The 246,788-nt window shown below is 36.3% G+C and overlaps 4 protein-coding genes across 18 annotated transcripts; 2 read left to right on the top strand and 2 right to left on the bottom strand.

The window, feature by feature from the left end:
- The first annotated feature begins 20,447 nt into the window (after positions 1-20,447).
- LOC129262813 (histamine H2 receptor-like) lies at positions 20,448-23,583 on the top strand. The gene has a single exon (XM_064101222.1). It carries the CDS (start codon positions 22,375-22,377, stop codon positions 23,485-23,487), a length of 1,113 nt encoding a protein of 370 aa, XP_063957292.1. The 5' UTR covers positions 20,448-22,374; the 3' UTR covers positions 23,488-23,583.
- Positions 23,584-29,465: 5,882 nt separating this feature from the next.
- On the bottom strand, positions 29,466-49,422 carry LOC129263103 (uncharacterized). The gene is made up of 10 exons (XM_064101221.1): positions 49,035-49,422; positions 48,227-48,455; positions 46,828-46,917; positions 45,472-45,561; positions 44,502-44,613; positions 42,636-42,768; positions 41,196-41,316; positions 39,826-40,012; positions 39,127-39,258; positions 29,466-33,975 (listed from the first exon to the last, which is right to left on the bottom strand). Exons 1-10 carry the CDS (start codon positions 49,199-49,201, stop codon positions 30,935-30,937), a joined length of 4,302 nt encoding a protein of 1,433 aa, XP_063957291.1. The 5' UTR covers positions 49,202-49,422; the 3' UTR covers positions 29,466-30,934.
- A 206-nt stretch (positions 49,423-49,628) lies between these two features.
- On the top strand, positions 49,629-94,342 carry LOC129263108 (tyrosine-protein kinase BAZ1B-like). Its single transcript, XM_064101220.1, has 28 exons — positions 49,629-49,869; positions 57,904-58,076; positions 59,253-59,358; positions 59,661-59,706; positions 59,990-60,085; positions 61,003-61,079; positions 62,544-62,709; positions 63,574-64,851; positions 66,333-66,464; positions 67,704-67,849; positions 69,014-69,172; positions 70,520-70,670; positions 72,064-72,232; positions 73,902-74,005; positions 74,878-75,045; positions 75,686-75,843; positions 76,899-77,053; positions 77,321-77,495; positions 77,813-77,879; positions 78,847-79,091; positions 79,947-80,111; positions 82,218-82,386; positions 84,229-84,355; positions 85,021-85,298; positions 86,530-86,835; positions 87,691-87,768; positions 88,552-88,695; positions 89,494-94,342. Exons 1-28 carry the CDS (start codon positions 49,757-49,759, stop codon positions 89,821-89,823), a joined length of 5,481 nt encoding a protein of 1,826 aa, XP_063957290.1. The 5' UTR covers positions 49,629-49,756; the 3' UTR covers positions 89,824-94,342.
- An 8,790-nt stretch (positions 94,343-103,132) lies between these two features.
- Positions 103,133-218,892, bottom strand: LOC129263667 (rho GTPase-activating protein 5-like). Of its 15 annotated transcripts, none has more exons than XM_064101205.1 (44): positions 217,984-218,892; positions 217,363-217,548; positions 215,321-215,811; positions 210,358-210,518; positions 202,240-202,455; positions 201,099-201,398; positions 199,153-199,305; positions 198,231-198,336; positions 197,153-197,194; positions 193,880-194,003; positions 193,235-193,433; positions 192,437-192,619; positions 189,229-189,486; positions 188,491-188,651; positions 186,678-186,792; positions 185,430-185,470; positions 177,575-177,646; positions 174,655-174,771; positions 169,658-169,735; positions 166,783-166,872; positions 162,837-162,875; positions 162,110-162,163; positions 161,400-161,450; positions 160,530-160,598; positions 159,913-159,981; positions 158,417-158,485; positions 157,392-157,457; positions 156,230-156,304; positions 153,804-153,860; positions 150,186-150,263; positions 146,973-147,047; positions 144,781-144,900; positions 142,035-142,106; positions 134,176-134,235; positions 132,589-132,651; positions 131,096-131,247; positions 129,034-129,339; positions 124,434-124,653; positions 119,555-119,586; positions 117,856-117,900; positions 117,148-117,277; positions 115,920-116,135; positions 114,178-114,283; positions 103,133-104,710 (listed from the first exon to the last, which is right to left on the bottom strand). In XM_064101205.1, the coding sequence occupies exons 1-44, from the start codon at positions 218,198-218,200 to the stop codon at positions 104,539-104,541; spliced, it is 5,706 nt and encodes a 1,901-aa protein (XP_063957275.1). In that variant the 5' UTR covers positions 218,201-218,892; the 3' UTR covers positions 103,133-104,538. The 15 variants fall into 15 exon arrangements, with proteins under 15 accessions (XP_063957275.1, XP_063957274.1, XP_063957277.1 ...); XM_064101204.1 differs by lacking the exon at positions 103,133-104,710 and adding an exon at positions 108,405-110,409 and having other exon boundaries at positions 174,655-174,768; XM_064101207.1 differs by lacking the exons at positions 103,133-104,710; positions 166,783-166,872 and adding an exon at positions 108,405-110,409 and having other exon boundaries at positions 174,655-174,768.
- Between the last annotated feature and the right edge of the window lie 27,896 nt (positions 218,893-246,788).

Here is a 246,788-nt window from a genome sequence, read left to right as displayed (position 1 = left end):
TGGGGGTAGAAAGTTATACACAGGAAAAATATTTTAGAAGAGTTAAATTTTAAGGCAAGGTACGTATTTCTACAAGATTATTAATCGCATCAATTCTAACATGCAAAAAGAAAAACGTGTCACAATTTACCCGCATTCCCCTACATATTAAGATATTCCATATCTCAATAGTAAGGTGTGCGGTGGCGGTGACACAACATTTGCTCCAGCGACAATTTCTCCTAGCTTTATTTCTAAAATATCGGGGTAGGGTTTCAGTCAGGTTTTATGTGAGGGTAGGGTATGGTGCTAAATCATTCTATTTGAGTGTGGAATTTATAGCGGAGCTGTTGTCGCCGGAGCAAATGTCACGGTAACGCAGTGACCGATATTTCATATTGATATTTTACTTGCTTCTTGACTTCAATCTATTCCTAAGAGGCGTAGATCTAAGGGGGGGGGCGGAATCAGTGCGGGCGCACACCGTAAATTTTGAACGTCTAATGGTGTGTAGGATGCAAAATGCGCACCCCGTAAATTGAGCGTTAATTATTTGCTCCCCTTTTACGCCTGTCAAATTTTCTACGACCATGACGACGAAATGTCCACTATTATTGGTTGATGACCTTCGTTTTCTTGTCAGATTTTTGAAGATAGAATCGATCACACCCCGTTGAAGGGGGAGTTCACCCTGACGGATAATTTCTGTTGTGCAAATAAGAGAAAAAAATAGACATAAATAAATTGGGGATAGTTTAAGGAAAATCCATCAAAGAGAAGTTATTATAATGTCATTGTTTTTATTTGTGACTTCGTATGCAAGCAGCTGATATAGTTTTAAAAAAGCAGTCAAAGGTTATTTTCTTTAAAAAAATAATATTCCCTTGAGTGTATCAACAGACAGGTCATATCCCTCCTGCTCCTGAAAGAAACAAAGTTTAGTAATCATCATCAGCCTTTCCTTTTTTTAATTGAAATTAATGGATATTATATGACATGACATATGGGACAGCTACTCCTACATGACGTCGCAAATAAAAGAATCTAATAAGTTTCTAAATCTTTAATGACTTTTCCGCAAACTTTCACCAGTGTTTTTCATTGTTTTTTCTTATTTTTTTTGCACAGCGATTTTTTTTGTCAGGGTAAACTTCGCCTTTGAAGTCCGACTCTGCATGAAGCAGCGCGCCTACAGCTTAAAGGGATGGTCCAGGCTGGGGATATTTATATCTCAACAATATGGAGTAAAATTCACAAAGCAATATTCTGAAAATTTGATCAATATCGGATTACAAATAACAAAGTTATTGAATTTGAAAGATTTGCACTATTCCGGTAAAACAGTTCTAAGCATGTCTTTATGAATATTCATAAGGTGGGCTGATGATGTCATACATGTATCCCCACTTTTTCTTTTGTATTTTATTATATTAAATTAGGCTTATTCACATTTTTTCTACCAAGAGCTAAAACAATTAGACTGACAACTGATTAAGTGCATTAGTTATTTATATTGTCGCAACTTATTTTATCACGATTTTTTACACATGTATGAACAAATGAAACAATGATGATTTCATGTAATAACAAATAAAGTTTAATAACTTTGTTATTATCCGATTTTGATAAAAAAAAATCACTATTGTTCTTTGTCAATTTTACTATATTTGTATGGCGTCCTTTGGCAAGGCGTTAATCCACACTTTGCCACTCTCGACCCAGGTGCTAAATGGGTACCCGGTAGGATGTGAATGTCATTGTAGCTTGTCCAGTACTGTGTGCGCCTCATCGGCGACTGACTGGAATACTCCCCAGGGAGTGGAGGATGTGCACACATTGTGTGCGGGAATGACTGATTGAATCCGAGGACCGGGGTAATAATGTATCTGTAAAGACACGTCGTTTCGATGTATTAAGCGCTATATAAAAGCGGATTATTATTATTATTATACAATTATTTTCAGCCCGGACCATCCCTTTAAATTATCGGTGGGAGCAGGTGGGTAGTAGAGAGATGGTGAATTAGAAAGCTTTTAATAACCTGTTTTTGGTCTCGATATGAAGGTGATTTTGAAAGCATTTATTGGTTTTCCAAATCAATTTGTGAATCATTTGTTAGTTTGTGTAGACCTGGGGCCCGTCTTACAAAGAGTTGCGATTGATCCGATCAATCACAACTATGGACGGCCAGCAAAGTCAACATATAAAAGGCATGCTTGTTCAAATTTTTTCTTAGATATGAATGTATATCCATAAATTCACTGAGTTCTTGACAATTTGGTGCGGTCTCCTTTGTTTACAAAGGACATTTTGCAAATTTCCTTTAGAAAGAATTATGACACTGATGGATTTCCATAGAGTTACGATTGATCCATTCAATCGTAACTCTATGGAAATCCATCAGTGTCATTATTTTTTCTACATAAAATTTTCAAAATGTCCTTTGTAAACAAAGGCGAACACACCAAATTGTCAAGAAAACAATGAATTTATGTAATTTACATCATATCTAGAAAACATTTCGAACATTCATGCATTTTAGATGTTGACGTTGCTGGCCGTCCATAGTTGTGATTGATCGGATCAATCGCAACTCTTTGTAAGACGGGCCCCAGGTATGGTCTTAGGCTGCGCGACCTTAATCTAAAAGTAACGAAAAAGGAACATGTCACGTACTGCAGATAACGGCCTTGATGAAAGACCGTTTAAACCACTTCTGTCTTCACTCTGCTATCTTGATTGGATTTGTTAAAGGTTATCCGTCTAACGATCTCCACGCTTTTGAAATATTTCATTTGTTTGGACAAAATAGAACAACATGACAGGAAATGAAATAAAATATCTGGAGGGTACTTCTATTTAATTAGCAAGCCTAAAATTGCATGTATAATGTAACTCTAAACTTGTGAAGATTGTAATTAGTGCTCCATCCTTGGCACAGGCGTTACTTATAATAAAAGAGAAAAAAAATCATCTCGGGAAAAAGGGGGAGGATTGACATTTTTGCCGTCTCGTAGTTTCCCGGAAATATTGACCAGCACAATATTCTTAAGGCCACCGCACACCTTACGATTGGTCTGCGATCAAATTTCGGAATCTAAAAATAAAAGTAATAAAATTCTATCTAATAGTGAGAAATGAAACACCTTACTGTGCAAAGTTGTGAAACTATCCTTTACCTTTACCTTTACCCGAGATTCTGGAAGAATGCTGATGATCCCAGCAGTCGTGCTTCCAGTTCAAGTAAATACTTATGTTAAAATCCAGCTGTGACTATGCTTCAACCATTATTAGAGTAAAAACAAATTTTTTTAGTCGTAATGACGTCATAGCAATCGTACGATTGTCCTCTACTTCAAAATTAATGCTTGCAATCATCCAAAATTATTCTTACAGCTTATTTGAACCTTTAAATAAAGAGATACTTTTCATTCATATTTCAGAATAAGAGCAAAATGGGATTTGTTCCATAATCGCGATCGTACGTGGACCAGTCGTAAGGTGTGCGTGCGGTGGTCTTTAGAAATACAATTAACCCTGCCCACAATTCTTATACATTTTTAATACGCAGTCAGTGGCTGATTCATGATTTACCAAGGGGAATATTTAAGGGGGAAATATGGCAATCTGACAAGCAGTGGGAAAATACTTCTTTTTTAAGTAAAGAGCTCTGTCGCCTCTATACTCTTGTAAGGAAATATGTTCCAATTTCCTTAAATGGTTTGATAATTTACCCCGCGTTACTGCTAAAATTTTCTCTTCACGTTCATTTTCTAATGTCTTCTCTCTAATTTCGTTGGGACTTGGTGGGTTTTTTTTAGTCCTGCTGTAAGCAAAGATCAGATATTTTATTAAAAGAATAATGTGATTAATTATCTGTTCCTTCCCTATATTAGCATGCTTAACACCAATGTGTATATCCACCCACCTGGCATTTTTTATTTCATACATATTGAATAAGTTACCACAATCTATCCATACGTCTATCGTCTTTTCACATAAAAAAAACAGATGCTCGTAAGTTTCTTCAGTATTCCCACTAAATGAACATTCACTATCGGAGGAAATTTTGAATAAATGTAAATATTTCTTCGTGTATATTAATTCATAAAGCATTTTAAATTGAAACTTTTTTTACTTAATAATTACCCCTTACTCGTTTTTTAACACGGTAGGCTTTCCTTCGTGGACCTATTCGTAATTATGTTATGATAATTATTTTATTGATATCGTGTATGTGCTAAGTTTACATGTATTAATATATTTTCGTTATCAGTATAATTATGGGGCCAGTAGGGCCTTCATCAGGCATATATGTAGTGAAACAAACAAAACAAAATAGAACAAAACCATACAAATAAAATCGTAATAACAACAAAGTAAGTAAAGGGTATAACAAATCACAGTTTAAGTTACCAAATCGTTTTCTATTGTACTCAACCATCTCGTTCCATTAATTACCCCCTCTTTTGTTATTTTTTTTTGCTATTTTACTGTTTTACTGTTATCCTTCTGTTCAGTAATTTTTGTTACCCTTTATTTACATTTTTAATACATTTACGTTCTTCTTGGACACTCCGTACGTCGTACGTACCGTGGAGCGAAACCTACCTAGGCCGCCTCTGGGTTTTTATCAGCTAATGAATAAGACCGGTGTAGCGGCGGATCTGGTGCCTGGCAGATACGGTACTATAGGCACACAATCCGCCGGCGGATCGTGTTCCAACTCCGGCGGATTCAGTACTAATTTCTCTTCTGCAGATATCGTTCATGCACGTAACGTATACGTCACGTGTTACATTTTTTAAAAAGATGTTTTATTGTTTTTCTCTCAAATCAAATTTCATACAATGCAGTTTAGAAAGTAACAATTGTAAAAAATAATTCGAACAAATTTCTTAAACTCATACATTATGCACATCATGAAATAATATTCTAAGACACTGCATCGTACCACTACCAGATGAGTTTAACAAACAAATATCAGAGAAAAAACTAATAAAAGTATATGCGTTGTACCTAACCCCTCCTTACCCCCCTTCCCTCCGCAAACCCCACACTTCACACCCTCAAACACTCACACACTTCATACGCCCTTGCATACGGTGCCCGCGTTCCGTTTGAAACAAGAAAAACACCATAATGAACAAACATAATCTCGTGAGCTCTGTCGCCTCTATAATCGTGTAAGGAAATATGTTCCCATTTCCTTAAATGGTTTGATAATTTACCCCGCGTTACTGCTAAAATTTCCTCTTCACGTTCATTTTCTAATATCTTCTCTCTAATTTCGTTGGGACTTGGTGGTCTTTTTTTATTCCTGCTGTAAGCAAAGATCAGATATTTTATTAAAAGAATAATGTGATTAATTATCTATTCCTTCCCTATATTAGTACAATGCGTGTATGTGATCAATCCAGGGGCCTCACCAAAGCTAATAAAAAGAATTAATGAATACTCTCTCAAAGATTGTTATTCATTCAGTTATATCCACATTCCTATCTGATTTATTTAATTTCAATGACGGATATAAATTATACGGTCTTCGATCGGAGGTTTGGTCAAACTATGATCTCCTCAGTGACGCGAATGCGATCATTTTCCTTCGGGGTTGCACCACTAGCGTACCTACGGGGGGGGGGCAGGGGGGCAGTCTTTTTTTTTTTTTTTTTTTTTTTTTCCTTGTCAAATTATTTTCTGGTTCGAAATCCTATATTGGTGGTTGAAGACCGAAGAGCTTTTTTTTTTTTGCTTGTCAATTTTTTGGCGGACGGTTTTGCCCCCCCCCCCTGTGGAAAATCCTAGGTACGCTACTGGGTTGCACCCCTCAGAAAAAATAGTCGCCGGCATTCCAGCGTCACTTCAGAAACCATAGTTCCAACCACCTCCTCTGGCGGCCATACATTGGCCTAATTTTGTTCACTAAATCAACCCCCCCCCCCCGATATTGGCAGAACCGCGCATGCGCTGCCGAGGGTGACGTCATAATAATACACGTAGTCAATCTGAACCATATCCACCGAGGAACAAAAATAATCTTCAAACACCAAATTGCGTCTCACCCGGCGGATATGGTTCCAAGTATGAACGATATATCCGCCGGTGGAACCAAATCCGCCGTCACACCGGGCATTAAACCCTCAATAATCTCATGATTATTCATTTCCAATTACTTGTCAGGTAAAATGAGACGGTATATCATCAAACCCATTTGCCTATATTCTGAACTCGGGGTTAAAGAGGGGGTTCACCCTATAACGAAGACTTTGGTGTAAAAACAACAGATAGGGGGGGAAATATTAGTGAAGGTTTGAGGAAAATCCATTAAAGATTAAGAAAGTTATTAAAGCTTTTTATTTGTGACGTCATAAACGAGCAGGTGTCCTGTTATGATATGTAATGTAAAATTCATAAATTTCATTTTATCTATGGACAGTCAAAATAATGTGACACAAGACTCCCTAAGAATATAGGGTGATTTTATCAGCATATTTCTCACTCCAAGAATGCAGTCACAAACCCTGTGATGATATTAATCACTAAAGTTTTCTTTATTTTTCAAAACGTAAAAGGATGCAATATGTGATCGAAATCTTGATATTTTTTGCCTTCTCATAACTTTTACACTGACTTCGACCATGGTTTAATTAGTTAAACTAGACTTCCGAATATGGGCCATTTGTTTTATTCAAAATATGACATCTAAAATCTGGGTGAAACGACATTTTCTCCGGGCTTTATTTCGTCGAAGATCTCGGGTTAGGGTTGCAGTAGGGTTTTATGTTAGTGTTAGGATTGCGAAAGCGACTCAAATTACGCTGGTGAGACTATGGCATTAACAGTATACACTGATATACAGCGTGCCCCCCCCCCCAAAAAAAAAAAAAAAAAAAAAAAAAAAAAAAAACGTAATTCTGTGATTGTGGGTCTGTTATTCATAACCATCAATTTTGTTTCATGTGATGTATATCAATGGACAGACATGCTCCTTTTCCTTCATTATTTTGAAGTCAATCTCAACGTCCATAACACACGCAATGCCATGACTAGGGTGGAACAATATTTTGTTCCGGAAAGTGGTGCGACTAATTTGTTTTCATTTGCGCGAGCAAATATTGATGTTGAGTGAGTTTTTTCAAGCTATTATTGCTATCTATTCGGAAAACAGTGTTCATAACTAAATATATATCTTATCTTTTCATACGAAACCTGATGCGTTAATAATGAATCACGCATGATTGAGAAAAAGTTGCATGAAAACATGCTTAATTTCTACTCGTTGAAAAACAACCATTTCGTTTTCCCCAAGGAAGCAGTAGACATTAGGCTAATGGTGAATGTTATTCGGGCTGGGGAAGGAGTTTATTAGACACCTGAATGATCGGAATGGAGCCATGGAATTGGAATTCAACGTTACCATGGCAACTTTCTGGATAACTTTGTATCTCAAACTTCTCTCTGTCGTTTCATTTGTCGCTGCAATGCACAGGGGCGGCGGAACATGTTTGAGGGGGAGGGGGATGGGGCGAGAGAAAAAAAACCTTTTTGGCTCGGAAGGTTATTTTTAAGTTGGTAACACCCCCCCCCCCCCCTCCATCTGTCATTCCGCTGCCCCTAGCTGCATCGTCGAATCATTTTCTCCGTCTCTTTCTCTTTTTATCTATCATTTTGCTCTCTCTTGCTTCTTTTTCTATAGTCTTTATTTTCTTGAATGCATCAAACTCCCACTTGCTTTATACACTTCTGACAGCCATGTAACAGTGCATGCAAATCATTAATCGTATATTTTTGTATTTTCCCCTTTTTATTTGGTTTCTGATCTTAATTAACAGGATCAGGGGCCCGTTGCAGAAAGAGTTGCAATCAATCGCAACTCAAAAAAATCATGCGCAATTTGATTTTCGACCAATCAACAATGCGCATTTGGGACTTGCGCATGATTTTTAGAGTTGTGATTGATTGCAACTCTTTCTGCAACGGGCCCCAGTATTTACAATGAATGCTTATCTTGTTTTCAATGTAATGCATGGGGCCCGTCTTACAAAGAGTTGCAATCGATCCGATCAATCGCAACTATGGAAAGCCAGCAAAGTCAACATATTAAATGCATGTTTGTTAAAAAATAATTCGAGATATGAATGTAAATCCATAAATTCATTGATTTCTTGACAATTTGGTATGTTCTCCTTTGTTTACAGAAGAACAATTTGCAAATTTCCTGTAGAAGAAATTGATCGGATCAATCGTAACTCTTTGTAAGACAAGGCCCTGGTGTACTTATGTAACCTACAATGAATAGATATGATGTCATTTTTCAGTTTCTGTCTGACCTTTTTCTTTCTCTCTTTCTCTTTATTTCCCCCTCTTTCTCATTCCCCATCTATTATGACCTTTGTGGAAGCGTCGTGGTGTAGCGGTTCTGACTCTCGCCTTGTAATCAGAGGGTCGTGTGTTCGAATCCCACCATGGCCTAGCGTCCTTTGGCATGGCGTTAATCCACACTTTGCCACTCTCCACCCAGGAGTTAAATGGGTACCCGGTAGGATGTGAAAGCCTGTATGTAGTATGCCTAGAAATTGAGTCTTAGAACTCTTGTTGGAATGCTCCCCATGGAGAAGGTACATACATTGTATGCGGGCATGCAAGGATCCGATGACCGGGGTAATAATATATGTAAAGCGCTTAGAGATGTGCGTCGTTTCGATGTGTTAAGCGCTTTATAAATGCGGAATATTATTATTATCATTTTTTTTGTATTTCTACTTCTTAATTGCATTTATCCTCTTATGATATATATTATAATGTACCATATACCATACTGCTATGCAAATAGGTAATAATGGCCTTTTCTACCGTCGCCCCCAAAACATGAAACCCCTTGCCGCCTTTACGAAAGACTTCCCCAACACTTTCCTCATTTCCTCATGGGTTCGAATCCCAGCCATGGCGTGTTTTCCTTCAGCAAGAAATTTATCCACACTGTGCTGCACTCGACCCAGGTGAGGTGAATGGGTACCCGGCAGGAGTAATTCCTTTCATGCACTGAGCGCCGGTGATGGTAGCTCGAGCTAAAGCCGGGGTAATAGTACCAGCGCTTTGTATCCTCAGGCAAAAAGCGCTTTATAAATCCAGCTATTATTATTATTATTTAAGAAATGTTTTAAAACTGACCTATTCTAGTTTTCTGTACGGTTTCCATACAATGTTCATAATTTTGTAGTTATTATTCGTATAGGTTTCATACTCCCTATTTGTGTTTCTGTTATTCTTTCGTTCTTGAATGCGCTTCGTATCTGATGAAAAGGCGTTATATAAATGAAGCGTATTATTATTATTATTATCATTATTATTATTATTATTATGTTACAAAATTCATATAATATTTGTAATATCTGCAATTTATTGCTTACTTATATGCTATTTTTTCTCTTTGTCGCAAGGGTCTGCACTTTTCTTTTCTTTTTTTAAGAATTAAATCTTCTTCATTATATAGGCCTACATCTGCTAATTCAATTTTACATTGTTGGCAAGTCCCTCCGTTCATTTCTACATTCTTTTCATAGATAAAATTATTGCAACACACTTTAGTTTTGTTTGATATTTGTTACGAAATGTCATTGATCTGTCTGTATTTTATTGAATATGTATTGTTACTTTGATTATATTTTGAAAATTTTGTTGAACGGATATAAATAAATCTAATCTAATGTTATTGCATTTTGAAACATAATATATGTTTTTTTTGTGTACTTGGTTGATTAATGGTCGCTGCATGTTATATATTTATTTATTTTCTGTTATATTGTATGCTTTTGATTGTGAACTCACATTGTTAGTCTTCGGACTTTTTATGAGTATTTCTTAATAAAACCGAATTAAATTGAACTGAATTGAATTAAAGCAATTTTTGTCTCGCCTGCCTAGCGAGACTATATAGGCGCCGCTTTTCTGACGGCGGCGGTGGCGGCGTCGTAAACATTGAAATCTTAACCTAGGTTAAGTTTTTGAAATTTCATTATATGGACCTAGTTCATGACACCTGACCATAAGGGTAATCAATTATTACTGAACATTCTGCCTGACTTTCAGGTCACATGATCAAGGTCAAGGTCATTTAGGGTCAATGAACTTAGACCATGTTGGGGGAATCAATATTGAAATCTTAACCAAGTTAACTTTTGAAATGTAATGATAACTTAGAAAGTATATGGACCTAGTTAATGAAACTTAGACATAAGAGTAATAGTGTATCACTAAAGACCTTGAGTTTCAGGTCACATGACCAAGGTCAAGGGTCACTTAGGGTCAACGAACTTTGACCAAGTTGGGAGTTTTTGTGGAATTGTCACCATAACTTTGAAATTTTATGGATCTAGTTCAGGAAACTTAGACATAAGAGCAATTAAGTATCCTTGAACATCCTAATTTGCAAGTTTCAGGTCACATGTCATTTAGGGTCAACGAACTTTGATAATGTTGGGGGTATTTGTGAATTGTCATCATAACTTTGAAAGTTTATGGATCTACACATGTAGTTCATGAAACATAGACATAATGGTTATCAAGTATGTTTTGGACACTTCTTAGGTCAAATGAGTATGGTCAAAGGCCATGTTGGGTCAATGGACATAGTATTTTATTATCACATGAATGTATTCTTTTGTGAATAAATATCAAATAGCTTTTTTTCAAAGTCAGCAGTGTTGCTATATGGGATCGCGTAATGCAGGCGAGACAGCCAGAGGCGTTCCACTTTTTAAAAGTTAGAAAGAATCCAAGCATAAAATTCAAGTCAACTAGCTGCAAGATAACACCGCGCATTCAAAATTGACTCGTTATTGTTTTTTAACTCAGTCATGCGTGCATTTTTAATGTCAAGATTGGCTGAAATGATAGAAGAGAAGCATACCATTCCATTCATGTAAATGTCATTAAGCAAATATCTAATTGTGACGGCAAACAATTACACTGAAATATGTTTTTTTTTGGAACGCACTGTAATTCGGATGCACACACAACTCACATGCTGATCTGAGGAATTTACAGACCGCGCGCTGTTTCATAAAATGCTCGTACGTACAGGAGATGGACACTTCATTTCTCGCTGACCTCTGGGGGAGGATGCCCATCTGGAGAGGATATTCTTCAAGGGAGTCAGTTTGTCATGGAAATCGGACCCGAAGATACTATAGGGCCTACAGGTATGAAACTTGATGAATTGTCATGAGTCTACTCTAAAACAAAATAGTTAAATAGACTAGATTATAGTAGTCCACAGGATGCATTATTTTACTACTTTGTTATTATTGTAAAGTCAGAAGTTAAGTCTTTAGGCTGCTATTTTCAGTGTATGAAATTAACCATTCAATAATGATAAAACAAATAAGATTAGTTAGTTGATTTTGACAAATTTTAATTAATTAATTAGTTTATGGGTTTAATTAAACTTGGTAATAATTTTTTTTTACAGAATGTGTAGTATTTCTACAAAATATTTGTTATCATAATCATGATTATCAAGTTTTATGCGACTATTCTTGTTTATTGTTATTTGATATTCATGCATGTTATTCAAGGGTCTTTTTACGGTTAAGTTAATTTTATCATTCATTATTGTTTTTTTTATCGTGTAAGTCATTATTATTAACATTATGAAAATATTTTCAATAATATATTATTATCAACAACGTCAGTATAATTGTTGCTAACATCATAATTAGTAATCGCTAGAGGGTATTCATTTGTCTCGCAATCTACTATGGTCAACAAGGAAATTCGTGATCACTCTCGCAAAAAGTGTCGAAAGCTCGTGAACTTGTAAGCTAGTGAACACTTTTTGCGAGAGTGATCACGAATTTCCTTGAAAGCTACTGAACACATTTTGCGAGAGTGATCACGAATTTCCTTGTTGACCATAGTAGATTGCGAGACAAATGAATACCCTCTAGCGATTATTTCATTCCGCAATAATGAACCTATTTAGTATCATAATTAGTAGTAGTTGTTGTTATTAGTACTCCGATTTGTAGAATGAGTAGGAATATTTTTCGTTGCTCTACTACTGTGGGGGCGTCGTGGTCTAGTGGTAACGACTCACGTCTTTCAATTAGAGTTTTCCTTCAGCAAGAAATTTACCACATATAAGGATCCAGGAGGCGAGGGGCCCGCCCCCCCCCCCCTTTTTTTTGGCGGAGCAAAAAAAAAAGGGAAAAGAAAGGAGGGAAAAGAGAGGAGAAAAAAGAAGAGGAGGAAGACGAGTGAATGAAATAAGATGAGTGGAAGACTTCGAAAATAGAAAGAATCTTTCATGTCACTATATAAAGTTTTCGCTCGCGCTTTTCATTTTTTGTTCAATATGGCGATTAAATATCAAGTTTGGAAGTCAATATACAAAAAATATTTAGAATTTTCATTATTTTGTTGTGATTTACGAATTGAATTTTAAAAAGTGCTCTGTAAAAATGTCAGTTTTATGGTCTGAATACTGGCATTTTCTGCTCGCGCTGCGCTCTCGCAAATTTTGATTTATCAGGTACCTTTTATTTTCGTGTATTCCATAAAGTTTTCAAAATATCCCTTTTCAGGTCTGATTGCATGTCAAAACGTATCAGCTAGCGCTGTTCGCTCGCATTTTGATTGGCGAGTTACGAATGTCTCAATATTGATTATACAACAAACAGTGTATCAAAAATTTTGGCTCGCGATTTGCGTTCGCATTAATGGTTAAAATATATAAACTGATGCATCCTATTTATGATTACATAAGTGCTTGAAATGTCCAGGTTTTAGGCCATGATATCATCATATTTCGCGCCCTCATTAGGCATTAATGAATAATATATTAATTTAAAAATTAAATTGTCCCTTTTGTTTCATCTCGCGCTTAGCAAGAGGAATAGTCATCATTTTCATATGATCACATGTCCTAAGGATGTCCTGGTCCTATGTCAAAACTCAAAGTAATACTAATGGTAAATATCAGCTCTTTATTAAGTGCCATCCATATAAAGCAGAAATTTACTCTCTTTTCAGTCGGAATATCACATAGTTCAAGCTCGAGCTTTGATTTCGCTTTGATTTTCATGATAAAATGATTAATTAGAATGCCTAGATTCTAGGTCTAAATATGAACAAGTGCGCATGTTTATTCAGATACTCAACTTGTTCTCTATTTAAATCATTATCCAGTTTCAGATCACAATATCAATTTTTTTTTGCTTGCGCTTTGTGCTCGCATTATTAAGGTAGGAAGATCCCTTATTACTCATTCTTTTCATTATTTACAAAACATTAATAGAGTGTCCCGTTTTTTAGGTCTAAATCTCGATTTTTTTTTCGCGCTCGGGCTTCGCGCTCGCGTGAATTGTTTAGTTATATAGCTATCCTGTTCATTATTCTTCCATCATGTCCATTCTTTATGTAGAAATGTCAAAATGTTTCAGCTCGCACTTCGCTCTCGCATTATTTGATTGTTGAAATATGTAACGTCTTCGTGGCTATAAGTGCAAGCAGTCTTTAACAGGTACATTTTCGGTCATGTCAAAACGTATACAAGTCATATACAAATTTTCTGCTCGCGCTTTGCGCTCGCATTAGTAATGTAAGGAAGATCCCCAATTACTCATCCATTTCATGATTTACGAAACATGAATAGAGTGTCTCGATCAGTAGGTCTAAATCTCGAAATTTTCCGCTCGCGCTTCGCGCTTGCATCAATTGTTTAGTTATTTACCTATTCTGTCTAAGTTACAAAGTGCTTAGAATTTCCATTCTGTAGGTAAAAATGTCAAAAAATTTCAGCTCGCGCTCGCATTATTTTATTTTTAAAATATGTAACTTCTTCATGGCTAACTGCAAGCAGTCTTTAACAGGTACCTTTTCCATCAGTTCATTTCTACTCGTGCTTCGCGTTCGTAGTAATTATTTACTTGCATACACATCTTTTTCAGGATAACAAACATTGCACAGAATGTTCAAATTTTAGGAAAAATAAAATTTCAACAACAAAAAATTGCTCGCGCTTCGCGCTCGCATTATATAGATAAGGATTATATATTTATGTTGATTTATGAGAATAAAACTAAGAAGTGACTATTTGGGACTACCCCTTCAAAGAAACCAAAAATTATCTTCGAGCGGCCGATCGGGGAAAATATGGCTGAAAAAAAATCCGCCCCCCCCCCCCTTATTGGGGAAGGCTGGATCCGCCCCTGACATTGTGCTGTACTCGACCCAGGTGAGGTGAATTTGTACCCGGTAGTATTCCTTGAATGCTTTAGCGCATATATGGCGGCTCAGCTACAGCCAGGGTAATAATATGATACCAAGTATCGAAGCACAGTTGTGTATGTGCAATTATAGTAGCTGCGCTATATAAACGAACCATGTAATTATTATTACTACTACTACTACTATTACTACTACTACTACTACTACTACTACTACTACTACTACTACTACTACTACTACTACTACTACTACCATTACTACTACTACTATTACTACCACTACTACTACTACTACTACTACTACTACTACTACTACTACTACTACTACCATTACTACTACTACTACTACTACCATTACTACTACTACTAGCTACTACTACTACTACTACTACTACCATTACTACTACTACTACTATACTACTACTACTACCATTACTACTACTACTACTATACTACTACTAGCTACTACCATTACTACTATACTACAACCACTACTATTACCATTACTACTACTACTACTACTACTACTACTACCACCACCACCACTACTACTACTACTACTACTACTATTACTACTACTACTACTACTACTACTACTACTACTACTACTACTACTACTACTACTACTACTACTACTACTACTACTACTTCTACTACTACTACTACTACTACTACTACTACTACTACTACTACTACCATTACTACTACTACTACTACTACTACTACTACTACTACTACCATTACTACTACTACTACCATTACTACTACTACTACTATTACTACCATTATTACTACTACTACTACTACCATTACTACTACTACTACTACTATACTACTACTACTACTACCATTACTAATACTACTACTACCATTACTACTACTACTACTATACTACTACTACTACTACTACTATTACTACTACTATTATACTACTACTACTAGCTACTACCATTACTACTACTACTACTATACTACAACCACTACTATTACCATTACTACTACTACTACTACTACTACTACTACTACTACCACCACCACCACCACCACCACCACCACCACCACCACTACTACTACTACTACTACTACTACTACTACTACTACTACTACTACTACTACTACTACTAATACTAATACTACTACTACTACTACTACTACTATACTACTACTACTACTACTTCTACTACTACTTTTACTTCTACTACTACTACTACTACTAATACTACTACTACTACTACCATTACTTCTACTACTACTACTACTACTAATACTACTACTACCATTACTACTACTACTACTACTATCAGTACTACTATCCTAATATAAAACAAGAAAACATACACTGGTACAGCCCCTGATCATGATAGCTATACTACTTTTTTTTTCAGGTGAGATTCTAGTCCCGACAATCGTTGTCAATCAGAGGCCGCGGAACGATTTTGAAAGTGGAAAGGGGCTGACCATGCAAAAAAAAAAATCATAATTAGATAGTCATTTTAACGTTTTTTGTACACGGTTTTGGCAAAAAATGCGGGGGCTGAAGCCCCCGCACCCCCTCCCTTCCGAGGCCCCTGTTGACAATTTATTTTCATTACAACTTTATCTCTCTTTCGATATATTTTTGTTTTTACTTTTTTGAATGTTCATTCTAAATTTTTCATGCAAATATGAATACTTTTATTAATCATTGATGCAAATATGAATATCTTTATTAATCACCATATCCTGTTATTTCATCAAATTAATGTATTTGGCCCAATGTGTACACACGCAAGTGAAATTTCAAGATTAGATTCAAGGTTATTTATGGAGATTATTATTTTAAGAAGTATTTCACTTTCATTCAGCGAGCAAAGCTGAAGAATAAATAACAGCTAGAGTATTGGTATATGGTCATCATTGTAATCATGAGCAGTAGACGTTGAATATCTCGAAATGATTTCAGTACTAACATACAGTAGGCCTATATACAATACACAATTCTTTCAAATTTCAATTTCAAAAGGGTACGGTATCCGAAAAAAGGGACTTGCGAATAGAAATTAAAAAAAGTTAACACAAAAAGGAATTTTATTTTCTTTCTCTTTCATTCTCTTCTTCACTAAATAAAATATTATACCTAATTTTTCAAAGAATAAAAAAAAAAAACCAACCCGGACCCAAAATTGAAGTTAGCAAATCACATACCAATCAAAATGGTTATAAAACAGCAATGCGAACTCGATGCAATTTCAGCCGCTTGCCAACTGAGTATTTTGCTAGAGCTACCAACAATTATCAGGCTTCAAAATAGGATTTATTGTGCTTTTTACCGGCCTCAAAACCATGTCATGCTGTGTTAGAAGCGTTGTGATTCCATAGGTTTTGGCAGAGAAAACCTGGGTGATTTTCCTGCTTTTCAGATTGCGCAGTTTATTTTCTTCACTTTTATCACAAATAGGGTTATCATAAATATCTTTTCGGGCAAGCTCAAATGACTGGTATAAATTTGCCACATTTTTCCCCCGCTAATCTCGGGCAGCTTTCCGTTTTTATCTGTATTCAGATTATGTTTAACAACTTTTCCTAACATAGCAAATTAAGCGTAATTAGAGCCAAACAAAGAAATAGAAAACAATATAGTGAAGAGTAGGTTTCCATCCACAAGGGGTGCCATTTTCCTCCGCAAATAAAAAAAATGAACTCATAACTATCTTAAAATAATGAAATAAGCTATTCCCACTTCGTAAAAAAATGATATCACGATCTCCTAATGTGACGATACGTATTTCAGGCCGTAAGCTTGTTAAAGCAAGAAAATATACAGGTCCATGATGAAAGCCGCTGTCGAAACTCATTATTTAAAGATTTTCTTTGAGCAAAAGACTCAGCTGTCAAGCGGTAAATCTTTTTGTTGTTTTGATGAAAATGATAATCTGAGAAAGCAATCAAAATAACTTTAGCAGAGACTAATAAGCTAAGCTTATTATTCTCTGTTAAAGAATGTTATTGGTCTCTGCATGCTAAAGTTATTTTCATTGCTTTCTCAAATTACAATGCAGTTCGTAGTTACTTCATGGACAATTTTGGTCAAATGACCTTTCATTTCTTTCATTATGATAGGCAGATTTCAAAGCAAGATATTACGTAAGCTTGCCTTACATAGCAGGATGAAGAAATTGAATAGACCAGGTGACTAGAATAAGCACACCAATGAACACTTTATGAAGGTATTTGTTGCATTCCTACTTTGAATGCATATCATAGCATGTTGCACAATGTACTTGGCAAACTGTGAAATACCAGTCGTTCGTGGACGCATTGTTGTGTTTTGTGGATGTAAATGAAAACCACAATTCAAAAGAATATATGAATAATCAAGACATCAAAGTTGGTGCTAATCTCATTAGATTTTAAACCACCATGTCACTTTAGTACAAATGACCATCCTCTGATCATGCGTAGAATCTTTTGATCATGCGCAGAAAGGAACTACGAACTGGCTTATTTTCTGCTTAACCCTTATTTGGGGGTGTCAATTTGACATTTACCTAAGAAATTAATTATATTCTAGGCAACAGGGCCCTGACGCGTCACCCACTCACTAATTTTTTTTATATTTTGTTACATGAAATATTAAAGATAGGAATTTTTTCCTCAATGCCCTGTAAAACAAGGTCTTATTCCTCCCTGAACATGCACTTTAAAAAAGATTGAGTAAAAAATTACTCAATATTGGGAAGAAAGGGAAAAAACTTGTTTGCTGCGTAATTCTTTCCCTCACATTGGGTAAATTAACTGGTAAATTTCTACGCAACATTGCGTAAAATTTACAAAGTATTTCGTATCATTTTACCCAGCAAGCATACATTGTCACATTTCACCCGATATTGGGTAAACTGTTTTTAGATTGTGGTATTCCCATAGTTTTAACACTTTAAGGTTCAGTCCTCTAAATGTCAAATCTGTAAAAAATGAAGTTTTATATGAGTCAAACGACAAAACAAAGAAGAAATAGTGATGGACATCATTGACTGTAACTGTTTTGTAAAAAAAAAAAGATAAGCGAAAATTTAAACTATAATAATTTTTTTATTTGACATCCGATTTTGATAAAAAGTTTTTTCGACATTATGCTTGTTGGATTTTTCTCATTGTTTAAAATCAGCATTTTCCTGTGGTAGAATTGACCTTTAAATGTAATCTAATAATCAATTTGGCATCTCGGTATACTTGACTGTCATCTTTTGTCTGTCTTATATTATTTTAAATGTATAGTTTTTCTTTTTAAAAAGAAAACGTTCTGTCATTTCTTTCATAAAAACCAAGTGAACTTCTTTCTTAAAACAATCAACAAAGTATGCATGTTGTTGATGCCTTTGTCTGGTCCTTCCCAGTTCTCAACTCAGGCCAAGACACATCAGCCAAACCGAATCCAAGACGACCGAATCTATTACATTATCGATCGGTTTTTTAATCAGTTTCATATTAATGTGACTGAACCATTACGAGCAAGTCATTTTACCGCCCTTTCAGTGATTCCAGTGAAAAATAAGGCTAATGACGAATATCACGTGTGAAACCAAACTAGAACGTGATAAGAATCACGAACTCTAATCACAGTCACGATTACAATAGCAATCATCATGACAATGATGATTAAAAATTTACGTGTGAAAAGGCCCTAAGTTGATCCTTTTAGAACCAAACGCCCATCACCTGTTTTTATGGTTTTAAGAAACATCATCCGCCAATAACTGGAATATTTGGTTGAAACGATTAATTTTCCTCAAGAAATCGGAAAGGGGATTTATTTTTTCCTCCTGCTCACTGGAATTTGTAGATGGTTTGTACACAACTGGGGCTTGTTGCAGAAAGAGTTGCGTTTAAACGCAAGTCAAAAAATCAATCGCAAGTCAAAAATGCGCGCTGCTGGAAATCAAGTTTCGCATGATTTTTAGAGTTGCGTTTAATTGCAACTCTTTCTGCAACGGGCCCCTGATGAGTCAGCGAAAGAGTAACATCACGATTTGTTTCATATATAACACGGAAGCAGGGGGGGGGGGGGTTGGGGGGCTTCAGCCCCCCCCCCCCCACTTTTTTCCAAAACCGTGTACAAAAACGTAAAAATTACCATATGATTGTGATTTTTTGCATGGTCAGCCCCCCCCCCACTTTGAAAACCGTTCCGCAGCCCCTGTATAATAGTATGAATAATATAGGTCTAATAATCATGCACTCTTAACATGCTTAATGCACTCTTGTGGACTGGGATTTACATCTTTTGAGAGTGCATTATAGCTCCTTCTGGAGTGAAAATGTCTAAAAATAAGAACAGCTAGTTCACTCCAGGAGCTATAATGCACTCTCAAAAGATTCAAATCCCGCTCCAAAATGACTGGTCCCTCGTCTCACTCTAAGAGGAGGGTGGTTAAGGAACCAGATTAGCTCTCACTCATTAAAATGTTTGAAATCATATAAAATATAAATAAAATGACTATCATAACGTTTTTATTTTACGAGGTGCTCAAAGGTTCCACTCACATGGTTAAACTCTTTTTATAATAGCCCACATTCATTAAAAAGCGTGTTAAGTTAATGCATGCAATATTTCCTGTTTTTGTTTCTGATTGCCTAATCCTCCTAAAAAATGAACATATCCTTTATCATTACATTTAAAATGTTTTAAAATGGGAAGAAAGAATACGAGTGTTCCATAAATGTATGCGGGCGAGTTTATTCAAATAATTTTCACCATCTTACGTCGCCCAACCGCAAAGAAAATGACGTCGATCGGTGAGAATATGAATAAAACACAACTAAAAACAAATAAAAAGAGAAATTTTCTCAACACAGTGGACAAATCGGTGATTATATTCGAGTGAAGAACCACAAATTTACGTAATTATTCAATAGTAATATTTTTTTAAGAGGAAAGTGCATATACGGTACAAAATGGTTCAATTGTTTGCGGTCTTTTTTATATATCTTCTAAAATACATTCATTTTATCAAGGAAAATGAAAGCCACATAAACACATGTCGAATAAAGATACATTCTTCACATGATTCTTTTTTTTTTTTTGGGGGGGGGGGTGTCATCTGGAAGTACAATAGATTGAAACAACCTTTCCAAAAAGGAACGATTCATAATGTGTACTTTCCCTAAATCTTACCCAATCATTTCGTGTGCATGTGTTACCCAATTCCATTACAATACAGAATCGGGTATCAAAATAATCAATCTTATTATGTATTTGGTTTGTTGGTTTGGTTTTATTCACGATTTAAAAAATATATAAATATAAACAAAATAAACATTGCATATGATCAAATAATTATATACAATATAACAATGTAACAATAATCAAACTTAACAATGCATGTAATACAAAATTATGTATCGCAGGGATAGACCCGATTTAGATTGGCTATAAATAACCAACCTTTTCTTCCCCGGGGTGTGTGCTTATTCCGAAAGTTCGTTATTCCGAAACAGGCAATATACCAAGAGGTTCGCGATCCCGGGAATAAAAAAAAAAGAATAAAAGTGTTTGAAAATCCGAACACTTTTGAGGCATTCACTGGTGTACAGATGGGGGCCTTTGGGGCCATTGCCCCCCCCCCCAAAAAAAAAAAAGTAAAGTAAACTGGGTAAAAAAGGATGTTATCTTCTCAATATTATGTAAAAATATGTCATAAGACTGTTTTGGGAAGGTAAATATAATTCTCGCTTCTAACTCGCTTTTGGGCTAACCTTTTGCGCGCTGATGTTGCAATCTAATTGCACACTCGTACAATTATATTCAACGATCGTAATAATTAGTTTTCTCCCCTACCTTCAAATTAGATAGGCTAATTGGTATTGGTATTCATTTTCCATATCACAACATTAAAAAAAAACAATACAAGGTAAATGTATGTACATAATAAATATAATAGGTATAGTGAAATGGCTGGATAAGCCCACTCAGCTTTGGTAGTATAACAACGCTGTTCTTTCCTGGGATCCATGCAGAGCATAAAAGGCACTAGTTCTTGGATAATATCTATATAATAATACCAAGTGTCAATGGTGCAATATGGAAATCTTGAATTCAAGAAAAGAAAATGGAAACAATTGTATTATTATCCCCCCACAAAAAAAATGCAAACTTCGGAAGAGCAAACATTCGAAATAACGAACATTTGGAGCAACGATCGAGTTGTAAAAAGTCAATTTCTATTGTCATATCTTTATAACTTCGTAGAAGTTGACTTGCAAAGAAACTTTAAGCCAATACATGTCGACATTTAAGATTTCATTAGTCGACTTTGCAATATGTCGCCGTGTCATTTACCTTTTAAGATGGCGACTTTGTAGTAAAGACGATTTACATCGCCAGGTAGTTTTTGTAAGTCGACTTGGCAAGATATCTTTTTTAGAAAAACTTAAAAGTCGACTTGTCAATACATATTATGTCGGAATTTCACCTTACAAAGTAGAAGAAGTCGACATGATATGCAACATTAATTGACTTATTAAGCTTTAAAGGTTTTATTAAAATATCCGCATATCTCAGCGGATTAGGCTGAATTATATTGGATTTACAAAGTATAACAATGATAGAATGATATAGCAAATCAAACCATACAAATTTACTATTTACAAATAAATAGACAAACACATTGGGTAACCTGGCAGATTAAGGAAAAGATGACCAGAGTATAAAGAAGAGGGGGAAAGAAGATTCAATAGATAGGGGATGAGGTAGATGAGGAAGGGCGGGGGAAGATATACGAATGACAGAATAGAGGGGTAGGCGAGTAGTAATACACAGCAGATAAAATACTGATTTAAAACAAGGAGAAAACCGAAGAGCGGGGAACATAGCTCGTTGAATTTTAAAGAAATGTGATACGGTAATGATTATATAAATTAAATTGGCAATGTTCTCGAAACTAAAGACAATTATACGGGTCTATAATGTTGACAAGAAATGTCAAAGTATAAGCAGGTGAAGTACAAGATCTTGACAGTAAATATGATAATATAAACATTTATACTAGGAATCATGATGATAATTATATATGACAATATAAACATACTACGAATCAAACGACTTTGGCCAATATTTTTTTTAAGCATCAATCGGTAAATGTTCTAGGATTATTATTTTTTTAGCGTTCTTCTCCTTTCTTTTAACACAGTCATGGACCTTTTCAACGCCACCATTTCGGCAACCATGATAACTGAAGAAGAGGAGGCTGAAGAGATGCAGACTGCTCTAACCAACCCTGTGCAAATGGGAACTTCACGAATGCAGCAAATAAACGCCGTAATTACGATCGGTATTTCCCTGGCGAGCAGTATCCTATCCCTCATCTTAAACACCCTGAACATCATGGTCGCCACAAACAAGCACTTCAATCTCCCCGTTAGTAACTGCGTCGGCATCGTGTCAATGTCTTTGGCAGATATGATCATCGGTTTAGCCACAATAGTACGTTTTTCTTTCAGTTTCTGGCAGCGGATCATCTGCCGGGTACACCTGGTATTCTCGGTTACGGGTGTCCGGGTATCCGTCGTCTCCTTAATCCTCATCATTGTCGATCGCTACGTGGCCATCATCCATCCGTTCAGGCACCAGCGTTACGCAACGAAGAAGTTCTGCATCGTGCTCGTAGTCGTGATGTGGATTCTGACAGCATTTGCCAACATCCTCGAAAATGCTACCGGTAGCTACTTTTACGACCCTAATCGGCGTATATGCGATGTTCAGCTCTCGTTAACGCGTCTTCTCGTGTCGACTATATTAGTCTACTTCGTACCGTTGTCAACTATGCTTGTCATCTACATGCATCTCCTCGTTGTTGTCCGACAGTTGATCCTCGACATGAACCGAATTCATCCGGTCAGAGACTATTCGGTCTCCAACCGGGTTACGGCTAGCACTAATTTCTCCAACTTTACGCTCCCTGAAGCTTCGATCCCAGGACCAAGTACGAATCGCGAGATGCAAGGAGGTGACATCGTCAATGCCTCACAACAGAATGACCACACCGGGCAGTTCAAGCTTATCCTGACCTTCTTCGCAGTCACCGCAGCCTTCACCGTAACCACGGTCCCCAACAGAATTGTGCGTCTTATGGCTATCTTCAAAGGACCTCTCTCGGTATCCCCTGGGTTAACCCTTTTTTGTAGAATCCTTGTCATCAGCGGTAGTTGGCTGAATTTTTTCATCTTTTCGGTCATGAACCACAACTTCCGGTTAACACTAAAACACATTTTTAGACGTAGGTGCGCTGGACATTGCCACTGCTAAAACCAGGACCCAATGTCATATTAGCGTACTTTCGCATTCACTGCGCAGACGCTTTCTACAATGCATCAATTCCTTTGAAAATACAAGTGGACTGGGACATAGCAGATCTTCTGAAGTTTTGGACCAGAGAAAAATCGCCAATATGCCCTTTGTTCAAAGTCCGGCACGACAATGCTGTTTTGATTAATCGATTTTCGACATAGGCTGTTTGTCATTGAAGGGATTTTGAAAAAGGATTATCCGTGTTATAGAAAGCGTCTACGCGCAGTGATTGCGGTAACTCCCTGGAGTTAGATGTTGAGAACACGGCTGAAGGGGATGGCCTATTCACATCAAGATCGATCTCTGCGCATGCTCGGTACATAGAAAGTAAAATTCAGCACTGCGCATGGATGGTTGCTGAATCACGTGATTCTGTCCTCTTTGCCTTCCGCCTTCATTTACCAAAATTCCTTATTATTGCAAAATCTATGTAACACATTTTAACAATCCTAAAATTTGAAATTTGACTTTTTTATATCTTCATATTTAAAGTTAGTCCTTATAGCATACTAAAAACAATCGGCTGATTACTATTCGCATGAACAGATCTGAATTGATTTCAAATCCTTGAAATTTACTGTGCGACATTGATAATAGACAATCTTGGTGGAATTAACATATCTGGTGGGTGTTTCATAAAGCTGTTCGTAATTTAAGAGCGACTTAAAAAACGACTTTCTTACGCGTAAACTAATCACCAATGAACATTAAATGTTGAATATCATTTACTACAAGAAAGTATCACCAGTCGTTCTTAAAGTTACTCTTAACTTACGAACAGCCTCATGAAACAGCCTCCGGTGTCATTAGCAAAGCGTTTGAGAATAATGTGTAATCCATCTTGTTATCACACACTTTAAAAAAATTTGGTGTTAAAACTGACACCAGTTGGCAGAGGACCACACCCTAAGGTGTTAAAATTTTACCCTAGAGATTGAACATAGCACCAAAGAGTGTAAATGTAACAACCAAAGCCTGAAAGGTGTTGTAATAACACCTATAGGTGTTAAACTAACACTGTCAATTTAACACCGGAGTAAAGTAACTGGTGTGGTCCTCTATGTACACTACACCGGTTAACACCACAGTTTTTGCAGTGTAGAGCGCAGTGATGGTTGTTTCAGTAAAATCTGTGTTCCAAAAAGCCATTCTCAAAACGTGCAGAAAGGCGTGTCTTTTTTTTTTAAATATGCAACTGAGAGACCATTCAAACAGTCAGTGTAAGCTTATAGTGACAAACCCCTAGTACCTGTTTATTCGATATAAATATATACAAGGGTGTAGCCTGGGGTGCACGTGCATCCTCCCGCTCAGGCAGAGGGGTTCCGACACTGGCAAGCAAAATAAATTTGTACCCCTTCTTCTGCTTTCAACAGATGGTTTTCAAAACTTTAGTTCCACCTCCCCAAGATACATGTGCACCCCCATACCACTTTAGTTCCACCTCCCAAAGTTGTACACCCCCATACCACTTTAGTTCCACCTCCCCAAGATGTGCACCCCCATACCACTTTAGTTCCACCTCCCAAAGATGTGCACCCCCATACCACTTTAGTTCCACCTCCCAAAGATGTACACCCCCATACCACTTTAGTTCCACCTCCCAAAGATGTACACCCCCATACCACTTTAGTTCCACCTCCCCAAGATGTGCACCCCCATACCACTTTAGTTCCACCTCCCCAAGATACATGTGCACCCCCATACCACTTTAGTTCCACCTCCCAAAGATGTACACCCCCATACCACTTTAGTTCCACCTCCCCAAGATGTGCACCCCCATACCACTTTAGTTCCACCTCCCAAAGATGTGCACCCCCATACCACTTTAGTTCCACCTCCCAAAGATGTACACCCCCATACCACTTTAGTTCCACCTCCCAAAGATGTACACCCCCATACCACTTTAGTTCCACCTCCCCAAGATGTGCACCCCCATACCACTTTAGTTCCACCTCCCAAAGATGTGCACCCCCATACCACTTTAGTTCCACCTCCCAAAGATGTACACCCCCATACCACTTTAGTTCCACCTCCCAAAGATGTACACCCCCATACCACTTTAGTTCCACCTCCCCAAGATGTGCACCCCCATACCACTTTAGTTCCACCTCCCAAAGATGTGCACCCCCATACCACTTTAGTTCCACCTCCCAAAGATGTGCACCCCCATACTACTTTAGTTCCACCTCCCAAAGATGTGCACCCCATACCACTTTAGTTCCACCTCCCAAAGATGTGCACCCCCATACCACTTTAGTTCCACCTGCCAAAGATGTGCACCCCATACCACTTTAGTTCCACCTGCCAAAGATGTGCACCCCATACCACTTTAGTTCCACCTGCCAAAGATGTGCACCCCATACCACTTTAGTTCCACCTGCCAAAGATGTGCACCCCATACCACTTTAGTTCCACCTCCCAAAGATGTGCACCCCATACCACTTTAGTTCCACCTCCCAAAGATGTGCACCCCATACCACTTTAGTTCCACCTGCCAAAGATGTACACCCCCATACCACTTTTGTTCCACCTCCCAAAGATGTGCACCCCATACCGCTTTAGTTCCACCTGCCCCATGCTCAAACCAGCCTTCGTCCATGTCATAAAAAGTAAAACTTTGTTCAATATTTTGCTTGTAATCACAGACGCACTTGTCAAAATTTCACTTTGATACAAATCAAATATTTTATTAGACTCTGTTTTTTGTACCAATAAACAACATTTGTCTTTGTTAATTTTTGTACATGAAAAAGTTTCAGTAATCGATAGATGAAAATGAATGAAAAAAGTATGTGCGTGACACCACGACAATTCATTGTAGGCCTTAGAGTATATTATATTTGTCCTTAAAGGTTCACATGTAAATACACTTTGCCAGGTTTTTCCCCCTTTATTTAATAAGTATACACTCAAGGTGTCTGGACATGTATGTTGTTTCTCATTGACTTTGTGTAATAGCCAGTCTAAGGAAAACACCTTTTTAGAGATTACTATTAATATGCAGAATATATTAGACTATAATTTTATTTGGATAGAGAAAGTAAAATGAATATAAAGAGAAAATATTTGCTTATTGTACTTGATAACATAATTAATGTTAGAATAATGCTTTATTAATTTCGATAGGGAAACTTTTAATTTGAGTATATGTATAAGTATTCGTTTTTTCTTTTTATATTGTAACATAAGTACTGCAGGGTAGACTTGCCTTTTCAACAAATAACCTTTGTTTATAATTTCCGATTCTGATTTTTTGTATTTGTATGTTTTATAGGGTCATCAGAGACCAAATAAAACAATTACAATATTTAGAAATAATCATGAAATCGTCAGACCTGTTTCTGATTTTTCTCAAGCACACATCAATTTACTCTATCCGCATAGAATGGTTACAGATATCTAAGTTTACTATTATTCCATATATATATAAATATATATATGTGTGAATATATGTGTATATACATGTATATATATATATATATTTATTTATATATATATGTGTATATATATATATATATATGTATATATATATATATATATATATCATATGTTTTATTTCACATGATAATATTGCAATGATTTTTTATTTCCGCATGTCAGTTTTGTTATATTTATATCGTAGGCCTATTTTTTTTGTTTTCCTTTGTAAAATTAAAAAGTTTTCACAATTCAGCTTTGTATGCGATCATTTTTTCTTGACAAACCATTTCAACTCTATTAGGTAAAATTCAAAGAAGAGGGGTGGGTTATTATTAGCCTCGTTCAGATGTGGGTTCCTAGTCGGCATAAAACTTTTATCATGAATGGATTGAAATTCCAAAGATATTTATCTTATTACGACCAAGACGTAGACTGTTTTGAACGGAGGAAGGCAGGGTCAGAGGAAAGGTCCGAGTATTGCCCGTCTGGAGTCTCCGAACAGAGTTTCTCAGACCTTCCTCCGATACTCTAAACTCTTTCCAAGGTACCTTGGTCGAAGGAAGGTCCTAGTAACTCTGTCCAGACAGGCACTATTCCGACCTTTTGTCCGACTGAGCTTCCTCGGACCTCTGGGTCGTGATAAGATAAATATCTTTGGAATTTTAATCCATGCATAATACAAATTTTACTCCCACTGAGAAGCCACGTCTGAACTATTAAGTCGAAGGAAGGAATTATAAGTCAAGGGAATCGTTCCCATAATTTTCAACCAGATAAAAGTGGAGGGGATGAGTTATTTGTCGAGGGGACATGTTATAACTCGAGGGAACAAGTTCCGTAAGTCACGGGAACGAGTTATAGGAAAAGAAAATAACGTATCCCTATAGCCATTCGCCAATGAGACGCACATAATACTGCATGGACATGCAGCCTATTACAGCCGAGACTAAAGGCCACCGCACACCTTAGGACTGGGCTGCAACCCGATTTAGGAATCGAAGTAGAATCTATGCTTATATTAAGACATGGAATATCTTATTGTGTAATGTTCTTAACAATCGTACGAATACCTAGATAGCCTATGACATGTTCATATCTGTGAGTATGCTATCATTCTTATAAGAATAAAAGCGAATATTTAGTCGTATATGATTTGAAACTTATTTGGCCTTTACTAATTAAGTCTTGCAATCAACCGAAATTGTAATATTAGTATTCTCTCAGTTAATTTGAACCTCAAATATAAAAAAAATACCTTTCAATCTAATTTTTACAAAATGAGCAAAATGCGATCTATTCCAAGAAATGAGATCGTGGACTAGTCGTAAGGTGTGCGGCAACCTTAAGCCGAGACCAAGATCTAAGGTAGATATGAAGTGATTACTGGGATTGTGTTGTGAATCTAGAAGTTCCCACTTCTCCCAATGGTCCAAATGGTGACACTCCTGCGACAATTGCTCCGGGCTTAATTTCGTCTACGATGTAGGGTTAGGGTTGCAATGGGTTTTAGGTTAGGTTTAGGGTAGGGCATAGTATGAAAGCCCAGGGTTGAAGTTGGTCATTCGATTAGTGTGTGGAATTTAGAGCGGAGCAATTGTCGCCGGAGCAAATGTCATGGACCCAGACCCAGTATTTGGAATGGTCTCCCCAATAAATAATATACCCATGCCCTTCGGCAGTTCAATTATTTTTTAATAAAAAGCAAAAACTTGCTTTAGAAAGTCCACTGTATAAAATTGTACTTGGAGAGTGGAATTGTTCACTTGTTTATATCGTACAGCGTTTTGAGCATGTGAAAAAGTGCCATATTAATGCTGAAATGGATGTACGTATGGCCGTGTAGTCGTGCGTTAGGGTATGTGTACAGTAGGTATGTATCAGGGGCGGATCCAGGAATTTCCAAAGGGGGTTGGGGGCACATTTTCCCCGAGGAAAAAAATTGACAAGCAAAAAAAAAAAGGTCTTCCCTTTGAAAGGGGGGGGGGGCACACTTCTCTTTTAATTGCATTTTTACATTACAAATTATAATTGTGCCTCTCAAAGGGGGGGGGGGGGCACTAGCCGGCTTTACCCCCCCCCCCCCTGGATCTGCCAGTGGTATGTATGTATCCTTGGCGTAAATCTGTGACTTTATACTATTCAAATGGGGTTAAACAATAGATTATTCCCCCCCCCCGCCTGAACAATATAGGTTCACTGCTTGGCTTGGATTTACGCCAGTGGTATGTATGAACTAAGGGACTTACCATTAGATATCCAGGGGGGGGGGGCTCGAAGTTATTCCCCAAAAAGAAACTTTACTTGCTATATGAGAAACAAACAAAAACTTGACTCACCATCAGAGCAACAAAAAAACTTGGTCCACAAATGAAAGGTGCAAAAAGAAGGGGAAACAATTTGCATCTACCCAAACTTCCAGCCCCCCCCCCCCCCGGGTATCTAATGGTGCGTCCCTAACTTCGACGTAGCCTACTTTATATGGCTATATTAAAAACTCTGGAACTAACAAAAGTGGAATGTCACCTTTTAGATAGGTTACAGATTCTCTACATATTTATTCTTACATATTTATTCTTACTAACAATCGATTAAATATTTATAGGCTGGATATATGATCAGACACATCCACCCCCCCCCCCTTCTATGAGAACAAAATTAAAACCTTAGGTGACTGTGATAAAGGGTCAATAATATTCGAGTATTATACAAAATTCAAATCTTAAAAACTTGTATTTATAGACGTTTTATTATTTAATTTTTGCAACTGCCAATTCTCTGCAAACATTTCAATATTCATATCAAACATATCAAGCGCCCTCTCTAGGCGATATTTTCCTTTAAAATGGCTCTGAGTATTTATCTTACAAATGTACGAAATTCGATACTAAGAAGCTACAAAGATTATATCCATCCTTTGGAATAGGTTTTATATCAAAGTAAAATCACAAAAAATTATCCTGTAATATACTTTTTTTCATTTCATACGCTCTACATCATAATTGTTTTAGTGCATACACATTCATATACTAGTAATATGGAAAAGGATTGGAATTGTAATAGCCACATTTTGGCGGATTTACTAAAACTAAAGGCAGACTTTAAAAACTTGAATTAATGTAATCTACATTGCTTGATAATTTGGGGAGCTGTTCGTATACGATGTCACAAATCAAACTCTTCAAAATTTCATGAATCTCTTCTTTGATGAATTTTCAGGGGCCAGATACGGGGCAAACTTTCTAAGGTGCGAGTGAGCAAAAATATTGACCTTTTAGTACAAAAATCTTTTTTTTTTAATACAGATTTTAGAATAATACTCTGAAAACGGTTATATTTTCAGGCTTTTACCTCACCACTTTTTCTCTTTCTCCCCCCCCCCCACACCCCCTCATTTGTTAAAACAAGCCCCCTCCGCCCTCATCTGAATGCTGGTGGTTATAAAACATGGCAAATACATTGTTATCTTGATATTCGACATATTGAACAGTATCAAGTACGACTACACATTAATAATTATTAAGGAAGTAATTGCAAAAATGACATTTCAATTAATTTCAAGCCCTGCAGTAAAAAATGAAATCTTTGGTGAAAATGCAACAATTACTAAGTATGCCAAGGAGATAATTTTCCAAAATACAGAAATTCATACAATAATGTTTCTTTACTGATAATGCTGAATGATAATATTAGAACAATATCAATCTTGTGTATTAAATTTGAATAGATTTGACTCATAAAATAACTTTAAATATACAATTAAAAAGGCAAACACGAGACTACATTATCAAAATGTTGCACCCTTGGATGTAAGCACCACAGCAGCAGTTCTGGTGTTTGGTTAGTACTGTTTAGTGTGTCTGTGCCGGGCATATTGGGTTAAAGTGCAACAAGTTTCTTATATTACATAGGATTTTGATGATTCCCCCCTCTTTTAATTTCAAATAAACAAGTTGTTTTGGACACATAGATATCACTGCTTCCTTCAAAGAGGGCTGCTAAGTCCTTCCAAAATCTTGCCAAGATTGCTCTCCATTGCGAGCATGGATTCTCGTTTCTGAGACCCCCTCAAAGATTTCTTTGATCGAGACTTAGTCCCGGACCTGACAGGCTGTGAGCAGCTCCTTGGCTTGGACCTGCTTCGCTTGGTAGTTACACCAGGACCAGCTGATGGCTGTGAGTGACTTCTTGGTTTGAGCTCTGTCCTTGGCTTGCAGACGTTGTGGGATACAGATTCCCCTACAAGCGAATGAGACCCCCGTGTAGGCTTCGGCTTACATTTGTCTCCTTTACATAGTTTTGGGGAAGACTTTGTTTCTTCTCCACAAACGTTTGAATTCACTGAATCACATTCACATTTTCCATTAGTTTTAGTAGTACTGATTTGTTGGAAAGGGTTATGCTGAGTGGACGTCTTGAGGGTACTCCTTGTGGTGTGCGCTGGATCATCTTTGACAACTTTTGGCGTACCTACGCCACTGGATTTCTGGCTTCCAACGCAGGATGGGAGTAAGTCTTGAGACTTTTGTATAACTTTGGTACCCATCAAAGGAGAATCCCCCGGGGTGAGTTGGCTTAACATTGACAGGAGTTGTTCTCGGAGCAGATGAGATGACTTGGTGGATGGAGAAGCTATATGGGGTTCTTGGGAAGAGTTGGTAATCGTTGGCTGTGGCTCCCCAGATATGGACAAAGTGCTACATTTCGAGTTTGCAGTAGCAATTGTCCTCGGCAAGGTTGGGGTAATAGTTGATATGGATCCAGACATAAAAGATGCAGATGATGAAGGTGTTGTGCATGAACCTATAGTTTCATGTTGCAACTCTGAGTGATGTGATGATGAAGATGTTGGAAAACATGAGAGGGCTATTGCGGATGAACCTGAACATCCCTGTTTGGAATCTATGTGTGATGAACACGAACTAAGATCTTCAGCTGCCTGAGCAGGCTCTAATGGCAGAACGGTCTCTCGCTGCCCAGGGAAACTTGACCGACCAGTTACAGGACTCATTGTCTGAAGGATCTTCAGAAGGTCATTTTCAATAAGTAAAGAGTTTCTTGTCACCGCCTTTCGCTTCGTCTTTCTGATTCGTCCATTACAAGATTTCTCTCTCATCTTTCCTTGAGGTTGTTTAGAAACAGCTATGTTCTCTATTTCAGCATGGCCTATCTTTCCACCAACATTCCTGGCTTCTCCATTTCCAAGCGAAAACTCTATTGGAAGTCTGGATTTTTCTGAAGAGTCCAGGTAATTATTTGTCCTATCTTGTTCATGATCCTTTGGTATGTCTCCTACTTCTTCTGTCTTGGTAGATTTACTTTGTAATACTTCGACAGTTACCTCCTCATCACACACAACATCACTTCCTTCTCGCACAGGAGGGTTTGCGTGGCTTTTGCTTGACTGTCTTCGTGCAGAACATTGATAGGAGTTGTTAAGTCCCTTCATTTTTTCCCCATTTCTTTCATCCCTGTTAGTGCTCTCTTGCCCATCCTCTAAGCAACACTCTGCATCCTCAATGACAAAAACAGAATCATCACCTTCCAAAAAGCTTTCAAATCCTGTTGCAGATTTTGAGACAATGCTCAGCTCATTCATAAACTTTGCTAAGCTATTGTCTAACTTCATAAAAGAAGATTGATTGTGACCAACAGTACACCTTGACTGTTCATGATCAAAGGCCACCGAGGAAATTCTTTCAAGTTCAGGCTTTCCTTGACAGGTAGTAAAGTCTTCTAAAGAGTGGGAACTGTCTACATCAAAATCAATTTCATCTGAACTCCTGTGCTTGATGCCAAAGACTCTTCCTGATGGTAACCGGTGAGCAGTAGACTCCACAACCTCTGAAGAATATACAGGGGATGTTCTTTGGTCATTTAAAGGGCTGTCTCCAGTCAAATCTATGACTTCATCAGTTGTTAAGTTTGGTAAATGAGGTTGGGTGTGATGATCATTTACTGTAGTATCTTCCCTGCAAGCTGGAGTTGGTTTTAGCTTGTCTTTGAAGCCGTTAGGTGTTACGATTTTCAGAGCTTCCCTGACGCCAATTTGCCTTTGATCTATGGAGCCTTCTGAAGAACATCCTTCATATTTTCCCTCAGCAGCAGCAGCAATGGAAGGTTGAGGAGATCCAGTGCATGCAATTGATGAATACATTCTAAGGTCTCTATTTTTGGTCTTGGTAAAGTGTACCAATCTTGATCTATCAGTCTCCAGTGTCTCCTCAGGAAACTGCAAAGTTTCATAAATTCCCTCCTCTGATTCATCATCTGTTGACGAAAGACTGGCACATTGTTTTGCATTCTTTAAGGCACTTCCTGAATCATTTTTTCTATTTCTCCTAGAGTTAGGGATGAATCCCTGCAAAGAGTGGCAACCAAGTCTTTGAGACAGCGGTAAGACCTCTATAAATGATTGTTCCTCTTCTAACTCATTCCTCCTTTCACTTCCTTCTTTGTCAATGTCCTCGACTACTCTTAGGATGTCAGGTATGGTCTTCACAGTCTCTTCAGTTCCTAGACCATTTGCAAAATGAGCATCTACTAAACAGGTACTTTTCATAGAGGGTATTCCTTCCTGGGTCAGTTGGACTGAAGAGCTGTCCTCTGTATTATCCTTTCCCTTTGAGCTTTCCTTTTTCCGACTGATTTTCTTTGCTTGATCCTGTGTCTCTTTCTTCCGCCTGTGTGTCCTCTTTTGCATTGTATCATCTTTCCGGCACCTTTGTTCTCCCCTCCCTCTTCTTTCATTCCCTTCTTCTGCTCTTGCTCCACCATCGTGAAGAGAAAGGCTAATCAATCTTTTCATCATTTCATCATCATCGTAAACACTGGTGAGTTCCCTCCCATCCTGTTTGATTCCAGGATAACTTGGAATCTGTGGTGGCTCGGGGTTGACCTTCGGAGGAAGCTGTAGGTCAAAGGTTACTGGTACATTAGTCTCATATGCATGCTGGGAAGCTTCATCAACCATCAATCCTTCCTGCTGTGAAGATGAAGATGAATTTTGCTTCTTCTTTCCTCTTCCTATATACAAAAGAGAAACAGAGAAAACAAGACTTTATCATACAAAAGTTAAACAAAATGAAAGTAGTTCAACTCCGGCTCTTAAATTCAAGTTTCAGTGTGTATACCCTAGAGGGGGCCAGGGGTGGGCACAGCATTTACAAGGTGGAAACCATGCTTGTATTGAGAAGAATGTACAAAGATCTGAGGTATAATAGCGAAAACGACATGGATGTACTACCTACAAAAGGGCAGAGTGATAAGCCCTTCGGCATAGTAGCACGTAAACGTCCTGCCAGGACCCTGTCTTACAAAGAGTTCAATTGATCCAATCAATCGTAACTCTATGGAAATCCATCGCTGTCATATTTTTTTTTCCACAGGAAATTTTAACCATGTCCTTTGGATAAAAAGGCAAACACACCATATTGTCAAGAATACAATGAATGTATGAATATATCGGAACATCATATCTATACATTTTTTTTTATGCTGGCATTTCATAGTTTCGGTTGATCAGATCAAATCATAATTCTAATAATGAGCCAAAATTTTTGTGCAGGCCAGACATGGCATATGGGGCAAAATTTATTTTAAAAACTGCGAGCAAGCAAGCACCATAAATCAATCAGCAATCACCTCAGATTATACATATATATGTATATACACTACCCATCATTTTAGCTCAAGTCTTCAATGATGACGAAGGGTAAAGCTTACTAGTATGTGATAAAAACATCAAGTTCTTTTTAAGAGCTATTATCAGAGAGATAACCAACAGTCTTTTTCATGACTAACTTACATGGTGTTATCGCAAACCTCACCATCTAAAACTCTAATTTTTGAAATAGATTTTGCCATAATAATCATATTTCACAATTGCCTTTCCTTTTTTCTCCTTTTTGTAAGTCTCCAAGGCTTCCGCACCCCCCACCCCCCTTTCACGTCTATATGCCACCAAAAGGAGCATTTTTTCAGGTTCAGATAATCAATGTCAATGCTTTGAATCATCTAATGAGGATTTTTTGGATGCTTAAAACAGACATGAACCAGTGGCCATCTCAAGTCTGTAACTACCCAAATCTGGCCACCTTGCTTACCCATAATGCAACATTCTGAACAGTGTAGTCTTGTAATTCAGGCTCAGTGAAATTATAACACACTAATCCAATACTCAATACTATAATGCGACAATTATGTTACCACGTACATAAAGTCAACAAGTACTTTTCCTCTAAAAACTATTGAGTTTCCCTATGAAAGTAAAAACTGAAGGCTATTTTCATCTCTGTATTGTGAATAGTTATCTCAAAGAGTATATTTTCACTTCAGACTAGCTATTCACAACACATGGTGAATGAGAGATCACGCACAGATTGCTTGCCCTTCAATTTTCAATGATGAACACCAACAGCCACAGGCAAATCCGTCAAACAATTTTGTACTTCTATTTTTAGTTGATTTCACATCATCCTAATTAACTTTCCACAGCATCTCTAACCTCAGGCTGCAGTAATTATCCTCTTCTTTTATCAACAATAATAATTACTCTCTTTTGTTTTTCCTATTATGAATAGTGCCTAATTTGTTCAAAGACTTTGCATAGAGTAATACCTCAGGGCCCCGTCTTACAAAGAATTACGATTGATCTGATCAATCTCAAGTATATGGAAATCCATCAATGTCATAATTTTGCTCATTGTCCTTTGAAAACAAAGAGAAGCTCACTGAATCGTCAAGAAAACAGTAAATGTATGAATATACATCATTTCTACAAAATATTTTGACAAGAACATGTAATTTTAGATGTTGACATTGCTGGCTTTCCATAGTTGCGATGGATCGGATCAATCATAACTTTTTGTAAGACGGGGCCCAGGTATCAACAATATTTATTTTGGCTAAGGGCAGCACAATACCTATTCATTCATAAGAGTGTTTTCAATTTCATTTTTTTTTATTCGGGACGTCAGCAGCTTTCCAGATATCATGTAATATTAATTCTATTTTTTCCATTTTTTTAAAGGATATGATTAATAAAAACATTTTCCTTATAAAAAGATGTCTCTGATGAAACAAATGCCCCAAAATAATTAACTTCCATTTTTTGTCTCGCCTGCATAGCAGAGCAAAACTATAGGCGCCATTTTCCGACGGCGGCAGCATCAACATCAGATCTTAACCTTAGGTTAAGTTTTTGAAATGACATCATAACTTAGAAAGTATATGGACCTAGTTCATGAAACTTGGACATGAGAGTTATCAAGTATTACTAAACATCCTGCTTTGTTTTCAGGTCACATGACCAAGGTCAAAGGTCATTTAGGGTCAATATATAAACTTAGACCATGTTGGGGTAATCAATATTCAAATCTTAACCTAAGGTTAAATTTTTGAAATGTCATCATAAGTTAGAAAGTATAGGGACCTAGTTCATGAAACATCCTGCCCGAGTTTAAGGTCACATGACCAAGGTCAAAGGTCATTTAGGGTAAATGAACTTTGGTCATGTTGGGGGTAGTTGTTGAATTGGCATCCTAAATTAGAAAGTTTGTGGATCTATTTCATGAAACAGACATAAGGGTAATCAAGTATAAATGATTGTTTTGCACACATCTTATATCACATGATCATGGTCAAAGGTCATTTTGGGTCAATGGACATAGTATGTTATTATCATATGAATGTTTATTTTGTAAATAATTATTCAATAGCTGTTTTCAAAGTCAGCACTGCTACTATACAGTATATCAAATCGCGTAATGCAGGCGAGACTGCCAGAGGCGTTCCACTTGTTTAGAAAATGACATTTAAAAAAAAATTCACACTGCATGCCATATAGAGCTACTTATGCCAAAATATCAAAACTTAAAAAATTTATAGAGCTATCATTCTTCAACAGATTTTCATCAAAATCTTAACAACACTTTTCTCTAATTTTTTGGCTTCTAAGTTCTATCAAAACCAACTTATCGTCAGTGTAAAGTTCCTCTTAGTAATAATTTTGTTTGACCATATAAATTACCTTCTTTCTTGCTTGTATGTAGTGTCATAAAATCAAAACTTTAAATGTTCATTACTCTATTAATCTTTGACGGATTATCATCAAACCCTTACCCGCACGCTTTTCCCTAATTTTTCTGCTTCTATGAAAAACAACATATCGTCAGTATGAACTTCCTCTTTAGTATCATTTTAGTTTGTTTGACCATATTCATTATCTTCTTGCATCATATTTTTCCTATGATATCTAATTTCCTTAAAGGAAAAGAAATGCTTTCAGAGAATTCCATCAATTAATTAGGATTCTGTAACACAAAGGTTAGCGATTAATGCTACGCTTGATTTTCACAAGTGATTGTAAATTGTAGTGTATGCAATCAATTGTAGAAAAATGTTCTACAATTGATTGCTAAGCTTTGTGATACTGACCCCAGATTTGATGGTGGGCGTTCCTCAATAGACCAGTTCGTAGTTACTTCTGGGACAATTTTGGTCAAATGACCTTTCATTTCTTTCATTATGATAGGCAGATTTCAAAGCAAGATATTACGTAAGCATGCCTTACATAGCAGGATGAAGAAATTGGATAGACCAGGTGACTAGAATAGCACACCAATGAACACTTTATGAAGGTATTTGTTGCATTCCTACTTTGAATGCATATCATAGCATGTTGCACAATGTACTCGGCAAACTGTGAAATACCAGTCGTTCATGGACGCATTGTTGTTTTTTGTGGATGTAAAATGAAAAACAAAATTCAAAAGAATATATGAATAATCAAGACATCAAATTTGGTGCTTATCTCATTAGATTTTAAACCACCATGTCACTTTAGTACAAATGACCTTCGTCTGATCACGCGCAGAATCTTTTGATCATGCGCAGAAAGGAAGTACGAACTGGCTTATTGCATGCATCATGTCCTGGAAGATTACATGTATTTTCATAGAATCTGTGTCTCATTTCACAGACATTTTTTTGCACATTCTTATCATTCTGATCTGTGGGGGAGCAATGGTGTAGTGGTTACGACTCTTGTCTTTCAATCAGAGGGACATGGGTTCGAATCCCAGCCATGGAATAATTCCAGTTTATTAGCTTCATAAAATAGCACATCGTATCTGCAGTTAGTGCAGATAAGGAGAAAAATCAGCTCACGATACCTACAGCTGATTAATCACCAGTTCATCCATTGTGACGTCAGCGCGCAGAGTGTAAAATATGCGCAGATCATGATGCGCACAAACATAACTGTGGAACGTCATTAAACTCAGTTTTAAAGTTGTGGTTTAGTATGGATAGCCAATTGTTACATAAATCACTAACAGTAGAGATATAATATTTCACCTCATTTGGCTCTCAAATCATTCATAATTGTCTAGGAAGTATATTGTCTGCACCATCAATGAATCAGGAAAGAGCACAGTAAACATAAAAAACATACAACTTAATACAATGTTGACACATTTGGCTTCCCATAATTTTAGAACAGAATTAGACTGTGGTCCAAGTTAAACCTGACTTCAAAATACGGGCCAATGTGTTTAAAAGCTCTTAGATGATAAGAGACAAGAAGACAAAAACTGAGGACAGAAGACAATGAGACAAAATGCTACAGGGTCTCATCACCTTGACTTAATAAAAAGACAAAGAGACAAGCTTGAGTAATAGCACAATATAATCAGTTTGGTGATTCCAGTGCTTTACAGCAATCACCATTAATTTCAAGATGTACATTGGGTGATTTCAAGTTTGGTGTTGACTTATTGGTGTTGGTGTTAGGTTAATTTTTACACCAGTATAACACCAAACATAAAATGAAGATGTCCTGAAAAGTCACTCACTAGTTTTTGAGATGTCAATAATGTGATCTGTATCAGTTTTACAAACTCAGAATATATTTGGAGCTAGGGGAAGCAATCCAAATTCCAACACCAATGCCAACACCGGACTTGAAATCACCCATTATGCAGTTTTCACAATCACTTTGACAAATTTATCCTCCATTTTTCAAATTCACATTTTACCAGAACCAAATTCCATCTTCAAATGCCACTCATTGGATATGATTTGCATTATCGGTAAAAAAAAAAGTTTAGATAAGTACACACACCCCAGTGGGAAAACCAGGAGAATAAAATTGCACACTGGGAGCTATCTGCCTACCTTTAACTTTCTTTGTTTCCATGGCGACCACAAAGTCTTGCATCATCGTTGGATGGGCGATTGCAAACCGTTCTCTCTCCTCCACCGTCGTGTATAAGGTATCAGGATCCTCATCGTTTTCCTTGTGCTCTTCTAAAGAAAGAAGAGAGAAAAGAAAAAAAAAATCTTTGTCAATCCAATTCATCAGTTTGAAAATTATGATTGAATTCTTTCTCATTTTCTTGTTCATCTAATCAGAGCAATTAATTATTTGTAGTCTTATTTGATAAACTTTTATTCTTTTATTAACATTTAAAGAAATAAACAAACCCACTCCAATCTGCGGGTAGCTTCTACTCTCAGGCCTCATGTTATAACATTTTTAGGGCAATGCTCATTTTATATATTACACATTTTTATACTACAACACAAATGTACATGTATCTACATGTGTGTAAACCAAAGAAAAATAATTTCCTTCATGGACAATAAAGCTATTCAATTCATTCAAATGGGGACAATTAATGAGGGCACAAAGAATATCAAAGGTCAATGCAAGAGCGGCATTGGGGTCAACTTAAAGGTCATCCAAGGACATGACCTTAGTGCAGTAGGGAGAAATCAAGCCCTGTACTATGGAAAAATAATTTTGAGGAAAACTTTACTGAGGTGAAACTGCATTAGAGTAGTAAAAGTAACTTTCTGCATGAAAGCACTCACCAGGTTTATGCCATTTGACTTCTACACACTGTACACCTTGCCGAACTCTGAGCTTGACAATAGAAGCAGGATGCAGATGACCTTTGGGGTCAGAGGTCAAATGGGTGAGGTCATACAAGGTCACCAGAGGAACGACCTTCTCCTGCGTGTACCCAATGGGCCATTCCATCTTCACCAAATTGAATTGCTGTAAAAAAAAAGTAAATACATCCCTTTGAGACATGTACCTCTGTAGTAAATCCCTTTGTATAGTCCTTCTTGCATGCAGCTTGTTGTACGCAAGCCGTGGGAATGAAATTAATCCGGGTTCAGAATATGGGCCAGGGTGAGCTTCCCACTAGTGACATTACCCGCAGAATCATCGCTGTGTAGCAGTTCAGACTCTCGCCTTATCATCAGAGGGTCCTGTGTTTGAATCCCACCAGGGCCTGGTGGGTGTTTCATAAAGCTGTCCATAAGTTAAGACTTAAGAGCGACTTTAAGAATAACTGGTGAACCTTTCTTACGCACTAAATAATCACCAACGAACATTCAATGGGGAATGTCATGTACCGCAAGAAAGGATCACCAGTCCGTCTTTAAGTTGCTCTTAACTTACAAACAGCTTTTTGAAACGGCCCCTGGATTGGGCAAGTTGAGCCATTTGACATCGTTTTTTTCAAAGGTCACAATGACTTTCGGTGTGGGGGTAGAAAGTTATATATAGGTGAAAAATATTTCCCAAGAATCAAATTTAAAGGCAAGGTATTTATTTCTACAATATTATTATTCATATCAATTCTAACATGCAAAATGCAAAAACTGTCACAACTTACCCTGCCTTCCCCTGCCCTGTAAGATGTGAAAGCCTAAGTATGTATTATGCCCAGCAATTGCATTGTGGAACTCTCATTAGACTGCTCCCCATGTAAGAATGCTCCAATAACCGGGGTGATACTTAGTAAAAAGCCCCACAAAGTATTAAGTGTTGCATTATTATTATTACTATTATTATCATTATCATTATCATCATTATTATTATTATTATTATTATTATTATTATCATTATCATTATCAATATTATTATCATTATTAGTATTATTATCATTATCATTATTATTATTATCATTACGATTATCATTATTATTATTATCATTATTATTATTATCATTATTATCATTATTATCATTATCACTATTATTATTATAATTATTATTATAATTATTACTATTATTACTATTACTATTATTTCCATTGTCTACAACTTGATGTTCTGTTGGTATATTAAACAGCAACCGGACTTCTATTATTATTATTATTATTATTATTATTATTATTATTATTATTATTATTATTATTATTATTATTATTATTATTATTATCATTATTACCATTAGGTGAAGTAGAAGAGGCCTTTTCCATTCCATATGACAGGTAGAGGGTTTCTCTTTATTCTGAAAGAATTCCTTGATGACATCATCGTTGGGAAATCCCTCAACTCTCAGACATTTTCTGTTAAGATGAGAGAAGGTATGAATTAAGAACACAAAACATCGGGCACCTTAATCAAAAATAAACTTCCATGTTAAATCACAAAAACACATTGTCATTTCATATCCTCTGTATCATACCCGGGGAGAGTTTAATGAAAGGATATGGCAGGCATTTTAACCCTAAATCTCCTGGGGTATTTTGATTCTTGTCATTCCCGGGGGGGGGGGGGGGGGGGGGCATTATGGCCCCCCCTTAAAATCTCAGCCGCATTATGGCCCCCCCTTAAAATCTCAGCCGCGTATTGCGCGATCACAACAAAAATTTGCATGATGGTAGAGAATGATGTAATCTACGCAGTTGCATTGGTAAATTTCACTGAATTCATATATTTTTATTTTATATGAATTAATTATGCTAATTTATTCATGAAATCATACTTTTTGCTTTGATTCAATAAATAAAGCTCCTAGAATGCTATTTTTTGGTGAAAATATTCTTTACAGCATTCCTGACAATTGTGAATCAAAAAAATTCTGGTACCAAGACCGATTTCTTACGTATTTTATTGTTTTTTTGATTTATGTATTTCTTTGTTTTTTTATTGTTTTCTCGATGGAAATCCTTCCAGACTTAATTCTGATCATAAACAAGGCAAAATTAATTAAGTTTAATCAGTAAAAGTAGAAATAATGATACGTTTTTGAATTTTGGCTAATACACAATCTGCATTGGATTTGTACATGAAATCACGTTTATGAGCACTTTGGGGTCTGACGTGCACTTACATAATGTTGCGTAATGTCGTAACCGCGTACCCGGGCGTCACAAATTTGGTCTCAAAATTTGCGCGAGACTTGAAAGTAAAAAGTCAGTGAGCGGCGCGGTCAAAACATTTTGCGCGGCGAAAATATTGCGCGGATCGTTGAGGGGGGTCTCCGAGGCCCCCCTGGCCTAGATAGGGTTAACCCTAATTAACCCTGGGGGGGGGGGGGGCATAATGGCCCCCCCCCCCCGACAATTTTGATGGTGATGATGATGATGGTGATGATTAAGATGATTATGATGATAATGTTGATGATGATGATGATAATGATGATGATGGTGATGATGAAGATGATGATAATGTTGATGGTGATGATAATGATGATGATGGTGATGATGAAGATGATTATGATGATAATGTTGATGGTGATGATGGTGATGAGGATGATGATGATGGTGATGATGATGATGGTGGTGGTGATGATGATGGTGATGATGGTGATAATGATGATGATGATAACGATGGTGGTGTCTCAAAACCAGGCCTATTAGACAAGATGAGAAATACTTCTTACTTTTTGACACTTCTTTCTTCACTGGTCTGAGAATCTGAATCACAACCTCCTTTCCAGGATTGGAATAGATTGAGGGGATCAGCAGAGCTGGGTAGAGAGTTCATAAACCGCATAGCAACCTCCTTTCCAACCCCTGAGAAAAATATCAAATTTTGGTAGTGATAATAATGTTGGACTATTATTTTGACATGTGGTTTCTTTAATACTTATTTATAGTTCAAGCTTTGGTATTTAGTTCAGCTTTGTTTACCATCTTGATGCTTCTGTTGTCATCCATTTACATTTGACTTTCAACCTGCTTCTCCTGTCATTCCTTTCCTATTCAGATGTGTTCATTCATTACATTCCCACATCTGATTCTTTTGTTCAACATTCTTATTATGTAATCATCCCAACATCTTATTCATCTCCATCCTCCATCTCTTTTTGGTTATTTTTATGAATTAGACTTTTCCACTTTCAGTTGGCTTCTCCATTCTCTTTATTTTCATTGGTTGATTTTGTGTAATTTGAATATATTATGCTAATTTGTATGAGTTTTACTGAGGCAAGGAAGCCCAGCAAATAAAGCAGTGCACTACCAGACTTCATCGAGTTAAGTATAGTTTTGTTCCTGTGTCTTCAGAGTTAAGTTCCATCTTCTCCTCTCCATTTGCTTCTGTTTGATGTATGATTGAGTTTGTGTTATTCCCATCTTCAGTTGAACATTTATTTCCCCATATATACTGTATTATTTTCAACCCCACAATAATAACAACTCGGGAAATACTAAAAATAAAGATTGGGCTTCCACAGTAACAACAATACTGTAGAGCACCTTCATTTTAGTTGAAATTAAATATATTTATACATCTTTATCATAAATTTCCAAGAATAAAAAAAAAAAAATTGGGCTTCTAGAGTGACAACTCCCCTCCGATAGACCACATTTATTTTCATAGAAATACAAAATATTTATATACTTTTATCATGAATTACCAAGAATATCATTTTAAGAATAAACCATACAATTTCCTGAGGTGCAGGTTCTGATGTGTTTTATTGCCTAAAGGGATGTTCCAGGCTGGAGATATTTATATCTCAATAAATAGAGTAATATTCACAAAGCAAAATGCTGAAAATTTTATCAAAATCGGATAACAAAGTCATTGAATTTTGAAGATTTCCCTTATTCCGGTGAAACTGTTCTAGGCATGTCTTTATGAATATTCATTAGATGGGCTGATGATGTCATATCCCCACTTGTTTTTTATTATTTTATTATATGAAATTAGGTTTATTTAAAAAAATTCTACCAGGAACTAAAACAATTGGATTGACAACTGATTAAGTGCATTAGTTATTTACTGCCGCAACTTATTTCATAATAATGAAGACACATCATTTACACATGTTTGAAAAAATGAAACATTTATGATTTCATGTAATAACATAAGAAAAAGGAAAGTGGGGATGTGACATCATCAGCCCACCTAATGAATATTTATGACGATGTGCATATAACTGTTTTCACAAAATATTTATAAACTTTAAAATTCAATAACTTCGTTATTTGTTATCCGATTTTGACAAAATTTTCAGCATTTTGCTCTGTGAATTTTACTCTATTTATTTAGATATTTCAGCCTGGACCATCCCTTTAAATCACCTACACTGTACTGAACTTAAATTCATACCATAAAGTTTAAAAGCTACTCAGTTTAATGGTAATTAAGCCCTACATTTTTTTCTAACAGGTAAAATACTGATTCAGTTATATACCGCTATTACAATCCTGACTATAACACTAAGCCCTCTGAGATATTAGCACCGGAGCAAATATCGCTGGAGCAAATGACGCAAGAGCAAATGTTGTGTTACCCATACCAGGTACTCCTTTAGGCAGATAATCACATCCGAGAAGAATGGCCAGAGCTATCAACCGCCTACGGTCCAGGTTTAGATCTCTCCTAATATCATCCATACTGTAACAGTCCACCTAGTCAAGGAGAAATAAAAAGAATTTTAACAAGTGGAACACCTCTGGCAGTCTCACCTGCATTACGCAATTCAATATAGCAGCATTGCTGACTTCGAAAAAGACTGACGTTGATCATGTGACTCGTGCAAAATGATCAGTGATACTTGATTACCCTTATGTCCAAGTTTCTTGCAACGAATTTATTTACTTTCAAAGTTTTGATACCATTTCAAAATTTGACCTTGGTTATTATTTCAATGGTGATACCACAACATAGTCAAAGTTCATCGACCCTAAATGGCCTTTGACCTTGATAATGTGTCCTGCAAGACGATCTGTGTGTATGTCCAAGTGTCATGAACTAGGTCCATACGCTTTTTAAGTTACGATCACATTACAAAAACTTAACATGGGGGCAATTCCATAAAATGATCAACCATTTTGTACGTCTGACCCCCATTTTTCTCAAGTCTTACTTCACTTTATAAACTGACCAAGTCATGGTCATTTGAGGGCATTACAGACTGAGAAAAGAACCAGAAATCAGAGACAGAAAATTTCATGAAGGTCCCACATAGAGGGGGTCGGACTTACATATTTTATGGAATTGCCCCTTGGTTAAAATTGAAATCTTGATGACGCTGCCATCGCCGTCAGAAAAGCAGCGTCTATAGTCTTGCTCTGCTATATGCAGGCAAGACAAAAAATAATGTAGTGATGTGCTATCTAAAGCTCAATGAGATAACCAAAAAAAATTGTTTGGGGCGACTTAATATTGGTTTTGTGATGGCAGCCCACAAATGATCATAAGCATAAGGTTTATTTGACAGAATTTTTTTTATTGCATACCTGGACAATAATACTAAAAATATTTACCTCTCCTGTCGCCATATTTAGGTTTCTATAAACAACTTGAGCTCCATAGAGAAATACATCACCATCTTCTGTCATACAGCCATCAACCATCTAAAAAAAAATCATAATCATTTTCTAATATTCATATCCCACAATTTTTACAAATCAATACAAAATATCCAGTGCCCTGTTTCTTAAAAACTCACAAATGCACAATTTCTAGAACAATTTATATATCAGCCAATCAAATTAAATGATTTCAGAAGCTTTAAACTGTTATTGCAAATTTGTTAAGTTTTACAAAAAGCACCCGTTTCATTTAGACTTGTTATAATAAAAAAAACCATTTTCTATCAGCAAATCAAATTGAATGATTTTACAATGTAGTACCTTGATTTCAGTATATTTTGTCAACAGAAAAAATATTTGAGTGATCCACTTCCAAAAAAAAGAATGGGTTGCAAAGTAAGCAAACAAAAAACATTCAAAATTAGCACGTCTTAATTCAATCTTGCAATTTTTTTTCATTATGGCACGTTATATCCATTTTTACTTTACTTACAACTGGGTAAAAATATACACTATTTACTGAAATCTTAAAGGGGAATGAAACCCTTGAAACCAGCTGACTCCATATCAAAGAGAAAAATCAAAGAAAAATATTGTTGAAAGTTTGAGGAAGATTGAATGAATAATAAGAAAGTTATGAGCATTTGAATGTCGAGATCACTAATGCCATGTAGATCCTCCCATTGGCGATGCGACCAAGATCTGTGATGTCACACACGTACAACTCCCTCATTACTTTAGTACTTATTTCACTTATATTCTCACTTTTATATAGTCTATCACAAGGTGAGGTGTTCTCTTTATGAGAGGACAATTAGTACAGAGGTTTCACAACATTATATCATTGATGAATCGTTTGTCATATGATTAGAATGAGCAAAAAGAGAAGTTTTGGGGTATATTTTCAGTGTCCAAAAGGGGAGAGTTGTTCATCTGTGACATCATAGATCTTGGTCACATTGCCAAAGGGAGGATCTCCATAGCATTAGTGATCTCGATATTCAAATGCTCATAACTCTTCTATTGCTAGTCCTATTTTACTCAAACTTTTGTTGATCTTATTCTTTGATTTTTCTGCTTTCACAAAAGCTAACTTGCTCCAAGAGTTTCATTCTCCTTTAAGGAATGAAATTGTTGTGATACTCCATGGGTTTTATTTAGTGTCATACAAAATGAATGAATCATAATCTTTTAGTAGGATGAGAGAGCAAGAGAATGAGGAAGGAATAAAAAATCATTAGAAAATATTACTATTGTCAAATGATTTTTTATACCAATAAATTAATGTCTGAAGAGATGTAAACATACCCCTGCACTGTTTAGCGCAGCACACATGGCCTCCGCTTCCCCCTTGCTCTGTATACAGGGCACGCCCATCAGTTCTAATAGCTCTTGACACTATATATAAAAAACAATAATAATAACAATAATATGTTCATTAAAGGTATTGTTTAACTTTGTGAGCAGCCGATTTAAAAAATTCTCAAACCAAGATGAAACATGTGTACAAGTGCATGTATTAGAACTAATAAACCCTGAAAACAACCATTATTGAGAATGAAAAGCTAAAACTACAAGGCAAACCCCGATTTTGTAAATAGGTGTCTTATAGACGCCTAAATAGTACACATAAGTGTATGTGATGAAATTAAGATGGTGTTTTCGGTCACTTTATATTTCAATTTTTGAAGCACTACATAATTATTTTCGAACGCACTTTTTTCTGGGCTTCATTTTTGTAACAAATCACAGACACAGGTGACAAGTGTGACCTTCTAGCTCAGATTTTTTAAAAGTCAAACCAATGTTAACCAATCACTTTAATATAGCGCTGTTACTATATGCATATTTACAACTGCACTTTGATGCGTGGTATCATATTATACCGGCCGTAGCTGAGCTGCCATTTTGGTGCTAAAGCGTCAAGGGATACATGTAAATCCTAACGGGTAGCCATACACCTCACCTGGGTTGAGTGAAGCAGTGTGGGTGAATTTCTTGCTGAAGAAAAACATGTCATGGCTGGGATTCAAACCCACGTCCCTCTGATTGAAAGACGAGAGTCGTAAAAACCACTAGACCTCAACGCCCCCATCATCTACCTATTGGAATCAGGTCCAGTAGATCTTGAACGTAGTCAATTCATTTGTTAATATTAAAGTGAAGTCAAGTTTGGCCAATCATAAAACGAAAATAGTGACAAGTTGTTCTTTGGACTTTTCTTTATTTCTTTGATAGTGTTCTTTTCTGGATTTATTATTACCGGTACTTATCAAGATGACCTGCTACATACTTATTGTGAATAGAATAGAGTCAGGGGCGGATCCAGGATTTTCCAAAGGGGGGGGGGGCACATTTTTTTGGAGGGAAAATTTGACAAGCAAAAAAAAAAAGGTCTTCACTTTCAAAAGAGCACACCTCTCTTTTAATGGCATGTTTACATTAAAAATTTTAATTTGGCTTCTCAAAAGGGGGGGGGGGGGCATGGGCCGGCTGTGCCCCCCCCCCCCTGGATCCGCCAGTGAATACAATGGTACCAAGCGAAGATAATTACAGTAATTTCCAATTAATTGAACATTCAAACAAAGAAAAATTTAACAATTTTCTTAAAATACATGATTTTTATTGTTTCAATCATGAACATCCCTTCTGCATGTTCTGTGTTCCGTTGGTGCAGGTTTTTCTTTGTGTAAAACTAAAAATATACCTCTTTCAACCAAGATGTAAAGTGGGACCTTGAAGCCTTCTTTACTCCTCCTCCTCCTCCTCCTCTTCTCCTATCTTTTCCTCTCCATCCTCCTCTTGATCCTCCTCCAACTCTGGCTTCATTCCTTCGAGCAATCTCCTCCCATTTAAGCTCCGGTGGAGTACCATCGATGACAAACACCAACTTCACGCCGAGCCGAAGGAAGTTGGAAACCCGGAAGAAGAGGTTCCTGAAAATTATGAAAGTAATTATTTTTACATTGTGGAATTCTCATGTCACAAATGTACATTCACATGATTTATTAAAAATAGTTTTCAAACAAATAAAGCCTATAATATATGGGCATGACTCTTCCTAGAGTCAAAACAAAATCTTAAAATGTGACGCAACAATCATGAATAGAGTAGACTAACATAACATGATTAAAAATAACAACTTCAATTCAAATTACATGTAACTAAGTTCAGACGTCTAGAAAGATCTTACCGTAACAAAAGTTCATTCTCAAAGTTGAATTAAAACTGAATAGGCCCTAAGTCTTCAACGACATGAATGAATTCAATTTCAATGAAGGAAGGAAGGACTAATATTATAATGATTGAATGAACGAATGAATGAATTCAATGACAACGTATTAAATAATGTCAATGAATTGATCATCTTGAATCCTTGTCCTTGATCACATTTGAATTTTGATTTTGTCTTTTTGAATGATGAATTAATGAATGCCAGATTGAATGAAATTGAAAAGACATGATAATATGGATTAATGAATGAGGATATTTCGACACTGGAGAATTGGAGTCACCTTAGATGAGGTTTGATGACTCTGCCTTGCATCATTTTGATCCCAGTGACTTGACTCTCAACGAGCCATATCGCTAGATCCACTGCGACCATCCTCGCTTTCAACACATCGATGGATTCCGTTGATTTCACGGGAGCCAAAATCTGCCACAAATTTTGAACACCCATTTTTTCTGCGATCGCGTGTCAATTCTCAGATATCATCATATCAGATTCGCTCGACCCATATTATTTTGGGACATTGGGAGGTAACCAATGACGGCTGACTAACTGTCCACACACGATGTTCAATCTGCTTATCGTCGAAGAGAAACGAGATCGATATTGCAGTCATATTTGTCAGATGAAAACTGCAGCTCCAGCATGTTTATACAATAAATCGGGATTGCGCAATATTTTGAACTTGCCGCACAATGATTCATTCAATCTAACATTAGACTATAACAAAATGGTCTGAATCCTACTATTAAGCCTTAAAATACATAGAAATAATTATTTTTACATTTTATTATTATTTTAAAATGAAAATTAATTGTTTAATCTATTTTTTAATGAGTATTTTACGATTAAATGTTTTGATCTTTCCTATTCCATTGAGCTTGAAAATACTCGGCAGCGCCGAAAGTGGGGGTCATTTTCGGGTCATCGTCGGGGACGTTCGCGCCAGATTTTAAAAGCGAGCGCTTTTGTGAGAGGAACACCGGCGTCTGAAGAATCCCCAAAATGCCACTTTTGGGGAAAAAACTTTACATTCCAAAGGTCCTATCGAAGACAGTAACCTTGGCTGAGCCGTATTTTCTCATTCCATTCACCAACGAAGTGTTTGCAAGCAAACTGTATCCTTTCAAAAATTGGTCGGAAATTCCGCAGACAAAAACAAGATGGCCGCGCCCATGGTTTCCTGTGTAAAGTCTATGAGAGAAATTTTTCGTGTGTTTGTCAATGGCAATTTTTTTATTTGCACTAGAAAATTCGTATTAATGGTTTTTATGATGTTGTGTCCGAACAATTAAAGTATGATTTATTCAGACAGGACTGATATGTGCATGTGTGGTTAATTTAAAGGGAAGTTAAACTAACGTTAGTTGAACGAATTTCAGTTATTTCAGTTTTTTTCACCCTTTTTTCTGGCGTTTTTTAAATAATATTAGGCCCTAATAACAATATAAAATAATAAACAAAGGTTAAGACAGTTTTTCACTGAAAAAGTGAAAAACTGTCTTATCTTTGACTTTGTTTATTGTAACTTGTAAGAATTAAAATGGCAGAAACCCGGCTGCCAGAAAAAAATTAAAAAATACAAATATTTACGAAGCCGAACTTCCCAAAGGCAAAGCCAAAGGTTTCAGAAAAATCCATCTAGGCCTAACGTTAACATTGAATGAATAAAAGAGTTAATCTTGATTTGTAATGTCAGATGCGAGCAGCTTATAATAAAAAGTTACACAGTCATGACAGTAAAAATCTATCAATGAAATGTCATTTTCTCAGGCACGGCCATAGCGCGATTTGCACAAAAATTTGTGTAGACATGGTAGACTAGGTCTAGGGATAGGCACGTTAGTTTGCTTGTCAATGCGTTGATGCCAATATCTCAGCGAATCGCTAACAGAGTCTATAGACTATACAGGATTGCATGATGAAGTTAATGGATTTTCGTGGATTCTCGCTGACGCACGGTGCGATGTTTACACCTGAAATATGTATTATTACTTCATTTTACATGTGTGCGTGTATCTGTGCAACGTTCATTAAGCGAGGTACAATTTCTTCTGGATCTATGTATTTTTTGGCAAATAAAAATGGATCTATTTGGCTACTTTTTCAGAAATTATATGGAATTTCTGTATTTTTAAAGTAATCTTTATTATGTTTTAGCAATCAAGGATTATTTTTGTGTATTTTTCATGACAAATTCAGAGCTTTTATTTTATGGTCCTACCTATCTCAGAAAATTGAAAATGGTTAAGCTAGACTTCCTCACTTGTTCACTGCAACCACCCTGCCTGTGGGGAACCTAAATATAGACGGGCAAGTCCAAGAAAAGGTCACCCTAGAAGGCAAAATTTCATCTTTAATTTAAGAAGTTATCTTTGGTGGGGTAAGAAAGCCCAAATGTTGAATTTCAAAATTTCATTAAGAAAAATTTGATAATATGCATATTTATGCTTATTTGGGGCACCTAATTTGCATAATTGGTAAAATGGGCGTTATGTATGGGACAATTAAAAAAACTCATAGAAAATGAAAACAAAACTTCTGAGACTCAGTCATAGGTGGGACATGGACCCCCTAACATCTTATTACTTTTTGGGGGAAAAAGTGGTGTCATCTAATTAATTATGCAAATTAGGTCTTGTCCAAGGATGGAATGTCCCATACGTAACATTTTGAGGATGTTTTTTAAAGTTATTTCTCATAATACAATACTTGTATTGTTGCATCTCTGGGAAGTTCTAATTTATTAAGTATGAGAATGTTATACCACAAAAAGTTTCAAAAATAAAAAAATTGTTAAGTATGGGACATTTACACACAATGTCAATGGGGAGATTTGTGTAAAAAGTGAATTGAGAAAAACAAATTTCAAGAGTGCTCTAAAAAGTGATTATTTACCTTTTCTTTAGTTTTTAAAGACTGATTTGTTATGAATACTGATAAATGAAAACAATCGAAGCGAAAAAATTGTGAAAATGGTAAAATATGAAAAAAAAAAAAAACATTTGAAATACATAAGAAATTCATGAAACCATGAAAAAAAGGGGGGGGGGAATGTTGAAATGGCTAATTTCCCTTTCAGTCATATCAAACATGTCTCAATATAACATTTTAAAAGAAAGAAACTCTTGTTATTTCCATATTTTAAATTATTTTAATTTTTTGAATTATAGGGAAAATTGTGTACGTTCTCTATGGGGACAAAGTGTCCCATACGTAACATGTCATTAATTTGTTTAATTAGAGTCTGTAATTAGAGGGATTTGGCTTATGACCTGAAACTTGCCTTAGATATACTAGAGTATTGTGACTTCTATCACACTAAGTTACAAGTTGTCAAATGAAATACTCTCAGAGAATTCTCAACTTGAACAAAATGTTTTAAAAATTGTCTTTTTTCTGCGTCCCATACGTAACGGCACATCTTTTCTCTCTAAAAGGTCAAGGTCATACATGTATGTCACCATTTTTTGCATGATTATTCTTCTCCTAGATGTCTACCATCATGAGGGTATTCAATCTAATCAAAGTCATTTAACACTATTTTCAGGTCATTAGAGCCTCTGAAATGTGCGAATTCTTGGACTTGCCCAGCCGTAGATCTATGGTATGCCAATGCAGTACACAGGACACACTTAAAAAGTTCATTAAATTATCACTTTTGTATCCAAAAATATCAATTTCCATAGGCCTACAGTTGCAACTTATTTTTTCATTAGTAACCTGGAGATTATTTTTGTATTCACCAGAGCGCTCAAAAACCTGAATTTTTGGCATATTTTGTGTATGCCCTCTTTTGGTGGAAAGTAATATTGCCAGAAAATTGTCATTTTTCAATCTCTATTTTTAATTCATAATAATGATAGGCATTTATATAGCGCCATCTATCTAGAAATATTTTATTCCGAGGCGCACAAGAAACAAAAGAATGAGAAAGTTTGGATGAGTGTCAAAGTGCCAATAACTTCATAAACAGTAATTAAAAGAATTCAATTTACTTAAAGGGGTGGTCCAGGCCAGCTCCAAAAAATATTTAGCCCGTAGTAAATAATTACAGGAGCCATTTCAAAAAGTATTATCTCCTTACTCGACTTTGGAGATTTTTAAGAGCATTTCTTGTCACGGTTATTTGGGGCAAAAAGAATTAAATTTCGCGCACATGTAGCGAGATCGGTCACGTGACTGTGACGTACCATCTCCACTTTGGTTTCGCAACAATCCAGCGCGCGACGTCTCACAGCTGCAATATGCCTATGTGTCAGGCATACGGCTGCTCGGTTCGGCCGGGAGAAAATAACCATAAAAGTGCGTTTTCTATACCAAATCCGATCCGAGATCGAGAGAGATGTGCCCAGTGGCTTCACAATATTGGGACTGACAAGTTTGACATAAAAACACACAAATATAACGCGAGTAGAGTCGTTTGCGAGGACCAAATGCTCTCTCTGGCCGTCGGCATCACCGGGCAGTTCCCGCACCGACACCAGTCATTTCTCCCCACTCGATCGGCCGCTGGCTGCTGTACTTCTATTCTTCGACGGTTCTCCAACTCTTCCGCATTCCACCTTGGTTGGAATGCATATCCCGCAGGACCCGACATATTAATTGTTCAAATTATGAAATAAACGGCGAGAAACAAACAAATTGTGAATTACAGGGTCGACGGTGACCGCAATCAATGCAAGTCGAAAACTACATGTAGCTAATTAATACCGTATGTATGCGGCCGGCGCTGATGATCTATACGCATACGTGCGAGCGATAGCTAGCTAGCTAGCTAGCTCGCTCGCGCTCGTAGCAGCAGCCAGCGAAGCCAAAGTGGAGATGCTACGTCACAGAAAAAGCTGCGCATTGCATTCTGGGATCGTACAGACTCGTGCCAGAATATGATTTTGGCAAAATTGAAAATTCAATAAAAAATAACTGTTCCTCTTATTTCTTTAAAAAAATATAGTATAGGAAAGAGGTTTTTGTCTATCTAGTGGATATAAATTAAACCTGGCCTGGACCACCCCTTTAAGATCCAAGTTTTATGATGAAATAGCTGTAATGGAAACTGACAGCATAAAACAATCATTTGTCCCCAAGGGTCCCCAAGAACAAGAGAAAGTAAGTCAAACATTGCCAACCTTATTTCCCCTCCCAGGGAGTAGTAACAGAGAACAAGGTTATGTAGGGACAGTGATTTTCCGCAATCGCGGAAAACGGACAGAATTCACGGAAAGGGCCTTTTGAAACGGAAAGTGGCATTTCAAACGGAAAATCACGGAAAACGTATTTTCCCTCAAAATACACAGAATAGCAACAGAAATTACTAAAAAATCACAACAAAACAAGAATATTAAATGGCCACAAAACCCCAGAAAACACGATCTCACTTCGCTACTATCATGACAATTCACACATCGTGACTGCACTCGATCGACATCAGCACACTCGATTGTACCCCGTACCCGGCCGGCCGGGTTGCACGTTGGGCTTCACATGCACACATATCGTTCAACTACACAGTCGTGTGTTGCTGCCCTCTACGTTTGAAGATGTAACAGCACGATATCGTGGTCTTAAAATCCAAGATGGCGGATTGGCAAAAGCCGTTGACTGATGATAACGATGTCCAAAAAACCCCAAAATTATCGATGAAATATCATTTCACCGTGAAATAATGCTAATAATGTGAAAGGTGAGGATGTATGCATGCTAAATGGGTTTGTAAAAATATTTTATGCACCCGCATAGATCCGATTAGAACGGATTCTATTGTGATGTAGGTACAGTAGCAGATACAAATTGCGAGTGTACGTGTTGTGATTTTGCTATTCAATGTGTAAACGGAATTGTCACTTTTCCATGTGTACAAAGTCTATGGGGAAACGGAATTTCCGTTTTCTGACATGCTGAAACAGAATTTGAAATTTTCTGAAACGGAAAAGGCAATTTTTTGAAACGGAAAATCACTGTCCCTAGTTATGTCATAACCTTGTTCATTGAATGAGTGAACTTCCTGGGCTTCAGAATAACAATAGACAAATGATTTTGCACCTTTTTCTCGAAAGAAAACAAAATTAAGTCATCATGAATAGTAGGGGGCAAGGGGCGCTGCACAGTGGGCCGGGGCGAAACAAAAGTGCGCCAAAAGTCATTTTGGGCAATTTCAGATTTTTAATTTTTGTCATGCCCAGCTGAAAGACAACACTTTGAAGAATACTTCAGCAAAATATTTCATTCGGGAATTTGCATAGAGGTTAATTTCCTACCTCAAATCGTAAAATGTGACATTTTGCGGAATGCCGCCTATAACTATATGTAGAATTTTACAAGCCATTTCACAGGAGGTTTTTTATGTAGGAATCTGAAATGGCACCCACAAGATCCTGATATTCTTTTTTCGTGTGGAAGGGTTCAAATTAGATAAAAGACACATTTCAGGAGGTTTATAGGATAATTATTCCTCGAAATAGGCTGATAATCCATGTTTTTTGCATTAACATTAGAAACCTTTGGATTTCGGTGGATTTCCGTTTAAATTCTATCATCATTTTGCTAGATTTCTAACCTTTAAGTTGATACCAAATTTAGCTGCCGGTTTTTGCCCGTTTTCATGTTAAAGCCGATTTTACTTGACACAACACCCCCAAAACCTGTTCAAAAACGGTCATTTTCATACCGCGCAGTCATCGCAGGGCACCGTGTGGGGTGTACATTGCCGTTCATTTTTGCACGGCGAGGACGATTCCCCTTCCATTCCATGAAATGACATGAATTCCGGGCATAATGCAAACAAAATATAGGTTGATTACGCATATTAGGGTTACCCGCCCCTCTTCCAGAGATAAAAGTTACTTGTAATTTCAGCCAAAAGCCCTCCTCATAGTAAAACATTTGTGGTGTTATATACTCTGCGTTTTACCCAAGTCTACGCCGCTTGATAAAGCACGGTTAATATTTTTCAGATTTTTAAGTTTTTTTATTTTTTAAATCTAATCATTTTGATGCCATAAAATTATTTTCAGGATCTCATACACACTTTTAGGCATGTGAGAAGCATAAACCATCATTCACTCTGGTCAATCTTAAAGTAACACATAACTCAAAGTTTATATACTGCACATTGTTTAGCGTAATTTGTCTTTTCACAGATAGGTTTTAAGTAGCCAATCAGAATTTGGTATCAAAGTGACGTCATATCGGCTTTAAATTATGTTCTGTCGATTCTACGCCCAAAAGTACCCTTAATCAACAAATTGAAATAATAAAGTATAACACGGTATATAATTTTGGTGCACTTTCAACTCATTCTGGCCCACTGTGCGCTGGTCCAACAACTGGGATCATCCCAGTTTACAGGGACTGTCTCAGTTTTCACAGATTTCTCCATGTTGTACACAAGATAAGAAATCAAGCACTCACACTAGTGCGAGGTTAGCTAGATACTAAATAGGAAAGTTCATTCACCTATCAAGTGCCGACACAAATCAAGTGAGCTAGTCAATGTAAACATATCAGGTTTTATTGCAAGATAATTGGAAGATTGCAAGTCGTGAAAAATAGACGGTGAACAGGGGGGGATTGAGGTCACTGAATATATTTTTAGCACTCTCAATCCCTGAAATTGCTGTCTATGTCCTGCAGGGGTAAGCGAAAACAAAAACTGTCCCCATAAACAAGGACAATCTCAATTTATCAAGACATGATTTGTCTTGGTTTATGAGCATATCCCTTGTTTTCTGGGACAATCCCAATTTTCAGACCAGCAGCTCTATTGATGAACCACTAAAACATTGAAATTTGTGCATTTAATAACATATAGGGCAGCTGATCGTTTATGACGTCACAAATCCAATCCAAAACTTAAAATTCTAGTTACTTTCTTGATCTTAATGGATTTTCGTGAAAATCTTTACCAATATTTTTAATTATTTTTTCAGCCATATGTACAACAAACTTTTATTGCAATTTTTCACGTTCCTTTGCTAAGAACACCACAAAGACTTTCTACACCAAAAATTAGAATATTTGGAGCTTTATTTAGGTAATTAGAGGAAGAAGTATGATTTTGCATACTAATTACGCATAAATTAGCGTAGTCAGTTAATAGCGATTTGCATGAAATAATTAATACAGAATTTTGTAGATTACGTTCCAGGCAACCTGCGTGCCAATTTTCGGCGCGATCGATGGCCGTGATCTCAAGGGGGGAGGGGGCCTGGAGTAGTAGTAGTAGTAGTAGTAGAAGTGGCAGTAGTAGTAGTAGTAGTAGTAGAAGTGGCAGTGGCAGTAGTAGTAGTAGTAGAAGTGGCAGTAGTAGTAGAAGTGGCAGTAGTAGTAGTAGTAGTAGTAGTAGTAGTAGTAGTAGTAGTAGTAGTAGTAGTAGTAGTAGAAGTAGTAGTAGTAGTGGTAGTAGTAGTAGTCGTAGTAGTAGTGTAGTAGTAGTAGTAGTAGTAGGAGTAGTAGTAGTAGTAGTAGTAGTAGTAGTAGTATAGTAGTAGTAGTAGTAGTAGTAGTAGTAGTAGTAGTAGTATAGTAGTAGTAGTAGTAGTAGTAGTAGTAGTAGTAGTAGTAGTAGTAGTAGTAGTAGTAGTAGTAGTAGTAGTAGTAGTAGTAGTAGTAGTAGAAGTAGTAGTAGAAGTGGCAGTGGCAGTAGTAGTAGTAGTAGAAGTGGCAGTAGAAGTAGTAGTAGTAGTCGTAGTAGTAGTAGTCGTAGTAGTAGTCGTAGTAGTAGTAGTAGTAGTAGTAGTAGCAGCAGCAGCAGCAGCAGCAGCAGCAGCAGCAGCAGCAGCAGCAGTAGTAGAAGTAGCAGTAGTAGCATTAGTAGTGGCAGTAGTAGTAGTAATAGTAGAAGCGGCAGTAGTAGTAGTAGAAGTGGCAGTAGTACTAGTAGTAGTAGTGGCAGTAGTAGTAGTAGTAGTAGTAGTAGTAGTAGAAGTGGCAGTAGTCGTAGTAGTCGTAGTAGTAGTGTAGTAGTAGTAGTAGTAGTAGTAGTAGTAGTAGTAGTAGTAGTAGGAGTAGGAGTAGAATGGCTTATCATCCAATCAAAATCAAGAAAAGTTGTCCGATCTGACAGCTTTATGGGACCAGAATGTTGATGAAATCCTCCCCAGACCATTTATTTATATTGTATTCCTTGACCACGCCCATTCTCTATCTATCAGTGACTATGACAACCAACTTGAGGTGTATGCCAAGTCACTGTGGACATGCCAGTGCACAGGGCAGACCGGCCTGACCTTTGAGGAAGCACAAATGTCGGAGGTCGTCGCCAAGCAACGTCTTCAAGGTTTTCCGACCCAGTTTGAGAAACCAATCCTGCAGCATGTGCATCACAGTAAGTAGGGGCTCGGCGTGCTCGATGAAGCTCAACTTGGTCTACACTTGCCATTGAGGCGCATCGGTACCATCTACGTAACCTAGGTTTAATCTGGAAATATTTATCAAAGTCTGCGACCGAAAAGATAGTACATGCCTTGATTTCCTCCCGCCTTGATTTCCTTTTGTTCAATTTACCGCAGGCTCAGTTATATAAGCTTCAGAAGCTTCAGAATGCAGCTGCTCGCATCGTCACTTTGTCAAATAAACGCTCTCATATCACTCCCATCTTGAATTCGCTGCACTGGCTCCCTATCGAAAATCGGATTATCTTAGATTTTGTTGCTTGCTTTTCATAGTATTCTTGGATCAGCACCACAATACAGTCTTTCAGTTATCAATTACTACAGACCAAGCAGGTCTTTGCGCTCATCCACTTCTGGCTTCCTTGTTATTCCAAAAGTTTCAAAAACCTGGGGGGGGAGATAATTTGCTTTTGCATGCCCCACTTTGTGGAATAGCCTTCCTAAAGACATACAAAAATGTACCTCTGTTTAAACTTTAAAATATCTTCTAAAAACTTTTCTATTCAACTCTTAGCTCTTTATGCGCCTTGAGCACTCTACAGAGTGGATTTGGCGCTTTATAAGTCACATAATTATTATCGGGCAATTTTTTTTTTTTGGGGGGGGAGGGGGGCTACTGACTTCTCATAACCAACTGTCTTAATCTGCAGCTTAGGATAAGGTTTATCATAAGAGTGAATTGGGATTTTCCGGGGCTCTTTTGAGCTTATGGGGGGCTGAATGCCCCAGCCCCCGTGCAATTTTTTCCCTGGTGCGAGGAGTAATGGATGAACAAGTTTGTATATTTTCATGCTCTTGATGCTATTACTTTATTGAAGTGTCTAGATATTTTATTTATTTTCCACCCGTGGGCTGGATGTCCCTCTTAAGCCACAGCCTGTTCTTCAGAGGGGTCCAGTACTCATACATTTAAAAATACAAAAATCCAATAGTAAAAATAAAGACATAAAGGAAAACATAAATCGACAACAAAAGTAATATACGTACATGTAATCCAAGACAATGCTTAGGTACTGCTATAACTTGATGTGGACGAATATCTGAACAGGCACTCATTAATTTCACATCCCAAAATGTGTGATTATGATCTGTGTATGGTTTCATTACAGGTGCAAGTTCATTGGAAAGCCTGGTGCAGGAGATTACACATATCCTCAATTCAACCTTTGCTCTTGGAGAGAAGGTCGAGCTCAAGGTCAAAGTGAAGGGTCGATTGTAAGTAAAATTCAATACATGTCTAATTTATCATGATAAATTTTATATTTCCAAAAGAAAAGCAGAATTCCAATGAATACATGTAGAACTGCTGCTTGGCTTGTTCTTGTTCTAGGGTCAATGGATAGTATTATTAAAATCAAACATGGTGTTTATCGATAAACAAATCATTTAACATCTTGGTTAAGAGTGTTAATGAGATCAGATCAATGAAATATTTGTTGTGCATCGTTGAAATTAACTTCATTTTGATTTCCAACTATTCATTTCATTCATACTGCTTTCTTTACGTTTTTCTTTAGATTCAGAGGGGACATTGTCAAAATAGAACGAGACAGCTCATCGGGGGTAAGTGCACTGAATGTGATGGTGATGGCGTTGTGCTGGTGGTGGTCATGAATTCTATGATGATGGTGGTGGTGATGATTATGGTGGTGGTGAAACATTTAGTAGTGATCATAAATATGGTGATGATGGTGGTGGTGGTGGTGTTGGTGGTGGTGGTGTTGGTAGTGATCATGATAGTGGTGGTGGTGGTGGTGTCGGTGGTGTTCATGATAGTGGTGGTCATGATAGATTCTTCAAACAAAAAACATGTCATTAAAAACTTCTCATATGTTGACTATTTCAGGTAGCAAGCGTCAGTGGTTCGCCCTCTAGTGACAAGGAGAACCATGGAAACTCGTCTGATGAGGGACTATCATCCAAGACCAAGAAGAAGAACCAAGTATGTAGAATCATTACTTTTTATGCGATTTTTTATCCCTAACATTCATAAAAATGGCAACAGTCACACTAGTCTCCATCACTTGTCAAAGTTGAGCAGCAGCCAACGAAACATGAACTCTCTTAATACAGTTTCAACCACTTCGTGAGACAACTGATCAGTCAACTCTATTAATTTCTCCGCGATGACGAACATCTTCAGAATTATTTTTCAATTGTTGCAATTTGTTGCCAATTTAAGTACTTTAAAGAACATAATCATAATATTGGAAAGAAAATGATTCTGATTTTCCAGTTAGTTGCCTGAGGCTTAGGTGAAAAATAAAGAGCTTTCCTTTCAAGTGACAGTTGACGCCGCCTTCTGTGCCCCCGGAATTTACTCTCCTTTTTATCTCCTTTTTTGGCTATAATATTTTGAGAGTGTAGTTTGTAAGTACAGCATTCTTTTATAGAATGATATAGAAACTATGGCAGAGTTAAATGTATTTTCATCATTGACTGATGTTACATGGCAATGCAGTGTATATTTGATCACTATTTATATTAGTGCTGTAGCCGAACTGCTTTGTTTTTTTTTATTTAATTTTTAAAATGAAAGTAGAAGTGACTCTTATTTTTGTTTAAAGATTAAAATAAATAAAAGAAAGTTATGCAACAATTTTTTATAACTATTCTTTTTAGAAACAAAATTTATTATAAATATATGACATATCTTTGTCGAGATTATCTGTTCGAGGGTCGGCATTTCCTTATTTTATATTAATAATTTAATTTTAGCATTAATAGCCGAACCCCGAACCGAACCAAAGTTCGGAAAAAAATTGCCGAACCCTGCCGAACCGAACCCAAACATGCCGCCTGACTTGCAGCACTAATTTAAATATTCAAACTGGCAACCTTTTTTTCTTTTTCTTTCAGAGCCCAGTATATAGGTACAGCATCCAGCTGGAAAATGAGGAGAAGATTATCAGCTCAATTCCTGGCTCTGATCTTATGTGAGTCCTATTCCAGTTATAAAAAACCTAGGGGAGGGGGTGTTTCACAAAGATTTAAAGTATACTTAGAGTCACGCTTTAAGGGATGGTCCGGGGTGAAAGTATTTATAGCCTATGATTCACTGAGCAAAATGCCGAAAATCTCATCAAAATCGGATAACAAATAACGAAGTTATTGAATTTTAAAGTTAAGCAATATTTTGTGGAAACAGTCGTCATGAATATTCATTAGGTGGGCTGATGATGTCACATCCCCACTTGCTCTTTTGTATTTTGTTATATAAAATTAGTTTTGTTCAAATTTTTTCCTCCAAGAACTAGAAAAATTGGATTGACAACTGAATAGTGCATTAGATATTTATTGCTGCAAATTATTTCATTATAAGGGAGACATATAATTCACACAAGTATGAAATAATAAAAATATGATTTTATGTAATAACATAAGAAAATTGAAAGTGGAGATGTGACATCATCAGCCCACCTAATGAATATTCATGACGAATGTTTAAAAAAAATATTGCTTAACTTTAAACTTCAATAACTTTATTATTTGTTATCCGATTTTGATGAAATTTTCAACATTTTGCTCAGTGAATTCTACTCTATGTATTAAGATATAAATATTTTCAGTCCGTACCATCCCTTTAAATGTCTAGTTACCATGGAGTATAAAAGACATGACCACATTGGTCAGATCATGCAAAGAGCACGCGCACTATTGCGTATTGATCAATTAGATTGCGCGTTGCATATCATGTACGCGTTGGCATTTAAAAAGAGATGAGTGTGACTTAGTGTAAAAAAGGTTACGTGCATATGGTGTGTAATGCACAATCTTACTTATTGGTAACGCAGGAGCGTGTATCGTGATAGCAGGATTCGACCAGTGCGGTGATGCCTCTTATACTGTACGCAACTGGCAATTTAAGTGTGACTTTAAGTCACTTTTAACTCTTTGTGAAACCCCCCCCCCCCCCATCGTTCGAATCTCTGCAGGACCAGAAGATGGTCATGTAAACTCAAATGGGTTGATTGTTTGATATTCTTTATACCGAGTTCCCACTTTCACTATTCGCACAATTGAACTGTGTTCTTAATCGTAGTGATCGTATCATGTCATATATCGTATCCGATCAGATTACTTGTGGTAATGGTATTGATCATAGAAAATGTGTGAATGGTAAAAAAAAATTGCGAACAGTTACGAAAGGCCAATCGTGGTGTTCACAACGGATCGAATGACAGTGAGAACAAGGCGTCAGATTAGCAACAAACCTTGATGTCTTGATTATTCATTTACATGTTTGCTTTTAAATTGTGATTTTCATTAGATCTTGTGGAAAGCAACAAAATATCCTTTAGTTGGTTGGGGTGAACATGTATTTTCTTTCAAATGGGAGACAATTTTGGTGGCCGCCAAGACAGGTTTAACTGTATTTTTTTCTTTTGATCTCATAAAAGACGTTGCACCCCACTGCCGCCAAGGGATCTCCTAGAAATCTTTATACGAAGCAGCGCTCTTCAAGCAGGCAACAAACCAAACAGTCCGTGGATCGTTCACGATGATCTGGTCAGGAAGCACGCCCTCGTTGGTCGACTTATTCCATCTCTTCTCTCCCCAACAAGGGTAAGCATGAATTTGATATTCTACTCTTCAACTTAAAGTCACTATGCCTCAGTCACTTTGAAAAGTGCCACCTCAAGACTTGTATTCCAGCTGGACCCACTTTAGAGGTGGTCGCCATTTCACGGTATTATTAAAGGACAAGTCAATTTCAATTTGACTTCCATTTAAATCGATTGCAACTCTTTGTAAAAGGGGGCCCTGAAGTAAATGTTGTGTAATCAGGTTCATTCAGTCCTTCACGTTTATAATTTCGTGGAGCTCTATAAATCGCTCTCCTTATTTTTTTGAGGAGCTCAATTGAGCTCCTCAGAATCGCTCTCCTTGAGGAGCTCAAATCAATTCAATAAAATACACGTATGATAAATTGTAGATTTTTCTTAACATCGTATATGCAATAGCTGTGTAGCTATTAATTAATCTGTGGTGAAACTAGGCCTGGGTCAATACGTTTACATAATATCGCGCTCCTGCTAAAAAAATTTAAAAAATAAAAAATTGCTAAAATTTCACAATTTACATCTTTAAATCCATGAAATGGCCATCTATTTTCCATAATTCCTTGCCATGAAAATCTACATATGGGACTACAATATTTACCGAGTTTAAATTCAAATCAGAGTCGGGGAAAGAGATGAACATTCTTAATTTTTCTGATAGTTTTCAACTAAATTAAAATAATTTTTTTTTAGGAGCGCGATTTTTTGCTCTCCTTATTTTTTTTTAGGAGCGCGGTAGAAGCGCCGGCGCAATCGCACCCCTAAAAAATGATGGTCTGGTTCATTGCCATGCATCCACAAACCCCATCGCCTGGTCCTACCACCGTGCAAGTCTTTAAAGCTCTCGTCTTTATTTTTTCCACCATAGATATCTGCGACGGGTCTAAAGCTTGCCGTCAAACGCGAGTCGGCAGGAAACCAGCAACCGGAGACACCGTTAAAGAGGCAGAAATCAACAATCAGGGAGGGACCGAACCCCACCGTCCAGATCACGCCACTTCAGTTTATCCCTTCACCAGAAAAGATCTTTTTGGATCACTCGTATAGTTCACCTCCTCATAAACAGAATGCCTCGACGAAGCGATCATCAAGCAAATCGCCTAAAAAGACGACTTCCTCCCCAGATAAGAAAGACAGAAAAAAGGACAAGAAGGCTAAAGAAGGGTCAAAGAAAGAGAAGGATGTTAAGGAGAAGAAGGAAAAGAAGGAGAGGAAAAAGGATCGAGAAAAGAAAGCTAAGAAGAGGAAACATCCGGAGGAAGAAAAGTCTTCCTCAGAATCGAAGGACAAGAAGCAGAAATTGAATAATGGAAGGACTAAGCACAAATCAAGCAAAGACAGCGATGATAATGAGGATGATTTCGTTTTAAGCAAATTAGTGCCTCAGAATAAATCTCCAAGTAAATCAGTGAGCAAGAGCAAAACGCCAACATCGAACTCCAAGAAGACTTCACCAACTAAGTCCCCAAAGAAGTCAGAGAAAAAGACTCCCGCTAAAAGGAAGTTAACAGATCATTTTAAACCCATGCCAAAAAGTGACTCCTCTAAAAAGGATAGTGAAGTTGGTGAAAACCGAGAGAAGGTTAGAGAAAGTGAAAAGAAAACGAGTGCAAGTCCTGTTAAGGAGGTCAAGACTGAAGCACAAAAGACCACAAAGAATGATGTCCCAAAAGAAAGTGTAAAGAAAGTGGTTGCGGAGAAGAAGAAGGCGACCCCAAAGAAGAAGATTAGTGTAAAGACTGCGAAACTGAAAGTTGTTACAAAGAAACTAACCACTTTGTCATCAAAGGAGGAGGTTAATGTCAGCACCACGCCTAAAAAAGAAACTGCCACACCTAAAAAGCAGGTGGCCACGCCTAAAAAGGAAGCAACCACGCCCAAAAAGGGAACGGCTACACCTAAAAAGGGAACCCCAAGGAAAGCAACCCCGCGGAAATCCAGTCCGGTGAAGAGCGTCTCTGGCAAGACAGCCACACCTAAGAAAGCTTCGGCGACACCCAAGAAAGCTGCAGCCACGCCCAAGAAAGCTGTGGCCACGCCCAAGAAAGCTGCAGCCACGCCCAAGAAGACACCAAAGAAAATGCCTCTGAAGAAGACTCCTGCTAAGAAAACCTTAGCAAGCAAGGTCAAGAAGGCTAATGTCAAGGTCAGTGTATGGTATCTTCAAAATAATCATCAACAACTCCCTCTTGCCGAAATATGGTTTGATGGAGATTTATAAAAAACAATTTCAGATTTAAGTTACCTCAGCCTCGGCAAATGACCTTGTATTTTTTGTCAAGACTTGGGTGTCATTGTCTTGAAAGGTACTGGAATAACGTTGAGAACAGTGGTAATGCACTTGGTAACCCTCACACTACGTTCTTTTATTTAAATTAAGGCATTTGAGGTGAGTTCTCAAGGCATTCACCTTCATCACCTTGTTATATGTGCATTTCAAAGTTAGCTGATTGGTTTACAGAGAAATGCATGTGAGTTTGCCCATGTCAAATCTTTCTGGATCACAAAAATCTTTTTGACTTGGACATAATTTGACTAAGAAGATGTAAATAGGACATGTTGCATATTCTGGGCTGAAAAATGCTTCAAATTTGGCGATTATTGGACTCATAGAAGGTTGTATTAAGCAGAGTGTACTGAATCGCTTTTCTGCGAGGGGGGGGGGAGAGTGTTTCCCAAAGGTTTAAGTCTTGAAACTTTGATTCCCAGTTGTATCCATTATAAAAGGCATCACCGTAGTGGCAAAATCGTGCTAAGGACGTGCGCTACTGGGTATTAAAAAGATTATGCGTTAAATATGTGCACGTTGCCATTTAAGCATGATCCTAAAGCCTGTCTCGCTCTATGCGATTCGTTGCGATCAGAATTTCAAATTAGTGACAACATTTGATATGGATATTCCAACTAATGTATTGCGGATCAGAGTTCAGAATAGTGGTAGGACTACTGAAATCAAAATTCAGTCCAGTTAGAGCCTCCCTGAATGAATAACAAATTCAGTTCCAAATCGTAATGACGTCATAATGAGGCGCGGTAGCTCAGTCGGTAGAGCGGGGGATTCGTATTCCGGTGACCCGGGTTCGATTCCCACGTGGTGCGCTAGTGCCCTTTGGTAAGGCATTAATCCTCAGTACCAGGTCCTTCGGAGAGGACCTTAAGCCGTCGGTCCTCTGGTTGCTTGCTTACAAGCATTCATGCTTAGCAATCAGGTAAAAAATCACCACCACCACCACCTAATCTACAATAATCGGCTGCAACTTGAGGCCGCTTTGGACTTGTTCCGACCATAGGGCTTGCCGCAAAGTGAAAACATGATTTTAGTTTTCCTAACAACATGCCAAACTTTAAATAAAATAATTTTACTTCTTGGAACTTTCATATTTAATGCAAAATGAGATTTCTTGAAAAATCACATCGCACAGTGTGAGACAGGCTTAAGTGAAACACTCCCCAGGAATATTGACTTGTGAACTAAGAGTCCCTTCTATAGTGTGTTTCACCGGTAAAGTGTCATTTTTGCGTGTGTATAATTCCAACCTAACTTTTATTCATTTGATGTAAGATTTTGGAATACCAACCTTTATTAGATTCTGACAGGGACAATCTTTGATTTGAATCTCACATTAGGCTTCACCCAAGGCTTCTCCGAAGAAGACACCTGTCAAGGCTGCAGCCAAGGCCACTCCAACCAAGAAAACTCCTGTTAAAAAGACTACCTCACCGACCAAAGCTTCGAAGTCTCCTGCAGCATCAGCAAAGGTAAAAGTTTATTGAAGGGGTCATGTTTCATAGAACTGATCATGAGTTACATGCCATTTTGTGAATGACTAGGATACGTTCTTAGGTGCAAGTTAGGTCCATACGGGCGTATTATTTAGTACAAGAAAGGGTCTTTAATCTTGCACAAAATCGTGTGAAACTAATGAAAAGTTTACGAAATAGTTCCAAGGAGTATGCATTAAGCCAGGGGAGGACCCAGGATTTTCCGGGGGGGGGGGGGGGGCACATATTCCAAGGAAAATTTGACAAGCCAAAAAAATGTTTTAACTAAAAAGTGAAGGTCATGTTGTTTCGCGTTCTGCAAAAAAAGTTTATATTCCCAAATACAATAGTTGGTGTGATTCTGAAAGGGGGATCCTTGTGTATTAACATATTTTCATTAAAAATATTTAAATTGACTCTCATGGAGGGGGGGGGGGGGGCTCGGGCCGGAAATGCCCCCCCCCCCTTGATCCTCCACTGCACTAACAGTTCAAATGCACCTTGATTCTTATCTAACCCAATGTATATATTTGGATTTTGTTGTAAAGGACAAGTCCAGCCCAACAAAGCGTTGATTTGCATAAAAACGAGAAAAATCCAACAAGCATAACACTGAAAATTTCATCAAAATTGGATGTAAAATAAGAAAGTTATGACATTTTAAAGTTTTGCTTAATTTCACAAAACGGTTAAATGCACATCTTGGTCGGTTTGCGAATAAGGAGACTGATGACGTCATCCACTCGCTATTTATTTTTGTATATGAAATATTCTAATTGTCTCCTCATTACCAAGTGAAACAACAATTAATTCCTGCCTGAACATGTGGAATTAGCATTGTTTAATACTATATTGTTCAGTCAAGTTGGTCCTTATTGTCAAATCTGTAAAAAATGAAATATTGTATAATTCAAACAATAAAAACAAAAGAAATAGTGAGTGATGGACATCATCGACTGACCAATTTGATTTTTCCCTATTTATTCAAATCAACATTTTTCTGGGGTGGACTTGATCTTTAACATTTTTTGCCGGTTGCATTTAATCGCTCTTTCCTCAATGGACCTGTATGATCCAAGGATTTTAGGAGGGTTTTTTTTCCTAGTAAAATGCTGTAAACCCCTCATTTCTGATCGAATTGGTGTAGGTAAAATATCACCAAGATCCAAAAGCTTGATTTCTTGCCTGCTACTGTAATGTCATAGGCCCATTTGTGTTGACTCTTGATTGATACAGAAGCACCTGAAGCAGGCAACGCTCTTCGATATCACCAAGACGCAATCTGGGCAGAAGAAACCGATCTATGACAAAGATAACTCACACATTCGGGATCGTCTCTCAAAGACAGTTTCAAGCCCAAAGCAGCCACCTATCGCAATAAAGTAAGTATCATGTCATTGTATTCTGAGGTATATTATTTCCGTTAAAATCAGTGACATAGAATGCCCTTAAAATCTCTCTGAATTGGAATTCTGCGAACCATTTTATCTTCATTTTATCTCTGTAAGACACATTTTGAAGCAATATCCAATGAGAAACGCTGTTTGACAGCACATTCATTCAACCAATGAAAATGTATTAGGTCGGGAGGTGTGGCGAGGAGGGAGATTTTGCAATATAAAAACTTGCCTATTTTTGAAGCAATATCCAATGAGAAACGCTGTTTTATGTAGCACACTCGGCTCATTCAAACAATGAAAATTCATTCTGCCAGGAGGTGTGGCAAGGAGCGAGATTGCGAAGATAAAATTTGATCGCAGATAAAATGTCAAAATTTGTCTGAGAGATAACTTGTCATCCCAGAATACCAACTTCATTTTAAAAGATAAAGTAAAAAGTTTAAAAGATAAAAAGACTCTCTAATGCCCTTTTTGTCTCCTTAATTCAAGTGTTGCTGTTGCATGTCTTTGGTCTATATTATGTTTGTTCCACTTTATAATTATGTTTGTCATTTTGCCTCCGACAAAGATTCTGCTAGGATCGAAAGCTTAGGCCCCTTTTGACTCTCTAAGATAAAAAGACATCAGAAATACTACCCGTTGGGAATTTAATAGGGCTTAATTATCCCATTAAAGCAGTAGGCCTATTGTTAATCAGACTTGCTTCTTTGATCAGAGGGTCTTTGGTTCAAATCCTAGCCATGGTGTGTTTTCCTTCAGCAAGAAATTTATCCACACTGCTGCTCTCGACCCAGGGGGACGTTTCATAAAGCTGTTCGTAAGTTAGGAGTGACTTTATGAATGACTGGTGATTCTTCCTTGTGGTAAATGATATTCACCATTAAACGTTCGTCAGTGATTATTCAGCGTGGTTCACCAGTCGTTCTTAAAGTCGCTCTTAATTTATGGACAGCTTTTTGAAACACCCACCCGATGGGATGAATGGGTACCTGGCAGGATTGTCCCATGAATGCAATTTTTCTTTACATAGGACTATTCAGTGTACAGAACATATTTGAAAGCTTTTCTCTTACATCCAAACATGCTAATTGAATTCAAGAACTAAAATGAATCCTGATTTTGGTTTTTGCTGGAATGTTTTCTTAGACTACTCAGGGCCAAGAAGTTAAATGATAAGCCGACATACAGCGCTCTACTCCTGAAAGCAGCCAAGATTCTCTCTGAGAAAGAGTGTCAGAATCTTAGATCGGAGATCAAATACGAGGTTTGGCAGAAGTTTTGCAAAATCAAGGAGAAGAAACGATGGTAAGTTGGCCCTTCTACGATTAACCCTATCTAGGCCGGGGGGGGGGGGGCCTCCAAGGTCCCCCCCCCCTCAACAAGCCGCGCGATATTTTCGCCGTGCAAATTTTTTTGACCGAGCTGCTCGCTGACTTTTTACTTTCAAGTCTTGTGCAACTTTTGAGACCAATTTTGCGTCACCCGGGTACGCAGTTCCGAAATTACGCAACGTTATGTAAGTGCATGTCAGACCAAAAATTGCTCCAAAACGTGATTTTGTGTACAAAGTCAATGTAAATTGTGTTTTCAACCAAAAATCATAAATGTATGATTATTTCTAGTTTTACTGGTCTAAATGTATGTATTTTATGCTGTTTATGATCTTAGAAGAGTCCCTAACGAATTTCATTGAAAAAACAGTGAAAAACAAAGGGTAAAAAAAACAAAGAAATACATAAGAAATTGCAAAAAACAATATGATACATAAGGAATTGATCTGATATCACAATATTTTAATGTAAACTTGCTAAGAATGCCACAAAGAGTTTCTATGCCAAAAATTAGAAAATTTTGAGCTTTATTTATGGAGTTAGAGGAAAAAATATGATTTCGCATACTAATTACGCATAAATTAGCATAATTACTTAATAACAATTTGCATGAAATAAACCACTATACAATTTTGGAGATTATATCCCAGACAACCTGTGTGCCAATTTTCAGCGCGATCGACGGCCGAGATCTCAAGGGGCGGGCCTGGGAGGCCGCTCCCCCCTGCTATATGAACTCCCAAAATACCCCGGCCTAGATAGGGTTAAAAGTACTGGGCCCCATTGCATAAAAGTTACTATTATGGTAACTTTGCCATCCAATGGTAACTACCATGGTAACGCTGATCAACAGCCAATCAAAATCAAGGATTCCATGCAAGTTACCATTGCATGGCAACGTCACCATAATGGTTGCTTTTGTGCTACGGGGCCCTGATGGAATAACAAATTACTTGCATTTAACATGGCTAAGCATAATGCTTTAACTCGTATTCAATTCACTTTTAAGTTTGAATCTGAATAATTTGTTATGATATTTTGATATGCTTACGCTGAAAATTATATATTTCTTTGATACAAAAGTTGGCGTGATTAAACAAAGATATGTTTGCGAGTTTCATTTTTATATCTGAAGTAATATTTCCCTGTTGTTTGTTGTATTATCTTGTCATATTGTTTAATGCCTCTTTGTCCTTTTGTCTTGCATTGTATTTTGCTGTTCTATGTCATTTTGATGTGTTTTTTTTGTTTGCCAATAATATTGTATTTATGTTATTTTGTATAATGCATTTTTCACTGAAATAATTTCTCTTATATGCAGGAAGCAGATGACGCCAGAGGAACGACAGAAGGAGATGGATGCAAAGAAAGAGGAGAGGAAGAAGATGATGGAAGAGAGAAAGAAGAGGGAAAATGAGAGGAAAAAGAAAAAGAGGATGGAGGAGAGGGAACTCAGGATGGAAAGAGCGAAGGTATGAGATGATTTCATCGTGGGATAGGCAGAATTTGTGGAAAAGGGGAGAATGCAATGTGGACTAATGTTCAGGGACCCCAGCCCATCAGGGAAAATCATTTTACTTTTTTCCAGTCAGGGAAAAATCTGGGAATTTGATATAAATTATCTCAAATCAGGGAAAAATGCCTGAAATGTGGGGGAAAAATCAGGGAATTTTGATCAGCCCAAAAGTCAAGTCAGTCAGACTCTGTTATATTTTGTTGCATATCGAAACAACATTCATTGAATGACTGGTTATGGTGGTACTGATTAGTTTTCCTTTATTGTTTTTATACTGAAAATGCATGTAATTCACTGCAACATCTTCGAAAAGATGCAGAACCGGGAATGGGTTTAAATAATTATCAGGGAATTTTAAAACTTCTTCAGGGAAATATTAGGGAATTTCTTTATCTTGGAACCCTGATGTTGTACACTAAACTATGCCATTTCCATGCATAGTGGTATAGGGATGGAGGCAAATTTTATCTTTCATGCATAGGAAAGGATGTGATATTTAGCATTCTATACAGGAAAAGAAGCAATTTTTATAGCATTGCTGTGTAGGAAAGGATGCAATTTTTACTGTTGCTGTTTAAGGAAATGATGTGATTTTTAGCATTGTTGTATAGGAAAGGATGAATATTTACCATTGCTTGATAGGAAAATATATGCAATTTTTTAGCATTGCTGTATAGGAAAGGATGTAGTTTTCTACATTGCTTTATAGAAAAGAATACAATTTTTACCATTGCTTTATAGGAAATGATGCATTTTTTATCATTGCGTTATAGGAAAGGTTGCAATATTCACCAAATATGTGTAGGAAAGGATGCATTTTTACAATTGTATAGGGAAGGATGCATTTTTATCTTTGATGCATAGGAAAGGGTGTAATATTTTGCATAAGTGTATAAAAAAAGAAGCAATACTTAACATGCATTTACTTTGTTTTGTTCAATTAGTATTATTGTACAGACTTTTTAAAAATCCCTTTCTTTGCTTTTTTTTCTTTATCTTCTGACCTTCATCTTCTGACCCCCTCCCAAAAAAAAAAGCGTTTTGAGAACCAGGGCCCTGTTGCATAAAAGTTACCATTGTGGTAATTTTGCCATCCAAAGGAAATTTGCATGGAATCCTTGATTCTGATTGGCTGTTGATCGTTACCATTGCAACGTTACCATACTAGTTACTTTTATGCAATGAGGCCCAGGACTTGGACCCTGTTACTTCTTCTAGTCACTAATGGTTGTTGAATTTGTAAAGAAAAAACAAAGAGAGACGTAAAGAAGTCTGTACTTGAATATCAACCATCAAGTGTAACTTACAATTTGTTTTCTTCTCTATCCTCATCACTCCCACACCCACAGCGCTTTGAGGACCAGGACTTAGACCTGTTACCCCTCCCGGTCCCGAAGCCTGTTCCAATGCCTGATGGGATACCAAACCCTCTCTTTGGTGACGTGGCGATGGTCGTTGAATTCCTGGATTGTTTCAGTGGTCTCCTCATGCCCAACGATCCGTACCCAGTCACTGCAGGTATGAACATTTGCCATGAGGGAGCTTTTGCAACTGCGACGGGGACAGATTCTACAACATAGAGAATCTATGGTCTAAAGCCCTTCATGACAAAGCAGTCTGTCGAAAATTGATAATCAAAACAGCAGTTTCGTCCTGGGGCCCGTTTCATAAAGCTGTTCGTAAGTTACGAATGACTTTACGCACGACTGGTGACCCTTTCTTGTGCTATATGATATATTCCTATGTAGCTGACTTATGGATAAGAACATGTTCCAGTCGTTCGTATAGTTGTGCGTAACTTTGCGAACAGCTTTATGAAACGCCACCCTGGACTGTCTACTGACCGCACAGAAATGTTAGTGCTGACAGTGTGCCAACCGGTAATGTGGCAGCGATGCCTAATGTTACACTAATGCACTGCTTACATGTTGAAATAAATGTTTTGACTTCACAATCCGAAATATGTGACTTGGCTTACTGTTAGCGCTCTGTTGGGCTTACAACGTTTATGTGCGGCCCGCACTGGACTCTTGACAAACGACATTTGAGTTTTTCCTTAGCTCAGAATTTTACGACGATCATCTTTCCCGGTTCACTAGTGTTCGTCAAAGACCTGTAAGCTGTCCACTGTGATTTAACGGGCATTTTCAACTTAGAATCCGTCCTCGTTGCAATTGCGAAAACTCGTTATTTTATGAATCATTTTATGAATTCTAATCACATTCTATAAATTAGCAGAAGTCAATCCCGAATGAAATACAGTAGCTAATGGCACTTGTATACACCCAAGAGGCTGTAAATTTTTCCATTTAGAAAGATGGCTATGGTCATGAAAAGGTGTGTAGAACATCTGTCACTCTTTACACTTTATGGGAAATCTGGAGGTAGTATTGAAAGCTTAACTCATAGGCCGTATGCTGAAGTCAGGTTTAACTTAGACCATGGTCTAACTTTGTGCTAAAGTTATGGAATGCCAAAAATGTCAAAATTTTTCTTACATTGTATGTTTCTTATATTTACTATGTTCCTCTTTAACTCGTGAATGGTGAAGAAAGCTATGTTATTTATCATTTCGAAACAGTGAAGAATGATTTGAGAGAAAAAAGATCTGATGCATTGAAATTCTACTGTTAGATATTTATGCCACTATTGGCTATCCATAGTTAAACCACATCTTTAAACCAGAGTTTAGATTAAACCCGACTTCAAAATACGGGCCGTATAGTTGCAACAAATGATTTCTAAAAATGAAATAATTAAAAACAATGTCAGTTATTACCATATCATCATAGCTCTAGTTCTACATGTACATGAAGTATAATTACGTAAACTTAAATTTGTGACATCCAGCTATCTCAGCTGAAAAGTGAGCACGCCAAAGATCGGCAACACACCAATAATCACATATGGGACTGTATTATTTGTGTGGCAGGAATGTTATTTTTATTTAGCTAACATTTTAAACTTTATGCACTTTATATGAGAATCATTTGGCACATACTTTTATTTTCTTTTTTTATTTGGTACATCATTTATAGAAGAAACTCTAGAAATGGTATATTCTGTTGAACTTCATTTTCAGATTGTTATAACAAATTATGCTACGTATATTTGATCTTTGACTAAAGATGCTATCTTCATAATCCCATATTCTAAAAGAATTTAAATTAACATTTATTTTTTGCAGATTCTTTGATGAAAGCTCTCGTTTGTGGAAAGGAAGGCTTTGCTTATCTAGCCAGGGTTCTTGTTATACTACTTAAGACACTTCTTCAGGATAAAATCGCTGAGGTAAAAATGATGATGATAATATTTATAGTGCGCCATATTCCATTTATGAAGTATTTTTATGCAGAAGGAGAAGGGGGAGGAGAAGGAAAAGAAAGAAAAAGAAGGAAAAGAAAGAAGATGGAAGTAGAAGAAATCAAATCTACCTCTTCTGATTCTGAAGAAGAAAAAGAAGGAGGAGCAGGAGAAGAAGAAGGAGGAGGGGAGAGGGAGAAGGAGGGGAAGAAGGAGGAGGGGGAGAAGGAGGAGGGGGAGAAGGAGGAGGAGGAGTATGAGAAGCTGAGGATAGGAGAAAGGATTAGTAGAAGAAGAATAACAACAATGATAAGTATTTTGTTGGACTACTTGGACAGTTTTCTTTGTAAATTAGATATCCATGTCTATTCAATTTCTATATAAGTAACATATGTTTGTTTCTTTGTTTTGTATAGGTCTTGCTCTTATACCAATGGAAAGCAACCTTGTGATTATATTGCAAAGACAAAATAAAATATATTCTATCTTCTATCTTGTAGAAGAAAGACAGAAGGAGAAGAGGAAGAACAGGAAGAAGAAGAAAGAGAAGAAGAAGAAGAAAGAGAAGGAGAAGAGGGGCATTTTTCCTCAACTTGCAAAAGCTTCTCTTAATGTTTCTTGTCTTTGCTTGCTCAAGTTAAACATTGACTCCAATTATGCAAAGATACAGAAGGCCATATTTACATCATCTACATTTGTTTTATTTTTTTAAATGTACTCATTTATTATTTTTGGATATTCTGGGTTGTACACGGTTCTGTCTACAACTCCATATGTACTAAGTTTTTTAATTCAACCTATCTAATTGCCATGTACCTGTTCCAACCTTCTTTTACCTGTTTGTCATGTATGCCATTCAGGATTATACAGAATTGGACATATCTCTTTCTGAGATTCCTGTCAACATGCATACGTGCAGCGAGCTTCTCCGGTTGAGTCTGCGAAAGTCTGACGAGTTTGATGCAAGTGATGATGATCTGAGTAGCAAGTGCAGCAGTGACATCAAAGACAACGATGACGTCGATGTGGTGAGTGCAAAGTCTTGACTGCATTTTGCAAGTGAATGCAAGTTCTTTTGATGGCATTCTGAGTGATAAATGCAGCAGTGATATCTAATATCCATGCTATGCAAAATGTTTGGAGAAAAGTTTGCATTGAATGCATTCTGTTAATGCCATTTATTTTAAAGAGTGCAGATTGTGATTGATTGCAAATTATATTTGAATGTAGGATTGTGGGAGTAATTATGATTGCAATGCTTATTTTGATAATTTTTGCTTGCAGCCTCAAGTCTTGATTGAATTATTAGTGAGTGCAAGATCATTTGATTGCTCCGTACTTTTGAGTGCAGGATTTGGATTGCAAGTAATATTTGTGAATACATCTTTGAATCTAATTCTAATTTTGATAACATTTCCTTGCAGCTTCAGGACCTGTTTTAACAATCAATGCTAAATAATTTGATTACAAGTTACATTTGAGTGCAGGATTTTGATGACATAATATTTTAGTTAACAAATTTGAATGGAATAACATTTGCAGCCTTAGGATGCGATTAGAAAATAATTTGATTGTCAGCCACATTTGATGGCAGGACTGTGATTACAAACCAATATTTGTAAACTTCAACATCCCTGCAATTCTGATATTGATTACATTCCCTTAAAGCCTCAAGATCTGATTGAACAACTGGAATCTTGCGAATTCTTTGAGTTGGAACCGACGGAGAAATTGACGATCATGGTTTGTTTGTGTCATCGTATCTTGGCCTCTTACGCAGTCATTGAATTCATGGACGAGAAACAGCGCCAGGCAGCAACTCTATGGTAGGTTTTGATTTTTAATTTTATTATTTGTTTGGCGTCACCTGTGCCTGCGAGGCGAAAAGCAAACTGAATCACTATGACCTGCAGGTCTCTCCCAATATAACTGATTGGGGGGAGTTAATTGATTATTTGTTTTAATCCCGCTAAACAAATATTAATACCAACATGCTAATATTGCGCATATCACTGCCAAATGCGTCCCTATGCGCTCAATTCGAAATTATTACCCTGGCTTTAGCCCCGTAGCCTTTTACGGCGCGGTGGCATTTCAAGGAATAAATTCCTGCCAGGTACCCATTTATCTCACCTGGGTTGAGTGCAGCACAATGCTACACAAAAATAAACTTGTCCCAGTAACATAAAGCCTAGCAATTGATCATGGAGCTGATTTATTGTGTATGATCAATCGCAAAATCAGCCCCACAATCGATCGATATGCTTTATGTGACAGGCCCCTAATCATCTTTGTGTAGGTCTCAGAAATGTCGTGCCCCAAAGAAGGGTAAAATTTTAAGCAATGTGGGCCAGGGTATTAGTCTCCTGACTTGAAACTTTGGTTTGTGGGTTCAAATCACGGCCCTGACGTTATTTCCTTCAGCAAGAAAGCTCACGCTTCTGAATAAGCTACAGAAAATCGCCCTCTGCCTCCTGAGAATTTAAGGCCCTTTCTAAATCAAAATTTATCCATAGGAGCGTCAGAGAGATGTTCTCTCTGTATCTTTTACCGTCACTTCCTTAAACCGTCCCTTGAGCTGTCTCCCCCCCCACCTCCCCCTCCATTGGCCTTCGTATGTCCATGACATTTGCTATGGCGACAATTAAGTCCACGCACTAATCAAATGACCACCTTAAACCTGGATTTAAAACTATACCCTATCCTAATCCCAACATAAAACCCTATTGCAACCCTAACCCTATATCTTAGACAAAATAAAGCCTGGAGCAATTGTCACCAGAGAAAATGTGTCACCTTGATTGACACGCTTTACTGCAGCTGTATCCCTATGTGATGTCTTTTCTTTATCTCTCTCTCTCTTTGTTTTGTTTTTCTTTAGGAATGATAGGGCTAAGGCTCAGATGGAGAAGAATAAGCTGAAGAAGGAAGAGCAGAAGAAACTGAAGGAAGAGCGAGAGGTGGAGAGGCAGAAGAAAGAAGAGGAGAAAGCAAAAGCAGCAGCTGAGAAGAATGAAGCTGGTGAAGAAAAGCAAGGTAAGGAATGACTTCAGGGTGATGATTATGGGTGATGATTATGGTGGTGGTGATCGTGGTGGTGGTGGTAGTAGTGGTGATTGTGGTGGCGGTGATGGTGGGGGGTGATAGTGGTGGTGATGAAGATGATGGTGGTGATGATGATGATATGATAATTTCAAACAAAACATCTTGCAAATGTTTTAAGCTTGTGACTCAGCTTACCATACCATTTTCTTTCCCCAAAATGATATGTTGAACGCAAAATAAAAACCTTCTCTTTTTCAGATATATCTTCTAAGCCAGTTCCCAAGGCCAGCAAGAAGCCGAAAGTCGAACCAAAGAAAGAGGAAGAGAAGGAAGAGGAGTGTCTGGACCTTGCTTCTGTAGTCAAGAGGAGACGACTCCTTGCAGCCAAAACCAAAGCAGAGAGAGAGGTCCAAGAAAAGATTGAAAAGGAGAGGTAAGATGCTTATATTAAAGGGAGTTGTATAAATTAGGATAAAGAGCTTTTGGGAAAATGGCAGCTCAATTGTGGACAACCCACCTCATGATATCAGATCAATAACAAACTTTGACAGATTCATATCTGTGTTAAAATACATACCTTTTAAAGAAGCAGTTGTATTAGCCCAACAAAAAGCCTTCCACACGCTTAGAGATTATATATATATGTATTCATACAATCTCTTTCTCTCCCTTCCCTCACTCTCACTCTTGTTTTCTCTGCCTCTACTGCTCTCTTTCCGTCTCTCGTATCATCCCTCTTTCTTTCCCCAGACGTTTGAAAGAACAAGAGGAACTCCGGAAGCAGAAGGAAGAGGAGCAGTTTGAAAAGACATTTAAGGTACATATTTTATATGTTGCCAGTTTTTAGGATTGTTCTTCCCTTTAAACGCCAAGTCCATCCCAGAAAAAATGTTGATTTGAATCAATAGAGAAACATCAAACAAGCATAATGCTGATAGTTATATGCACAACTCAGTTATATACCAATGAGGGAGTCGAAGATGTCCCTCACTATTTCGTTTTTTATTGTTTGAATTATACTATATTTCATTTGTTTGCAGATTTGACAATAAGGACCAACTTAACTGAACCATAAAATGTTAGAGCAATGGTAATTCCACATGTTCGGTGTGGAGAAGACTTTGTTTCACAGGACAATGAGGAGCAATTTAGAATATTTCATATCATAAAATACAGTAGAAGTAGTTGGTCGGTGACTTCATCAGTCTCCTCATGTGCATACCAACCAGGATTGCTGTTGGGTTTTTCTCTTTTTATCCATAACAACTTTTAGTTGGAGTGGACTTGTCCTTAAAGAGACCCAAGTCCACCCCTTCATGTTTCATGTCATATGTTTGCAAAGGAGAAAGCAGTTGCCAGGCCGTTTCATGACTTTTTAATTTCTTTCATATTGACAATAATAATAATAATATAGGTATATTTACCCAGGGAAGCCACTTCAGTTCTGTAAACTGTTCTCTTAGCGGGCCCTGCTATTATTATTATTACCCCGGCTTTAGCTTTCATGTCTTGCGCAAGAAAATAATTGGTGGAGAGATTACATGATCAGCTCGTTCATTGCATATTCACAAGGACTTGCATAGAGCTGTTTCACCCAAGTAATGCAAAATGATAACAATTTTGAAACATTGTTATTTCGTGTCCATGTTGATGAAATTTTCAGTTTTTTGTTTGTTTGATTATAGTCTATCAATTCAAAAGAAATACTTTTCAGCATGAAGTACCTCTTTAAAAGTGGATATATTTCAAATGAGATATGATTACTTTTCCCCCTTTTTCTTCAGGAGGGAATGGACAACGCAAAGTTGGTATTACGGAAACAACCGATCGGCTACGACAGGAATCACAGTCGATACTGGATCTTCTCTTCAGTCGTCCCTGGACTATTCATAGAGAAGGGGTGGGCCTCAAAGGAAATGGACTATTCCATCGCTCAGTCCGATTGTGAGACTAACGATGATGACGACGATGTGATGGAGGTTGATGAGGGTTCAGGAGAGGAAGAGAATCCCGTATGGAAAGAGAAAACGTGAGTTTCATTTCAGATTCTTTCTCAAATGGCTAAATGTTCTGAAGAGTGAAACAGCATCCGGGGATTCAGTGTTATGATAAACAGGGCCCTGTCATACAAAGAGTTACGATTGATCCAATCAATTGCAACTATGGAAAACCAGCAAAGTCGACATATAAAATGCATGTTTATTTTTTTTTTAAATCTAGATATGAATGCATATCCATAAATTCATTGATTTCTTGACAATTTGGTGTGATCTCCTTTCTTTACAAAGGACATTTTGCACATATCCTGTAGAAAAAATTAAGACTTTGATGGATTTCCATAGAGTTACAATCGATTGGATCAATCATAACTCTTTGCGAAGAGTTTGATTCCTCCCTGAACATGTTGAATTTCCATTGTAACCTATTATATTGCGATGAATAGTCTCCTTATTCTCAAATTTGTAAGATATTAAAAGTTGTTTGATTCAAACAATAAAATACAAAATAGTGAGAAAGTGATATCATCAACTCTCTCATTTGCATATCACTGTGTTGTACATATACTCCTTCATGCTGAGTGTTGAACATGGACAACAACACTACAATGTTCGAGAAGCCCAGAAAAACACATTTTAAATGTAATATTTTATCACCCGAATTCACAATAAAATATCTAAAACATGGCAGAACTTTAACTATGTTCATTTTACTGTGGGGTTAACTAACTTTTGAGCCCCACTGTAACTGTTTTGCGAATGATTACAAAGTTTTTAGGCCTTTGGAATTTCTATTTATTTGTTTTAAAAATCTGAACTATTTCAGTTCAGCTTTATTGTTTTTACCAGATTATGTATTTGTAACTAAATTTTTTTTTTCTGAACAGCTTTCCAAAGATTGGTCAGAACATGTGGTTCCAGTATGACACAATCAAGGAATTAGAGAGCTTACAGACAATTTTAGACAACAGAGGAATTAGAGAAAGCGCCCTCTTTGCTGAGATTCAGAAACATTACAGCGAGTATTCAAAACTCGTCATAGCTGCTCGGAGGTAAGTTTTGAAGAAAAAAGAGAAATCACCATTAACAATTCATTTTTGTCTCACCTGCATAGCAGAGTGAGACTATAGGCGCCGCTTTTCCGGCGTCGTCAACATAAAATCTTAAAGGGGAATCCAACCCAAATAAAAACTTGTTTTTATAAGAAAAAGAAAAATCAGACAAGTTGATATGTGAAAGTTTGAACAATATTGGACAAACAACAAGAAAGTTATGAATTTTTCAAAGTTGTAAATATTGGTAATCACTATACTCATGGAGAGTTCAAATTGGCCGCATATGGGATGTCATAGTGATGTAAGGCAAGGACTACTCTTCCATGTACTCCACTACATATTATTGCTAAAATGTCATTTTTCCTCAAAGTTTTATTTCAAATTATATTTTTCTTTCATGAGGACATTAAACAATATACTACCTGGGTTATATTTAGATTACTGCCCCAGGGGAATGGGTACTTAGGAGAAAACCACAATTCCCTGATAATAAAGTACATGGCCTATGGGAAAGTTGTCCTTGCCCCTTGTCATAATTTACTTACCCAGTTGCCAGTTTGAAATCTACATACTATTAGTGATCCCAATTTAAAGCAGCTATAACTTTCTTATTTCTTGTCCGATTTCTTTCAAATTTTCACCATTCTGTTTCATTTATTTTTCTCCTTCCCAACACAGCATTTTATGGCCATGGCTGGATTCCCCTTTAACCAAAGGTTAAGTTTTTGAAATGACAGCATATCATGAAACTTGGAAATTAGAGTATTCAAGTATCACTGAACATCCTGTGCGAGTTTCAGGTCACATGACCAAGGTCAAAGGTCATTTAAGGTCAATGAACTTTGGCCAAGTTGGGGGTATTTGTTGAATTACCATTATAACTTCGAAAGTTTATGGATCTGACTCATAAAACTTGGACATAGGAGTTACAAGTATCACTTAACATCTCATGCAAGTTTCAGGTCACATGACCAAAGTCAAAGGTCATTTAAGGTCAATGAACTTTCGCCATGTTTTAGGTAATTATTAAATTGCTGTCATAACTTTCAAAGTTTATGGATGTAGTTTATGAAATGTGGACATAAGGGTAATCAAGTATCACTGACAAGTCTTGGGTCACATGATCAAGGTCAAATATCATTTAGGGTCACTGAACGTAGTATTGTATGATTATATGAATGGTGTTTTTTGTGAATATTCATATTATAGTAGTTTTCAGAGTCAGCACTGCTGCTATATTGAATCGTGTAATGCAGGTGAGAATGCCAGAGGTGCTTCACTTGTTCCAATTAGTTTTGAGTTTTTCCCCAGATTTAATGAACAGTATTGAAGAAAAAACTGGCAATATTAAATAGGTTTCAAATTCAGCACAGAAAGGCAGACTGATGAAATTGATAATTTATTTGTAGAGCTTACACAAGTACTTGTGATGAATTCAATTAATTTCAATTATGGAAGGCCATCAATGTCACAACTCTTTATCAATATGGTGGGATTTGAACCCCAAACCTTGTGATTCAAAGCCTGAAGATTTATCCACTGACCCACAACAATTCTTAACATTTTGATTGTTTTTTTTAAATATTATCTAACTGCGTTGTTGATGTACGCGAGTGCTGTGGTGGGATCTGAACCCCAGACCTTGTATTCAAAATCCGGAGACTTATCCACTGAGCCTCAACACCTCTAAATGTTTTGGTTGTTTTTATCAAGGTCTGGTGAGCAGCTTTATGATTCTGACGGTCCTAGGGAACTCTGACTCCTTCAAAGATAATTGAAATTAATTTGCGATTTGAAATCCAGACTTATCCACTGAGTCACAACATCTCTGTTTTAATGACTTTATCTAGATCATAAGGAATTTTAACCTGGGACATTGTGATCCAAAGTCTGGACACTTATCCACTAAGCCACAACAACTCTAAACATTTTGATTGTGATTCTGTCAACGTCTGGTCCAGAGTTTGTGAACCCAACCGTCCCAGGGAACTCTTAGACTCTTTAAAGAAGATCATAAGGAGTTTTAACCTCAGACTTTGTGATTCAAAATCCACTTATCCACTGAGCCATATCATCTCTAACTGGTTTGGTTGTTTTATCTAGGTCTAGTCAACAGCTTCGTGATTCCGACGGTCCTCGGGAGCTCCTAGACTCCTTCAAGGAAGATCTCAAGGACATAGAGACTCACATCAGACAGGGGAATCTTGGAGGGGTCACCAAGTTTGAAAAGTGGGAGAAACAGCTGGACAACGCTACTAAACTAAAGGAATTGGTAAGATATTTATATTGTAATTCATGGTTTTCTATCGTGGGATACTCATGATTTTGAACTCGATGGTCCGTATTCTGAAGTCGGGTTTAATTTAAACTCGGGTTTAACCCTAAAAGGACTGGGCCATTTGAGATGTATTGAGGACGGGAAGGGGGGGGGGGGCCATGATGGCCCCCCTTCTGATCTCGGCCGCCATTCGCGCGATCGTGCCGCAATTTGGCACGCACATTCTTTATCACATAAACTACAAGCTAGTATATAAAAAATTCTGAAAATAATCATTTTTATTTATTATGAATAAAATATGCAAATTTATTCATGAAAAACATTATTTGCATATTTAACACCCAATTTCACTTCAAATTTTCTTCTTTTTTTGCAGATGTCATCTTTGTAATCTAATTTAAAGGTTTCTACAAAGAAAAATTGTGAAAGCCAATTTTTTCCTTATGTATTTCTTTGTTTTTAGAATTTCTTATGTATTTCTTTGTTTTTTCATCTTGTTTTTATTGTTTTTCTCAATGGGAATTATTACAGACCATTTAACAACTAAATTAAACCCTAAATTAATTAAGCAGACCAATTAGAAGGAAAAATAATCACCCCTTTATGAATTTCATCTCCCATAGACTTTGTACACAAAGTTTAAAAATGAGCCATTTTCGGCATGACATTGTCTCGTAAAAAGTCACGTGACATCGCGATGCTATACCCGTATGTCGTGAATTTGGTCTCAAAAGTTGCGTGAGACTTCAAAGAAAAAATACGTAAAATTTTGCATCGAGACGTGGGCCATCATGGCCCCCCAGTTCTTTTCGGGTTAAAGATGTGGTTTAAGTATGGATAGCCAATTGTTACATAAATCACTAACAGTAGGGATATAATCATTCATAATTGTGTAGGAAGTATAATTAGATTGTCTTCACCATCGATGAATCAGGAAAGAGCATAGTAAACATAAGAAACATACAACTTAATAAAAAAAATTGACACTTTTGGCTTCCCATAATTTTAGCACAGAGTTAGACCATGGTCTAAGTTAAACCTGACTTCAGAATTCGGGCCAATATGATCACGATTTGAGTATTCAAACTACTGGGTAATTTCTCGTTTTCAGAAACTGCTCTTAATCATGAGTGAGGTGTGCATTGGGATTGGCCCTCTTCATTAACTCTGTGCTGAATTATTTTGAGGGAGGGATCAGGAGCGGTAAACAAAATGGACTTGCTCAGTTCAACTCGCTATAACTTTTCACTACATTTTGAGGAGAATGTTTCATAGCAAAGTTTTAGAGAATTTCACAAGCTTTCTGACTATATAGATTGTTTTAAATTATAATGACCAGAAATTTGGTAAATAATGCCTAAATTCTCTCATATAATGTATTATTGTAAAAGGGTAAAACAGTTATTGTAAAAAGGGTAAAACAATGTTTGTTTGAGTGTGAAATGCAAAGTTCCCGCGGCACCGAGTGTGCATTGGTGCGAAGTACACGTAAGAGGTGAAGGCCGTCTCATAATGATTGTTGAGAAAGATCGGAGTGCATGAAGATCTATCCTGTAATGTCTTTTTGTGTAATTTTTTCCCTGGTATGTTGGCTCAGTTGGTAGAGTGTCCGTCTCACAATCGGGAGGTTGGGAGTTCAAACCCCATCTGCGTCAGACCAAAAGACGTAAAAAGAATGGGAGTTGCTGCTAGCCTGTTTGGCGTTCCTCGTCGATCTGGTGCTGCACAGTAGCTGCAGATCCCACGATAAAATAAATGTTTGGAATATTTCTACTCTCAGATTTCTATTTTGGTCATTGAAATATGGATTTTTAATTTTTCTTTCTTTTATTTCAGAAACCACTCTTGATTGAGAGTCAGGCTTGCGTGAATCTGAAGTTCCTCCAAGGTAAGATGGCTCCCACCAAACCTAAACCTAAAATTGGATACCATTATGAAGATGAAGACGGAAACCAAGCAGAAGGTCAGAGTTCAAATATTCCTGTTTGAGATAATAGTAATGATGATGATGATGATGATGATGATGATGATGATGATGACGATGATGATGATGAGGAGGAGGATGATATTAATGAAATGATGATAATGATGATGATGATATTAATGAAATGATGATGATGATGATGATGATGGTGGTGGTGGTGGTGGTGGTGAGGAGGATGATGATATTAATGAAATGATGATAATGATAATATTTATGTATTAATTTGTTTAGTATAAATACATCATAAATAAATAAGTAACTGAATAAATAAATTATTAAATACATGATAATAACAAGGCAAGATGGCTCTCACCAAACTTAAGCCTAAAATTGGATACCATTTTGAGGAAGAAGATCAGAGTTCAAATATTCCTGTTTCAGATAATTATGATATTGATTGATATTAATAATAATAATGACAAAGAAAGAGATGCATTTAAAGGCATCATAATTTTACTCTTTTGACTGGTTAAAGATCAAGTCTCGTTTGATTTTTAATTCTGAATTTCATTGTATATTCTGCATTTGATTGCAAACGGGCACCAGAAAGTGGATAAGTCATGTACCACGGAAAGCTAAGGTCAAGGAACGATAATGGACGAAAGATCACTTTCTTAATTTACTGATTGATTCTTCCTGTGCAGACGAAAAACCAAGCGAGTCCGAGAAAGTAGTGAAGTGGCGTGAGCTTGTCAACAGAGCCACCACTCTTTCACGCCTCCACGTCCTACTCTGCATTTACGAGATCTCCGTCAAGTGGGAGAAGTCGGCCGCGAACGCAAAGTGCAAGATCTGCAGACGGAAAGGGAACGAGGATAAGGTCATTATGTGTGATAAGTGTAATCAGCCATTCCATCTGTTCTGCCTACGCCCTGCTCTGGCTGACTTCCCTACTGGAGAATGGATGTGTCCAGCATGTGCAGTAAGTAAAATGACTTGGACTATTCTATTATGTTTGATAGGGGTAGGGAGGATTAGTCCATATGATACTAAAGAATGAATAGTGGGCTAGATGATTTCCTTACTGGAGAATGGATGTGTCCAGCATGCGCAGTAAGTAAAATGGCTTGGACTATTCTATTATGTTTGATAGGGGTAGGGAGGATTAGTTCATATGATACTAAAGAATTAATAGTGGGCTAGATGATCTCCCTACTGGAGTATGGATGTGTCGAGCTTGTGCAGGAAGCAAAGTCGTTTGGACTATTCTATTATGCTTATTAGGGGTAGGGAGGATCTGTCCATATGAAAATTAAAATGGATAGTGCTCCAGCTGATCTCTCTACTAGAGAATGGGTGCATCCAGCATGCGCAGTAAGTGAAGTAGCTTGGACTATTCTATTATGTTTATTAGGGGTAGGGAGAATCTGTCCACATTAAATTGAAATTAAAATATGAACAAAAAAATGAGACTACTAAATTGTTTTAGAAAGTGTGTGAGTTTGTTTTTACAGACGCATATCAATGAGATATGATTTTTAAGCTGGGACTGACCTTTAACATCACCATCCAAAAGACTTGACCAGGGCTCATACATGTACCTATTCATCTATTCATAACTTTCCCATTTTACTTAGATTTCCAGACCTGCCAACCAGTACGTTTTTGGCGTACTTAGTATGTTTTTCAACCAAAATACGGCAGTACGTTTTTTCTTTTAAAAATACGTTTTTTTTTTTTTATTTCATTTTCTTTACAAAATCGTAATTTATTGAGAAAAATCATCTCTATATGTCTTTGTTTCATAAAACGTACACAAATATGGTTATTAGATCAATGTTATTTCAGGTAACTTGTTTTTTTTTTTTTCAATCATTTTGTTAAAACCAGGGTGAGATAATTATACACATGTTTCAATGTTTGTTTTTTTTCATCTGCAAGAGCAGTGCGCATTTTAGCTTGCATGCAGCTTGAGCGCCGTGATGAGCGAGTGCGCCACGCATTTTATTATGAAATACACTTTTTGGGGGAAAAATACAGTTTTTTAAATCACAGAATACAGTTTTTCATTCCCAGAGGTTGGCAGGTCTGCGTTTCAGGCACTCCCCACAACCAGTTGTTGAATTACAAGTTCATGGAATTAATTCAAGAACTTTGATTATTTTTTAATCAACTTCTAACATTCCATCCCATTTTTCATCATATCTCGACAGCCTAGCACAGTACGAGCCGTGAGGAACCGAAATTACGCCGAGATCGAATCCGAGAGCTCGGAAGAAGAAGAAGAGGAAGATTCTGAGGAGTACGAGTCTGAGGATGAATCCGACGACGATGATACAAACTTTAAGAGGTCATTGCGAGGGGTCAAAGCAGGATTGCGCAAGACGAGGGCGCGACTGAGGGAAAGAAAAAGGGCGCCGCAGACTAAATCCACGAGAGGTCGGACCCGACAGCAGGCTAAAAAGAAGCCAGCTCCGAGGGCCCCTCCTCCAAAGCGATTACCTAAACTAGACATTGAGGTATGCTGAATTGACATATGTTAGTTTGTATGAATTAATTATGCTAATTCATTCATGAAATCATGCTTTTTGCTCCAATCCACTAAATAAATACCTGGAATGCTAATTTTTTGTTTAAATACAATTTTACAGCACCCCAAACAATTGTAAATGAAAACAAATTCTGGTACCAAAATCAATTTCTTTAGTATGATATTTTTTTTTAATTTCCTATGTATTTGTTCTTTTTATTGTTATTGTTTTCTTGACAAATTTTGTCAGCAATGTTATAATTGCATCAAATTACTGCTTGTCAATAAAAGTAAAATTTATGAATTGTAGCTGAAAACACATTTTATATTTACTTTGTACATGAAATCCCACTTTTGAACAATTTTGAGACTGACACACTTATATAATGTTGCATGATTGTGTAACCGCATAGCCGTGCGTCAAAATGAGGTCTGAGACTTTAAAGTAATTCAGTTTGAGATTTAAAGTAATTCAGAGAAATTTGAAAACGTCAGGATTATAATTATAATTTTTTAATAGGGAAACTATAAATTAGCTTTTTAATAGTTTGCCCTTCATATCCTAATCTTATTGTTATATCTGTCCCTGATCTGGTACGTTCAATTTTATAACCATTGTCTTATTTATATTGAATTATTGTGATGTATTGTATTACTTTATCATTAATGATTTATTGTCTTTTGATGGACGTTACATTGTATTGAATATTTTGTGAGATATGAAAAAAAGACACCAAACTGAAACTGAATTTTTACATTTATGCTATGGGAAGATGCAATAGTGAAAGTTAATGTTGCCAATATGAAGAAAGTAAGGATTCTTATATTCAATTATTCTTTACAGGCAGCTGATGGTGTGATATCCAAGATGTTAAAATACCGAGACAGCAAACCACTCAGACAACCACCTACTAAATCTGAGGTTAGTTTACCTTGTGTTGAGTTTGTTTGGGGTCCTTTCCATTTCAAACATGATCTAAAATGAAAATTCCTGTGTCAGAGAAAATGTACACTCCAAAAGCATGAATTCTGTTTTGCCAAGGTATTAAAATTGAATAAATTTTCACATTAAAAGTAAAGGACCAAAAAGAGATTTTCCTTTTTGATTTTAACCTATAAACAGAAAATAACAGTACCTATTTCACTATTTTGAAATATTAAATCTAAGCAACCCATATCTTGTGTGTTTACAGGTTCCCCAGCTACAAGAAAATGATCAAAAATCTTATTTTTGGATTGGGATTGTGAAAATTACAATTTCACTGTTTTGAAACACTTAATCCAACCAACCCATTGTCAGGTTCCAAACTACAAGGAAATTAAAAAAATATATATTTGAACCGGGTGGGTATTTCATAAAGCTCTTTGTAAGTTAAGAGCGACTTTAAGAACGACTGGTGAACATTTTTCATGCGCTAAGTAATCACCAATGAACATATTATTTACCATAAGAAAGGATCACCAGTCGTTCTTACGAACAGCTTTATGAAACGGCCCCCAGGAGTGTAAAAAATTTAACATCACTATATTGAAACCCATTTTTCTGTGTTTTGAGGTTCTAGACTACACCTGCCCCCCCCCCCCCCCAAAAAAAAAAAAAAAAAAAAAAAAAATGAGCGAAGTAGATAATCAAAAGTCCCATATTCTGATTGAAATTGTGAAAAATCTGAATCGGACCAACCTATTTTCTGTTTTTTTTTTCCAGGTTCCAAACTACAAGAAGTTGATCAAGAATCCAATGGATCTTCAGGTGATGAAGACAAAATGTGAGAGCGAGGATTACTCTAGGTATCATCAGTTCTTTGATGATGTGCAGCTGATGTTCAATAACGCAACCAAGATGTATGATGTAAGTGGATCTCTGTGTTTGGCGCTGTTCATGAAATGATCATTGTTTTCATCCCCTCAATATGGATATATGCATGTAGAAGAAGTATTAATAGTATGAAGTAGTAGTAATAACATTAGTGGTGCTGATGGTGGTGTTGGGGTAGTTATAGTATTGGTGGTTTAGGAGTAGTAGTGGTAGTGGTAGTAGTGGTAGCAGTAGCAGTAGTAGTGGTAGTAGTGGTGGTAGTAGTAGTAGTAGTAGTAGAAGTAGTAGTAGTAGTAGTAGAAGTAGTAGTAGCAGCAGCAGTAGTAGTAGTAGTAGTAGTAGTAGGAGTAGTAATGGTGGTGGTAGCAGTAGTAGTCGCAGTAGAAGTTGTAGTCGTAGTAGTAGTGATAGTTGTAGTAGTAGTAGTAGTAGTAGCAGCAGCAGTAGCAGTAGTAGCAGCAGCAGTAGTAGTAGTAGTACTAGCAGTACATGTAGTAGTAGTAGTGGTAGTAGATGTAGTAGTAGTAGTAGATGTAGTAGTAGTAGTAGTAGTAGTAGTGGTAGTAGATGTAGTAGTAGTAATAGTTGTAGTAGCAGTAACAGCAGTAGTAGTAGAACTAGTAGTGGGAGTAGTGATAGCAGTAGAAGTAGTAGTAGTATTATAGTAGTAATAGTAGTAGCAATAGTATCATTGGGGGTGGTGGTGGTGGTGGTAGCGGCAGAAGTAGTAGTATAGTGTTCTAAGATAACCATCATTTAACCCTGTACTAGTCATTAAACACATCTTGAAAATACTAACTGAAATGATCTTCCTGTTTTTCTGTAATTCAGGATAACTACGTCCTACAGCAAGTCCAGAAGACCAAAGATTACTTCTCAAACTTGATCAAGTGGCATCTATCGGCAGGTCGTGACCTTTGGCAGAAATATCTGGAAGAAGAAGACGAGGAGGAGGAAGAGGAGGAGGAAGAGGAGGAAGAAGAGGAGGAAGAAGAAGAAGAGGAAGAAGAAGAGGAGGAAGAAGAAGAGGAGGAAGAAGAGGAGGAAGAAGAGGAGGAAGAAGAAGAGGAGGAAGAAGAAGAGGAGGAGGAGGAAGAAGAAGATGAGGAAGTCGTGATAAAAAAGCCAACTCGTTCATCTCGACGTTCTAGACGGAGATAGTTATCACGGAGAAGTGAGGGTTGGGCGAAATGAAAAGCCAACTTTATCATAGAGACAAAGAATGGGACAGCCCCTCAGAGAATACTTTGTCTACTCTAATTAGGGAGGCTAGATAAACGACTAATCTTCCATGATAGACCATGGGACTTTCTTCAAATTTGACCTTTTCATCATCCAGAGAGTGTGATCCCCTCTAATAGTTGAACCTCCTTTAAAGGACAAGTCCACCCCAACAAAAAGCTTACTTGAATAAAAAGAGAAAAATCCACCAAACATAACACTGAAAATTTCATCAAAATCAGATGTAAAATAAGAAAGTTATGACATTTTAAAGTATCGCTTAATTTCACAAAACAGTTATATGCACATCCTGGTCAGTATGCAAATGAGGAGACTGATGACATCATCCACTCACTATTTCTTTTGTATTTTATTATATTAAATATGAAAAATTCTAATTTTCTCCTCATTGTCAAGCGAAACAAAAATAATTCCTCCCTGAACATATGGAATTAGCATTGTTTCATACCATATAGTTCAGTAAAGTTAGTCCATATTGTCAAATTTGTAAAAAAATGAAATATTGTATAATTCAAACATTAAAAAACAAAACTTCAAATTGTCATAACTTATTTTACATCCGATTTTGATGAAATTTTCAGCATTATGCTAGTTTGATTTTTCTCTATTTATTCAAATCAACATTTTCCTGTGGTGGACTTGACCTTTAAATATGTTTCACTAAAATGGAAGAACAGGACAGTGAAGTTCTTCAGGAGTCTGTGAAGTTTTTATTGATATTTAAGCGGAATGCATGTATATTGTTGAGCAAAGGAAAGCACGCTTTGCGAAGAAATCGCTGAACAGAAGAGAAATTTATCAGAAATGTTCTCTTGGTACTTGATGAGTTAATTCTAGTGAGAGTTGATACTAATTTTTTTATTCTTCTAATATGCTGACCCATACTCCCGCCAAGAGATAATTTATCAAGCTGGGGGGTGTTTCATGAAAGGACTTGTCGGACGTTTTATCCGACAGTTACCATAGGAACAGTGCCTCTCTGCCAATCAAAATCATGGAAAGATGTCAGATCTGACAACTTGTCGGATGAAAATATTGATGAAACACTCCCCTGGTCAAGTGAATTGTATATATAAAGTCAAGTATGAACCGATCTTATCTAATTTAACTTTTTAATTTCCACAAAGTGAAACTAAAGGGAAATCCCCAGTACCTGATTCAAGGCACCTATTTAAAAACAAAAAACGTTTTGACACAATGATTCATGACTACATTGGACATTAACCATTTGTGTGTTTTCCAATTGGGTTTTTCTCTTCAAACATGCACCATGCCTTTGTAAAATTAAAAATAAATAAAAATAATAGCTATTTGTATAGAGCCATCTTTCAAAAATAATCTATTCCATTGTGCTTTATTGTCTCACCTGCATAGCAGAGTGAGACTATACTAGGCGCCGCTTTTCCGACGGCGGCGGCGACGGCGGCGGCGGCGGCGACGGCGGCGGCGGCGTCAACACCAAATCTTAACCTGAGGTTAAGTTTTTGAAATGACAGCATAACTTAGAAAGTATATGGACCTAGTTCATGAAACTTGGCCATAAGGTTAATCAAGTATTACTGAACATCCTGCCTTAGTTTTATGTCACATGACCAAGGTCAAAGGTCATTTAGGGTCAATGAACTTAGACCATGTTGGGGGAATCAACATCAAAATCTTAACCTAAGGTTAAGTTTTTGAAATGTCATCATAACTTAGAAAATATATGGACCTAGTTCATGAAACTTATACATAAGGTTAATCAAGTATCACTGAACATCCTGCATGAGTTTCACGTCACATGACCAAGGTCAAAGGTCATTTAGGGTCAATGAACTTTGGCCGAATTGGGGGTATCTGTTGAATTACCATCATAACTTTGAAAGTTTATGGATCTGATTCATGAAACTTGGACATAATAGTAATCAAGTATTACTGAACACCCTGTGCAAGTTTCAGGTCACATGATCAAGATCAAAGGTCATTTAGGGTCAATGAACTTTGGCCAAATTGGGGTATTTGTTGAATTACAGCCATAAATTTGAAAGTGTGTTGGTCTAGTTCATAAAACTTGGACATAATAGTAATCAAGTATCACTGAACATCCTGTGCGAGTTTCAGGTCACATGATCAAGGTCAAAGGTCATGTAAGGTCAAAGAACTTTGGCCATGTTGGGGGTATTTGTTGAATTGCCATCATATCTCTATAAGTGTATTGGTCTAGTTCATAAAACGTGGAAATAAGAGTAACCAAGTATCACTGAACATCTTGTGCGAGTTATAGTAGTTTTCAAAATCAGCACTGCTGCTATATTGAATTGCGTGATGCAGGTGAGACGGCCAGAGGCATTCCACTTGTTATTATTATTACCCCAGCTTTGGCTCACTGCCGTTCCAATGCTGTGCGTTCAAGGAATAAATTCCTGCCTGGTACCTATGATTTACCTCACCTGGGTCAAGTGCAGCACAATGCGCATGAATTTCTTGCTGAAGGAAATCAATTCCCAGAGTAAAAATTTGAACCCACGATCCTCTTATTAAGAGACAGTGATCAGAGCCACTACACCATGGCGCCTCCAGGTCACTCTCAAGGAGGGGGTATTTCACAAAGATTTAGGTGTGACTTACTAGTCCTTAAATTCCTAGTTGTGTGCACTGTCCGGTATATAACGCATCATCGCATTTATCAGGGCCCCGTCTTACAGAGTTATGATTGATCCAATCAGTTGTAACTATGGAAATCCATCAGTGTCATAATTTTTTCTGCAGGAAATTTGCAAAATGTCCTTTGTAAACAACGGCAAACACACCAAATTGTCAAGAAAACAATGAATTTATGAATATACATTCATATCTAGAAAACGTTTCGAACAAACATGAATTTTAGATGTTGGGGTTGCTAGCTTTCCATAGTTGTGGTTGATCAGATCAATCGCAACTCTTTGTAAGACGGGGTCCAGATCATGTGCTTTATGACGTGCGCTAGTGTCTAGTCATCTATCAGGGTCCCTTTGCATAAAAATATATTAACAAATGCTCAATTTCTATAACAAATAACCATCAGATTGAAGGATTTCAGTAGCTTTTAACCGTTATTGTGAATTTGTTATTGTGTAATGTGTTACATATGTGCATGTCAGCAATTAAACTCTCTGTTAAACACCTCCCAGGCTATTTTATATGGTTTTTGGACACATCAACCTGTATTATCCGACAAAGTGTGTTTTATCGAACAGTTCTCATTGAAACTATGCTACTCAGGCAGTTAAAATCAAAGAAAGTTGACATCTTGAAATGCTCCCCTGTACTACATTAGATGTGGCGAGGCTTTTATGTTATTTTCTTTGTGTGATTTTCTTTTTTTTATGGTGCAAAAATATTGTTTCTATTAATCACACGTTCAGGCAAATTTATGAAATTTTAAGTTATATACACAAACTGCTGTAATACATGGTCTCATTCGTTATTAAACTTATTTTAGTTCTAAAACTTTATAATTCACAATTCATCAAAGCGAGAGCTGAGATTTGTAAAGGATACCAATGGTTTAAATTCTGTTTTTAGAACAAAAATGTTATTTTCCAGACAAAAATATAAGATCCTGGATGTTTTAAAGTAGATAATTTTTTTAGAAAACAGACAATTTGTATGAAATCAAGATTTGGTGGTTTTTTCCACTCTAAAAAGCTGTAATGGAAGTTGAATATATATCACAGGCCTACTATCACAGGCCTCCTTTTTAAAAGGAGTAATTGGGGTAATAATTTTTTTTGTCCAGATATAGACAGTCATCTATGGGAAATATGCTGTGACTCCTATTTTGGATGCTAACTGGTAGGTACATGTAGGTCAGGCAATTTCCTAGGTCCCGTCTTTTATAATACTTGCGATTGATCCGATCAACGTCAATTTTTGACAGGAAATACGTACGGTGTCATTTGTTAACAAGAGAAGCACACTGAACTTTCAAAGACAACGAATGTACATGTATATTACAGCATATTTAGAGAACATTTTGACATTGCTGGCTTTCCATAGTCATGGTTGCTCATATCAGTTGCAACTCTTTGCGCGACTAGCACCGACATCTTTTATGACTGCTGCTTGTGGAGCATTTTTTTTTTTTTTTACATAACTTTACAGAAAGAGCCTCTCACATCCAGAAATGCTCATTTAAGAAGTCAAATTACTCTCTGGATAGTCTAATACTACATGTATACAATGGTAATTGCACTTTTCCCTTGTCAATATCATGGAGATTTCTTAATGTATATCATGATTCATAACTATGTAATTTAATTGATTTTACTTTTAATTCAAAGATGGAGGATAAAGGGAGTGGTGTTGATCCTATTTTCAATATATTTCCTGTATGTTTTACATTGTCTGTGTCTGTAATATAGGATACCTGTCTTGTATGGTTGCAGTATATATATTAAATAAAAGAATGAAAAGAAAACATGGTTATCTTTGTTCATTTATAAGTGAAAATTATCCATCACGAACGACTAAGCAAGTTTGTGGTCACTTTGAGGTTGTTTGGTCTTCCTGTTAGTGAGTTTTTGGTCCGCGATGAACAGAGGGTTCAAGAACACAGTAAATGTATTGAAAATACCTGTCAATGACAAAGAACAGCTGAGAGGGCTTTGTCAAAAATTGGTGAACCAAAACAAGTTTTGTGTAAGTTTCAGAGCTGACGAGAAATTACAGACATGTCGTTCGTCCAGATTCATCAATTTTTTACAAAGACGACTTTGTTATGAAGGGCAATGCATTTCCTCTGTTCATGAACACTAAAGGTCGCGGAGCAAAAACTCCTTTATCATCTGCGCACCCCTTTATACACACATGCAATACATCTCACATACATTTCTGCAAGGAGGATTCCGTGGGAAGCATCGGTCTTTGTAGTATTAAACATCAAAGCACTTTAGAGAACTGTCGAGGCTGATCCATACAAATTCACATTATATCGAGTCGGATTCATCCATGTGACGAGTGCAATTTATGCTGTAAAAATTCACTCACAACCGAACAATAACACACACAAAATATTCAACACAACAGTGAACAAAAGAAGAAATGCACAGTATACTTTGCTGTATAAGTTCACACTTGCAACCAACATCAGCATTTAACAGATATTCACACAACAGTGAACAAATAAGAAAACACACATGATACAACGCTGTATAAATTCACACTAAACCAACAACACAAAACGGATGTTCAAAATTATTCATACAATTGTGAACTACAGAGACACACGGGATACATTGGTGTATAAATCACACTCACAAACAACACAAGATGAAATAAATATATAACAAATTATTCACACAACTAAAGAAATACTCGGTACACATTTTTATTTCTTCTTTTTTAAAGTTTCATTATAAGTTTCTTACATACGAATCATATATATTCAATACATTCCCTTACACCATAATTACATGTACATTACATTTTACCTTACATGTAAATGCACATTTTAATGTGTTTTCATACAAAGTGAAAACACTCCTCGGTAGGGTAACTTACATCTTGAAATAGATTGATATTCACATAATACATACCTTTGAGATTTAATGAGGAAAGAGACATTTTACTATTAGAACATCCGGTATTGGTTAATATATATCATAAATCTCGCAACTGGTTATATTAAAAATAGACATAAATCATAAAGTATACACACAGGATTGGTAACCCCACATGTATATATTCATCTCAATCTCGTCGGAATTAATAAAAATCCCAAAGGTACAATTTTACATAAACCCTTGTTGACCATCAAACAATCCTTACCACAAATGGTCCCGCCAAGCCAACCCGCCCCCCTTGAATTAGTTACTTTAAGTTCAGAGTATGAAAATATATTTCAAGCAAACAAAACAACCAAATAGGAAAGTGACATTGCAGTTTCTGTCATGCGATAACATAGAGCATCAGTATAACTTGCAAGTTCACATAAAATAAATTTCTCTCAGTAATGGGTTACAAAAACAATCATATTTTACAAAAGAAAGCATTTTGAGCCTTAGAATAATAGACTTGTACCAGATTCAAACATAATATCAAATTTGTTTCTACATAAGCACTGTATTATAGGACTGCACACCTACAAGTATGTATGTATGTATAGAGCTAGATTTGGGGATGACCACAAAATGTTGGGCACTCATCCTTTTTTTTTTCAAAACGGTCTATAACATAATCACTTTATGGTTGGAATAAACAAAATCTTAAACATAAACACATTTCCCGCAATTTCTTCACTCTTCAAAGCAAATGAAAACAAACATGACACATAACTCAGAAAGCTCTGCAATGAAGAATCATTTTCCACAATGTTACATACCCTTTCAATAACTTGGATTTATAGGACAAGATTTTGAACACATGAAAATTGAAAGAAAAAAAAAACAAAGATATATTTTCAAAGTATTTCAAAACAGAAGTGATATGGGTAGGGTAATAAAAGAAAAATCAAGATGGTAAGAGTGATTTTTTTTAGTCAATCAATTATAATATGTCAGCAACCAGAATTGATATATGAAAGAAAACATATACATTTATGACTACCGATATAGCATCTTTGATTGATGACTTCAGCTAAAATGTTTAGAATATTAACACCAGTGTTATCCTGAACCAAGTAATATTACAAACATTTCAGATGTGATTTTATTCAACTTTTATTTTTGTGGTAGTGGTTACTCTTACATTTTTAATTTAAACAGACACATATTGAATAGCGCCAACTATAGTTGAGGTTTGGAAAGTGCCAAGACAGACCCATTATGCACCATTATTCCTTTTATAAATATACCTTGCATCACTGATCTTTTTTTTTAATCAACTTTGTGAAATAATTTGAAGATGAATGATCATGAAAAGGGGGAAAGTATTGCATTATGGGTACCTATCATGGCACACATCCTAAATCTAGTCCTTAGATGGCGCTATTGGCATGAATGAAGAGTCACTTTAAAATTGTGGGGAAACATCAAGACACTTCTTAATGTCGCTATGTCAGGGGTGCCAAGTTCAAGATTTCTTTTCCTATAAGCATGAAAATCATCTTGAAGACAGAAAATGTGTTTTCCAAGGCTGAAAGCTATTGATAAAGTCAACATACATGGTGATCAAAGAAAAGACAAAATTAGCTGAAAGGCAATGCATTGACATAGATTTAAAAAAAAAGGTACTCATAATTCACACAATTTGATTGAAATGAATGAATTCAATTACGTCTTACAAACCTGGCATATGTTTGACAAAAGATATTGAAAATAATTTTTGTTTTCTTTTTGAAAGAACATCATGGTATACTGAATTATTGAATTGATAAGTACATTGGTTTAGAATACATACATATAGACACACAATCCAGTTGTAAGTCGTTTAACACTTCTCAGAATGAGCATATTCACAATGTAATCATTGTATGAATTCATTATCTTGAACGAGCATCTATATCGAGCAAGGGTCAGTTTGGATCTTTAAAAATTTTTCCCAAACTGTTTAACTAGCGGTGCATTTATGCTTGTGAAACACCCCAGGGCACCGTTGCATAAAAGTTAACATTATGGTAACTTTGTCATCCAATGGTATCTGTCATGAAATCCTTGATTTTGATTGGCACAGCGTTACCATGGTAGTTACCATTGGATGGCAACATTACCGTAATAGTAACTTTTATGCAACGGGGCCCTGGTCTGTTAATAGTCTGGAAAAAATGCACAAGCAAAAATGAGCTGGATGTATCATCTCATTGCGACTGATAACAATTACAGTGCTACAGGGCAAAAACAAATATGAAATACATGTAAAATAAACAGAAACATCAAAATTGGAGTAGGCAATGTTCTGAAAGAAATTCTATTTTCTTCCTTTCTGACCTTACTTTCAAACCTTCAGAGTCTTTAGAAAAGCTACAAATGTACTGAAATAAATTACCTGGCATACAAACATAATTGCTTAGTCACATTTATCAACTATAAATCAATATAATCCCAATCTACACAATCTTATACTTAGCTCTTCTATGAATGCAAAGTTACTAAGCTACATTTCCATATATTTTCAATTTGGCAGCTTTTTGTGTGTATGAACAGCAAAGCGAGGTAATTAATAACTGTAGGCTTCATTCACATGCATTGGAACCGACAAGAATACAGCAAATTGTAAATGAGCCAAAGTTGGATGATAATTGCCATAAACAATGGCAGGGGAGGGAGGGGGTTTCATGATATGACTTGATAGACATTTTATCCGAATCCCGGGTGAAATTACACCAGTGAAAGGTTTCTCTTGCAAACTCTGAATTTGTTCTTCGCACAGCGATAGCTCTGTAGGATGCAGTATATTTCAGTTCAAAAGTTTTACATTTAGTACATTTTACATGAACAACCATTAGACTCTCTACATGCCTATACTCATATGGCTAGTGGTTGATTAGGGCATGCCCAAAGTATCTTTTTTTCTTTAAATGTCACTTTACTTTGTCATTTCGGGATTGGGATGCTCCTCATATATAGCTATGGGGGGGCATTTCATGAAAAGTTACAAGTGAAAAAAAAAAATAGTTTTGGTGGCAGCGGTGGGATGAAAACTCACATACCAGACCAATACCTCGGGCCTGTAACACAAAGCTTAGCAATCATCATAGAACATCTTTTTAATGATTGATTGCATTGACTACAATGTACAATTAATTGTGAAAATCAAGCGTACGATTAATCGCTAACCTTTGTGTCATGGGAACCTTTGTATCACAGGAATTTCATAAAGAATAACAACTATATGGTAACTTTGCCATTATGGTAATTACCATGGTAACAGGGCTCAGCAGCCAATCACAATCAAGGGTTTCCACGGAAGTTACAACAATGGCCCAGTTACAATTGTAGTAGGTCTTTATGAAACAGGCCCCTTATCTGCTGGATGATCCAATTTTTTTAACTCCAAGTTTTTAACTCCCATCCAGTTTCTTTCACCACAAAATAATGCAAATTGATTTATCAAATTTTTTTCATCAATATAAACCCTGTTCAATAACCCTGCTAGAAACTGAAAACGGAAAGATAAAATTCATAATTCAATAGGTTCGTATTTTCTTCAAGAGAAGAAAAGTTAAAGTTGGAACAAAATGGATCATTAAAGTCAGATGGGCATTAGCGTTCAGGAGGAATGGATTATCATTTGCTGACCCCAGACTTTGTGAAAAGCATTGGAAATACCTGTAACACAGATATCTTTGGGGGACAGCAAACTTGGTGTACCACTAAAAAAATCTTCGGCCAAGCCTGCTTAGCCTCAGACAACCATCGGGTCAGAGAAAGTGAGATAATGACTTCACCACAGTGCAATTACCAGTGGCATTACAAAATGTCCGCTACTATGAGTATTAATGTATATTCATATGGTGTTAAATTCCACATCAAAACACACAATCTCCTTTTAATTTTCAGCAAAGAATGGACGGTCCATAGCAGGCACGGATCCAGCTATATTAGACACAATAACTTTTAAAGGCCAACTATTTTGCAAAAACAGTATGGCCCCTAAATGGTCTTGTGTCCAACCTGGCCCAGGTCCAGCAGCAGAATAGTTACCATTATGGATATCTTTGCCGTCAGATGGTAACTACCATTGGATGGCAAAGTTACCATAATGGTAACTTTTAAGCAACGGGACCCTGGCTAGATCCTGGCACATAGAGAGAAACAATGGTGTTACCAACCTATAATATCCGCAATAGTCTCTTCATTAATAACTAACAGGCTCAGAATACGGGTTAGAGGCATCAACTTGGTACGCATGTCCTCCATGGAGAGCTGTAGAAGAGATGGGCACCAGCATATAGAGAGATTCTCTGCGGTCATTTTGTTTCCTTCGTGATGATCAGTCACCCTACGTTAGGAACAGCGGAACGATCCAAATAAGCAAAGGTGATCTTACTTACAGGGTGATTGGAAGTTTCATGTTGGTGTTGGAAGCACAATTTAGAATGTCTTCCATAGCTTAAAGTTTGGTGTTGGTGTTTGAAGCACAATTTAGATTGCCTATCCCAGCTCCAACACCTAATGCGAGTTAACGGTTCAACTTCCATAGCTTAAAGTTTGGTGTTGGTGTTTGAAGCACATTTTAGACTGTCTTTCCCAGCTTCAATACCTGATGTGAGTTAACGGTTCGGTGTTGGTGCTGGAATCACAATCTTGATTGCCATTCGGTGCTGTGCTGGTGCAGAATCAGCCTGACACCAACACCAAGAGGGCATCACCGAACTTGAAACCATCAAACCTATCCCCAACCATTATGGGACATCCTTCAGTAACAACCAATAAGGGCCGTGGTTACATCATGGCCAGCAGTGTCACTTTTAACTGAGCTACCAAATATCTACAATTTTCAATAGCCCTTTTTTATAAATAAAATCAAGAAAACGTGTTGGCATTAGAATAAATCACAGGGGTGATGTCATTATAATCTTCAAATACCATTACAAAGGCCACTGGTATGAAATCAAATTATATTTGAAAGAAATGGGTACCTATAGAAAGAAATTCCTTGAATGTTAAAGTGGCAGATCATAATGACCATGCAAAAGACAAAATAATAATATGCAATATTCATAAACATGTGTATTAAGCACTATATATATGTTGCATATTATCATTATCTATAATAATCATATGAAATTATTTTTTGAGAATGCCATCTAGCTTCAGCTGTGTGTGCTTTTCATATCTACAAATAACTTAAAGATAATAAACAAATATATCAGGCTTTGAGAAAGTATAGTGGAATTATTTATCCGAGGTTGGTCTGGCAATTACTATTTTTCCCCGAGGGGCGAAGCCCCGAGGGAAATATAGTAGTTTTGCCAGTCCAACCGAGGATTAATAATTCCCACTATGCTTTCGAATGAAACGCCTGATATATTTGTTTTATATCCTACTTTTAATAATTTATAACCAAAATCTATGCGCTGAGCATGCAAAGTCCTGTTACTTGCGTTGAATTACCTACTTTTCTCCGAGCCACCGCGCTCAGCGGAACGCAGATTAGTGTCTGCGCTGACGCATCGCGCTGGACTTGCGCGCCCGGGAGAGAGAGCGCGCAAGCCGGTGCGCCGAGATATCCAGTTTTGTGAAATAATGACGTCATAATATTGGTATATCCAAAAATATATCGAGGTCTGACGTCACGCAACATCATAGTTGAAATATATTAGGTCACATGATGCTACTTGAACCAATCACTATACAGGATTTACTCTAAGTAGGATATAATTATAAATGTAATATGAGTGATGGCCTGGCTACTAATAGAGCCTAGTGTGATTAGGGAATTAATATTGATTAAAGAGTGTTCTGAATGAAGAGTCAGATGAAAGTGAGTTACTACGAACAGTGAATTGAAAGGGCAGGAAGGGCAATTCCCCTTAAAGACAAAAAGGACGATACGCTATCAAAAGTCTGATGGGCGTCAGCTTCCTTCATCTTTGGGAGTGGATTATCATTTGCCGACACCAGACTTTATGAAAAGCACAGAAGATGCCTGTATAAGAGACATCTTTTGGGGAACAGCAAACGCGTACCACTGAAAAACTGTTCAGCCAAGCCTGCTTTAGCCTTGGGCACCTGTCAGGCCAGGCAAACTGAGATGATGACCTTACTATAAGGCCTTTTCAGTGGCATAAGATAACATCTCCTTGTCATAAATCTTGTTCTCGTCTGGGTGATTTTTATCATAACAGTGTCGAGTTCCCCATAAACACAGACAATAATCTCCTTTTGAAAGGATACACAGCATTACATGAAACAATTGTTTCAAGTATGACAATCCACAACCTGATTGTGGTTTCAAGTCTGGTGTTGGCCTTGGTGTTGGTGTTGAAATTTGGATTGCTTCCCCTAGCTCCAAAACTTATTCAGAGTTTGTAAAACTGATCCAGATCACATTATTGACATCTCAACAACTAGTGAGTGACTTTTCGGGACCATCTTCATTTTAGGTTTGGTGTTATAATCGTGTAAAAATTAACCTAACACCAACACCAAAAGGTAAACACTGAACTTGAAATCACCCATTGTGGTTTGAAAGCCTGCTCTGAGAACATAACATACAGATTTCACAACCAAATTATGCTACAGCATATACAGTGGTGCTCAAAAGTTAGGGAACCCTACCAGAAAATGAACATATTTAAAGTGTCCACATTCTGCCATGTTTTAGAAAATTAATTGTGAAGTTAGGTGAAAAAATATGACATTCAATAAAGTTTGTTTCTCTGGGCTTTAATACAGAACATTGTAGTCATGTCTACACACAACACTCAGCATGAAGGAGTGCATTTTGTAGCGGGGTTCACTAACTTTAAAGTACAACTGTGCATTGAAAATGAGCCCAATAATCAAATGCATGTTTTTTCACAGGACACTATACATTCATGATTACTGCTACAGTTAAGCATAAATAAAACTCAATTCTTAATTAATGGGTCCACTGATAATATTCAAATTGATTTACATAGCCAGACTCATACTTACTTTACTTCGTCATTTTGGCACTCCTCTTTTTGTTTTGCAATAAGGAGCATTCATTCTAATTCAGGGGGGTGGGGTTCACAGAGAATTGCCATTGTAAAAATTGATAAAAAGTTTACTATCAACCAATCAGATTGAATGATTTCAGTAGCTTTAAACAGTTGCTGCATGTTTGCTATTATAACAAGTTTTATGAAACAGTTCCACAGGGTCTATTACAGATAATCAAGGTTCCAAATACCTCATTAAGTGTAACCTAGCAACAATATCAGTCAGTGATGCTAAAGACATTCTCCTCTTTCTCTTCCTTCACTGGGTGTATTCTTGGTAATTATTTTCCATTTTGTATAATTCATAATTGTATTAAATGGTACATAAATCAAGACTAACACTTTGGAACACAAGCCCATTATACACCAGGGCAATTCTGTAAAATACTAAACCGACCCCCAAGTTTTACTCCACTTTATAAACTGACCAAGTCATGATCATTTGAGAGCATTACAGACTGTCAAAAGAACCAGAAATCAGAGACAGAAAATGCCATGAAGGTCTCACGTACTTGGGGTCGGACGTGCATATTTTATGGAATTGCCCACCATCATCTTATCTTATCAGAATCAATCAGTGTTATTAAAGATACTCTCATCTTTCTCTACCTTCGCTTAGTGTATTCTGGGTATTTATGTATTTTCCATTTTGCATAATTCATAATTGTATTAAAAATCCTATATATCAAGGCTATAAACACCTTGGAATACAAGCTTATCACAAGCCGCCAACCATTTTATCAAAATTAATCAGTGATATTAAAGATACTCTTCTCTTTCTTAAACACCAGTTCCATTATCTGTGTAAGGCTCCATTTTGTATAATTGACAATACGATCTAAAACTGTATAATAATGTCTGCATGTTAAGACTCACTCCTCTGTACACAAGCCTATTTTAGACCACCAGCCATTTTATCAGAATTAATCAGTGTTATTAAAGATAGGCCTACCCTTCTCTTTCTTCAGCATCAGTTCCAGTATCTGTATAAGGATCATCTATTTTGTATAACTGACAATACAATCAAAAACTATAAAATAAGAATGAATACATGTAAAGACTGACTCCTCTGTAACAGATCACCAGCCAATTTATCAGAACTAATCATTGATGTCAAAGATCCTCATCTCAAACATCAGTCTGAGTATTCATGTCAGGATAATAGACTTTGAATAATTGAAAATACAATCTAAAGTCATATTATCAAAATGTTTAAGGCTTGGTCCCACTGCACTTACGGATGCAGAGAGGATGATAAAACGGATAAGAATTTTGCCATCCGTTGGAAAACGTTTTGTATCCATTGTGTACTCCTTGCATACGTGTTTCATACGCTCTATATCCATCGAGCATCCGTCCACTGTGATTTCATAGTTCGCCCATTTTGTCCATTGTCTGGAGCGGATGAAAACGGATGGAGCCACCCAAAAATTTTGCTTGGACCGATGTATCCGTTATGAATACGTTGTGTCCGTCGGCCAGTGGGACCAGGCCTTTAAGTACATCAAGAACAACACCTTGCTACACAAGCCTACTGAAGACCCTGTATTAACACAACTAACCAGCGATATCACAGACACTTCCTTTATTCTCTATCATCTATGGGAGTATTCGATCTTCACGATCTTTTATTTTATGGTAATAATAATAATAATGATACTTATTACTTATACAGTTCTTTTCCCATTAGGCCCAGACCGCTTACAATGAAAATAAAAGAAATTTTACAATGCTAAGACTATAAAACTATGAATGAGATGGGTTTTTTTTACAACCGTATCAAAAAGCATACAGGATTCTACTTATCAAAAGTAGCGCAGCAGTCCACGCGCCTATTACAGACTACCTAATTTAGCAGAATTACTCGGCGATATCGTTCTCAATCATCAGTTGGAGGATTCGTGTCAGGATCATCAACTTTGTATGGAAGTCCTCCGGAGGGACAGAATTACTCGGCGATATCAAAGATATCCTCGTTCTCAATCATCAGTTGGAGGATTCGTGTCAGGATCATCCACTTTGTATGGAAGTCCTCCGGAGGGATTGAATTACTCGGCGATATCAAAGACATCCTCGTTCTCAATCATCAGTTGGAGGATTCGTGTCAGGATCATCCACTTTGTATGGAAGTCCTCCGGGGGGACTTGTAGGATGGATGGACACCAGCATATAGCAACGTTCTCTGCCTTCATTTTGTTTCCATCATGGTGACCTGTCACCCTACAGGAATAATGGAACGATCCACGTTATCACACAGGTTTGCCTGCCATGCCAGCAGATTTTTTTGCAGTTTTCAGGCTTTTGCTTGCGTATGAACCTTAAGGCCACCGCACAACTTAGGACTGATCCATGATCTGATTTTGAAACAAATCGCATTTTGCTTATTTTCTGAAAATGTGAGTGATCTCTTTTTATTTCAGGTTCAAATTAATTGTAAAATACAAATATAACAATTTTGGCTGATTGCAGGCCTTTATTTTGAAGGCCAGGGGCCAATAACACAAAGCTGAGAATTCAAAGGAACATTTTCTTACGATTAATCGTGAAAGTCAAGCATAAGATTAAAGTGATTGGTTAACATTGGTTTGACTTTTAAAAATCTGAGCTAGAAGGTCACACTTGTCACCTGTGTCTGTGATATGTTACAAAAATGAAGCCCAGAAAAAATTGCGTTCGAAAATAATTATTTAAATTGAAAAATATATAAAGTGACCGAAAACACCATCTTAATTTCATCCCATACACTTATGTGTACTATTCATGCGTCTATAAGACGCCTATTTAAAAAATCGGGGTTTGCCTTGTAGTTTTAGCTTTTCATTCTCAATAATGGTTGTTTTCAGGGTTTATTAGTTCTAATACATGCACTTGTACACATGTTTCATCTTGGTTTGAGAATTTTTTAAATCGGCTGCTCACAAAGTTAAACAATACCTTTAATCACTAACCTTTGTATTAGTTCCTGCTATGATGACATTAAAATTAGATCGCTTTTATTCTAAGGATGGTTAAGGTAGCATAGTAACAAATTTGAACATACAAGTGTTCATACCATGATTTAGAACCTTGCACAGTAAGATATTTCCATATCTCAATATTCACATCAAATTTTACTACATTTTCTTCCAAAATCAGAGCAGACCAATTGTAAGATGCGCAGTGGCTTTAGGTTAGACCCACATGCATTATTACGTGTACCTTTTAAATCAAATCCATATATTCAGGTTTTAGTAGTACCCATGTACACCAACCAGCTTCTATTCAGAGGCTATCCATATGATTTCTGTGCTCCGTAACACAAAGATTAGCGAACAATCGCTAAATGAACTGACGATTCAATATCAACGTTACACGCACATTTGGTTTAAAATTCTGACCAGGAACCAATCAGTGCGGCTCTTTCATATTTGCGTCTCATCGTAAACCTTTGTGTTACGGAGCCCAGATCATATACACAACAGGAGCATTTCAATAGACAAAAGGTTGTGGCTTTCACTGATTATTTGTTCTAAGCTACTGAAATCCCAGCACCTGATTGGCTCAGAATGACATTGCCAGTGAAAATTGCAAACTGTTTGTTTCGTGGAATGCCCTTCTGTTCTATTAGGATCATCTACATGTAAACAGAAAATCATCATCTGTTTGAACAATGGCTATACTATCCTTCAAATGCACAGAATAGATAATCAATCCATGTTCTCTATCAACCCATTAACTTTGCTACTAATAGCCTTCATATAGCTGTAAAGCCAGGGTAATATAGAAAATTAGTGCCTTGATAATTCTGCATAATAAATGTATATTTGCATTTTTACTACAATATCATCATCATCATCAATAATTATCATTAATAATGATGATGATATTATTAATATCATCATTACTCTTATCATTCTCATTATCACTATCTTTATCCTTATAATACTGTATGTATCATTATAAATATAATAATCAATACCATTATCTTTGTCATCATTATGAGCATTATCAGTATCATCAAATTATTTATTAATGAAAATGAAATGACCAATATGATCACACTGCCTGTTTCAGAGGAGTAAATGATTTTATATGCTTTTTATATCAAAATGAAAAGAGGAAAATGCATGTTAATTACATTTTTTCCTCTAACTGCTTGAAGCATGGATTACATTTTAATAGATTTTGATGTTCGGTATGCAGTAAAAAAATGGTGATGGTCTCACACATATGTGGTACAGGTAACACAGAGAGAGAGAGTATCTTCTTAAAAGACTTTGCAAACAACTTCAAGTGTATAAAAGAAAATAAATCTTCACAAATTCTCAGAAATTTGAAAGTGTTGTTAATACTGTATACCTCTATTATCATAATTATTCAGTTACATGTATAGCCAAAATTGGCACCTGCAATTAAAACAATGCTCACCTACATGTATGCTTGTAAATTTCTGACTTCTGCTGATGAAATTAACATACAACCGTACGATTTTTGTCTTTTCAGAAACCACACATACAAAGCTTACCAACTGAACGCAAGAACACAATGTATAATTAATCGTAAATTCTTAACATATGATCAGTCACTAAACACTTTGCAACATGACCCAGCAACTTTTGACTAGGGACCATATTCTGAAGTCAGGTTTCACTTAGACCCCAGTCTAACTCTGTGCTAAAATTATGGGTAGCCAAAAATTCTGTTTATACTATATATTTCTCATATTTACTATTTAGTTTCCTTTTGCTTATATAATGAAGACAAATAATTGAGTTATTACCCCAGACAACTATGAACAATTTGAGTGTCAAATGAGTTAATAAAGTGGATTTTTACTGTTAGGGATTTGTGCCCCAATTGGCTCTCCATAGTAAAACCACAACTTAAGACCAGGGTCTAATTGAAACCCGAGTTCAGAATACGGTTCAGTGACTTTACATGTATGTGTTATCTATCACCCAATGACTTTGCGAATAACAGAGAGAAGCAAGTTGGATGATTCCATTTTATTCATAGGGGTATTTTGGTGTGTACTGCTGAGATGGAAGCCAAATTGTTTAAAACAGCTTGAGAAAAACAGGAAAGGATTGCACATCTGGGCCCCTGTAAAATACAGCTTAGCGATTAATTTCTAAGATTGATTGCATTGACTATTGTGTATGATCAATCATAGAAATTAGCCCTACGATCAATCGCGAAGCTTTACGTTACCGGCCCATCAAGTCTTTTTAACTCTAAAGCAAACTTTCCCAGGGTATAAGATGAAGTAGAGTACAGAAATGGGGAAAAGCTTTTGATATTTCCAAGTGTAATGAAGGGGTATGGATGAATAATGAGAGTTAAATGAATGAGAAATACAATGTATGGTAAGATAATGAATGATTTTCAAATTAAACTTTGGTAACTAATATACAAATGATGTTGAATAACCACTTCTCTAAAGTAATGAGTGGAAAACATGTAAGAATTTAAACATAGTGAAATTTGTTTGGAACAGGTGAAAATTGAATTGCTAAGCCATGGATGGTACAAAAAATCGAATAAGCATTAATAATCCATATACAATTATATGAGTTCAATTACGATTGAATCGAGGCTAAGAAAGAAAATAATACCTTGATTTGGAAAACTATAAAATTGACAAATGCCACCAAATCTAACATAGCATGTATCACTTTTTTCCTTCAAAGAAATGTGAGAAACACAAGACCTGGCAGAAACAATAACCAGTATATATGAGGCTTACAAGTAGGCATTTGAAGCAAAAAGTGGTGTGCCACAAGGATCCTTCATTGGACCTCTATTTTTCATTAAAAAAATACACTAAGCCATTGCTATGACTCTACCAAGAGATATGAGCAATAAAAACATGTATACAGCTCAATCACTGTAAAAAAAAAAATCCTACATAACTGGGAATGTATAGAATATCAAATTTCTTCAAAAGCAAGATTTAATACTCATCACCATGACGTTGAAAACTACTCAAGATACTCATGATCAGGCTTTACTTTACATGTTTTCTTAATAACGCCTGAAGCATAATATATAGATCTGGATTTACCATCGTCCTAAGGTTTAGGCATGTATTACCCCTACATATAAACAAGTTTGAAAACAATATAATACCTTGAACCAATTAAAAAAGGCAGCGGCTGAATAAACACTCAATGATTACTCAACAAATTATACCTCCATATAATTTCAAAACAGATTTGATCTGTTTTTAGCAGTACCTTTATGACAATGTAGGTTCCATCTTTTTCACAGAAAGTGAAAAATATAACAATTTGAAATAAACTTAACTGACAATACATTCAACATGGGGCCCTATTTCAATTCATGATTTTAAATCCGAATAACGAAAAAGGTTTAAAAGTTTACTCATTTTTGCCATCAAGAAAAAAGGTCAATACTAGTTCTTTACTATATAGACAACCCTGCTAATGTTGAAATTACATAGGCTAAAAAGATGATAGAAAGTTCAAAAGTGAATGTAAAAAGTCATCGCTCTTCATTGCCCATCGTAAAACAAATCTTGACCAAGCCAAGACTATTTCAGAAATTATAATCATGACGTTACGTAAGTGGACAAGTGTCTAGGCCCCATTTGATAACATACTATAGTTTCTCACTGTCACTCATTTCATTTTAAATCAAATTAATAATAATAATAATATCATTTCATAATATAATAGTAAGATTTTCTTGATCTGGAAGGTGTCTCAGAAAGATTTAGGTCTCTGGAAAAATCATGCTCCAACACGCACATCAAATTCAACATGCCATCTCATTGATTAATGTCCAGTTAAGAACATCCAATGATCTGACCATTCCGGTGTTGCGTTATCTACAACACATTACTGGTAACTTAAAAGTATTTTTTTGTTAACGTAAATCTTTGTGAATCCCTCCCCAGGAATCTTGCTAGGACAGTGACTAAACAGTCTCAATGTTTTCTGAGGTGTCTGGTGTTGAGTGAACATGGCCCTGTGACAGGGTTAGTCAGTGATGCATCATGGGTAATCAGTGATGCATTGTGGGTAATCAAGATCGCATGGTGGTAATGATTGATAACCATGAGTGCATATGAGTGCTGCTAACTGAATGCACTAATCCTTGCGACAGTTAGAGATGACTGGAATCCATAAATGATGCCGTTGTATTAAAAATCAAATAAGTGATTCAGTTCAAAGAGATTCTGTCATTCAAACGCTACAGCATCAATACATCTATCCACATTGACAGCTCCGGTTAATGATTAAAAAATGACATATATCTGCTTCTTTGAACCAACTAGAATCATCCCCTCATCGATGCGCCAGAGCGATTTCCGGTATGGTCATTCCCTCAGCCGATAGATAAATCACTGAAGATCTTCTTCCAGACAGAATGATCACCGAGTCTCCCGTTCCACCAACTGACATCATTCAAGAGTGCTACATCCCCGTAATCAGGAAACGAGGGTTATCTTCTTTCCATCACCAAGCGAGGGCAGAATTCATTTTAAAACAATAACAAATATCCTCTCCTCCAGTGCTCGATATATAACAAATATAACTGTGGGTGCCTTATTTTAATACAGTGTAGAAAATAAAGTAGAAATACACCAGTCTGTTCCGCTGCATATAGGCGCGGATAAGACGCTGGAAATACCTTGCTATATATAATAGTATAATCTCGCAGTTTATTAAGGCTGGCTATACTTTTAAACTGAACATCAGTGGTTCAGTGCGTGAAGTCTATGGGGCACCCGTGCTCACGTGAAAAAATCAAAGAGCGTTTCTGAGTGTTCTACTATGAGCTTGAAGACTGCCGCGAGAAGTGCTTCGTTTGCGAGGTCGTCAAATGATTTGCTTTGCGGGTGCAGCATGGAAGGCCACCAGCATATGGACAGATTTTCGGCGGTCATGAGATTCTCCTCGGAGCACTGCGTTATCCTATATAGTGGAATAGTCCAAATTATACACAATGGTGTAAGCTTGTGCATTATGACAGTAAGTAGTGGGCATTGAGTTTAACTCTTGGGCAAAGTGGAATAGTCCAAACTATACCCACGATGGTGTAAGCTTGTGCATTATGACAGTAAGTAGTGGGCATTGAGTTTAACTCTTGGGCAAAGTGGAATAGTCCAAACTATACCCACGATGGTGTAAGCCTGTGCATTATGACACTAAGTAGTGGGCATTAAGTTTAACTATTGTGCAAAGTGGAATAGTCCAAATTATACACACAACGGTGTAAGCCTGTGCATTATGACAGTATATATAGAGGGCATTGAGTTTAACTCTTGGGCAAAGTGAAATAGTCAAAATTATACACATGATGGAGTACTGTACAATTGTGCATTATGAAATTAAACTGTCGGAGTAGGCACCATCTTTATGAAAAGTCATAAGGTAAAGAAAGGAGTCTAATAAATGTAAATATCTTGATCTATTTGTGATTTAGAATAGCCAACTTATTAATCATACATGTATCCCACATTGTGTCCAATGCAAATGACATCTAAGTAAAAACTGTCAACATAAGCACATGGAGCTTTTGTATCATTCTATGGTGTCTTTTAATCAACATGGAAAGAATTAGAATTTGCTCTTTTTTTTTCTTTTTTCGAATACTAGTTCAAATATATAATCTAAACATAACCTAATAACCGAACTGGAGCCAGGCAAAATAAAAGTGAGCAAGGAATCGATTTATCTAAATATCAATAAGCAGAAATATATAGATGTCTCTTATCAATATTATTATAATTTAAAAATAATTTCATCAAGCCCAGTACTAATTAATGTGACCTCTGGGTAAATAAATGTCAATATTTGGAAATAAAATGAAGGCTTACATTCTATATATACATGTATCTCAGATGCTCTAATTCACGTACATTATTTTAGTATTTACAAACAAAATTTTTTAAAGGCTATTTCAAGACATACAATTAAGCGTAGTTGACCTCACAAATTTCATGCCAAGACACAATACAACAATCCACACTCACATCCATCACATGACCGAAACTTTGGGTTTCCTTTTAGTTTAAGCGAGTATGGATATCATCAAAGCGTCAAAACTCGTAAATTTACTGAATGTTCCATAACCTGGGGCAGGTAACACAAAGCTTAGCGTTTAATCTTACAGTTGATTTGTATCCTCAATTGCACATAGTGATCAATGCAGTCAATCATAAGATTAGCCCTACGATCAATTACTAATCTTTGTGTACCTAGCCCAGATGTCTATTCAACCACATAAACCGTTACTTACAATAAGCTATAAATTTGGGACCAAAAAGTGATACTAAAAAAAAAATTATCATGCCATGTGAATTCTACTCATGCTATAAACATTTTTGATAATCTATTCTGTCAATTTACATTCAAATTTCAACAAAAATATTTTTTTTCAAGCAATTCAGTTTTGCATGCAGCTCGTGAGTTATTTCTCTTCAAATCATATCACATGGACAGTCCCTACAATATTCATAAAGTTAATAAAAGGATAAAAGATATATGTTTGCAGTAATACTACAGTAGTATCAGAAAATACACTTCAGCATCTTCTCCTCATATCAAATACTCAATATTTTTTTTCATATCTAAGGACATATTTGCATATATAATACTAACTAGAATCAACAACAAATGTACAAGCCAATTTTTCCTCATATCAAACATTTCTGATAAAATATTGCTAACATTTCAGAGAGGAAAAAGTAATTAATTAACAAAGTAATACTTCAACAATAAGCTTCAGCTTTTTTTTTTTAATCAAATATCCAACTAACATCATAAAATATTTCTGAAAGTAACTAAGAAAAAAGTCGATTGAGAAAATTCTATGCTAAGCAAAAAGTAAGGAAAATATAGATAAAACCAAAAGGATTATTCTAGAAATGAAATTAATTCAAGAATGGAATACCAGATATACATTGTAAAAAATATTGCAGTTATTTAAGTTTCAATACTCTTCCTTCACAATGACCTTACTTATCAATAATATTTAAATATTTTGCTTAGTTACATCACTAATTTTCCTTATAAGGACACAAATCATTTGCCAAGCAGGTATTTCAGGTAAAAATAAAAGGAAACGGCAGGTGCATACGTGTAAAATCCTACAGCAGATCACACAATAAATATAGACTGGGGAAGGTGGTGGGTGTCTTTATAGTGCACAAGCATGCATGGTAGGTGGGCTGGTCCATTTTACATACATGTAGGGCAAGGCATTCAAACAGAGGGGAAATAAATTGGATAATTTGATGAATTTCTACAGTGCCATCCTTGTAAGTCTTTCAGTGCAACACATCAAAACGCCCACAATTAATGGTCAGGTTGTGCACAGCCTACATTTCTATTACGTGAATCAAAATACTTGTAAGCATTAGGGCGGATTGTGAAACTATCTTTCAGCTGCAAGCGGTGCTTTATTTCTTTCTTCTGAATTCTATGGCCCGTATTCTGAAGTCGGGTTTAACTTAAACTCAGGTTTAAAGTTGTGGTTTAAGTATGGCGAGCCAATTGTTACATAAATCACTAACAGTAGAGATATCATACTTCAGCTCATTTGGCTCTCAAATCATTCATAATTGTCTAGGAAGTATAAAAAGATTATTGGCTTCACCATCGATGAATTAGGACAGAGCACAGTTAACATAAGAAACATACAACTTAATAACAAATTTGATACTTTTGGCTTCCCATACTTAAACCACAACTTTAAACCTGAGTTTAACTTAAACCCGACTTCAGAATACGGGCCAATCTATACAATCAAATAGCAAATTAGTCATCTCAGTCCCATTTTCTATTTAAAAAAAAAAATAACTATAGTGTTCATCATTGAGGATGCTAAGCTTAAAACTTACCTCTATAACTCATTTCATCAATGGTAATTGATTGAATAATGTTCCATAATAGTAAATTTTATCGAATGGGGCCGAAAATCACATATTTGATCTCCACAATCTTGGGGGAAGAAATCATTTGCTGGGCTTACCCTATAGAAATGTAACTGAGCTTGTGCAAATCATCAATGTTTGTGTGGTAAATTTCACCATGTGTGAATCTGACAGATGTTTCATATTATTATAAAAAGGGAAGTGTGGACACAGTTTCTGAATATGTCATGTAATAAAAAACAAGTGTGGACACAACTACTGAATCTGTTATGTAATAGGGAAACTAGTGTGGACACAGCTTCTAAATATATTAATAGGGAAACAAGTGTGGACATATCTACTAAATATGTAATGTAATGGGAAAATATGTGTAGACATAATACTGAATATGTTATGTGATAGGAAAACATGTGTGGACACTACTTCGGAATATGTTATGTCATAGTGAAACAAGTGTGGACACAGTTTCTGAATATGTCATGTAAGAGGAAAACAAGTGTAAACACAACTACTGAATATGTTTTTGTAATACAGAATTATGTATGGATATAGCTACTGAATATGTTATGTAATGGGAAAACCTACTGTATATGTTATGTAATAGGAAAACAAGTGTAGACACAGCTACTCAATTTGTTATGTAATGGGAAAACAAGTTTGGACACAGTTTCTGAATACATTACGTGACAGGGAAACAAGTGTGAGTGCAGCAAATGAATTATGTTACTGATTTATGGATGAAAAGTGTGAATGCAGCCAGGGCAATAGCATGTTAAGTGTGAACGCTTTAAGCTAAGATACGTACCTCTTCATATGTTTCATCATATAAGTAAGAACAGTCTTTTTTACTTGCGATAGCCCAACTAAATATTCCGGTAATCGTTCAACAAAGAGGTCCTCGTTATTGACTTCTGTTCAATTAAGAATAAATGTGGACAAAGAATAGAAGATGTGTACGGGTTGTAGTGTTATATCATTACATCACCAAGGCCCTGTCTTCCAAAAACTTACGACTGATCCAATCAATCACAACTATGGAAAGCCTGCAACGTCAATATCTAAAATACACGTTTCTTCAAAATATTTTCTAGATATGATGTACATTGTATATTCATACATTCACTGTTTTCTTGTCAATTTAGTATGCTTCTATTTATTTCCAAAGGGCATTGTGCAAATTTCCTAAAGAAAAAATTATGACATTGATGGATTTTCATATACTTGAGGTTGATTGGATCAATCATAACTCTTTGTAAGACGGGGCCCCAGTAACAAAATAATGCTTACCATTCACGTTTTTAATCCTTGCAACAAAATCATATCAAAACAAATCATGATCAATTAACTTCCTCAATTTATAATCCAGTGGAGGTTGTTCAAACCTTAACAAAATTCTAAATCATAATGTAAATTTCTGACCATGTGGAGGTTGTGTTTTGGAACAATACAAATTCATGGAGGGAAGGGAAGGGGACTGCTGTTAAAATTATTATTATCATCATTATTATTGTTATCTTTATCATTTTTATCATTATTATCATTATAATTATAATTATAATTTTTATCATTATCATCATTATTATTATTGTTGTTATTATTATCATTATCACCATCATTATCATTATTACCAATATCATTATCATCAACATCATCAGTATTATTATCATCCTTATCATAATTATCATTAATATCATCATCATAATCATCATCATTACTGGCTGGAAGTAATTCACTGTCAGCACCGGAATCAGTAGCTAAACTTAGCCGGGGTAACAGAGGGCCATCTTGTGCACCTAACAAGGTAGATATGTGCACTATATAAATATCCTGTATTATTGTTATTTCAAAATTATTACCATTATCATTTTTATTACTATTATCATCATCATCATCATCAATATTATTATCATTATTATCATTACTATTATCATTATATCATTATTATTATTATCATTGCTATTATTATATCATCATCACTACTGGTAGGGAGTAATTTGCATTGAGCATTGGAATCGGTAGACTAGCGTAAGCCTGGTTTTCATTGCAACCGAATACATCCAAATACACGTATTCGGGTGGTTTCGGGAGTATTCTGTTCTCCCTCTACAAATGCGAGAAAATTCGGGAACATTCAAATCCATCGCATCCATCCGAATCAGGCCGTATTCGGGCAGAATCAGTACAAATTTATTCGGGAGAATTCTGTTTTGGTGTAACCCGGCCTTTAGCCAGGGTAACAATGGGTGATTTCAAGTTCGGTGTTGGTGTTGAAATTTTGATTGTTTCCCCTTGCTCCAAAACTTATTCATCATTTGTAAAACTGATCCAAATCACATTATTGATATCTCAAAAACTAGTGAGTGACTTTTCGGGACCATCTTCATTTTATGTTTGGCGTTATAATCGTGTAATAATTGACCTAGCACCAACACCAAAAGGTCAACACTGAACTTGAAATCACCCATTGGAGTGTCTTGGATGTGTGCACTACATATATATATATCCTATATTATTATTACATTATCATCACCATCATGATTTGCATACCTTTGTAATCTGCAATCATCCTATCTTGTGTACTGTACGGTATAATGGGCTCTGGAAGATTCTTGAAGAACTGTTTCAAGGCAGAGGCGATGGTGTTGGAACTGAGGTTCTCCAACGAGACCAGATCGGCGTTCTGGTCCTCGTCAAACATCTTGATGATGGTTTCAATATCAGCTGCTTTCCCAGAGACCCTGTATATACCTTCTTGAGTAAGGCCTGGTAAGAAATAATAAGAATGATGGAGACAAAAACTAGGGCTGATTCAAAATGTCTAAATGCAATTTAAATGACTGCAAAGAGCACAAATGTTTCCCTATTTTGACAACTGTTTGACTGCATGAGGTGGGGGGGTGACCCTTCCAAAAAAGTTGATGAAATTTCACATTTCGCATCTTTACATCCATTAAATGGCTACCTGTTTTCGATATTTCCTTGACATAGTTTCGAATTCCGTTTTTTTCTTGACTCTGAAAGATCGTTTTCAGTTGATGTTACACTCCTTCTGCCTACATGAAAGCCTACATGTGGGACTGCATATTGCAGCATGTAAATCACCACTGTCACCATCATCTTCACTATCACTGCCAACTCATCATTATCTTCTTCATCTTATCCTCATCCTCCTCTTTCCTCTTCTTCACCACCACAATCATACTTGGCTCCACCATTATAATCACCAACAACTTTACCATAAAGATCATCATCTAGCGTCATTAATTACCCCCCCCCCCCCCCACAGTCACCATTATTTATCATCATTACCCCCCCCCCATTATCATCACCATCGCCACCATAATCAACAACAACTTCACCATAAAGATCATCATCATCTAGCGTCATTAATTACCCCCCCCCCCACAGTCACCTTATCTATCATCATTACCCCCCCCCCCATTATCATCACCATCACCACCATAATCAACAACAACTTCACCATAAAGATCATCATCGTCTAGCGTCATTAATGACCCCCCCCCCCACAGTCACCATTATCTATCATCATTACCCCCCCCCCCCCAATTATCATCACCATCACCACCATAATCAACAACTACCATAATGATGATCATCATCATATTCTTTTATTCCTCTCCCCTAGTCAATCATCATTATCACCATCATCATCACCATCATAAATACCAACAACATCATCATCATCATTTTCTATCATCATTACCCCTCCCCTCTTCCCCCCCCCCAAACAAAAGAGAAATTGTTAAATCCTTACCTTCCTCCTCTATTTTCTCCACACACTGTTCAATGAAAGACGGGACACCATTCTCGGTCACCATTAGCATTTCAAGGGCCGGTTTCACTGGCTTCTTAGGTACTAACGGTTGACCTTTCTTCTTCCCTTTCTGTTAAATAAAACCACAAATGTCAAGTTTGGTGTTAGTGTTGTGAATTAGGATGCCTAACCTACAGCTCTGACACCAGGGATAACAAATTTGCAATAACAGATTAAAATCATAGCAATTTGTACGATTGCTATGACGTCATTACGACTAGATATCAAATTCGCTTTTATGCTAATAAGGATTATAGCATAGTGACAGATTTGTATATAGGTGTTCAAACAATAATTTAGGTCATTACAGAGTAAAATATTCCATGTCTCAATATTAGCATCAAAGTCTACTATGTTTTACTCAAATATCAGGTCGCAGACCAATTGTAAGGTGTGCGGTGGCCTTAAGGTACCTTGTTGAAAGTATGTACCATGCCTTTGGGCAGGATTCCCACTTATTTGTCTTTTCAGAATGACTTTCCTACATTCCCAATTTTCTTGTCTTTGATGAAATATGAGAATTGGTAACGAAAGGCCACTTGCAAGATTCACGTGCCAAAAAGTGAATCTTGACTTTTGACAAGGTACGTAACTGTTATCAAGCCAATGTGGTGATTGATTGAGCAAGCAAGGCAGGACAAAACTTACCACCTTTGGTTTCTTGGGCTTAGGCTTATTATCCCGAGGTGTATTCTAAAGGGAAAAGAAAAGAAAAATATAATAAATGAAAGATTACAATAAGTGCTATTCATTCTGAGAGAAAATCATTGAAGTCACTGTGATATACTTAGTTCTTATGATGACATTCACATGCCTATTTATTTCTATTACCAGACTGTGCTTAATAGGATGCTGTGCTCTACAAACTACCTCCTCCACTGCTAACCAGTTTGTATGATAGTCTTGATTACATTTTGTATGTAAAAATTAACCACGTTCATAATTATATTAACAATATGAAACCTTTAAATAGCACTTAATACAAATTACATTTGTCTCTAAGCGCTGCATACTATTACCCCTGCTTTAGCATGGCTATCCTGATCGGGCACTCAAGCATTCAAGGAATTCCTTCCTACCGGGTACCCGTTTACTACACCTGGGTGGAGAGTGGCAAATGTAGATAAATGCCTTGCCAAAGGACGCGAGTGCTACGGTGGGATTGGAACCCCGGACTTTGTGGTTCAAAGTCCGGAGACTTATCAACTGAGCCACAACACCCCTACGATATTGCTTATATCAAGATCAATGAAGCAAAACATTATATTGTTATCATTGGAAATGGAAGTTAACAAAATGACTGGCTACAAATTCAAATTGAACTAGTCCAAAGTTGGAAACCACGGCACAATTTGTCAGCTTCTCGATATATCTATAAATTGGCCCAAGAACAATGATATGGAATCGCTTCTTAGACATCTATCCACACAAGACATGTCAATAAACCAGCCCAAGATAGTTAATGACAAAAAGTTCTTTCTCAGACTGTGTCCGGGGCCCGTAACACAAAGGTTAGCGATTGATCGTAGAACATTTTTTGACGATTGATTCCATTGGCTACAATGTATAATCAATCGTAAAATCAAGCGTACAATTAATTGCAAACCTTTGTGTTACGGGACCCTGAAGGTAATATATAACAGGCTCTGACTGAACGATTAAATGTAAATGCCGGATGTGAAAACCATTTCAAAATGAGTTTGTACAGAATCCGATCAAATTACCACCCAGTGCCCTGTCGAGTTATGATTGATCCAATCAATCTCAACTGTATGGAAATCCATCCACACCATAATTTTTTTCTACAAGAAATTTGCACAATCTGTTTAGTAAACAAAGAGAATCACACTGAATCTTCAAGAGAACAATGAATGTATGAATATACATCATATCTAGAAAATATTTTGAACAGATTTGCATTTTAGATGTTGATGTTGCTGGCCGTCCATAGTTGTGGTTGATTGGATCAATCATAACTCTTTTGTAAGATGGGGCCCAGGTGTCTGTATGCATAAACAAAAAAATTGTGCCAAAGGTTCCTAGAGGAAATTGTGTACTACTACCGAGAAATTAGCACGATAAACATGAAATTCAAGCACAATGTTTTTTTTACCAAACAATAATAATACACACATGTGCTAATCTGTGTTGACAATCTTCAGTGTGATATTTTTTTTCACTTCATATTTTATGATTTCATAAAGTTCAGCTTATGTAACCAGATCAAGACCCATGAAGATATAGTGGCAATGAACCTTGCTTTGAGGATTTCATCACAAAATAAGTGTTTTCATTTATCTTTAAACAATTCTGAGCAAAGATTTAACGAAGATTTATAAGAACTTACTGGCTCATCTTGGACGGAACTGTCCATGGAATCTACATGAAGAGAAAAATAAAAAGATTATATATATACTACCCTTGAATCATTACCCCCACTGTAGCTGAGCTGCAATGTACATGTAGGCACTAAGGGTATTCAAAGAATGATTCCTACCGGGGGGCTTTTTCACAAAGCCATTCGTAAGTTAAGAGTGACTTTAAAGACGACTGGTGATCCTTTCTTGTGGTTCATTGGTGATTATTTAGCAACGCTTTTTATCGCTCTTTACGAACAGTTTTATGAAACCCTCACCTGTTTTCTACTCACCTCACAATATTGATAAATTTCTTGCCATCCCCCCTCCCCCCCCAAAAAAAAACACGAATAGAGAGTTCGATATATGTGACATAGCAGACCTTGTGCACATTGCCAATGGGAGGATCTCCACAGCATTAGTGATCTCAATATTCAACTGTTTATAACTTCCTTATTATTATATATCTGATCTGACTCAAACTTTTGTTGACCTTATTCTTTGATTTCTCTGCTTTCACACAAGTTAAAGTGATCATTTCACTTTGTTCTGATTTAAAAAATTCTCCTTTTGGTTCCTGAAAATGGGCTAAACATTAGGCTTATAGTGTAAAAATACCATCCCCAAAGTTTCAAAGTATTATATTTACAGGATCAATTTTAAAACCTTGGAGATGTAAACCAAAGTTTGAAATAATTGGGAGTTGGTTTCAATGACTATGTGTATACAGGGAATCTGTGCACCACAACACATTAATTCTAGATGAACACAGCATGACCTACATACAGTGTGTACAAGGTATACACTGAATGTACAGTGCAGCTAATAGTGTGTGTATAGGAGATACACACAACAGAAGGCAGTCAAAATAGCCAACGGACTTTTTGAATTGGAGAAAACTGGTCATAAGCTGAACCCGTCTACTAGACAATTCTCAAAATCAGGCTAATAAATTGCTACTTGTATCTAAATTAGAGTTTTTCATACTATTTTGTGGTCTGTTTCAGGGTTTTTTAGGACAAATACAGGCACTCATACGCACGTTTCAACTCTGTTTGAGAATTTTTTTAATCAGCTGCTCACAAAGTTAAACGATCTCTTTAACCTGTTTCATGGGTTTCATTCCGCTTTGATGCTAATCAGTAGTGGCATCAACATGTACAGTTGAGGCCGAAAGTTTTCATACACCCATGGAATTCAGTGAAATTTGTTCGCTTGCCAAACATCATAAAATTTACTACTGTATATACTAAATATAAATACTACCATGACAAATTTGGTATCAAATGAAAGAGCGTACTAAGTTCTTTCACATGATTGGGATGCCGCTGGGATTAAAGTAAATTTCAGGTGGAATTTTCTTTTAATAAAAAAAAGTAATAATCATGCCAAATGTATTGTACTGTTTGGTATTATATTTTCAAAAATCATTTCATAGACATATATAAATGTCAAATCTATGATTTATACATGTATTACATTTTCTATCATGATATGTCACCACTGAACAAAAAAAGGTAATCTGAAATGTTTGTGTTGAGAAGTAACTACATGTAGAACAAATATGAAATGTTTTTGTCAAGTTTTTACTTTAATTTGTCTAAAATATGAAGAATTGGGCGGAAAAAATGACACCTAAATATTTTTCAGCTCCTGATGACAAAGCAGTACTGTGTGCGCCTCACCGGCGACTGACTGGAATACTCCCCAGGGAGTGGAGGATGTGCACACATTGTGTGCGGGAATGACTGATTGAATCCGACGACCGGGGTAATAATATATCTGTAAAGCGCTTAGACACGTCGTTCCGATGTATTAGGCGCTATATAAAAAAGGCGGATTATTATTATTATTAATATGACGAAGGGGCATGACACACTCATTTGTTTGATATCAAATTTGTCATGATAGCACAAATATGTCATAAGATACAGTAAATTCTATGATGTTTGGCAAGTGTCAACTTTTCTTTGAATTTCCTAGGTGTATGTTAACTTCTGGCCTCAACTGTACATTAAAAGGGTTCCATGACATTTGCTCCCCTGACAATTGCTCCTTTTTAAGTTCCATACACTAATCTGATAACTTCAGCCCTGGATTTTGACACTATACCCTACCCTAAACCTAACATAAAACCCTACTGCCACCCTTTCTCTAACCCTACATCTCAGACGAAATTAAGACAGGAGCAAATGTCACCATCAAGAGAGTCATGGTGTTAGGTACAGTAGGAATGAATTTACAATAAAACTACATTTATACCTCAGTCACATTACTCCTACCGTGGCCGTTTTATTAAAGGAGAATGAAACCCTTGAAACCAGCTGAATCCATATCAAAGAGAAAAATCAAAGAAACATATTGTTGGAAGTTTGAGGAAGATTGAATGAATAATAAGAAAGTTATGAGCATTTGAATATTGAGATCACTAATACCATGTAGATCCTCCCATTTGCAATGCGACCAAGATATGTGATGTCACACACGTACAACTCCCTCATTGCTTTAGTACTTATTTCACTTATATTCTCACTTTTATAGAATCTATCACAAGGTGAGGTGTGATCTCTTTATGAGAGGACAAGTACAGAGGTTTCACAACATTATATCATTGATGAATCGTTTGTCATATTATTAGAAAGAGCAAAAAGAGATGTTTTGGGGTATATTTTCAGTGTCCAAAAGGGGAGAGTTGTTCATCTGTGATATCATAGATCTCGGTTGCGTTGCCAATGGGAGGATCTCCATAGCATTAGTGATCTCGACATTCAAATGCTCATAACTCTTCTATTGCTAGTCCTATTTTACTCAAACTTTTGTTGATCTTATTCTTTGATTTTTCTGCTTTCACAAAAGCTAACTTGCTCCAAGAGTCTCATTCTCCTTTAATGTTCATTCAAACCACCTGTATGCTGCTGGTACAAAAAATGCTGAAACGGCTGTTTTCGACTCGCTGTACAACTGCCATAGGGGAAATGTAACTGAGGTATTAACATCGCAACACCGCACTCATGAGTGCCCAAAATATGTAAAGTTTCATTAAAATTGTCTCATTAATTTTCATGCACAGAAATCACACTTCTGAACTTGTGATTGTTCACATGTTAATCTACACTATGTTGGTTACATCTCCAGTACTTGTATGATCATGCATGCTATCATTCAAGACCACATTCTGTGCAATCATATCAACATTGAAGCAAAAATTCTCACTGAACTTTTTTTTTTTAAAGAGAAAAGAGAAATACACGCTAACAAAAGAAACCCTAAAAATTAATGCATGCAAAAATTGTATTTGATCTCCATGCCCCCCCCCCCAAAAAAAAAGGATGTAGCATTCAATGGAGAAATCATTTTAATTTCTGCTTTTTCAACAACATCTAACAAGAACAATAAAAGTGCATAAACGTATTTGCATGCCATCAATCATATAAAGCTGTGGGGAGTATTTCATAAAGCAACTAGTTGGTAATTTTCACTGACAAATTTGCTCTGAGCCAATCAGAAGCAAGGATTTCAGTAGCTTAAAACAATAAGTTGGTGAAAATCCTGGTTTAGTTGATTCATGAAATGCTCCTAAGGTGCAACAACCCGTTCGCATCGCATGCCATTCTTAATCTCATTCTCACTCACCCTGGCTGGGCTGCTCGTCATGTATTTTGGGGTCATACATGGGAACTACACGTTTGTGATAACGTAAAGACAACACAAGTATGAACACATAATTTTTCAGCATTCACAGTCATACAGGAGTACATGAATATATTTGTGCTAACTCTGAAAGGTATTCTGACTGACAAAGGAGACAGTAGGAGTTGGGAGGGTTTGGTTGATGAAGGATGCACTGAATCGTGCAAAGTGGAGGGAGAGTTTACGGATGATCTAACAAGATATTTGTAACCCAAAACTCAGGGCATTCTGAAGTTGTGCCTACCAATGCTTCATCAAGAAAAATATCAGGATCCCTTTCATATAGATCTGGACCCCCTTGTACTTTTGAATACCTAGTTCCTAGAATCTAGGAACCCAAAAGACATTCTGAAGTTGCACCTACCATTGTTTAGATGGCTGAATCCTTTTCAATCTCCTGACATCTTCACTAATTTCAAGGTTTTGTTCTATCAAGATTCAAAAGACACTCCCAAGTTGGACTGATCTACCCTAAATAAGTTTATTGAATTACTTTGGACACCCGATACCTAGTTCCTAGATCATCGAAAGGCTCCACTTCCACAAACACATTTTCAAGATTTGGTTTCATACAACCCAATGATCCAAGAAGACACTATCAAGTTAGACCTACCCTCCATAAATTTATTAAATCACTTAGGAAATCCGACACCTAAAGTAGTTCCTAGATCATCGAAAGGCTCCACTTTTCAACACATTTTCAAGGTTTGGTTTCATACAACCCAAGGATCACAAAAGACACTATCAAGTTAGACCTACCATCCATAAATTTCTTAAATCACTTAGGACACCTGATACCTAATTCCTAGATCATCCAAAGGCTCCACTTCCACTAACACATTTCAAGATATGTTTTCATACAACCCAAGGATCCCAGAAGACACTATCAATTTGGACCTTCAGTACTTTCCATAAATTTGTTAAATCACTTAGGACATCCGACACCTAGTTCCTAGATCATCGGAAGGCTCGGATATCCCTTACATATTTTCAAGGTTTAATTCTATCAGGATACAACCCAAAGGACCTTTAAGATACTCTAAAGTTGGACCTAATCTATCCTCAAGATTATTGAATCACTTTGTACTTTCTAGATCATTGAAAGGCAATTTTTCCCAACATACTTTCAAGGATTGATAAAACTCAGGATCCCCAAAGACACTCAAATGTTGGACATACCTTCTATAAGTTTGTTCAAACCCTTGAGGAAATCTTCTCGCTTCTTGTTCCTGGCGTCCACCGTCCCAAGTGGTCTCTTGACCGGGGTCTGCCTTGGTGTCTCTCTTGACCGACTGATGTCTGCAGACAAGGCCTCCGGAGTGCTGTCATTGCCAAAAGGTAGCCCACTTGGACGGGGCGGAAAGGCAACCATCGGCTTGCCATACGAGATCTTCTGAACCTGGTGTAGTGGGTTAAAGAAGAAGGTAAATTAAAAGTGAACAGTACCTGCCAACCCAGAAATTCCCCCCCAAAAAATGGAACAAATCTGAAGATGGAAAAATAGTGACACCATGATTGAAATGTTTCTCTTATTTTTTTCCAAAAAAAAATCTTGTCTGTTCCTATCAAGAGGGATAGTTGACAGGTATGAAGGCTGCTCTGATGAAAACAAAAATACAATATAACATTTTCAGTTGAAACATATTCAAATTGAAACAAGATGACAACTGACAGAAAAATATGCAAGAGGCACATTCTAAAGTTAAAAGCACATTTTTTGCAGGCATGAGTTTGTTTGGATCATATAATGTTTCATTTGGTTGTTCATATGGATCATGAGCCATTGGAGAAAGCTACAAGAATATCCAAGGATTCATCATGCAAATAGCTTCTGCTATGAGTAGCATTTAGTACGGTACAAAATACAAATTCTAATCTCACATACTAAAGATTAAAATATGGATGTATAAATCCAATTATTCAGTCACTTGGGAACTGAATTTACTGATTCCATTTCACTTACATACGGTAACACTCACGAATTTCACTTGACAGATTAAATCAATATTCTTTTCTTTTAACATGTTTACTGATTTATTCATACTTGCACTTTCCTTTATTTGTATTCTCTAAGATTTGACATGTCTAGAGATCATCAATGTTCAAATTCAAACAATAACTTTGTATACTCCACACATAAAAAATGCACAAACAATGGACAGAGTGAATGAACAAATGTTAGGACATAAAAATTAACTACTGTATGAAGTCATATGGGCTTCAATCGGGTGTATAAGAGTGTTAGCACCCTCAAAGCCTTATCACCAAACTGTAAAGCACCCTTGAAGCCTTTACACAGAGTGTTAGCACCAAACTGTAAAGCACCCTCAAAGCTTTTACACAGAGTGTTAGCACCAAACTGAAAAGCACCCTTGAAGCAAAGTTACACAATAAAAGTCAACCAAACAAAACTGAATCACATTTACTCAATGTGAAAAAGGAATTAGTAAAAACAAAAGTAAATGGCGTGTTAGTATCATGAAAGAGTATGACCAATATACACTGCAAAATGGTTCTGGAAAGACATTTATCTTTAAAGACTCAGACCAGACCCAAAAGTTAAATTAACAAATCACATACCAGGTACCAATCAAATATAAAATACAGCAATATCACTGCTTGTTAGCTGAGTCTCTTGCTTAGTAATAGCATTATAGCTGTTTTTGTAGTTCATAAGCTTTCGAGTTCTATATAATTTGTCAATTTCACTGTTGGTTCTGGGATGGTTCTTTTAAAAAAAAAATGCTAATAAAAGCCATCACTAGTTTTTATTTTCTCTTCTTCTTTACAGACTACAGATCTTTGTGTCCTCTGTATTCACAGAGTGCAAGAGCATGACCCCTTTGCAATGCCTTAACCAATTAAAGACTGACTTATTTTGCTATAACACATGTTTTCTATAGACTCCAGCCTGCATACATGCATGCTCAGTCTCCAACGAGTTAAATTACTTGATATGTCCACACCAGGGCCCCGTCTTACAAAGAGTTACGATTGATCCGATCAATTGTAACTCTATGGAAATCCATCAATGTCATAATTTTTTCTCCGAAAAATTGACACAATGTCCTTTGTATGCAAAGAGGAGCACAGTGAATTTTCAAGAAAACAATGAATGCATGAATATACATCATAGTTAGAAAATATTTTGAACAGACATGAATAATAAATGTTGATGTTGCTGGCCGTCCATAGTTGCGATTGATCGGATCAATCGCAACTCTTTGTAAGACAGGGCCCTGAACATAATATTGATGTAAAATTCTAAAAGCCAATATTGTAGATCTAACAATGTAATGAGTGTGTGGAGCAATTAGAAAATAGGGCTACTATTGAAGAGATTTGAAAATTTGATTTGACTGCAAACTTTCTTGATTGAGGTGAACGCGCAGCACTCTAAAATGAACAGAGTTAAACTTCCTTTAATATGATATTAAGAATGTGTTAGCATGATAAACAAGACATTGAGAATATGAGTGAAGAAACCTGATAGATGGCATTAGGTGTTTGGTGCTAAATGAGTGTTTAAGACCCTGTGATAACAGTGCTAAAAGTCTAATTGCAACATAGAGCGATGTCCTCCATAGCTACAAGGGTAATCAAGGCTTACTATTAAAATAAGCCATGATAATCATAGACCGCTACTCCTCTTAACCCCTTCTGGTCCCTTAATGTACAGTATAACTCAAGAGTCCCTCAATGTGTGACTATTTGAGCCCTTGTGGATCATAGACATGTGTTTGGTGCTAAAGTAGGTGCAATGTGACATAGCAATTAGCTTTAATAGCCTATATCATAAGAGAACTTATTCTATTAATATGCCAAGTGTATGGTGTTTAATGGGCATTGCAAACCTTTTATTAATATGGTCAAGGTAGAACCAAATATTTCACAAGATTGTCCGTATTCAAAGGCGCTAGGTAGGGTATGATTTGACAATGACATCGTCAAAAACAGTGTGATAAAACCCAATGGCAAGTGTATGGTGTTAGGTGGAAATTATGCACCTAGATGGACACCCTAATACAGGATGTATATGTTGATGAGAAATCCCCTATTCAATGGTGCTTGGTACATGATGCCATCTAAACTCATGTGATAAAAATCCAATGGCAAGTTTATGGAGAGCTATGAAGAGTAAGAAGACGAGATCGTCTTCACAGCCGAAATCACAAGGAGGGCTGATCTCGGCTGTCAATAGCGCGATCGCGATGAAATTGGCATGCGCATTACCCATGGCATAATCTACAAAACTATATTGAATTCTGCGAAAAATCTCATTGCAAATTAATTATGCTAATTTATGCATAAAATCAAAAGTTTGCTCTAATTACATTGTAACTAATGCAGACCCAAAATTGCTTAAAAACATGAATTTGTGAACAAATCCAATGCAAATAGTGTTTTAGCCAAAATTCATAAATGTATCATTAGTTTTCCTTTTACTGATTGAAATAAATTAATTTTAGGGGCATTACATGTATTTCATTAATCAGAGCACACTTATGATTTTACGCATAAATTAGCATAATTAATGAGCAAAGAGATTTTTCGCAGAATTTGATATTAAAGCTTTGTAGACAATGCAATGGGTAGCGTGTGCCAATTTTTTTTGTGATCGCGCTATCGATGGCCGAGATCATAAGGGGGGCTGAATCAGCGTCGAAACAGCCCAGTCTATTTAGGGTTAACAGAGGACACACACACATATGTACATATAGGAGATGACTTGATATTGACATCATCTAAACCTATTTGGTAAAAACCTAATGGCAGATATAAGGTGTAAGGAGCTCAATGAGGGTTGTGGGCTTAGATATATGATTAAGCACGGTAACATGGGACATATGCATAATGTGCTGAGAAAACCTACAATCAATGGTGCTATTACATATATGAGATGATCTGATATTATCATCATCTAAACGTATGTGGTAAAAAAATAATGGCAGATGTAAGGTGTAAGGTCCTACATGGGGGTTGTGGACCTAGATACATGTATAAGATAAAGTATAAGAGAGGTCACACACCTACAGGGTATTGTGCTGAGACAGCCCATATTCAATGGTTCTATTATATATAGGAGATGATCTGATATTATCATCATCTAAACCTATGTGGTAAAAACTTAATGGCAGATACAAGGTGTAAGGTGCTACATGTGGGTTGTGGACCTAGATATAAGATTAAGCACTCTAATAGAGGACACACAAAGATGCTGCTGAAACACAGGATAGCTCACTACACACAGAAACTGGCAAGAAAATCAAAGCACATGCTCCTTCTCTCGCTCTCTTTTCTCAATCTTTATCTCTACTTTCTTGCAATCTTTCCATTTGTATATATTTCTCAGTCTCTCTGTCTGCATGTCTCTCTCTCTATATATAAATACATGTATATGTCTGTCCATGTCTGTTTATCTCTCTCTCTGTGTCTGTGTATCCATGTCTGTGTCTCTGTCTTCCAATGTGTCTGTCTGTCTGTCTCTCTCTCTCTCTCTGTCTGTCCATGTCTGTGGGTCTCTCTCTCTCTTATCTGTCTATGTCTGTATCTCTGTGTGTGTATCTGTCAGTGTGGGTATATCTGTCTGTGTATGCTGTGTCTATCAGTATATTTTTCTTTCTCTCTCTATCTCTCTTTGTCTGCCTGTCTGTCTGTGTGTCTATGCTTGCCTTTGTCTCTCATTATCTGTCTCTCCCCGTCTTTCTCTCAATTAATGTATGGATTGATTGATGAACAGGATGCACACCACAAGCAGTGCAAAACAGAGCCAACTTACAGTGCCGCGAGGCAGGTGATCGTGGGGCTGCGAGTAAATTCCCGACTGGGGACCCCCTCCTCCGCTACTCCCGGTCCTAAAGCTGCTTCCGATTACCTTTCGGACTTGATCATAGGGGAGGGCGTCGGCCGGACTGGCGTAGCCGGCCCCTTCGTCGCTCTCAGGGCTAGCAAAGGGGGGCGGGTGGTTATTTTGGGCAGGGGTGCGGCGGTGGTGCCAGACAGGAAGGTCGTTGGGGCGGTTCACGCTCCCCATGGGGCGTATCAACCCCTCCATACGAACTGGGAATTTGCTAAGGTCTAATTTCTGAGGAGGGTAGGTCGGGATAGCATGGGTGTAGCAGGTGAGGTAAAGGTAGTGCATATGCATATATACACACACACACATAGGTTTAGGAAGTGTGTTGGCAGATGTGATTTTTAAAAAAAATGTAAAGTTGTGGTATTCATGCATGTGTATTGAGAATTTATTTTCAGGTTTAGAAGGATAGATAATTTTTCAGTTGAATTTTTTGGGCATCATGATTTTACCGAAAGCGAGATATTACCCAAGCAATTCATTTATCAAAGCAAGACAGTTTTATTTATTTGACCATGAGTGAAAGCAAATCATGAATGATGTAAAACCATAATTGTAAACGATAACAAAATAATTGAAATTTGATTTGAAAATCAAAATTGGATTTGAGAATTGAAAGAAGCATTTTGTTATTTTATTGTTTTTTTTTATTGATGAATGAAACATGAAGTCAACGAAGCAAGCAAGGAATTTCGGAAAGGAAACAATTAAAGGGGGAAAAATAAAATACAACATAGTAATGTTAACTGTCCTTCATTCCCAGGGGAAAAAAATAAATGAGGAAAAACAGAGCATGCTTTAGATCTTAAATAAATATACAAATCAAATTACCAAGAAAAAAGCACCAGTCTTAACTCAACTTTTTAGCAACAGAGAAAAATATGAATAGCCCTTTCACCTCATAAGCAGCAATAAAATTAATTTATGATTAAAGGGATGGTCCGGGCTGAAAGTTTGTATAGCTTAATAAATATAGTAGAATTCACTGAGCAAAATGCCGAAAATTTCATCGAAATTGGATAACATATAACAAAGTTATTGAATTTTAAAGTTTAGCAATATTTTGTGAAAACAGTCGTCATGAATATTCATTAGGTGGGCTGATGATGTCACATCTCCACTTGTTCTTTTGTATTTTATTATATGAAATTAGGTTTATTCAAATTTTTTCCTCCAAGAACTAAAAAAATTGGATTGACAACTGATTTAGCGCATTAGATATTTATTGCTGCAACTTATTTCATTATAAGGGAGACATGTGGAGATGTGACATCATCAGCCCAACTAATGAATATTAATGACGACTGTTTTCACAAAATATTGCTTAACTTTAAACTTCAATAACTTTATTATTTGTTATCCGATTTTGATGAAATTTTCAGCATTTTGCTCAGTGAATTCTACTCTATGTATTTAGATATAAATATTTTCAGCCCGGACCATCCCTTTAAATGTCAAAGGGAGGTAAAAGGTCAGTGGGTAATTTACTTAACTGGAACAAATAAAAACCATAAAAGTTATTTTTCATAATGATCACGGTAATACTTCACAAAGGACCTTGTCTGTAATTTACACTGAGCATTTCAGTATACATTGGCACTGAAAATAACACTACTAACAATATGCAACATTTACATAACACTTAATACAAATGTTGCTAAGCACCGCATTTAATAACCCCCGCTTTTGCATACCTGCCAATAAGGCACTTCAAGGAATTCAAGGAATAAACTCAAACTTGGTACCCATTTACCTCATCTAAGAAGAGTGTGGCAAATGTAGATTAACACCTTGCCAAAATCAGAAAAGAAATTGCATCATGAGAGGCTCCCCACATATGAAATATAAGACCAACCACAGAAAAGCTCCACACATATGCAATATAAGTAAGATTGCTGGAGAGCCAACAGAGTTTGACCTGTATTCTGAAATGTGGTTTCGCTTCAAGACATGGTCCAAAGACCTCTTAGATCAGGACACTTACCCCTGGTTTAGGAGCTGTGGGTGGAGGTGGCTGTCTAGATCTAGACTCTGCAGGAGGGGTGTAAGGGGCATACAGGATGTTGTCCAGCATCCCACCATTAGGGTCCTCTGAAGCTCTGTGGTCCTGCACTGATGCATAGGTCATGGAATCACCTAGCAAATTGAAGGCAGATGCATACAAATTTCAAACGTTGCCAATTACATGTACATACTTTGGGGAAAATGCGGTTTTTAATCACCTAGGAAATTGAAGGTAGATGCTTACAAAATCACATGTTGCAAATTTACCTACTTGGGGTAAAATGTGGTTTTAAAACATACATGTATCACATTGGAATCACCTATGAGATTGGAGGAAGATGCTTACAAAGTTATGTTGGCAATCTACATACTTTGAGGAAAAACGTGGTTTTAACACCTCACATTAATAATCTAAGGATTTCATATCTTATTTTCCTTTTATAAAAATGTTTACAAGTTCACACGTTGCCAAAACAGTGATTCTGAACATTTCATTTCATCTTTCCCTTTTTTAATGTCTTCCAATTAATGGTAGTAATGTGTCAGGTTGATCACTTTTGAGAAGCTCAATAACACATTGGATCTGCTCTTCCACATGATATAAAAGTGCAAAGTTCAATTTTGCCGACCAATTTAATCAGAGTTCGCATCTGATCATGAGTAGTAAATACTTTACTAACCCATTTAAGAAGCCAGCAAGTGACATTTGATTGGAAAAGGAAGAAATGAGTTATATAAAACAAATACGGACTGTTCTCCGTATCTGTTGATGGTGGATATCATCGCTCCCTTCATTAGCCGAGGGGTGATAAAAAGGTACGGTATAAAAAGCACCTCGGGGAAAGATAATTTACACAGTTACCCGCATGAGCAGTCAATATTTCTTATTATTAACCGTATCAGACATCTGAGCAGGGCAACATTGAAACGTTGTTGCCTACTTAAGACTGGGATCAAATGGCCGGTCAATAACATTCCAATTGTTTATTCACGGGCCCAATTTATTGCCCGCTCAGGAAAGTCAATGAGAAAATGCGTGGAAATGTAGCGGGCAATAAAAGGAGCGCTAACATCCGGGTATTCTGCGCGTTTTTGTACGCGTCCTTGAACCGCGCAGTGCTATACGTCATAATGGTAATCAAGTTGAGACAAAGCTGGATACTGCGTCCCTAGGCCAAGAACGCGTCATTTCAATTACGTCACAATAGTAAAGTTCAGAAGCCTAATCTGCTCAACATGAGAAACGAGATTCTCCTTCTAAAAATTTGAAATATCTAAATTTTAACAATTTTTGCTCTAGATGTCTGATTTGGTTAATAATAGCAATATTGACTGGCCTGGGGGCGAAAGGACATATATCGCCCTCACTAAATTAATATCACCCTCGTCTACGACTCGGGCGATATAAATCTAGTTTGGGCGATATATGTCGTATCGCCCCGAGGCCAGTCAATATTGCTTTACTATACTTACCTGTTTGTGAAGCAGGTGACATCTGACTGGAATAGGATGCATAGAGTACATTATCTACCATACCTACATAGGAACAAATCACATCAAGGAATGTCATTAGGTTTACCCGTCATTAAAGGTCAAGTCCACCTCAGAAAACTGTTGATTTCAATCAATAGAGAAAAATCAGACAGGCACAATGCTGACAATTTCATCAAAATCGGATGTAAAATAAGAAAGTTATGACATTTCAAAGTTTCGCTTATTTTCAACAAAATAGTTATATGAACGAGCCAGTTACATCCAAATGAGAGAGTCGATGATGTCACTCACTCACTATTTCTTTTGTTTTTTATTGTTTGAATTATATAATATTTCAATTTTTACGAATTTGATGATTAGGACCTCCTTGCCTGAAGCACAAAATGTTAAAATAATGAAATTCCACATGTTCAGGGAGGAACGAAACTTCATTTCACATGACAATGATGAGAAAATCAAAATATTTCATATTTCATATAATAAAATACAAAAGAAATAGTGAGTGAGTGATGTCATCAGTTCCCTCATTTGCATACTGACCGAGATGTGCATAACTGTTTTGTGAAATGAAGCGAAATTTTAAAATGTCATAACTTTCTTATTTTACATCCGATTTTGATGAAATTTTCAGTGTTATGCTTGTTGAATTTTTCGCTTTTTATTCAAATAAAGTTTTTGTTGGGGTGGACTTGTCCTTTAAAGATAAATGCCAGTTGTGGTAACGATCTCAAAATGAGTTCGAACAGAGTCCAATAAAATTACCACCCAGGTGTTTGCATGTTTAAATATGAAATATGTGCCGAATGGCTCTGGAAGAAAATGTGTGATTGCTGAGAAATTAGCAAAATAAGCACGGAATTCCATCAAATGTCAGGTATTTTTCCAAGCATTAATAATACACTGTCCCACATATGCTTGTCTGTGTTAGTGATCATCAGAATTATCGGTTAGAGCCAAGATTACATGCTTTCACAAAGATGATATGATAATATGGTGACAATTAAGATTCGATTTAAAAGAGTTTCTCATAAAATAATTGTTTGCTGCAATTACTTTCTTTTACCTTAAAGATATTATTCATTACTTATGATGAATTTTTGTTTTCAATGCAAGAATTCATTTGAAATTTAACAAATGTACCTCAAATACATGAAGTCAATCATGTAAATGGATTACTGGCAATCATCCTAATCTTTAGATCAAGGTCCTAATTCATAAAGACTTGTAATAATAACAAATTTACTATCAGCCAATCAAATCAACTGATTTCAATAGCTTTTAACTGCTATTGCATATTTTCCATTATAGACTAGTTTTCATTGTTACCTCGCGCTCACTAGTCCTGTCAATGCACAGACATTACTGTGCATCATTTGTTTTATAGAATGGTGGAATTTTTGGCTAAATTACAACCATGCATATGTAATTACAGACACATGGCTGGGCATGCATCTGGTAAATTTGCCATGCACAAGGAATTACCCGATGCATAGCAAATTTACTGGATGCATGGCTGGCCTTGCATCGGTAATTACTTATGTATGAATAAGTCAATAATGATTTTACCTGATGGAGCCGGTGACTTCTGACTCGTGTAGGATTCATAAAGAACATTGTCTACCATACCTGTATATAAACAGTTGAACAAAGAACATAATTAATAATCAAAAGCAGTTAAAGGAAGGATTTCATGCAGCTTGTTGGCACTAACACGTTATTCTTCTGTCCTTTTCAGCAGATTTGTTTTTTTAACAAGTTACCATGGTATTGGTCAGACATCGCTGTTTTTCAGCAAATCAAAATATAAGGATATCAAGAAAGTAAAGACAGTGAAGAGATGATGATGTCATATTTGAACAAGACTAAGGGGGTGTTGCAAGAAAATATTTGCGATCAAATCGCAAATATTCTGTTGCAATTTTACAATTGATTGTTCACTTTTAACTATAGCATATCAGATTACACTCCTTGTTTCCTGGAGCAGATTAGCAAATTTGCAATTAATTGCACGGCATATGCTAGATTTCGTGCCCCATAAAACAAAGAACGAATGACAAAACCAGTAGCACAATATGGGCTTGTTTCATTCTTCCCTTGTGACACATAGCAAGAAAATACGAGAGGAGGGCAAGAGAGAGAGAGAGGGAGGCAACAGTGGTGAAAGAAAAAGGTTAACTAGTTAGTGTAGAAAAGGTAAAAGCAGATAAGAGAGAATTTCTGTCCCAACAACAGCTTAACAATGAAACACCACATATCAAGTAAAATAACAGCTACTCTAACATCGCACAAGTAATATTAAAATGAGAAGAGGAAAAATGGTGGAAAATAGACAAGGATATATTTATATCGAAATGATCAAATTACAAAAAATACCAACTTAATCATTTAAAACATACTCTAATTGAATGCATCCATCTGCTTTGCTATATTTTCCCTTTTTCCTAAATCCTAATACGGCAGCTCAAATTGTATGTGAATTACAAAAAATACCAACTTAATCGTTTAAAACATACTCTAATTGAATGCATCCATCTGCTATGCTAAATTTTCCCTTTTCCATAAATCTTAATCCGGCAGCTCAAATTGTATGTGAATGCTCGGTAGTCAAGACCTGGGCCCCATCTTAAAAAGAGTAACGATTGATCCAATCAATCATAACTCTATGGAAATCCATCAGTGTCATCATTTTTTCCACAGGAAATTTGCAAAAAGTCCTTAGTAAACAAAGGAGAAAACTCCAAATTGTCAAGAAAACTATGAATTTATGAATATACATGTACATTATATCTAGAAAATATTTTTTGAACAATCATGCATTCATAAGATGCTGATGTTGCTGGCTTTCCATAGTTACGCTTGATCGGATCAATCGTAACTCTTTGTAAGACAGGGCCCTGAAGCCCATTTCATAAAGACTTGCTGCAGTAACAAATGCACAATTTCTATAGCAAGTTTTCTATCAGTCAATCAGATTGAATGATTTATGTAGATTTTAACTGTAAACGCAAAATTGTTATTTTAACAAGTTTTAGGAAACAGGCCCCTTATCAGATGCCATCGGAACAATACTGACCGTTAAACTGCTCTTCATAATAATAATTATACATATATATTATGCAATCCCTATGCATAAATGCATATTACATTACTTACGGCAAAAAGGGGAAGTTTACCGTCTCTACAAATTATATAACAAAAAAGACTTATTATTCAAACTTGCTTGTATAAAGGAGTTGGGGATTATTTGTGTTATAACGCTGAGATATGTTATAATTTTGAGATGTGTTAAAATGTTGAGATTTGTATGTAAATAGGTTACATTAGACAATTATTAGCATATTTATTCATATTATTTTAGGCTTCTGCATTATTTAAATAGTTCACTTATTTGTTTGTTTCTATGGATTAGTAAATTTTGTGGTATCTCTTACTAAACAACAATATTTTGTAATATGTGACTTAAACGGTCATTTACTTACATGTATATGGATTTACCTTATACAATTTTGCAATTACAATTTTGTTTACTTACACCATAAAACTTCAGCAAATCTACAAGATGCTAATTTGCGCCTTACTTACAATTTCATTTATTCGTATGAAAAGAAATTATGCACATTTACCTTATGCAATTTTTCGTCATGCAATTTTGCCTCATACATTTGTCACCATAAACTTATTCAAATATAAGTAAGAAATGTGGACTTACAATTTTTTTTTGCCAGTGCCAATTAAACTTAGGCCACATCTTTGTCCAATAATACCATAAAACAAAAATTTACCACAGGTAATTCTACCTTTAACAATTTTGTTTACTTATGCCATTGAACTTATGCATATTTTAATTAAAACTTATGCATAAACTTATGCATAGTATAGTGCATTTCTTATACAAACCCTCAGTCTCTGCCTCTTCCTCTGGTATAGAAATGTTGTTTTCTTTGATACCATCTGAAGCAAGGCCAGGTAATTTCCATTTTTCTTCTCGGTCAAACACATCTGTCAAGTTAATAAATCTTATACTTTTTCAGAGGCTCAGCAATGGACCTAATCCACACCAGATTCATTATCACATCGTTGGAATAAAAAATTGCTTTGGTCCAATGTTTGCCTCAAAGGCATCGATCGATCATAATTCTTGAGAGCGTATATATAGTTCAGATACAGAGCAATTGGTTTTTAAGAGCAATAATGTGTCAGGAGATTGCTTGTACTTATTGCACTTGATCAATCTCATTTCGGTGTCAGTTTTCCTGGGCCCTCTTGCATAAAAGCTACTATCGTATCTTTGCCGTTTAATGGTTTCTTTCATGGAATAGTTGATTTTGATTGGTTCTTGATCACTGTTACCATGGTAGTTACCATCAGATGGCAATTAGAATAGTAACTTTTATACAATGGGACCCAGGTATCCATTGCAATTTCCAATGTATTTTTCATACATGTATATGACAGTGAACATTTATGTGAAGCAGATTTTTACATAGGATGGTACACAAGTTTGGTAAAGGTATTTTCACACTCATCAAAACTGCCAGTCAAATTTGAGTAAATTTATTCCCCCTTGACTTGTGCTAAGCTGGTGAGATATGGTGGTCTTATTGAAAAGTGTGCCAAGAAGTTATAAAGCATCATTTTTATTAAGTTTATTTCGTGGAAATTATATTGCATGGTTGCATGATTTTAAATCCATTTATGATGTGGTGATATTGTTTGATTCATCCAAATAAATTTTGATGCAGATTTCTGAATAAAACATGTATAAATGCAGTTGTGTGTCATTGGCAGTATGGGTAACAGAAAGTAAAGTAAGAGTAGTGGGCTGGAAGCAAACGAGGGAGCAGCTGTTTGGTGTGTCAATTCAACTAAAACTTGACTCTAATGATGTCAAATATGTGAGATTATAAATATCCAATGCAAATGTACTTGTGACAGTCATTTTGCCACACTTGTGACAGTATTTATCCCACAATTGTGACAGCCATTGTTCCACACTTGTGACAGTCATTGTGCCACACTTGTGTCAGTCATTGTGCCACGCTTGTGAGTCATTGTGCTACACATGTGACAGTAATTGTGCCACACTTGTGACAGTCATTGTGCCACACTTGTGTCAGTCATTGTGCCACGCTTGAGTCATTGTGCCACACTTGTGTCAGTCATTGTGCCACACTTGTGACAGTCATTGTGCCACACTTGTGAGTCATTGTGCCACACATGTGACAGTAATTGTGCCACACTTGTGACAGCCATTGTGCCACACTTGTGTCAGTCATTGTGCCACGCTTGTGAGCCATTGTGCCACACTTGTGTCAGTCATTGTGCCACACTTGTGACAGTCATTGTGCCACACTTTTGACAGTCATTGTGCCACACTTGTGACAGTCATTGTGCCACACTTGTGACAGCCATTGTGCCACACTTGTGAGTCATTGTGCTACACATGTGACAGTCATTGTGCCACACTTGTGTCAGTCATTGTGCCACACTTGTGAGTCATTGCACCATGCTTGTGACAGTAATCGTGCCACACTTGAACACCAAATAAAATTGCAAATAATTTCAAAATTGGCACATTTCAGTGCTGTGCATGTATTTGTGTTTAAAAAAATTGCAGTTATGACATGCGAATGTTTTCAAGTAATAAAAAAACAAAGTCTAAGTAGTTTGAAAAAAGGCAAAAAATAAAGCCAATGCTCTCATGAGGCATACATTTATAGTGATTCCTGAAGTCTTTACAATCATATTAAGTAAGTTTTCCCCCAATTATATATGTGGGGGTGGAAGAAATAAGTGAAATCCCGAATAAGGTTGTTTTTTTTTTAAATAATGGGCATATATATGTCAAAGCCATACTCTTTTATTGCCTGCTGTCATTTGGTGTGGACTTTATCATGCTGACTACATTTTTTCATCAAAACCAAACAAAATTAAGGGGAAATCTTTTCATTTTTGTGTGTAATGGATGATCGTAAATTGTTGTCTTTCTGCTTGTGTAAGATGAATATATAATGAAATATGAAGGTTTTAAGGTGAGCTGGTGAATAAAAGAAAGAAACAGGGCTGATAGTCTGGAGAAGCAGCTGATCAATATGTGACCTGCCACCCCAAAACCAACAATAAGTCAACCGAAATGAATACTGAGATTTTTATTGAGTTTGAAAATTCATTTCCTAAGCTTTACAATGATAAATAACATGTTAAAATTGACCAACAATAACCATTACAAGTGCTTGATTGAATGCAGAGGAAATTCAGCAAGAGCTTAAAGATAAGGAGAAAACAAGGTTTGAAGTTTCGGGTTCACTCAAGCATGAGATGTGCATACTGTGTAATCTCAGTGAAACTTCAAAGCAGTCTGAAAAAGTAGTGTCCAAGAAACCCTTGTATCTTTTCTTTTACTCAACTTAACGACGTCAAATTTTCAGTTTGAAGAAGAAGAATTGCTCTTTCAGATAAGCTTTTTTTTTTTCATTTCTGGATTTTAGAGACTAGATTACTATTTTGGCTATTGACAGAGAACCTTACCTGGCGACTTATTGGTGGCTTTGGGTTGGTAGGTCACATACATGTATAGCAGTTCAGACTGATAATTGCCAGAAATGCAAGTCAGATCATAGAATGCGTACTATTGTGGTGCCTTTACTTTATGAGAGCACATACACATAGGTTCTTTGATGCCAGGGTACGATACCCAGGAGTAGAAAAGCTTTGAGATCTTCACATGGGCAAAGTGTTTAGAATTACTTCATTTCATTTCATTTTTAAATGAACAACATAAAAATGTGATTTTATGACGAATGATAAACATTTTTATCTGTGTATCCATCTTTTTCAATTTTTTTTTCCTGACTCTACTTTTGATTTAAACAACGCCATCAGGGGCCCGTAACACAAAGATTAGCAATGATCGTAGAACATTTTTCTACGATTGATTCCATAGACTACAATGTACATGTACAATCAATCGTAAAATCAAGTGTACGATTAATCGCTAACCTTTGTGTAACGGTACTCTGGTCTATGGCTTTCATGATGAAATCAGTTCACTCAACCCAACTGGAAAGGTTTCAGAAGTTGACAGCATTTAATGAGGGTTCCGTATTATAAGCCTTGCAAGTGAGTTGCACGCAAACACTTGCAAACTTCATGCAGCAAGTTTTGTGCTTGTTCAAAACGGGCATATCAGAATGCGTGCATTCCTGCGGGCATATAACTGTGAGCAAGATAAGTGTAAGATTCTGTGAAAGCGGACCACCTGCAGGCAACGTAACAAGAAAAGTTGCCCGAAAGTAACACACAAGACTTGCATGGAACAATGCGTCTGGGCCTTTGTTTAGTGACAAACTGCTTCAGAAAATTTATGCACTCCAGGCCCCCTTATTACAAAGAATAGATTCAAATAAAACTCAAATTTATAATGACACTTTGTGAGATGCAGCTCCAGGATTAAAGATATTGAACTTATTTTCTAGGAAACCAGCAATCAACTATATAGTCACTTTCGTCACTTGATAAAGAGTTGCAGCGGCACTCGAAAGCTCGTGAACTTGTAAGCTAGTGAACACTTTTTGCGAGAGTGATCACGAATTTCCTAGAAAGCTAGTGAACACGTTTTGCGAGAGTGATCACGAATTTCCTTGTTGACCATAGTAGATTGCGAGACAAATGAATACCCTCTAGCGATTATATAGTCCTTATTTGGAGATTCTTTTCTTTCCTATCGTTTTATAATTAGACTCCTAATAATCAGTTTGCAAACATCAGAACTCATAGAGTAGAACATTTAACAAACGATTACAAAACTGGAAATCGTAAAGCAAAGAAGCAAATAAAACAAACTCTGACTGAAACATGGCTAGAAATCAAGACTACACAACAAGGTCAAAAGCTATGCAAGAGAGAGAATGAGAGAGGAGGTGGGTGTTTCATAAAGATGTTCAGAAGTTACATGTGACTTTATGCACAACTGGTGATCCTTTCTTGTGCTACATGATATATCCCTGTGTAGCTGGCTTAGCACATAAGAACATGTTCCAGTCATGGCTGGTGATCCTTTCTTGTGCTACATGATATATCCCTGTGTAGCTGGCTTAGCACATAAGAACATTTTCCAGTCATGCATACAATCATGTGTAACTTTACAGTTTATGAAACACCCACCACGGTCCCGTCTTACAAAGAGTTACAATTGATCCGATCAACCTCAAATATACGGAAGTCCATCAATGTCATCATTTTTCCTTAAGGAAATTTGCACTATGTCTTTTGAAAACAAAGAGAGGCATGCTGAATTGTGAAGAAACTTTGAATGTATGAATATACATCATATCTTGAAAATATTTTGAACAAACATGCGTTTTCGATATTGATGCTGCTGGCTTTCCATAGTTGTGGTTGAACGGATTAATCACAACTCTTTGTAAGATGGGGCCTGGGATTGCACATATACGGAAAACAGAAAGTAGAGCAAGAGGATAGGTAAAACATAAAATGACAACCAATTATATACAAATTGGAGCAAGGGAGCTAAACAAGAAAGATAGAAGACAAAGAGGTACATGTAGAGAGAAATAAGAAAACATGAAATAAAACAAATGATTGATTAAATTATAGTACATGGGAAGTAGCATTAACAATAAACTTAAATAGATAGCGATAGAGACAAAGATATAAGAAAAGAAAAATATATATCAATTATTAAGCAAGTAAAAGCGTGACAACATTTAAAGCATTTGCTAATATTGTCATACTGCTGCATGTCTGCCTCTTACATATAATAATTTATGTAAATGATCATTTATATCTTTTCATGTAAAATTTATTACATTTACTTTTGTGGTCACATTGTGTATATTGTCATGACATGCAGAAACAAACAAACAAACAAACGAATAAATGAAAGAATGGATGGATGGATGGATGGATGGATGAATGAAGGATGGATGGATGAATGAATGGATAAATAAATAAATAAATAAATGAATGAATAACACAGCATAAAAAAGAAATTGAAAGAAAATGCAAGACAAAGAGAGAGAGAGAGCCTAACTGACTGATGAAGCAGAAGAAATGGAAGAAGAGATATGAGAGACAGAGAGAAAGCAACAGAAAGCAAGATAAAAAAAGAAGGAAAAGAACCCAGATAAATGAAGAGCAAGAGGGATAAAACATAGTAATATGGAAAAGAGAAATGAGCAATAGCAAGGAGAGGGGGAATAGGAAATAGAACTTTAAAAAATCTGAGGAGCCTTTCATGAAACAACCAGTGATTAATTTTCACTGACAACTGATATAAGCTCCTGAAATACTTGCATCCGATTGGCTCAGAAGAGATTGGTCAGTGAAAGCCACTATTAGGTTCATGAAATACTTCCCCAGATTGCAGCGACATATAAATGTATGTGAATGAATAGGGTACTGACCTGAGCCCTCCAATGAACGATTCGTATCTGGCGTGGATGTTTTGAAACCCTTGTTGACCTCTGAATACAGAGCTGTTTACAAACAAAAGACAGAAACTTCAAAGTTCATAACAATTACTTCACCTTAATCTACCGGCCTTTGTTCATATATGAACCATTGTCTGTTATGCAGCATGACCGAGAATGTCGGCAGATCTGTTGATTTGATCAGAAGCAAATTCAAGACAATTTGAGGTATGGACACTGCTGCTTGGCTGGGAGATTGGGGCCCATCTACCATAATCACGCTCTGAAGTTTTAAAGTTTATTTTCAAGTCATGAGGGTCAATTGAAAGAGATGATTGAAAAAGAATGATTATTATTCTGTAAGGGTATCAAGTGTATACTTACCAAAACATTAATGGGGATATCATTGATACATTTAGATATACATATGTATCATTTATATAACACGCATTATACTTATACATGTAACTGTAAGTCTGTTAGAATGAAAATGAGAGAACTTCACATACGGGTACACAAAAACACATCAGTGCAAAATTGATAAATGATTAATAGCACACTTTCAAGAGAAATGCAACAGAAAAAAAAGATATGGCAGATACACTGTTTTACCAAGAGGAATAGTTGAATATGCCTGTTGGGACAAAGAAATATATAAACATTCTTCAAAACAGAGAGATACAAAAAGACAGACATACATGTACAAAGAAAGAAGGCAAGGGTGTGAGGAAGAGAGAGATAGAAAGAGAAGACATCGCTTTCTTAGCATTGTTTAAATACCAGTACGTGCTTCACACTAAGATTTAAGTTTAAATCTAAAGGCCCTGTCACATCGTTCCATGCAAGCCTTACGGGAAAGTTGCTGGCAATCATCCACAACTCACCTGCAACAAAGTTTTGCGCAAATCAGACTTGCGTGCGCTTGTGCGGGCATCCGAGTGTAATACGTGCAAGATACTGTCAATGCAGGTAGCCTGTAGGCAGCCTACGGGTAGCACAACTAGTCACCTGCAAGTCGCACGCAAGGCTTGCACGGAACGATATGACCGGGCCAAAAGTGAGGTTTTCTGCCAATACACATGATATTCAATGCGGAATATCATTGATTAACATTCAGTAGCATGCATTTCATGTGCATGATCTGAAAAATGAAATGGTGTTACATAACATACTGCACAAAGAAGGGAATTTAAGAGGGAATCTTTAGTCTTGGCGTACACACCTCAGCAGACAACGAATGATGCATCAAACACTACCAACTAAATTATCTTTTTAGTAATTTTTTTCATCACCCCATTTCTTTCTTCACAATTATATAAAAACCAAAATAGGAACTGATCAAAATGCAAAGTCCTCAGTTCCACAACCAAAATATCATAGTTTCCTTGCATTTATGATCAAATTCCATGCAACAAATTTAAGAATTCCCTCATGCACTCCAAAGGCTTATGACTGACATAGCTCAGGTTATGCGAGCAGAGTATATTCTTAACAAAGTTATCTTATCAGTTTAATATGGTATACTCGAAAAGAATCGCTGTGCCTTATTACAACATATTTTTTATGTACATGTAAAAATAACTATCACAGCATACATTATTTACAAAGTAACTTTCGAAGTGGATGTTAGAGAAAATAACTTTTGCATCTCTTGCACAAGAGTGGAAAAGTTATACCCGGCAAAGCAAAAAACAGTAGAAACATCCATGTATGTAAAGAATGAAAAGACAGAAAATCTCATAACTCAGCCTCAATACCCCCTTTTCATTCTTTCTCTGATCCCACACCCCCCCCCCATCTCTCTCTCTCTCTCTCTCATCTATTGCCCTTATCTTTACAAACTTTCATTATCTTAGCTTATAAAATGAAATTAAATTTGTATTCATGTGCACAAAAAAAGTTATATTTAGCAGTCAAAGGAATAAAATTGATAGCCAGTTTTAACAGAAAGCCAAAGAAGAAACGTATAATACCATGGCTAGATGTACTGTATGCCATTAAATAGCAAGAGCCAAAATATATTACAAAATTAGCTTCTTGAATTTTCAAAAAACTTTGATGATACAGCTCAATCGTAACTTCTAAACGCTTACAAGAATCATTATATATTGATGAACTAAGCATATATATTTGTTGAAAAGCATAATTTCATACTTGGGCAATTCTTTTATGATTCTATTATCTCTCATGAGAATAAACTCTGTGATCATAGCCATCCCCATATTCAAATATGGTCCAAGTTTGCAGTTGATCCCTCAAACAGTTCTTTAGTTATTGTGAAAATGAGATAATTTCAGGTACATGTATATAATAACCAGTGGTGTGAGTGGTCACAAATAAGAAGATCTGAAAAATGCTGAAGAGTGTTGAAAAAGTCTGAAATAGAAAGAGCTCCCATACTTTTTGTACAGAGGAAAGCCAAAAATAAGCTTAAATGAAGCTGAAAATAAAAACAAAACACCACTGAATAACACATCATCTTTTGCATCTGACCAAAACACACTGATGTCATTAGCTTATCACATTCATATTTCATTTCTCTAAGGAGTTCCATTTTCGTTCAAAAACACACAAGAAGCGTTTATCCAAAGACGCGATAGGATGCATCGAAATACAATTTTTAAAGAAAACTTGGAGAAAGCTGCATGAGTATTTTTTAACCATTTATTCCTTTATCATTATATTTGTTGCTTGCTTGCTTGTTTGTTTGCTTGTTTTTATTCAAATCAAACTAAATTACCCCCAAAGCTGGAATCGTCGCCAACCTCAGTCGGACTGCCCAAAATACGACCACCCAGATCTCTGTTTGACGGCTTTCTATCACGTTGCCTGTCGACGACCCCGTAAATGGGATCCCCGCCTTCATTCGCAAGAGTAAAAACATGATATGCATTATTGAAAAATTCATACATAAGATCCGTAGAAGTGTATTTTATTAAGATGTTCAATGTGTGAGAATGAACAGACGTAAGAATGAAGCAATTCATAAGATTACAAAGAAGGAATTACTTGAGTATAAAATGCAGAAGTGGGATGCTCTAGAGTTTTGGGTGACATTTTATCAAAATACGACAACTGCTTATTTGAAGCCATGGATTGGGCTTAGCCTATGCCATGAATATAGAAGCTCTTAGAGACTTATCTATCCAGCATGGCTGTACTCAGTTAACTAATTTGAATTGAAATGTGAAATTGAAATGTGCAAGAAGCAAGGTCTGTATTTGCACACATGTTCATGTTTTTTTCCACTTTTTACCGATAATACACATTCTTTTTTGTACAAGACTCTGTAATAACCAGATTTTGTAAAGGGATCATTAGGCTCCAGTACGTAATGGATTCATACAGTCATGCATGACTTTATGAGTTTCATGATACAACTTGTAAGAACTATATTATTCTATTACACTTCGTGCTTTTACATTAGATTGGATACAAAGAAGACAGGTTCATGCCGATTACTGTACAAGATGGCTGCGCAGAGAAAAATGGGGTAGCAGAAACCAGTTCCAGCTGGATCCAACCAGTGGGAGCCAGTTGAAACCAGTGTAAGCAGTGGGAGGCCATCATATAATGGAATGTTTATGTTTATATCTACATGTATACACATGCCTAATGAAACATGCCAATGCACATGAATGGCTTTAATGAGAAATGAATGTGGCATGGAGAAACCACTTTGAGCTGGATCAAACTTGAGGAAACCAGTTGAAACCAGTTCAAGCGGTGGCAGGTCATCGTATATTCATGTAGTGTAAAAATTAGGCAGGTACAGTGTAATCACAAAATCTATTCTATCAAAATGCTCTCAACCAGCTGTTCTATAATATGGTGAGAGATCAACATCTATTCTTGATAAATGCATGACACACTACAATTTGTTTTGAATGGATATATACTTTAAAAGGATGTTTCACTCAGCTATTCTATAGGGTGAGAGATCAACATCTATCTAAGATAAAGTTATTACACATTAAATTTGATTTCAAATGAAGACGAGCGAGATACTTCAAGAAAGTTAGCATGACAGTGGCGGATACAGGATTTTGGAATAGAGGGGGGGCGCAATCAGCAAATATGGAAATAGAGGGGGGCACGGACTGCACTTTTATAACATTTAGATACACTAATGGGTAATTTTCAAACTAAAGAAGGGGGGTGCACCCCTTGCAACCCTCTCAAGATCCCCCTCTAGCTTGGAATAGAGGAGGGAGGAGGGAGGGGGCATAAAAAGCAAATTTGGAAATATAGGAGGTGCAGGTGACAATTTTCTGAGAGATTAAGCTACATTAGTAGGTATGTTTCATTGGCAATCCTCCAAATTAGAGGAGGCATGCACCCCCTTGTCTCCCTGCCTGGATTCCCCTCTTTTTTGGAATACAGGAGGGGTTTACAAAGGGGGGTAGTGGCACAGATGATGGTTTTCTTCATAGATTTCATAAAAGAAAAATATAAAATTTTACCTATGCTATAAGAGGTCAATTATTGATTTGAATATGTTATCGCATATACTTCAGGGCTCAACATGAAAATTGCTAACCATAATAATCTGTATTTTGTATTTACATTTATTTATATATGTGATTTGTAACTTTGTGTCTCACTGTAATTGTCCGTATAAGTGTTTGTAAAATTGAGAATGATCCAATATGTGTGGATTTCGATCAAAAAATTTTGAAACTTGAAACTAGATTTAGCTACATTAATAGGTATGTTCAATGGTCAGTTCTTAATATATAGAGGAAGGGGCGTGCACCATTTGCGTCCCTGCCTGAATCCGCCACTGTAGTATGATGAGATGAAGAAGCCATGGGAGTCATTAGGAAACCGATTATGAGAAAAGGGAATTAGAGTGATATCACAGAAAGATAGAAAGAACTATGAGATTAATAAATCTATTATAGTTAAATTTAAATAAAGATCTAAACAGACCGTCGGAAGGAGGGTCGTCCGGGGAGGGATTTTGCTCCGTCGGCTTGCGTTGCTTATCAACCGTAGCATACACATCTATAATAAGGAACAAATGAACTGACATTGTATTACCTGCTCAATGACAATTCAAAGAACTGCTTTTAACCCATTCTCAGATTTAAATTAATCATTTATTCCGCAAAGTGGCAATGATTTTTATAATCATAAAAGATAAAATAGACATACAATAATTCTTTTTAAATCTTTTATAATTACAAACTAATCTTTAATAATACCCAAGATTTAAAAGCGCTTAATACAAATGTTTCTAAGCACTGCATACTATTATCTTTACCGTCTGACATGGACATAGCTTGAAGAAAAAAAATTAAATATGGATATTATATAACTTTAAATTGATGAATATCACAACATTTCACTAAAGTGTTGCCAATTTGCACTTTTTGATAGTGATTTCAATGTCCACATGCCTTGCCAATTTACAGGGCATAATGTACTTTTATAAGTTGGCCCTTTTATAAGAGCACGAAGCACATATTTGTCATTAGAATCTACATGTATAACTGAAATCAATGGCTTGATAGCAAAGAAAAAAATGTGAAGTAATTGCGAATATATGTCAACTCTTAAATTTATTAAAACTTTGTTAACATGCATGGGATAAATAAAAGTCAAATAACAATTGCAAATAATTTTTATATATTTCTATAAATTCATGCATTAGTAAAATATGGAAAGAATTTGAAATATGTGATGAGGAAAATAATATACTGGTAAGGATGAGACATTTCATACAGAAGAGTCTCTTTTCAAGGCAAGAAAAAAAATTGACATGTTAAAGAGTTAAAAAGTTGAAAAATCACACTCCTGGGCCCCATAGCATAAAACTTTTGCCATGAAAACTCTGGCAAATTTTTTGCCAGAGTTTTCTAATGTGTAATTTTCAATGGCATAATTTTGTTTGCCAGAGATTTTTTATGGCAAAAGTTTTATGCAACGGGCCCCTGGGGTTGTTTCACAAATATACAGTATAAATATGACTTAGAGTTGCACATGAATTTTGACATGTACATGATACGAAACGCCCAGTCTTATTGATCAATACACAGTAGTGTGTGTTATCTTGGCATGATCTGACCAATGAGGTGTTGTCTTTAATGCCGCACACAACTAGGCATTTAAGTACTACTCTAAGTCACACTTAAATCTTTGTGAAACACCCCCTTGTTAAAGAAGTAGGATGTTTAAGAGGTAATTAAACACTAGCACCAATATTCATCAAACCAGAAAGAGTCTAGGTAATGAAGAGAATGGCAACAGCAAGAGAACAAGTTGAAAGTCAGTAAAGGTTAGTTCTAAAACCTGCAATTCTTATATGACCAATCACCAGAAGTTCCTTGTGAATTTGCCATTTACTTTGTGCGCGGAACTAGAAATTCTACTTCTTATTCAGCGATGTGTGACTCAAACAACTTTCCAGAAATTTGCAGGGTCACACAAGTAACATCATCCGGGAACTTTTGGTTATTTTTGATAGCATGAATTTTAAGCACACTTTGTTCCATATATATCAATCGACCTGCAATTATGGACTATTTTGCATTCCTTTCTCAACTTAGTTGATTGATAAACCTGCAATTCTTAAAGCATCATGCACTTAATTTTTTTATAATTTAAAGTAAATAAAGTTTGTGTCCCATATTAGTTTATGATTTTTCAGAGCATGCATACTGATTTCCTTTGTAAAATTGTTATTTTATAATCTGTAGTATATACAGGTTTCTTTGCCCAAGTCAAAATTTTTTGGGCCCACAGAAATTTCAAAAAGTTAGGATAAATTTGACTTGAGTTATAAAACACATAATCTTGTGCAAAAAAAATTGCTTTGATTTGGATGAATATTTGACTTTAAAAGGGTAGGTAAACTCACCTGTATATGTTACATACATGTACCAATTTTTTCATTTATAGACCTGCTATTCTAAAGCATTATGAATTCGTATTTCGTATATTGTCAGTGTCCTACATGTAGGTATTATCAATATTAATATATCTAATATTCTAAACCATGCAAGATCATTTCCTATTTGGGCAATTCCATAAAATATGTACCTCCGACCCCATGTAAGTGGGATCTTCATGAAATTTTCTGTCTCTGATTTCTTGTTTTTGAACAGTCTGTAATGCTCTCAAATGACCATGACTTGGTCAGTTTATGAAGTGAAGATAAACTTGAGAAAAATGGGGTCGGACGTACAAAAAGGTTGATTGTTTTATGGAATTGCCCATATATACTTGTATTACCCTATGATTTATAAATATGCTGTTCTAAAGCACATTTCCTTTTCATTTTTTATATCCTTAGTGGCCCATATACTATTTCTTCATTTATTCATAAACCTGCTATTTCTAAAGCATGCATTTCTATTTCCCATATAAACATTGTACAAAAAATATTACTTTTATGAATAATAAACCAGATATTCCAAAGCACCCATTTCCATAACTATATAAAATTGTTCTATATAATTTCATGACCTATATATAAACCTGCCATCCCAAAGCGGTGTCACGACATTTGCTCCTGCGACAATTGATCCAGTCTTAAAACCTCAGAGGGCATAGGGTTAGCATTAGGATTGTAATAGATGTTTTTTGTTCAGAATAATGTAAAGATATTTAGAGGAGTAGGGTTTATTTAGTTTTGGACGTTAGGTTTATGTTTGGCTTTTGACGTGCAAAATTTCCATTGGAGCAATTGTTGCCGGAGCAATTTTATGGAACCCCAGAAGCACCATGCGGTTCAATTTTCCACAAAATTTCATGACTTATCCAAATCATGCATTCCCTTTCCAATATACATGAATGTAGAATTAATACAAAAAAACACAGCTCTTTTGGGGGGAGGGGGGGGCAATTGCATGATTAATTCAAGCATTAATTTATGATCTATTGCGCTTTCCTATTCCGGACATGTAAACTGTATATATAATTTCATGATCTATGTATATATAAACCTGCAATTTTAAAGCATCATGCATTCTGATTTTGTATATATCCACGTACATGTACATGATGAATATAATTTTATGATCAATATATAAACCTGCAAATAAGTTTAAAGCATCATGCATTCCCAATTTGTGTGTATATACATGTATATATATATAATGTATGAGCAAAACTTGAAATGATGCCTTATATACAACGCACCCTCAGGCTCAGGCGTATCTTCAGTTAATTTCTGCTCTTCTCCAGTCTTACCAGGTTTGTCTACAACGGCGTGAATATCTAGTACAAGGAAATAAATTCAAAGTTTCTTCAGCTCAAAGGTTAAAAGGTCACAGGTTAAAGGTCAAGCGTGAATTTAAGTCGACCTTCCAAACGACAAAAGTCAGCAGGGGATCTTTGTTTTAATGTTTCTTTCTTATAGTTTTTCATCTTTCTTTCCTGTCTCTCTAAACGTGCAATTAATTGGATGCGAGTCAAAGCCCTTAATTACTTACCACTTAGAAACACTTGAAAATTATATGGCACATAATTACTTTTCAATAAAAATTATACTTGCTTTAATCTAGCTTTTCACTTCCTCCATCAGAATTACCCTATGCATGTAATTTAATCTCAATTATACTTGACAATAGTCTTCATCATTTTCTTTCTCATAAATCTGTGAAGCATTCTACAACAATGAAGCGCAGTTACCCTAGACCTAGGAGATCAGTACAATATGGATAAATTTCTCATTAAAGGAAATCGATATCTGAAGAAGTATTTGACCCAAGACCCTCTGATTAAAGAGTCCAGAACCCCGTTGCATAAAAGCTACTAAGCCCTGTTGCATATAAGTTACTATTATGGTCACTTTGCCATCCAATGGTAACTTGTCTGAAATCCTTGATGTTGATTGGTGCTACAGCCAATCCCAGCCATGGTGTAATTCCCTTCAGCAAGAAATTTATCCACACTGTGCTTCACTCAACCCAGGTGAGGTCAATGGGTACCCGGCAGGATTAATTCCTTGAATGCATGAGCGCTGAAAGGCAGCTCGAGCTAAAGCCGGGGTAATAATAAGAACGCGCCTCAGAATAGAATATTTCTAGATAGATGGCGCTATATAAATGCCTATTATTATTATTCAGCATCGTTACCATGGTAGCTACCATTGGATGGCGAAGTTACCATAATAGTAACTTTTATGCAACAGGGCCTAGAGTCTGACACACTACACCATGTCTCCATTACATATATCTATATCATCATTAAAAAAACTTGTTGCTTTCTTTGATTCATGCAAATGCTGAAAGGTATAACTATTGCTAATCTCGATACCAATATCATATTATCATTTCAAAATAAAAAAATAAATATATGATTCAATTGTGTTTTTGTTAATGCTTGAAGACATGTAAAAATTTCACAGGTAATATTGAATTAAATAGAATATAATATAATTCTGCTTCTACTGGCCAACCTTTCATTTTTCAAGATATAAACAAAACAAGCACATGCAGCAAACCATTGGTTGGGGTTTTTTCCCCCAACTAACAAAAGTACAAGTACATGTATCATATGTAGAGAATAATCATACTGTCATTGAGAAATGTATCAAAGAAATACATGTATGACATGAAAATATACACATATCAACTTCTTGTTTATATCAAAAGGGGATAAGATGAGAATGAATAGATCTATACTTTTTTTAGATCTAGGCAATTGACAGTGCATGTTCTTTTTTTTTAAGTCTATTTGATAGAATGAGATGATTATTCATCAAATTCTTTGTAGAAGAGTCATTCCAAGATCAAGAATTAATGGAAAATAAGCAACACAAACTCTGCAGATTTGAATATCTAGCTTCTTTTAGAATATTATTTCATGAAAAAGAAATGAGAGAATTTTGAAACAAAAATAAAGAGAAAAGTTAATGAAAAACACCAGTCTTCATGGAGGCAGCCAAGATCAAGAATAGATTGAAAAATAACATGCGCAGCCTTTGTGGTTTTGACTACACAGCTTCGTTCAGAAAGATATTTTACCAAAAAAAAGGAGAGAAACTTTTTTTAAATAAAGAAGAAAGTTAATGAAACAACACCTGTCTTAATGAAGGCAGCCAAGATCAAGAATACTAGTAGATTTAAAATGATATGCATAACCTGTGTAGCTTTCAATAAACAGCTTTGTTCAGACTCATCAATTTTTCGAAGAAGACAAGAGAATATAAGAAATAAGGGAAAAGTTAATGATATGCCACCACACCAAGGCACCACTGAACATTCTCATATACTCAAGCTAAAGATGAAACTAAGATAAAGTATAGAAATACAAGTGCAAGTCAAGTTTCAAGAGGAAACAAAATAAATTTTCAACAGAATCGATGTTTGTAAACGGTTAGAGATACAAAAAATTAGAAGAACATGAAACAGCAAGAAAAAAAGAAACCTTATTATTGATGATTAATAGCAATTATAATGCTTAGAAAATAATGCATGATAAAGTGGAGAAAGAGACATGTTGTACGATCAGAGTTGGTGATAAATCGTTTCACACTCGAACATCAACTTCCAAACTTCATGAATGATGAAAATACTAATCATAAAAGATCAATAACTGCAATACAATGTAAAATTAATGATAGATGCAAATGGAGATGTCTTCTGAAAAGAGCTCTAAAATAAAATATTTTAGAACAGAAATCATTATTTGAGAGCTATTGAAATCACTAGAGAAAGAAAAGCGATGGTGGCACCAGCCAAATCTTGCCAGTTCATAAATGTATGCTTATGTCCCAACTTTCAGAGCTTTGGATTGGTACAAAAGGCTTTGTGCAGATACACATGTTTATGAACCTAGAATCCTCCTGTTCTTTCGATGTGCTTTCAAAAACTCTTTATTCAAATGATGCATACTCCCATGACTGCAAATGAAGAATGATTAAGTGCACGACAAACATGTGGAAAATTATTTCAAAAACCTCACCAACCAAAAGCAAAAATCTTGAGAAATAATAAAGCTATTCTACTTTGAAAGTGAAGAAAAGAAAGATTAGCCAAAGATCAATTACACAAGGTGTAGCAATTTGATCTTAGTCAGGGTTCCCAGCTTTTCAAGAAAACAAAATTCCCTGATGAAGATTAAAAATTCCCTAATAATTATTTAAACCCATTCCCAGTTTCACAAGTTTTCTAAGTTGTTGCAGTGAATTACATGGATTTTCAGTATAAAAACAATAATGTAAAACTAATGATTACCACCATAACCAGTCATTCAATTGATGTTGTTTCGATATGCAACAAAATATAACAGAGTATGACTGACTACCGTACTTTCGACTTTTGGGCCAATCAAAATTCCCTGATTTTTCCCTCATTTGAGGCATTTTCCCTGATTAGAGGTATTTCCTATCTAATTCCCTGATTTTTCCCTGACTTGAAAAAAGTAAAATAGTTTACCCTGATGGGCTGGGAACCCTGTTAGTGCAACGTGTAAGAATGAGAACGTATGTTGAAAAGGTAAAATATCATGATTATGAAAACAGAACCCTCTCTCATGTCAAAACAGCTATCAGGTCCCAGTTTCATAAAGACTTGTTTTTAATAAATGAACAATTTCTATGACAAGTTTTCTCTCCACCAATCAAATCGAGGGATGTCAGCAGCTTTAAACTGTTGTGTTATTGCCAATTAGTTACAAGTTTTATGAAGCAGGCCCTTGATAAACCTTTTCAGTGCTGTATCTAATATTTGATTTATCATTATTCAATTTTGAAGAGATGTGCAGAGAGAATAGCAAAAAGAGCAGAAGCAACAAAAGTAAATGTGAACACACCATCGTTCCCTAGGTTCTTGTCTGCTTTCTTCCACATTCCTGCCGTACCTGTAATACCTGTGTAGAAGCAAAAGCCAGAGCTACGTTCACATGTTTAACAATGTACGTTTCTTCACACTCCACACACGCTTCATGTAAGCTTCACATTCACACTTAATAGCATATGTCAAAGCAAAAGCATTGGGAATGAAAAAGGAGCTCATGACATTCCTGGGGGGATGTTTCAAAAAGATTAAAGTATGACTTATGGGGCGTTGCAAGAAACTTGCGATTAATTGCAAGTCTATTTTAGTTCCCAAAATCAAGCATATGCCGGCAATAAATTGCAAATTTGCGATTGATTGCTAATCTGCTCCATGAAACAAGGAGTGTAATCCAATTTGCTTAAGTTAAAAGTGATCAATCAACTGTAAAATTGTAACAGAATATTTGCGATTGATTGCAAATATTTTCTTGCAACACCCCCTTAGATTCGCAGTTAAATGATTAGTTGCATATGGTATAAAAAGCATGACGACCTTGATTGGTCAGGGGAGTGTTTCACAAAGACTTAAGCGTGACTTAAGTCGCACTTAAATATGCAACGCGCGATCTTATTGATAGATACGCAATAATGCGCGTCCTCACGACACGATCTGACCAATGCAGTCAAGCCTTTCATACCGTACGCAGCTCGGTATTTAAGTGCGACTCTACAGTAAGTCATACTTAAATCTTTGTGAAACACCCCCCAGATCATGCCAAGAGGACACGCACTACTGCGTATTGATCAATTAGATTGGCTGTTGCATTTGAGATACGCATCACATTTAACTGCAATTTAAGTCAGACTTAAATCTTTGTGAAACACCCCCCTGGTCTCATTTTCCATGCATGTGATACATATGATTCAATTAAATGCAATGGGAAATATATCTCTAAAGGAGCGTTGCAAGAACTTTACAATCAACTGCAAATTGAGGCTTAAAATCAATCATATGTTTTGCAATTAATTAATGATGTCGGTCCAGTCTCATGAAAACTAGGCATCATAATAAATGTAATATTTCTATTAAAGTTTATAATCAACCAATCAAAATTAATCATTTTAGTAGCTTCAAGCTGTAGTTGCAAATTTCTTATCATCTTTTCTGTTATCAGATTTTTTGTAAACCAAGTTTTATGAAATGCGAACCTGCTTCTATGAATGTGAACTGATTTGCTACAGCTAATAAAAATCACAAAATCGCCAATAGAAATATGCAGTTCTTTGTAAATATTTTCTTGCAACATCCCTTATAATAAAAAGGTTGCTTGATAGAAAGAAATCTTTTAAATTTAATTTGACAGAATTGCATTTGAAATTTATTTATGAAAAATATGACGATGTGTGATGATCAAACTTGTAACAGTCCAATGCCAAATAACAAAGGAAGGTGAAGAATACACACGTGTAAAGATAGAATGGAAAAAAAACCAATGAGAAATGAGATAAAGGTGATATTTAATTACATAGCAATGCATTGCAAGATAGCATGTGGTAAAAGAAATTGCATTTTTCTCCTTTCTTCTTTCCAATAGAATATGATTTTTAGGTTTCAATAGAAATTATCACAGAGAGCAACCAGCTATTTTCTCTCCTTTTTAGCCCTTTTGAGCTGTTAGAAAACGGTAAAATTTGTCCCTTTAGATTTCTCAACGGATATCAGGAAACAAAATGGGCACAGAACAGCGAATATGGTCCATCATGCACAACTTTTCTCAGTGTGTGTGGTAATGTCTAATGGGGGGGATTAATTTTGCCTCATCTTCAAAGATAATGCATGCACTGTCAGAATAAAACAACCGATCCATTGTAAAATACATGTACCACAGTGAACAACTGCCAATACATGTAAGTAGCGCATCTGTGTCATTTTGACTAAAGGAGAGCAGCAATAAACATCTCTATTTTGATCGATGAACAGGCTTTGCCCTGCAACATCGTTGGAGTACAGGCCCCGTCTTACAAAGAGTTGCGATTGATCCAATTAATCGTAACTGTGGAAAGCCAGAAAAGTCAACTTATAAATTTTTTTATTTTTTTTTAATTCTGGATATGAGTGTATATCCATAAATTCATTGATTTCTTGACAATTTGGTGTGATCTCCTTTGTTTACAAAGGACATTTTGCAAATTTCCTGTAGAAAAAATTATGACACTGATGGATTTCCAGAGTTACGATTGATTGGATCAATCGTAACTCTTTGTACAATGTAAAACGGGGGGGGGGGGGGGCCCAGATGTTCTTCCATTCTTAAATATTGGAATATTTGTGTACAAAAAATGAGTCTGCCTGTCATTTCGACACATGATCACAATACGACTGACAGCATGAATATATGGTTTGCCTTGCAATGCATTGTGGGTTGTATGATAGAGTCGAAGTAACAAATATTTGACAAACCCTCAAGTTCAGATCCAGTCGTTGACAGTGAAGGTTTTGGAGATTTTTTCGGCTTGTTGACGACGCCATATACCGCTGTTGTACACATGGGGAAAATGAGGTTACAATTTACGTTTCAATAATTAACACTTATATATGGGTTAAAAGAAGTGAGTATTATTTGGCAAGCATACACACACATAAACACATATGAAAACATCTTGAACAAAATGTTAACTAACACTTGGCCTTCCATTCATTTCCATACACAAATAAAGCTTTTCAAGAAAACAAAATTCCCTGATTTTTCCCTGATAAATAGTAAAACCATTCCCAGTTTCGCATTTGTTCTAAATTGTCACAGTGAATTACATGTATTTTCAGTATAAAACAATGTGAAACTAATTAGTACCACCATAACCAGTCAATCAATGGATGTTGTTTTGATAAGCAACAGAACATAACAGAGTCTGACTGACTACCGTGCTTTCGACTTTTGGGCTGATCAAAATTCCCTGATTTTTCCCTCATTTGAGGTATTTTTTCCTGATTTCCCTGATGGGCTGGGAACCCTGAATGGTTACCCTGCGTACATCCAATACCTTGGGACTACAGACATCTGTTCGACTAAAGCAAGATTGAACGGAGACGATGTAAATAAGTCATGGTTTTCATATTCTGGTGGGTGTTTCATGAAGCTGTTCGTAAGATACAAATGACTTTACGCACGACTGGTGATCCTTTCTTGCGCTATGTGATATCCCTATGTAATTGAGTTATGACCTAAGAACATGTTCCAGTCATGCGTAAACTCGTTCGTAACTTTATGAACAGCTTTACGAAACACCCACCAGCTCTGTAATGTTTCGAGTAAGGCAATTATTTGACATTTGGAATGCTGACTAGATTACATAATTACTCATCGTATGAACAGTAGAGTCACACAATCGTTCAACAAAACATTCAGTTTCCATTGTATAAAAAAGTGATTTGCCTGATTCTTTTCAGACTATACATGATCATCAGATATATTATTGTTGGCACAAATATCGTCCAAAATGACTTGTAATGATACTTGGTTTCCACTTAAGTAATACAAGAAGAATGAATAGATCAGTTAACTGTATGTCGCCCTCTAGCTACAAAGATGGAAAGGAGAAGAATATAGTGAATACGAACGCACCATCAGGTTTCGGCAAAACCTTCGGCTTAGGGCTCTTAGCTGGTTTATTCACAACTCCATACAATCCTGAAAAGGAAATTGAAGAGTTAGTTCACATTTGTAATAAAAGGGTTCCTTACTGGTTTATTATATAGAACCGGAAAATTAAGTTAGTATCTTTCTATTTAGATCTGCAATCACATTGTCTCACTCTACTTATGAGATGAAATTCTGCAACACTGTGTAGTAATAGGTAAACATATTCAAAATTGGTAAGATATACATGTAAGTGTTATTAATCAAATTATTTACAATAAATTGTTCATAGATATCAGAATAAATGAAGAGAAAGGAAAGATATGCAACATTGAACACAAATACTAATTAATAAGGGCTAACACACACACAGACACCCACACAAAAAATATTTCAAATGAACATTCAGAGTAGATAAGTCAGTCTTAATTTTTACTCAATTCAAGTATTTTTTTTAGTGTCACTTTAAAAATTCACTCAAATGATGAAAATGAAACATCAGCATCCACATATACATGTAGGCATGAGAAAGAGTAAACCATGCCTTACATGCAGGGGTGTGAGTGGTCACAAATAAAAAGATCTGAAAAAAGCTGAATAGTGTTGAAAAAGTCTGAAATAGAAAGAGCTCCCATACTTTTTGTACAGAGGAAGGCCAAAAATAAGCTGAAATTAAGCTGGAAAAAAAAATCTGAAATCAGATAAAAATCTAAACTCTCACACCCCTAAACATGCTTACATAGATGTCTTGTTCAATACAATGCACATTATGTATAGGAGCTAATATTCCACACAAGTTCTTATACAAACAACACTTATGTGGTGGCATGCACTGCTATGCATCATCCTAAAGCTAGATTTCTTGAGTGGTATATACAATCTACCCTTTCAAATGCTGCAAAGAATACATCTGCCATCTACTGAGGCAAACTACATTAACTACCGAGTGCCAAAATGTTTGCTATGATAGATGTGGTGTTTTATTATTCCAATAATTCGAAGAGACCTACCCTCTTCAACTGGTGCTGGAACTGACGGCTTTTTAGTTCCTCTATCCACTACTCCATATAGCGGTTGGTCTGTAAATAAGCCATTGTTAAATGTTAACCCATTGCTCGCATATGTATTCAACAATGTATATACATAAATGCATGAGGTTTTTCCCCTTATTTCCTATGCATGCAATTAAGACCCATTACATACATAGGTTTCCAACATTGTATAAGAATACAACATACAAGGAATTTTCTTCTAATTTCTTATGAATGAATTTTAATCCCTGAAAGCAATTAGCAGCAATTAGCATCCCAACTAGCATCCAAACTTGGAGTAAGGCAGTACCCCCTTCCTATGCATAGGATAAGTTATCATCTTCATATGATGTAATGAACATATGTAATCATCCTTATTATATTGCATACCATTGAACAATAAATGAGCGTTTGCATCATAATAATCCAAAGTCAATAGCCACTGCGTAAGCAGAGACCCTACACAAGAAAACTCTGCAATTTGTTTGCATACACAAGAAGTCACCCGACTCATCTCATCATTGAATTGAATTAAAACATCGTCAAACACACATGCCATTACATAAGGTTTACATAATTGCATTTAACCCATTGTGCGCATGTACACGTATAGGGGTTATGTTCTCAGCTGTTCTACCAATTTGATCATTCTCTATCTATTCAATCAATTCTGAGCCCTGTTGCTAAAAAATTACCATTATGGTAACTATGCCATACAATGGTAACTTGCATGGAATCCTTGATTCTGATTGGCTGTTGATCATTGTTACCATGGTAGTTACCATTGGATGGCAAAGTTACCATAATGGAAACTTTTTATGCAAAGGGGCCCAGATTCTTATGTCTACAATAATCTAGCAAAGGATTGCACTTGAAAACAAGTCCTATCCTGTATTCATATGGATTGTACACAATTTTTGTACAAAGATATTCAGCATTCACCGTCCGTCAACAGAATATTCATAAGGTTTCATCATGTCCACTCTGTGGTGATATAAGAATGATCTAGCTCAGAGTCATATAAGAGGCAAAACATATGTGGCCAAACTTAAATGATTTCAGGCAAAACAGCTCTTGGGATGAGAAGGCCCGATCAGGTCAATGCTCAAGGCGCCCATGTGACATGGGGAAAAATAGGAAGAAAGAAACAGAACAGAGAATCACTAATGGTTCCATGACATTTGCTCCACTCTAAATTCCACACACTAATCGAAAGACCCAACTTCAACCCTGGATTTAACACTAAACCCTACCCTAAACCTAATATAAAACCCGATTGCAACCCTAACCCTACATCTTAGACAAAATTAAGCCCGGAGCACTTGTCACAGGAACAAATGGTGTGTTGCCTCACTATATACACTGAATCATATCTTCATTTTAACCAGCCTTATCAGGCCCTGTATAGTTGAGTTCAATTCTGGTCAATATTTGGCTTTGTGAAACCTCCCCCGAGACAATGAAACACACATTACCATCAGAAGGAGCTGGTTCAGCAGCAGGTTTTTTCCTAGATCTATCGATCACTCCATATTCAGGAATTTCTGTAGAACAAAATTAATATATCTAAGCGCAATTCAATGTATATGATCCATAATGTGTCAACCTGTAAGTTCTACATCAGGGGCAATATTTTTTTTTTTTCCTGGTAAATAAAAATAAATTCATTTTATATATATATCTATTTGAGAATGATTTACTTTGTATTCCTTTTTGTTTTTTTAAGCGCAATTGAATGTATATGATCCATAATGTGTCAACCTGTAAGTTCTACATTGTAAATCAGGGGCAATATTTTTTTCCTGCTAAATAAAAGTATACTCATTTTACATATATCTATTGAGAATGATTAACTTGGTATTTTTCATCATTCATTTTTAATTGGGAGACAATACTACTTCAATCTGTTTTTCTTATATAAATGTGAGACTTTTTTTCTCTGTTCCTGGGGGGGGGGGGGGCAAGGGGTATCCTATTGCTAGTCAATATATCTCATTTTATTGATTTTCTATTGCTCATTAAATTTAGTTAAGATCAATTTCAATAGTCTTATTAAACTGTGGAAAAACCCCATGGACATAGACACACATACCATCAGATTGAGCAGGTTTGGCTGCAGCTTTTTTAGCAGACCTATCAACAACTCCATACACAGGATTTTCTGCAATAAGAATTATATTTGAAATACTCTTGATTTGTGTAACCGTTCATACGTTATGAATTATAAGATTAGATGATCAGTAGACAAAATATTTTCTTATGAAAAAGTGATACCTTATTATGTATTTGTGTTTCCAAAGTAATATGACGATAAAGCAGTAAAAACTCTTATAATAATCTCTTTATGTTCATGATGAATGTTTTTTATATAATGCATGCAAATTTGTTGTTGAACTCAAATCTTTTTCAAATATGACTTTGAAATGCAGAGAAGACAGAGGATTTCATTTAAGGCAAAGTTATTAAGTAAACTTTATTTGAAGCCTATTATAAGTTTTGATGTATCCACTATAGGTGCACGCCTCCAATTATCTATTTAAATATATGAATGTTCATGTATATGCCCTGTTAACAACTATGATATAAAGGGCATGAACTAAATATGTATTCAACTAGATAAATTACGAAATTGAACATAAAAACGTATTTTCATGGGGTGCATAACACACTTTTTGTTTCTTCGTTTTTGTTTTAATATCAAAGAACTTCTAAAGCATTGTCTGCTAAAAATTTTGGGATATTATCTGTTGCCTGTAGCTTTGTTATCCATTCACTAAATTTTGAACGAAGATACATGTTCCAAAGGCCCTTTTTAATGAAAGATTTCAAAATTAGTGAATGAGGCTGCCAGATATCTAAGAAATAAAAATTTAAATTTACCAAAAGAATAAATAGCTGATGACAATATACTTTTGTAAGTTCACAAGACTAATGCATTTTAGATGAATTAATGTGGACATACCCTCAGTTTGTTTAGGTGCTTGTTGGCGGTATTCTCCATATGCTGCTATTTCTGTTGCCAATAAAATCAATTAAGGTGTCCTTATTATTTGAAAGACATTCCTTTAATTCATAGTGAAATATAACAATTACTTACAATACTACTACTTATAAATAATACTAATAATGATGACAATACTGGCAAAAATAATACTAGGTAATCATATAATGCCATCTATCTAGAAATAATCTATTCCAACGGGCACTATTATTATTTATTTCAAGAGACATTGCAAGATTGAACACACTTTGTCAATAACTTTTTTTTAATGTCAAATGGTGTTTTCTTTGAAGGGATTTATTGAGGTTTAACACAATATGCAAAATTTATTTTTAAAAGTTATACATGTATATAAATTCATGCAATGGCCTGTATATCCGTGATGGTTACCAACTACTTAACAAGTTACCATTATGGTAATTTTGACTACCATGGTAACTGGGCTCATTATCCAATCACAATCAAGATTTCCATGGTAGTTACCATAATATGAAAGTAACCATAATTGCAAATCTTTCTGAAATGGGCCATGTATTAAAAATTTATTTGAATTTCCTGATAAGACATGTTGTTTTTTCCTAAGTAATAAAATACAAATTAAACCTAGTCGTGCTTGCTTTCTCATTTGGGAAAGGAAAATGATAGCTGATTATAATCATTCATGGACCTACCCTCAGCTTCGACACGAGCTGTCCGTGGTCTAAATTCCCCATAAGCCATTATTTCTGTGTCCAGTAATACATGCAAATAAAACAAACCAGAAAGGGCATACAACGAACGAATAACAACTTTGAAAACAATTAAAAATATCCTGCTAGTAAAACATATTTCACATTTTCTCAATATTTGAATAGTTGTTTTTACCGTCCCCATTTCCACACACCACTACAACAATGATTTAAATCTTAGAAATAATAATAATTACAAAGAAATCTCAGAGTAGAGGTGTGTCATGAATTCATCTTTATCCCTCAATTATAAATTTATTCAGAATTAGGAATTAATCAAAGCCTTTTTTTATTAGCTCTTATTCCACAAATTGGCAAATTCTATACTTTTTTTTTGCTGCAATTTTTTTTCTCATAAGGGTCAGTGTACTACAAATGAAAACAAATTCATATTCTGTCGGTACTCAGAAGTAGAAATTGCAGATTCATATGGATAACATTGGTCAATATGTTTCAATAATTGTTTGAAAATTCATATATTCAGTGATAATTGATCTTTAAAACACTCCTTAAAGAACAAAAATAGAGTAAAGCTCTCATTCGTGTGTATCGAAATGTTCCACTCCTTCATCTTTATGTATTTTTCATGATACTCAGGGCTGAGGTTTATATTTTTCTTCAATTGTACATCTTTATTAATTTCTAAATAATATAATAAGTATGAACAAACCCTCTTGTTCCTGTGAAGGGAATGCAGATTCATTATCACCTGTATAAGGAGAACAATGCGATTCTCATAAAAGAAATTACTGAAAAAAAATCAAAAATGCCAATTTTGATCGAAATCTGTATATGAAATTCATGTTGAGTCTCTATTCTAGCACTTTACAGCAATGAATTATCCGTAAGTATAGTGAAAGCTGCAGCTCAATGAAAATGAATGTTGATAAAAGAGATCATGATCAATGATTAGTTTACATTACCATATTCAATTTGATTATATTCTTCCTTCTTTTTATACAAGAATGTTGATGTTTTTATACACAGCGAAGCGACATGAATTATTCTGTAACCTCAGACATGAAGGCGTTTTATAATGTGTTAGTTTTGTGTGATGTCATATTTCTAACATGCATTAATGACTACTTCCATATGTGAGCTCTTATACCAAATACCAAATCACTAGATGTAAGAAATAAAAACTGCAAAGATTATTACTGAGAAGGTCCAGAGTAAATGCCCTTTAGAATGGCCCTGATGGCCCTTGAAAGTTTGGGGTATCCAAGGCCACTTTGCCACAAGCTAAAACTGCCCTTTTAAAAATGGCTAATGCCCCTTTAAATTCTTAATTCAAGCCCTTGTAATGTTTTATTCCTAAAATGCATAAATGACTAACTTCATATGTGATCTTTGATACCAAATCCCAAATCAATAGATGTAAGAAATAAAGATGGTTACAGAGAAGGTCCAGAGAGCTTTAATTTAATGTATTGAGGTCATATTTGAGTTCCATGACATTTGCTCTGATGGAAAATCTGAACGTTCAGCCAAACACAAAACCCAACCTCAAAAATCTAATAAACCCTAATCCTTATCTTTGCTATTATTCTGACCCAAAAACTCTTTTACAATCCTAACTTTAACATGTTAAACTTATGTTTTTATCTTGATGCTACTTTATTTCATTGGGATTCAAACTCGTACGGGTTTTTCAAACCTTTTTTTGTATCCCTTGACATGTTTTACTTTGTATGTTTTAGTTGTCTAAATAAATACAAATGACCTCTGAGATATGAAGACAGACACAAATCTTGCAGGAGCATAGGTCGAGTTACACATATTTTAATTGTGTTTTTAAAAAAAGAACACTTTCTATGTAAGCATTAGAAGAAAAAGAATTCCCATGATGTATTTAATATGACACAATGATGCATGGCAGTTGACAAACTATACCTTGCGATGTGTAAGTAAATTATCATGAAAGCTTCGCTTTAAATGCTGCATAATCACATGGACAGTTATACTAGAGCCTAAAGCAAATGGCAATATATCTAACAAGAAAACAGCTATCATAGAGGCAAGTAGGCATGGAATTGAGTCTGCAGTATTAGTATCAATAGAAATATACCATAAGTGTGATAAAATATCATCACACTTTCAGTGAAACATGAGCTTAACATGTTAATTATTTTGTAGGTTTTGCAAAAAAAAAAACTACCATTCAAAACCCCTTCTAAGCTTTATCTGTACAATCATACATAAATGGCGAACAGATGGATACATGGACCAACGTGAACATATATGTATTTGGCTAATACCAAAGCTGGCAGAGTACCGGAACTATCATCACCAAAAATCTCAGGTGAAAATGAAAGAGCAATGAAAGAATTCGACCTCCAGCTATTCCGCAAGGTACATAGAATGAGAAAATGCACCAAGAACACATCCTTGATGAAACATCTGCATGAGCCTATATTGATATATATTTAATATCTATTAGATATTCAGAGAATAAGATGGGCCCATTAACAGAGCCTTGTGGTACTCCACATGTAGACCTGAAGCACAACATTTTTTCCAAGACAGCTTGCAATGTGTTTGATATGACCTCCAGCACCAAAGACATAGATAGCAAGGTATTTTTAGCAAAATGGAATGGTTCACTTTATCTAGGGCAGTTCCTAGATCAAGTTACATGTAGCTTTCCCTCATCAATATCCAACAGCATAGAAATACACTTACATAAACTTCCTACAGAAAAAAACTCACATTCTGCCACCGAAAGACTTCTGCACACAGAGAAGTTTTTTTTTACAAAAATCATGATGCACATACATGTACGCATTACATCAAATCTGTTCTTTATTTGGGCATTTTCACGGTAACTGACGTTACACAGCAGAATTTTACACACTTTTCATTGTGTGTATGATTATCTTTAAAACAAATTAAGATTTTTTTCAACTGTTCAGGTAACTTTTCCAAGTACATGTATGAAATAAGGAAGTGAAAGACACTGAACAGAAATGCTTCACAATGGAGGTCTCACAAGACAACAACAAAGACAAAATAAAAACCTGAATCACTTTGATATTTTCTTATAAAACAAAGGGCATACTTGCTGGTAACACACAAAAGTATATTGTACACTAAATTCAAAACTTTAGATAACTGATGAATTGTGCAAGTTGATTAGATAGAAGTAGATATTTGACAAAGACACAAAAGAAGGCACACTGACAAAATAATTAAGTAAATATTTTAAGAAAACTGTAAATCAAATATTAAAGTTTCAAATTATATCTGCAATCCCATTCCCTTCCCATTTCATCAACGGAAAAAGCTTTAATATTAATCCATTACTGTAAGTGCAGGAAAATTGGGGAACAAAAGTGCAAACTCAACTTGAAAAGAATTTTAAATAAGAAAAGCGTAAATCAAATATTAAAGTTTGAAATTATATCTGCACAACCCCTTAATTCTTATCTGATCAACGCAAAAGGCTTCAACATTAATCCCTTACTGTAAGTGCAAGAAAATTAAGGAAACAAAAGTGCAAACTAAACTTGAAAAGAATCCACACAAAAAATTTGCATTGTTCCACAAACTTTGGAAATAAAACAGCTTCAACAGAAGAAATTAAAGTAATCAGAAGATTAAAACATTGATTCAAGAAGAAAGGGAAAGCCTCAGAACACAGCACACTGTTTGTGACGAAAATAATAGAATGGAGCTGTTAAAGGAGAATCAAACCAACCGCACATCTCATTTTAGCAGGGTTTTTTCTTTAAGCTAATCAATTCCTTCCAAGCATGGTTCCAAAGGAAATTTGCGCACACATGTTCAAACAATTCTTTCAGTTTTGGCGATATTTGAATTGTGTATTACAACTGCCAACTTTTTATCTTAATATTCAATAGTACATCATTTACTGTACATGAAGTAGCTGTATCATCATTTTGGTGATTTCAAATTCTTAAACATGATAATGCTTGAAATTTCACTTTGTTTATTTTTTATTTGTTTTAATTATCAAGATTTTTTTGGGGGGGGCAAGATTCCATATGGGATTATGGTCATATTCAATACCTGGTGAGAATTAATTAAAATTGGGTATGCTTGGGTATGCTCTTCAAAATACCCCAAATCCATCAAAATCTGTGAGAAAATCATATCAGTTTCACTGAAACGTGTGGTTTTTATGACGCATATCAGCTGCCTAGCAACAATGCCATAAAAAAACAGTTATAAGCACCCTTCTCAAGCACTGCTGATAATGAATGACTATGGTGTCTGGATTCAAGCATTAACAATGTAGCCATAAACACCAAAACCTTACATTGATAGCAGCTCCAGTTAGCACCAGCAGCAATGAACAAAAAAGAAAGCCTGAATTTACACGAGCACAATAAACGACAAACCCATATTGCCCCAAGTAACACCGAGATTGACTTTTCACTGTATAAATGCCATGTTGATATAAAAACAAGGCAATGCCATGTGGTGCTAGCACCTATACGTTTTCCTTCTTTTCTTTCTTTTTTTTTCATTTACTTGGAGCAAGATGGCACAAATAGAAATGAATAGAACGAATCTGTTAACACAAACACAATTATTTTCTTTTGCAGAGAAATGATGGGCCCACGGCAGTATTGAAAAGGCAACCACAAACAAACCTGGCGAATACTCTTGCTTTCTACTGCTGCTCCTAACCGGCGGTTTGGGTTTAACTTTGGGTTTAGTAGGACTCGGCGGATGGAAGGAGTCTTGTCGGAGCGTTTCGGAGAAATAACAGGAAAGAATTATTAAGGAAACTTCTCACCCTAAAGTACAAGTTTTATACACTCAGTTCTCGTTATTGGATTCTAAAGCAGAGGAATATCATGAAAGCAATGTTACGGTAAACTAAATTTCCACCAAGAGTACAAACATTTATTCAATATCTCATGTCTTTTTGAAAGATTTATAAAACAGTGAGATGAAATTAGGGAATGGTTAATTTATCTTTTCATCAAAAAGGTAAAAACTTTTTATGTATATAAATATATATATAATGAGACTGTGAAGGATTCATTAAAGAAACAGAAAAGATAAAGAATTAGAATTAAAGAATAGAAAAAAAAGTTCGCAATTCTTATGATTGTACAGTATAACATTCTGAGATAGCATTTCAGATACCTTGCTCCCTTCCAAGTGGTTATTTACAAGAATAGCCATTAATCAGAAAGAAATACAGCAACTATTAGCATATATGTTAGATGCTAAAAAAAAAAAAATCTATGTAAGGGGATAATGATCCAGAAATCAATCTCGTTCAATCAGTACGCCATAAGTCAATATAGTCATAATACAGACAACAAACATAAAAACAACTGAAAATGTATATATGCGTTTTTGTATGGCTGTGAAAATGTCCTTAAAAAGCGCATAGGGGATATCAACTGCACAATGATGAATGAGGCTATAGTCACAATTCAGCAGAAGACATTAAATTGGAACCAAAACTGAGAGAAAAAAATTGAATGATTGGACAGGATGAATTATGATTATTTCCATCTATAAAAATAAGATATAATAGCAGAAATAGTAGAAATACACTGTAAACAAGAAAACAAAACAAAAAGAAAATGAATATAAAAAGGGTACTTGATGGCATGGATCAATTGTAATTGAAAGCAAAACAAAATTATGATACTTTAAAAAAAAATGATGAAAACTATAGAACAAGTTTGATTCAAGATGATAATAGATGAATGAAATAATAAATCAAGCAAATCTTTCATGAAAATGGGCAAATGAAGAAAAATGTTCAAGTCGCTATAATTCAGCAATAAAGGGAATTAGAACCCCCCCCCCCAGTCAATGCCATGACATACACAAAATGTGAAACAATTTATTCAAATCACTAACACTCTTGAAATTAGTAAGTTTTAGTAAAGAAATTAATCAACAGCAAAAAGTGTAGGGGAAGGAGCAAATCCAGGATTTTTCCAGACGGCACAGCACTTTGTAGGAAAAAAATCATGGACAAGCCCCCTATTGAGGTTATCAACACTCATAAGAATAATTTTCCTGTTAATTTTTTTCCGGCAAACAAAATGAAAGTTCTCAAAAATGCCCCCCCCCCCCCTCCCTCCACGATCTTTGGCTGGAATAGATTTTATGGCAAAATAATAATAATAACTACAACTAGAATGAATGAATAAAGCAAATGAAAGCAAAATCAAATCACTTCGATTCTGTTGTAAGTACAATGAATAAACATCATGAAATTAAGAAAGAAAACTTATATGATGGGGGGGGGGGGCATTGGGGCCGTCTTACAAACAGTTACAATTGTTCCTATAAATCACAACTATGTAAAGCCAGCAAACCAAATACTGAAGATGCCTTTCGTCTCTGGGCTGTTAATACCTTGTATTTCAAAATTAAATATTTTTATGACAACTCAGAATAAGCTAAATTTCAGAGGTATAACATGGGTAGCAAACCTTCATTTGCCTTGACAAGAGTTCTTCACAGGTATCAGGAGACTGTTTTCAGACAATATGAGATTTTCACCATTGCTATACTTCTAAAATACAGATTTTTCTAAGCTACCTTCAACATTTTAAAATTGTGAGATACAAGGTTTTAACAGCCCAGCCATGATTTGTGCATTCAAAAGGTTTGAGACACAAAGTATACTTGGGCTCTGCATCACTGTCTTGATAAATTAGTGCACTCCTCTTTGTTTTCAAAGGCACATTGTATAAATATCCATTAAGGATTATGGTACTGATGGCTTTCCATAGTTAAAGGACAAGTCCACCTCAGAAAAATGTTGATTTGAATCAATAGAGAAAAATCAGACAAGCCCAATGCTAAAAATTTCATCAAAATCGGATGTAAAATAAGAAAGTTATGACATTTCAAAGTTTCGCTTATTTTAAACAAAATAGTTATATGAACGAGCCAGTTACATCCAAATTAGAGAGTCGATGATGTCACTCACTCACTATTTCTTTTGTTTTTTATTGTTTGAATTATACAATATTTCATTTTTTACGAATTTGACGATTAGGACCTCATTGCCTGAACCACAAAATGTTAAATTAATGGAATTCTACGTGTTCAGGGAGGAATGATACTTCATTTCACATGACAATGACGAGGAAATCAAAATATTTCATATTTCATATAATAAAATACAAAAGAAATAGTGAGTGAGTGATGTCATCGGTTCCCTCATTTGCATACCGACCGGGATGCGCATATAACTGTTTTGTGAAATGAAGAGAAACTTTTAAATGTCATAACTTTCTTATTTTACATCCGATTTTGATGAAATTTTCAGTGTTATGCTCGTTGAATTTTTCTCTTTTTATTCAAATCAAGTTTTTGTTGGGGTGGACTTGTCCTTTAAGATTGCTTGGATCAATCACAACTCTTTGTGAGACAGGACCCTGGTGACACAGCGAATGGGAACACAAAACAGTCACAACAATAGATCACAGAACAGTCAATGACCATCGGATGAAGCAAATTCAGCAAGCATGCACGTGGACCAACCTTGATGCGAACGGGCCGTCAACGCTACCGTCGGTCGCACTGGTTCGGAACCTCTCCTCTCAACTTGAGTATAATGTGCTATTGGTGGCAGTTTTTATTTATTTTGTTTCAGATGGTTGCGGGTGAAGCGTGGTGCAAAGGGCAGAGCAGAGGATAAAGGGAAGGTAAAGTGGGGAAAAAAGGAGAGAAAAGTGAAAGAGGAAAGAAAGGAGAAATCAAGTTACAGAATAAAAAAAAAGGAAGAGGAACAGATAAAGGGAAAGAAAAACAAATGAAGGGATAAAGGGTATAGAATGGATGGAAATAAAAGAATGGAAAAGGAAAAGAAGAAGGAAGGTAAAGTGGGGAAAAAAGGAGAGAAAAGTGAGAGAAGAGAATAAAGTTACAGATAAAAAAAGAGTAAGAGGAACATATGGAGGGAAAGAAAAACAAAGGAAGAGAAACAAGAGTATAGAATGAAGAAAAATGAAATGGAAAAGGGAAAGAAGAAAATGAGAAGAGGAATGAGAAAGGAAATAAATGCCAGAGAAAAATGAAGAGGTGCAAGAAATGGATTGAAAGAAAGTTAAAGAAAGGAAAACATAATAAAAGAAATTATCAGGGGAATCAGAACAGAAGAGAGAGGAATGAGAAAAGAAAAGAGAGTAGAGAAAATGAATAGGCAAGAGAACAAAGAGAATTTGATTTAGTACAGAAATGTTAGTAATAACAGCATTTAAGCGAAACTTTAGATAGCCATGGCAAAAATGTGAATTACATGTATAGCTACATTTACTCTACAACATAATAATTATACAGCTCTGTGAGCATGTACATTTCAACATACACATACTTAATTCCATGGACATGTAAGCTTAAAATGTTAATTGCAAATATATGATTTGTCAAATAGTTCAGACTAGTATTATAATATATATATAGTACATGTAAATTCAAAGGCAGTTTAATGGCATATGGAGGAGGAAATCTGTATGAATTCATTATAACACACTATCTTGAATAAATAGTACACAGTGGATCAAGAAATATTGAGGATATAACATGCACTACACCAACGTCACTCAAAGCAGAAATGGAAGCCATCATGAACCGTACAAGGTGGATCAAGAAATAATGAAGATGTGATATGAATGTACGATTACACCCTACATCCCTCTTACAGTATATCTCCACCATTATGAACTGTACACGGTGACTAAAAAAAAAATATGTGAATGAAATTCTGAATGAGCATGTTGCATTGAGTAGGGCAGGGGTTCTCAAACTACGGCCCGCGGGCCGGATCCGGCCCGCAGAGCTTCTCTATCCGGCCCGCGAGACTCTGCTGGGTTTTTTTTTAATCACTAAAGTCACAATATGAAACAAAGCTCAATATGATTACATTGTGTATCCACAGATAATCCATGTAGACCTAACCGTAATAAAAGTAATGGCAGTCAAATTAATTTGACATTTAAACAAAGTTTAGTGGAGTCTTTTCTGTCTGTTCGATCTACTTATTAGATGACCAGCGCTGTTCTCACCATGTTTGGATCTACATACAGGTGTGAAAGTGCATTTTCCACAATGAACATTTTAAAGAACTAACTCATACCGAAGTAACTTGACAGGGGCCGCGGAACGGTTTTCAAAGTGGGGGGGGGGGGCGCTGGCCATGCAAAAAATCACAATCGTATGGTCATTTTTACGTTTATATAAATGGTTTTGGAAAAAAGTGGGGGGCTGAAGCCCCCCCCCCCCCCCCCCCGCTTCCGCGGCCCCTGCTTGACCAGTGAACATTTGCACCAGTGCCTTCGTCTGGTAATTACACCTTTTGTGCCAAGGTCACTTGGACTGTCACTTTTCCCATATTGAAAGTGACTAGAAGACTGACATCCTTGTTAGAGTCTACAACAGACGTACTCTATTATTCATTCTACTTTGACTGCAAAAATATTGATACTTCAAGACATAATCTGTCTCCCCAATACCAGTTATGTATAGGTAAAATCTAGATTCCTTCTAACAAAGTGCTGCAATTTTGTTATCATTAATATTGACTCTCGCTGTATTTTGAAATCTTTTCTAATTTTGCCTGCGTTCTGTATGAAACTGTTATAAATTTGTTGGAATAAAAGCTCCCAAAATAAGGGCCAGATTATAGAGCATCTAGGACCCCGACCGCAAGGGTCTTTGCGCTTCGCGCACATTTTTGTCTAAGTATCCACTTCACCCTGGCCCTTTCAGGTTTACTTGGAGTCTCATCTGGCCCTTCAAAGAAAAAGTTTGAGAACCCCTGGAGTAGGGCATCTAATAAGTACACAGTGAATAAAAAAAATGATGAAGACATGATGTTATTGATACCCTACTTTATGAGCGCATAAGCTACTGCTTATAATTAGTTAATAGTACACAGTGTATAAAAAAATAGAGAAAGATGTGCACGATACCAAAATTAAGCTATGAGCACATTGCCAAGGTATGCAGCTAATAGGAATGTATGTTTTTAACCACACCAACCACTGAGATTAACTTGAGCTTATCCTGTGCAAATAAAGCCTATTAGATATAGGCCTTACGATTAGGGAAACTAGTTAAACTACAACAACCGGGTTCAGGAGCCAAAGTAGATCAAGTTTTCTATGATAGTAACCACAATGTTACAATTACCAAAATCAAAAGTTTCTATGAAATTGACTGGTCACCAACAAAACGGTATTGCCAATAACATCTGCATGCGGTTTTGGTTTGTATAAAATTTCGGTTTTGATTTGAATACTTTCAGTGAAGTTGTATGAAGTTCTAAGGTAAACGAAATAGGCAATCTAAGGATAAGCTATATGAACAATATGGAGCAATACTGAAGCATTATTAGAATGATTAATGTGATTTTTTTTCCATATTTTATCTATTCAAATAAATATTACAAAACTTCAATGCAAAATCGCGCGGATCTATAATTATGTAAATCATGTCCACATGGGTAGCCCTTTTCTCTAGTTAATGCTTACATATGACTGGCTCCTTCCAATGCACCCCCTCCCCCCCCAAAAAAAAAAGGGGGGCATGAAATTCAAATATGTCAGGCACATAGACATGTAATATGGTTACATGACATTTGCTCTGGCGACAATTGCTCAGATGGAAAATCTACACATTAAGTGAAACATAAAACCTAACCTCAAAAACGAAATAAACCCAAATCGTAATCTTTACAATATTCTAAACCAAAAAAAATAGCAATCCCAACTCTAATCCTATGCCTTCTGAGACATTGGGACCGGAGCAATTGTGGAAGGAGCAAAGGTCGTGTCACCATGTAATATACATTACAAGTACCACTGCGTAATAATGGCTTTGAGATGGTGAATAATAGACACATTATGCTTTCATACAAGACAGTGGTGCATGCTTCACATAGGTTTTAGATATGACCAAATAACGGTGACATAACAAAGAATTAGACTACATAATCCCACTGCCAAAACAGATCTTTAACAATAGGTCTCTCGATGTACAAATTTGAAGGTTATTCATTCAACAATGGAAGAAATTAACAAAAAAAACAAAAAAAAACAATGGAAGAAATTGTAAATGAACTTTTTGAATGGTGAATATACATGGATGTGAATAAGTTAATGTATATAACCTAATAAAATCAATGGTTGAGAAAGGATATAGACAAATATTTATTTCCTTCTTTTCTCTGGGCAAACAGCAGTATTATTTATCTATTCATAGTTTAGAGCTTTGACTTGGTGAAATAATGATCATAAAGATATATTTTGGTAGGAATTGGTTAAAAACTAAATTAAGACTCAAACAAAAAGAGGATTCCTCCCTGACAGGAATTCAAGAGTGAAAGTTGAGATACAGGCCCATATTCTGATAGCAGGTTTAACTTAAACTCGGGTTTAAAGTTGTGGTTTAAGTATGGATGGCCAATTGTTAAATAAATCACTAACAGTAGAGATATCATACTTCAGCTCATTTGGCTCTCAAATCATTCATATTTGTCTAGGAAGTATAAATAGACGATTGTCTTCACCATCGATGAATCAGGAAAGAGCACAGTGAACATAAGAAACATACAACTTAATAAAAATTTTGATACTTTTGGCTTCCCATACTTAAACCACAACTTTAAAACTGAGTTTAAGTTAAACCTGCTATCAGAATACGGGCCTCAGAATCTAAAAATATTTAGGCCCACATGAAGAGAATAAGATATAAGACAGAAGGAGACAGACAGACAGAATACAGAAAGACAGAAATAATACCCATAAGGGTATATTCTATAGATTACATACAAAGCCATAATTTCTACAGCATCTATTAATTCTTTCCATTCACCGAGGATAATTATGGAATAAAAGTTCTATGAAGGAAGACAACAGATATTCCCCAAATATACGATAAAAGTGATTCAATCAAGGCAATGTTTGATTTCAAAGTCCCATAACGTTTATATATTTCATGCAAAGATCAGAAAACACTTCACATTATTAGTGATTTGATAAGTGATTCAACTTCAACTTCATTTACTTTTTCTATTGCTTTAATTTCAGCTTTCTAATTTCAATTATTTTTTCTCCTTTGTTCATCCTTTTTCACCTTTTTGCATTTTCAATTGATATCTTTATCAATTTGCTGCAGATAAAGAAGCACCTATTTTCGCATTGCACTTGTAACCAAAAGCTCACTTTTGCAGTATAAGGTGTTGAGAGAGTTTAAGAGTATAAGGTATTATAGTTTCACAGACTCGGACAACACAATGCACATACAGGTACAGGGACATGTATGCTAATACAAAAGATGCACAACGACAGACACAAAGAAATATTTATTAATGAAAGCTTAACCCTTTGTCCCACTTTTACAGTATAAGATATTAAGAGAGTATAAGGTATATTGGTTTGATAGACTAAGGCAACACAATGCACAATACAGGAACAGGTACATGTACGAACGATGCACAAATACAGAGACAGAGAAATATTCATCAACCAAACCTATACCTTCTGTCCCAGTGCTCTGTGGTGTCGAGGGCAACGGTAAATTAGGCTTTCGCCTCACCTCAGAGCCCCATCGCCGCTGCCTGGATTCATAGTTGGCTGTGTGGTACATACGAGCTGCTTACCGGGGAAGGGGTATAAGACATTGGGTTTGCATAAGGGTTTGGTATTGGTCATGGGAAATTGAAAGTATGATGGAAAATTATGTATAAAAATGGGTTTTGGAAGTGAAATAATGTAGTACAAGACACCATGTGATATAACAGAAATATGAGGGATGGTATAAGGATTAGTATAAGAGGTAGTATATGGATTAGTAAAAGGATTGGTGTAAGGATAAAGGATGGTATGAGGATAGGTATAAGATATGGTAAAAGGGGAGTACATTATAAGGATTGGTATAAGGAGTGGTGAAGGATTGGTGCAAGGAGTGGTACAAGCATTGGTATAAGGAGTGGTATAAGGGGTGGTATAAAAAGTGGTAGGAGTGGTATAAGGAGTGGTAAAAGAGAGAGTATATTTTAATTCATCAGAATGATGAGGAAATAATGGGAGTGTAATGGGTTTGTATCAGGAGGAGTAATACGATCAGTAGGGTTATTAAGAAATGCATGGGACAAAATGCATGGGGCAAAGACAAGGACAGGAATTACATAAGAGAAATAAGTGATGTAAGGAAGTACGATAACATGATTATATAAGGGATGGGGTTTTAAGTTATTCAGTGCAAAAGGAAGAGATATTAAATGAGGTGCATGATGGGATCGTATAAGGAGAGGGGGAAAAGTCATATGGGGGACATACATACAAGGTAATGGTATAATGAAATTGTATAGGGAGGGAAGAAAAGTCATAGGAGATGTGGTTTATGGTAATGGTTTAATGGGATTTTATAGGGAGAGGAAAAAGCCATGGGGGGACAAACATGTACACAAGGTAATTTTATAGGGTAGGATAATGCAATATTGAAGCACAGATCGGCAAGCAGGTGGGGAAAAGAAAAGGTAATAAAAAAGAAATGATAGTACAAAATAAATCCTCACATCAATAAAACCATAAAGAAACAGAAATTTCCATACTTTGTTACATTAATGGAAAAGAGAACAGTGACTGTCATACTTTGCCCGTATCATTTTGCAGAATCAAAAAAGTTGGTTTTCCCTCTTTTACACCAAACAAAAAATAAAAATAAAAATCTCAAACACAGCAAACCTCTAAAACCCTGATTTGCTCATCAATGATACACAGTGCAATATTGTATCAATAAGTTTCACAATGCTTAAATGCCAATTATGAGCAGAAAAACTTAATCTTATGCCGAACTGCACGTGAATAAAATCCTCTTAATCATGAAGAAGCTTCTTTGATTTCAGAAAAAAATTGAATCTTCAAGACAACTTTTAAAAATGAAAGGGAAAAGAAGATTAAAATCTTATTGATTTCCCTCTTTCCAGGCATATCAACACTGCAAACCTAATCCCAGAACAGAATTTTGCTTTAAAATGTAGCATGCAGGGCAAATCAACCCTAAAAACCACTTCACAAGGCCCCTCCCAGACCCAGAGTAATAAACAAACACTTGAGAAGACAAGTAGCAATTAATGCAAAGTCATGATGGAATTAATGATCTACCCCACATGGTTAATCAAATCGCATGAACTCTCTGCGCAGTGCCATGAGAATGATGTGTTTATAAGATTAATTCAAAATAAAACTTTGAGCAAAGTTACCCTCAATTTTCTTTTATTCATAACTACACTATTAAAGCAGAATGAATGTACTAGCATGAAAATGACGGCATGGTCCGGCAATCATTAAACAAACGCTTGTTAAAACGTGATCAAGCAAAAGGCTAAACGCAACCAGGCACGCACTCTGGACTCCAGGCAAAAAAAAAAAGAGTTTACCTGGGACTAAGATGGTACATGTGGTTTTTATCATGACTTGAAAAGGGATGAGAAAATTATCAATTGGCAGATGTAAATACTGTAAGCTATGTAATATCCATAGCAAGTGTTATGTATCAATTCGAACCACGAAATATCGCAATGAGAAGCTTTTCATTCAATGTCTGCTATACATGTACATGAGCACCAATTTGCAAGTGATATCAATATTTAAAACAATTGCCATTTTCCCTCTGAAGCAAAGCCAATGATAACAGTTAACATAATATGGAAAATGGAATTATGCTGTAAATCAATTTGTGATCTTCATTACTCAATTAATGGAAATTCAATTGTAATCTTTGTCTGAGAGGGGAGGTGGAATAATGCTGTAAATCAATATGTTATCGTTATCACAATGATGGGAACGCTATTCCATTTTTTATTAGGGGTAACATATTTTTCAGTCATATTACAAAATAATGGTGTAAATTATTTGCAATCTTTATCACAAGGGGTATGATATTGCTATCATAGAGAGGGGTATGATATTTGTCTCATAAAGAGGGGTAAAATAGTCTTGCATCTCAGAAGGAATGTGGATTAATGGTGTAACTCAATTACTAATCTTTATCACTCAATTATAAACAAAAAAAAAGAATTAATCTTATCATTTTGGGAGAAACATATTTTTCAGTCATAGGGATATGGAATAATTCTGTAAATTATTTGTAATCTTTATCATGAGAGGGATGACATTCAAGCCATAAAGAGGGGTATTATAATCGATAATATCAGAAGGAATTTGGAATATTGGAAATCAACATTACATGTATCTTCATCTTAATAATCGTGGAGGAAATATGGAATAATGTTGTAAACCAGTTTGTAAACTTTATTTTCATAAGGTTGAGGTGTATCATAGGAATATGGACTCATGTAAATTATTTTTCTTCATCATAATGACAGGTATATTTCTATCACAATGAGGGGTATCATTTTCATTGATCTTTGAGGAAGTATATATGTATATTCACCTTCATTACTGGGTTTTGGTGCCCATCTAGATTGCTGATGACCAATCTCATCATATAACTGGTCTTCCACACCTGACATAATAAAACAGATACATAATAATAAATATTATTACAAATGATAAGAAAACTGGTTAACTTTTCTGCAGAAAATAACAGAAACTTCTTTATTTTGAACTTGACAGGGTGCTATTCATTTTACGTAAGGTTTTTTCATATGAATTCGGTCTTTCTTTTTTTTTTTTCTTTATGAGGAAAGCCATTTTAAACATAAATTTAAGAAGTTCAGGTGGTCATTTCAAAAAGCTGTTTATAAGTTACGAGTGACTTTACAAACGACTGGTGACCCTTTCTTAGGAACTACATCAACACCAATGAAAATCTAGTGTCTATTATCTACCACAAGAAAGGGTAACTATTCATTTGTTTGCTTGTAACTTCCCAACAGCTTTATGAAACACCTACCAAGGGCCAATGATATTAAAGCTAAATTACAGTAGTTGCAGTAAAACACTGATTTCGTGAGAAAGTCTGTAAAACCAAGGTTAAGTATGACTATATCATCGTGGATCTAGATCTGGTACAGTTACATAAACTGAACTTTGTGAAATCATAAAATCTAAGCTGAAATACGATCACACTGAAGATCGCCAACACAGATAGGCACACGTGGGACAGTGTATTATTATTGCTGGAATAAAGACCCGACGGAAGTGACCGAATCCGTGCTTATTTTGCTTATTTCTCAGCAATTACACAATTTCTTCCAGAATCCTTTGGCACATATTTTTTATTCATACAAACAGACACTTGGGTGGTCATTATATTAGATTCTGTAAAAAGTCATTTTGAGATCGTTACCAGAACTGGAATTTACCTTTAAGCTTAGCAATTGATCATATAATTGATTGGTAAGATTGATTTGTATATAATGATCATTGCAATGTATCATTAATCAGATCCATAATCGATCGCTAAGGTTTGCGTTAGAGGGCCAAGGAGACAGCCTCACGAAAACTTGCAATTAATCCAAACCTGAATAAAATTTGAAGGATCTAAACTCTTAGGAACCTTTCTCTCAAATAGATTCAATTGATTCATTTTTTTTTTCTTTTATATTTATAGTAACACCAATGTCATTGTGAGTTTGCCTTGAATTCATCACACCTCTTTGCACAACACTTTAATTTGAACAAAACCTTGGGGCCCGCTGCAGAACCTCAGAACAAGTTACAATCAAACGCAACTCAGAAAATCAAACGCAACTTGGTTTTTTTAACCAATCAAAAGTGCTCATGGATTTGCGCTTGATATTTAAACGCAAATCTTTCTCCAAAAGATCACTGATCCCCAATTCTTGCTGAATATGAACAAACATCTACAATGGTGAAGTGGTCAAGTAACCTTGGGCACCAACTCAACCAATAAAAAGGTCCAGGGTTCAATCCCCAGCCTAGCACTTATGCTTTATTCAGTAAAGGCATTTTATCTGCATGTATACTGCTCTCATACCACAGTCAAATGAAATGCGATACACATTATGGGCACCAACATGTGTACTTATATTTTGGAGATTTTGAATGGACGATTTAAATGAGTAATGAAATACATGTAATAGCCTGGTTAAGATTAACAGACTATCTGCACTCAATTGAATAAATATTCAAAACATGTTTATCACAAGTTCATTACTATTGAAGGGGAGAGTGATTAAACATTGAATGAAGAATGGGTAATAATACAACAAAAGGTAATATTCATGATACTAGATACATGTAGGTATAAAGAATTATGCTTACATCAAACCTGTACGCAATATATCTCATAATTACTTTTATAACTGAATAAGTATTAAATGATAGGTATATGCCCAGAAACCTAAATGACTCGGTTTAGGGACATTTTAAAGGCATAATTTAAGGGCTAGAGTGCCTTCAATTTAATGGCGACAGAACTTACTGAGCAGACAAAAATATTAGAGGGGCAAAGCATTACAGGTATATGATGCTTGTCCCTCCATTTCTTCATCGAAACAGAGAGTTCCTGAATCGCACAATATTCTGCATTCACAAAGGCTTTATTCACTGATTTAATTTGTTCAAATTTCAAGAACACTACTGTGTACTCAGAAAATATGAAAAAATGACAAATTTGGTCAAATTATTAATAATCAGAGGATTCTTCCAGAGCGTACACATCAGTCAGGCATGACGCTCTGGACGCTATAATTTCACAAAAAACACTCAACATTCAACAAAGGGTTTATTCGCAATATTTATCCGTTTAAAGGGATGGTCCGGGCTGAAAGTATTTATAGCTTAACAAACAGAGTAGAATTCACTGAGCAAAATGCCGAAATTTCATGAAAATTTGATAAAAAATAACAAAGTTATTGAATTTTAAAGTTTAGCAATATTTTGTGAAAACAGTCGTCATGAATATTTATTAGGTGGGCAGATGATGTCACATCTCCACTTGTTCTTTTGTATTTTATTATATGAAATTAGGTTTATTCAATTTTTTCCTCCAAGAACTAAAAAAATTGGATTGACAATTGATTTAGTGCATTAGATATTTATTGCTGCAACTTATTTCATTATATGAGAGACATATTATTCACACAAGTATGAAATAATGAAAAAAATATGATTTTATGTAATAACATAAGAAAACGGAAAGTGGAGATGTGACATCATCAGCCCACCTAATGAATATTCATGACAACTGTTTTCACAAAATATTGCTAAACTTTAAACTTCAATAACTTTATTATTTGTTATCCGATTTTGATGAAATTTTCGGCATTTTGCTCAATGAATTCTACTCTATGTATTAAGATATAAATATTTTCAGCCCGGACCATCCGTTTAAATATTTTATACTAAAACGAGACGTTCATTCTTTTACCTCGGAAGCTAATATGGGACTGCTGCTGTAGCCTCATGCGGTTGCGTATTTCACTGGGCTTAACCAGGGGATCGTGGACCACCGCTTCCGAAGAAACGGATCTCTGGCGGGGTACAAACTCAGGGGTGAAGCCTATTGGAAGGGGGGTGGGTGGGGTGGCATCATTGGTAATGGGGGTGGGGATGGGCAGGGCGGGGCACGGTGCATCATGCAACACGTATGCATATATAGATATTGAGACCAACCACATCATGCAGACCGTTCGGATATCATCAAATCAAAGTGAAGGTATTCCATTTTTATGCAAATTATCAAGATGTATTCAGAGTAGAAAAGGGATAGAATTGAAAGGTATCAATAAATAGAGGGGGGCAACTTGAATCAGATGCAAGGCAAGAGATTATTACCAACTCATACAATAATGGGAAATTTGTATGCATCAAGAGGAATTTATACAATATAGCAATATTTGAATATATTACGCAAGCCATGATGATTAATATACATAAAATCGTAGGGATGCAAAAGCGTTATGAGACATAGACAACATAAAACAGAGCATGTGGGACCATATAATAATAAAATGAAATAATTATTAAAATAGAGGATTTGTTCATCATTTTTTTTCCAAATGAGAAAAGGGGGAAAGTGCAAGATGTGTAAATAACACAAAATGTTGAAGTTTGATTCAAATTTGAAACCAAAGAATTTGAAAATCAAATCCAGTGGGCAAACATAAAAGAAATACCAAGGTTCCAATTCATGAGAAATAATGGAAAAAGAATTTGGTAATTTTCATTATTTGTAACATTGAACAAATGAAATGAAAATGAAATAAAAAATCAATCAATATCCAGAAGAAATTATGGTGACACACAAATATTGTTGAGATGAACATTTGAAGTAGCAATAAATGAATATATTAATATGATTTAACCCAAAAGAAATACAGACACCAAATTAGTAAGCCATATAAAGGCAAAGATGCAGACAAAAGACAAAAAAAATTGTGAGACCAAAAAATAACACAATAACAGATATAAAATCAACAGTCAATTGAAGACAAAGACAGTTTATGGAGGCAATAAAGAAAGAGGAAAGTACAATGAAAAAAGGAAAGGAAAATAACACTTGATGTGCCAACAATTACAAGGATAAAAAATACAGTATATTTACACCATAGGAACAACACGTTTGCATGTACGGGAAGTTAAAGCAAAAAAAAACACAATTCATTACAATACAAAAAAAGGAACACACATTGCATTAATAGGGAGATACCATTAATTGAATAGGGGGTTGAGGAGAGGAATAGGAAGCCAACATGTGAGGGGTGGAAGGGTGGAAAATGAAGAAAGGATAAATTAGAACAAGAGTCAGGAAAGTTAATGCACTTTCACCAATTCCATTTTTTTATTTCGTTTTTTTTAATGAAATTCACTATGCTCTGAAAGGACATAATCTAAATGAGCAAACTTTTAACTGTTTTTCTAAATGAATTTCACTCAGCTTTGAAAGGAAATAATCAACATCAGATAAATTAATGCTGATGGTTGAATCATTATAACAATAGGTGTATGAAAGAAACGAAGGCAAGACTTCATCATTATTAAGCCAAGATGGAGGATGATATTAATTAAAATGATTCAGACATCATAAACAGATTCTGGGCCAGTATCACTTATTTTTGTGTTTCCTCTGAATCATAATCATAATTCCCTTCATCATATATAATTGTTGATAAATTTCCCTTTTGTTTAAAATTCAAGATTGAAATCTCAAAATTAATTGCCATTCAAGGCAATTAAAGGTAATCAAATACTACGCTCTTTTTACTCTCATAGAGCTTGAATAGAATATCTAATTGGGTATGCGTGGTATATAGGTTATTTCATCATAATACCACTACTATGGATTCAAAGTACTTCAGATGGCCCTATTGCAATTACATGTAAGAGCAATTCCATAAAATATGTACGTCATGAAATTTCTGTCTCTGATTTCTTGTTCTTTTGACAGTCTGTTATGTTTTCAATGGATCATGACTTTGTCAGTTTATGAAGTGAAGCAAAACCTGAGAAAAATGGGCGTAGGACGTAAAAAAAAGGTTGATCATTTTATGGAATTGCCCGAAAGTTACCTCTATTGTAACCTTACCATCCATTGGTTATTTCCATAAAATCCTTGATTTTGATTGGCTGTTGAGCATTGTTACCATGGCAATTGCAATTGTATGGTGAAGTTACCAGTAACTTTCATACAAGAGGGCCCAGACTGGGCAACTTTTAACTGGGAGCAAATTTACATCCATGAAGCGGTAAAAGCAAGCTAAATTCTATTACCCATCCAATACAGACTGAACTACTCTTGTAATTTCACTCCTAGATTCATAAATAATTTATTTACATTCCTAAATATCCAAAATTTATACCTTTTTACTTTTTCCCACTGCTAAACATGAAAAGCGATTCCCACATACATACTGGTATACAGATTACCATTACCATACTTAACATGCATACGTAGGCCCATATTCTGAAGTCGAGTTTAACTTAAACTCAGGTTTAAAGTTGTGGTTTAAGTATGGAAAGCCAATTGCTACATAAATCACTAACAGTAGATATATAATATTTCAGCTCATTTGGCTCTCAAATCATTCATAATTGTGTAGGAAGTATAAATAAATGATTGTCTTCACCATCGATGAATCGGGAAAGAGCACAGTAAACATAAGAAACATGCAACTTAATAAATATTTTGATACTTTTGGCTTCCAATAATTTTAGCACAGAGTTAGACCATGGTCTAAGTTAAACTTGACTTCAGAATACAGGCCATAGTCTTGGAGTACAGTGTATACAGGAAGTATATCATACATGTGAATCTTAACTATTGTTTCGTTGAGAAAGTTTTTTTTTCTAGACAGAGCGTAAGGCACTGCATTAAAAGTCAAAGCGGCTTCTTTCACACAGGAAACCGGCATGTCATGATGGTGGATGTAGGAAAGTGGCTCTGAAAAAATGCCGATAGAATTTTAACCCTATCTAAACTGGGCTATTTCGGACCAGAATATACTGGGGGGGGGTTAATTTGACCCCCTCCCCTCAGATCTCTGCCGCTGATTGCGCGATCGGCGTGAAAATTCGCACGCGCGTAGAGCCGGATGTAAACTACAAGACTATATGGTAAAATCTTCAAAAAATTAATTGTTTAAATTTTTTTATTAATTAATTAAGCAAATAAGGGTATGAAATTTGCCCTAAATTTTGTTTTTTGTGTATGTTTTTGCCTTTAACTCAATTTATATAGCTAGTAGAATGCTAATTTTTGGTGGGAGTATCAATTATTACATTTCTAACAAATATCTACAAAAAATTGCAAAAATTAATGCATGTGTAAATAATTAATTTCTTATGTATTTTATTGTTTTCTAAAATTCTTATGTATTTCTTAGTTTTTTCAAGCCTTTGTTATTATCCCGATGAACTTTGTTTGGGACACTTTTGCGATCATAAATAGCCTAAAATAAATCCATTTAAACCAACAAAAGTAAAAATAATCATACATTTATGATTTTTGGTTGAAAAACACAATTTGCATTGACTTTGTACACGGAATCACGTTTTTGAGCAATTTCGGGTCTGACATGCACTTACAAAATGTTGCGTAATTTCAAAACCGCATACCCGGGCGTCGCAAATTTGGTCTCAAAAGATGCGCAAGACTTGAAAGTAAAAATTCAGAGAGCGGCGCGGTCCAAAACTTCGCGCAGCGGCGTAGTGACGAAATTTGTAGAGGGGGGGGTTGACCCCCCCCTCCCCAGTTTATTAAGGGTTAAAGCACGATTTGTGGCACAGACTTTTGACAAAATGCCCAAGGCAACTTCACTGTCCTAGACTTGCATTAAAAAAATGCACAAGAAACAGGAAATTGATAACACTAAAAGAAATTAATTTGTTGGATCTACATGTATAGTCTAAGACAGCTTGGAATAATCGGTCCATGCCATATGGAGGTGGAAAATCATTATTATCATTTTAGACAATTTTCCTCTAATTCATATCACATCCATGCCACTTACATATGTACACATGTATATATTAAACCATTGTATTGTGCTACATGTACATGTAGGTCTGGAATGGGTACATTAACTACATGTATATTATAATGGTACAAAGGGGTTTATGTTTTCATTCACTTGGAGTCAGGCATTTGTCTTTACACATGGATAGCTGTGGTAATTATAGTAGATCAGTAAACAATATTTCTAGTTACTAGTAACTAAAAATTACGGAGGTTTTCAAGTCATACATATATATTACTAAACTCGTCAACGAAATTACAATTAACAGTCACTAAATTGGGGGTAAAGTGGAACGTTGTGATTACAGTTAGATTTAATTACTATGACTAAACTTTCACCTAACCGTTAGAAAAAATTTAGGACCCACAAATAAAGGATCAACATCATTAGTATTTTTTTGGCGACGTAGGCCCCCAAAACACAAATTCAACAACTGATCAACTGACTGGAAACATATGTCATTGTGCCGTCACAAATCTTGTTTTGCTCAAAATTTGAAAAGAAAATGAGAAAAGTTAAGAAGGGTTATATTTTGTCGTAAGAACATATTATGGTGACCTCCTTTTGCATAGAATTAGAAGAATATTTTAAGATAGTGTCAGGTTGCCAACATCACCATAATTCTAAATTAGACAATGATCTGAGCTGGACTCAAACTATTCAAATTTTGAGGTACGACCTTTCATTAGCCCACCAACGATTCTGCCTTCATATATTTAGGCTGCTCTATACTATATAAACAATGAGTATGGTGTATGTGAATATACCAAAGACACTACAAAATGCAAGAATATAAATAGGGCATACCATGCAGTATGGATACTGATATATGTGTTAAGGGGAATGTGATAGTTTGTTTCATACCTGACGTGGGTGTTTGGGCATCATCTACAGAGACATCTCGACTAAAAAACAAGAAGAGAAAAATATTGAAATGAATTACAGCTGATCTATGGATGGATGGCTTAATGAAAATGAAAAAAATGAAAATCCATATTTTATTGTTCAAAATAGATATCTAATATATAATAGAAATAGAAATACTCAGAAATTAGTTTTGCCCATTTGATCGTGGGCACGGCAGCCACTGAGCAGCACAATATCGACGTAGCTCTATCCAATACATCGTTGAACGCCAAACAGGGTTGCAGAAACGCCCATCTTTTAACGTCTATTTACAAGCTCATGTGATTTCTCATCTATCAGTTTTTCATACAGCATTGCCTGGGGCCTGTCTTACAAAGAGTTGCGATTGATCCGATCAATCGCAACTATAGAAAGCCAGCAAAGTCAACATATAAAATGCATGTTGGATCAAAAACAAATCTCGATATGAATGTATATCCATAAATTCATTGATTTCTTGACAATTTGGTGTGATCTCCTTTTTTTACAAAGGACGTTTGCAAATTTCCTGTAGAAAAATTATGACACTGATGGATTTCCATAGTCACGATTGATTGGATCGATCGTAACTCTTTGTAAGATGGGGCCCTGGTGGGTGTTTCATCAAGCTTTTCGTAAAAAGCTCGACTGGAACATGTTCTAGTGCTAAGTCAGTTACATAGGGATATATTATGTAGCACAAGAATGGGTCACCAGTCGTTCGTTGATTACGATCAGCTTTATGAAACACCCACCAGGGTCCCGTAACACAAAGGTTAGCGATTAATCGTACGCTTGATTTGTACGATTGTACATTGTAGTCAATGGAATCAATCGTAGAAAACCGTTCTACGGTCATTGCTAAGCTTTGTGTTACGGCCCCAGGGACCCGTGTTACAAAGAGTTATAATTGATCCGATCAACCACAACTATGGATGGCCAGCATCATCAACATCTAAAATGCAAATTTGTTCAAAATATTTTCTAGATAGATTGTATTTTCATACATTCCTCATTCTCTTGAAGATTCAGTGTGATTCTCTTTGTTTACCATGGAGATTTTGCAAATTTCCTGTAGAAAAAATTCTGGTAAGGATGGATTTCCATACAGTTGAGATTGATTGGATCAATTGTAACTCTTTGTAAGACGGAGCTGTGGTGTGTGGTAATTATGATAATATTTGTTTGATAATTTGACTTCAACTTTGATTTTATAAAAAGACTTACCTTGGAGAGGGTAACTCCATTGGAGGTCTGTTAGTGATCTCATCTGCCTTGTAAAGCTTCTCTGTTTCTTTCCTCTTCCTGTGGGCTTCCTTCAAGAAACTGTTGTAGATCACAGCTGAGAGAAAGAAAATTAAACAACAAAGAAAGAAAATGAAATAAAAATAACATTGTGTTTTTTATATTGCTCACAAGTACACCTGGGCCCCGTCTTACAAAGATTTACGATTGATCGAATCAATCACAACTATGGACAGCCAGCAACGTCAACATCTAAAATACATGTTTCTTCAAAATATTTCTAGATATGACGTATATTCATACATTCACTATTTTTTTATAATTCAGTGTGATTCTCTTTGTTTCAAAGGACATTGTGCAAATTTCCTGAATAAAAAGACATTGTGCAAATTTCCTGAAGAAAAAGACATTGTGCAAATTTCCTGAAGAAAAAATTATGACGTTGATGGATTTCCATATACTTGAGGTTGATCAGATCAATCTTAACTCTTTGTAAGACAGGGCCCTGGTGGGTGATTCACAAAGAGTTGAATATGAAAGAGTCATATTGAAATAAACTCTTAATAATAATAATAACAATAACGGTATATTTACCGAAGGTAGCCACTTCAGTTCCGAAAACTGTTCTCCCAGCGGGCCCTGCTATTATTATTACCCGGCTAAGCTAGGCTACCTATTCGGTGCACACAGCTTTTTGAGAATTACTTCCTGCCGGTACCCATTTACCTCACCTGGGTCGAGTGCAGCACACTGTGGATGAATTCCTTGCTGAAGGAAATTACACCATGGCCGGGATTTGAACCAACGACCTTCTGTTTCAAAGTCCGGAGACTAATCCACTGGGCCACGACGCTCCACTCTCCTAAGGCACATTTTAAACATCCTCCTCACATTCGCTACGAGAGAGACTCTTCCTTCAACTTTTCAAATCAACAACAATGAAAAGCTGGATGACGTTGGAATATTATCATTATTATCGCGATGCAACATAATTACCCTCACTGGCTTTTGCCTAGCAGCTGTTACGGTTCCAAGACATTAGCTCCGCCGATAATTGCTCTGCTGTAAATTCCACACACTAATCGAATGACCAACTTCAACCCTGGGTTTAACACTACACCCTACCCTAAACCTAAACCTATCCTCAAACCTCATTAAAACCCTAATCCTACACATTAGACGAAAGTAAGCCCAGAGCAATTGTCGCTGAAGCAAATGTTGTGTCACCTCGCTAATGTACTGAATCATATAAATATATCTTCAGTTAAACGAGCCTCATCAAGCTTTGTCCTCATTGTAATGGTATGATACAGTTTAAGTTCAATTCTGGTCACTCTTTGGCTTCGGTGAAAAGACATACCAGCAGATGGAGTCGGTTCAGCTGCAGGTTTTTTCCTAGATCTACATGTATCAATCACTCCATATTCAGGAATTACTGTTAAACAAAATTATTTTTCTGCTTAACAAAATTATTTTGTTTCACTTCCAAGCAATCCACCAAATACATCCTTAGATTTAAAGTAAAAACAATTGCCTTTTTACATTTGGAGAAATAATTATCTTATACTTGTGAGAGTGAAATTAAACTGCAACACATCTGAAAATGGTAGACAAAGTCTATAGACAAAGTCTAGAGACAAAGTCTAGGGCTCCTTAATATAAAGCTTAGCCATTGAGGGAGGTACGAAATTAAACCCGGAGCAATTATCGCGAGAGCAAATATCGCATCACCACTGATACACACACTGTAATTGAAGGAATAAATTCCCATCAGGTCACCACAATGAATACATACTTTGTTCTCTGAACGATGAGCAATTGGCTGTGACTAGTTTTGCAGTGGCTGTCCCGTCCACAAGACGTTGGCCCTCCGCTATGCCGTCCGCAGCCGAGTTGATGTCTTCACACACAGCCACCACTAGGGTCGGTATAGGCTCAACTAACTTCATGAACCACCTGAAATAAGACAAGAAAATCATCATGTTGTAGTTATTCATTCTTGTACAGGTATTTGTATGACAGAAGAAGTAGTAATTCTCACAACTGACAATGACCAAAAATTCCCGGAAGCAGCTCAGGGTACTTAATACTTGTGTGACCCTGTAACTTCTTGTAGCTTGAAGGTAAGAATATTATACAGGAAGAGGGAAAACGCAAGTTAGACCTTCTATACACACATAGAGGCCTTTTCATAAGCTGTTCGTAAGTTATGAAAGACTAAACGCACGACTTGTGACCCATTCTTACGCGACACGATAATCCATATATAACTGAATTATCACCTAAGAACACGTTCCAGTCCTTCCAAAAGTTCTTGGTAATATCATGAATAGCTTTATGAAACACATATCAGGGAACCCTTCATCAAAATGTCTGTCCAACAAGATGTCAGATCTGACTTCTTTCCTTGGTTTTGATTGCCTGAGAAGCATGGTTACAAAGGAAACTGCTGGATAAAATGGACTTGTCAAATGAAATGTCCGACAAGTCCTTTTGTGAAACGCTCCTAAGAGTTGACTGTATTTCAACATACCTTAGCATCTCCAGTGATGCCTTCCGTTGAGCTGCATAGACGAGGATGTAGCCATGGTGAACCCGCTGGTCCCGTAGGCTCTCACTGAGATGATACGAAGAGATCTCAAAGTCCACCCGGCACTTGGTATCGATGAGGAACAAGTCGCTCGTGATGCAGTTCTTCTCGTTGGGCGTGGCCATGAAGTTGTGGCTCGTGATCGGCGACAAGACGAGGTCCGGCTGGAAGGGGTCACCGCAAGTCATGCATAGGCCGATCCTGATGGGGTAGAGAAGGGTGAACGTGTTGGTGATATTGGTGGTGGTGGTGGTGGATTGGGGGAGGAGTTATGCAAATGAGGTCAAAATGAGGTCAAATCAGGAATGTCGTTTTAGACCAGACCTGCTTTATACCAACATATCAAAATTCTACGCATACTTTTCAACAAAGGTTTTTTTTATGTATTTAAGTATTCCCTCTGCCTTGGAAAATGAAATTGTCAAGAAACATTTGTTTTCTATCAAGGTCTTTTCCCTATTTTATACACTCTTTATCTTGCCAATAACATACGTTGCTACTTTCTACATTATACATATATAACAACACTAGAGAGAGGACACCAACCCATAGGAAATGCTACATTTATAGGTCAGCATTACAATCAGAAAAAAATCAAGTGTTTTTATTTGCACTATCTTTGATTTTTCTACTAAAAAATACATCTTATACAACTTGATAAAAACTTAAACATGGCAAAATATTATGTATGAAGAATTTTATCTACACATGATAGAGTTCTCAAAGTAAATGAAATTTACCAAAAAAATACTAGTCTTATGGAATATGGAAAAATGATTAGAAGCCAAACATCATATATTTGAAAACAATCCAAAAATAAATGTGATTGAAGTAATGTATAGGAATAGTAATACAAGATAGCAATATAAGGTATTTAGCAAGGTTTAATGTGCAGTATAGTATCCAACAGAAGTGAGTACATCCCTCAAGGATATGTTGTTAAGCTTTGTATACACCTGTATTTGAAACAAAAGCTTCATAGTCATAAAATATGAAGTATCCTGTCATAAAGGTGTATCATCTTTAAATATTTTCACATACTGTTTGAATTCTATAAAATCATTGAGTGAAGAGTTACAGTAATAAGGAGTGTGCTCAATTCTGTTGGATACCATAAGGTAGTGTGCAAAATGAAAAGGTGGCATGAATGAGTAAGAGTGGTGTACCTATCTAAAGCAGAGAGGCTGCAGTTGTGCGTCCTGAGAAAAGGCAGTACTAATTCAGGTGAGAAGGGATCACCACACGCTATGCACATGCCAATCCTACCATAGGTGAAGGAAAATAGGTGAGTGTGTGTGTGTGCAAGTAGCAGATGAGAAAAGCATGCAAATGATCAGATGGTGCAGTGATAAGCATATACATCATGATATGGGAAGGGATTGAGGGTGAGGTGCAATGAAAGGCAGAGAGAGAAAGATTGAGAGAACACAAGGAGAAGAGATGGAGAGTGAGACAAAGAAATTGGAGAAGGATAGCAAATTTGAGAGAGGGGAGAATGAAGAGAAAATACAAGAAGAGATATGACAAAGGGGAAGCAAGTTAGAGAGGGGGTACTAAGAGAGAAAGAATGAGAGAATACAAGCAGAAGAGAAGGAGAGTGAGACAAAGAGATTGGAGAAGGATAGCAAATTTGAGAGGGAAGAATGAAGAGAAAATACAAGAAGAAAATACAAGAGATATGACAAAGGACAAGCAAGTTAGAGAGGGGGATACTAAGAGAGAAAGAATGAGAGCAAAACAAGAGGAATAGGAGAGTAAGACAAAGAAAAATAAAGTCAGAGAGAGAGAGAGAGAGATAGCATGAGAAGAGATTGTGAACGAACTCAAATAGAAAAAAGGGGCACAGCAAAGAATAAGTAGGGAAAACAAAAAGGAGTAAGGAAAGAGTGAATAACATAGGAAGGGGAAGAAAGAAATAAAGGAAAGAGAGACAAAATGAGAGAATACAAGAGGAAGGTAAGAGTATGATAAAGAGATATAGAGTCATAGAGAGAAAAATAGAATGAGAAGAGATTGTGAAGAAAGTCATTGAAAAAGGGGGGGGGGCACAGTGAAAAACGCGAGAGAAGGGAAAGCAAAACGATAGAAAGGAGAATAAAGACATAGAGGGGAAGAAAGAAATAAAGGAAGGAAGTGGAAGAGGGGGAGAAAAGAGATTGTGAAGAGCATCATAAACAAAGAGTGATAACAAGAGGTAAAGCAAAGAGAAGAGGAAGTGGAAGAGTAGAGTGACACAGGAGATAGGGAAAGAGATAATAACAGGAAGAATTGGTAAATCAAAACATTGAATAAACACGAGCAGAAGGCAAAAAGTGGTCAAATGGAAATTACAAGTCGTGTACAAACATACAAGAATCAGCAGGCAAGAAAGAAATAGAATACAATAAAATAAATATTTGCTGCAGAATGAAATTATCTTTGCAAAGAGTTGGGAGATGCAATGGTTAAGACTAAGATAATATACGGTCATGTAATAGTTAACCATACCAAGTAAATGTGGAAAATATACAACATTGACATGGGTAAATGATAGAAAGTTATAATGAGAACAAATGAAAAGGGCGGAAAAATTAAAAGGATGAAGGCATGAAACAGGCTTTTGCAGAAAAATATATTCATGTCAACTTTATATGAGCTACATATTAATGTACTCGTACACAGAAAAACCTGACATTAGAAAATAACGACTGCCACAAATAATGCCAAAGACAGCAAGACAGAGAGACAAAGGGGGAAAAAGTGAGACAGGGGAGACTGAGAAACAAAGAGAAGGACAAAGACAGGGAAACTGAGATATAGGGCAGAGAAACACAGGGAAAAGACAGAGAGAATGCAAAAGAGAGAGACAAAGAGAAAAAGTGAGACAGAGTGGGACAGAGAGACACAGATAAAAAGGTAGAAAACACAAAGAGAGGAGGAAGGATCCTCAGGTGTTTCACAAAAAGTAAGATGGACTTCAACCATGTCTACTTCATTGGCAGTTACACAAGATCTGATGCCAAAATTAACTTTTTGTGGAACACCTGAAAAATGTGAAGAACATAGAATGTGAATAAAAGATCAGAGATTAAGTGGTAGGAGGTTAAAAACTAGGCCAAATATTAAGCTCATTTAACAACAAGCAAACTGGCGTATAACTAAAAGTCCAAACCTGAAAGCATTATCGCCGTTCTCGCCTCGGTCACTCTCCGCCTGGTTGGGGGTTCCGCTGCGGTATTTCTGACCGGCCACCACCGACCTGAGGGCGTCCTGTATCTGAGATTCGCTGAATTTCTTCCCCTGCCACAGGTTGGTGTTGTCTGGAGGCACATTGACGATTTGACAGTTGTTCAATCTACAGAAAGTAAATAATAAAAATAAAACAAATAATGCACATTTAAGAGTGTGTGGTGGCAATGCAGCACATTCAAGGGTACGTATTTACACTGTGCAACAAGCACAAGTTTTAAAATGTATGCAGTAACTGTTTCATAAAGCAGGTAGGCAGAATGAATTTATAGTGGAAAGAATTTTTTGCTTGAATTCTTCAAAATTTCCTAGGATCACACTGACGACGAGGTCATACCTGCTTTCCATTATGACGTCACAGACGCATCTTATCCACCCAAGGGAATGGAAAAAGTGCATTAATTGCCTACGCGCATGCCAAAACCTGATGATCAGGGTAATGATATATCTGTAACGTGCTTAGCGACGTTGTTCCAATAATAATTATAGTTCATATTTATGTAGCACCTTTTCGGTGAGATACAAAGAGCATTAAAATGCCACCCCTGGCCAGCATAGGAGATGACATATTTACAAATTACCAGGCAGTGACAGTATTGTTCTACTATAACAGTAGAATTTTTCCATTATTATTTCCATATATTAATTTCAATTTTTCTTAGCCCATGATATGATAACTTTATTTTCAAATTTTACTTGAGGCATTTTAAAGACACCATACCTGCTACATAACTTGTCGGCCTGCTCCCTGACTTGGGCCGTGTCAGCCTCCGGACTGGTACTCCGACCGAACATTAGCACCACGGCCAGGTCCCTCAGGGTAGATGAGTTGTACTCCTCCCTATCGGAGAGAATGGTACGTTCCAGGCAATCTCTGACGTACTGGAAACCCTCGAGCGACGTGAAGACACATATGCAACCTGGGGGGGGGGGGGGGTAACACAAAGAGATGCGATTGATAGTTATGACTGACTGTATATTTTTCGTATATGGCTTTCCATAGACTTACGGTTACACACAATTATACAATCGTTATCCTATTTCTTACAGATGCAATGGAATTGTCAAAGATTATACATGTAAGTAAATATCACAGGACAAATTGAGCGATTTCATGTTCAGTCTTGACCTTTTGGTGTTGGTATTACATGTATGTCAATTTTCACACGAGTATAGTACCAGTCATAAAATTAATTTGGTCCTGTAAAGTCACTCATTAGGTGTTGAGCTGTCAATATTGTGATCAAGATTATATGTGTAAACTCAGGATAGGTTTTAGAGCTACATGCAGGAAATGCAAACCCAATTGTGCTTCCAAAACCAACACCGGACTTGAAATCGCCCAATGACAAGCCACTTTTCTTACCTTGCGGAGTGAAGCTTTCCGTTTGGAGTTGATTACCAGGATGAGTTATGTTGCCCTCTATAGTCTTCAGCTCAAGACTGTATAATACCTTATCCAACGTGTAGTCCCCGTCATATGATTGCGACTGCAAAGGATGGGAAGATATACAAGATTAGACCCAATCCTATATAGTGCTATTCCATGCTAGAAAAATCAGCCATTTTCACATTCTTTAATCTGCTGTCCAAATGAACGAAGAACTTCAATTTGCTTTGTGGTGATATCAAAGTACTACTGGGTAGACATGCAAAAAACTGACAACCAACAAAAATATGTTGTACATTGGTGAATTAGAGCTTAGAATGTTAAGTGTCGTATAAGACATTTCTGTGTCCCGTACGACACAACATTTCCACCTATAATTCACCTTCACCCATAATCAATTTTTTTTGTGTTGGTTATTAGTTTTTCACATGACTACCCACTATAGCTTTATCATTGATAAAAAAGAATATTTTATTGCTCAAGCATTCGGCTAGGAAACTAGACATTGTTGTCAAAATGCAAATGTCCCGTACGACACGTACGGAATCGCTCTATATCTGTATCTATTGAGTTCCTGATCGTGATTCTCAAGTGAATATCGTTGGACAACAAGAACGGTTGAGAGAGCTTAATACTTATAGTACATTTTAGGAGTCAATTGCCACCACTTTGCAGTTTGCTGGAGGGACTGCACTAATTCTTCCTTTTCTGACAGTAACCCACAGTTTTTTTTTTCATGTCTCAGGGGTCTTGCCGTCATGAAACAAATGATCTGCACATTATTTCATCAAACTTTTTATTAGTAATTTTCCCAATGTTATCCTTTAAATCAGTTGAGAAACAATTTTTTGGGGGAAATTCCCAGATGCGATTCCTCGTGAAACCCTCCTCTACATTGAAATCACTGTATCTGTTTGGCTTAGAAACGGTGTGTCTGTGAAAATCATTTCGCATGATGCTTTATGAAACCTTCCCCCATACTAAAATCCTTGCATGTGATTGGCTTAGAAACAATTTGTCAGCAAAAGTCCCTGACATCATGCTAATGACACCCTCCCCATAATGAACTCCTTGCATCAGACTGGCTAAATCATAATTTGAAATAGTGTTGAATGGGTTAAAAGGGTTTGATGAAACATCGCCCATGTCCCACCATCCTTTATTATATCTATTTCTTTTGACATTGAATATAAATAAAGCAAAATTTATTTTATGAAGAGCTTAAAGCACACTCGGTAAAAATTTTGATTTACAAATTTGAATAGCATTTTTGGTCATAAGAGAAAAGCTCTCAACTAAGTAAAAAAGCTCTCAACTAAGTAATGTACAGTCCTATGTAAAAACAGGCTATACAAAAGACTTTATGCATAGCAGACTTTCAAAAATATGGAGCAAATTGCGATGCGATACCAGGAAAATTATTCCCTGTACACTGTATATCTGATAATGAAGAAACAGAAATATTGCTATTACTTAAAACTGTAGAACTGAAAACAGTATGAATGTTAATTTAGAAATATTACTTGGCCATCATGGAGTGGGAATATGAATGATAAAAATTAATCAATTTTGAAATTGAATAACTAATTAAATAAAATTTTAGTATTTGACTTTACAAAAAATTGAATTGTATGAATTTTAATTAAGTTGATGTTTTAAACAATATTTGTGTACATGCATGACATATTAGAAAATAAAAAAATACATTGTTGTTATGGACCATATAAAATTATTGGCTGGAAAGAGTGGATTCAATATAAAGATGACAGTTGATATTATATTTAAGATGCAAACAGGTGCAAACACATCACTGCATATTTTCATTACTAGAAAAGGGTTTTAGGGTAAATTGCCAATTCATCTACTGCTAACTCGTCCAGTCCCCAAATGGTCAAACTTCATTTAGTCTAATACCATTCCGTCCATCAACACTGCGTCTAACAACCATCCAATGACCATTTGGTCCAATCATCACTTCGTCTAATCACAAGTTCGTCTTTGACCATTTCGTCTCATTATGCGTTGGTCTAATATCTATTTACTTTCATTCATTTTGCCCAATTAACACTTTGTCCAATTAGACCAAATGGTATGTGGACTAAATGGCTATTGGACCAACTGATTATTAGATGAAATGGTGAGTGGTCGTAATGGCAATTAGACCATGTGGATGGGGATAGTGGACCAACTGATGGTAGACCAAATGATAGTAGACAAGCTGGCAATTGGAATTACGAGTAGCCCAATTGAAAATAAACCAGTCTTAGTATTTTTCTTATGCCTATCATTGCCATTGTTATAGCTTCTTATATTTCTTCTATGCCCCCAAGAGTGGCCGTCAAAGAAATAAAATCATTGTCATTGTATGGTTCATTTTTACTTGGTCGACAAGTAGCTGGTCACTTTTTGACGGGATCCCTGCTTTTGCAGGGAAGTCTCCTTTGCTATAAGGGTATTCAAGGCTTGATAAATAAAAATGATGTTAATAATAATAAGTATATTGGACAACTCAAACTTTCATAGATGTAACATCATAATATCTGCTTGATTTACTCATACCTGAGTAACTTATTTGTGTGATTTGTTTTGTTCAAGTATGTCTATAATCTTACAATATACCATGGGAAAACAAATTGATTTGTAATTATCATGTTGCGAAGACAAAATAAAATATCTTGTATCTTTTACTAAGATTCCTTAATTTCCCTAAATTCCCTGACATAAAATAGGACAAACATAAAATAGGTTAAAATGCTTGTGCCAAATATTGGTGTGTGCAGTGCGTGTGACTCACAGCAAATCTGAATTAAATTTTTTGATCTTGGTGATTCAGAAAAACAAAAAATAAACTCATTTTTTGAAAATAAGAAGATATATATGCAACAAATCACAAACACACACTGTTTATTTCCTATGTTGATATTATCATTTCATGTTATGAATATTCACTGCTACTCGAGTTGAGTTTCCATTTAATATTTATTCCAAAAATATTTCAACTATTTAATATGATGAGTTATATATCCCATACATTGTCAATTTTTAAATTATTCAAATTATTATTCAAATGAAATTGTTAAAGAATATTATTATGGAAAATAAATAAATAATGTGGAATTATGAGTAAATTCATCAAATACGGTGTAGATAGCATAATCAGTCAGTTTATACCATGAAATATGATAGAATATTGGTGAATATTAATGAAATCTGTTAGCAAATTCTTGAGGGTGTGCATCATACGCATACCTGGGACAAACTTCTTCCGCTGCCCTGTTTAGCCTGCGAATTCTACAAAAGTCATGTAAGATTCCGAATTTCATACAGTATAGAAAAGCCAGAAAAGATTGCAATACAGATAAATATTTATGAAGAACAAGAAACACTTTGGGCCGTATTCTGAAGTCGGGTTTAAGTTAGACTAAGGTTTAAAGTTGTGGTTTAAGTATGGACAGCCAATTGTTACATAAATCACTAACAATAGATATATCATATTTCAGCTCATTTGGCTCTCAAATCATTCATAATTGTCTAGGAAGTATGAAAAATTATTGTCTTCACCATCGATGAATCAGGAAAGAGCACAGTAAACAGAAGAAACATACAACTTAATAAAAAAAATTGATACTTTTGGCTTCCCATACTTAAACCACAACTTTAAACCTGAGTTTAAGTTAAACCCGACTTCAGAATACGGGCCTTTGTATCTTTATAAAGAAAACTGAATGAAATAAAACAAAAAATAACTGATCTGTTTGAACAAAAATTTGGTTGAAGGAATAATGATATATAAATGTAGTTGTCATTCTTTATTTGAATTTTTATTGGGTTGATTACATGTACAAGGTAATCAGTTAAGTCATATATCCTCTGTAATCCAAGTTTCCTATCTGAAGAGGAAGACTATCCCATTTAATATAGGTTTATTGCCGCGATATAATTTCACTCCCCAAAACATTTACATATAACCTTCATGAACTTAGTAGCACAAAAAGTTGAATTGTTTGAAATTGATTCATTTGGTTTTTGCCTACATGGAGCAATTGACCACAATCCAGTTTCAGATTCCAAATCTCTCAAAAAATCAAAGCTTCATAAAAACATTACCTTTGCCAGTTATTCCTTCAAAATTTCACTTGGATATATAAATGCCTATTGTTATTGTTATTATCGCTTAATATGATACAGTCTTCGTGATCTTTCATTTTTCTGATGAGTTAGAAACAAACATTCCATAGTACATTGGGTTTTATTAACAAAAGGTCTATTTTACCACGTAGGGTGCAAACCTATACATTGTCTATACAGTTAATGTGCAGTCCCATACCTTGATTTCTGTGTCAAGCTCATCAGCTAACCCATCTTCGCCTATCACCACTATATTAAGTCGGTTACTTGAGTCATCCCATGTCCCCAGTTCTTTGATTGGTGACCTGCGAAGAAAAGAAAAATATACATGGTTGAAGATCTCTGGTCCCTTTGAGATGACCTTAAAGCAGATACGAATCAATAGCGCCATCTCCAGTCCTCAACTACTCATACCTGGCCAGTTTCCTGACCCATAATGCTAGTGTAGTCTAGTAATATAGACCCGCTTGAATGATAACATGTTAATCATCTATTCCATACATTTATAATTATGTTACCAAGTAGCAAAACAATTACTTTTCCTCTAAAATCATATTAGTTTCTCTATACAAATAAAGTTATAGGTCAATTCAGTCTCTGTAGTATTAGGAGATATCTGAAAACGTATATTTTAAGACTGTGTATTTATAACACACAGTTAATAAGAGACCACACGCAGTTCACTCCCCCTTTAAACCTGAGACTTAGATTTAAAGCTATATTAAGGAGTCTTCAAATGAAAGTTGAAATAATCTCACTTTTGTACTGTTCGTTCTATACAACATTGAGTTAGTATTTCCAAACACTTCTTAAAATAATGAGACTACTATTTAAAGCTATATTAAAGGAGGCTTCAAATAAAAGTTGAAATAATCTCACTTTTGTACTGTTCGTTCTATACAGCATTGAGTCAGTATTTCCAAACACTTCTTAAAATAATGAGACTACTATTTAAAGCTATATTAAAGGAGGCTTCAAATTAAAGTTGAAATAATCTCACTTTTGTACTGTTCGTTCTATACAGCATTGAGTCAGTATTTCCAAACACTTCTTAAAATAATGAAACTACTATTTAAAGCTATACTAAAGGAGGCTTCAAATGAAAGTTGAAATAATCTCACTTTTGTACTGTTCGTTCTATACAGCACTGGGTTAGTTTTTCCATACACTTCTCTCCATAGTAGCAGCTGTCTGTGGTAGGATTATGTACAAAAGCAAGTTGCTTTATCAACATGATGTATCGCTCTAGACTCATCTCCGATAGCTTCTGCCATCTGGAAGAGAAAGGGGAGAAAAATTGATGAAGTTTGATAATAAAATTCCGCTTTATAATAGCGCTTAATAAATCAGAACAACATGTCAACGTGTAATAATAGCAGGGCCTGCTGGGAGAACAGTTTTCAGAACTGAAGTGGCTTTTCTGGGTAAATATACCTATAGCCTATCATCATTATTATGATTATTATGTCTAAGCCCTTCCAAATATATTTACATCAGATTCAATCAGTCATTTCCGCACACAATGTGTGCACATCCTCCACTCCCTGGGGAGTTTTCTAGTTAGCCACCGGTGATGCACACACAGTACTGGACCAGCTACAATGACTTTTATGTCCTACTGAGTACCCATTTGGCACCTGGGTCGAGAGTGGCAAGTGTGGATTAACGCCTTGCCAAAGGACACTAGACCATGGTGGGATTCGAACACACGACCCTCTGTTTACAAGCTGAAAGTCTGAACCACTACACCACAACTCTTCCATAGTTTAGAAGAAAAGCAGTTAAACTACTTGTAAACATTTCAAAGTGAGAGCAATAAAGGACACATTCTTGTGAGTAAATAGACAATGATATCCCACCCTCCTCCTGAGCCTTGCTCTTTTGTCTCTCTATATTTTTATCAAAGCACTTTTTCTGCGTATCCACTGGATCCAGGACTGGAGGAAATCAACAGAAGAAGATAATTATCAGTTTTCAATTGATAAAAATCAATCCATATGTATTTCTCTATTTTAAAATACTACTGCAGTGGTATTACTCCTTACAATTAGGGAGTTTACACACAGCAAGGTAGGAAGGATTCAACAACGTAGAAAAATGTATTGTCAAATAATAATAATAATAATAGTACAGTTCTTAAATACACGTAACACCTACAGGTCTCTATGCGTGAGGAAAGCAAGAAATGTGGTGAGAATTGTAAATTTAAAAATTAGACATCAAATAATTATACATAAGATCAAAGAATATTAAACATGGATTGGACCTACATGTGACTAAGTTAAACATTCTGAAAGAGGTGGGTTTTTAATTGTACTTTGAATTTCTCAAGCTGGGTAATATTTCTTAATGTTGGTGGTAGAGAATTCCATTGTGCTGGTGCAGCTTTTTGGAAAGCCCGATCCCCATATGATTTGGTCTTGACAGTAATTTCAGAAAGAAGATTTTGTGAGCCAGAACGGAGAATGCCCCTCATGACAAAGAACAACCAAGAAGTCTTTGTCAAAAATTGGTGAATCAAAACAGTGGTTTAGTCCATGACTCTGGACAAACGACATATTTGTAATTTTTTGTCAGCTCCGAAACATAAGATGAAACTGCTGCTCCGGTTCACCGATTTTCGACAAAGACCTCCCAGCTGTTCTTTGTCACTTGACAGGTATTTGCAATATATTTACTGGCCCATATTCTAAAGTCAAGTTTAACTTAGACTATGGTCTAACTCTGTGCTAAAATTATGGGAAGCCAAAAGTGTCAAACTTATTATCAAGTTGTATGTTTCTTATGTTTACTGTGCTCTTTCCTGATTCATCGATGGTGAAGACAATCATCTATTTATACTTCCTAGACAATTATGAATGATTTGAGAGCCAAATGAGCTGAAATATGATATCTCTACTGTTAGTGATTTATGTAACAATTGGCTATCCATACTTAAACCACAACTTTAAACCCGAGTTTAAGTTAAACCCGACTTCAGAAAAAGGCCTACTGTGTCTTTGATTCCTCCATACGCCATGAAGTGAAAACTCCATACTATCAATTAAGATTCAACTCATTATCTCACCTAGGCTCATGCTCCAGTTGTTTGACCAATTTCTCCACCTCTTTGCTTGGTTTTTGTGTGATATCCACTCTCGCAAGGAGAGCGTATTTCTCTATGAGTAGTTCAATAAAGTCAGACTGAGCTCTCGCTTGAATGTCCTCTTGATGTACATTATAAATGGCTATCTTCGTGCTTTCGTCCAGCTCCTTGTAGCTTTCATGGTTGGAGATCGCTTCCATGACAACGTCTTCATCCATGGAACGGAAAGGGAGGACGATGTTTGGGAGAGATTCCAAGAGCTTCTTGAATTCCGCTTTCATTCTGAAATGAGATGAAATTGGGTGAAAATGTTCAATGAATCAATGTAGAGATTTTGTGGTATGTCCATGTTTCTTCCAAGGGCATATGTTTGATCCCGGAAAAGATCATACAATATTGTTTTGGCAAGTATGTTCTTGTCATCTTTTAGCGGAATGAAAAATAGTCTATCCCTTTACAGACATGTACCCCTTGTACTCACCTCAATTTCCCCCTAAAACTCAGTCCATGTTCCCAAAAACTTACATTTGACCCTAGCAAATACCACTCTTTCCCCTTAACGCGCATTTCCCCCTAAGACTCATTTCTCTTTCCTCTTCGCAGCATTGAGCCTATTGACTTGATCTTGGAAGCAATTCTCACACTCCATCTCGTTGCCTTCCAGGTGGTCATACATGATGTGGAGGTCATCCGTATCAATGTATTCGCTCGGACTCATCTCTGTTTCCCCCAAACACGCATTTCCCTCTAAGACTTACCTCTGTTTCCTCTTCGCAGCATTGAGCCTATTGACGTGATCCTGGAAGCAATTCTCACACTCCACTTCGTAGCCTTCGAGAAGGTCATACAGGATGTGGAGCTCATCCGTATCAATGTATCCGCTCGGCTCCCCCTCGCACTCATCTCTGTTCCCCCCAAACACACATTTCTCCCTAAGACTCATTTCTCTTTCCTCTTCGCAGCATTGAGCCTATTGACTTGATCTTGGAAGCAATTCTCACACTCCATCTCGTTGCCTTCCAGGAGGTCGTACAGGATGTGGAGCTCATCCGTATCAATGTATCCGCTCCCCCTCCCACTCATCTCTGTTTCCCCTAAACATGCATTTCCCCCTAAGACTTACCTCTCTTTCCTCTTCGCAGCATTGAGCCTATTGACGTGATCCTGGAAGCAATTCTCACACTCGACTTCGTAGCCTTCGAGAAGGTCGTAAGGGATGCGGAGCTCGTCCGTATCGATGTACTCGCTCTCCCTCCAGGTTTGATCTTGGGGTAGGATGATGAACCACTCCTCAAAGTGGGCCATCTGAGGCAGTAGCATACGACACTCGGTCCAGTCCCTGACAGAGAGATGAAGACAGAGAATGATAGATGAGAGAGGGGTGAAGACACAAAAAATAATGAGAGGCAGATGAACAGAGAGAAAGAGAGACAAAGAGACGATGATGAGAGAAGATACAGTTATTAATAGTATCAGCTATGTGATCAAATACCAGATTTTAAATCTATGTTTCTAGGGAAAAATTGTTCATGTTTATTTTGATATGTTTACCAAAATAGAAACTAACCCCCTCAAAAATAACAATGAATTAATAATAAATAAATAAAAACCTAACTTTGGGTAGATAACAAATGTTGAGAATATATTCCCATCATGAAAGTGCATTTAATATATTCATTAGAAGCAATGATTGTAATAATTTTCAAGAATTTTGAGTTTTTCAGTATCATAGAATACTTCCTGATATTACTGAACAAGACTTGTTGGATTTTAATTTTTACACAATTTTTATTATACTATTCTTTAATAGGCTCATATAATGAAGGCCAGTTTTTTTTAGATTATGGTCTAACTGTGCTGAAATTATAAAAGCCTAAAACTCGTAACAACATTTTAAAAGCATATACATGTAGTTATTTATATGTCAACTGCCAGGGTTCCCAGCTTTTCAAGAAAACAAACTTCCCTGATTTTTTCCTGATGAAGTTTAAAAACTCCCTGATAATTATTTAAACCTATTCCCAGTTTCGCATGTTTTATAAGTTGTTGCAGTGAATTACTTGTATTTTGTATTTCAGTATTTCAGTATAAAAATAATGTAAAACTAATTAGTACCACCATATCCAGTCATTCAATGGATGTTGTTTTGATATGCAACAAAATATAACAGAGTCTGACTGACTACCGTGCTTTCGACTTTTGGGCCGATCAAAATTCCCTGATATTTCCCTCATTTGAGGCATTTTTCCCTGATATGAGGTATTTTTATATCAAATTCCCTGATATTTCCTTGACTGGAAAAAAGTACATTGTAAAATGATTTTCCCTGAATTCCCTGATGGGCTGGGAACCCTGAACTGTGCTCTTTTCTGATGTTTTATGAAAAGTGAGGAAAACTAATTCAGGTTCCTAGACAATTATGAATGAATAATATGAAAATTTAGTTAATGAATAGAGCCTGTATGTCACAGTTGACTTTCCATAACTAAATCATAACCCTTAGACCTGGGACCAATCTATCAGAGAGTTATGAATGATCAATCAACATCAACTATATCGAAATCCATCAATGATGTCATAATTTTTTCGACAAAAGATTTGCGCAATGTCCTTTATAAACAAAGAGAAGCACACTGAATTCTCAAAGAAATTATGAACATGTATCATGAATATACATCATATCTAGAAAATATTACGAACAAACATGCATTTCAGATGTTGATGTTGCTGGCTTTCCATAGTTGTGGTTGATCGGATCAATCGCAACTCTTTGTAAGACAGGGCCCAGAGTTTAAAAAAACCCAAGTTCAGAATACGAGCCAAAGAATACAATCTGACAAGGAAATTGAAGACAAACTTAACAGGAACCAGAAGTTTAAACAGAATAATATTTTTCTTAATTGTTGTCTCAAAATGAACTCTATTTAAAAGTATTTCAAACTGGGTGATGCTTGAAGGTTTGCATGGTGAACAATTGAAGAAGTGGTTTACGGTATACACCATGGGGCCCATCTTACAAAGAGTTGTGATTGATCCGATCAATCGCAACTATGGAAAGCCAGCAAAGTCAACATATAAAATGCATGTTTGTTCAAAAAAAATTCTAGTTATGAATGTATCATAAATTCATTGATTTCTTGACAATTTGATGTGTTCTCCTTTGTTTAAAAAGGAAATTTTGCAAATTTCCTGTAGAAAAGAATTATGACACTGATGGATTTCCATAGAGTTACGATGTAACTCTTTGTAGGACGGGGCCCATGTGTAAAGTCCTGAAAAGACCGAAACAAAAGTGAACAGAGATGGAAGAGAAATCGGAAAGACAAGAAAGTGGAGGTTTGAAAGTAGACTATTCTTTTTGGAATGAGAGTAGTCCTTAAAAGGACTGTAAACCGGAAGGAGTGGAAAGCTTGATCACAAGGCTTCAGTAGAAGGCTCAAGCCTCTCACCCTACTGTACCTACTACATGTACTCAGCTTTCTACTCCTTCTGATAACCTAATTTACAGTCCTTTTAAGGACTATACTCATTTCGAAAGAATACTCTACTTCCCAACCTCTACTTTCCCACCTTACCGTTTCACTTCTACATGTATCTCTATCCACCTTTTCTACCAAATGATATCAAGACATAAGATTTTCAGATTTTCATTATCAACTCGAACGTTCATATTAATTTCAGTTTACTATCAGAATACTTTAAATCTAAAAATGAAAACCTACATGTACATGTGTCATTTCAGAGTGCTACATGTATATCAATTTGGTATAATATCATCATCTTTAGTACATGAGGGCAGGGAATAGTTACATGGGGGCAGGGGCTTCAACCCTGAGTTTAACACTATACCCTACCCTTAACCTAACCCTTAACTTTAATACAACCCTATGGCAACCCTAACCCTACATCTTAGACAAAATTACAAGTTGCAGGAGAAAATGTTGTGTCACCTGAAAGGTAGCCCCTGAAAACGAAAAAGTCATGTTTTTCCAGCATCAGGACAATAGTCCACATTATATCCCTAGTTATAGGAGGAAAGCTATGGCTGACAAGGAAGTGTGTGCTCACACTGTAGAAACAATCTTATAGTTTTGTTATAAAGACAACTTGTCCTGGTGTAAACATCAGTCAAGAGTGTATTTCCTATCTAAGTGTTTTCATGTCTCAAGATGATATTAAAGTGGTATGCAAAACTGATATTTGAGTATTACACTTCCTCATATGATGAAATAATCAATTAAATACAAGTTAAAAGTCAGGTGGGTAGTTATTGGCATGATATCATATAGTCAATTGGTTTTTAAAGATAAAATAGGTTCTCGGTCCGGTTTTATAAAAGCGTGATTTATAATATGCATTTCTATAAACAAACTTTACTATCAGCCAATCAGAATGATTTCAGTAGCTTATAGCTGTTATTGTTAAATTGTTATTTTAACAGGTTTATGAAATGGATGGATTAGTGAAGGAATTTGTCTTAAAGTGGTTTGTAGCATAGTGGTTTGGATATGCTGAAATTCACATGGACTAACAAAAAAGAGGATGTGAGGGACTACACTAGAGACCGATTCATTATTCATTATTACAGTTCCACATACTGTGTAATTTTATTGATGCTTTGAGATCTCAAAGAAATCAGTGAAACCAAAAACAATCATTATTAGTTTTAAGACCTTTATAATATTTGAACATCTATGAAGTTATGTTTGTGATAAATCAATGAATTTATGAGACACATTTCATTTTTCGTATTTTATCCATCAACGTGCCAACACAATACTAATAAGCATGGTTTATTGACATGCATTATTCTTTTATTTTCATGTGATTTTCACTCTATTTTTATAATTCAAATATTTGGGCATTAAAACAATTGAGTTTTCTGTGGATTTCTCGAAAATCCATATTTTGACTGAATTTTTTGAATTTCTGTTAGCTTTGCGTAACTGGGGTCACAAGATTTCATATAAAAATATTCAATCCGAAAATAAAGCTATGACAGGGGCTCTCTTGCAAATTACAAGCAAATAAAACTCAACACCCCTACATATTATAATGGAATGATCTCCTCTACACAGCAACTGCTTCACAAGCAGGCATAGTCCATTAAGACTATAGGGAGGACCCCCCCCCCTCCCCCCTAACTAAAATTAAACTAAATATCCCTACAATTCTAATGGAATGGTCTCCTCTACACTCCAACTGCTTAAAAAGCAGGAATATTCCATTGTGACTCAAGGGAGGAGTGGGATTACCCTTCACAGAATAACAACCCTTTACCCCACATAATGTATTTTCCCACCAAGGTCATGTTTCTAGATTACAATAAAAACAAGCAATTGCCTCCCTAAAATCTACATTTAATTTTGAACATTTTTTTCCAGGAACTATTCTTTCTCCAGAACAAAAATAAAGTTGAGACTCTTCAAAATATAAATCCAAAATCTTGACTCCTTGTTTCAATTTCCAGATGATTGATTACCGTCCAGGAGCATTGAAGTGGTTTATGGTCAATAAAAACTAATGGATTAATGTTGAGCATATCATATTGCTCACTTCAAGATAAATCATAACTGTTTCACTCTCAACCGCATTCACAGTGATTTGACTGTTTAAAAGGTGTTAATTTGGTATAAAATTATCTGTGGGGTTTTTGTGGTGTAGCATGGAAAATGGTACTTCAGCTTTGATGTCAAATATTCCTTCCATGCTTTTGTTGAGAACCAGCCATCCTAAACCCAGCGCACACTATGTGATGAGATTGCACCGAGATATGATCGCTACTAGTTGCCAAGCGAGTCTTAGTGCAATCGCAGGCCACGCATTGCAACAGCTCTGCAGCACTCTGCTTCTCATGGTGCCTCATCTTTGGCGAGTATGTTGTCTGCGCTGGAGCAGTGCAGAAAATTGGCCATGACATCATCATCTAGGACAAATCTGATTGGCTGGAATAAGCAAAATCGCAGAGAAATCGCAGCAAGATCTGACATGCCAAAAGTCTGAGATCTGGTCTGCAATCCTACTGCAACAAAGCCGGTCACAGTTGCAGCGCGTTGTAGGTTGACGCACACTCTGTGACTTTGTTGCAATCAGACTTGGTGCGATCGCGTTGCATAGTGTGTGCAGGGCTTCAGTGTAAGAATGGATGATGTTCGTCCTCCGCTAGCGAAGACAACCACAATATCCCTGTGGGTTCAAAGATTACTAAATAGACCAATCTTTGCCCAAAAAATCTGGTAGAGTGGGCAAACAAAAGGCGGCAGTGGGGCAGGCACAGCGGTGGTACTTGCTCTGTCTTTTCGACACTGCCGTTTTTGTTCTAGCTTGCCCACACGTCTTGACTCCTAGCCCGACATACCAGCCCTTACCATGGTGCACCAGGCAGAACGGTCCTTGGTTAATTCCTTCCAGGTGTCAGGGTTTATGCCACATCACTTTAGGGAAATTTTTAGATAGTCTTTAACGCACTTCCTCTGACCACAAAAAGAGCACTTGGAGAAAGGTACATGTTGCGGATTACAGCAAGGATTAGTGGGGTTTTGATTGTGGTTGAGTAGTGGTTTTTATTCAAACACAACATCACCTCCTGTCATTAATAGACCCACCAGGATCTTGCCCCAAAGAGATTCTATCGTTATGCAGTGTCTGCCATTCATGAAGGTAAATCTGTCTATTGTTTCTGAAGTGCAGTTCATCATCTCTTTCACCACACACACCAAAAATCACTACTACTTCCTTTAAATCACAACAAAGCCCACAGATTTTTGCTGGACTAAATGAATACTTTTCAAACATTAAACCACTATGGTCTTGAATAAATAATAATAGCTAGTTTTTCTATAGCACTTTTCCCGTAATGGCCCAAAGCGCTTTACAGCATGTTATTACCCCGGTCATTGGATTCATTTCAATCCCGCACGAAAAGTGCACAATTTCCACTCTCTGGGGAGCATTCCTTGCATTCATCGCAGCCTTATAATGGATCGATGATCACTGATTACTAGGGTCCAGTGGATTAGTCTCCCAACTTTTAAACATAGGGTTATGGGTTCAAATCCCAGCCAAGGCATAATTTCCTTCAGCAAAGAAATTGATCCACAGATTTGCCCGATTTGAGGCCCTGACAATTTCACATTCCAGGCTTTATATCATACAGCGTACAGTGTATTGTGGGGACGTCGTGGTCATGACTCTCATCTATCAATGTGAGGGACGTGGGTTCGAATCCCAGCCATGTCCTAAGTTCCTTCAGCAAGAAATTGATCCCTACTGTGCTGCACTCAACCCAGGTGAGGTACATGTAAATGGGTACCTGGCAGGAATTCGTTCCATGAAATGCTGAGCATTTATTGTACAGTGCCTTTTTCGTAGAGACTTCTGATAAATAGGTACTATTAGGCACTATGTAAACACATTAAATTCCCTTTATCCTATCTCGAAAGTAATTTGGTTTCAATTCAAGCGGTTACTAGAGGTTATTAAACTATTAATATTACTCATTGTGTGGGAAGATGACAGCATGTGTTAAATAGGGGGCTTGGGGAGGAGGGAACGACCAAGATAGGTTTTCCTTATGCTTTCTGTGAAGAATGCGCATTTTGAAATACTATAAATGCTCATCATAAAAGCACTTCAACAGAGTAAATTCCAGTAAGTTTTACTCATAGGCCCGTATTCTGAAGTCGGGTTTAACTTAAACTCAGGTTTAAAGTTGTGGTTTAAGTATGGCGAGCCAATTGTTACATAAATCACTAACAGTAGAGATATCATATTTCAGCTCATTTGGCTCATTCATAATTGTCTAGGAAGTATAAAAAGATTATTGGCTTCACCATCGATGAATCAGGACAGAGCACAGTAAACATAAGAAACATACAACTTAATAACAAATTTGATACTTTTGGCTTCCCATACTTAAACCACAACTTTAAACCTGAGTTTAACTTAAACCCGACTTCAGAATACGGGCCATAGCGTTTAAAAAGTTACAACAACTGAAGGCCACCGCACACCTTACGACTGTTCCCGATCCGATTTTGGAACAAATCACATTTTGCTAATTTTCTGAGAATATGAATGGAACATATCATTTTATTAGAGGTTGAAATTAATTGAAAGAATACTAATATAACCACTTTGAATGATTGCAAGCCTTTATTTTGGAGTAAAGGCCAATTTAGTTTCAAATCGTAGCCAATCGTACGATTGCTATGACGTCATTACGACTAGATATTAAATTTGCTTTTATTCTAAGAAGGATGATAGCTTAGTCACAGATTTGAACATAGGTATTCGTATAATGATTTCGAACATTACACAGTAAGATATTCCAGGTCTCAATATTAGCATCAAATGCTACTACGTGTTATTCAAAATCGGGTCGCAGACCGATCGTAAGGTGTGCGGTGGCCTTAAAAGCCCCATACATGTAAGTGCTGTAACAAATAATAATTAAGTGCTCAATGCTGCACCTTGAGTACTCTACAGAGTGGATTTGGCGCTTTACAAGTCACATTATTATTATTATTATCATTATTAATAACGGTATATTTAGCCAGGGTGGCCACTTCAGTTCCGAAAAATGTTCTCCAAGCGGGCCCTGCTATCATTAATACCCCGGCTTTATCTTGGCTAACAAGGCGTTCAAGCATTCAAGGAATTTCTTTCTACCAGGTACCCAATTACCCATTCATATTAACAGGGTTGAAAGCAGCACAATGAGGGTAAATTTCTTGCTGAAGGAAAACACGCCATGGCTAGGATTTGAACCCGCGTCCCTCATATTGAAAGATGAGTCATGACCACTAGACCATGACACCCCCAAAATACACTGTATGCTGTATAATATAAAGCCTAAAATGTGAAATTGTCAGAGCCTCAAATCGGGGTAAAGCAGGATGACTGGCATCACTTTAATAGTACTCTTTGATTTTTTCTTTTCTCAAAGCTGCTACATTGGCCCAAAAGAATTTATGGTAGACTTTCAACAACAAAAAAAGAAGTATTATGTTATTTTGTTCTATTTAAACTCTGCATCCCTATAATTCTAAATGAACTGCTCTCCTTTACAATGCACCTAATTCAGAAGGAGGCATATTCCATTGTGGAGGCAGGGAGGAGTAGCCTTACCTTTCGTTTAAAAATCCACATCCCTACAATTCGAATGAACTGGTCTTGTCTACATTGCAAATACGTCAAAATTTGGCATATTCCATTGCTGCTATGGGGGGAGTAAGCTTACCTTCCACTGATGGACTTTAAATCTGGGAATGTACTCTCCAGCGCATCTGGAAGCCTTCCTAGGTAGAGTTTCATCTTATTCTGCTGGTGGTTTTGGCGAAGACGTTGCGTGTGCCGAGTGAAGTAGTTCTTCGCGTTCTTTGTGCCAATTAGTTCAACGACCTAAATTTTGGTGAAGAGATAATATGTGATTACATAAATGAGTTATTGTCAGTTATTTTACAATTAACACGATAATATCAGGATTGATATGACAAAGACTAGTGAAAAACGGTTCTTGGCCACGTGGGCTGAAGCTTTCATAGAAAAGGAATTGACCAGCCGAATTGTATGCATCTGTCAATCAAACAGTGCAATTTACAGTAAATATTACAGAAAATAAGAAATTGGAAGAAAAAAAAGGAGATGGGATGGAGTGGAGTGGAAGAGGGAGAGGAAGAGGAGCAGAAGACAAAAGGAAGAAGAAAAGAAGAAGAATAAGAAAAGAAGAAGAAGAAGGAGAAGGAGAAGGAGAGGAAAGAAGAAGAAAAGGAAGGAGGAGAGGAAGAAGAAGGAGAGGAAAGAAGAAGAAGAAAAAAAGAAGAAGAAGAAGAAAAGAAGAAGAAGAAGAAGAAAAGAAGAAGAAGAAGGATAAGAAAGAAGAACAAGAAGAAGAAGAAGGAGAGGGAGAAGGAGAAGAAAGAAGAAGGAGAAGAAAACGGAGAGGAAAACAAGGAAAAGGAAGAACTTTATTCTTTAAAAAAAAAAAACTACATGTATTAACAAGAAGATATAATGCACATACCATGATACTATTTTTATCAATGATGAGATTTTGTAATGTGAGAGTTTAATTCCTGTCAGAAATCGATTTTTTTTTTGCTGGTAGATGTCATCTAATCGGTCTGGAAATTCACGACCCAGAAAGTACACTCATCTATCATGTTACAGTATTGTAAATAATATGAATGAAATTATATAAACAGTACCCAAGGGGTGAACTTATATTGATATGATCGGATATAGAATTCTGAGAACAATAACATCAGACATTGGGTTTCCTTTTCTAAGAACAATGAAATTGGACATAACAATGGAGTACTATCAATGAATAATTAATGCACTCTGGCAAGGTATTTATGGTCTGGGCCCACTACTGTCACAAGGTTTTGAGATTTAATGGATGGCTAATTTTGTACGCTAGATTTTTATTGATACATTATATTGATAAATTGAACTGGTAAATTATCTATGGCCTACACCCATTATCACAAATATTGATCGGATGGCTGATTTTTATGCTTAATTGCATTGATCATCATGTTACGCACACCGTGGGGGGTGTTTCACAAAGATTTAAGTATGACTTCTTAAGTCGCACTTAAATGCCGACGCGTACATGATATGCGACGCGCGATCTTATTGATCAATACGCAGTAGTGCGCATCCTCTTGGTATGACCTGACCAATGCGGTCAAGCCTTTCATACCGCACGCAACTCGGTATTTAAGTGCGACTATAAGTCATACATGTACTTAAATCTTTGTGAAACACCCCCCTGGTGTTAAAGATGTTTCAGCATTGGGTACCGAACTTGAATTCAATTATCCTTTGTTCTATTATATTTCTACATCAGTGATCATCTACATTGTACCTTTAACATTGGTTTTGTAATAATTGAAAATATTTGTTTTTAATACACACAAAGTATGTAATTTCTTAACTTTGTAAAGGGCATAAAGGCCGTCTGCACCATCCCGAGTTTTCAAATTACCGTAAGTAACGGTGTATTAACCGCACCCGTGTATAAACCGCACCCCCAACTTTGGACTAAAAAAAAAAAAAAAAAAAAAAAAAAAAAAAAAAAAAAAAAAAAAATCCTCACATTTACATGCATATTTGAGGTACGAAGAAACAAAAACTAAGTTAAAGATTTCAAAGTATTCAAAGAGATTACCAGTATGCAGAAATCTGCTGTTCTTGATCAATTCATCTACAAATGTTAGCAAGAAAGAAAGGTCCCGCCAATATTGGCAATTTACACACTCACTCACCTCACAGTCACAGTGTAAACACACACAGCACTGCCTTTCTTGTACATGTACATTTCAAACTTCGATACGGTACCACTACCAGTACATCTTATCAAATTGTGATCTGTGTCTTTCACATTTCTTGCATCACAACCTCACAATCACTTTCAGAATTTGTCTAGCATTCGATGTCTTAGCATGAATTTTGGATACGGGATTACAGGAAGGTTCAAGAAACAAAGAAATTTGTATTTTTTCCAGTTGTTTGACGGCTTCGTGCCGTCTCTATCGTGCGTGGTGCACGGTGTACATGGTATCTTATGAAAATCAAACGGGAAAGAAAAAAATAAGCTGGCGCGAAACGGGACTTTGAGGGGTTAAATTAAATGAATAGCGCCAGCTTAAGTCGCACTAAAACCAAAATACAACGCAAGCTAGCTCTTGGCTCTCGCTCAGCTGTGACAAATTATTACCGAGAATGCTTGGCGTCTCTATGAACTTAGCCAGGGAACTTCGCTGCTTTGAATCGAGAATAAAGTCGAAATTAGTGTCATGAAGGTGGGTGCATTTGTTACGACAGTATTTGATCATAAGATCATAATAATCGCTACCCATTACCCGCGGCTCATACCCCTCTAAACGACATTGCACTGGGCGGCTACGGCCGGCCACTCGATGTGTTGTGAACTGGCAGACTTCTTACATGTTCGGGAGGGGCTACGCGGGCGGGCTCAGACCCGTCACCGTGTATAAACCGCACCCCCGACTTTTGCTTATATCCCGCCGAGAAAAAGGTGCGGTTAATACACCGTTACTTACGGTAGCGCGCTATTTCTGATCCGGCAAATTATCCCGATCAGAAAAATCTCGAGATTGTTTGCAGTGCAGACGCAATTATCGCGCTAGTTCGTAGGATTAATCTCGAGATTGCAATCCCAAGTCAACTCGGGTTTATTTGCAAAATAGCGCGCTATTTCACGAATTATCCCGCTAATTCGTCGGTGCAGACGCACTCGAGATTGGACTCGGGGTAATTTATTCATGACGTCAGTCCATAATGCAATTCACGTTCCACTTCCGCCTTGGTCAAAACATAAACACGTGCGAAAGTCAACTTTATACATGCGAATACATTATCGCGAATAGCGTTCATCAATTCCCCAATCAGCAACGATGGTGTCCCACCAGTGAAGGATAGTTGGGAGAGACCAGACCGATGGGGGAGGCGCTCATTATCGACGATGGTCATAGTAACATTGACAGCAGTGTCGTCTTATTCCTTCGCAAAATGTGAGCAAATAGCATTTCTTTCCCCCCTCTCTCTCTCTCTCTCTCTCTCTCTCTCTCTCTCTCTCTCTCTCTGTGTCGTTGCCTCCTTCTCCGCCATCGGGGCCATCATATCATTACTTCATCACTTCTCCACACGCTGAGCGCGGCTGAGCTGAGAGGATTGTTGCATAACACCGATCGAATTCGGCGAAAGTGCTAGTGAAATCGCGGGAAGTTATTCAAAAGCGCGGGCCGTTGAAACTCCAAGATCCGAAAGTGCGCATGCTCTGAATATTGGGCTTGTTGCCTCGCTCAAGCAGGAATCTCTCTTATTGCGATGGTGGAGACGGGGTTTCTTGAATCTCGAGATTAATCGCGAAGAGGGCTGATCGGGCTAAAATCTCGAGATTGAGCAAACTCGGGATGGTGCAGCACCGCCTATAGAGAGATTGCTGTCAACGATGCCCTTCATAAATCAACTTTCACTACTACAGATGGATTATTGTTATAAAAACGTAATAGGAAGAAGCTCATAAAAGCTTACCCACTAAAACAAAAGAACATGTAAATATATGTACCTGTTATAAACCGCATATTAAAGTGCTTTGGTTGCCCGTTATTGTACATGTAAGTTTCATATTTGTGGTAAGTACTGAGTCTCACTTTTCAAATGCAGTTTTTTGTTTATCATATCAGGGGGGGCGTTTCACAAAGCTGTTCGGAAGTTAAGAGTGACTTTCAGAACGACTGGTGATCCTTTCTTGTGGTAAATGATATTCAACTTTCAAATGATAATTGGTGATTATTTAACACGTAAGAAAGGATCACCAGTCGTGACTTTGGATGCATAGGTTCACTGTATTGATAATGAAAGTGGTATTCTGGTAGCTATGGTTTAGTACGACCCGGGTTAACGTAGGCCACACTTTTAAGGAGTGCCAATTGTTGACTCATTCACCAATTAAAATCATTGTTAGCCTGGTACAAAAAGTTGTAAAAAAATGAATAATTGAGAAGTGAAATGGGAAGAATATGAAAATACATAAATATAAACTTTAAGGAATGGAAACTTTTTAATTATCATGAATATGGAAAAAAAATTATCAAGCCCAGCATTCCATAGAAGTATGGTTCAAAATTCTAGTTTAGACTAGGGTTAATCATCAGAATACCACCTGGGATATGTTTTTTGAACGGCATTTAAACATATTGACCCGCATTCTGACGTCAGGTTTAAGTTAAGCTCAGGTTTAAAGTTGTGCTTTAAGTATAGATGGCCAATAGTGGCATAAATCTCTAACAGCAGAATTTCAATGTATCAGCTCCTTTTTCTCTCAAATCATTCTTAACTGTTTTGGAAGGATAATTAAGATAGCTTTCTTTACCATTCAGAAGTTTAAAAAAGAGCACAGTAAACATAAGAAACATACAATGTAAGGACAATTTTGACATTTTTGGCTTTCCATGATTTTAGCACAGTTAGACCAGGGTCTATTAAAGTTAAACCTGACTTCAGACTACGGGCCATTGACTCAGCCCTAGAATTAAGCATAATCAAGGCATGAAATCAACAAAAAACACAATTTCAAACCGCAGATTCAAAACTTCCTTGGTGAAATTGGGGCCAATGAAACAAATCAGTGAATAGATTTTTAGTTGTGCTGCTTAAAGAGTATATCTAACCTTTCGAAAGACATCCCTATTCTGGTATTGTTTCTTCCTTGACGTCCACAGATCATGGTAGTTGGTCACCTCGAGTTTCAGCATCGATTCATACTCATCCACTGCTCTCGTGATCAACTTCTGCCGCTGTTCGTTGCCAGCTGTGAACGGAAGCTCCTTTGGCCCACCCCGCTTGTCGATCTTGCTCGCGATGGTCGCGAACGCCAGATCTACATTGACTCCCTCCTGCGAAGACGTCTCGATGAGCGGGGCTTTGATCTTCATCGCGAAGGCCTTTGCGTCCCGCACGTACTGGTCCCAGGCCTCGTCATACTTGGCCGCGACGACGACGACTGGCCGCTTCGCCTTGTGGAGTTGACCTTGGAGTTTGGTGAGCCAATCAATTTGTTTCTCATGTCCCGGTGATCGTGAGACGTCGTAGATGATCAAGTATCCGTCCACGGGGAATTTTCCATCGGGGAGGATTTTTTGAGGGAAATTAGTTTCATCACCTTCAAGGAAAGGAAGATTTATAAAGATCAAATTTTTGATTTATAGAAATGCCTTTTTTCTCTCTCTTGCTATTCTTCTGGAGATGCAACAGACCTTTGTATAAATACACTTTGGGTAATGACAATTTGCCATGAAACCAGAAGTCTGCTTTAATTTCAAAAAGTCAAAATAAAAATGAATAGTTAATAATCTATTGAAAATATAGGCTATAGAGTAACACTAAAAAGACCAACTGTTTTACTTCCTCACTGAGGAACCTGACAATTAGCATCCATGATTTATTATGTCCATGGCCCCATGACTTTGTTTCAACCTTGATTTCCATATCCCAGAACAGGTGATTGTTTCACAGAGCTGCTTGTAAGTTACGAGCGACTTTACAAATGACTGGTGATCCTTTCTTAAAATCAAAACCAATTAAAATTTGCAATATATAATTTACCACAAGAAAGGATCACCAGTCGCTGACAAAGTCGCTCACAACTTACAAACAGCTTTATGAAACACCAACCTGTACTGGTTTATTTCCAATGGTCTAAAGCCAATTCGTCTAATTACGAACTCGTCTACTACCATTTGGTCTACCATCAGTTCGTCCTATATCCACATGGTCTAATTGCCATTTCGTCCACTCACCATTTTGTCTAATAACCAGTTGGTCCAATAGCCATTTAGTCCATAAACCAATTGGTATAATTTGGATAAGTGTTAATTGGGCAAAATGAATGAAAAGAAAATGGGTATTAGACCAACTGGTTATTAGACGAAATGGTAATAGACGAACTGGTGATTAGACAAAGTGATTATTTGACCTAATGGTTATTGGACCAAATGGTTGTTAGACGAAATGTTGATGGACGGAATGGCATTGGACTAAATGAAGGTAGACTACTTGATGAGTGGACGAGTTGGCAATAGACGAATCGGCAGTTTACCCCTGTACTTGACCAACTTTAGAGCCATTGTGCATTATTGTGCCTCCTTGTCCTTGAACACACATTATGTGACTGTCTATCAGGGATGTAGTCAAGGCCAGCCACAAGGTCACATTTTGAAGGCCTTCGCCTCGGGTCGAGTCATGTGTATAAAGTCTATGGTGTCAGTGTTTAAAGCTTTAGGCACCAGATATAATGTTTAAAGCTTTAAACACTGAACTCAAATCTTTTGAATATTAAAACACCAAATGTAAGTGCTTCAAGCTTAAACACTGAACTTCATTCTTTAAAACTCTGAACACTGAGCTTGAGTGTTTAAAGCTTGAAACAACAACATCAAGTGTATCAAGCTTAAAACACCAAACCTCAGTGTGTATTAAAGCTGTAACACAGAACTAAAAGTGTTTAAAGCTAGAAACAACAACATCAAGTGCATCAAGCTTAAAACACCAAACCTAAAGTGTGCAAAGCTTTAACACAGAACTAAAAGTGTTTAAAGTTTGAAACAACAACATCAAGTGTATCAAGCTTAAAACACCAAACCTAAGTGTGTAAAGCCTTAACACAGAACTAAAAGTGTTTAAAGCTTGAAGTCGCCCAATGTATAACACTTACCCACTTGATCTTTGCATATATACATGACCTTTTCTGCCGATTGAAGCTTGGTTACCGCAGCTCTTTTATAGTACGGATGAGTGTTTGACCCTCTCAAGGGTGAAAACGATGAATCGTCTATAAACTCAGTCTGTTCCACTACTCGGAATGTCATTGTATCACCATCATACTTCTTTGTGCATTCTCCTATAAAAGGCAAATAAAAAGACATCAAAATGTAAGGATACAAAATTCAATTTGCTTTTGAGCAGTTTTAACCATTTTTCATTTTTAGGAGACACTATTGACATTTCTCTTGAGTACTATCAATCACACTTAGAATAAATTAAAAAGAAAGAAAACTAATGTATATTTACTGAAAAATTGAAATAATCAAGAATACAGTAAAAATGTTGCTATTTCGCAAAATACACCAGCATGAACTCTAAATTGGCAATCTGATGAAAAATGTAGAAAAATAAGAGTTTAAAAATTCAAATTGGCATTTGTTAAATATTTTGACTCACAGTACATTTGTTGTTCAAAGCACTGTATGAAAATAAATACAAAAATTAATGATTGTATCCAATTTTAAAAGATTAGTTTTAACCTAAGAATAAAAGAAGAAATTTATCGACTCACCCCAGTAGAGAAAGTGGTCATTGTTCACGATGCGCCCGCTGAAATCGCTTGAACTGATGACGGAGATGTGGTCTGTAAAATACTTGTCCTGATGGGGATTCATGAAGCGGTTGCAGAGGCAAGATTTGCCGACTCCCGTAGCACCACGCTCGGTCTCTGTCCCCGACATCCCGACCACGGCTATGTGGTAAATCTTCTCTGGTTTCTGGCGCGCCATTGTCCTCTTTTCGTTCTCAGCGGTTCAATCTCAGATGCTCTGCATCAAGGGTCGGTGTGGTAACGGGAAGGGTTTCACAACGACTTCAAGAACATAATCAAGGGTTCTCTCTGATCCTTCGGGTGTCCTAAATGTCTTCAGATGTCCTTGATGTCTTCAGGTTTACTAGAGGACTTCAGGTGTCCTAGCTGATTCCAGGTGTCCTAACTGATTTCAGGTGTCCTAGATGTCTGGAGTGCACCTCTTCAAAGTCAACAAGGATATCTGTACTGAGGTTGCCTGATGGAAACACACATGAAATACACTGCTATTTCAATCTGTACAGTACTCCCGGTAAAGAGGTATGCAGTATGTGTTCAAGTTTTTTTCAGGCGAAATGCAAGCTTAAACACTGAATCAACGCAGGATGTAGCACTCTAACAATCTATCTCTTGATGCTTAAAATGATATCGCCTATTCCGTCCATCAACTGTTGGCAAGTCAACATAAGGAAATCAAACTGAATGTTACACAAACACCTCCAGGAATACGTTCCAAGCCAAATTTGTAGTGCTAGTCGAGTAGCTCTACGTGATCATTTTCGCAGGTTACCAGAGATTGGATGGACGATGCACTCGCATAGGAATGTTGCCAATTTAAGGATGTGGAATAATCAAAGGATTTGCCTCTTGACCATAGAAAACTGGAACAATCTGGGTAAAAAAAAGAGAAAAAAGAAAGATGATTACTATCAATAAATCCAGTATCAAATTTGCATTTAAATGTTTCTTTTTTCTTGTCATCTAATATTCAAAATAAGAAATCACATCTGTTCTTGCATATTAATCAAAACTTTTTAAAGGATGTCTGGACCATATTTTGAAGTCCTGACTATGGTATACAAACGTGTCAAAATACACTTTGAATCATTCTCATGAAAACGTACATGTACAGTACTTGGTGGAGCGATGGGCTTCAAGGTGATCTTTTCAGGATCAGAAATATTCCCATATTAAAAAGAATACATGGTGTACCATGAAGTCTATAGAATAGAATTGATCATCCATACTAAATCATAAACATTATTATTTGATCTGAATCAAGGAGAGTGTGCCCCTCCCCCCACAAAAAAAAAGATTTATCGTTTTCTGCAAACAGTGTGCTTAGAATAATTTTCTTGCTACATGTACAGTATTTGCAAACCACACTTTTCATTTTGGTTTCATTATAAACAAATGATGTAATTACCAACGCCCCTTTGTAAATTGGAATATCAAAACCTATTTTCAATGTAAACAATAATGATGAGTAATCCAATGCATGTAAAGGCTGTGTTTTAAATACCTCCAATATTAAATCATTGTACATTGTTTGCTTAAAATAGCAAAAAAACATTTTTTTTTCTTTCCTTCCTTCCTTGTTCGATTGAACCGACTCTTCGTTACCATTTTCAACACGTCTGCCTTGACTCATGGTCCATGCTTGACTCTACACGGTTGAAAAGACTTTCATTCTTTTATGCTTTTCAGACTAACACTGAGCCCCGTCTTACAAAGAGTTGCGATTGATCTGATCAATCGCAACTATGGACGGCCAGCAACATCCAACATGGATTATGCATGTTTGTTAAAAATATTGTTAACTATGACGGATACTCATGCATTCATTGTTTTCTTGAAAATTCACTTTGCTTCTCTTCGTTTTATACAAAGGACATTGTGCCAAGTTCCTATAGAAAAAATTATGACAGTGATGGATTTCCATAGAGTTACAATTGATTGGATCAATCATAACTCTTTGTAAGACCGGGTCCTGAACTGTTCCAAACCAAAACTATCCTTTATATTATCTTCTCTTTCTTAATGGAGGAGGAGGAGGAGGGAGTCAGACTGTCTTTCTCAACCCCACACTATTTACCGAGATCTGAGATCCTCCACTAGAGTTAAGGGTCTGAATGTGCAGCCTATTAATGCCTTGTGTGCTGAAGGCCCTCTCGCGCAAGCTTTGTATGTGCTAGCCTTTGCGTGGAGAGGCACTTTTTAATAAAAGTTACAATCAGGGTCTGTGCCTGTAGACTAATTACTCAGTCACAATTTGCTCTACAGCGGTGGTACTGAGGTCGAAAACAGCTGTTTTATTCATTTTTATTCACACCACGCATATGCAGCTGGTGCAAAAAATGTTAAAACGGCTGTTTTCGACTCGCCGTAGAGCAAATGTGACCGGGCTATAAGCAACGCTCATGATGAATAATCATGGTGCATGGTTGGGTCTGGAGTGGCAAGACTAGCAACCTCATTAAGTGAATGAATTGGCTTAGGGGTATAAACCCTTATCAGCCTTAGGAGCATATGTAAGATGACACCAACATATACATCAGTGTCAGGACAGATGGGTAATGCATTAATAACCTCCAAGATTGCTCCCTCCTCAAAAATAATAGCAAAATGGAAATCATATCAGGTAAAATTCGTTTTTTAGAGCATTCTCTGGCAGTTTTAGAAACGTTTATCAGAAATCTGCATCAATCTAGAATACTCTTTCACAAGGTGGCAAGGTGGGTGTTTCATAAAGTTGTTCGTAAGTTAAAGGAGAATGAAACTCTTGGAGAAAGTTAGCTTTTGTGAAAGCAGAAAAATCAAAGAATAAGATCAACAAAAGTTTGAGTAAAATAGGACTAGCAATAGAAGAGTTATGAGCATTTGAATGTCGAGATCACTAATGCTATGGAGATCCTCCCATTGGCAATGCGACCAAGATCTATGATGTCACAGATGAACAACTCTCCCCTTTTGGACACTGAAAATATACCCCAAAATATATCTTTTTGCTCATTCTAATCATATGACAAACGATTCATCAATGATATAATGTTGTGAAACCTCTGTACTTGTCCTCTCATAAAGAGAACACCTCACCTTGTGATAGAATCTATAAAAGTGAGAATATAAGTGAAATAAGTACTAAAGTAATGAGGGAGTTGTACGTGTGTGACATCACAGATCTTGGTCGCATTGCCAATGGGAGGATCTACATAGCATTAGTGATCTCAACATTCATATGCTCATAACTTTCTTATTATTCATTCAATCTTCCTCAAACTTTCAACAATATGTTTCTTTGATTTTTCTCTTTGATATGGATTCAGCTGGTTTCAAGGGTTTCATTCTCCTTTAAGAGCGACTTTAAGAGTGACTGGTGAAACTATTGTTTATTATATTTTCAAACATTGTTTTAATAGAAATACACAAATGTCAGATCCATACATTTTCTATCATTAATATGTCACCACTGAAAAAAAAGTGTTATCTAAAATGTTTTTGTTGTAAAGTAACTACATGTAGCACAAATATGAAATGTTTTGTCAAGTTTTTATTTTTGTTTGTCTAAAATATGAAGATGTTTGGGGAAATTGACACCTAAATTTTGTTTAGCTCCTGATGACAAAGCAAAAGGGGCATGATATACTCATTTGTTTGATATCACATTTATAGTCATGTTAGCACAAATATTATATAACATACAGTAAATTTTAGGAAATTTGGCAAGTGTCAACTTTTCTTTGAATTTCCTGGGTGTATGTAAACTTCTGGCCTCAACTGTATGAAGGCCTACAGGTATAAGTACATACAGGTTTACATGTTATTTCAAAGTTGAAATCCATTCATGAAAACCTTTCGGCAAGTTCGTAGTCCTGAAAATGTCTATTGGTATGTAACAGTAGCTCCAAATATGCAGTGTTCTGACTGATAGAGCAGTCACCATGTACATGTAATACTGTTCATTTGTGCAATCCTCCCATGAATATTGCACAAATCGGAAATAAAAGGGATTGGCATTTAAAGTACATGTATAAACACAGCCGTATCCAAGAATCAAGAAAATAACACAGGTATAAACTGTGCATTAAAATCATGTATGAACACAGCCATATCCAAGAATCAAGAAAATAACACAGGGAGAGTGCAGTAAAGTTCATGTATGAACACCTAAATATCCAAGAATCAGGAACATAAGACAAGGAACTGTACATTATTAAAAGTTCATGTACAGTATGAAAGAACAAACCATATCGAAGAATTAAGAATATAACACAGAACACAGCCATGTCCAAGAATCAAGAAAAGAGTGCATTAAAGTTCATGTACATGTATGAACACACCCATATTGAAGAATCAAGAAAATACATTAACAAAGGGAAATGTGCATTAAAATTCATGTATGAATACACCCATGTCCAAAAATAAATATGAAAAATACACATGGAATTGTGCATGCGTTTCTCTAGCAAGATGCTAAACTCATTAATGAGATCCTCCGCTTCAAGAAGTATGGGTGTCACTTCCAGATGAAAGGGGTCTAAATGGCGGGATAATTTATCAAAATAATCGGTAAGAATTGGAGGCTTTTAGCGTGGAATGATGATTTGTCAACCCGATGGAATATAATTCAATCATCTCTAGCTCTACAGATGAAAAATAGATAGAGGATTCATATTGATCTCTCAGGTAATATAAGGGGGACAGTGTCTTCTGCTTGGTCCTGTCTTATTCAACTGTATGAAAAGCCATAAATGTCATAATTTCTTCCTACAGTGTGTACACAAGAAATAGGCACTTTAGTAAACATAGACACCGTTCTCATTACAATCCTAAAACTAGTTTAGTGGAAACCGGTTCAGAAAATCGGTTGGGAAGATCGCTTTGCTAGCGTTCCCATTTGATCACCCTTACATGTATGTGGTTTCCAAAACCCACTTCATGTAGCAGTCTTGTTGCTACGGGAACTCTCTCAGTGGGGTGACGTGATTCCCGCAAAATTTGAAACCGCAGCATAGACATTCAACACATAGTATGTGGAGTAGCGGGCACAAAATGTGCAAAGATTGCTTCCTGAAGATGTGTCCTCACTTACGCTAAAACCAGTTGAACAATGCAAAACGAACTTGAAAACTACATCGCGAGGTGGTTTTCTGAACCAGTTTTAGAAGATTGCTTCCAAGACCGATGCGACTGTTCTCATTACACGTTAAACTAGTTTCCAGTAAATTAGTTTTAGGATGTTAATGAAAACGGGGTCATAAAGTGGATCATACTGAATTGTCATGACAGTGAATAATAATAAGATAGGTATATTTACCCAGGGTAGCCACTTCAGTTTCGAAAACTGTTCTACCAGCGGGCCCTGCTATTATCATTACCCCGGCTTTAGCTGAGCTGCCTAGGCGCTCAAGCATTGACGGAATTTCTCCCTACCGAGTACCCATTCACCTCACCTGGGTTGAGTGCAGCACAATGTGGATGAGATTCTTGCTGAAGGAAATTACGCCATGGCTGGGATTCGAACCCACGACCCTCTGTTTCGAAGTCAGAAGACTAATCCACTGGGCCAAAACGCTCCACAGTGAATGATGAACACATATACATATCTTGAAAACAGTTTGAAAAACATGCAGTTTAGAGGTAGCATTGTTGGCTTTCCATAGTTGCTGTTGATCTCATAGATTATAACTCTTTGTGAGACAGGGTCTTCTGATCTTTGTCTCTTTCAAAATGCCACACCTGACACACAATCTAAGCAGCAATGAGAGTATGCAAAATACAGTAGTGTTGCTTTCAGATGGACTAGAAAAGAAATGACAATACCAGGCATTCTCTTATTAGGAAATTCACCCTGATCTATGCCCTACAGAAATTGGTAATTTTGCCAATGCAATAAAAAATCAAATATTTGAAATGATAAAATATGAAAGAAATATCACCATCAACTCCCTAATTTACATACATGTAGGTCCTACATATTTCATCAAATCTTGTGAAACTTCAAAATCCTATAGCTTTTTACATGTACATTTGATATCAATCAATTACTGGTCAGCATTCATGTATTGACTATGTGGTACTTTTTTATAGGCAATTTTGCAAATCAACTTGTTGTGGGGGTCTTTTTGGCTTTTACAATAATTTTGACTACAATTCTTCAAGAATACAACTGGATAATTCCTTTCCTGGCTACATACAGGAAAAAAAATCCTGAAAAAAAAATATAGGCCTAAACACACACAAGCAACAACAGTGAAAAAGAAAATTCAAACACCAACAAAATTGGCAGTTATTACAACCAAAACATTCCTTTTAGTTTCAGTTTGATGTTTCACTTGCAAATAACAATCAGGAAACAAATCTTAATTTCAAAGAAACAATATCATAATAATACATAATTTCTAACAAACAAGTAGCAGACATTGATTGCGTGCACATAACACTGTACTTGTATGTTGTACATTCCATTTATATATTGACTGAACTTTGAAGTCCTCTATAAAAAGCTTCTACTGGGAAAACCAGATTTTCATTCAATTTTCCAGGCAAAAAGCCCCTGTTAATACCCCTCATGTGTTTTGAATTGTCGTTTCCTGAATAGGTTCCTCCCCACAGGGGCAAGACACAATCTCCGGGTTTGCGTAGGCACTGAGCTAAATTGAATTACTGTCAAAATAAATAATGTAAAGTACATTTTGGGGCTTCATGGGGAAAGGAAGGATGTAACTTGTACATTACATACTGTATGTCATGGCTCAATAATATCTTAATTTCCTCGTCAAAATATTTTCTCTTGCTCTGATTTCATATTACTGTGCTTTACAGAAAGGGCAGTGAACTGTTAACGCTTAAAATTCCTATTACCACTACCAGAATTAGAGCAAGTGAGATCAGGTACCCAGCATGCATCAGGATCCTTTTGGCAACCACTTTTCTGGGTCTACTTGGATGTTCAGTACTTGTACATTACATATGTCATGGCTCAATAATATCTTAATTTCCTCGTCAAAATATTTTCTCTTGCTCTGATTTCATATTACTGTGCTTTACAGAAAGGGCAGTGAACTGTTAACGCTTAAAATTCCTATTACCACTACCAGAATTAGAGCAAGTGAGATCAGGTACCCAGCATGCATCAGGATCCTTTTGGCAACCACTTTTCTGGGTCTACTTGGATGTTCAGTACTTGTACATTACATATGTCATGGCTCAATAATATCTTAATTTCCTCGTCAAAATATTTTCTCTTGCTCTGATTTCATATTTACTGTGCTTTTGAAAGGGCAGTGAACTGTTAACACTTAGAACTCCTATTACCACTACCAGAATTACGGCAAGCGGGATAAGGTACCCAGCATGCATCAGGATCCTTTTGGCAACCACTTTTCTGGGTCTACTTGGTATTTGATCTTCTATACACTGATGTCACAGAATCATGATTCAAATCACTGTTAATATAGTGCTATTAAATGTATGTTTATGCGCCCAATTTCCGATGTGATTCTGCAGAAACGTCTTTCTAATCATGATTATAGGGTAAAAAAGTGGCGCATAAACGCACCCGAAGTTCACCATGATTTACCATGATTTTCCCCCAACATAAAGGGGATTTATAAAAAGAATTGTATGAGAAAACAAGCTTTTGTTATCATCACACTGGATTAATGATTGAAAATTCATTTCATTATTGATATGACCTTTGAAAGAACATGTATCTCACTTCAAGCTGGAATTATGAATTATTATCTTCCTAATTCCTCTTTTAGTTCATGTTGAGTTCATATAATAATTTGAAGTCAAAAGTAAACGTAAGTAATAATTTTCAAAGACATAAGTAGATTAATCAGGGAATAATTTTGCTTTACAAATTTGAAAAACATTTTTGGTCATAAGAGAAAAGCTATAAACTATTAATGTACAGTCAGTCCTATGTAAAAATATGCTATACAAAAGACTTTATGCATAGCAGTCTTTCAAAAATGTGGAGCAAATTGCAATGCAAATACCAGGAAAATTATTCCATTAATGATTAAAAATCAAAATCATCACTGGAATGGCCTTTGATGGCTATAAAGGTCAAATAAGAATTTATACCCCTAATTCCTCTTTAACAACAAATAAGTTTTGTTCAAACAATTTATCGGGGTGGGGGCAAAGTATTTGTGTCATTAAACATGATACGTTTGTGATTAAAGAATTAGTATGAACAGATCACCTGCTTCCTACGTGCAAGAATGTCACATTCTCAAGGGTTTTCATTTTCAGAAATTCTATGAATCCAAGTTGGGTCATGAAGAAAATACATGTACCTGTACATGATCACATACAGGCTTGTCCCCAGTTTTCTGATTTCTAAAAAGAAAATTCTATGTTTAGAATCAGATGCTTTATATCTAATGGGACCATATTTCGGGTGAATTCTGTAATCTGATTGGTCGATTAGTTTGTACTAAAGACAAACCTGTATTTACCAATTTTTATGTGCGCATTCAAGCATCGCGCTGCACACTACTATCTGCGCATCAATTTCAATAGCAAAGTGCGCATTCTTTTACTATGATCATTGTGGTGTAAAAAGAATGCATTTTTGCATTTTTTTAGTTCTATTCTATTAATTTCCCCTATTCTGCAATAATATAAGGATAGACTTTAAAGAGATAAAAATCCTCACACCCTGCTTGTACTTACGAAATACGTGAAATATCTACGTTCAGAACGTAGATATTTCCCGTATTACATGACCAAGCAGGGTGTAACTAATAAAATCAAAATGTTAATGTTGATTTTTCTTCACTGAAATGCATTGTTTTGACGATTTCACTTTAACCCTGCATGTCTCAACCCCCCCCCCCCACCCAAATTTTAAAAAGGGGCTTTTCTGTGAAATTCTGTAAATTTCATGAATGAAATTCTGTAAATTTCATGAATGAAATTCTGTAAATTTCATGAATCAGTATAACATGGCTGGGCTAGTTAAACCTCATATCTCAAAATTTGAATATTTCGATGACAGCTCAGAATAAGTTAGATAAATAACATGGGTAGCAAACCTTCTTTTGCCTTGAAAGAGTTTGTCACAGGTATCAGGAGACTGTTTTCAGACAATATGAGGCCGTTCTCATTACGCTTTCTAAAACTAGTTTACTGGAAACCACTTTGGAAGATCGCTTTGCTAGCGTTCCCACTTGATCACACGAAAGTGGTTTTCAAAATCACTTCACGTAAAGTGCTCTTGTTGCTATGGAAACGCTCTCAGTGGGGTGACACGTTTCGCGCGAAATTCGAAACCGCAGCATAGGCATTCTACACCTGTCGTGTGGAGTAGCGCGCTCAAAATGTGCGAAGATCGCTTCCCGAAGAACGGTTGTGTCCTCACTTACGCTAAAACCAGTTTAACGAGGCAAAGCGATCTTGAAAACTACATCGCGAGGTGGTTTTCCAAACTGGTTTGGAAGATCGCTTCCAAGACCGCTTTGACCGTTCTCACTATGCGTGAAACTAGTTTCCACTAAACTAGTTTCCAGTAAACTAGTTTTAGGAACGTAGTGAGAACAGCCTCTTTGAGACTGCCACCATTGCTTTATTTTTGAAAAACAGCCTTTTCTATTAAAGCTGCCCTCAAAATTTTTTATCAGCCCAGCAATGAAAATGTATCTGACTGTATCAAACAAAATTCTAGATTTGGTATTATATATGGTGGTTCATGTATTTGTAGTCTTCCCCAAACACCAACCACCAACAATATACATGTACTTGAGAAATTGAGATCACCAAATTTTCAGACAGACTGTATGCAAAGCTATTTCCATACTTATCGGGTCATTCCGTCACAAATCTCACTCCAGGGAAAACACCGCCAACAGTGTCGAACATTTTGAGTGAAAAGCGTGGGTAATTTGCACGCCTAATTTTGGGTCGTTAACGACTGGAATCTGGCGCTTTTCTTCACATATTCCCACCCCTTGTCTTGATCGCTAGCATGATTTTTTTTACCCCTTTTGCAGTTCTCTGTACTACAAGCACGCATGAGTCATCATTGAATTTTGGAATACAAGGAGAAGTCGAACATGATATAGACACATCATGACAGAGTCAATAATACATGCAGTGATAATTTAATCAGTCCCCTCAACACAAGAATACATGTACAGTAAACAAGACTACTCATACTAGGGGCGGTTCAAGGATTTTCCAAAAGGGGGAAGGGGGCATTTTTTACCCCCCAAAAAATAAAAAGCCTCCCAAAAGAGTTCTTCACTCCTAAATAATGGGGAGTTAGATATATCGGGAAGAATTTGACAAGCAAAAACAAGGTCCTTGTTTGCGTATTCATAACATATTAAACAAATATTTGTTATGGCTCTCAAAAGGGGGGCACAGGCCAGATGTGCCCCTAACTGGATCCATGGTTCATACAGTACATTGAGCATCACTTTTTAGGGGGCTTTCTTTTATTTCACATATTTTTTTTCACTCAACAAGCAATTATGCTGTAGAATTTGTACCAAACAAAAAATACAAAATAGGTTAGAGGTATTAACCACGATATCTGAACTGACACAAACAATATCCCCCCAAAAATGACGTCAGGGGTCAACTCACCCCCACCCACCCCTCAATGAACCGCTACTAAGGCCGGGCTCGTAACACAAAGGTATAGCAATCATCGTAGAGAATCTTCCTACGATTGATTGCATTGATTACAATGTACAATTAGTCATGAAAATCAAGCGTATTATTAATTGGTAACCTTTGTTTAACAGGATCAAGGTCTTTTTTACATACAACATTGTGCATATTGTGTGACTATGATGATGTGCACTTTGAACTGATTGTGTAAAACATACAGTTAAAGGAGAATGAAACCCTTGAAACCAGCTGAATCCATATCAAAGAAACATATTGTTGAAAGTTTAGAGGAAGATTGAATGAATAATAAGAAAGTTATGAGCATTTGAATATTGAGATCACTAATGCCATGTAGTTCCTCACATTGGGAATGCGACCAAGATCTGTGATGTCACACATGTACAACTCCCTCATTACTTTAGTACTTATTTCACTTATATTCTCACTTTTATAGAGTCTATCACAAGGTGAGGTGTTCTCTTTATGAGAGGACAAGTACAGAGGTTTCACAACATTATATCATTGATGAATCGTTTGTCATATGATTAGAATGAGCAAAAAGAGATGTTTTGGGGTATATTTTCAGTGTCCAAAAGGGGAGAGTTGTTCATCTGTGACATCATAGATCTTGGTCGCATTGCCGATGGGAGGATCTCCATAGCATTAGTGATCTCGACATTCAAATGCTCATAACTCTTCTATTGCTAGTCCTATTTTACTCAAACTTTTGTTGATCTTATTCTTTGATTTTTCTGCTTTCACAAAAGCTAACTTGCTCTTAGAGTTTCATTCTCCTTTAAATGTACGGGTGACTGGCTGAACTAACGATCGATAACCATCATAGACATTGTGATTTTTTGCTCATTCATGAATGCTACGCGTAGCTGCATACGAAATGTACAATGTTTTAAAATAATCTGTTTCCGTGAGAAACGTATGTACATTATGGTATCTATTGTCTAGGGTTGATCCAACCACCATGGTTATCATACTTATCACTGTCATGCATGTATTATCATTTTCATTATGTTTTTGTTTTGTTTTTATTATCATTATTATTTTTACTATATTAATCAAGATCATCACTTCTGGTACAGAAGGCTTTACAGTACACGTACACGTACTGTACATGCACAGTATACAATGTACATGTAGGCTATAATCACCAGCGTCATTATCATCACCATCGTCATCATTCTCATCATCACCATTACCATCATCACCATCATCATCACCACCGCCCTCATAATCATCACCACCATCACCATCATCATCACCACCATCACCATCATCATCCTCATCAACAACCCCATCATCATCCTAATCATCATCATCAACACCATCATCATTACATCATCATTATCACCATCACCATCATCACCATCACCACCATCACCATCATCAACACCATCATCATCAACACCATCATCTTTTCACCAGGCCTAAAGCTATCCAAATCCATCATAGGCCTGATGACTAGACCTTGATTTGTTGCACTTTTCTTATTTTTTCCCATTTCTGGAGGTAAAACGGTACCATGATGGAGAAGTGGCCTGGCCATGGCATGATATAATGTTACAAAATATTATTCTGTCTTATAGGCCTACATGTACATATTTTATTTCCGACAGTTTAAATTTCAAAACTTTTAATAGACAAAGTGGCTATTGGAAAAAAATGGCTCTTTAACAGACGAAGTGGCTTTTGGACGAAGTGGCTCTTAAAAGACTAACTGGCTATTAAACAAAATTATAATAATGGACCAAAAAGCATTAGACGACATAGTCACTGAACGAAATGGCATCGGACGTAGAGGCAATTCCCCAAATCAAATGCATTCTGTATTGAACAGTACATGTAGTCCGGTCTGTTAGCGTCAAAAATACCCTACTTGTGGACACGGTGGACAAAAGCATGATTTTTTCTCCAGACCTTTGTTTATGTATAAGAATTAAAAATGGGGTATGCTCCAAAAAATCTGGCTGCAGGAACAGAGAAAAAATGGGTGAAAATGTCAGAATTTATGAGTTTAGATTGGTCTGATATATAGACTAGCGCCAGTGCAAAACTCAATAGCAGTGCATTATTTTGCATTGGTTTAGTTCTTGAATTCAGACCCTTTTTGAACAGATGTTGTTTGTCCTCACATCTCAATGCACCAAATATCTGAATGCAGATGCTAAACAAGCCGAAGGGTGGCGGTGGAGGGGGTTGAATGTTGGTGTGTATGTACATATTTTGGTCTTGGGGTAAAGATGTGCAAAACACATTTTTTGTATGCGTTGGAATTGGTGTTGCCATGGTAACAGTGTATTATGGTAAAAATAAGGTAAAAATCTTGCAGTTAGAACTCCTTCCTCTGTTTTCATCCGATTCTCATGAAATTTGGCACACACATTGGTCTTGAGGTGAAGATGTCTTAGACACATTTTTGTGTGTCTTTCAGAAATCTCGTTACCATGGTAACAACATATTATATGGTAAAAATTGGGAAAAAACTTACAATTCAAACTGCTTCATCAGTTTTCAATCAATTCACATGAAATTCGGCACACACATTGGTATTGAAGTAAAGATGTACAAGGCACTTTTTGTGTGTGTTTCAGAAATTGTGTTGCCATGGTAACAACATATTATATGGCAAGATTTAGGTAAAAACCTTGTAATTTGAACTACTTCATCAGTTTTGAACCAATTCTCATGAAATTTGGCTCACACATTTGCCTTGGGGTAAAGATGACTGTGCAAGAACCATTTTTTTGTGCATTTGTCAGAGAGTGCATTGCCATGGTAACCACATATGATAGCCAGAAATGCAGGAAAACTCATTGTGGATCAAACTACTTCCCCTGATTTTAGTCAGTGCTCATAAATGTTGGAAGAAATATTCATCTTGGGGTAAAGATTCATATTCAGTGTTAAAGGGGAATCCAGCCTTGGTCATAAAATATTGTGTGGAAAAGGAGAAAAATATAAATGGTGAAAGTTTGAAAGAAATCGGACAAGCAAAATTTATGGTTGCTTTAAAATTAAGATCCCTAAGACTACTAGTATGTAGATTTCAAATTGGCAACTGGGTAAGTATATTATGACAAGGGGCGAGGCCGCAAGAACAACTTTCCCATAGGCCTTGTACTTAATTATCAGGATTTTTGGTTCTCTCCTAAATCCCTATTCCATTGGGGCCGTAATATGAACCTGGTAGTGTATTGTTTTATGTCCTCATGAAAGAATGATATAATTTGTAAAACTTTTGAAAAAGACATTTTAGCCAATTAATTATTCCAGTACATGGAAGAGTAGTCCTTGCCTTACATCACTATGACATCACATATGTCGCCAATTTGAAGTCTTCATGGGTATAGTGATTACCAATGTTTACAACTTTTATATATTCACAACTTTCTAATGGTTTGTCCGATATTGTTCAAACTTTGACCTATAAACCTGTCTGATTTTTCCTCTAAAAACAAGTGTTTATTTGGGTTGGATTCCCCTTTAATGTCATGTGATAGCGCAGGGTATTAATCACTTTGAATAATATAGGTTCTTTTTTTTTGGGGGGGGCGGAGGAGGTAATTAAAAACTGACAACATAAAGATATAGAAGGTTAAAGGCCATGACCGTTAGGAACTTAAACACTCTTATTAAAAAAAGCACCCCTTCAATTTTTTTTTTTTTTTTTTTTTTTTTTTTGGGGGGGGGCTTTAGAAAATTGCCACATAAAGAGTAAAAGGAAATTATTACGACTAGGAACTTAACCCCCCCCCCAAAAAAAAAAGGGGGAGAAAAATCTTTTACACTTCAGCGTATTAATTTAAAGCCTAAAACATTCTGCTTTGATAGAAGATCGTTCCCGGTGCCCAATTATTAATCAATGTTTTATTTTTGCTTCTACTCAGTTTTTGTTCATTTCAGTTCCTACTCTGACTATCTTACATCACTTTTTGCACTTTTGATCTTTCCATACCTTCTTGTTTTGTTTCCTCTCTCCCCCTCTTTGTCTCCTTCTCTAAGTACATTTTTATTTGCTATTTTAATCCATTATTATCTAGCAACAATTATTCCATTTTGAATGCTTACACCTACACCGAAATATAATACCATGACATTCATTTTTTTCATAATCTTTTAAACTCTATTTTGGCTAGACTTTGTCCTGAATAATACTATTAGCAATATTTAATGTCTAGTATAAAGAATTGAAGAAATGACTGTCATGATATATTATATTTTGGTAAAGGTGCATCAAATTCATATTAACAAGGTTGCAGCATCCAGAATGGAATAACTGTTGCTTGAAAAAATGGATTTAGTTATTTTCCGAAAATCCTCTGTGAAAATTTTAGTTTATCACTGAGTTTTCCCATTCCTGCAGTTACCACCATCTGAAAGGGATATGACTAGAATATGATTATATGTAGAGAAATAAAAGTCATCATTAAATCTTTGCTCAATGAACAGTGAATAAGTTTGTCTTTACTCCAATGGAAAATTATTTGCATTTTTTTTATGACAGTCAGAGTTTGCATCCGACAATTTTGCTACTGAAACATAATATTCATTTTTTGACAATGGGAGATGTACATGTAGGATGTATAAAGCAGGGGCTGTCACTGAAATATACTGAAAAAATGAAATGAAAGAAAATAGAAGGCTAAAATCTATTGCACACATATGTATATTTTTGATATGGTTTATTTTGAGTCATGGATTTGCAAGTGAATTTCTAAAACAAGTGCAGAGATTTTTGTATATATTTATATTTCTATAATTAGTTGCATGATTAAAGGTACACTTAAAAATATGTCAGAAAATATATACTTGGAGAGAGAGTAAAAAGGGAGAGAGGAAACAGAAGGAGATGATGGTATGGTGAAGCTCAAAATCAAGAGTGATGTGATAAAGTTAAAAAGACTGAGTAGGAGAATATAAATAAACAATGATTAATTGGGTACGTAAACAATTTTTATCAAATCAGAATGCATTAAACTTCAAATGAATGATCTGAAGTGCAAAGGACTCTTCTTGCCTTTTAAGGTGGGGGGGGGGCATTTTTCTGCTCAAAAAATATATCTGCCCCCTATATTTTTTTTTGGGGGGGGGAGGGGGTTAAGTTCCTAGTCAAAATCCTTTTACTTTTACGAGGTCATTTTCTAAAGACCCCCCCCCCAAAAAAAAAAAGGAGTAATGTCTCGCTTTAATAATGCAAAGACCCCTGAGGGGCAAAGGCGTAGACTGGTTTGAGCATGGGGAGGTAGAACTAAAAGTGGTATGGGGAGGGGTGCACATCTTGGGGAGGTGGAACTAAGGTTTGGAAAATCAGCTGTTGAAAGTAGAAGGGGTACACATTTTCCTTTTGCTTGCCAGTGTTGGAACTCCTCTGCCTCAGCGGAAGGTTTCACATTCACCCAGTGTACCCCCAGCCTATGCCATTGAGGGGATGCTTATTTTAAGAGTGTTTATCGTTTTTATGTTCCTAATGGCCACCGCCTTTAACCTTCTTTATTTTGATGTCAGATTTTAAGGACCAATCCCGCCCCTCCCCCCAAAACCTAGAAATATTACTGAAGGTGATTCATACCCCCACACTCTGGCGTGAACATTTTAATGCAGTGAAGACATTTAGAATTTAATATGAATCTTTACCCCAAGATGAATATTTCTTCCAACTTTTATGAGCACTGACTAAAATCAGGGGAAGTAGTTTGATCCACAATGAGTTTTCCTGCATTTCTGGCTATCATATGTGGTTACCATGGCAATGCACTCTCTGACAAATGCACAAAAAATGGTTCTTGCACAGTCATCTTTACCCCAAGCAAATATGTGAGCCAAATTTCATGAGAATTGGTTCAAAACTGATGAAGTAGTTCAAATTACAAGGTTTTTACCTAAATCTTGCCATATAATATGTTGTTACCATGGCAACACAATTTCTGAAACACACACAAAAAGTGCCTTGTACATCTTTACTTCAATACCAATGTGTGTGCCAAATTTCATGAGAATCGGATGAAAACAGAGGAAGTAGTTCTAACTGCAAGATTTTTACCTTATTTTTGCCATAATACACTGTTACCATGGCAACACCAATTCCAACACATACAAAAAATGTGTTTTGCACATCTTTACCCCAAGACCAAAATATGTACATACACACCAACATTCAACCCCCTCCACCGCCACCCTTCGGCTTGTTTAGCATCTGCATTCAGATATTTGGTGCATTGAGATGTGAGGACAAACAACATCTGTTCAAAAAGGGTCTGAATTCAAGAACTAAACCAATGTAAAATAATGCACTGCTATTGAGTTTTGCACTGGCGCTAGTCTATATATCAGACCAATCTAAACTCATAAATTCTGACATTTTCACCCATTTTTTCTCTGTTCCTGCAGCCAGATTTTTTGGAGCATACCCCATTTTTAATTCTTATACATAAACAAAGGTCTGGAGAAAAAATCATGCTTTTGTCCACCGTGTCCACATAAATCCGCTAACAGACCAGACTAATGTAGGCTACATACATGTATGATGGCCCAACGTTCCAATTGAATAGTTTTCCCAGACTTTGACTAGACTCATAAACTTTGACCAGTCACGTGTGAACGTAGCAAACAGAAGATTGCTGGTTTAATGGGTAATAAACATTGGTAAGATTGATAGAGATATTGAAGGTGAAAATATGACATCTATTGTCCCAGTGTCGTCATAGGCTGCCACCTGGTGCTATTAAGAAGTGGTGTGTTCACAAGGCACATTCAAACACGCTTTTAATTCCTGCAAGTTAATTAAATGAAGTTCTATAGGTTTGTCCTAGTCTGCTGTGCAAACCCTTCACTCGAGTTAAAGCTAAATTACAGTAGTTGCAGTAAAACACTGATTTCGTGAGAAAGTCTGTGAAACCAAGGTTAAGTATTACTATATCATCGTCGATCTAGATCTGGTACAGTTACATAAACTGAACTTTGTGAAATCATCAAATCTAAGCTGAAAAACAATCACACTGAAGATCGCCAACACAGATAGGCACACATGGGACAGTGTATATTATATTGCTGGAATAAAGACCTGACGGAAGTGCCAGAATCCGCGCTTATTTTGCTTATTTCTCAGCAATTACACAATTTCTTCCAGAATCCTTTGGCACATAATTTTTATTCATATAAACAGACACTTGGGTGGTCATTATATTGGATTCTGTAAAGTCATTTGAGATCGTTACCACAACTGGCATTTACCTTAATCCCCCCCCCCCCCCCCCCCCCCCGTAAAAATACAAGGACAAAAACGCCTCATGGCTTTAAAAAAAAAATCCATTCTCACCATTTACCAAAAAGAATAGACAATTCCAATAACAAGAAGATATTTTTCCTTGGAATCTTTTATAAAGAATTTTAAACAAGGTCTAGAGGCCTGTGTACATGCACCAAGAAAACAAGTGATTTGTTAGGATTCTATCCCCTACTCCAGAAAACAGACTTCATCATCTTCAAGGTTAAGTGGCATGTCTGAACGTGCCTCCCAGGCTCAATACAGTAAAGATCAAACAAGCAAACATTGGATTTCTTCACAAACGTACACAAAACGTACAATTGGCGGCAGCTCTGCTTGACAGGGGATGGCTTGCACCTCACAAAAGGACAAAAGAAGTTCTGGACCCTGTATCACAACGCTTGGCGATTGATCATTGAGGTGATTGTTGTGATTGATCAAACACAATGTCCAATGCAATCAATCGTAGAAATCAGACATACAATCAATCACTAAGTTTTGTGTTACCTGGTCCTGCACTTTATAAACTTCAATCCAATTACACCACACTTGTTGAGTTTATATATATATACGTTCATATTGCCAAACATCTGCCCCATCAGAAAAGAGAAGCAAGAATAAAGAAGGAAATTTAAAAAAAGTGGGCGAGGGATATTATTTTCGTCGTCTTCTTCCAGAGTAAAGTGCTGCTTCAAAATGATGAAGATAAATGCACTGTGTGTGTATGTGTGGAACTTTTCATATTTTGAGAGTAATAAAAGATTCAAACAATATTCCTTGATGACTATTAGCACAGAAAAAAATTATATGAATAAAATCTGAGCTACATGTATTAAGCAGGGCTCGACATTATCAGTGGCCCGGGGCAACCAAAAAATAGAGTCGAGCCACCAAGCTTCTGTAAAAGCCCACACTTGGTGGCCCAGTGGGGCTACCAAAGTTTTGATTAATTGTAGTGTTTTCTATTGTTTTACTTTTAGGGCCACCATATTTGCTTTGCGGGCCACCAAAAATATAAAATTGATGATTTTTGTGGAATGATCGGGCCACCAAGAAAAGAAGTTTAATAGTGTGGAGCCTTTTTAATAAGAATCTATATTATGAATGAATATTTTCAGACTGTGATAATGATGCAATGTAACTAATGCCAAAAATTCAATGAGTAGCCTACACTTAATAATGATTCTTGAGATCATGTAGCACTGTGAAAGTGCTTTCATTACGGATATGTACTTCAAACGTCTCGACTTCTTCAGGTTCAAGAAACAAGTATTAAATTTCAAGAAGGTCCCAACCTGCACTTCAAACTTCTTGACTCTTCAGGTGGGAGGAAGAAGCATTAAAGGTGAAAGAAAGAAGTTGCAGCAAACAATTATTTCATGAGAAAGTCTTTAAAATCACGGTTAATTGCCACTATATTATCATAAATCTAGATCTGGTACATTAAAAATCACCTCTTCTTTATGAAATCTTAGCTGAAAACCAATAATTCTGATGATCACTAACACAAAAAGGCATACGTGGGACAGTGTATTAATATTGCTTGGAAAAATACCTGACGTTTTACGGAATTCCGTACTTATTTTGCTCATTTCTCAGCAATTACAGAATTTTTTCCAGAGGTATTTGGCACATATTCTTTATTTACATACAAACACCTGGGTGGTCATTTTATTGGATTCTATTTGAACTCATTTTGAGATCGTTACCACAACTGGCATTTATCTTTAAATTTCAGAAAGATCACAGCCTGTCTAAACTCATACTGTAGATCTTGACAATTACATGTACCTATTCCAAAAGAAATTTATGCAATGTCTCGTCACGAGATCGAAATTACAGTAAAAAGTTATGAGGAAATGCAGGTTAGATAAAAATTTAAAAATTCCCGTGATAATACACACTGGAGTATTCTGAAATCACCAAAATGATGAGAAATAAACTACTTGGGGGCTGTAAAGTCACATGCACTACACAAAAACCTACAAATAGGACTACACGCAACTGTTCAGCCCAAATACATGTACTGTACATTTACATGAATTTCATCCGTCCATATGTACAGTTCATTGAATTGACTACAATCATGGACCTACTAGCAAATTGAGCCTCTGAAGAACAAACCTTTTCACAGACCATTTATCTGCCTACAAGTAATATCTTGAAAGTAACTTCAAAACTGACATCGTTTTCACTATTCCCTACAACAGGAATCCTCCTATTGGCTAAATAGCTGACTGTGTTTAATATTACTTCCTTGAGGCATCTGTATAGGTAATTTGATGGGGGGTAAAAGCTGTACGAAACATCAAGCTTTAATGTCATGGGGCTAAGAGAGGGTATGGAAAATCACTTTTTTTTCTTATTTCCATCCATGGTCCTCCTCATAGTTTACATTACCAGGCTAGTACAGGAAGAGTATGCAGTGTACACAGTACAATGTGTATTGCATGCATAATATTATTAAACTCCTATCATAACATTTATCTGTAGTGCTGAAAACTGTCATTTCTGTACCAACATACCGGAGAGGCACTCTAACCGGTTTATTTTCAATTGGTCTAATACCAATTCGTCCAATTACCAACTCGTCTACTATCATTTGGTCTACCATCAGTTCATCCACTATCCAAATGGTCTACATGTACATGTAATTTCATCCATTCACGATTTCGTCTCATAACCAGTTGGTCCAAATGCAATTAAAAGTCCATATACATTGTACCATTTGGTCTAATTGGACAATGTGTTATTTGGGCAAAATGAAAGAAAATAAACTGGATATAAGACCGACTGGTTATGAGACGAAATGGTCATAGTCGAAGTGATGATTGTAACAAATGGCTATTGGATCAAATGGTTACTAGACAAAATGTTGATGGACGGAATGGCATTATACTATGAAGGTAATGTTGTAACCCGCACCCGTTGCGGTACGGGTTAACCTGCCGGTATGCCCCCGATCGCGGGTTGCGGGCCGGGCCGAGTTTATTCTCAAACCCGCAGACCGTCATGCAAAAAAAAGGGGAGAAGTAACGACGCATAATATTAATAAAAACATTAACAATGAAAATTGAGTTAGGATCATGTGCTTCTTACGTGGCGGATTCTTTTAGAGACGTAGATATTTCCTTTAAAAAAAATGCTGGCGTATTTTTGTCTTGTGAACAGTGGACAGGACTGAGACAGTTCGACATAAATACATCGAGTTGCTCTTTCGAAGAAGGAGCGCGCGCCAGTGCAGCGCAGCACAGTCTAGTAAAAAGCAATCGCATAGGCCAATGAAACTCGATGTCGAGTTTCCCGTCCCATTTTTTCCAGCTCATAATGAGGATTTCATTATTCATTATTTTCCAGAAGATGAAAGTTTGACCTTTTGTAACCTTTGAACGCACTTTTATTCTGTGGAACTGTCTTGAAGCCAGGGAGCAAATCAATCATTTTTTTTCGGGGGTTCCATTTTCATTTTTTTTAAATATTTCAGGGTCTCCATTTCTACCGTTTTGGAGGCTACTTTTTTCATTTCGGGGGCTCTTTTCAAATGCTACGTTTTTGTATTTTGAGGAATCCCTGTTCACTTATTAAATTAATTATTACTTATTGTTTAATATTGCATGATTTTAAAGTTATTTTTTTCATGCTTAGAATCTTGGATGTGGGTGTGTTTGTGTGGGTGTGACTATGAGTTGAAGTTGGATATAAATGAATTCAATATCTAATTTCTACTCCATCTAATTCCAGTACTTGGCCATGTAATAAAGGCCCACAAACCCTAACTTTTCCTGATGTTCTTTGAAAACGCAGATCTCCACGAAAATTGCATTTCTCTATGGGGGAGTCTAAATTTGGTGAGAATGAACTCATTAATAACTTAAATATACATGACAATGAAGAAATCATCTAACTTTATTGGCAGTTTTGAATAATATTCCCGAAATATAAACTCTGTCTGAAACATAAAATCACCATCATTGAGGCCTTTACAGAGCGAATTGTCCCCCAGAGCTCTGGCAGAGAGACAGAGCTCAGACTGGCTAGCTAGTACAAGCGCCAATGCGTACGTGCGTGAGCCTCCCGTCGGCCTTGTAAAACAGATTGAGTTTTGTTTGATGATTTTTTTGTCTGATATGCCGTATGACAACTCACCAATGCGAGGTTACTAGACTATGGGATTTATTGAGGTAGCTCGACCAAACCCCGAGCGATGTTCGTGCAGGCTCCACTCCACTTCACTACCGCTACATCGGGTAGGTAGAGCGTAGTGTAGCAGAAGTGAAGTTGAGTGGAGCCTGCACGAACATTGCTCGAGGTGTGGTTGAGCATGCAGTGTCATTCCATTCACACAAAAAAAACAAGAAAAGAATTACAGGTATTTACATGATATACAAGTAATTGTGACTGAAAAGCTTATATTAATGTTTTATATCAGTTCTGAATCTAGATCTATGTCAAAATAGTAAAGTAATGAATTATTTTCAGAATTTGATTTTTAAACGCGGTCCAAATTTCATAACGCGGGCGGGCGACGGGAAACTGAACATCGAATTTGCTGGGCAGCCTGGGCTACATGTAGCTAGCGCGCGCTGAGCTGCGGCTCCGATCCGAGGAGTTAATTGCGCAATGCTTTCGATTACGAGATCAGAGCCGACCCATTTCGGGTACAAAGTAACCCCAAAAACATTTTCTCTCCGGAATAAAAGGCGAATTTGCAAATTGTAAGTAAATTCACTCTAGGCTAGGTTAGTAGTTGGCATATATTTTCGTGATTTGAGCCTGTATAGTGTGGGGATTGCAGAAATAATTTTCATTTTTCAAAGATAAATTTACTTGCGGGTTAAAACCCGACGGGTCAGCGGGTCCCGCTTGCAAATTATTGGATTATACGGGACGGTACGGTTCGGGTTTTCACTTGCGGGTTACAACATGAAGGTATGTACATGTGTATGTAGACCATATGATGAGTGAAAAGAATTTACAGTATACGAATTGGCAATTTACCAATGTAAAGTAGTCTGCAAGAAAAGACTCATATTTGACACTTTTTTTAAACTGAAACCATGTCTAATGTGAAGACTATACAGTTTGTACAATTACATTGAATCCAAAGTCTCATTCCGCCTTTTCACAAGGTAAACAAAATTGTAATTTGAATGATGATTCCAATGAAAAATAAGGCTAATGATGAATTTTTAGCATGTGAGAAACCAAATTAGAACATGATTAGAATCACAAAAGCTAATCACAATCACAAATTTAAATTCTACTCCAGAGGTGAATTTCAGTTAAGTTTCACTCAAATTACGGTACACATTTTTATGTGTGAAAGGCTTGACCTCCAAAACATTTTTTGGGGGCGGAGCTTACGTGACCTTTCAAGCACTTCCGTAGATATACAACTGTCATGCACTCATCGTAGTTTGTATTTGCGATGCAGTGCTTTGATTGACAAATAATACACCAGACGGTGGCCTGTACTGTTTCCAGAAGAAGAAGAAGTCACCAAGGGCACATACCGCCTTCGCTCGAGAATTTGAATTCAAATCAGTTTTCGAGTGAGCGTGTGAAAGGTCCAATGATTAAAGACGAATTGCAATCATTACAATAATGATTCGAGATTCATTTGTGAAAAGGCCCTCTCTCTCTGTGGTACAGCCAGTCATAGTACATAGTGAATCTAGTCTCACTACTTCAGACTCTGCATTATGCACTATGCACTATGCGAAATTGCAAAAAACAAGGGTCTATGCCTGCACAATAGCCTAAAATCCTACACTGTAACCTACTGCATATACTATGCATGCACATAAATATCTGTATCTATCATAAAATTCATCTGCAGTGCTGATAATTATCATTTCTGTATTATCATTGTGTATTACAGGAGAGGCAATCTAACCTCCCACTTCCCTCTTCTGCAGGCACATAAAGAGACTTTGGAGGGGGGGTTCTTCTTTTTATTTGGCAACCAGTCAATTTTACTATTTTCGCCATCATAAATATTGTATTATTCACGTTGTTTCCTTTGAAAAAAAATATTTATATAAAGTAAAATTCAAATATTTCTTACTTATTCTTTTTTTTTTCTTTTTCTCTTCTTTGGAGTCTACAGTACATGTAGTCTTCACTCTAGACATGATTTATAATAGTACTTTAAAAAATCAAATATGAGTCTTTGCTTGCAGACTACATGTACCACCCCCCTGCGTTTACATTGTACATTACATGTGTGTAGGGCTTACATGTACATGTAGACCTATATTTCTTCAGAATGAATGTCACAGTATCAACCATGCAGGCGGGGTCCAGGCAGTTTTATTACAAATGGTGCCCTTGCATTTTTCTTTGTCTAATGGGGGAGGGGGGGCAATCCCAATCATTTTTGGAATGATTTTTTTTTTGGGGGGTGGCTAATCAGGAAATTTACTTCAGTGGCGGATACAGGGGGCCCGTGCCCCCCCCCCCCCCCTTGAGAGCCATAATCAACATTTTTAATGTAAATATGCCATTCTAAACACAAGTGCCCCTCCTTTTGAAAGTCACAGCATACATGTATATTTTTTTATGGGAATATGTTGTTCATACACAAGTGAGGACTTTTTTTTTTGCTTGTCAAATTTTCCTCGGGGAAAATGTGCCCCCCCCCCCTTTGGAAAATCCTGGATCTGCCCCTGCTACAGTGTAAGTCATACACAGTTACTGTACATGTGTAGTTGCCCATAATCCATGCCAAACATCTTTATGCTTGCCCAGGTCAGAGTGAAAGGGGGAGGGGCAACCAACCAAGTAGAACCTACAATGAGTTTCCAGCATGCGAACAGGAGCGTCTGCCAAGCCCCATCTGCTCACAGACAATCCATTATCTACATGGTATATTAATTGCTATTGATGACGAATATACATACCATGCGCATTGCTTACATTGTACATCATGTACATTAATACACTGCAACATGTTTCATGTTCAAGCTAGTACTGTATAATGTAGGCCCCTACATTATTGGGCGGGATCTCATACATGTACATGTTCAAATGTACTAAAGCAAGGAAGAAGAATATATTGTATGTATGATCATGTAGTACGATAAAAGGTAAATTAATTTTACACTCATTTGCAACATGCTACATGTTGTAGAATCTGCTCATTCAAATGTGTAGACTACATACATGTACTGTATACAGTATGTACATGTAAAGTATGTTCTTTATATAGTCCACCCCTACAAAGAGTTGATTTGAATAAAAAGAGAAACAGCATAAAACTGAAAATTTAATCAAAATCAGATGTAAAATAAGGAAATTATAACATTTTTAAGTTTCGCTTAATTTCACAAAATACATGTCGTTATATTCAAATGCACATCCTGGTCTGTATGCAAATGAGGGGACTGATGACATCACTCACTCATTACATGTAATTCTTTTGTATTTCATTATATGAAATATTCCACTTTTCTCCCTATTTTCCTGTGAAACAATATTTCACTCCTCCCTGAACACATGGAACTACATGTACCAGTGTTTTATCATTTTAAGTTTAATAGTCAAGTTGGTCCTTATTGTCAAATCTGTAAAAATTTAATTATATTTTTTAAATTTCAAACAATAAAAAACAAAAGAAATTGTGAGAGAGGGACATCATTTAATCTCTTATTTGCATGTCACTGAGTCATGCATATATTACTGTTTGGTGAAAAATAAGCGAATATTTAAAAATGGCATATAAAATTTAATATCTTACATAATTCTGATTTTGATGAAATTTTCAGCATTATACTTGTTTGATTTTTCTATATTGATTCAAATCAACATTTTCCTGGGGTGGACTTGACAGATGCACACTGAACTTATTCTACTTTCTTTCATTTTTTTGTATTTGGAGAAAACAATAAGAGTAGAATGTTTAAAGGTTGTCTGGTTCATTGTAGAGACTGTAATTACGACTTCACATCCATACTACCAGATCACCCAATTCTGATCAGGAATTCTGACCCCAACAAGAAAATATAGGAAAAAGTAACATGTAGATCCAAGTACATGTACATGTATGTAATTTCAGAAACCTTGAGATGACGGAATATCAGATCATCCCATCTTTATTCTTTAAATTCAATAATTCTTGGGACCTTAATATTAAACTACATGTAGGGCTGTTATCGTTAAGAAAAATCTCTGTCGATGTCTCGCTAAAAATATCTTACCAACAATATCGATAACTATCGACAAAAGAATCAATATGCATTTTTTATGCATTATAGCGATGTCACATACTCGCGTTGGTCAAAATTTGTATCGGCCACTGTACCAAGAACGCTTTAAAATCCATGTTCATTGGATGTACATGTAAATGATAACATAACATCTTTTAACAAACGTATAGCATAAAATACATCCTCACTTTTAAAGGTCAAGTCCACTCCAACAAAATGTTGATTTGAATCAATAGAGAAAAATCAGACAAGCACAATGCTGAAAATTTCATCAAAATCGGATGTAAAATAAGAAAGTTCTGACATTTTAAAGTTTCACTTATTTTTAACAAAATAGTTATATGAACGAGCCAGTTACATCCAAATTAGAGAGTCGATGATGTCACTCACTCACTATTTCTTTTGTTTTTTATTGTTTGAATTATACAATATTTCAATTTTTACGAATTTGACGATTAGGACCTCCTTGCCTGAACCACAAAATGTTAAAATAATGGAATTCCACGTATTCAGGGAGGAATGAAACTTCATTTCACATGACAATGACGAGAAAATCAAAATATTTAATAATTCATATAATAAAATACAAAAGAAATAGTGAGTGAGTGATGTCATCAGTTCCCTCATTTGCATACCGACCGGGATGTGCATATAACTCTTTTGTGAATTGAAGCGAAACTTTAAAATGTCATAACTTTCTTATTTTACATCCGATTTTGATGAAATTTTCAGTGTTATGCTTGTTGAATTTTTCTCTTTTTATTCGAATCAAGTTTTTGTTGGGGTGGACTTGTCCTTTAAATTAGCATTATTTTAGGGTTGGATGAAGTTTTATTGATTATTTTGGGCTTTTTGGACATCGTTCTGAACAGTCAACGTCTTTCGGCTATCCGCCATTTTGATATTGTGCTGTACATCTTCAAACGTAGGTTGCAGCAACACACGGCCATGTGCTGCCTTCTTCGTTAGTTGGAACTTTGCTAAAACTGAACTTGTGCTTGTGATGTTTTGATTCGATTGAATGGAGTCAAGTGCAGTCACGATGTTTGGATTGTCATGATTATAATGAAGTGGGGGTGAGATCGTGTTTTGTGACTAGTAGGTATTCGTATTTTGATGAGATTTTGGAGTAATTTCTGTTTTAAACAGTTATGTGCAGTTTGAGGAAAAATATGTTTTCCGTGATTATCCATTTCAATAGCCACTTTCAAAAGGCCGTTTCTGTGAATTCCCGTGAACTGAAATCGTGGAAAATCGCTGTGTCCCTACATTATCGCGGGTATTATCAACAACCAGAGAAAGTTTATCAATATCGCTAAGAGGCAAAAAACAAGCAATCGACAAGACCAGCTATAAAGACGTTATCGATAACAGCCCTATATTAAACATAAAGCTTTATAGCAATAAAAGATCAAAATGCAGCCCAATAAACCATGTGAAAGCTCTTTACAACTATGACTCCATTCATGAGTCATCTGATCTGTGTAATCTACCCACATATTAATTGCCTTTTTAATTGATTACTTCATCTTTAAAGTATTACTTGCATCATCAATGGATACATTATTGCAACGGAGAATGAAGAATTTTCAATGCAACAACCCCTTCCCTGCCAATGTCACGACTTTGCTCATGAATGAAATGTATAAACCTGTTGGTTGCCCACTAGAAACAAGTGATCCCAGAGAAAGCCAATGATGAATTTTATGGATTAAAAAAAAAAGCAAGGAAAAAAACAAATCAAGGAGAAAGAGGGCCAGAGACAGAGATGCCACTGCCAGGGAAGCTGGATTTAAGTATGACCTAAGATTTAAGTATGACTTAAGAGTCACACTTAAATACCGAGTTGCGTAAGGTATGAAAGGCTTGACCGCATTGGTCAGAACGTGTCATGAGGACGTGCACTACTGCGTATCTATCAATAAGATCGCGCGTTGCATATCATGTACGTGTCGGCATTTAAGTGCGACTTAAGTCATACTTAAATCTTTGTGTAACACCGCCCTGGAGTAACAGTGTACATGTGGATACACTGTACAGGCTTTTCACATGAACGTGAAATCATTGAGATGTGTCACTGAATGACAGATTACAGTAAATTTCACCAACTTCACAATATACATGTAGCATTGGTCTTGCTACATATACATTATACGTTCATGACTCCATGTACCGGCGCGTAGAGTGCATGAGGCCAGCTTTTTAATAGTCCATGAAAATAGAAGTGGAGGGCTCGGAAGTTTGGGTACAATGTTCGAGTACAACACTTATTATGTTATTTTCATGACTTTTTCAGCACAATGTGTACTCAACAATACACATTAAAACCAGATTATTTCTTAATAAATAGCCAATGATCTGGCTATTCATTTTAAATTTTCTTGATTTTGAAGTCACTCTGATAATTTTTTAAACATGGACAGCCCATTGGACACTTCACATGCTTTCTATTGCCATGTAATGACAAGGTACATGTACTACTACTTGTACTTCCAAAGCAAAGAAAATTTTGCAATCCTTCCTTTACAGGCTTTAGGTCCTTGTATGAAAACCCTCAGATGGAGAGCTACGTGTACATGTACAATGTACCAAATGGGAAAATCCAAAATCAAGAAAGGCGACTTCAATTTAATCTGTCCATGTTTTTAAAGGGCTCAATTCTATTCCTTTTT

The sequence above is a fragment of the Lytechinus pictus genome, chromosome 6 (assembly GCF_037042905.1).
Source record: "Lytechinus pictus isolate F3 Inbred chromosome 6, Lp3.0, whole genome shotgun sequence".
NCBI classification, from domain to species: Eukaryota; Metazoa; Echinodermata; class Echinoidea; order Temnopleuroida; family Toxopneustidae; genus Lytechinus; species Lytechinus pictus.
Note: the sequence above shows the minus strand (reverse complement) of the source record. Positions and strands in the feature narration are given on the sequence as shown.

Excerpts from the sequence above, each read along its gene's own strand:
- LOC129263108 (XM_064101220.1), top strand. The coding sequence starts at position 49,757 with ATGCCACTTTTGGGGAAAAAACTTTACATTCCAAAGGTCCTATCGAAG. Across the intron at positions 61,080-62,543 it reads ATTCCTGGCTCTGATCTTAT|ACGTTGCACCCCACTGCCGC; the intron begins GTGAGTCCTATT and ends ATCTCATAAAAG. Across the intron at positions 67,850-69,013 it reads CAGCCACCTATCGCAATAAA|ACTACTCAGGGCCAAGAAGT; the intron begins GTAAGTATCATG and ends ATGTTTTCTTAG.
- LOC129262813 (XM_064101222.1), top strand. The coding sequence starts at position 22,375 with ATGGACCTTTTCAACGCCACCATTTCGGCAACCATGATAACTGAAGAA.
- LOC129263667 (XM_064101204.1), bottom strand. The coding sequence starts at position 218,200 with ATGGCGCGCCAGAAACCAGAGAAGATTTACCACATAGCCGTGGTCGGG. Across the intron at positions 161,451-162,109 it reads AGCTCGTGTCGAAGCTGAGG|AAATAGCAGCATATGGAGAA; the intron begins GTAGGTCCATGA and ends TATTGGCAACAG. Across the intron at positions 134,236-142,034 it reads TCGTTCATTGGAGGGCTCAG|GTATGGTAGACAATGTTCTT; the intron begins GTCAGTACCCTA and ends GTTTATATACAG.
- LOC129263103 (XM_064101221.1), bottom strand. The coding sequence starts at position 49,201 with ATGGGTGTTCAAAATTTGTGGCAGATTTTGGCTCCCGTGAAATCAACG. Across the intron at positions 41,317-42,635 it reads GAAGAAAGAAGTGTCAAAAA|AAAATGTCTGAGAGTTGAGG; the intron begins GTAAGAAGTATT and ends TCATCTTAACAG. Across the intron at positions 40,013-41,195 it reads CTCTTCTACTTCACCTAATG|CAATTCAATTTGGTGAAGAT; the intron begins GTAATAATGATA and ends TTTTTTTTACAG.